At 42.3% G+C, this 288,358-nt stretch overlaps 2 protein-coding genes and 1 non-coding gene across 6 annotated transcripts; 2 read left to right on the top strand and 1 right to left on the bottom strand.

Moving 5' to 3' along the window:
- Window positions 1-22,276: 22,276 nt before the first annotated feature.
- On the top strand, window positions 22,277-50,785 carry TM4SF4 (transmembrane 4 L six family member 4). The gene is made up of 5 exons (XM_027543674.1): window positions 22,277-22,694; window positions 23,405-23,494; window positions 35,395-35,534; window positions 45,224-45,413; window positions 49,821-50,785. Exons 1-5 carry the CDS (start codon window positions 22,521-22,523, stop codon window positions 49,836-49,838), a joined length of 612 nt encoding a protein of 203 aa, XP_027399475.1. The 5' UTR covers window positions 22,277-22,520; the 3' UTR covers window positions 49,839-50,785.
- A 17,035-nt stretch (window positions 50,786-67,820) lies between these two features.
- On the bottom strand, window positions 67,821-217,641 carry WWTR1 (WW domain containing transcription regulator 1). 4 transcript variants are annotated; one of them, XM_027543670.1, is made up of 7 exons: window positions 216,656-216,940; window positions 215,817-216,250; window positions 133,055-133,191; window positions 97,497-97,699; window positions 78,892-79,025; window positions 76,909-77,021; window positions 69,018-71,260 (listed from the first exon to the last, which is right to left on the bottom strand). In XM_027543670.1, the coding sequence occupies exons 2-7, from the start codon at window positions 216,245-216,247 to the stop codon at window positions 71,076-71,078; spliced, it is 1,203 nt and encodes a 400-aa protein (XP_027399471.1). In that variant the 5' UTR covers window positions 216,248-216,250; window positions 216,656-216,940; the 3' UTR covers window positions 69,018-71,075. The 4 variants fall into 4 exon arrangements, with proteins under 4 accessions (XP_027399470.1, XP_027399471.1, XP_027399473.1 ...); XM_027543672.1 differs by having other exon boundaries at window positions 70,569-71,260; window positions 215,817-216,253; window positions 216,656-216,944; XM_027543669.1 differs by lacking the exon at window positions 216,656-216,940 and having other exon boundaries at window positions 67,821-71,260.
- Window positions 217,642-260,296: 42,655 nt separating this feature from the next.
- Window positions 260,297-260,369, top strand: TRNAG-CCC. The gene has a single exon. It is a non-coding gene; the product is annotated as a tRNA-Gly (tRNA).
- The last annotated feature ends 27,989 nt before the right edge of the window (window positions 260,370-288,358 follow it).

Raw genomic sequence — 288,358 nt, 5'->3', positions numbered from 1 at the left:
GTCAGAAACTAGTCAAACACTCCAAAATCAAACTCATTTTTGATGCACATTCAATACCATTGTATTTTCCTAGGGCAGTAACCAGGCCTACGTTAAAATTAATGCATTCAGTTTGGAGGCAATTTTCTCAAACTTTTTCACCCTTGCTGGGACCCTTGGTAAGGAGTACATTGTACTCAGTAAAAAGTACACACACACAATATACTCGTCTCATACACATACCTTCCCAAACTCAAAATTCTGCAAAGCAATGCTAATATTTACTAATTGTGATATACCACAATATTTTCTATTTTATTTTATTTAAAAATTAAATAGTAACCTTCTAAATTGATTTCGTGACCTCCTAATGGATCTCAACTTGAAGGTTTAAAAACTGGCTTGGTATTAGGAAGTTATTTTGCACAAAATAACATATTTGGATGTTCTTCATTGAACTGATTGGAGAAGACAATGGCACCCCACTCCAGTACTCTTGCCTGGAAAATCCCATGGGTGGAGGAGCCTGGTAGGCTGCAGTCCATGGGGTCGCTAAGAGTCGGACACGACTGAGCGACTTGACTTTCACTTTTCACTTTCATGAATTGGAGAAGGAAATGGCAACCCACTCCAGTGTTCTTGCCTGGAGAATTCCAGGGACAGGGGAGCCTGGTGGGCTGCCATCTATGGGGTCGCCCAGAGTTGGACACGACTGAAGTGACTCAGAAGCAGCAACAGTGTTGAATTGATACTGATGTTGCTGTTGTTTTTTAAAACCTTGGTGAGTACTGTAAAAACCATTTAAAAATCTTTCCTACCTAGAATGATGGCAATTAATGGTGAATGGCATAGATGATGACAGATTATTTGTGGAGAGAAATCTTAGCCCTCCCTCTTAGTACTTTTGTGCTTTCCCCATGTACAGAAAACCTGTGTTGGGAGTATGCCTCCATCATTCATCCGGACTCTCATAACAGAACTTTAAGCCAAGTCCAGCCCTTACTTTTCAGCAAAGAACTGCATTCCAGTACTTCTCAAGAAGTATGATCTCTGTTTCCACCCTACCAAAAGAAGAAATGGAAGAAATGTCTGTAGAAGGAAGATATTTGGAGATATATACTACACCTAGATCTTCCTTGCTGACTCTCCATTTCTACTCTCATCACTGTCAACATCATTCTTTTTTTGTTTCCTGGCTCTTTCATTTGCCATAAAGAGGAAAGGATCCAAATTTACCCAGAGTAAATGAGAGTCAGAATGGAGATTGTAAGTTCACTGTCAAAAGCAGACATAAACTTGGCTTTGAATACCAAGAGTCAAAGAGATCAAGACATTCACCCAGCAACAATAGATGAGAGACCAAAGAACAGAGTAGAAGGACCAAGCTGAACACTTCAGGGTGGGCAGCCTGGGGTAGGGTTGGGGAATAGGGTGAGAGTGATGAAAATTAAAAAAAGTGGGGGGCATTAATAGGCTGGAGGTTAGTGGGGCCCTACTGGGGCATCTACCTAGAGAAGACATTGTGGCATCAACAGACTGCCCAGCCCTGCCAGAGTGAGCCCAGTCCTTCATAGGGGCAGATTGTTGAGCCAGTACACTTGACTGACCATTGACATTCACTTGAGGAGAGCACTTCAATTTTAACTAATCAGTCTTGCTAAACTTAGTTGTTTTAGCTGCTATAAAAGAGCTTGCTGCTACTGCTAAGTCACTTCAGTCGTGTCCAACTCTGTGTGACCCCATAGACGGCAGCCCACCAGGCTCCCCCATCCCTGGGATTCTCCAGGCAAGAACACTGGAGTGGGTTGCCATTTCCTTCTCCAATGCATGAAAGTGAAAAGTGAAAGTGAAGTCGCTCAGTCGTGTCCGACTCTTGATGACCCCATGAACTGCAGCCTACCAGGCTCCTCCGTCCGTGGAATTTTTACAGGCAAGAGTACTGGAGTGGGGTGCCATTGCCTTCTCTGATAAAAGAGCTTGGGCTCCCCTAAAAAAAAAAAGGAAATCCTAACACATGCTACAACATGGACAAACCTTGAAGATATTATATAAAGTAAAATAAGCCTGACATAAAAGGACAAATATCATATGATTGCATTTATATGAGGTACCTAGAGTACTCAAACTCATAGAGAGAGAAAGGAGGAGAGTGGTTACTTGGGGGCTGAGGGGAAGGCAGGATTGAAAGTGGGTGCTTCATGGGTGTGGAGTTTCAGTTGTGAAAGATTAAAAAGATCTGGAGATGGATAGTAGTGATGGTTGCACAACAATGTGAATGTACTTATGTCTCTGAAGTGTAAATTTTAAAATGGCACAGATTAACCTATTTGCAGGGCAGGAATAGAGATGCAGATGTAGATAACGGACATGTGGATACAGGGAGGAGGGGAAAGTTAGGTTGGGATGAACTGGGAGAATATGACTGGCACATATACAATACCATGTGTAAAATAGCTAGCTAGTGGGAATCTGTTGTATAGCACAGGGAGCTCAGCTTTGGGCTCTGTAATGACCTAGAAGGGTGGGATGGGGATGGGGCGTCCATCTAAGAGGGATAAGATACATGTATACATATAACTGATTCACTTCGTTGTACAACAGAAACTAATCAACATTGTAAAGCAATTATAGCCCAATAAAAAAATAGCTAAAATAGGGAATTCCTTGGCAGTCTAGTGGTTAGGACTCATTGCTTTCACTGCTGTGACCCAGGTTCAACTGCTGATCAGGAAACTAAGATCCTGCAAGCCTCCCACTGCAGCCAAAAACAAAAGGTTAAAATGGTAAATTTTAGTTTATGTGTATTTTACTATAATTTTTTAAAAGGGCAGGGAGCCCTCAATATGCAACTATGCTGAGCTGCGTGCATGCTCAGTCACGTCTGACTCTTTGTAACCCCATGGACTGTAGCCCGCTAGAATCCACTGTCCATGGAATTCTCCAGGCAAGAATACTGGAGTGGACTGTCTTTGCCTCTTGCAGGGGATCTTCTGCACCTGGGGATAGAGCTTGTGTCCCTGCAGCTCCTGTATTGCAGGCAGATTCTTTACCCCTGAGCCGCCTGCAAAGTCTAATATGGAACTATAATATACGTTGAAATAATCAATAATTATTTTAAAATTTTGTTCTTTTAAAATCCTGCACCCAAGGGAAATCTCCCAGGTGCTCTCCCACCACCAACACCACCACTTAGGGCTCTGTTTGCTTGCACATCCAGTAAGTAAGCCTTATTCAACCTCAACCTGTGTGGTGGGCACCCAGCTACCTTCTCAGAATACAGTGATGGGTCTACAAGATGCTCACAGTTTAGTAAGGATTTGTCTCCTACTAGACCATCCATCCTTGAGGGAAAAAGAGTCAAACAGGGACTTGGTGGTTCCAGTGGTTAAAAAGCCATCTTGCAATGGAGGGGAGGCAGGTTCAATCCCTGGTCACATGCCACAGAGCAGCTAAGCCCATGGACCTCAACTACTGAGCCCTCAAGCCACAACTAGAGAGGCTGCATTCTGCAACTAAAGATCCCACATGATGCAACTAAGACCCGACACAGCCAAATAAATACAAACATAAATAAATATTTATTTTAAAAAAAGAAGAAGAATACAACTTTTTTCTTCCCTGAATTACCTTCATCTATGGAGTTACCATACAGTTGCTCTGGCCTAAAACCTGGGAAATAATCTTGGCTTTTCTCTTTCCCTGTGACCTCACATCCAGACTTTGTCATGATCTCCATCCAAATCCTTTCTCAAATCTGCCATTTCTTTGCAACCACCAACCTCAATACAACTCACTTGGGCCACCACCATGCCCTTCGGTCTGGCCAGCTGACTCATATTTTGTCTTGCTATAATCCATTCTCCAGCCAGGAACCAAAGAGATCCTAACTAAAAGGAAAAATAGAAAGAATTGTGTCACTCTTCTGCTTAAAATTTCTTAATGGGACATCACTGGGAAACCCCAACTTCTGACCCTGACGTCAAGGCCACACGTGACCTGACCTCGCTTCTTCCCTTCAATCACACTGCATCCTCTGCCTTCTTCACTCATGGCCCAGCAGCACTGGGGCCAGGTGTTGCCACACAGGGGCCTCTGCACAGGCTGTGCCCTCTGCCTGCAATGAGACTCCCCTTCTCCCTGTTTGAATCTTATCATGAATGTCTCTGAACCCCGTGCAGCGTTGGTCATCCCCACGGTGCTCCCACTCACCTTATTATTCCCTATTCTCTTATTCTGTTTGGTTCCTTTTTTAGGTTTCATCTCAATTTTTATGTACTTTCCTTGTATTTTCTTACTTTCTCTCTCCCCTGCTAAGCTCCATGAAGGTATGGACCAAGTCTGTTTTATTTACTACTTTAAACCCGGCACTGCTGGGCACAGAGCTAGCATTCAATAAAATATTCATTAATGAATAAATAAGATATATGAGATACATAAGCAAATCACATTCAAAGTAGGAAGTGATACGTGCTTGAAAAAAATGTGTGCTGTTGAATTCAGAGTCAGGAAAGACAGCTGAATACATGTGTGCTTGTGTGTATGTGTGTGTGCATGCATGTACATGGGGATGGGGGCACGGAGAGAATCAAAGAAAGTTACAAGTAAATACATGTTAAAAATATATGAATACATGCATTATATGTAAATCATATATATCTATTTGATCTTTTACCCTTTTTGCTCTCAAAGTTATACTTCAAATGTTGACAAATTTTTCCATTACAACCTAAATAAATCAAGCATTCTTCTCTTGGTCTGCGTTCCTATTGAGATGCAAGGGAACATAGTTGTTTAAAAAGAGCTTCTAAATTTTGATGATTATAAAACTATGATTTATGAACCAGAAAGATTAAAGAATATGGTATAATGTGAGCCCATGTGAAACACTGGCATGAAATTCAGAAGGCTTGAGTACAAGTGCTACATTCGTGTGGACCTGATTTTGTCCCTGCTTCACCAGGTCTACAGCATCTTAGCTATAATACACTAGTTTGGGCCAGATGACTTGTTAGCACTATCAATCTCTGTTTATAGGGCATAAAATAATCTTCTCTGTATTGTATAAATATTTTTTCCTGCCTTCTAACTTTTGTCATGGGAAATTTTGAACAAGTAAAAAAGTTGAAAGAACAGTAAAAATGACCCCGTGTGGCCATCACCAGCTTCCTGGCCACCCAGTTCCCAGCACTGGCTGAAGTTGCTCTGTCTCTGCTCCGACCCACGCCCATGGCTATTTTGAAGCAAATCCCCAGACATCATGTGTTTCATCTGCCATTCTTTCCTGGAAAAAAATGTTTTTAAGAGAAAGAGCAATTTTTAAATTTAGAGTCCCACAATGTCACATTTGTTCATATTTAGAAATTTAAGGACAAAGAGGCTACATGTAACAGGGTGACTGGAAATAGACAACAATTTGATCAGAAGTGGTTTTAAGAGGCATGATGCCTAGCTGCTAGAGTTAAAAAAAATAAAAAAGGTAAAGATATAATTTTTTCCCAGAATATTCTTTGCATTTAAAAATAGTCTCCTGTGGCTATTTGTCAGCATTAATTGAAGTGATCCAATGAATGGACGTGGGGATCAAAGAGAATCTGTGAGCCACAGGATGAAGAGAGGGTCAAGCCACAGTCTGATTTTCTTCTCTGGCCCCGGCTTTTGGAAGGCTGAGTACCTAGGTCTGCAAGGTCAGTCTGGCCTCCCCAAAACTGTGGGCAATCAGTGAATTTGATAGTGTAGATTCCGCACAGGTCCATATTGTAAATTAAGCACGTAAATTTGCAATACGGACCTATTGCAAAAGTTGCCAGATTTAGCAAATAAAAATACAGGACGTCCAGTTGCATTCTAATTTTGGAATAACAATGAGTCATTTTTTAATATGAGTAAGTCCCAGATAATGCATGAGACATACTTATATTTTAAAAAATATATTGTTTTTCTGAAACTTCTAATTGAACTGGACACCCTGTATTTTATCTGACAGCCTTAATTACAAAGCATAGGTTCCAGGTAATCTGTCTACATAATGAAACTTAATGGCTTACAGCAACAAAAGCTGTTTATTGTATCACATACTTTCTACAGGTCAGGAACTCAGAAAGGGTATTGGGGGACAGTTTCTGCCATTTCTGCCTCACTATGTCTGGGGCCTCAGCAGGAAGATGGAACGTGCCTGTATTTGGCAGTGGATGCTTGTCAGCACTGCACACAGCTCTTGGCTGAAGTTCTCACATGTGGGCTTCCTTACAACACAGTAGCGGGTTTCCAAGGGTAAAAGTCCCTAAGGTAAGAACCAGGAAGAGGTCATTTGCTTTTTATGACCCAACCTCAGTGTCACTTTTACCCTGTTTCAAAGGGAAGGGACATAGACCTGAACTATCTTTGTCACATAGTGAGAAGAGTGTGTGGGATGGGAGTATATATTGATATTAATCCTTAAAAATAGAATCTTCTAGAGTACATGGTATCACTTAGATATCTTGTACCTGACTGTTCATTTTCAAATACAGATAAACATTCCAAAGATAACTTGGAATGAAGACTCTCCTTATGTATTCTTTTCCTTTATATACTATTGGACAGCTAAAATGAAATCATATGTATTTATATATCTAAGATAGAGTGCCTGATGAACTACGGACTGAGGTTCGTGACATTGTACAGGAGACAAGGATCAAGACCATCCCCAAGGAAAAGAAATGCAAAAACGCAAAATGGCTGTCTGGGGAGGCCTTACAAGTAGCTATGAAAAGAAGAGAAGCGAAAAGCAAAGGAGAAAAGGAAAGATATAAGCATCTGAATGCAGAGTTCCAAAGACTAGCAAGAAGAGATAAGAAAGCCTTCCTCAGCGATCAATGCAAAGAAATAGAGGAAAACAACAGAATGGGGAAGACTAGAGAATTGATGCTTTTGAACTGTGGTGTTGGAAAAGACTCTTGAGAGTCCCTTGGACTGCAAGGAGATCCAACCAGTCCATTCTGAAGGAGATCAGCCCTGGGATTTCTTTGGAAGGAATGATGCTGAAGCTGAAACTCCAGTACTTTGGCCACCTCATGCAAAGAGTTGACTCATTGGAAAAGACTCTGCTGCTGGGAGGGATTGAGGGCAGGAGGAAAAGGGGACGACAAAGGATGAGATGGCTGGATGGCATCACTGACTCGATGGACGTGAGTCTGAGTGAACTCTGGGAGTTGGTGATGACAGGGAGGTCTGGCATGCTGCGATTCATGGGGTCTCAGAGTCGGACAGAGTCAGACTGAGTGACTGAACTGAACTGAACTGAGAGATCTCTTTAAGAAAATTAGAGATACCAAGGGAAAATTTCATGCAAAGATGGGCTCGATAAAGGACAGAAATGGTATGGACCTAACAGAAGCAGAAGATATTAAGAAGAGGTAGCAAGAATACACAGAAGAACTGTACAAAAAAGATCTTCACGACCAAGATAATCATTATGCTGTGATCACTCACCTAGAGCCGGACATCCTGGAATGTGAAGTCAAGTGGGCCTTAGAAAGCATCACTACGAACAAAGCTAGTGGAGGTGATGGAATTCCAGTTGAGCTATTTCAAATCCTGAAAGATGATGCTGTGAAAGTGCTGCACTTAATATGCCAGCAAATTTGGAAAACTCAGCAGTGGCCACAGGACTGGAAAAGTTAGTCTTCATTCCAATCCCAAAGAAAGGCAATGCCAAAGAATGCTCAAACTACCGCACAATTGCACTCATCTCACACGCTAGTAAAGTAATGCTCAAAATTCTCCAAGCCAGCCTTCAGCAATACGTGAACCATAAACTTCCAGATGTTTAAGCTGGTTTTAGGAAAGGCAGAGGAACCAGAGATCAAATTGCCAACATCCGCTGGATCATGGAAAAAGCAAGAGACTTCCAGAAAAACATCTATTTCTGCTTTATCGACTATGCCAAAGCCTTTGACTGTGTGGATCACAATAAACTGTGGAAAATTCTTCAAGAGATGGGAATACCAGACCACCTGACCTGCCTCTTGAGAAACCTATATGCAGGTCAGGAAGCAACAGTTAAAAGTGGACATGGAACAACAGACTGGTTCCAAATAGGAAAAGGAGTACGTGAAGGCTGTATATTGTCACCCTGCTTATTTAACTTACATGCGGAGTACGTCATGAGAAACGCTGGACTGGAAGAAACACAAGCTGGAATCAAGACTGCCAGGAGAAATATCAATAACCTCAGATATGCAGATGACACCACCGTTATGGCAGAAAGTGAAGAGGAACTAAAAAGCTTCTTGATGAAAGTGAAAGTGGAAAGTGAAAAAGTTGGCTTAAAGCTCAACATTCAGAAAACGAAGATCATGGCATCTGGTCCCATCACTTCATGGGAAATAGATGGGGAAACAGTGGAAACAGTATCAGACTACTTTTGGGGGCTCCAAAATCACTGCAGATGGTGATTTCAGCCATGAAATTAAAAGACGCTTACTCCTTGGAAGAAAAGTTATGACCAACCTAGATAGCATATTCAAAAGCAGAGACATTACTTTGCCAACAAAGGTCCATCTAGTCAAGGCTATGGTTTTTCCTGTGGTCATGTATGGATGTGAGAGTTGGACTGTGAAGAAAGCTGAGCACCGAAGAATTGATGCTTTTGAACTGTGGTGTTGGAGAAGACTCTTGAGAGTCCCTTGGACTGCAAGGAGATCCAACCAGTCCATTCTGAAGGAGATCAGCCCTGGGATTTCTTTGGAAGGAATGATGCTAAAGCTGAAACTCCAGTACTTTGGCCACCTCATGTGAAGAGTTGACTCATTGGAAAAGACTCTGATGCTGGGAGAGATTGGGGGCAAGAGGAGAAGGGGACGACAGAGGATGAGATGGCAGGATGGCATCACCAACTTGATGGACGTGAGTTTGAGTGAACTCCAGGAGTTGGTGATGGACAGGGAGGCCTGGTGTGCTGCGATTTATGGGGTCGCAAAGAGTTGGACATGACTGAGTGACTGAACTGAACTGAACTGAACTGAAGGGTAAAATGTCAAAATAATTCATTTTTATTGTGAAAGCTGTTTATTTTATATACAAAAAAATTAAGAACTACTAAGTTGATAGGGAAATCAGTTGACAGTTTGTGCAATGATTTAACCTTTGCAGAATGAATTGGTGTTCTAACTTTCATAAAATTAAATAAAATAAGCTTTCAAAATTGTATTTCAATTTTGGTTATTTAAATTTCATTTAGGCCATAAATCAAAGAAAAGTCCTTTTTAAAAATTCTTTACATATTAGGAGGATGCATTAAAAGCATAGATATAACATTGGTAATTTAGTTGCTAAGCCATGTCCTACTCTTGTGAACCCCATGGACCATAGCCCACCAGGGTCCTTGGTTCATGGGATTTTCCAGGCAAGAATACTGGAGTGAGTTGCCATTTCCTTCTCCAAGTGATCCTCTAGACCTAGGAATTGAACCCAGGTCTCCTGCATTACAGGTGGATTCTTTACCGACTGAGCTATGAGGGATGCCCTAAATATAACATTAACACTTCAAAAGATTATGAGTAGAAGCTTCAAAATCATCTGACATCTGTGATCAATTATCTTTGACCTAGAGAGAATAATGTTATGATTCCATGCCTAGACTATTGTGAATATATATACAATGGAATACTGTTCACCTTTTAAAAAGGAAATCCTGCCATTTGCAACAACCTGGATGAATCCAGAGTGTATTATGCTAAGTGAAATAACCCAGAGACAGAAAGGAAAAAAACTATATGATCTCACTTATATGTGAAATATAAAGTCAAATACATAGAAGCAGAGGGTAGATTGGTGGTTACCAGGAGCTGGGTAGGTGGGGGAAATGGGGAGATTTTGGTTAAAGGATATAAACTGTAGCTATGGAGGATGAATAGAAATCTAATGTACAACATGATGACTGTAGTTAATAGTACTGTACTGAATAGTGGAAATATCCTAAGAGAGTAGATTTCAAGTGCCCTTATAAGAGGTAACTATGTGAGAACAGGGTATATTAAGTAGCTTCATTGGGTCTGGGAGATCCCCTGGAGTAGGAAATGGCAATTCACTCCAGTATTCTTGCCTGGAAAATCCCATGGACAGAGGAGACTGGCGGGCTACAGTCCACAGGGTTGCAAAGAGTCAGACTGAGCGACTGAACACACATACACACACAATAATCATTTCTTTTTGTATACGTATGTCAAATCATCATGTTTTACACCTTATATGTATATTCAACTTTTACTTTGAAAAATGCTATGAAAAGAAAGAAAATATAAATAATAGTGTTGCTGTTATTATTGTTCAGTTAATAAGTTGTGTCCAACTCTTTGTGACCCCACAGACTGTAGCACGCCAGGCTCCTCTGACCTCCACTATCTCCCAGAGTTTGTTCAAAGTCTGATCCATTGAGTTGGTGATGCTATCTATCTCATCCTCTGCTGCCTGCTTCTCCTTTTGTTTCAGTCTTTCCCTACATCAGGGTCTTTTCCAATGAGTCAGCTATTCTCATCAGGTGGCCAAAGTATTGGAGCTTCAGGTTCGGCATCAGCCCTTTCAATGAACATTCAGGGTTGATTTCCTTTAGGATTGATTGGTTTGGCCTCCTTTCAGTCCAAGAGACTCTCAAGAGTCTTTTACAGCACCACAACTTGAAAGCATCAATTCTTTGGCACTCAGCCTTCTTATGGTCCAGCTCTCACATCCATACATGACTACTGGAAAAACCATAGCTTTGGTATCTCCAAATATCTTGTTTCTCCATCAGCTTCAGGTGAAATGAGCATCTATTTAGAGTAGAAGACAGCATCCAGCAGTAGATAGTGCTGATTAATTACTGATCTCATGCTAGTCACACTTCTACAAAAAGTTCAAATAATAAAACTGCAGTGATAATTAAGTTTATTGGCAAAATTCCAGATTCATTCTTATATCCCTTATTCTATGGGGCAAAATTGGATGAATATTGATCTTAACATTTGGTTGTTATTCATGGGGTCAAAATAGATACAGTAAGCTTCCAGTGGCAATATACCATATATAATCAATAGAGCAGCAGGTTCTAATTCCAAGATTTATACAAAGGCTCTGTTTGCTTACACACTGTTTTTGGACATTTTTATTTGGTTTCCAATCACTTTCAAATTGGAATATTTTGTATGATTTCTAACTTCCTTTGAAAGATCTGGAGGGGTAACAGCCTGGTCCCATATTTCTTCATGGTAGCCAGAAGAAAGAATTCTCAGATTGATTGGAATGGTGACCCCAATTAAAGGCCTCAATTTGACTTTGCAGGTCCTCTTGTTTAGAGAGGTCTCTTTCACCATCCTTTGAATCTGGGCAAGCCTTGTGATTTGCTTTGATCAATAAAACATATCAAATGAAATCCGGCAAATACCAGTGTCTCTCTTGAAACCCTGTGATTGTCATCGAATAAACAAGCCTAAGTACCTGTAGGAAGATGGGACCACCTGGAGGAGAATCCTGTTGTCCCAGTCTAGGCCACCCTAGACCAGTCTGCTTCTAGCCAGTCTGCCAGCTGATGCCAGACTCATGAAAGAGCCCAACTAAGAGCAGGAGAACTGTAGATTTATGAATAACAAAAGGGGTTTACTAATTTGGGCTTCCCAGGTGGCTCAGTGGTAAAGAATTTTGCCAATGCAGGAGACCCAGGTTCGATCCCTGGATCAGGAAGATTCCCCTAGAGGAGGAAACAGCAATCCACTGCAGTATTCTTGCCTAGGAAATCACATGGACAGAGGAACCGTCACAAAAAGTCAGACACGACTGAGCCTCTGAGCATGCACACATTTACAGCTTTAAATCACTTGGTTTTGGTGTGGTTTGTTATACAGCAATCACAAACTAATACAGGAAAAAAGGGATAATCTCTAGTCCTGTTTAGATAACATTTTTTTCCAGCAAAACCAACATTTAACACACTTAATAATTAAGTCCTTTATATATATATATATATATATATATATATATATATATATATATATGTACATACTTCTTCAGTTTAAGTTTTATCTAGGGGTGGGTGGAGAAGAAGGAGCTGTAGTGAGCAGGAAGCTTGGCCATGTATGTTTAAATATTTTATGTATTTATTTATTTATCTGGCTGTGCCAAGTCTTTAGTTGCAGCATGTAGAATCTAGTTCCCTGACCAGTGATCGAACCCGGGCCTTCTGCATCGAGAGTGCAAAGTCTTGTCCACTGGACTACCAGGGAAATCCTGCCATGTGTGTTAAAGAGTCAGTGATTGGAGTCCCATGCTGGGTGAGCATTCTGGTATGAAAATTCTGTCTCTCTCAGCATCACAGCAGTCAGAGTCCTAGCCTAGGGGTCAGAAGATATTTACTCTAATTTTGGTTCTGCTGTTTGCTGACTGTGTGTGCTCAGTTGTTCAGTCATATCCGACTCTTTGTGACCCTATGGATTGTAGTCCACCAGGCTCCTCTGTCCATGGGATTTCCTAGGCAAGAATACTAGAGTGGGTTGCCATTTCCTTCTCCAGGGGATCTTCCAGACCCAGGGATTGAACCCACGTCTGTTGTATCTCCTGCATTGGCAGGCAGATTCTTTACCACTGCACCACCTGACTGTGTGAACTTTGGCAAATCTCTTAACCTCTTCAGCCTCAGTTCCTCATCCACTGGAAAAAAATGGCTGTAATAATACCGACTGGTGATCTCATGGTTGGAATCAAGTGAGATGGAGCTATGAATGCACACTGAAGACTGAATAATAGTCATCTGCACTTATGTGTGTGAGATAAAGTGATTATAGGACCTGAAGCTTTAGCTGATCGTACCCTGGTTTGGTCTGGACTATTCAAAATGTCTGATACCACTTAAGAATTTCAATTAATTTTTAAAAAGTCAGTGTTTGATCTATATTTTGTCAAATGCCTGGATTTTATTTTATAAAATAAACAAATAGAAGTTTTGTTCTGCTTATCAGGCAATGCACATTTTATTCCCTACCCTAGTCTCCCTGCCAGATGCAGGTAGTAAGCATTCTGCAGACAGAGCCATGACCTTCTCAGCTGCCCATGGACGTTAGCTCTGTGGTCTTCTGAGTTCAGTGTTCTTACTGCCTTGGGCTTACCCTCTGGTAGACCATTAGGAGATTACACCTAACATGGAACAGAAATTCTAGTTCTGGAATTCAGTACAAGAAACATTATGTACCATCTGGTATGAGTTTTCTAGTGTCTTTTTTCTAACAGAGGAATAAGGGTAGTAAGTTAATGAATCAGATTTTTTTCTACTCTTCTGGGGGAAAAAAAAGTTGTTACTTGCCTTGACTCTGTCAAAGAAAGGCAGACTTGTGTTTGGTTGGAGCATCCATTTTTCTAAAATATTATATATCTGTCATAATTGCAGATGTTCTTATTCTGAATAAGGAAAAGGAAAGTGAAAACAGGAAAGGGAACTGCTATGTGAATGACTCCCTCTAGAATATGATCTTCCTAAGAGCAGGGTTGTTCACCACCAGGCCCCTACACCTAGAAGAGTGATGACCACACAGTCTGTTGAGCACATTGATGAATGAGCCGCTACTCTTGACCTTTGCCTACGTCATCTTCTTGGAAACTTGAAAGCCAATTATTCCACTTCATCAATGAAATGACTAAGGCTCTGACAGGTTAAGTAATGTCTCAAGGGCCACAGTTATTAAGTGACAGAGTAAGAGAAGCCATCACAGTGAGAAGCCTGCATACCTAGAGAGTAGGTATGTTGTAACTATAGTTGTTGTAACTATAGTATGTTGTAACTATAGTAACTAGAGAGTAGCCTGTTGCTTGCCACAGCTAAAGAAAGCCCGCACACAGCAAGAAGACCAAATGCAGCCAAAAATAAAATAAATAATTTTTTTTTAAAGTGATAGTGGGCCTGCCTCAAAGACATACACATCTCAGTTACCTTTTTGTGGGGTGATGACCAGGTGTCTTCACAAGAATGCAGCATAAAACATTAAGAGGACAAATCCCTTCCACCAGGAAGCTTTGGGGGATCTTTTGGATTTTCTTCACTTGCTCTGAAGCTGATAGGTGAACCCTGAGGCTGGCAGGTAGCTCTGGAAGTCACCAGGAGCTGAACTTAAGGTCAGTTAAAATGCTAGAGCTATCCAGGGTCAGGCAGGAGGAAGACTCTGGATCATGATGGTTGTCAGATTGTGGTTCATTTGGGGACTCAAAGCTAGAGAATGTGTATACATGGGGGAAGGGAAGTGGCTGATGTTTCCTCTGTCTAAAACATAACTGTCTTGGGAGTTCCCTGGCTGTCCAGTGCTTAGGACTTGGCGCTTTTACTGCCATGGCCCGGGGTTTAATCCCTGGCTGGGGAACTAAGATCCTGCAACATGCTGCATGGCCGAAAAAATTAAACAAACACAAAAAGTATCTAAACTATTTTCCAGAAAGTGTTCAATATGATGTTATTTTTCAGGTGTTTCCCACCCCCAGACAAGGAAAAAACGTGTAAATCAGGTAGGAAAATGTCTCCTTTCCCTCTCTGCCCTCCTCCTGAGCCACATCCCTCACTCCACTTTGCCAGTTTCCATGTACTCTTAAGTAGCTCTCAATTCAATTGTGAAGAAGCAATGAATGGATATTCTTAAGAGCTAACTAGAATTTTTAAATGCACTCAAAACCATACAGGAAGCACAAGAACGTGGAAATCCCAGCCTCTGAACCTTTGGGTAATTAGCTGTGTGGTTATTCCAAAAGGGTATTAAAACTGTGAGTTCAAGAAGTAAATACATGATCCTATCTTATGTTTCCACAAGTCAGGTTTTATAGTTGTGTGGGGGTGGCTGTCATTATCATCGTCATCACCGTTATCAGTTAATAGTTTATGGTGCTTCAATTCAGTGAAGATACCGCGTACCAGGTACTGTCTAGGACTTTACCTTTCTAAAGATACAGTCACTGTCTTCAAGGAGTGGTCTGTCTCTTTTTCTAGGATCGAGGTTAAGATGAAAGATCTTCTGTGTGTGTGGCAGCACCATGCAGCACGTGGGATCTAGTTCCCTGACCAAGGATCAAACTGGCACCCCCTGCATTGGAGGCTTGAAGTCTTAACCATTGGACCACCAGAGAAGTCTAAGATCAATGAATTTGATGTGGTGATGAGTTTGGAAAGTCAATGTAGCCCTGGAAGTCCCAGGAAGAGAGAACAGTGCAGAGTGCTAACTTCCAAAGTCCTTGCAGAGATAACCAGTGTGACTCCACAATGGAATGCAGCAGTGGCCAGAGTGAAGCCTGAGAAATCACCACTGGATTCAGTCATGCAAAACGTTGGTGATGAACTTTCTATGGTGAGCCCAGACAGGACCCATGCAGCAAGAGGTTAACAAATCAGACAGAACCAGGGACTGGAGAGAGGGGCTTGATCACAAAAGGAAACCAAGAAGTAGGGTGATAGCTGAGGGAGGGAGCAGAGCAGAGGGAAGATGTTTCCAAGAAAAAAAAAAAATCAGAAGTGGCAAATTTTGATAAGGATTGAAGTTTATGAATGGGTAAAAAGGAGCTCCGGCTTCCCACGTGGTGCAGTGGTAAAAAACCTGCCTGCCAAGGTAGGAGATGCAGAAGAAGCGGATTCAGTCCCTGACTACCAGCAGCCCTGGAAGCCTGTTAGAATTGCAAAGCCTCAAGCCCCACTCTGCTGCTGCTAAGTCGCTTCAGTCGTGTCCGACTCTGTGCGACCCCATAGACGGCAGCCCACCAGGCTCCCCCATCCCTGGGATTCTCCAGGCAAGAACACTGGAGTGGGTTGCCATTTCCTTCTCCAATGCATGAAAGTGAAAAGTCAAAGTGAAGTCGCTCAGTCATGTCCATCTCTTCACGACCCCATGGACTGCAGCCTACCAGGCTCCTCCATCCATGGGATTTTCCAGGCAAGAGTACAAGTCCCGCCCTAGACCTTCTAAATCAGAATATTAACTTTAACAAGCTCACAGATGAATTATATACACAGCAAATTCTGAGAAGCCATGGTCTATAACTGCTAAAATCTTTGATACACATATAGGTAATCACAGTAATGCTAACTTCAATAAAGAAAAGTACTGCACCTCTGCCAAGTCCCTCAGGCTGTACCGGATACTGAGAAGACTACCAAAGACCTCTAGGATGTATTGTCTACCCTCTAAGTTTGATCAGCATAGTTATTACTGGGAAGATTTTTTTTTTTGCAATTATAGTTTAGATTCTAAAGGAAAGTTGTTTAACTCTGATTTTCTGTGATTTGGAGCTGGTCAATCAAATGCAAGTGAGTGATGCTTACCATTCAACTCAGGCTTCTGGACATCCTTGTCAGCAGAGGAGGGCAGCCCAACCTGGCCACAGAGTAAGCACGTGTCACACCAGCTGCCTACACCAAGACTTGCTTTTTAAAAATTCTATTGTAATTGGAGAATAATTACTTTACAATATTGTGATGGCTTTTTCCATACTTCAATATGAATCCACCATAGGTATACATGCGTCCCCTCCATCCTGAACCCCTGTCCCACCTCCCTACCCATTCCATCCCTCTGTGACAGTTTTGAAGACTTGTCTTTTTTAAACTTGGTTTTAATATTTTCAACACCCTACCCTCTGTCCATGGAATTCTCCAGGTAAGAATACTGGAGTGGGTTGCCATTCCCCTCTCCAGGGGATCTTCCTGACCCAGGGGTCGAACCCAGGTCTCCTGTATTGCAGGCAGATTCTTTACTGTCTGAGCCACCAAGAAAGCCCTATTTTATTCTTACCCATAAGTTTTTGTCTCTTGCTCAGTGCTTTTGCAACTGGAAACCAGTCCTTAAAGTCAACGTGAGCATGCTTGGGCAGCAGGGCACCTTGAGCCCTTCCATCTCCCTGGGCACTGCCTCTCCTTTTGCTATGATAAACAGTGTGTGGGCTTGGGTTCAGATGCTGACTTGATGCTTTCTACTGCATGGTCCTCAGTAAGCTCCTTACCCCTCTGAGCCACAGTTCCTCCCATATAGGAAAGAGTGAGTTACTATATCCACTTCAGACGGCACTGTCAATTAAATGAGCTAACAATGAAAAGCATTAAAGGCTCCTAGCAAGGAGCAAGTGCACAATAAACATTTGTGTGTGTTTGTTAGTGTGTGTTACTCGCTCAGTCATGTCCGACTCTTTGCAACCCCATGGACTCTAGCCCACGAGCCTCCTGTCCATGGGATTTCCCAGGCAAGAACACTGGAAGCGATAGCCATTTCCTTTTCTAGGGGATCTTCCTGACCCAGGGATTGAACCTGAGTCTCTGGCATTGCATGAAGATTCTTTACCATCTGAGCCACCAGGTAAAGCTATATAATTTTGTTAAAATTTTTTCTTGGCAATTAAGTTTCAAAGGTATGTTACCTTCTTAGACAAGCTTTGATATTTTCCAAATTTCACTTGTTTTATGCTTTTTATTGGTTTCAAATATATTTGTAAACTTTCTAAAAATAAATATGACTAAAGAAATACCTGTGCAGAGCCATAGACCAAATATATGTATATATATTTGGCCCATATATATATAATTATATATTTATGAAATTATATATGCTTTTATATTGTTATTGGTATATAATTATATGTAATTAATAAAGTAAATATGACTGGGGAAATACCTGTGCAGAGGCATAGACCAAATATATGTATGCACATATAAATTTGGTATAGTACAGGTATAATAATGCAGGTATTTCCCAGTCATATTTACTTTATGAAATTATATATATAGTTATATATTTATAAGTATATAAAATTATTTATATATAATTTCATAAAGTCAGATTTATAAACATAAGAACTAAATGCAGTGTTCACATGTCTCTGCCTTTAAACCATGACATGAATTTCTTAATTTAGTCTACTTTAGAACCTGTGAGTACACTTAATTTAAAAAGAGGATAAAGAACCTCAGTTAGTGATGTTCTACTTTATGGAGAGTGAGTGAGGGCTGAGTTTCTTTTGAAAGCTAACTTTCCACCTATAACCATAGCAACATAAGGCTAAAAAGAGAAAGATCGCTGAAACCAATCGATATTTGGGCAGGTCTCAGGAAAGATTCGTCAGCCAAGGTTCATGCCTCTCTGAAGGGTCAAGTTGTGCCCTTTTGTACTGAGACCTGGGTTGGGGAGGGTCACAGAGCACCTCTTTGAGTCATAAGGCAGGGTGTGCTTGCAATTGCTCATTCTGATTTTGAAATCAACAGGAGACATGGACTCTTTGGTGTTGATGGTGCTTTCAAAATTCCCAAGTCCAAATCCTAATCGAGCTGTGTCCACTCCTATAAAATAGAGGGAAGTATCCAGAGTATCCAGCCTGTAGCTGAAAAAGGCCCTTGATGTGAAGCTAGTGCACACCGGCAGCCCTCCCTGTGTTGATCGAAACTCAGTGTATTAAGAATTATTTTGTGGTAGTTAAGAGCTTCGCCTCTGGAGAGAGACTCCCTGGGTTTGAATCCTACCTCTACTAGTGTGGCAGGTTAAAGACTGCCACAAATGCTTTGAGACTCTTTTCATACAGAGGTAGAGTCTGTGCCCCTCTCCTTGAATCTTAGAGGACTCTGATGCAGAGAATAGGCCAAAAGTGACCCTGTTCCAGTTTCTGACTCAGGTTTTAAGAAAGTGATAGCTTCTAATTCTTATCTCTCGAGTCATCATATAAAATCTCACTTTGTTGTTCAGTTCCTAAATCATGTCCGCCTCTTTGAACTCCATGGACTGTCGCACTCCAGGCCTCCCTGTCCCTCACCACCTTTCAGAGTGCACCCAAATTCGTGTCCACTGAATCAGTGATGCCATCCAACCATCACATCCTTTGCTGCCCTCTTCGCTTGCCTTAAATCTTTCCGGGCATCAGGGGCTTTCCCAATGAGTCGGCTGTTCGCATTAGGTGGCCAAAGTATTGGAGCTACAGTTGCAGACCCCTAAGACTACAGGGGGAAGAGAGGGGCCCTGCTGAGCCCAATCGTATCACCTTTCCCATCAAGGCACCTGGTAGGTGAGTGAAGCCATCTTGGGCCCTGCAAATAAATGCAATGCAGCCCTCAACTGAACAAGAGCAAAGAGCTCCAATGGTACTACCTAGAGCTGAAGAATTACCTGATCTCCTTTAAAACAAGCTAGTCCTACTTCTTCTGCTAAGGAGCAGTTAACTCATTTAACCTCGTGCATGATTTTTTTTTAAATCTCTTGTCACAAGTAAGAGGTGGTAATACTTCGGGGTTGTGCCAGGTCTTGCAGCAGGTGGGATCTTCTATCTTCACTGTGGCCTGTAAACTTTTAGTTGCAGCATGAGGGATCTATTTCTCTGACATAGGGATCAAACGCCGGTCCCCTGCTCTGGGAGCTCCGAGTCTTAGCTGCTGGACTGCCAGGGAAGTCCCAAGGTTGTAAAACCAGTGAGGTCAGAAAGCAAGTCAGATTTATTTTGTTCACTAGGACAGTACTTGGCACACTGGTGGACACACTGTGGGTGCTTCAGACACACTTACGGATTGCACTGCATTGCACTGAATTCATGAGTCTTCATCAACTGCCAGGCGAAGAGTTCAGCAGACTGAGAAACACTAATAAGTGTCACCCAAGTATTAATGCATGTCTTCTGCAGATGGTCAGGGTCACCGGGCAAACATCTCCCAGGCCTGTGCTCGTTGGCTTAGGGATGGAGTGCCTGCATCACTCCTAAGGTCCGGGAACCCCTGGACTTCCTGTGGCTGAATTTACTGCCAGCAAACTCCCAGAGGATGTGGTCCAGGAGGGCAGCTGCCAAGCTCATATTCTCCTTTTCTTTCTACAAGGATCCCTTTCTGTCCCTTCGAGAGCTGCCATCTGCTCTCACTTCTGAGGTCTTCTTCCTGCAGAACAGGAACCAAAGTGGGGCTCAGCCTCAGCCACCTCGTCCTCACTGTCTCTAAAAAGGAGGGCTCTAGCCCTTGCGATTCAAGGGCTTCACTGCTGAACAGAGAGTGAACAGCGAACGTCAAGCATGGGCGTCACAGCCTCATTGTCAGAATCTCACGAGTGTCTTAAGCAAGGACCCAGCCCTTCCTGAGGGTAAACTTCACCAAGGCTCCCTCCCCTCACCTCCCCCTTCCCCAGATTAGATTGCCACTTCCTGCTTGCAAGTCTAAAGGCACAATGAATTGTTGAACAATAAATGAATTAATCACTCTCAAAGTGTCTGAAGTCAGGGCATTCCAGAAGGCTGACTATCCCACAGCGTTTCCCCTTCTGCATACAGGCTATAAACGACCTCTAGCCTCTCCCTCATAGCTCCTCATGTACCACATCTTTTTAAAAATCATGGAAGAAACCTCAACTGTGGTCCCTGGTATCTTCTACTTTCACCTGTTCACTTAGTGATCAGTAACCCGTGTTACTAGTCTGAAAAGTCTAGTCTGAAAAAGTGACCAGTGTTATTCAAATTTCTTGAGTAACTTCTAGGGGCAAAAGTCTCTGAAGAAAGAAGAAACTGCCCAGGCTCCAAAGGGGAGCTGCCTAGCTCCAAGATGGCATCTACAAAGATCAACTCCACTCTTACATGCTGAGAACTTTGGACTTCCTCCCGACACTTTCAGAACTCCTTGTCAAAGCTGGTGGGTTACAAAGAAAGCTCATTTGCACCTGCTCAGAATGTTGAAAAGCAACAGCCAGCAAAGTGATAACAGTCCTTATCTGCTGGTGGTAGGAAAATGGCTGGTTTTTCTTCCTTCTGCTAATCTGTATAACTGACTTTTCTACCAAAAAAAAAAAATATATTATCTTGTAATAAGAAAAAAATCACAATAGTTCATGGTTGTTCAGAAAGAAGTATGTCCCGCTGTACCCATACAATTCACACATGGTATCATTCTATTGTTTATATTGAAAAGAGAACATTTTTTTTAAGTTCTAAAGAAGAAAATCTATTAGGGAGACCATAGCCCAGGCATGGATGACAAAGAATCTTGTTTTAAAGTCTTGGTTCCTTGTCTTATTATGTTGGGATGACCTTATGATATGTACTTAATCTCTCTGAGCCCTAGGGCCTTCCCTGGGAACAAGTGGCCAACTTCGTGGCAGGACATGTCCTACCACGTTACAATGTTACTTGCTTTTTATTTAGCTACAACTTGACTGCCTGTGAAATTCTGTCTTTCTCTTAACCTCTGCTGCTGCTGCTGCTAAGTCGCTTCACTCATATCCGACTCTGTGCGACCCCACAGACGGCAGCCCACCAGGCTCCCCCGTCCCTGGGATTCTCCAGGCAAGAAAACTGGAGTGGGTTGCCATTTCCTTCTCCAGTGCATGAAAGTGAAAAGTGAAAATGAAGTCGCTCAGTTGTGCCCGACTCTTAGCGACCCCATGGACTGCAGCCTACCAGGCTCAACAAAGGGCTAGCAGGGCTCCCTTTTCATCCCACAGTCCTCCAGCTAGCTGCTAAGCAACACCAGTACCCAGCAGGGAGGGTCACTGCATGACGTAGGGCTTGGTCTAGGCATGGCAGGAGCTTTCTTAAAGTGACACAAAGCGTACTAGTAACCGAATGCTGCCCCAGACAGTTGGCAAAATTTCCAATAAAGGTCCATCTCACCTCCTCTTACACTTTCTAACTGCTCTTTTAACTTTGTCCAATCTACCTCCAATCCCCTCATCAATATCTTTCCTCTCTTCCACCCAATACCAACTCCCTTTCTCCTTACCCTTTTCAAAGATGGAGCTTTTTATTCCTGCAGAGAAGATATAGCTGAACAAGTTGATTGGGAATGGTTTTTGCTAATTCTATCATGCCAGGTAGGGAAGAAAATAGAACTTAATGGAATAGCAAATATGGAAATAGAGCAAGAAGACAACAAAATAAATAATCATCCTGATTTTGTCCTTTAAAAAATTCCTGTGGGCCCGAGCTCAAAAATACCCAACTAGACCATCAGATTGCTATTTTTCTATTGAGGAAAACAGAAGCTCTTTCAAATAACTCTTTTGCATTCCAGGCTTTCAGCGGAAAAGGCAAAGACACGCACTGTAGACCATTAAGTACTTAGGAGACATGATTTTAGCTAGGATGTAACTCAATTTTACTGTGATTTATAAAGAGCCTGGGGGAAATATTTCTTGATTTGGGCAGGCCATTGTCAGATTAAAGGTGCAGTAGGCCCAGATGCTGTTTGTTCCAGCCCTAAGTTCGATTGCAACAAGGTTGTGTCTTGTCTGTGCTGGTGGATTATTAACAGAGGTTATTGGTCTCCATGGCAAAATGATTGCAATGAACGTAATCTTATTTATGAGGGTGCAGGGGAAAAAAAAAAAGAGCTTCAGGTCAGGGAGAATATAAATGACCATCGCCATTGAGGTTCTGTTACATTTGAGAAGCTGAAGCAACTCCCAGGACACAGCTCACAGGCTGATTTTGCTTCTCGGCTCCAAAATAAGAATTGATTTGAGGACAATTGTTACGACTCTGCAGCCGATAACTTTGAAGAGAACCTGTGAGGAAGGCAGCTAGGGGGGCTTGATTGCACACCTACATCCTACATCTCCGGCATGTGCACTGGGAGCTGTGCCAAGTGCCTGGGGGGCACCCTCATCCCCCTGTCTGTGTTTGGCCTCCTCGCTAACATCCTGCTATTTTTCCCTGGAGGAAAAGTGATAGACAACAATGACCACCTTTCCGACGAAGTCTGGTATTTTGGAGGAATACTAGGAAGCGGAGTCTTGGTGAGTAAGGAAACCTCAAAATCTACCCCCATCGATTTTCATCCTATCTTTTTAAAATTGGGTACTTACTGAACAAGAAGACATTTAGTTGCTAACAAAAGCCCAAGAACTGCATGATGAAACGTTAAGTGCCTCAATATTTTCCCTTCCCCAAAGGGACCAAGGAATCCCCAGACTTAGGCTGGCAGCTCCCATGGGGCCGTAGACTTCCCTGAACCAAACTGAGTGCTACAGAATTTATTTTAACAAGACAATGATAGGGTGCGGGGTTGTGGGGGGTCGGGGAGTGAATATACTTTTTCTAGTAAATTGACTGAAAACTACCAAGAGAAACAGGTGTCAGTGAATTCCTCTTCCAATTCTTTGGTAATGATTTCTTTATCCCTTATTTCCAACATAGACTAGGAACTTCTGGTTTAGAGAGAGAAAAACTCATGTTTCATGACATTGAGGACAAGTTGTTTGCCCTTCTCCTAACCCACCATGTAAATGGAAACTCAGAGTGTCAGATCTTCATATATTGCCTCATTGGGTGTGCAGTTAGACCAAATAGAACCTAAATATTCCATAACACTCATCTACCCACCAGCCAGACTCCATTAGCTGTTGGCCCCCAAGTCCCAGTTTGGAGATGAGGCTCCCCACACAGGCAGGCAGGCATGGGGCCCCCCTTCACGTGCCAAATCACAAGGTGTTTCTTTTGCTTGTAGATGATCTTCCCTGCCCTGGTGTTCCTGGGCCTGAAGAACAATGACTGCTGCGGGTGCTGTGGCAATGAGGGCTGCGGGAAGCGCTTTGCGGTCAGTGCCTGCGGGGGACGGGAGTGGGGAATCAGCCACCAGACTCGCTCCAGAGGGCACTGCCTTCCTGTGCTGGGCATTGAGGGGATGAGTTACCAGCCCCAGGCAACACTCTGGGGGCAGCTGGTACAGGGATAATGATGGAATTCTTGCTGGTGCAAAGTAACAGTAATCATAAATTTTTAAAACCATAGCCCTTCTACTTATAGATGAGTATCATTCAAAATGTTACAGTCAGGGATATCAGAGCTGGAAATCTGCAGTGATGCTATAGAAAGAATGAAGGCTTGAGGACTTCCCTGGTGGTCCAGTGGTTAAGCTGTTGCGCTTTCAGTGCAGGCGGCGTGGGTTAGATCCCTGGTCAGGGAACTAGGATCCTGAATGCAGCACAGCTCGGCCAAAAGGAAAAATTTTAAAAATAAAATGCTAACTAAAAGTATAGCTTAATAAAGAAAAGACTACAGGCTTGGAAGGCAGAGATGGAGGCTGTGACTGCCTCTGCCGCTGAGAAGCCCTGAGACCTTGGGCAAGTCAGTTCTGTTCTCTGGCTCTGGGTTGCCTTGTCTGTAAAGATGGGGCTGGGACAGGATAACAGATGGTGACTTCTTCTCCTGGTAGCCCCATCTGCACCCCTGCCAGGATCACTGCCTCAGAGGCTCAGCACTTCCTTACCTCTACCTCAGTTTTGCCCCCAGCCTTCTGTTTCCTTTCTTGTTTCCTGTAGCCATCCATCTTTAATGAGCAAGCTACAGAAAATAGGCTTCACCATTCTAAGCTGGAGTGGGAAGGCTGGGAGTGGGGCTGAGTCCCATTTCCTCAACTGGGGTGCTCTTTGCCTCACTCTGCCCATCTGTTAAGATGAGGAAGGGACTAACTCAGAATTTCCCAAGGACAGACAAGCTCTGCTGGCACACAGATTTGCTCTTTCAATAATATAGAAAGTTATTTTCTTTTAATTCTCCTTCAATCCTCTTAAGTCTATCAAGAAAACTTACTTTGATGGAAAAAAGTCTTTGCTATTTCTAATTCTCTGTAATCTCCCTAACGAGTCTCCAGCTCCAGGAATGTGAGAAACATTAACTAAAAATTCAATAATATTGTGTTTATGTGTGTTGATAATTCTAGCTTTTCATTCATAGAGGTGATATAAATGAATAAAATAGAGAGCTGATTTAAAGAAAAATATTGAGTTCAGATACACTGATGTAGCAAAAATGAAGAAGGCCGAGACAGAATTACTGGCTGGATGATGGGTAAACCAGCACCTATCTAATATCCAAAGAGTCAGTTGTCCATCTAAAAGAACCCCAATGATAAATTATACATTCCTACCTTAATCACTTAAAGGGAAAGGTGTTGCAACTTGTCCCGAAACCTAATCATTTCTAACATTTTTTTCTTATCCGTATCTCCTCATCTGGTCAACTAAAAAATACCTGTGCTGTGCTATGCTTAGTTGCTCAGTCATGTCCAACTCTTTGCAACCCCAAGGACTGGAGCCTGCCAGATTCCTCTGTCCATGGGGATTCTCCAGGCAAGAATACTGGAGTGGGTTGCCATGCCCTGTTGAATACATGTGAAGAGCTGAGGCTGGTGCACTGTGAATACCATGATGCTTTTCCACTCGAGATCAAGGATCATTCAAAGAGAGTGCTATCACTTTTCAAACACAATCAAGCATTGATTATTATAGCAACATTTAAAATCATTATTGACAAAGAGATGCAAAAATCAACCACAATGCATTTTATACAATTATGTAATTTGATGCAAATTACAATTATGTAATTTGATACATTTGATTTAAAAATTTTGTGTATTGTTGTTGCTGCTTAGTTACTAAGTTGTGTCCAACTCTTTTGTGAACCCAAAGACTATAGCCACAAGGCTCCTCTGTCCATGGGATTTTCCAGGCAATACTGGAGTGGGTTGCCATTTTCTTTTCCAGGGGATCTTCCCAACCCAGGGATCAAATTCCCATCTCTTGCATTGCGGGCAAATTCTTTACCACTAAGCCACTAGGGAAGCTCCAGTGTGTGTTATATATAATTATATTTTCATATACTTAATAATAAAGGAAAGAAGTAAATACGTAATTCATTTTCTCTCTGAAATCTAATCCCACTGCACCTTGTGGATTTGGGGGGAATAAATCAGAGATGAGAATTTGAAAAAAAAAACGAGCAATTAAGGAAATTGGATGAATTACATAGAAATCTAACAGCTCATTCCCTGGTGCTGAGTAGAAGGCTAAACATCAGCCAGTACAAAACCAGGGTCTTTGTTTCATTTTTGTTGTTTTCTTTGTTTCACACATAATCACAGTGAGAAGGGAAACAATATTCAAAGTACTGTGCAAAGCATGTTTTTAAATTAGATTTAAATAGCACAGCACAGATATTTTTTAGTTGACCAGATGAGGAGATACGGATAAGAAAAAAATGTTAGAAATGATTAGGTTTCGGGACAAGTTGCAACACCTTTCCCTTTAAGTGATTAAGGTAGGAATGTATAATTTATCATTGGGGTTCTTTTAGATGGACAACTGACTCTTTGGATATTAGATAGGTGCTCAGATTAAATTAAATTAATCTGAGAGGAAAGCAGAAAAATTATTAAGCACAGTTGAATATATACAATCTGAAACACTTGGTCTGCTCAATGCAAATCATCTGACTGGGGTCCCTCACCTCTCAGTGGGGATCCGTTCTTGATGTAAGTTGAATAGGACTCCTTCCAGCCACTAGCTAACTGTTCACAAGGGCAGTGCCCTTCAAAGGACCAGCTCTACCACTTGGAAACCAAAGCACCAGCCACAGCCGCCCTGCACCAGGGGTGACCACTCTCTAAGTGACCAGCAGAAAGATTTCTTGTTTTGGGTTCATTTGTTTGTTAATCAGCTGCCACCGTTTAAAAATAGATTTCACATATACACAAAAGAAATCTAGATATCTTGCTTCTTTTAAAAAACAAACAACAACAACAACAAAAATAACCTGGTACTCCTGCACCTATATTTTGGCAAAAAAAACCCAGCAATCATTCTGCAATGCAGGAGACATGGGTTCAACCCCTGGGTTGGGAAGATCCTCTGGAGAAGGAAATGGCTACCCATTACAGTATTCTTGCCTGGAAAATATCATGGACAGAGGAGCCTGGTGGGTTATAATCCATGGGGTTGCAAGAGGCAGAAATGACTGAGCGACTAAACCACCACCACTTGGGCATTACTGAGCTCTTTGCCCACCCCAAAAGGCCACGGGGTTCATGTCCCTGCTTCAGATGTTTCCTTAATGTTCCAAGGCTCTGAAGCCATAGTCAGTTTTTAAAGAAAGCTATTTACAAACATGGAGGACGGCATGGCAATCCACTCCAGTATTCTTGCCTGGAGATTCCCCATAGTCAGAGGAGCCTGGAGGGCTATAGAACATAGGGTCGCGAAGAGTCAGACTTAGCCTGCATGCATACATTTACAAACATTTGTCATACAAAAAGAAAAAACCCCTGCAGCATAATTTGATCGGTTCTATAATGCTAAAGATTTGAATTATTTTTCCAAAGGCTCACAATATTCCCTTCCAGGTGTATAAGGAACACTGGGCTTCTGAGAGCATCATGTAAGAAATCCTATTGGGTAGAAAGGCCTGTGAGGCAGGAACAAACTGGGCCAAGAGCTGCTGAGCCAAATCACGTGGCTGTCTTCATAGTTGTCTCTATCATTTGTTTCCTGGTCTGTCTCTCTCTTCTTTGTTCAGTCTTTCAGGAATATTCTTCAGAAATTAGCTGCATCATTCTCTTCTCTTTCCTTGGGCAGTAAAACCAGGAGGTAGGAATCAATAGTGGAAGCAGGATGTGATTGCTGTAGAGATAAAGCAAGACAATAAATAAGCTGGAAAAAAAAATTTTTTTGAGGTTGCCTAGTTGATGGTTTCAGAGTGAAACTAAAAAATGAAGGCTAAACATTCTCTGAAGCAGAGCAAGACTGAAACCCTGTCCCTGAGATTTGTACTCTTTTAAATAAATTAGGGTAAATAAGCGGAGAAGGCAATGGCAACACACTCCAGTACTCTTGCCTGGAAAATCCCATTGGCGGAGGAGCCTGGTAGGCTGCAGTCCATGGGGTCTCGAAGAGTCGGACACAACTGAGCAACTTCACTTTCACTTTTCACTTTCATGCATTGGAGAAGGAAGTGGCAACCCACTCCAATATTCTTGCCTGGAGAATCCCAGGGCCGGGGGAGCCTGGTGGGCTGCTGTTTATGGGCTCGCACAGAGTCGGACACGACTGAAGCGACTTAGTAGCAGCAGCAGCAGCAGGGTAAATAAGAGCTGAGAAAAAGGAGCCCTGGGACAAAAGCTGCAAGAGGAGGGAGACTTTCAAACTGGGCTTTGAAAACCCTGGTCTGGGTGTGTGGCTAGGTCTCACCCTCCTGCTCCCAAACTAGAGGTGTCCTAGCAGCTGATCTGTCCTCTAATCCATTAAAAAAAAAAAAAATTTGACCTCTCAGGGTCCAATGAGCTTACCTAGTGGCTCAGCAGTAAAGAATCCACCTACAATGCCGGAGACTCAGGTTCGATCCCTAGGTGTGGAAGATCTACTGGAGGGGGATATGACAACCCATTCCAGTACTCTTGCCTGGGAAATCCCATGGACAGAGGAGCTTGGGAGGCTACAGTCCATGGGGCCGCAAAGAGGCAGGCGCGACTGAGCATGTACACACAGGGTCCAATGAGACAGCTAATTCATTTTATCAATTCTTTCCTGTTAAGTATGTACTGTAGTAAGAGCATTTAGAAAACCTTGACCTTAACTCGAGGAGTGTCTTTAATAATTGGCCTGATAAAGGAGATATTTAGGGGCAGACAGGAATTTCAGTATCCTGAAAGTATATCATGCAGATAAACGCCCACCCCACCCATAGGCAGGGCCAGAGAGTGCACTGACCAGTTCTGAAGGAAGATCTTGATCAGGTCACAAATCAATCTATTCACTGGAAGTCAGAACTTCTCCCCGCGTCCCACTCGGCTCGCCAGCGACCCCTAGGGACGCCTCCTGGTTGAGCACTTCTGACGTCAGTACTTTCTGAGGCCAAGAGAACTGCCGACAGCAGCCTCCGCATTCCTTATAAGGACCGCTAGTTTGAAGGGGATTTAAGAAAGCCCCTTCTTGTGAAATAATTATCATAAAAGAAGAAATGAAGTATGAAACCCTATTTCTTCTCTAAATGTTCTGTGTTTCAAAATCCTGTCCTGTAAAATGGCCAATGCCAGTGGCTACCTTTCATAAGACCATGGCAAGGGCTGGGGAAAAAGGTTGTAAGCATTAGCTTCAGGGCAGAGGAGGGTAGTACCAAGTGCCTGGGGTACTGGGGACTCATAGAGCCTTCATAAATGCTTATTGGATGAATGAAGTAAATGAAGGGAGGATTTCAGGTCATTTCCGTACTTTATCAGGCTCAATTCTAACAATAGCTCTTTGAGGTAGACATTCCATTTCTCATTTTATAAGTAAGGAAACTGAGGCTCTTGCAAGTTAAGTTTCTGACCACGGCAAACTCCCCCATGCCCCCACCCCCCATACCCAGCCTGTATTCCCAAGACTGAGTCAGAAAATACAGGAGGGCATTAATGTTTAAGTGAAAATATCTTCAAGTAATCTCTATGTATCTCCTTTCTGAAAGGAGACTTCATGCCCACCAGAGATGTTTCCCCAACATGTTGCCACTGCCCAAGCCTTGAAATATCCTGTCTCCTAAACCATCCACTTTTCCTCCCTTCTCAGTGTCCCCCGCCCCACCCCCACACCTCCTCCAGGTGCTTCGGCTGACAGAACACCCACAGGCGGGGGCAGAGCTGGGGTTGGACCCCACCTCATCTGCCTCCAGAGTCTGATAAAGAGGGAGGTCTTAAACTGATACCTGGTGATTCGAGAGCATTCTCTTCCACTTCAAGGGAAGCATTTACAGCATATACATTAACGCATGCTTCTTTAGAAATGCAAACCGAAGGTGTGTGTTGAGCAACCAGAAGACAGCCTGTTTACTTTTCTTTTTCTCCCCAGAGCTAGGCTGTTTGTATTTGTGGAAGGTTAACATATGTGAGGCTATGACTATTAAAATTTTTATAATAAAGACATTTATCAAGTGATTGTTAATGTCACGGAAAATTCTTCAAATATTGGGAATAGGCAAGAGAGATCTCTGGGTATCCTCCCAGTGAAGTACTGTGCTGTGCTTAGTCACTCAGATGTGTCAGACTCTTTGTGACCCCATGGACTGTAGCCCACCAGGCTCCTCTGTCCAGGTGGGAACTCTCCAGGCAGGAATACTGGAGTGGGTTGCCATTCCTTCTTCCAGGGGATCTTCCCAACCCAGGGATCAAAGCCAGGTCTCCTGCATTGCAGGCAGATTCTTTACCAGCTGAGCTACCAGGAAAGCCCCAGTGAAGTGCTAGGCATTATCTAATAGCCTACCCCACCAGGGGGTTATCTGATTTTCTAGACATGTGTACCTTTGATTCCCGATTTACTATTGATTAGGAAATCTTACATGTTATGTTCTGGGAAAGAAAGTGAAAGTCATGTCTGCCTCTTTGTGACCCATTGGACTATACAGTCCATGGAATTCTCCAGGCCAGAATACTGGAGTGGTTGTCATGCCCTCCTCCAGGGGATCGTCCCAACTCAAGGATCGAACCCAGGTCTCCTATATTGCAGGTGGATTCTTTACCAGCTGAGCCACAATGGAAGCCCAAGAATACTGGAGTGGGTAGCCTATCCCTTCTCCAGTGGATCCACCTGACCCAGGAACCAAACCGGGGTCCCCTACATTGCAGGTGGATTCTTTACCAACCAACTGATCTATCGGGGAAGCCCATGTTCAGGGAGACAGGTAGTTATTCTTGAACCTTATTTTACGGAAGAAGAAATGGAGATCTTAGAAAGATAAACTTCCCAATGTCATGGGGGAAGAAACAGGAATCAGACCTAATCTGGGACTTCCCTGGTGGTCCAGTGGTTAAGACTGTATGCCTCCAATGCAGCAGGCACAAGATTGATCCCTGGTTTGGGAACTAAGATCCCACATATCTTGTCGGACAGCCAAAAAACAAAACCCAGATCTGTCTGCCTGTACCCTGTGCCCTTGGCCACTACACAATAGAGTCCCCCCTTTACTATTTATTAATTTAGAATAGGAAAAACATGTCCATAGTACAAAAACTACAAAGGAAGTCACACATTCCTGACTCTATAAAGTTTGGCAACGCCTTTCCCCAGAGGTTAGCAGTGTTCCCAATTATTGTGTCTCCTTCCAGAAATACTCCAGGCCTTTTGCCTGTTTACTTTTAAAAAGCATCAGTTTAGAGTGCCTGCTCCCTATCATATTCAACTTCACTTTCATAATTTCTCTTTTAACTTGAAAAATGTTGTATCATGTAACCCATGGTAAATGAAAGGTACTCTTTCTGATTTTAAGACATAACAGAGTAGTAAATTAAGCAGGTTTTCAAGACTTCTAAACATGAGTTAAAACAAAGTGATATAAAATGTAGCTGGCTTCTCCATCCTGGAAAAGTAATGAAAAATTAATTGGAGAAACTTTTCAAGTTTCAAGGTGAGATATGTCAAATGCGAATACAAAAACAGAACATACCGCCTGTAGCTTTATTAAATTGTAACCTGATGCCATTTTTTCTTCAGATAGTTTTGTAAAGAAATAAAACCGTATTGCTTCAATTGAGAATGACTGTGTAGCCATCCTCTGTTATACACTCCTGCCCCCTGAGAGTAATCATAATCATGAAATCAATACAGACCATATTCATCTATTGTTTTTAACTTTTACTACCCAAAATCAATCTTCCAAATTTTCTAGACTGTACTGTCCAATGCAGGAGCCATCATCCACATGTGGCTATTGAACATATAGAAGGTAGCCAGTCTAAACTGAGATGTACCATAGGTAGAAAACACACACCAGATCCCAAAGAAGTGGTACAAAATATAAAATATCTCATTAGTAGTTTTTTTATTGATTATCTATTGATAATATGTTGAGTATGCGAGTTAAAGAAAGCATATTATTAAAATTAATCTCACCTTTTTGAAACCTTTTAAGTGGTGGTTATAAGAAAATTTTAAATTATGAATGCGGCTTGCATTAGTTTCCATTTGGACACTGTTGGTCAGAGGTGCTTATCAGGGGCCTCTTTGGTAAAGGGGAGATTATCCCATTGATGCTTTATATTAACTGGTTTTGCATGCACTCAGACTTGCCTAAAATGAGGACTGTTGGCAAGTGCACTCACTTTTTGTGTCTGTAAACATTGGCCTGTTGAAATGTTCCAGGAATGATATCTAAAATCCTCTCCTCTTCCCACACAGCAGGAATAGCACAAAATAGGTTTCTCCTCTCCCTTCCAGCCACTGGATGATGAAATCCTGAGTTGTTTTAATTGAAGGCACCTTCTAGAACTACCCACCCCTTTCTTCTGTATACCACCTAAAGCTGAGGCCGGGCAGGTGGAGACCTGGGTGCCGCCGAGAAGGCTAGACCCCTGGGCCCCTCAGACTTCCAAACTGCCTTCCTGGAAAAGCGATCTTCCTTTTCTATTATAGCAATTTTAGTTGCTCTTTCATTCTCAACAGTTAATAGTTTCATGATTCCTGACTCAAGACCAGGAAAAAGAGGAAAAAGATATTTTTTCCTTATCTGTTGTTTTATTTCTGTGAGGGAATCAATGTCACTCAAAGAGAAATTTGCAAATGACAAATTTGATCTGTTGCTAAGGGCATCTGACACTGGTGGCAGTGTGCCGCGCGTGGTGTGTGTGTGTGTGTGATTTGAAGAAGTAGCAGGTACAAGACACTGGACTGGGAGGGAGACTCCAGTTCTTTTTTTTTTTGAAGTATAGTCACTGTACAATATTAAATAAGTTACAGGAGTATAATACAGTGATTCACAATTGTTAAAGGTTATACTCCATTTATAATTATCATAGAATATTGGTTCTATGCCCCGTGTTATCCAATATATCCTCATAGCATATTTTATACCTAATAGTTTGTACCTCTTATCCTCCACCTCTATGTTGCCCCTCCCCCTAAGCCTCCAGTCTTAGTCTAGCTTGGCCACCTTCTAGATGTGTGACTTGAGAAAGTGACAAGAACATGGCCTTTGGAACCAAATGACCGTGGACGAATCCCAGTCCCACCACTCCACTTTTTGTTTGACTCAGAACTATTAGCTTAATTTCTACTAGTCTCAGTTTCCTGTCTGGAAAACCTAGGTAATCACACCCACCTCACAGGTTTGTTGAAAAGATTAAATGAGATAACGCATCTAAGATTCTAATAGAATGAAGGCATTTTTACTAGTCAGAAAATTAGATGATTGCACTAGAAGGTTTTTGAGATCTTTGCATGAAAATATAAGAATATTCAACCCTTTAAATAAATGGAAATTTTGGCTTTTGAAGACTTTAAGCAATTTTAAGATGAGAGACTATGTATTTGTAGATGTTGTGCTGTGATGAGAGTAGATACATTTCAGGGTCCTGGGGCTAGGAGATACTGATGCCAAACTCTTGGCCTCTGTGGACTAGCACTAAATTGGAGCAGCATCTCCCAAAGTGTGTTGTTGCGAGGATTCATGATAAAAAGGTTATAGTCTCCTGTGAGATCAGAAAACTCTGCAAATTACCATGTATGTGTGCGTGCTAAGTCACCTCAGTTGTGTCTGACTCTTTGGACGGTAGCCCACCATAGCCCACTTATGGACGGTAGCCCACCAGGCCTCTCTCTCCATGGGATTCTCCAGGCAAGAATACTGGAATGGGTTGCCATGCTCTTCTTGAGGGGATCTTCCTGACCTAGAGATTGAAACCACGTCTCTTATGTCTCTTGCATTGGTGGGCAGGTTCTTTACCCCTAGTGCCACCTGGGAAGCTTGCAAATTACCGTATATACCCAAATATAAACTAGGAAAAAAATAAGCTTTATTGCTTTGCTAGGCCAAAGGGGACACAGCAGGCTTGTGCTCTGAAAAACTGTATGTTCCAAGGATTTGGTGAGGTTTTATAGCAGTGGTTCAAGAGCAGTGTTGCTGACAAGGATCAGGGTGTGTGCAGGGCCTGCACTTCTTTAATCTGGTCTCAGGTGGTCTCCTGATGAGTTTCTTAAAGTTATCAAACTGTGATTTTCTCTGAAATGCAGAATGCTAACATCTTCCATTTGTTGGGGGTCTTAATTCTGTAAAGAGCCCAAAGATACTGCTATGCGTATCCCTTGAGACAGAGCCAGGACCCTGCCTCAAGGCTGCACTACTGTTTCTTGGCCATTCCTCCCTTGTCTCTGCATCTCCTTTCTTCCTTTATTAGCAACTGTTTGAATCTGCCTTTTGGGATTCTGGGAAGGTCATGGAGGATGCAGTCTGTTCCCTACAAATAAGAAACAGGGGACATGGAAAGGCTTCCATGCCCAGGAGTCCCATAGGGTCCTGTTGAGTTTTTATATGAAGGAGAAAATGGTCAGTTCTACAGGCACGAGAAGTCAGATATGGTCCATGGAACCAGAGTTCAGTCTTGGAAAGTTGCATCCAAAGTATATTAATACATAATATGATATATGATATGAATATGAATCCAAGCTAAATAGATTACATGGATTCCAGTTGCTTAGGCACAATTAGATCCTCTCTACCCTCTAACCCCTCCCTCAAACCCTCAAACATGCACTGTGAAAAGACTGATACGAATACAAGGAACAGGAAGAAGGAAGTATCTGACATTTAACTTATGTTACCATGTCTAATTTAGGTAGGCTTTATCATGCACATTTCATAGATGAGAAGCTAAGACCCTGAGGCTACATTCATTACGCAGATTCATCATACAGGGAAAAGTAGCGTATCTGAGATTTGAGCTTGAGTCTGCTGACTTTTAAACTCTTGTGCTTTGCACTACACCTTCATGTCCCAATGCAATGGAGGTGATAATTTTTCGTCTCTAATTTCAAAATTGTTAATGTTTCCAAGCTACTCTCTAATTACTGTTTAGAATATAGATTGCATCTCTATGCCTAAATTTTTTCATCTCTAAGAGTGGGTTAGCCTAGATGGGCTCCAAGATTGTTTCTGCATTTTATATTCTATAGTCTATCTTGATTTTATAATTTGAAAAAAAGGCACTAGTACAATCCATTTTTCACTAATTAATCTGTTATATAAAAATATTTAAAAGAACTGAAATTGTTGGGCTTGTGTAACCCAAAGGAGAGAAAATTTGCAGCAGGTAGAAGGGGTGGAGAGATGTCAAACAGAAAATATTTTTGTGTAAAATATAAAATACCTTCAGATATTTTAAAGATTGCTACCTGATGGAAGAGAAGTTGGATTTAATCCCTTTTTGAACTCAAGGGATGTAATTAGGATTGATGAGGAAATATCCTAGATTTCTACCCTTTCTCATAAGCAAAACCTGCCTGCCACATGAGGTCCCATGATGACTTAGACTCAGCAAGATGACTGGACCAGAAAACTTAAGATCTCTTCCCATTTTAAGAGTCTTTGATTCTGTAATAGACTGGGCTTCCATATTAACCCTGTGAAGGACAGTCTATTTTTAACAAAGTTAAAAACTCTGCCTCAAAGGTATAAAACCATAACTAGCACATGAGTCCTCAATGAACAGGAGAAAAATATATGGGGATGGGGGTAGATAAGGGAACATGAGACATCAAAATTCATTCTAGGAGACTCCACAGGCCCCATTTCCAGTAAAGATTGGCTTCTACCCCAGAACTTCCTCATATTCATCACATCAATGATTGGACAGTCAGGAGTGTTGCATTTAATCTCTGAACACCTTAAGAACCCCACGTGGTCTCTCTCCTTCTCTTTCAGATGTTCACCTCCACAATATTTGCAGTGATTGGAGTCCTGGGTGCTGGATACTCCTTTATTGTTTCAGCCGTTTCAATCAACAAGGGTCCAAAATGTTTCATGAGCCAAAACAGCACATGGGGCTACCCCTTCCAGGACGGGTAAGGTACACCCTGCAATACCAACGTGTCACCACAGTGGGCACCAGGGGGTACATGCCCAAGGGGCACACGGTATAAGGTCCTCCATCTTCAGTTACAAGCTTCAGGAATTTGCTCCTTTGAGGCAGAGCTGCAGTTGTGCAGTGAAGTTCCACAAGATCTCACCTCTCAGTGATCTTGTGATAGACACCAGGAGAAGTAAAATAAGAAGGCACCTCATCTGTTCCATCCCGGGGTTGGGAAGATCCCCTGGAGGAGGGCATGGCAACCCATTCCAGTATTCTTACCTGGAGAATCCCACAGACAGAGGAGCCTGGTGCCTTACAGTCCATAGGGTCGCAAAGAGTCAGACACAACTGAAGCAACTTAGCACTTACTCACTAAGCTGTCCTGAGGGAAGAGGTTGGTGGTATCACCACTTGCACTCAAACATTTATTAGCATCAACACTAGGCAACTTATAACATTAATAAACAGAGAGCTTTGTTTGAAAATCTTATAATAGAAAATGAGAATGATTACTCGTAAACAGAGCTCAAAGGCCTTCACTGGTATTCATAAACAGGGCGTAAAGACCTTCACTGATAGTCTGCATGATAAATACTTAAACAATCTTTTTTTTTTTTAATTTTATTTTATTTTTAAACTTTACATAATTGTATTAGTTTTGCCAAACATCAAAATGAATCCGCCACAGGTATACACGTGTTCCCCATCCTGAACCCTCCTCCCTTAAACAATCTTTTAAGGTGCAAATTTACTGAAAATATTGTAGGTTCATCATGAGAGTTAATGTTAATAGAATTCATTAAAGTAACATTTCATATTTTCAGGTACTTTGTAAAGAACTTTTTAAACAAATGAATTTATAATTTGATCTGCACAACAACCTCAAGAAGTGTGACGTCCCCCCCTCAAGGCAGGCTGAATAAGTGTGATGTGTTTCACGTCTCTCAGTTAGTCGGGGGCAGAGACCAGGCACAAACTCCTGTCTTCTAACTTTGGGTCTTAGTCTTTTTATATTAGACATTCTTCTGCCCCTACCTAGACTGCACCACTCAAGGCAGTAGACAGTTGCTGTATGTGACTACTTAAACTTAAGTTCCAATAAATGAAATAAAGCTTAAAATTCCTCAGTCATACTAGCCATATTTTAAGCACTCAGTAACTGCAGATGGCTATTATTGACCATACTGAACACTGCAGAGATGGGGCATTCCCATCAGATAGGGTTACACTAGATTCTAACTTCCAAGAGGGCTGAGATGGCCTCTGTCTCATTCATCATTACAACCTCTCTGTCTGGCACAGGGACTGACATATCTAGGGAGTCAGAAACTAGAGTTGTTGGGTTTTCCTGCACACAGAGGATGGGCCCACGCCTAAAAAAAAAACCCTATAGGACATCAATTCATTAAGTCAAATCCCTAGTTATGGATGTATATGAGAGGTTACAGAATCTCTGAGAGGTTACAGAATCTCTGGAGCAGGCTCGCAGAGGAGATGGAGGCGGCTGGTTCTTATGACCTGAGGTCTCAGTTTGTCCACAAGGATTTCACATAAAATATCCCCACCCTTCTCTGTAGTTACAAGCCCTCTAAGGGCTTGAGGCAGAGGCAGAGCTGTCATCCTTATAGTGCATGTAGCAAATGCCGTGAGTGTTTATGTTGCTGTGGCAAGCCCTGTCCTTTTACAGAGAACCGCTGTGGGCTTGACTTGCTTGCGTGTAGCATTCAGAAGGCATGAGGCTGAGCCATCTCCTGAGGTCCTTCCGTGGATGGAGCCCTCTTCCTGACCCAGGGGCATACCTACAAAGCTACACATTACACCTCCTTTCAAGGATCTTTCTCCTAGTATTTCTATGGACAGCATTTATCCTATAATGTGAACGGTACTCCCCTTGATGGATCTAAAAACAATTAGAATACATCTACGTCAAAAACAAAGGAGAGAGAAAGAAATACAAGAGATGCCAAGTTACACCCCAAAGCAGTACAGTGGTCTCATATTGTTCTGACACCCTCATACCCAGCTTGGGGTGGGCTGGCACTGATGTTCTAGCTCAGGACAGAGACAGCTGGCCTATGGGTCTCCACAGGAAATAGCAGCTTGGGAGAACGACAGGAAACCACTTTCCTGTTTTTCTCTCTTTTTTTTTTTTAATTGGAGTATAGTTGATTTACATCATTGTGTTAATTTCTGCTGCGCATGCTAAGTCACTTCAGTTGTGTCCAACTCTTTGTGACCCCGTGGACTGTAGCCCACCAGGTTCCTCCGTCCATGGGATTCTCCAGGCCAGGATACTGGAGTGGGTTGTCATTCCCTTCTCCAGGGGGATCTTCCTGACCCAGGGATCTATTCCACGCCTCTAACATCTCCTGCATTGACAGTTGGGTTCTTGACCACTAGCGGCACCTGGGATGCCCCAATTTTTGCTGTACAGCAAAGTGATTCAGTTTAACATATATATATATATATGGACATTCTTTTTCATATTTTTTCCATTCTGGATTCTTTGGTAGCTCAGATGGTAAAGAATTTGCCTGCAATGAGGAGACCTAGGTTCAATCCCTGGGTCAGGAAGAACCCCTGGAGAAGGGAATGGCAAAATAATGAAAACAGAATAAACTGTGCAGAAAAGCAGGAACACTTCAGAATTCTCCCACTCATTCCCTTTTTGCCAAAAGGTTTTGATAGTTATCAAAGGGAGAAAGGTTTGTGTACTCACACATTTGCATAGTAGCTTCAAACTATAATATTAAAAATTTCTGCATTCAGATTTATTACAAAATCATACATACTCTACACTCTGCAGCTGATTTATAAGATAGAATGATTTTGACTATTCGTGCTCTTTCCCATCAGGCCCTGACTGTAGGATTTCATCCCACATAAAATGCAGGTCCACCCTTGGTGTGAAATATGCCACAATTGCTACAGAAGGGCTTTCAGGAGGATGGGTCCAGCATGCGTCTCACCACACCCTCTGCCACCCGGCAGGCTTTCCTCAGCACCCATTCTCCCCTACATCCCGCGTCTTTCCTCCTTTATGGCCTTATCTCCTGCAACCAGCTCCAAACCTTCCTTCCAGGTGCAGAGGCTCATTTCAAGTTTCTTATAACCCTCGAATCTCATGTTGCCTAGTATTTTCAGTCAAAGTGGGAGGCGGTAGTGGGGTGAATCGGGAGATCGGGATTGACCTATACACACTACTGTGTATACAACAGATAACTAATGAGAACCTACTGTGAGCACAGGAAACCACTCAATGCTCTGTGGTGACCTAAATGGGAAGGAAATCCCATTAAAAAAAAGAGGGGATATATGTATATGTACAGCTGATTCACTTTGCTGTACTGCAGAAACTGACACAGCGTATAAAGCAACTATACTCCCATAAAAAAAAATAGTAAAACAATAAAACATTAAAAAAAAAAAAAAAGAAAAGTAAGTGCTTCCACCCCACCCACAATGTTTCATTTCAGCTTCACAAAAAGCTCTCCTTCAGAGGTGATTCAGCAGAGGTCCAAAGAAGACAAATGACTTGCCCAAGGGAATGCTATTCTTAATGATGGAAGCTCCAGTCCAGGTTTTCTGACTTCAGGTCACAATGCTTTTTCAACACTGTACTGATTTCACTGTCTGATTTTTGTAGAGTCCATTTTGAAAAGCCCAGGGGCCTCTGTCTCCAATCATTTTTACTATCCCATGGATTCATCCATCAGATCCCAGTGTGGAGGCATCAGAGGAGTTATGGTAGCTGCAAGTGTAACACACATACACAGCTACTTAGTGAGTGGGAAGGAATAATCACGTGTATGAGACCAGAGGAAAGGACTCAGGACAGTTTCCCTCATCACCCAATGGCAGCAGCAGAACCTTCCCTTCTCCTCTCCTTCCTCCTCCACCTCCTCCTCCTTCTGATAATTAAAGTCCAAGTGTTTTTGCATGCATTATTTCACTTAATCTTCCTAATAAATCTCAGAAGATTTTTTTAATCCCTAGAGTAAAAAAAATATAGTTAAAAGGTTAACTTTCCTGGGGCTCCACAGCTAGTAATTAGTAGAAGAATTTAAAAACAAAAGCACCTGATGGGACCTCACTTTTTGCTGAAATCTGTCTCAGATATGGAGCAGAGGACAGACCTGGTCCCCTGCCCCAGTGGGCACATGGTAAGTTAGGGTGTTAAGAGGGAACAGACCCTCACCTGCCAAAAGGGCAAAATGAAGTTGCGCAAGGGAAACTCCTTGGAAGAGGTGACAGGGGATGATCTTGGAAGATGTGCAGAAGCGTGTCTTTTGGAGAGGAGGGGAAGCAGGTTTCAAGCAGAGAGAAGAGAAAGTCCTGAGGCTGCTTTGCAAAGGTTCCATGTGCTCATAGAATGTCAGATCACTGAGTGGCCAGAAGCTCAGGATGAATGTTGACGGGGGAACAGAGGGACGCCACAGGAGGGGGTGATGGAGACCAGGTAGACCTTCAAGACATTGGGGGACAGCAGAGGACTTCAAGCAGGATAAGCCATGGCCACTTGGGAGTTTTAGGAGGATCATGATGTAGTGATGTGGAGGATGAACAAAAGGGCTCCGTAACTGACAGAGAGAGCACATCAGGAGGTTGGAGGAACAATCCAGATAAGATTCTGAGCATCTCTAAGGCAGTGGAACCGGGGCTCAAAAGGGGAGAAATTTCAGAGACTGTCTGAGATGGAATCATCAGGATTAGGAATGAGAAGAAAGAGGGAAGGTTATCAAGCTGGACTTTGAGGTTTCCAGCTTGGGGCACAAAATTCAGGGCTCTTCAAGAGTATAGAATTTAGTTCTGTTTTCCTTAGAAGTGCCTGTTGCTGATCATATTAAAGGAACAAGGGCAGTTAACTTTTTCGGTCATGGGAACCATACTGAAGAAGCATCCTAGAAGGAAAAAGAAACCTGGGACATTTTGAGATACGCCCTCCTGGCTTCCTTTGAAGTAGGACCTCCTCCCATCCAAGGTCTTCCTTTCTGAGACAATTGGCCAATCTACCTTGACCCTGAGCTGCTGAAAGGGAAGCAGCTGGCATAGGGCATGCAAACAGCTGTGGGAGGGAATGCAGGAGGCCAGGCCAAGGACAGTCAGCAGTAGGGAGGGACAGGGGACACCGCCAAGCACAGCACTGCCAGCTCAGGCTGCAGCCCTCCCTGTTCCCTGAGGACCGAGTTCAGGGGTGAGGAGAGTGCTCTCTCACCAGGCACAGAGCTGAAACCATTCAGCGTTCTGCCTGGACGTCCAGTTACGACCATCTGCAGCTGCTCTTCGTGATTACTTCTTAGCAAGGAACTGCTGTGAACACACTCCCCAGGGCAGAAAGTCACATAGATGGGGTGAGATGGGATTGCAACAAAGTGTTCCCAGCTTTCATGAAGCAGGAAAGCCCCAAAGATGTTAAGATGATGCTTTGCCCTTGACCTGACCAGACTTTGGGTCCAGTCCCATCCTAGTGGTATAATCTTGGCAATCACACCTCTTAGCTCTTTCTCTGTGAAATGGGGTGACAGTAAGATCTACCTCACAGGTTCAGGCAAGGATGAAATAACATGTACATAATGTAGCACTTGCTAAAAGTTCAACCTTACTATTCATTTTTATGAGTATAAAAAATTCATTACCATGAATGGAATGTATTATGATGCATTAGAACTTTCTAAAATGTTATGTTTTTATAATAATTTTGTGATTAATTTCTGTCTTTTCAACCAGCCTCATGAGGGTTCAAAGAGAATAATCTCTTTATGATGTTATGTTGTTGTTCAGTTGCTAAGTTATGTCTGAGTTTTTGTCACTCCATGGACTGTAGCCCGCCAGGCTCCTCTGTCCATGGGATTCTCCAGGCAAGAATACTGGAGTGTGTTGCCATTTCCTGCTCCCATGGATCTTCCCAACCCAGATATTGAACCTATGTCTCCTGCATTGGCAGGCAGATTCTTTACCACTGAGCCACCAGGGAGGCCCTTACTATGGTACAGGGAAGCCTTGATTGACATACTGCTAGAGAGACTATACATACTATTAAAGATATATAGATCAAATTTCATGAATAAATCATATTTTAATTATTCTAAAGGAGTGACATTACTCAAATACAGGGCATGTGTGTAATGATTAAGAGCAATGGCTTTGGAGTCAGACAGAAGGAAGATCAAAGTCGGGCATTTATATTCCCTAGCCTCAGCTTCTTTTTTCTTTAACACTTTCTAAATATTTAATGTCTTTTTTTTTAGTAGTACATTTTTCATAACCAAAGTATAGTTGATGTACAACATTGTATAAGTTACTGGTGTACAATGTAGAGATTTGTAATTTTAAAGGTTATACTCATTTATAGTTATTATAATTCCCCGTGTTGTCCAATATAGCCTGTAGCTTATTTTATGCCTAACTGTTTGTACCTCTTAATGTTCTCGCCCTATGTTGCCCCTCCCCACTCAACTTCTCAATCTGTGTATATGTTCATTCACTCAGTGACTATTTCCTGGGGGCAACTGTATGCCAGGCATTGTTCAAGGAAAGTAGTACCTCCTTGTAGGATTGGGAGGAATGGTGGAACACAGCTGGCCCAGTGCCTGGTATAACATACACCAGGAAAGCCGCTCATTTATTGAACACTCCCTGTGGTAGAACCGGGGACAGAGATGAGAGACAGAGGTGTGGGACATGGTCTCTACCCCTGTGGGTGTATAGTCACAAAGAGAAGACAGACAAATAGAGGACAGCTCAAGGTCCCGGGCGCTCCGTACAGAGGAAACCCAGAGAGTTGAGAAGCACAGAAGGGGTGCCACAGCCAGCTGAGGTCACGAGGAGAGTCCAAGGGTCTAGGAGAGAGGAAGTGGCACCTATTCCAGGCAAAGCACCTAGGCTCCCCTGCTCCTTCCCTCAGCAGCCTTTGCTGCTGGTAAGAAGTGAGTTGTACGAAATCCATGGTGTTGACTCTGAGGTTGATGGAATTACTGCCGCTCCGTTGGGACTGCCTTCACAAATGATAGGATTCAGGGAGTTTAAACTGTCTCAGATCTCTTCGATTCACAGAATGTGGGAGTATGATTAGCCTCCAGATCCACGAAAAATTAGGGAGCCCTTTCACCTGGGGTTGGAGGGCTGGAAGCGGCAATCATTTCAGGGATCTGAGACTCTTAGAACCTGAGAGTTTGAGGGTAAAGGAAAAGGGCCTGTGGAACAACTATCCGTGAGGGTTTGTAAGGGCTGATACAGCTGCTGGAGTGAAACTGAAAGGATCTCTCCACCCAAACTCAGTCGTTGCTTCCTAGCTTTCCCGTGAGTGTTTCACCAATCTTACCACCAGAGGGCACTGTCATCCCACCACTGGACAAACCCTTTCTACGAGGGCAGGAACTCAGGATTGACAATTAACTTCATTTTAGGATCTTTTCTTTATAAAAATGTGACTGGAATATATTGCCTTTTATTACCTCTTATAATCATCAAGTTGAAAAATGGTAAAGATAAGAGAGACTGCATGGGAAAATGCAGAAAAGAAAAATGGGTGTTTTAAAAATAACATACTGAAGTCTTACCTAGCAATACATAAGGTATATTACTGAATGTTCAGAGTTGTGCAGTTGTTCTCAGCCCATTTTATAGATGAAGAAACTAATGGTAAGGGCAGGGGTCAGGGGGTGTTAGGTGACTTCTGTAAGGAATACACAGCCAGGAAGAGGAATACTTGAATTCAAACTCAGGTCCGTCTGAATTCAAAATACCAGTCTTTTGCCTTTAGGCCACACTACTCAGCTTTAAGCAAAGTAATTAACAATATTAGGGTTTATTGAGCACTTACTATCTACTAGGCACGGTTCTAAGTGCTTTACTAGTGTTAACTCATTTAATCCTTACTTTAATCCTTATTTAACCCTATGATTTGATAGATATTGTTATTCCCACTTTACAGAGAGATACACAAGTCACAGAGCCAGTGAGCAGCCAGGACTGTATTCTTGTGGGAAGGTGAATCAATGCAATATGCAATGCTTTATCTTTAAATCAAGAATGGCTCATTCTTTCCTTTATCCCTTCTGGATAAAGGAAAAGTCTTCCATCATTTCAAAGATTTTTCAAAATCTTAACACAAAATATATCTCAAAGTAGTGTGTACTGATACGCTGGAGAAACCGTCAGAGACAGATGGTCAAAAAGATCTAAAAACAATGAGATGGGTGTTCCTTTAGTAGCCAGATAGTTTTCTACAGAGACCGTGAAGAGAGAGTGGATCCTAAAGCAAAAGGGAAAAACCAATTTGGGGCTCTAAGAATGTGAGAAGGAATTATAATACTGCAGAAATTTTATCCCCTTACCCTCATTTTTGTCTTTTAAACATACATTTCTCCTTCAAGGCACAATGCCTTTGATATTGCAGTGGACTCTTAATAATATATATATTATATTATATTTTAATATATATAATATTAAATGTATATTTAATATAATATGTTTTAATTTGTATATATAATATTATATACACTATATATAATATAATATATATATTATTTTATAAATATATTATAATTTCTCCTGTTTCAAAGTTTTTATAAAATATGTAACAAGGCAGCAGATTATTTCTTTCTTCTAGTTAATTAAACCTTTTTGCAGGTGGAATCCATATATTGTCACAAAAATACAGCTGAGTCAGTTCACAATTTGACTGGAAGTAGGCCTCAAAAGAATCAAGCCCTTCCCTTTAACTATATGACACGACTGTACTTTCCATGGCTTCAGAGGGCCACTAGAGGTGACAGGTCATTTGTCAGAAGTTCAAAGGGTCCCTGCAGACAATAGTAGGATAAAGGCCGTGGACATTTGTAAGATTGTCCTCCTGGTGTGTCTTAATTTTCATGGCCCCTTAATACATATTCGATTTGCCCATCTGCCTGGTCAGCTCACAAAAATCACTCTGTCACTCAGTAACTGTGTGAGCTGGGTAAGTCACTTAACCTCTCTGCGCCTCAGTGTTCCCATTTGTGAAGCAGGAGAAAAGAACCATGAAGTCTCCATGAGAAATAAATGAGTGGATATGTGTGAAACATTCAGAAGAGGGTCCAGCACATAGTCAGATTAGATCAGTCACTCAGTCGTGTCCGACTCTTTGCGACTCCATGAATCGCAGCACGCCAGGCCTCCCTGTCCCTCACCAACTCCCGGAGTTCACTCAGACTCACGTCCATCGAGTCAGTGATGCCATCCAGCCATCTCATCCTCTGTCGTGCCCTTCTCTTCCTGCCCCCAATCCCTCCCAGCATCAGAGTCTTTTCCAATGAGGCAACTCTTCGTATGAGGTGGCCAAAGTACTGGAGTTTCAGCTTTAGCATCATTCCTTCCAAAGAAAGCCCAGGGCTGATCTCCTTCAGAATGGACTGGTTGGATCTCCTTGCAGTCCAAGGGACTCTCAAGAGTCTTCTCCAACACCACAGTTCAAAAGCATCAATTCTTCGGCGCTCAGCCTTCTCCAGCACATAGTAGATACTCAATAAAATTGTTAGTTATTGCATTTAAACGTGTTGTTATTATGGGATTCTTTTTCTTAGGAATCTTAGGTCTTGGATAGATAGTGCTGCAAAAGAAAAATCACTGTGGTGACTTTCTAGCCTAGGGGATTGCATACTTTTTAACCAGTGTCTCTTTTCTCTCCCATGTCCTTGACAGAGATTACCTCGGGGACTCTAACTTATGGAGCAGGTGCCAAAAGCCTAGTGATGTGGTTCCCTGGAATCTGACCCTCTTCTCCATCCTGCTGATCATAGGAGCAGTTCAGATAATTATCTGTGCCATCCAGGTGATCAATGGCCTCCTGGGGACCCTGTGTGGAGATTGCCAGTGTTGTGGCTGCTGTGGGGTAAGCTGAGGTCTTTGGTCAAGACAGGCCACCAGTGCAAATGGGACAAGGGGGTGGAAAGAGTGGTGGCTGCTGGATCTCCAACCAGGCTGGAAGGTCCACGCAGCTCCTCTCTCAGCCAAGGGAAACTCTGCTGTCTATGAAGCTATTAATAGCATACCTAGGCTTAGGCTGACCACAGTTTCAGTCTTACCAGCACCTGACCATAGTTCTGAAGGCAAAGGACTCCACACACGTATAGAAGTTTATGATAATGTCTACATGAAGATTCTCAGGAAGTGGACATCTGTTATAGGAAGACACATCACAGTCTGTTCCCAAATGTTCTCTTTCCTAACTCGACCTACACTAACTTGATCTACATAGTGTGTTAAATTTGTCAAGGAATACTTGAAGGATACTTTCTTCCCCTTGGAAAAGATATGTAAGAGAAAAATTATTCTTACGTGCAAGAAATAGTGGAAATCATTAGGGATTTCCTCTCCAAATATGACTGTAAATTGTTGACACTATGAAAAATAAACCTATGGACAGTAAACCAAGGTGATTATTTCAACTACTGAATAAGCCAGATCAGGAAATTATTTCACACACATGAAGTGATTTTTAAACACAGATTAAAGTATGAGGAAAAAATTAAATAGGACTCAAGTGTTGGGGACTTCCCTTGCAGTCTAGTGGTTACTGTTGCTACTGCTGCTAAGTCACTTCAGTCGTGTCCAACTCTGTGCGACCCCATAGATGGCAGCCCACCAGGCTCCCCCGTCCCTGGGATTCTCCAGGAAAGAACACTGGAGTGGGTTACCATTTCCTTCTCCAATGCATGAAAGTAAAAAGTGAAAGTGAAGTTGCTCAGTTGTGTCTGACCCTTAGCATGGACTGCAGCCTACCAGGCTCCTCTGTCCATGGGATTTTCCAGGCAAGACTCTGCAGTTCCACCACAGGAAGCACAAGTCTGATTCCCAGTCAGGGAAGTATCACATGATCCTGCACGCGGTGTGTTGTGGCCAAAAAAAAAAAAAAATAGGTTAGCTAGAACTTCAGAGTTCCCTTATTGGGGAATTATGTAAACAAGTATAAATAAAGGTCTATCTACTTAATATAATATCACACCCAAATTAAAAATGATTGGGGAATTATGTAAACAAGTATAAATAAAGGTCTATCTACTTAATATAATATCACACCCAAATTAAAAATGATCCAAATAATTTTTTCAAATAATTCTTTTAAGCAATATATGTATATAAGTCAACAGTTGTGTGTGTGTGTGCACGGAAATCTAGGGAGGTGTTCAGTTAGGAAATCTGTGCCCTGGCCTTGTCTTTCACCCACCAATTTCTTCAGTTATGTGATTCTTATATATCCTCCCAGAGTTTCGTTGTTATTGCTTTCATTTCCTGTACCTTAAAAGGATTTTTTTCAAAACTGTAATCATACTGAAAATGCTTATAATGTTATTTAAAAAGAGCAATATACAAAAAATATATACAGAACTCACAATTATATAAATTTTAAAAATCAATATTCTAAATGGGAAAAGAATCTAAAAAAGAATAGTACGTGTATATGTATAACTGAATCACCTTGCTATATACCTGAGACTAAGACAACGTTGTAAATCAACGATTTGTGTGTGTACTTAGTCGCTCAGTCTTGTCCAACTCTTTGCGACCCCATGGACTGCAGCCCACCAGGCTCCTCCTCCATGGGATTCTCCAGGCAAGAGTACAGGAATGGGTAGCCATGCCCTCCTCCAGGGGATCTTCCCAACCCAGGGATCGAACCCAGGTTTTTCACATTGCAGGCAGATTCTTTACCAACTGAGCCACCAGGGAAGCCCAACTATACTATACTCCAATATAAAATAAAATTTTTAAAATAAATAAAATAAAATAAATGAAAACTCAAACACAATGAGTAGAAAAAAGACCTAAAGGAAATCCAACCAAAATGTTTAATGATAATTATTTGTAGGTAAGAAGACTTTGACTTTTTTTCTTCCTTCTAGCTTATATTATTCAAAAATGTTTACAATCATATATTTTTAAATATAAAAATATAAATAAAAACTTCTTCCCAAAGTCAAGAGTAAAATGCATATATTAAAAATAAATTTCCCTGACTATTGGATTTTTGTTCTATAAACTTTCAATTCTATGGTGTTGTATTTTAATTTTTTGGTCTTGAAACACAACTGGGGAGAAAAGAAAACTACTGGTTAGAAATCCATCAAAATTATTTTTACAGTAGTGGTTAAGAGTATTGTGCATTTGAATTTTGTAATTCATCCAACAAGAATGCAAGCTTGCTAAATCAGCTAATTCATTTCAAACACTGATATTTCTTTTTCTGCTTTCATGGAAGAAGTTACATTTTTTTAGTTAGGTAGCAAATTTTCATTGTAAGTATAATTGGAAATACAACTGTTCTTCTAATGAAAGATAGCAGTTTACTAAATCTGAGGAGTATCTATAAATTAAGAACATACCCACAGATCATCAAGCTAAGTGAAATAAATCAGAGAAAGATAAATACTATATGATATCACTTACATGTGGGGTCTAAAAAACACAACTATTGAACATAACAAAAAAGAAGCAGACTCACAGATATAGAGAACAAATTGGGGGTTGGCGGTGGGCAATACAGGGGTGCAGAATGGGAGGCACAAGCTCTTCAGTGTAAGGTAGGCTGCAACTCAGGGAGTATAGCCAATGTTTTGTAATAATTGTAAATGGAAGGTAACCTTTAAAATTGTATTAAAATTTTTTTAAATTAAAAATTACAAAACAAAAAAACATACCCATAGTTGTAGTCAGTTGACTCTTCAGTGACTGTCATCTATTCAGACTCTGTATTTTAGCAATTTTAATGAATAAATCACCTGATAGTGAAAAGAAGGCTGCTGAACACTCTAGCTGGCACTGGAGAATCACAGAGAACAGATGTACATCACCAGAATTCCCTTCCCTTCTTCCTGCTCCATCTTTTTATTTGGATAACTTCAAATCTATGTAAAATTTTAAAAAACAATACAATGAACACCTGCGCCTTTTCGCCTAGATCCACAGACTGTTAACATTTGCTTGCTCTCTGTCTGTACCATTGGAAAGTAATTCACAGACATCATGAAACCTTACTACTAAATATTTCAGTACACACAAGAGCTACATTGGAGGGGGAAAAACAAAACAGTGGTCTGCTGAAGATTCCTGTTTTGTGGGCAACTCCCCTTCTGTACAGCTGGTCGGGGTCCCTCCCACAGGAGGACAAGGGGGAGTGTTGGGCTCCCAGTTAATCACTCACTTGCTGAGTGAGCTGAGCAAGCTGCCTAGCTTCTAGAAGCTTCGTTCTCCCAGCCGCCTCCTGCCGAACTTCCATAGCGAGGGTGCAGATAGACATCCATCCATTCAGACAAGAAGTATTTATTGAGAGGCCCCTGGCCTGGCACAGTGCTTACATGAGGTAATAGGTGGAAACGTGCTTCAAAATACAAGCTATTGAATGCCAGCTGTGTGGTCTTAGCCAAGTTGGTTGCCCTCAACTGTGTCTTTGCCTAAAAAATGTGATTGTTAAACCTACTTCCTAAGGTGCTGAGTGAGTGTCTAACCTGGGGTGATCAATGTGCATCCAAGTCAGGACTTCTTTGGTGGTCGAGTGGTTAAGACTTTGTGCCACAGCAGGGGTCCAGGGTTCAATTCTTGGTTGATAAACTAAGATTTCACATGCCACGTGGCACAGCAGGAAAAAGAAAAAATGCATCCATGTCAGTAACTAGAAGGCTCAGTACACTGTACTGTTATTTCCTTAAGAGGATGGAAATCTGTGTAGCAGCCTAAGTTCAAGAAAAGGAACACAGTTTCTGGATTCTACCTCCGAGGGTTCTCTACTTATTAATTCCTGGCTTCTCTAGTTATTAACAATGGCTTCAGATACATCATTTGAGCCCTCAGTTCCACTCATTAAAAATGAATTTTAATAATAAAGTGAAGCTTCCACACTTCTAGCCTAAACATAGGTAAGTGACAAAGATCTGAACCAAAGTCAGAAGAGTATAGAAAACATTCAGTAAGTGACCAGTAAGGGCAGAAGTAATCAAGACTAAGGGGGGCTTCTCAGGTGGTACAATGGTAAAGAATCCCCCAGCCAGTGCAGGAAATCCAGAAGAAGTAGGTTCAATCCCTGAGTCGGGAAGATCCCTGGAGAAGGAAATGGTATCACACTCCAGTATTCTTGCCTGGGAAATCCCATGGAGAGAGGAGCCTGGTGGGCTACAGTCCATGGGGTCACAAAGAGTCAGACACGACTGAGCACACAAACAAATTAAGACTCCGAGGGGTGATGGGAGGGGAAAGTGTACACACACACAAATGATGTAATTAATTAATTTTTTCTGTCTTCTAGGGAGATGGGCCAGTCTAAACCTCCATGATGAGCTGTTGTAAATTGACGGCGTGTGAGAAGATATATTAAACTTAATTCTTCCCTTCTTGGAGTTGCCAGTTCCTACCTGCTTCCTAACTGACAAAGCTTAGGCAGGCCAGAGTTATTTCTTCTCCTTTCCAACCAGCTCAGTTCAACTTAGAATTTTATGTTAGTTTCAGATAAAAAAAATAGTTTGACCACTTAAGGAATATTTATGAATCTTTCCAATTAGCTTCCTTTTATAATTGAAGAACAGGTTCAAAGCAAATGTTTCATAATTTTTTCTCTAAGAATGAAAAATGTATAAGAACACATGTACTGCTGCACTGCTTCTTTGTACATAGAGATGTTAATATCTTTGGAAGTTTTACAGAACTCAAAGGAGTAAATCACATTAAAAATGAGAAGCTAAGACCAATTTTTATTTTTAAGATTTATGGGGAAAACAGGATGACTGATATATCATAATTTTTATTTATTGCCTTTTGGGCTAACATGTTTGAATTACTTGTGACTGATCTTTTGAGCTTGACATCATTTACTAGGGTTTCCTTATGTATTAAATTAAAATCAGAATTCAAAGGTGATATAATAAAGGTTATATGTTTGCAAGGAAGGAGGGGCAAAAGGTTAAATGAAAATTCATGTTTTCTACAAATGCTTCCTTTGAGCAAACAAAAGCAATGTTTTTAAAAAATTGATTTGGGTAATCATTTTGTCAGCCTATGGCCCAGGATTAAGGTAATAGATTTGTATGATCAGTTCTACATGTTATATTAGGATATTAGCTTTGGTCTTATGAATCAGGCACTAATATAGAATCAAATTCATTCCGCTGATTTGAGTTCAAACCCCATCTATCCACACGTCAGCTTGGGGATCCTGGGAAAGTTACTTCCTAAACCTCAGTTCCTCCATCTGAATAAAGGACTACTGAAAAGCAATCAATCATCCAAGAAATGTTGAAGCCCCTCAAGGGGAAACAAAAAGATCTGTGTGATTGTCCACATTACTGATGTATAACAAGGAGGATTCTCAGAGGTTGACACCAGCTAGCATCTCACTTCTGCACCTGCCAAGTCGATGGGCAGCACTATATAAGTTAGGCACACCCAATAATGGGTTTCTCAGAGTCACCAAAAAGACAGTTACTAATCATAGTGCTGGCCACTCGAGGCTGGGCACTGAAGACACGACATGCTGTGATTTTGCCCTCACTGTAATGAGAACTCTGAGGCCAGAGAGTGCCCCTGGCACTAGCCAAGTTGAAGGAAGAAAGGCAGCCAGACAGACAACTAAGATCTCATTTGATGGGGGGGGGGGGGGGGGGGGGCGGGGCGGGGGTACTTCCCTGGTGGCGCAGTAGTTAAGACTTTGCCTTCCAATGCAGAGAGTGCAGGCTCAACCCCTGGTTGGGGAACTAGCATCCCACATGCCTCACTCCCCAAAAATCAGAACATAAAAAACAACAGAAGCAATATTGTAACAAATTCATTAAAGACTTTAAAAATGGTCCACATAAAAAAAATCTTTGAAAAAAGATCTCAAAGGGGTACTATGAATGCAAACACTCACACACTTACACGCAATGTGTTTCAAATCAGTTTAGACCACTGGTTTTCCAACATAGCTGATCATTAGAATAGCCTAGGAAATGCTCTAAAACTATGATTCCTGAACCCCAGCTTAGACCTACGACATCTGAAAATCTAGACATGAGGCATGAAAGTTTTTTTTTTTTTTTTTTCCATTCTGTAGTGTTTCGAGCTCACCAAGTGATGCTAAAATCCAGCCTCTTTGAGCAACCATTGATTGAGATCACAGGCTTGTGGGCATCAAGGATGACAATGGGTTGGACCCCGTGACAGCTTGTCGGGAGCTCACACTTTACTGATGAATATTAATTAACGGAGTACATGCTAAACCCTAAAGGTGACAGAGGTATCTATGGAGGATATTCATCTAAAAGGTGAAATAGAACAAATAAAAAAAGAGAAAGAACAGGCGAAAGATGAGGAACAGGAGGGGCAAAAAGGAAAGAGTAGACCCAGGGTTTAGAAAAAGTCATTTAGAGAACCATTGAGATTGGCCCCAGGAAAGAAAAAAGTCTGCCTTTGTACAAAATTACTTTGTCCTGTGTTAAAAATACTAATTGGTTGATGTCCACCTTAACCCGTGTCAGTCATGGTTCAATCAGAGATTAAAGATCTGTGTGTATAAATTACAAGGATTTTCCTTTACTAATTGTGGGAGCTAGGTAAGCATTCTCTGATAGACCAGGGGTCCCCAAGCTCCAGGATCTAGTGCCTGATGATCTGAGATGGACCTGATGTAAAAATAAGAGAAATAAACCACACAATAAATGTCATGCCCTGAATCATCCTGAAGCTACCCCCACCTATCTTGGCCCGTGGAAAAATCGTCTTCCACAAAGCGAGCCCCTGATATGAAAACGGTTGGGGACCACTGTTTCCAACTGTTGTCTCAGTGTCTGATGCTGGGGCTTGAAGTCCACAGGGCAGAATCTGCGAGGAAAGATGGATGTAAGGGGTGAGAGAGCGTGAACAAGCTGGAACCCACAGCATGAGCTGAAGCCCACGAGGAGGCACTGAGACCCGTGGCAGTTCTCACTGCTTCTGGCTTCAGCGGAATGGTGTCCTCAGGAAGCTGGAACCAGGGGAGATAAACACACTGGTATGGTGGGCCCAGGGGTCAGAAGAGCTGTTGATCCCAGGGGAGGTGAGCAGATGTAGACCCTTGTGTCAACGACAAAGTACAGGAACCCCAAGGTGCTGCTGCTTCTTGTCTGCCCTCCAGGGCTGGCAAGAATCGCTCTTGTGGTGCACCGTATTGGGAAACATAACTTTGGGGCATGCAGTTTGCCCTAGCCATGCTAACATTACAAAGCCACCACAGTCAGGTGGGAGAAGGGAAGTTTTTTTTTTTTTTACTTCCTTGACTGTGTATATCAGGCATCCCCAATCTCCAGGCTTCAGACCAATACCTCCTATCAGATCAGCGGCAGCATTAGGTTAGAAATAAAGTGCTCAATAAATGAAATGAGCTTGAATCATCCTGAAATCATCCCTTGCCCCCTGGTTTGTGAAAACATTGTCTTCCATGAAACATCCCTGGTGCCAAAAAAGGCTGAGGACTGCCAGTGTACATGCCCTATTTCTTAGGGTAGATCAGGGCTTCTCAGCCTCCACTCATGAGACGTCTGGGCGAGATGATTCTTTGTCTGGTGTGAGGAGAGCTGTCCAGTGCACTATAGGATGTCTGGCAGCATCCTTGGCTTCTTCTTACCAGGTGCTAGTAACAACCTCTCCTTCTCAGTTGTGACAACCAAAAATATCCCCAGATGTTGGTAAGTGTCCCTGGGAGGAGTTGGGAGGGGGCAAACTCACCCATGTTGAGGATCACTCATCTGCTGCTTGAGGAGTCTTCTTTCTCCTGGACACCAATGCAGTGTTTACACACACTGTGCTCGGTGACTGCTTGAATCCTCTCGTAAGTCCATAAGCAAGTATTGGCCCATCATCAAGTGACATACATACATTGAAAAGGAGATACACTGCTCCTTAAACATTCTGACTTCAGAGCACTGCTTTTTTTAAAAAAATTAATATTCATTTTTCACTGTGCTGAGTTTTCCTTGCTGCCCGAGGGCTTTTCACTAGTTGTGACAAGAGGGGACCACTCTCTAGGTGCTGTGTGTGGGCTTCTCGTTGCCATGGCTTCTCTCGTTGCGGAGCCCACGCTCTAGGGCAAGAGGGCTTCAGTAGCTGTGGTGTGTGGGCTCAGTAGTTGTAGCCCCTGGGACCTAGAGCACAGACTCAATAGTTGTGGCACACGGGCTTAGTTGCTCCAAAGCACGTAGGATCTTCCTTGATCAGGGATCAAACCCTTGTCTCCTGCAGTGGCAGGCGGATTCTTTACCACTGAGCCACCAGGAAAGCCCCTGAGCACTGCCTTTCTCGGTCTAAATATGCTCCCAGGTGATCTTCACTGCTGTGGTTTCATGACAATGCTCATGACCTCCATGTCTTTTTCTCCAGTCCAGACCACTGCCCTGCCTGCTACATGTCTGTTTTTGAATTTCTCATTGGTATCTCAAAGCAACATTTCTAAGCTGAACTCTCCCAGTCCTTCCATACAGGCTTGTCCTGAAATCTTTGTCTTAGTTGGGAGAAGGGAATGGTTTTTTTTCATTTTTTTTTTTTTTTACAGTCATCATCTATATCAGGCAGACACAGAAATGTAGGAGTGAGCTGCAACATGTCCTAAACACAAAGTTTAGCATGCCCCTGCCCTATCTATGCTTCACAGGTGGTGCTACTGTAAAGAACCCACCTGCCAATGCAGGAGATGGAAGAGATGTAGGTTCAATCCCTGGGTCGGGAAGATCCCCCGGAGAAAAGAATGGCAACCCACTCCAGTGTTCTTGCCTGGAGAATCCCATGGACAGAGGAGCCTGGAGGGCTACAGTCCACAGGGTCACAAAGAGTCGGACACGACTAAGCATGCTCGCATGCCCTTTCTATGGCTTCCATCACCTAACTCCCACTGGCTTCTGTCCTTGCTCTGCCCGAAACTCAGGGATCCAGTAACTGCCTGATGTCCTGGGCACCCCCCACACCCTTTGAAACCCTGGCTTTGTATGTTGTGTTCTGTTTGCCTGGGAACACTCTCTCCCTACTATTCATCAGGGTAACAGCTTCCTCTTCAAGACTCAACTCAGTTCTCATCTTGTTCTTCGTACATCACTGTACCTCCAGCTAAGTCACAACCCCTCCATATTCTCCCATGACATCCCATATATACGAGAATGATTGCCCTTTGCAGGTTATATCACGTAACACTTCCTTCTTTCCCTCTGGACTGAGAACTCCTCAAACTCAGAAACTCTGTCTCAATGTTTGTGCCTCTTCCCAGCACCGGGCCTGAAACATAGTATTGGCTTGGCCAAAAAGTTTGTTTGGATTTTTCTGTGTGCTGTTATGGAAAAACCCAAATGAACTTCTTGGCCAACCCAATAAATACTCACTGAATGGGCTGTTACCCTGGTTATGGTTCCATGACTAAAATTATTCTCCTCAAAGGAAAAAAAAAGCTACTCTCTAGCATTTTAGAGTCAAGCGTTTGTAACAAAAAAAGAACTTGGCATTCATGCTGCTGCTGCTAAGTCGTTCAGTCGTGTCCGACTCTGTGCGACGCCATGGACTGCAGCCTACCAGGCTCCCCCGTCCCTGGGATTCTCCAGGCAAGAACACTGGAGTGGGTTGCCATTTCCTTCTCCAATGCATGAAAGTGGAAAGTGAAAGTGAAGTCGCTTAGTTGTGTCTGACTCTTAGCGACCCCATGGACTGCAGCCTACCAGGCTCCTCCATCCATGGGATTTTTCGGGCAACAGTACTGGAGTGGGGTGCCATTGCCTTCTCCCCTTGGCATTCATATATACCCAGAAATCTTGGCAAGTGATATACATGGAGAATTTACTTAATCTTCCAAACAACCGGCCAAGTGTTCACAACTGCCCATAGCTTACCCACTGCTTTGTCTTGATGGAGCTTTAATGAGGCTCTTCTCCTCCTCACAAGACCATGAACTCTGCTCGCTTCCAAGCCTGAGCAAGCACTACAACATTCCTTCTTCAGCTTATCTGGGAAATGGGCTGCCCCAGTTAGACACTGTTACTGTCAGACCCCAGCCATCATGCACACTTGCTCACCTAACTTCCAATTGCTACTTACCCCTCCCATAAAGGAAAGGCCTTTTAAATTTATTTTTATTTTTGAGATGCCAACATATTTCTGAGATTGGAGATTCTCCCATTGCAATAGTCCTTTTGAATAGTTTCCCTTTTCCAAGTCTGGGTTTGTTTATTTGATACAACTCTATGATAAAGAAACTACAATTAGCCCATTTTGTATGAGACCAAAGTGAAGCTTAGAAAAAAACAAACAAATAAATTCCGCAGAACCTCATAAAAAGCAAGTAGGAAATCCAGGATCTAAGCCTAGAGAGTCTGACTATTTGAGGGTGAGAATCTTTACACTCTCAGCCACTGAGCTCTTTACCCTCCTAATTCTTCTAAAAGCATCTAGGAAGGGATGCTTTGTCACGCTAAAGATCCACTGTAAAACTGAAAATACTAAAATATTGTTATTTTTTTTAAGTCATGGGAATTTTCCTGGTCGTTCAGTGGCTAAGACTCCATACTCCCAATGCAGGGGTTTGACCCCTAGTCAAGGGACTGGATTCCACATGCCACAACTAAGAGTTTGCATGTTTCAACTAAAGATACCTCTGGCCGCAACTAAGACCCAGCACAGCCAAATAAATAAATGAATCAAAATTTTTAAAATAAATAGTCACAATTTATACTGCTCACTATTTCATTCTAAACTGAATTAGTGAAAACTATTAAACCATGATAATCAGAGTCATTATTTTTATATAATCTTTCAAAGCACCTGTATACAGACATCCACCCACAGAGTCCCCCTGGTTGCTCACTTCTGTGTGTTTTATTTCTCAATTATTCCTATTTAATGATTTTCTTCTCTCAGTGTGGAAGAAGCTGGAATGCACAAGCAGAATTCTATAACCCTCAGGGTTAAAAAAAAAAAGAACAAAGAAAGAAAGGAAAAAGAAAAGGAAAAAAGGAGGGAATGAAAAGAACAAAGAAAGGAAAGAGAAAAGAAAGGCAGGATCCTAAGCAATCTGCCCCCAGGCCTGCCACCAACGAAGAGTGAACATTTGCAGAGTATGCAGTCTGGTGTGGACATCGGTCTTGATGGGCATCAAACCGATTTAATAGTCACAACCTGCTCATCAGAGATAGCTGTGATATTATCACCCTTGAGTGAGGAGTGAGGAAACTGAGGCATGAAGAGAATAAGCAAAAGCCCCAAAGTCACAGAAGGAGCTCACGGCAGCGCTGGCATTAAACCCAGGACACCTGGCTCCAAGCCTGAGCTTCCCCTGACCAGGACCAAGCTCTCCTGCTCGGTACCCCCAGGTGTCAACACCAGGATCACCCTCTCCCTGCACTACAGCCCGCTGCTTCCCACCAGCCAGGCATAGGTTAAGCTCATTCCCAAGAAAACACGAGCTGAGTTGAATGCAAATGAGCAGTAGGCACCACAAATAGTGAGATAAAGAGGAAAGAACACTCAGAGCTGATATCAAAGATCTGCTTCAGAAAGTGCTGAGATCTGGGTCACTGCTGAACACGGGCATCTTCGTGTCCAGGCTTCTTCAGGAGCGCCTGGGTTTGCTGTTCCAGTGTGTGGCCATTCCTGGAACAGAGACCCATGGAGAGCTGAATGCTGCCTGAGACTCTCGGTAACTCTGCGGTCTTGGGAAAGCTCCTCAGTCTCCAGGCCTTGGGTTCCTCACTGGTAAGTGAAAGCCATGAGTCAGACCTTTCCAGGTCCCTTTCTAGGAGGAACTAGTATGCTCGAGTTTGGGGTTGTCAGAAATAGTCTGGCTTGTCATTATCTGGGTCTACAGAGCTTACCTTCTTTGGCGGTTCTTTAGTCACTATATTGTGTCCATCTCTTCACAACCCCATGGATTGCAGCCTGCCAGGCTTCCCTGCCCTGCATTATCTCCTGGATTTGCTCAAACTCATGTCCATTGAGTTGGTGAAGCCACTCAACCACTTCATCCTCTGTTGCTCCCTTCTCCTCCTGCCCTCAATCTTTGCCAGCATCAGGGTCTTTTCCAATGACTTGATTTCCTTAGGATTGACTGCTTTGATCTCCTTGCTGTCCAAGTCTCAAGGGTCTTCTCCAATACCACAGTTGAAAAGCATCAATTCTTCAGTACTCCACCTTCTTTATGGTCCAGCCCTCACATCCATACATGACTACTAGAAAAACCATAGCTTTAACTATATGGACCTTTGTCAGCAAAGTGATGTCTCTGCTTTTTAATACACTGTCCAGGTTTGTCATAGTTTTCCTTCCAAGGAGCAAGCATCTTTTAATTTCATGGCTGCAGTCACCGTCCCCAATGATTTTGGACACCAAGAAAATAAAATCTCCACATCCTTTGGACAATTTTTTAAAATCCCAAATTCCAAGAATGACTTTATGTTACTGGAGGAAGGATGGGGGATGGGATACTTAGGGAGTTTGGGGTGGACATGTACTCACTGCTACATTTAAAATGGATAATCAACACGGACCTACCGTATAGCACATGGAACTCTGCTCAATGTTATGTGGCAGCCTGGATGGAAGGGAAGTTTGGGGGGAGAATGGATACATGAGTATGTCTGGCTGGGTCACCTTTCAGTCCACCTGAAACTGTCACAACATTGTTTGTTGGGGACTTCCCTGGTGGTCCAGGTTTCCCTGATAGCTCAATTGGTAAGGAATCTGCCTTCAATGCAGGAGACTCCAGTTCGATTCCTAGTTCAGGAGGATCCCCTGGAGAAGGGATAGGCTACCCACTCCAGTATTTTTGGGCTTCCCTTGTGTGGCTCAGCTGGTAAAGAATCCACCTGCAATGCAAGAGACCTGGGTTCAGTTCCTGGGTTGGGAAGATTCCCTGGAGAAGGGAAAGGCTACCCACTCCAGTATTCTGGCCTGGAGAATTCCAAGGACTGTATAGTCCATGGGGTCACAAAGAGTCGGATGTGGCTGAGCGACTTTCACTTTCACTTTTCCCTGGTGGTACAGTGGTTAAAACGATGCATTCCCAATACATGGGACACAGGTTTAATCCTTGGTCAGGGAACTAGATCCCACATCCTGAGCTAAGAATTTGCATGCCACAACTAAACCCAGCACAGCCAAATTAAATAAATACATATATTTTTAAATAAACCATTTTTTGTTAATCGGCTATACCCCAATACAAAATAAAAAGTTAAAAAAAAATAAAAATTTTAAGAAAAGGAAAAAAAATCCCCATGTCCAGGCCTCACCTCCAAAGATACTGATTTAATTAAATCGGATTGATGCCCATGAATCAGTGCTTTCTCTCTCTTTTTTTTTAAACTCACCAGGAGAGTCTTATAAAGATGCACATTTGAGAACCAATAAGCTGGAGTGTTTTCAAACTTGAAAGTGAAAGTGAAGTCACTCAGTCGTGTCTGACTCTTTGCGACCCGTGGACTGTAGCCTACCTAGCTCCTCCGTCCATGGGATTCTCCAGGCAAGAATACTGGAGTGGGTTGCCATTTCCTTCTCCAGGGGATGATTGAACCCAGGTCTCCCACATGGCAGGCAGACGCTTTAACCTCTGTGCCGCTAGGGAAGCCCTTAAATACAAGAATACAGTCTCTCAGAAAACCTCCTATAGAGACACAGAACTTCAGATCCAAGTACTAACATCAAAGATTTCAAGGGAGGAAAGGAAGCCAGGTTGAAAGAAGGGGGAGGAGGCAAATATTCACTAAAAATACCTGGATGGCTTATTCCCAACCAAAAGTTTGATTCTGTAGGCCTTAAGGGTGGAGCATTTCTAGTAAATTCCCAGAAAATGCTGACACCTGTTGTCTCAGAGTCCACATTCTGAGAACTCCAGAAACTTTCACACCCTCTGAAATGGTGTCTATGGGAAGATGAGTACATTTCTTTCCCTTCCAAGTTCATAGGGTTCATTAGATTCTCAAAGAGACCCATGACCTCAAAAGATGAAGAACCAAATTTAGAGTCTAATGGCGAATTTAAAGCTTTTTGTAGGCCAGGTTTAATAGCAGATGATTTTGTAGTTTGTTCAGACTTGACGTAGTCCCAGAGGGTGAGTGTGTGTGTGTACGTGTGTGTGTGTGTATGAAGTACCTGGGTGTTGCCTCCATGCCAACACACCAAGCAGTTCACACTCAGCTTCCCACCCAGAAGTTGTATTCAGGCTATCAGGTTGGGGAAGAGGGTAACCATGACAACTTTCCTCAGCACCAAATGGGAATCTGAGTGGGAAGGTGGGTGGGGGGAATATCCCCAATGACTCTTCGGAAGCAGAAATAAAATCTCTACATATAATCATGCTGCCTCACGCACACTGATGTTGCAGCCCTAAATTTGAGAAAATGAATATTGTGCCATCACAATCAGCCTGAAGATCAGTTAAACAACATTTCATCAGCATGAATTATCCTTATCCTCTCATCCAAAATGTGGTATGGGAAGTTCATTTATAAAACTTAACGTGTATGCTTTTCAATCTTCCAGAATTTCTATTTTTGTGAAATGCTTTATGATGTACAGATATATTAGGACAGCCATGGCTGTGGTGTGCTAGGCCACTTCAGTTGTGTCTGACTCTTGGTGACCCTGTGGACTGTAGCCCCCCAGGCTCCTCTGTCCATGGGTTCTCCATGCCCTCCTCCAGGGGATCTTCCCCATACAGGAATTGAACTCACTCTCATGTCTCCTGCATTGGCAGGCAGGTTCTTTATTGCTAGCGCCACTTGGGAAGCCTCTGGGACAGTCTTCTATGTATATAATTTATAAAGAAATGAGCAGGCAAACATGCATACCTTGGGGGATCCATGACAGAAAAGTTTAGAGACTACTTATCAGATGTTTGGGCTTCCCTGATGGCTCAAACGGTAAAGAATCTGCCTGCAATTCGAGAGACCTGGATTTGATCCCTTGGTTGGGAAGATCCCCTGGAGGAGAGCATGGCAACCCACACCAGTATTCTTGCCTGGAGAATCCCCATGGACAGAGGAGCCTGGCGGGCTACAGCCCATGGGGTTGCAAAGAGTCGGACACGACTAAGCACAGCACACATTCACATTCATCATGTGTGGTGGTTCTCAAACTTAAGAGTGCACGAGAATGACCTGGAAGTTTGCTAAATAAATACAGATTCCCAGTCTTCGGCCTCATTCAGATTCAGGAAAATTCTAATTCTATTCTGATGTTTTAGGATAATCTGAAGCAGGTGATCCATTGACTCCACTGTGAACCTTGCTCTGAGAATGTCTTATTTTTTCCTTTTTTTTCTGTATTCTTAAAAATAACTTTATTTTCCCTCAAAAGCTATAGATCTTCGAATGCAAGGAAGGTAACAAAATATCAGTACTTTGCTTGTCCTTCTAGTTCCCCCTCCCGTGATGCCTGGCTCCTTCCCGCCCTCACTCGGCTCTGGTCACACCCTGACAAAGCCATTTGCTGCCCTCTAATGGCAACTCAGCCAAACTGCTCACAGCAGATAATTTCTCAGTGGGCAGGTTTGGCCATCTTTCTAAAGAATACAATTGTAAAGTAATTAGCCTCCAATTAAAATAAATAAATTTATATTTTAAAAAAATGATGTTGGAAACTTCAAAAAAAAAGAATACAATTTTCCTCTGATACCTCCCCCATTGAGGAACATTTTCCAAAAGCTTATTGAATTCAAGACATGGAAGTGCAAGCCAACAAGTCAATCAAAGATGGTGCCATCCTCAGCAAGGGTTGTGGTGTGAAAGACAAGTTCTCTTAAAGGTATTCATTCATTCAACAGATATTTTTGAAAATACTTTAGAACAGTGTACCAGGTATTGTTCAAGGTGCTAGGTGCTGCTGCTGCTAAGTCGCTTCAGTCGTGTCCGACTCTGTGCGACCCCATAGACGGCAGCCCACCAGGCTCCCCTGTCCCTGGGATTCTCCAGGCAAGAACACTGGAGTGGGTTGCCATTTCCTTCTCCAATGCATGAAAGTGAAAAGTGAAAGTGAAGTCGCTCAGTCATGTCCGGCTCTTCGAGACCCCAGGGACTGTAGCCTACCAGGCTCCCCCGTCCATGGGATTTTCCAGGCAAGAGTACTGGAGTGGGTTGCCATTTCCTTCTCCAGCTAGGTGCTAAAGAAACAAAAATATCTTCTCTCACAGCACTGACAGGTTAATGGGGAGAGACAATGACATTATATTGTTAGGTGGTGGTGAGTGCTATGGAGAAAAACATGGCCTGGGAAGAAGAGAAGAAAAAGCTTACAGAAAAAAGAGGGAAATAATCATTTATTGACCACCTTTGAATTACTGAATGTTCTACATAAGTCATTTCCCTGGAGCTTCACCACCCTTTCATTGTACCCTCCTTTTTTAAAAAAAATATAACATCCCAATTTACATGTAAAGAAACTGAAGTTCCACAACACTAGAAACATGGCTGAAGCCATGATGTTAATTAATAGTGGGATGGCACTGACCTTCTTCACTTGTTGTGGGAACAAAGCCCACAGCAGATTTGTAAAGGAGACTGCCCACACCTGCGCTTCTTCAACTCACACTCCCACCTTCTCCAGGACCTGTAATGCTGCACAGAATGTGCTCGACTCACCTTTCTCCCTTCATCTTTCGCTTGTTCTCACTCTCTGAAACTCTTACTTCACTCTGTGCTAATTCCATAAATGGATTCTCTTGCTAGCGTGCGAGAGTTTGGTGACTGTTAATCTCTGCTAATCCCATAAATTAATTTTTTTCATTTATAGTTTAATTAGTCACATCATCATTACCCAGGTAAGATATCTGAGGAGGACCCAGGGCTTCCCTGGTGGCTCAGATAGTAAAGACTGCTTGCAATGCAGGAAACCTGGGTTGGGAAGATCCCCTGGAGAAGGGAAAGGCTACCCACTCCAGTATTCTTGCCTGGAAAATCCCATACACAGAGAAGCCTGGTTCATGGGTTCTCCAAGAGTCGGACACGACTGAGCAATTAAGCACAAGCCTTACAAAAGACAGCCTGTAGGAAAACGTTGCAGTCTCAGGTCAATAGAAGGGCTCCAGAGAACCTATGAGCCATCTATGAGCCATTAACAGAGTGTGTGAGCAGCTTCCTGTGAACAACATCTAAAGCTTTGGTCAGTTTCCTAAAGCCTCCAGACTGTGCAAAAGTCAAATGTGTTGGTTGCTTGTTTCAGTAAATCTTGAAATCTGGGGACATTACAGAGAAAATTTTAAGGAATTCTCCTTTGAGGACCTGAGTGTCCCAGACCTTCTGAAACATCCCTGGAATAAATTCATTCTGTTTTAAGGCCAGAATTCATACAACCATCTCACACCAGTGACCAGAATCTCATCTCAGAAATCTTCTGAATGTGACCTAATATGTCTGATCTTGATTCTGTATTCATTTTTATTTATCACATATATTTAACTATTTTGGGGAGCAAGACAGATGTCATAGTTTCTTCAGATTTTTAACATCTGTGGTCCCTTCACATTGAAGGCAGGAGGAGAAGGGGATGACAGAGGATGAGATGGTTGCATGGCATCACCTACTCAATCGACATGAGTTTGAGCAAGCTCCGGGAGTTGACGATGGACAGGGAAGCCTGGCATGTTGCAGTCCACGGGGTCACAAAGAGTCAGGCATGACTAAGCAACTGAACTGAACTTTCATATGTGCTCTCAGTGGAAGTCAAGTAAATTACATTTGCAGAAGCTCTGATGGTCACACAATATTTAATCATAATGTAAAAAAAGAAAAAAAAACACACAGTGCCCCAGGGAAAAATATAGTGGTCACAGGTTTCCATGGGGAATACTATCATATGAATTTTTAATCGATTGCATCCTTAAAAAAGAATAAAATAAACTTGAGTACACTATAAATGTACAAGTCCTAGCTCTCAACCGATTTGGCTGCAATGCCTGTCAGATTTACTCACCAGCTAGATCAATCCACTACATGAACAACGTGGTTGGCGCAATGCTGTCATCCCATTGATTCAGTTCACTTCAGTCCAGTCGCTCAGTCGTGTCTGACTCTTTGCGACCCCATGAATCCCAGCACGCCAGGCCTCCCTGTCCATCACCAACTCCCGGAGTCCACCCAAACCCATGTCCATCGAGTCGGTGATGCCATCCAGCCATCTCATCCTCTGTTGTCCCCTTCTCCTCCTGCCCTCAATCTTTCCCAGCACCAGGGTTTTTTCCAATGAGTCAGCTCATCGCATCAGGTGGCCAAAGTATTGGAGTTTCAGCTTCAACATCAGTCCTTCCAATGAACACCCAGGACTGATCTCCTTCAGAATGGACTGGTTGGATCTCCTTGCAGTCCAAGGGACTCTCAAGAGTCTTCTCCAACACCACAGTTCAAAAGCATCAATTCTTTGGCGCTCAGCTTTCTTCACAGTCCAACTCTCACATCCATACATGACCACTGGAAAAACCATAGCCTTAACTAGACGGACCTTTGTTGACAAAGTAATGTCTCTGCTTTTCAATATGCTATCTAGGTTGGTCATAACTTTTCTTCCAAGAAGTAAGCGTCTTTTAATTTCATAGCTGCAATCACAATCTGCAGTGATTTTGGAGCCCAGAAAAATAAAGTCAGCCACTGTTTCCCCATCTATTTGATTGATTTGACAGATTTGTTTAAGCAACTAAATTGTGTAGGAAGTTCCTTCTCCCCTATTTTGCAACTGCTTCTCTCTGTTGTGTCCCCTCTGACAGTACTCACTTCCTGAGGAATACAGTGTACCCAAATATTGATTCACTCAACAAATATTTACTGTTTGGTCATCCATATGTTCTGGACATTGCCCTAGAGACTGGGGATATAGTGGTCAACAAAACAGACCAGGCAGCCAGCTTTGTGAAAGTTACAAAGTGTTTTTATCAGTTCACACTGCTGCCAACAGGACACTGCCTTCCCACTTTTCCACATCCCAGCTGACCCTTGGTGTTATAAGTCTTCGGGAATTTGCAGTTTGATATAAGTGAAATGTTATGTTACTACTATCTCATTTCCATTTTCCTGATTAGTAACAAGGTTGGGAAATTATTTGGCACCTAGTTTTCCTTTCTGTAAAGTTTCAGTGCATATCCTTACCCCACATTTCCATCGGATTGTTTTTCTGATAGATTTGCAAGAGTTGGCTGTGTATTCTGGATGCTAACTTAGATCTGGTTTCCAGAAGCAGATCTTGATATAAGGCTTCATGTACAGATGGTATACTAAGGGAGCATTAAGAAAAGGATTTATTAAGGAAGTGGATATTTAGAGAAGAAACTGGCGAGAGTCAGGGAAGCAGCATTGGAAAGTGGAAGAAATAGGAAACGTGCTGTCGGGCAATATCCCACAGAAGGTAGTCTCTGCCCGATCCCACAGTGGACTCTGGAATGTGAGTTAAGACCCACCTGCCATTGGACAAAGTCATGTCCTAGGATGTAAATTCCTATGCATTTCCAGCTCTCTTGTGTATGGGGGCAAAGTGATCCTAACAATCCTTTTTAAAGAGCCACAGTTGTTTGCTTTTGGAAGTGAAAATACACCATCATGGGGGTGAAAAGTGAAAGTGTTAGTCGCTCAGTCGTGTCTGACTCTGTGACTCCATGGACCGTAGCCCACCAGCCTCCTCTGTCGATGGAATTCTCCAGGCAAGAATACTGGAGTGGGATGCCATTTCACAAAAACAGTAAAAAGGAATCTAGGGTAATCTGGGTAATTGAGAACTGACATCACCCACCATAGACAATAATTTTATGAAAAGACCAATTTAACTATTAATTCAAGAATTACAAACTATAATAGTAAGCTATTTTCTATATATCATATTTGCAAAGTTTTAAGAGTTAGTCAAAATTCTTACTGCAAAGAAAAATTATATAACCATGTGAGGATTAGGTTATTAGGTTAGGATTAGGATTAGGTTAACTAATCTTCTTGTGGTGATCATTTTGCAGTATATACATGCTTAAAATCACTGTGTTGCATACCTTACATTTATATATGATGTCAATTATATCTCAATAAAGATGGAAAAAAATCAGAAAGAGAAGCTAATTTGTTTTGTATACTATAGATAGAAATAGAAAAAATATTTTTCATTCTATTTTTGAACTTCATATATTCCACATATATTCATGAACATTTCGTGGGATGTATACGTGGGTGGGGGGGACAAAAAAAGTTAATGTTCATACAAATAAAATTTGACTTTCTTTTTTTTGAGACTGTATGTTTATAGCCTCAAACTGGAAAAACAAGAAAAACAACAAGAGTTAGGCAATATCCAGCTCTGGGTTGGCAATGGTGAAAGAGGCCTTTGCATACATTGTTCTTGGAAACATAAATTGGCATGGACTTGTTTTCAAATATATTTGACAGAATCTACCAAGATTTAGGGGCTTCCCTTGTGGGTCAGAGGTTAAAGCGTCTGCCTGCAATGTGGGAGACCTGGGTTCAATCCCTGGGTCGGGAAGATCCCCTGGAGAAGGAAATGGCAATCTTGCCTGGAGAATCCCATGGACGGAGGAGCCTGGTGGGCTACAGCCCACGGGTTTGCAAAGAGTTGGACACAACTGAGCTACTTCACTTTCACCAAGATTTAAGATCACGTATCTTTTGATATAGTGATTTCTTTCTGAGGAATTTATCCTGTAGACATACTCATACAAGAACAAACTGTCGGGACTAGTGGTCCAGTGGCTGAGACTTTGCACACCCAATGCAAGGAGCCAGATCCCAAATGCTGCAACTGAAGATCCTGCATGCCACAAGTAAGACCCAGTGCAGCCAAAATAAATAAATATCAAAAGGACAAACTGCTATGTTCAGTACTATTTGTAAGGGCAAAAACTGAAAACAACCAACTGACTACCAAGAGGGGACACCCATGCAAAAGGAAACTTATTGTTAAATATAATAAAATACACATGTACTAGCATGGAAGGACGATCTTGAGCTTTTGGATATATTTCTTGCTTACTATGTACCCTTATAAAAATTATTTTACCTTTCTAAGCCTCTGTTTCTTCATCTGCAAAATGAGGATAATATTGAAATAATAGTGTTGATGTGCAGATTAAATTAGATAATTCATATCAAATGTTTTGTAGAGTGTCTGTCACTTAGTAAATGTTCAATATGTATTGATAATATCATTATTATTCAGAGAAAAAATGAAAGCTTCAAAACTTCACAAAGAATTGCTCTTCTTTTGTTTAAAAAAATCCAGCTAATGGGGGAAAAAATGTAACAAACATATTTTTTGAAGTGTGAGATTTGAAAGACAGAGAACTTTCATATTTTTACTTTATACATGCTGGTACTTATAACACTTTCAACAGAGAGCCTCTGTTAACTTAAAAGTAATGATGAAATACAGTTTTTAAAAAGATGCATGAGGCTTAGACTCTGGACTGTTGCTAAGTTGTTTCCCCCAGAATTTCTTCTTTTGTTGTTGAGCTGAGTGCTTCTGCTTAAAAACACTCTGCTACTAAAAGTGCCCTCACATCATAAAGTGTCACCACAGCAAGAATCAGGGGGCTCAAAAGACAGAAGAAATACACTGTCACAGAATGAATGATGAACTGCTTTTGGTTTGACAAGAAGTCACGCTGTGCTTAGTCACTCAGTTGTGTCTGACACTTTGCGACCCTATGTTCTGTAGCCCTCCAGACTCCTCTGTCCACGGGATTCTCCAGGCAAGAATACTGGAGTGGGCTGCTATGGCCACCTCCAGGGGATCTTCCCAACCCAGGGACTGAGGTCTCCTGCATTGCATTCTTTACCGTCTGAGCCACCAGGGAAGCCCAAGAAGCCACAGCATATTGTTAATAACAGAGAAACAAAGAAAAATACTATAGTCCTGATGTTTCAGTCAAATCTGCAAGGTTGTTGGAAGGGCTGACTCGGATTCAATTCCTGGGTCAGGAAGATCCCTTGGAAGAGGAAATGGCAACCCACTCCAGTATTTCTTGCCTAGAGAATCCCATGGACAGAGGAGCCTGGTGGGATATGGTCCATGGGGTTGCAAAAAGTCAGACACAACTGAAGTGACTTAGCACAAGGACACACACACACACACACAGCTTTTAAAGTCTCAGTGGGTTACTTCAAATAAAGTAGAAACCAGAACTCTGGATATTTAGAATATTGAAAACCAGGCATTTGAGCCAAAAAAATGTTTGCCTACAAAATTTTCTTTCCTTCATTGTCTGCCAGGAAGGTTACATAAGCCTTCCTCCAGTACCACCCAAAGCCCTCAGTAAAAAGAACACACACAAATCATGACAAGATAAAGGTTCCAAGTGGAAATTCAATTGTATTTATTTTTCTTATACAGAATCAGAGAAGTAAAAACCAGTACCAAACTCCAGGTAAAACAGTTTGATCTGATTGATTTTTCTGCATACTCTCTGTATGCATAGCAATTTGAATTAAAAATAAACACACATATATCATATTACAAAATGTAGAAATAATTTTTTAAAAAGTTAAAATACGAACACATAAATGATGTAGTGTGTTAGGGAAACAGTCTCTGTTGATCACCTACTTTCCCAATTAATCTATAATTTCCTTTTAACAGCTTTTGTTTGTCATAAAAGTTGCACTTCTGGAAGTTGCTTTCTGTTATGAGAACATCACATGTCATTAGCAAAACTCTCTCACTCCAGATCACCTTCTTCTCCAGAAAGATTTTCTGCCAAGCTGGAGTCAGTAGCACCCCCAGCATACTAACTGTTTCAGTCTGTTTTTACTTATATTGTATAATCAGCGAAAGAAAGGCATATCACATCCTAAATTCTATGGTGAAACACTAACAATTACTTAGATTTAACAGAATTGCAAATAGGTCTTGACAATGTATTTACTTCAAGGAAATGTGTTTTATCAGGGAAAGAAAATACCTTAAAAGAAAGATTTCTGCAATTATTTTTCCATTTTTAATCTGGATGAAATGTTGAAATCTACTGATTGACTTAGGACTAAAAAGACATGATATTTGGCAGTCATTTTATAATAAGAAATATAGTATAAATAGCACCTTATCATGAATTCTGCAGGGGTTTTAACACTTACAATAATAGGAAAGAACCTTTAAAAAGTTGTTTTTAGATTTCTAGCTTTAGTGTTCTTTAACAAAGGCCATATAACATGGCCTTAAAAATAACAACAAAAATTAGATCTGGCTTCATTTATTAGTAAACATGTAGTCAAGATCTGTATCTAATTCTGGAAAAATAATTGTTATGTTCATTAATAAGTGTTCCAACTAATTTCACTAAAAAAAAATTCTTCTAGTATTTTCTAATGCCACAAGCTTACTAGGAAATTATTTCTAAAAATTGATAATACAAATCATCAATGTTTTAACTACTTAAAAAAAGGAGGGATAATTGTTTCTTTAATGTTTAATAACCTGAAAATGAATCTATAAAAATATTTTTTAAAAATACAGTAACACTGCTCAGTTTTACTAGGTCCCTTGTTTTTGAGTCTTTTTTTTTTTTTTTTTTTTGCTTTTTCTTAGAAAGAATGTACAATGCTTTTTGCAATTATTGCTAACAGAAGAGAAAAAGAAATAGTGCTCCCTTCAATATAGTAGCAATAGAAACATCTACCCTCATCTCTCAGAGTGTTTTGAGAAAGAGATGGAATCAGAGGAAGAGAAACCATGGGTCCTTCAGGGGGAAAAAGTCACTTCATTGTGTTGGAAGCAACGGTAGGTTTAAGCTCTCATCTGCCTACTCACTTAACATCAGCGTGGACAGGGCAACACGAGCGCTGTGCCTCCTTCTCCCACATAAAGTGCACCGAAGCCTTCTTTTCTTCTACAACAGTCTTTTGGTACAAAAGTTGTAGGAGAAAATCATTGCTTTGTTCTTTGGGGGCACCTCACACCTCCTTCTCGTCTTGCTTTTGGGGCACCGTAGCTTGTCTATTTCCAACTCACACCTAGTAGCCTTTCCACTGTATTCCCTAACGGTACTACTTCATCTCTGACCTTTACACTTGCCTTCATTCCAACAAGATAAGATGTATTCTGCCTGTCTGTCTTTTGGGAGATCAAAAAGGATCTCAGATCCCCAGCAAATAAGCCCCTTTGGGAATGGAAAGGTTCCTCTCAGAGACCTGCACTATTAATGTCTCTCAAAAAAGATATTAAATTCATAGATTATAAATAATGTCAGTTCAAAATATTAAACAATTGAGGACTTCATTGGCAATGCAGGCAGAGTGCATGCCAGGCGAACCCGATGCTCTCTCTCAGTCCTTAAAAGCTAATAAAAAACAAAAACAAAACAAAAAAAAAATGGTTTTGGTTACATAAGAGGTACTGAGTACATATTTCATGCCTTTCTATACCAACTGTAGCAAACAGGATTAGGATAATACATCTGGGAATCAACTTTAGTGACTTCGGAAACACTAAGGGTCTCCACCATACACCCTCAGGGGGCTTTTTTGACCTGTCAGTCAGAGATCTGCTTCATCCTTCAAACAGCTTCATAGATAAGATTATTTTAAACCCTAGAAATCTTGAAAGAAGAAAAACCAACAAGGCTTCAGAATTTTAAAAGCAACAGCTCATTGTATGCCATCAGGTTGAAAGCTATGTGGTCCTGATGTTTTCAGAACAGTTTCAAAGGACAAAAATACAGTTGCCACCGATTTATCAAAAACATTTGGCTGCGCTTTGTCATCAGTCACCAAATGATAGTGCTTCATAAAATAAACATCAAGTTCTAAGCTGTAATTTTTTAAAAAAATCTAACTTGTCATTTAAAAACCTTTTGTTTAATAAATGTTCATAATTAGTACCAAACTGGTCTCTTTCATGAGACCTTGGTGTAGGAACTGTGACTAATGCCACTGCCGCTCTCCTGTTGGAAGGACTAGTTGTCTAGATGCTGTGCAGTAAAATGATGAAGGATAAACTACAAGAGGACTCTGTGTGCCTTTGTGAATACAGGTAATAAGAGCCATCAGAACCTGCATGGATTGAAAACTACATTGTATTCCAAACAGCAGAATTTTACTATCAGTACAATGATTTTTAAAGCTCTAGTTAAATATTCTTTAAAGCATTTGGTACTAATGTCATCAATACAGTTTTTGAAACTGTAAATCAGGTCGAGTTTTGTGTACATTTCCTGGACCCAGCCACCTGTCAAAAGTCACTGCCTGTGGTCATCAGTTTTTCATGGTTTATAATCAATTGATGTACAAATTTCAGCTAACACCCATAAAGCTTGGTCATGGGGTAGCAGAGAGGAAAGCAAAGAAGCAATTCTGCATAATCAATTCTGCTGCACAACCCATCACAGGAATGCAGGCTTGCAGAAAACAGAAATAAAATGTTTATTCATGTTTAACTTAAGTGACTGCCAATCAAATCCAGGCAATTATTAACCTAGCCACAAGGAAAGGAGGGAGCATGTGTGATGGAGGCAGGAGGCAGCTCACCTGCCGCCTTGCTCTGCTCCATCGCTTTTTCCAAGAGGCCCAGGAAATGTCAGGTCACGGCTGCATCCAAGCTACAATGGTATTAATTACAGCCAGGTTAGAAAAGGCTCGCTTTTGTTCAGAGCGGACTCTACATCATTGAAGAGGGGGATCAGATCTTCAGATTCCAAAGTTCCTAGATCAACGTTTGTTCCTGGAAGACAGTCAAGAAAATCAGGGAAACGGGTCTGCTGAGGGTTGATATTCATGGGTGTCTGTCCCGTGTTTTCTCCTGTAATGGAAAAGAATGAAACCATTTAAATTCTTTTATTGTAGTATAAATTGCTTTACAATGTTGTGTTGGTCTCTGCTGTACAATGAAGTGAATCAGCTACATGTATACATGTTTCTACTTCCTCCTAGACCTCCCTTACTCCCCATCCCACACTTCCAGGTCATCACAGTGCACTGAGCTGAGCTCCCTGTGCTACACAGCAGGTTCCCACTAGCTATCTATTTTACACATGGTCATATATATATGTCAATCCCAATCTCCAACTCATCCCACCTTCCCCATCCCCCCTTGTCCGCACATCTGTTCTCTATGTCTGTTCCTTTCCTGCAGAGTGAAGTAAGTCAGAAAGAGAAAAACAAATATCATATATTAACACACATATGTGGAATCTAGAAAAATAGTACAGATGAACCATATTTAATTCTTTTTTAAGGCTTCTGAAAAGAGGAACAAGTTCAGTTGTCAACATAACTCTCATCTTCATTTCCACTGTGCTCACATTCCACCAGAAGATCTTATTGCTGCATGTTGCAAAATTTCAGCTACTGCGTTACTGAAACTGAGTTGGTGGTGCTCACGCCTAAGAGACACAGAGATGCTGGGTGAATCTTTAATTGTTCTGGATAGACATGGTCCAGAATGGGTAAGTCCAGGGACACAGGAAAGGAGAAAATGAGGACACTGTGGATCTGACTACCATCACTGACTTCCCATGACAATGGCACGAAGAGCTGGTTTGAGTAGAGAGGCCCTGACAGTCATAAAAACCTTATCACAGAGCTATAATCCAACAATTTAATTGTAAACTCAAATTTGCTCATATCATCCTCTTTATGTTCAAAGGTAGTAGTGAGGAGGTTCTTTTAACTATGTTATTAAAAAAAAATCTTCATTGACAACTCTGGGGATCGTGTTTAAAGTATTTTAGAAAGTGGCTTCTGCAGATTGACCCCTTCACTACACATGTTCATATACCCCAAAACTATCGAGTAGTCTCACAAAGCATATGAGTTACAATGCATGGGAGCATATAGGTTTGGAGAAGTCTTGTAGTAAGGAAAATCTGTTTTATTTTGTTTAAGCCACTATCACCTCCTCGAGTCCAATTTTGGCAGAATTTATATCCTAACAGAACTAAAGTCTGCAGAACCTAGTTGAGACAATGCTATTGTAGAGGAAAGTTCAGTGTCTGGGATATGACATGAAGAACACATCCTTCATGAATGACAGGATAGGGGAAAACGAACAGATCATTGTGCCAGGAGATGGAGCTTTTTAGCTGTGTGGCCTAAGACGCACTCGCTTGTCTGAAATTGGGAGGTAGGTGCCGTATCATATCTGCCACACATGATATGAGGCTCTGGGCTTCATTCATACATAAATTAAACAGTTGGTGATTTAGTCGCTAAGTCGTGTCTGACTCTTTGTGACCTTATGGACTGTGGCGTGCTAAGCTCCTCTGTCTATAGTATTCTCCAGGCAAGGATCCTGGAGTGGGTTGCCATTTCCTTCTCCAGGGAATCTTACCAACTCAGGGATCAAATCCATGTCTCCTGCACTGCAGGCAGATTCTTTACCGACTGAGTTACCAGGGAAGCCCACAATAACACTTACACAAATACAAAAACACCATAAATGTTTGTTGACTGTGCTGAGAGAACTCAGTCATGGTTAATTACATAATATCAGAACCACTGGTTCATTCCAACAGCCCCAATCAATTTTCTGAAGGGATAAAATATACCTCAAAGTCTGAGGTGCATTGATAACTATGGCCAGCTTTCACCATGGAATCATTTCTAAGAAACTTTTTTAATTAACTTCTGTGTCATACAAGTACTTTAGGCTTCCTAAGAAGCCTGCATAGAGATTTTACTATTCTAGACAAAATGGGAGAAAACTCATTTTAATAATATGCATTTTCCAAGGAGAAAAATTACTTCATAGCGACAAGGGAAACAATCACACTTACATTTTTGGAGGTAGCAAAACTTCATGGCTTTTCTACAAACTTATAAAATATCAGTGACTCTTGGGAATATTTTATAGGACTTGCATTGCAAAAAGCAGTCATTTGAAAAATTAAAATGAGTTCAACATGACCTCAGGGTTATTGTGTTACCGACATTGAAAAACAAGGTTAATTTAGAAAAAAAAAAACCCAAATAACTTTTTTCTACCCAATAGATTGTAACAGAAGGAAATTAGGCTTAAAAAAAAATTATCCGCCCTGAAAAATTACCTCATCTAAAGTGCTGGATGTCTTTCTTCTTCATATCCAGATAGAAATATCCACCTCAACTGATTTCCTGTTTTACGTTTACAATAACTCAAGAATTGACTTTTTTTAACCAAATAAAATTTCTCTGTTTTAAAAAATTCTCTTACCTTCTCTCCTCAGAAAGCATGATGAGTCTAGTTAAGGTTCTTCATTAAGGCTAACAATCTTAAAATATCTCTCCTTGGAGCAACTTTGCAACCTCATAGTCATCTTTTTGGTCATTACAGTTTTCTTCATTTGAAAAGTAGGACATATTATACAACATGGGGAATATAGCCAATATTTCACAATAACTATAAATGGAGTATCACCTTTAAAAGTTGTGAATCACTGTATCATACACCTGTAACATATAATATCGTATGGCAACTATACTTCAACTTTAAAAAAAGATGCACATTTGCATCAATAATAAAATGAATGGATGAATATAAATGAGACAGACCAAAAAAAAAAAGAAGTTCTTAGAAGGGTGTGATTATTGTAGAATATTCTAGAAAGTGGATGACCTCCACCCTTTGCTCCTGTATTCCATCTACTCTATCCTCCTATGTCTCTAACACTATGTCCAGCTGTTGTCTCCATGTGTATTTTACAAAGGGAGTATTTGGCTGGCTTGTCACCACTTAGCGTGTGGTCAGCATGTGAACAGTGGGTCTACCAGACCTTTTCCAGCCACATCTGAGCTCTGTCCATCCCTTGGCTTTTCCTTTTCTTGTTCCTGTGTAATTAACTACACGCCTCCCCTTGAGGGGGCTTATGCCCACTTCCTATAAAGACTTCACAGATGTGACTGTAAATTCAGCACTCACTGCTGCTGCTGCTGCTGCTGCTGCTAAGTCGATTCAGTCATGTCCAACTCTGTGCGACCCCACAGACAGCAGCCCACCAGGCTCCCCCGCCCCTGGGATTCTCCAGGCAAGAACACTGGAGTGGGTTGCCATTTCCTTCTCCAATGCATGAAAGTGAAAAGTGAAAGGGAAGTCGCTCAGTCGTTTCTGACTCTTAGTGACCCCATGGACTGCAGCCATGGGATTTTCCAGGCAAGAGTACTGGAGTGGGGTGCCATTGCCTTCTCCATCAGTACTCACTAAGCCAGGCTAACCTGGAACCCCAACATTTAATAGGACTAATTTCATCCTTCTCAGGAGAAGAGGACTTTGTGCCAAGCACTATGACTTCATGATGCCTCACCACTGTACCAGGTGTGCACATTACTCCCACTTTACAGGTGAGAAATCTGAGGCCCTGGGAGGTTACGTAACTTACCAAAGTTACTACTAAAAAGTAGAGAAGCAAAGATCCAATTCAGGTGGCCTGTCTGCAAGGACTATGTTCTATACAGGACATGACTTAATTTCACATTTTGGTTTCAAAACATTCCCTACTTATCTACTTGATGTCATTTTAAAAAGCCAAAGACTAGAGTCCATCTTTTTTTACATTTTAAAGTCAAGCTAGGGACTTCCCTAGTCCTCTAGTGGCTACAGCTCCACCATCCCAGCGCAAAAGGTCTGGGTTCAATCTCTGGACTAGATCTCACATGCTGCAACCAAGACCTGGCACAGCCAAATAAATAAATACTTTTTAAAAAATGTCTAGCTAGTGGGAAGTTGCTGTATAGCACGGGGAGCTCAGCCTGGTGCTCTGTGATGACCTAGAGGGGTGGGAGGGAAGGTCAGGAAGGAGGGGATTATGTATATTAATGGCTGCTTCACCTGTTGTACACCAGAAACCAACACAGCATTATAGAACAATTATCTTCCAATTAAAAACAACAAAAAAATTTTTTTAATGTCAAACTTGCTTAGATTTCGATTTCCTGAGTCTTTTCTTATTTAACTTTGCCTTTTATGTTTACTAGCTTTCCAATGTTGAAAAGATGAAAGCAAACAATTATTAAACACGGGAAGGAGCCACTTCATTAAGCTGTTTCAAAGAGGACAAGATAAATCTCACACCAAAAAATAAAGAGAAGGATGAAGAAAGAGAGGGTGGGAGGCAGGAAGGGAGGCAGAAGGCTGAAGTAATAAATTGAAGACTAACAAAACAAACAGTTCAAACTATTCCTGGGTGACTCCTCACAAGACAGTCTGTGCAATTCTCTAAACACATAGATGATAGGATGCACGGAGAGCCCGGAACAGCTGCTCCTATGTTCTGGCAGAGTCTGCATCTTGTCTGACCAACTGTTTAGTTTCAGAGCACAAAGCACAGCCATCGAGGACCAGAAGGTAACAAACATAGGTCCTCTGGACAATGGCACGGGGGAAGACAATCCTTTTCATCACAGAACAAATTTCTATCATCAGTGGTGATGGAGGAGAAACTTACACGAGCAGCTCCAAAGAGCGGGCACGTCAGCTATTATTTATTTTTTTAAGTCTATTTTTATGTTGTTGTTGTTTTTTTAATTGAAATATAGTTGATTTACAGTGTCGTGTTAGTTTTAGGTATACAGCAAAGCAATTCAGTTGTACATATATATTCTTTTCCAGATTCTTTTTCATTACATGTTATTTCAAGATACTGAATAGAGTTTCCTGTGCTATACAGTAGGTCCTGGTTGTGAGCTGTCATTTAATTTTGGTTCAAAAGAGGATCTTCTGGGAGTTTAGGACTTTGACAATTAAATCTAGACCAAGTTTGGAGGCCTTGCTCCTGGAGAAGTAGAGAAAAAGAGGTAACCAGGAAGCCAGCTGAGGCCTAGCCTGAAGGCAGAGCAGGCCGGGAACTACTTAAATTTAATTGCTGAAGGAAGACATTGTTAGGATTTGGAGCTGACAATTAGAATCCTTTGAGTTGCTTAACTTTCCAAAAGCCCACTGCCAATTGCTTCCCAAATGCAATAATAACATGAAAAGCTGCGTACTGGTGGCCTGTACATTATAACAAAAAGCTAGAAAAGTATAAATATTCAATTGTGAAAGAATGGTAAAGCAGACAGCGGTATATTAATGCAACTGTGAGGAAAGGGCTAAATAAAGCAGACAAGAAATGGAAGGGAGAGGAAAGGAGGGAGGGAAGGAAGGAGAAAAGAAAGAAAAAAAGCAGAAATTAAAATCCTGTGCCCATATATAAAACTGTATTTGTATAAACTATGGGGAAGGAGGTGGAGTTTACTAATGGTGCTTGGGTTCTGGGGGCTTTGAAGCTGTCAGTTAATGTTGTTGAAGTTAAGTGTTCTTGGTTGGATTTTAGAACTGAGAGGATCACTGCATAGGGCACAGGTTTGAACCCTGGTTGGGGACCTAAGATCCTACACGCCTCGCAGTGTGGTCAAAAAAAAAAAGGAATTGAGAGGACTAAAGAGACAATTTCAAAGTCCAAACCCACTGCAAGGTTTCACAGGCTTGGCCCCTACCCGTGTCCATCTCATCCACGTTGCTGAGGAAGTCCTCTGGAGTCGTGGGGACACTGTAGCACCCCAGCCCCAGGCCACTGTCGGTGCTCTGCTCCCTCGAATGATATGGTCCCCTACAGAGCAAAAGATGGGAAGACGTTTTAAAATTAAAATATAATCATGAAGACCCCCAGCTAAAGTAGATCTGCCTGATGTTCCAGATAACAAAGGGAGGTGGACTTTGAACCTCGTTTTAATTTTGAAACATATATCCCTGTGTCGAAATTAATCAACTGTAAGCAAAGAAAAAACCAACTGGCCAGTCATAATAAATTGACACTGATTCCTTTTTCATCTGAAAACAATAAAATAAAATAACAATACATATAGAGAATGATACCATTTATGTAAATTTTAAAAAAACCTAAAAAATATGTTGAATATTGCTTCTGGATACAGACATTGATAGGCAGTGTGTGTGTGTGTGTGTGTTTGCACACATGCACAGTGCATCCAACCCTTTGCGGCCCCATGGACTGTAGGCCGCCAGGCTTCTCTGTCCATGGAATTGTAAGAATACTGGACTGGGTTGCCATTTCCTCCTTCAGGGGATGTTCCTGACACATGGATCAAACCCACCTCTTTTGTGTCTCCTGCACTGGCAGGTAATTCTTTATCAGTAGTGCCAACTGGGAAGCCTTTGACAGGCAATGAGAAGTATAAAAATAGGTGTGATGGATATACATCAATATCCAAATGGTGGCTACCACTAGGCAGGGAAGAAGAAAAAGAAATGTATTTCAGGGGTGGTGGGGAAGAGTTTAAATATTAGTTGTAATATTTTATTAAAAAAAATAAGATCAATGTAAATATGGAAAACCTGGGTGTTGGGTATGTGGGTAGATCTCAAGTTATTCTTTACATTTTTTCTGGACATTTGAATTATTTTTGTATCCATCATTTAGAAACTCCTTTCCTTCAGTATTTTGATTACTGTTTGTTTTCATTCTTCTATTTTTAGTAACTTTCATAACTGTATTTGCTTGTTGCCTGAAGCCTCCACAAGGGCAGAAAAGACACAGGAAATAGAAAACTGCCCTTTATTTGGGTTTAAAAGGCTACAATTAAGGTTGACTACTTCTACTCATGAAGATATTTCTGGTTCAATTACCTTTCCTTCTGCTCATATATTTCATATTTTAAAACAACACGTCTTTGTTTTATTTCATTCTTTAATTGTGAAATAATTTTAGACTCACATAGAAGATGTAAAAAGAGTACAGAGCTCCTGTGCATGCTGTGTGCATTTTCCCCAAGGACACGGTACATAACCACAATAGGAACTGACAATGTATAACTATTAACTGGCTTCCCTGGTGGCTCAGTGGTAAAGAATCTGCCTACCAAAGTAGGAGACCTGGGTTTGATCCCTGGGTCGGGAAGATCACCCAAAGAAGGAAATGGCAACCCACTCCAGTACTCTTGCCTGGGAAATCCCATAGACAGAAGGGCCTGGTGGGCTACAGTCCATGAGGTCGCAACAGAGTCCATAACTTCATGCCTAAACAACAACAACCGTAATAATACTATTAACTAACACCTTATTCATATTTCATCACAAATATCACCTCTTATTTGTTTTGCTCCTATTTGCCACATAACAAGTTTTTATCTCCATTGGCTATATCAAACCACAAGATTCTTCTAAATAATTACTACAAACACCATGCTATTGAAATCATAAATTCATCCCTATTTTCAAATTATTGACTAGGGGTTTACTCCATGCCATAGCATCAATTTTTAAATTTGAGATTAAAAAAAAAAAATTGGTGACTTCTTGTTTGCTTTTATTTTTTTCTGCCACGTCCCTCCACACCCTCCCTCTGTCCTCACCCCAACCTCCCAGCTCCCCAACTTTTCCCAATATAAACAAAGATCCATTATACTCTAAACCTCATAATAAAGAAAGCAAAAATAAGTGGCCTTAAAATGTTGACTTACCCATTGAGGAAAGGATCTGAGCTATTATTAGTGATGGATCTCATGTCTGGGGTCATGGCAGGAGGGTTGACAGCAGCCTGAACCGTGGCTAGAGTCTCAGCTTCCATGGGGAGCTGTCTACAGAGGGCAGCTTCCTGCAGAAAGATGACAGTCAGGGGGAGAGGCAACGGTGATTCGCTTGTTACAAAGATTGGAGCAAAGGATGCTTCACGTAAAAACTTTTCACCAAACACAAAAGCACTTTATGTTTATTCCTCATAAGTCAGAATCATCAGGAAATCATTAGTGTTCTTTCTATGAAGAAGTCTTACAGGCATAAGTCACTTTCTCACAGACACCAAGTTAATGAGAAGCTCATGTTAATATCTGCCCTCAAAGCACTGATGGAGCAACTGTCCAACCCATCCAAATTGCTTAAACACCCAAATCATATAAAGACCTCTCAAGACACTTTCTCAAGGACAAGGCTATTTTTATCCCAAGTGATCAGACCAAATCTAAGTCAATCAAAGCAACTGGACTCTTCTGGACTAGCAGGTACATTCTGGTCTTTGCCACTTACAGCCCAGTAAAGCTGTGGAATTACAGAGTTCAGGCTCTGTGTTAAATCACAACTGGCAGTTTTAGATGATAACCACAAGAGCAAAGCAACCAGTTTAAAAGTTTGTTAGTCAATCGGTTTTTCTATTTGACTAATTATTCTGTCCACTAAAATGGCTGAAGTTTGGAGAAGCATGCAGATCCAATCCAGATCTCACTTGATTAACTGTTTGATAGCATATGGATTTCATTAGCAAAAGTTAAAACACCAGCATTTCTTTTTTTAAAGCTAACATGATTTTGCCAAGGAGAGTCCATCCAAAAAGTTACAAATTTGACTGCAATTACTTTCTCTAGATATAACCTCCAGGGAGTCTCTCCTATTTTGACAAACATGACCAGACATCAGATTCCTTTCAAATTTGCTGCTGTTTCCAGAGAATAAAACTTCTGTATATTTTCCCATGTGTCCAAAACCTAAGTTAGGCCCTTCCCATGTTTATGCCTACGAGTTTCCCACTACCCAAGCTGAATCACTGGTCTTGCCATCCATCAAACCCCAAACCAAGGCTACCACAGCACACAGAATATTCAGGCCATCTAAGTTAGATCTCTTCCAGCCCTAAGCAGTGATGATTTTAGACAGCAACAGAGTAACTGCTGTCTAGACAAGTCTAGTGAAGTCATCGGCTATAAAAACTTTCGGTTACTAGGGTTCATCATACTGTTCCTAGGAGTTACGGTAGCATGACTATTACAAACCATGAAGATCTGATAGATAAGAAACTGCATTTTTAATTTATACTGAAATAAATACCCTGTCTAGAAAGGGCTCCTGGTTCACCTCTGTTCATCCAGATTTCAAATAATTCAATACTTAACTAACCTAAATTTTACTCAGTAATCTATGAAAACCAAACCACCCCCCCAAAAAAGGAGATTTTTAAAGGGGGGTTTTAGTCCATAATTCCAATCTTAGAAGTACCTTCTGAATACATGTAGAAAAACTGAATTATTTGCTATAGTTGTCTTCCTTATCTTCTAACCAAAGCTTACCTAGAGGCTTCACACATAAGAATAACCGGGGTTGGACCTGGTGTGAGGAACACAGAGCCCACCAACTCCTCAAACACACTCATATACACACACCACAGTCTGAAAACAGCTAGTCAATGATGTAATTTTTAGTCCCTTATAGACAGTAAATGCAAAGATCCTTCAGGCAATAACCTTCATTATCCAAAAAAGAAAATCAACTTTAACTAGAATATTCCCATTCTCCAACCATGCTGAATAAAGGTGGAGTTTACCCCTAAACAGCTATCCTTTTAAACATATAATTTGAAGAGATTGCTGCACTTCTTTACATGTGATGCAATTTTACCACCATATTTCTTAAGAATACTAGATAAATTTGCAATTTCCAGATGGTCTGAATTTAAACCTAATAAGAATCATTTCTGGAACTTCACTGGATAAAAATATATATATATATACAATATATATGAATTATTATTACAGAAATATATAAAATAATACAGTTTTAATATTTTAAGCTTTCCTGTTCATTTAAGTTACTCCTGGGATAGTTCTAATAGAGTATTTATTTTAAAAGAATGCTTGTGAGTGGCTAAATATATAAACAAAATTCAAAAGGACTATTTATAATAAGCATCACTATGAACAAAGCTAGTGGAGGTGATGGAATTCCAGTTGAGCTATTTCAAATCCTGAAAGATGATGCTGTAAAAGTGCTGCACTCATTATGCCAGCAAATTTAGAAAACTTAGAAGTGGCCACAGGACTGGAAAAGGTCAGCTTTCATTCTAATCCCAAAGAAAGCCAATGCCAAAGAATGCTCAAACTACCACACAATTGCACTCATCTCACACGCTAGTAAAGTAATGCTCAAAATTCTCCCAGCCAGGCTTCAGCAATACGTGAACTGTGAACTTCCTGATGTTCAAGCTGGTTTTAGAAAAGGCAGAGGAACCAGAGATCAAATTGCCAACATCCGCTGGATCACAGAAAAAGCAAGAGAGTTCCAGAAAAACATCTATTTCTGCTTTATTGACCATGCCAAAGCCTTTCACTGTGTGGATCACAATAAACTGTGGAAAATTCTGAAAGAGATGGGAATACCAGACAACCTGACCCGCCTTTTGAAAAACCTATATGCAGGTCAGGAAGCAACAGTTAGAACTGGACATGGAACAACAGACTGGTTCCAAATAGGAAAAGGAGTACGTCAAGGGTGTATCTTGTCACCCTGTTTATTTAACTTCTATGCAGAGTACATCATGAGAAACGCTGGGCTGGAAGAAGCACAAGCTGGAATCAAGATTGCCGGGAGAAATGTCAATAACCTCAGATATGCAGATGACACCACCCTTATGGCAGAAAGTGAAGAGGAACTAAAAAGCCTCTTGATGAAAGTGAAATAGGAGAATGAAAAAGTTGGCTTAAAGCTCAACATTCAGAAAACGAAGATCATGGCATCTGGTCCCATCACTTCATGGGAAATAGATGGGGAAACAGTGGAAACAGAGTCAGACTTTATTTTGGGGGGCTCCAAAATCACTGCAGAAGGTGATTGCAGCCATGAAATTAAAAGACGCTTACTCCTTGGAAGGAAAGTTATGACCAACCTAGATAGCATATTCAAAAGCAGAGACATTACTTTGCCAACAAAGGTCCATCTAGTCAAGACTATGGTTTTTCCAGTGGTCATGTATGGATGTGAGAGTTGGACTGTGAAGAAAGCTGAGCGCCAAAGAATTGATGCTTTTGAACTGTGGTGTTGGAGAAGATTCTTGAGAGTCCTTTGGACTGCAAGGAGATCTAACCAGTCCATCCTAAAGGAGATCAGTCCTGGGTGTTCATTGGAAGGACTGATGCTGAAGCTGAAACTCCAATACTTTGGCCACCTCATGTGAAGAGTTGACTCATTGGAAAAGACCCTAATGCTGGGAGGGATTGGGGGCAGGAGGAGAAGGGGACGACAGAGGATGAGATGGCTGGATGGCATCACCGACTCGATGGACATGAGTTTGGGTAAACTCTGGCAGTTGGTGATGGGCCTGGCGTGCTGCGATTCATGGGGTCACTAAGTGTAGGATACAACCGAGTGACTCAACTGAACTGATTTATAATAACCAAAGCTGGGTGAATTTTATACTATATTGGTGAAAACGATTAATGGTGCCATTTCACTTCTCCTCCCTTTATTTTAAATGAAAGATACCTGAAGTTCCATTCCTCCACATCCGTATTTTCCAAATGATTCAGTACTTTGAGGATTTGACCCCATTATCATAAGAGGCAATGCTTTGTTCTGCCTGTAGGGGGCTCACGATATCATTTTCACCTTGAAATAACTAACAAACGAGAGACGATAATGTGTTGAATATACCTGAAAACTAGCTCCGAAATATAAATTAGGCCAGTCTGAGATAGAAAGGTTTTCAGGGTGGGGGATGATGCAACACTTTCTTCGAGATTATTATGAGACCATTCTTAAGTCACAGCAGCCACTGTGAAGGTGATGTTGACCCCTGGCTCTAAACCCACATGCTCCCTCTCCACATGCTCCCTATCCACAGTGGCCCACAAAGCCTGCCTGACATCACTGGCCATGTCTCCTCCTTTGTCTGGGACATGTTCCCCCTCACTCCCTCATTCCCTCCCCACTGTTCCTCCCACTTTTGGCCTCTGTTCCAACTGTTCCTTCTGCTTGGAACACACTGCTCAGATCTTCCCAAAGTTCATTCCCTCACTGATGACTGTCTCAACAGATGCAATCTCTTCAGAGATTACATTAAATGTTCTTCATGGCAACTGACATATTTACTGTCTGTCCTTCTCTTTAGAGTGTAAGGTCCAGAGGAAAGAGATCTTACTTATCATGTTCACTTCTGTGTCCCCACTGTGTATAACAGCCCAGACATATACTAGGTACTTGATAAATATTCACTCAGTGAAGAAATGAAAATATCACTGGAATTCAAATGGAAATATTTTCAATTATAATTAATAACAAAAGAAAAATTAACTAAGAACATTCAATTCTCACCCCCAACCACAAATATGAGTAAAACAACAGTCTATTGTATACATCCCAACTAGCCAGGCTTATATGCCATCCTACTGAAATGATCCTACTGCGTTTTTCCTGCTCCCAACACAGAAGATGAGCAGAAGGCCAGAGTCGTCAGGAGCAGCATCTGGGGCCAGATGCTTGGGTCTGAACCCTGGCCATGCCATCTCCCAGCCAGTTATTTAATATTTTTGTTCCTGATATGTAAACTGGGGATAATAATAGAATCCACCCAATAGGAAAGCTGTGGTGATAAATGAGGTAATTCACTGTGTGCACAGAACAGTGCTGGCATACAAGATCATTTAATAAGTGTTAACTAAATATTATTATTAATGGCACCTCATGTTCTGTATTCCAATCCCAACAAAACTAAAGTAAAAATAAACCATCTTAAAAGTCACACTACAACATGGAGCTAATCCACTTTGAGTGGTTTGACACTTTTTCCTGATCAGCTTTCACCTTGGAAGATTATACCAAGTGTGAAATTCATCATGAGTCAGCAAGGCTAAAAATATAGCTTAAAAAAAAACAAAACACGAACAGGTTTGTAAACCTTTTTATATAACATAAAATTAAATTTTAATGTAATTGGACAGTAATGAGAAGCTTCATATATATTTAATAATATATTGCATATTTAGAATTTTTAAAGGTCTAGTCTCTTTTTGAATGAAAATAAGTTTCCTACTTCTGTTCATAAATTGAAGAAGAGCAGTACAAAATCTAAGGCTTGGAAATAAAAGAACTAACCTCACTGACATGTCCTCATCCTGACATGTCCTCATGCACACAAGGGAGGATTTTTATTAAAAAAAAAAAAAACAAACACTAAATTTAGGTATAAAATTAAGCCTTAGATCCAGTGTGATTTTAGCTGCCACATGACATCCCCTCCCCTCACATGGGCAGAAATGAAAGGCAAACACCTGACTTTAGTTTGACTAAGACGTGGAGTTGAGGCTGATGGAACGAAAACAGCTGAGGCAAGGCTGAAGATGGAGCACTGGACCAAGTGAACTGATTCGCAAACGGGGACAGTTGAACAAGGCTGGTCTAGGATGTGACTCAGACCTCCAACTCAGAGCTGGCGGTGCAGCTGCCCTAACCCCGTGCTCCCTCCCCACCTCCCCCCAGTCCAAGCAGGATAACAGAAGCTAAGCTGGAAGCACATCTGAGCCTTTGGTTTGTCTCTCACCTTCTATCTCCACTCCAGGTCAGCAAGTCTATTCACAGATCCCCTCCCAGTGTCCCTTCCACTGCCACCCACCTGTCCTCCCAAACAAGTCTACAGTTTCCTGGACTTGTCAGTACTTTGGGTCCCCCTTCATCAGGCCATTTCTCCTCCACCTTTAGAGGTTCTGTTCCACTGCCTTTTTTCCAGAATGCCTTTCCTGACGACCACAGCAAGCCACCACCTGCCCCTCTCCCAGCCCTGAAGTCCAAAATAACATGTCCATCTGGGGTCTGAAACTTCATGTCTCACAAGTACATTCCTCACCTGGCCATACAGCAGCTCTTCCTGCTAACTTCAAGTTTTTTCTTAATGCCATCACCACCTCTCCTCCTTCCAAATCTCAGCCAACTGTCTCCCAAAGATCCCACAAAGATTCATTCATTTGCACCTGTATTTATTTAAAAAAAATACTATGGAGAGGGCTTCCCTGGTGTTTCAGTGGTAAAGAATCTGCCTGCCAATGCAGGAGACATGGGTTCGATCCCTGGTCCAGGAAGATCCCACATGCCTCCAAGCAACTAAGCCCAAGCACCACAACTACCGAGCCTGTGCTTTAGAGCCCAGGAGCTGTAATTACTGAGCCCACATGCCACAAATAATGAAGCCTGCATGCCCTAGAGCCCATGCTCTGCAACAAAAGAAGCTACAGCAATGAGAAGCCCTCACACCACAACTAGAAAATAGCCCCCACTCGTCGCAACTAGAGAAAAGCCTGAGCAGCGATGAAGACCCAGTGCAGCCAAAAATAATAAATAAAAATTATTTTTAAAAAATACTATTGAGACTATCAGAGGCCAGGCACCTCAGCAGCAGGCATATAACAATGAAAAATACAGATAGTGCCCTGCTCAGTGAGGATTCTAGAGGGGAAACAGGTTACAACAAAAAATAATGGACAAGGGCCATGCCTAGTAGGGTCTCTCTCCCTGACATCTACATGCTCCAAACCTTCTTTCCAACTCAAGTAGTCAGCACGGCTTCTATTTCTACTGCATTCGAGGATCTACCAACCTCCACATGCAAGACTGCATCCAGAACTCCGTTCTACACTGTCACGATTTTTACAGTTATCAAAGGAGAAAATTCAACATGGGAAGAGGTCAGGGTATTATGTCTATGAAGAAGCAAGTGAAAGTGAAGTTGCTCAGTTGTGCCCGACTCTTTGTAACCCCATGAGTCGACTGTATAGCCCATCAGGCTCCTCTCTGTCCATAGATTTCCCAGGCAAGAATACTGGAGTGGGTTCCTCCTCCAGGGGACCTTCCTGAGCCAGGGATCAAACCTGCATGTCCCGCATTGCAGGCAGATTCTTTACCATCTGAGCCACCAGGAAAGTCCCATGAAGAAACAAGGCGACTGTTTAAAAGAGATACTGAGTGGCAACTGTGGCTCTCAAACTATTAATGGACTGTCACATGGAAGAAGGAAGATTCCTCTATCCCAGATTGGAGCCACATCTGATGTAGTCCATTCATTGGTAGGACTGGCTGCTTCTCAATTCTCTGGGCTACTGGCCACTGGAATTTTCAAACACTTGTTGAGGCGTAAATGCTACTGGACATGACCTGGGCTTGGCATAGGAAAAAAAAAGTGTTCTTGGAATCAAAATGATGAAAGCTTAAATCCTAGCTCAGCTACTCCTTAGATATAGCATCTTGGACTACACTTTTTTTTCAGTTTGTTAATCTGGAAAAAAAATGACTTTTAAGATTTATCTTGCTGGCTGGTTATAAAGATTAAAAAGCATATTTATCAAGAACCTGGCACAGGGAGGCAGCTAATAAAATGAGCTACTGATGGCGCTAAATGTTTTAGGATACAAAGATATTAGCTAATACTTGCGTATCACTTACAACTTGTGAAGCACCGTCCTAAGTGTGCCAACATACTATTTCATTTCATCCTCGACAGCCCAGCTCTCTCCATTTTATAGATGAGGACACTGAGGTGCAGACAGGCTAAGCAACTTTCCCAGGATCTGGCCCCAGAGTCTGTTCTCACAGCCACTACACAGTCAGCGGCAGAGAGAGGAAAGCCAAGGACTGAGGTTGGCAGACCTCAAGACCTCAAACTGTCAGCCCTTTCACCTACTAGCTGTGGGACCTGGGCGCGTTCTCTCATTTCTCTGAGCCTGCTTTCACAGTCAGAACATGGAAATGCCAGTCCCCGCCTTCTTCAGGTTATGTTAGTGCGCTTAGTTGTCCAGCTGTGTCTCTGCAACCCCATGGACTATAGCCCGCCAGGATCCTCTGTCCATTGAGATGCTCCAGGCAAGAATACTGCAGTGGGTTGTCATGCCCTCCTCCAGGGGATCTTCCCAACCCAGGGATTGAACCCAGGTCTCCCGCATTGCGGGCAGATTTTTTAAGGTCTGAGCCACCAGGGGAGCCTAAGAATACTGGAGTGGATAGCCTATCCCTTATCCAAAGTATTTTCTGAACCCAGGAATCAAACCCGGGTCTCCTGCATTACAGGCGGATTCTTTACCAGCTGAGCTACAAGGGAGCTGAGCTTCAGGCAGTTTAGAGGACTTAACAAACCATCCTGTTTCACTTCCTGAACACACTTTCTCTCTCTGAATTGGAAGAGAGATCGAACTGGCCTCTCTGATCCGTTTCAATGTATATGGGTGGAGCTAGTGTCCCGGGAATTCACAAGCACAGCCAGCAGAGTTACAAGTTAAGATGTTAAAGGCCAGTTTTCAGAAAGATCTGGAAAGCTGCCCCTGGTAACCCCACCCCTACCCTCCTCCACCACAACTTTATTTTTTTGTCTACATCCAAGCTGGGGGCAGAGAAGGCAATGGCACCCCACTCCAGTACTCTTGCCTGGAAAATCCCATGGACGGAGGAGCCTGGTAGGCTGCAGTCCATGGGGTCGCTAAGAGTTGGACACAACTGAGCGACTTCACTTTCACTTTTCACTTTCATAAATTGGAGAAGGAAATGGCAACCCACTCCAGTGTTCTTGCCTAGAGAATCCCAGGGCCGGGGGAGCCTGGCGGGCTGCCGTCTATGGGGTCGCACAGAGTCAGACACGACTGACACGACTTAGCAGCAGCAGCAAGCTGGGGGTGTAAAGACTGGTACAAGATAAAGGCCTGAGAATCTCCTTCAGAGTTTGTGGTCTTCCATCTAGCTTCCTGAAGCTAATAATTATATATATATGTGGGTTTAAAAGTGCCCTCTCCTAGGGGCTGGGGATGGGATGGTGTTTAAAATAGCTGGAGGGGTTAGTAGGTGAAAGACAAATGCTGATTCATAAGAGGAAGATGTCCCTGGAAGAGAACTTCAAACCTCCTCGCCTTCCAGCACCCCATTGGCCTGCCGCCTGCCCATGGAATAAATCAACAGAGGAGGTGAGAAAGTAAACAGCAGTTGAAAGTGCCCTGTAGCCCTGTCCGTCCTGGGTGAAGGGAGTGTCTCTCGCCAGCCAGCCAGCTCTGGCCCTCGCTGGAATGTACTTCAAAGACAAAGGAAGACAATAACTTCTTCTGAGGGTGATCTGTTTAAGTGTGTGTGGCCAGGGATACTACAAAAATGGAAGATTGGATTGTTTTAATTATAAGGGGTGGAGTGAGTAGAAACAAATGAAAAAAAAAAGAAAAGAAAGACAATATTTTGAAATCTTAACATTAAAAAAATTATTGTGGTGCAGAGAAGTTGCTCTCGCTGCCAAAACCCTGAGGGACTTCAGAGGCAGAATGCCGAATTATTGACCTTCTTTACAGGGGGGCACAAAACCCCATGCCCAGTGTAAATTTCTTTTTAACTCTGTGCCAAGGGATTCTAGAACTTTATTGTCACATTTCCTGGAGGCTCTCTTTGGAAATACCTCATCACACAGGCTCAGCTGCCAGACCCAGGCTGTCGCTAGGAAAGAATATTCAAAACTCTGACACTTTGGGAAAGACATTTGTTGAGTCCCTAATTATTAACCACGGCCTTCTTGACACTCTTTAATTCAAGATGTATAAAACAGTTTTGTGTTGTTCCATAATCTCTGTTATCCTTTAGAATCACATTAAGGGAAACATTATAATTTAGATATTCTCCTCTTCACTTAAAAAAACAAAAAGTAGCTGAATCGATTTCAAGATGGAGTATTTCTTTATACCTCAGAGATCTTACCAAGGTCAGAAATATGAAGCTGCTTTTCCTCTGTTCAAACTTGGTGAACCTCCATTTTAAAAACTGTGTTTGTACTACTCAGCCATAAAAAAAAACAAAATTTTGCCATCTGCAACAGCACGGGTGGGCCCGGAGGGCACTATGCCAAGTGAAATAAGTCAGACAGAGAAAGACAATGTGCAATATCACTTACATGTGGAATTAAAAATTACAAGAAACTAGCAAATATGACAGACACAGAGAACAAACCAGTGGTTAAGGAGTTGGGGGTAATACATGGGTGGGGGAGAGGAAGATACACACTATTGGGTGTAAGAGAGGCTAAAAGGATGTACTGTACAACATGGACAATACGGCCAATGACATGTAATTGGAAATGAAAAGGAAAGTTTAAAAATTATCTAAAAAATTTCAAGAACCTATAATGGAAAATAACCTGAAAAAAGAATATATGCGTGCTCAGTCGCTTCAGTTGTGTCCGACTCTTTGCAACCCCATCAACTGTAGCCTTCCAGACTCCTCTGTCCATGGGATTCTCCAGGCAAGAATACTGAAGTGGGTTGTTATGCCCTCCTCCAGGGGTACTTCCCCACCCAGGGGTCGAAATGCTTTCTTATGCCAATTCAAATTGGTTGACCAATTTAACTAATGATTAAGAATGCTCAGTATTTTCCATCTTTGGCTTTTTCCATCACTCTCAAAGTCTGATAAAGCTTTCCCAGGATTTCAGCCACACAGCATGTATGGCCCTAGGCAAACATTCCCTATATCACAGAGATATACGTACACACACACATATATATGTTACTGAAACACTTTGCTGTACACTTAAAACAAACAAACACTGTAAACCAACTATATTTCAATGCAGTTTTTTAATTGCCTAAAAAAATAGATATTTAAGAATAAATACAAATTTTAAATGTGTTTGATTTTATAACATCTTTCAAAAGTGTCCTTTTGAAAGGAATTGGTCATTTTTTTAAGAAAATGAATTATTTCCAGGACCAGGCAAATAGAACACTGACAGCAGTTAGAATGGAAACTCTATGAAGGTAAAGAACAAGCCTATTAGTTCACTACTGTGCATTCAGTGCCTAGAACGTGTTGAACAAATGAATGAGTGAATGAATGTACACAGCCAGGCTACTCTAGTGGGATCCACGGGTGGACAACATGACCACTGATGTTCCTGCTCAACCCCGAAACCTAATTCCCTGAAATGCTTTCCTAAAAGGAAATCATAGCCCTATGTGCTGAAGGCATGACTCCATGAAGCTGCCACTATTTATGCTACGATATGACACTTTTTAACCTCTCTAAATAGTTGTTCTTCACATGACAAACAACAGACCTCGGAGCCTTCCCTGGACCAGCCCTGCTCACAGCCGGGTGTGTCCCTCCCCGGGGCCCTCAGTCAGGAATGGCCGAAAGAGGCTGGCCAGCTGGCCCGCCAGACCCGATAGTGGCTGTCAAGCCCCACAGAAATCTGTGAGACCTGCCAAAGAATTCCGAGGCCTCCCGCCCAAGCCCTCTCCCCTGGTCCCCGTTGTCCTGGCAACCAGAGGCCGAGCTGAGTCAGCGTTTTTGTCTGACAAGCTGCTTTCTCCTGTCCACTGAGCCCCAATTAAGTGAAGGATGGGGGTGAAAGCAATGCTGAGTCTGCCTGAGAATAATAACGGTTTCTCAACAACACAGAGGGAGCGAAGGCTTCTCTACTTAAGATTCTTCCAGGCCCTGGGGGCTGACAGGAAGTCCTCCAGTCAGAAATCATCTTTGAGCCAGAAAGACCCCAAGCTTCACATCTGAATGAATAAAACAATGGAATACTCTACTCAGATAAAGCCAAGAGTCTGTTTTCATGTCAAGGAATCGTTCTTTCAGAGGGACAAATAGGGACTGAGAAGCTTGTTTCTCAGTTTCTGACCAGTTACTCAAATTTTCCATTTCATTGGGTAAAGCTGTAAACATGCCCTTTATGATACTGAGCAAATATTGTGTTGGTTTTTAAGCTGCAACAGCAGAATAGTCTATAGTCTTGAGGGCATGTGTGGTTCATGGGTTTTTAAAATTTATGTCCAGCCTTGCTGGAGAAAGGATTCCAGGCAGCCTAAAATAGATAGGTCCAAACTCAAAGCACCACGTCCATGGCTGATACAGAATAAATAGATGACTTCTCAAAATATATTAAGAAAAGAGGTAACACACAGTAGTATAATACACTACCAGTTTTGTTTTAAACTAAATATATATTAAAAAAAAAAAAAGATACATACAAAGACTGGAAAGAAATCACCAGCATCTTCACAGCTCTCTTGAGGTAAAAGAATAGATGACGATTATGTTCCTTTTTGGTTTTGATTATTTTAAATATTTTCTTTTCTGTGCAATAATTTTACTTCATTACTATTTTTATTTACATATAGTCACGGTCACACTTTGTGAAATTGTACGGTTCAGAGTTTTGCCAAATACCTAATACAGCTGTGAAACAGCTACCCCAACTAAGACACAGACTGCTCTCACTCCCCAAATCCCCGAGTGCCTCTCCTTTGCAGGGAGCCTCTCCCTCACCCCTACTCTGACAAACACTCTTCCGCTGTCTCTATAGTCCTGCCTTTCCCAGAATGTCATATAAATGGAATCATACGTTATGAAGTCTCCTTCTTTCCCCCTTCTTACAGTTATCCCACCTCCAGAGCACAGCACCCTCAGCAGAGTGGTTTTCCAGAGGCTGGGATTTGCCCTGGGGTTGAAGGTCAGGGAGAAAAAGTAATGAGACAGAACCACTTGGGTTTGCTTGTTTGGGCTGCACGGCATGTGGGATCCTACTTCCCTGACCAGGGACAGAACTTGTACCCCCTGCCTTGGAAGCGCAGCATCTTCACCACTGGACCACCAGGAACGTCCCTGCAGTCTGCTGAGTCTGGATTTTTTTCAATTAGCAAAATGCTCTCTCTTATGTCAGTCAGACAAAAACAACAAAAACAGCTACTACTAGTTATAACTTTAAAAGTTAAAAACTCTATGAGAAGATAGCAAGAAGTACATTGTCCAATTGAGGTTTTTTGTTTTGTTTTTGGTCATGTGGCTTGTGGGATCTTAGTTCCCAGACCAGGGATTGAAGCTGGGACCTCAGCAGTGAGAACTCAGTATCCTAACCACTGCACCACCAGGGAATTCCTGAGAGCTGCTTTCTTTTCCAGGGTTGTTTTTACTTTGATGGACCTGAAACTTCTTCACCAGCAAAAAATAAAACTGTCATTATCACAGACAATGGAGAATGTCTTTCATGAAAAGTCATTCTCCATAAGGTCTGTGAGAGACACTGAAAGCAGAGAAAGTTTCCTAATAAGGCCATGTTCTGCAGACCTGGCTGGGATCCCTTTGGGCCCGTTAGCACCCCTGCCCTGGGAGCACCTGCCATGTTTCCAGATAATTCATTAGTTATCAGATACAAGCAGTTCAACTGTGTTGCTACAGCAGCCAACGTTAATGCATAGGAATCATTTTGAACAAAACTCTCCTACTTAAAAAGATTCCTAATCAGGGGAGATACCAAACCTCACCAGCCCTTTGATCCTAATTCTGTAGTTATCCAACAACTTGCTGGCCTGTGGGGACTGAAAAGGAAGGCAAAAAGCACGTTATGCTCCTTTCCCAGAACTCTGGGCTCAAGTGATCTGGTCTCTGCTCCAGTCATGAAAGTCAAAGATGGCAGCCATTGGAACCCCACAAAGTGGGGAATGGTTTGAATTCATCCTTCTGGCCACCAATTCGGATTAGATTTAATCATTTTGTCTCCAGTGATAAAACATAAGTTATCTGAAGGCAGCCGTGTCTCGTTTATCTTTTTATTATTTTGCACTATGCAAATGTTGCGTGAATAAACAAACGAGACAAAAAAAGGAATCAGAAAATAATTTTCCATCCTGAAATAATGGAAGTTCACTTCAGATCTGTAATCAGACTTTCCTCAAATTCATTGGGTTAATATCTTCTGCATGATTTCAGTGATAAGTTCATGTCTGAGTCCTTGGCATCAGAAGGTACACGTCAGATTGTGGAAGAAGGACCAAGGAGTTGTTTTCTCCGCAGACTACGTGCCTAGAGGAACAATGGCATGGAAGCAGAAAGAAGAAGAAGGAAAAATGAAACAATATTTACATAGCATATAAGGAGCTTCCAGGGGACTTCCCTGGAGGTACAGTGGTTAAGACTCTGCACTTGAAATGCAGGTGGCTTAGGTTCGATCCCTGGTCAGGGAACTAAGATCTCACGTGCCGAGAAGCCACTAGGACTGTACACCACAGTAAAAGATCCTATGTGCTGCAACAAAGACCCGAAGGAGCCAAAAATAAATAAATAAATAAATAGTTAAAAAAAAATACAGAGTAGTGATAATTTCCCAAGAATTAGGGAATAAATTCATTCTACTTATTAAAATGTACCAACCCCCTTTCCTGCCTAAAGATGAAGGATAGGAAGGGGCTTCTCTCCCAGAAATTGTCCTGTGAGAGGAAGGTCAAGGCCTGCCTGCAGGGCAGGGGCTCTGAGAGGACAGGCTAGACAGCTAGGGCCCTCCTGCAAACTGCAGGGGGACCAGGCGAATTACCAGGCTGCACAAATGGTAAAGAACCTGTCTGCCAGTGCAGGAGACATAAGGGATGTGGGTTGGATAACTGGGTCAGGAAGAGCCCCTGGAGGAGGGCATGGCAACCCACTCCAGTATTCTTGCCTGGAGAATTGCATGGACAGAGGAGCCTGGCAGGCTACAGTCCATGGGATCTCACAGAGTCAGACACGACTGAAGCAACTTAGCATGCAGGGGAATTACTAAGTGCCCAGAGAGCAAAGGATATTCAGGCAGTTGTTGACTATGAAGAACGGGGAGTGGGACAGAAAGAACAAATGGAACTGACAATCTTCAGAGCTCTTCAGGGCCAAAGTGCCTCTACCTTCCTACCAGATGCTAGAAGGCAGCTAAACAGGTGAGCCAGGTATCACTTTTACTTCCAGTCCATTAAGTTCAAATCGTGATGCTTGAGAGCAAAGCAACAAAAGAAAGAAGTGAAAAAAAAAAAAAAAAACTACACACCAAGATGATACACATAATCCACACCTGAACAATCAGACGTCTTGGCAAACGCCCCAGAAAACTGTCATCACTCTAACACCATTTATTGTACGGTCTTAAATAATATCTTTGACCCTGAGAAGCAAGCTAATTCTGGATGGAGGAAAACTTCTTCCACTACTTAAAAAAGTCTCTTTAGGCCTTTCTTCCTGTATTCCATAATAAAGATAAGAAGACATCTGAACCACCCATTCCATCTTCTCCTCCTCCATATGTGTGTGCTTGCACGTTCAAAGCTAACTATGTGAACCTCTGTGAGCAAATCTGGACAGTATTTCTCCCCATGTCCTGTACAGAGGAGATGACACTGTGATGAAGCAAAATACTCTGCGTTCCACAGCCTCTAGGGATCAGCATTTAAGGAACTTGGTTGGTATTTCTGTAATACGAACCATCAATACTAACATGCTGGTTCAAAGGCACCTATGGCTGGCATAAAGGAAACAATCTGGGGCACTTTCCTCCACCCCTTTTCAGAAATGCTTTCTGTGGGAAAGGAGGAGGTGGAGTAAGAGAAAGAGAAACAGAACAAGGCAGAAACTGAGAAGCAAGTCATTCTTTGCAGGATAGTCATAGCTTTGTGGGGGAAAAACCATTAAAATGTATAAATGCTAATCTACTGCTATTTAATTTACTCTGTATTATAAAATAGATATATTATTCCAAGTAGAATCATTATCCAAAGACAGAAAACCATAATACAACCATTTCCTTCTAAGAAACATGATAGTGTATATCTAAAAACAGTATAAATAACTGTTGCCCTGAAATAACTATGAAAGTTCAGACATAAATCCTCAGGGTAAAAAAGCATAATAATGGTCATATTACAAAGTTGTATTCCTCAAATTTAGAGGATAGTTCAACAGAACAACAAAGCACAATTTATATTCACTTCCCACATTTTCAAAGACTGTCTAAGGAATTCTTTTAATTCATCATGGTTTTTAAACTTCACACAGTGTAATTGTTAGTCACTCAGTCATGTCTGACTCTTTGCAACCCCATGGACTATAGCCTGCCAGGCTTCTCTGTCCATAGAATTCTCTAGGCGAGAATACTGGAGTGGGTAGCCATTCCCTTCTCCAAGGGATCTTTCCGACCCATGGATTGAACCCGGGTCTCCTACGTAGCAGGCAGATTCTTTACCATCAGAGCCACAAGGGAAGCCACCTCACACAGTATAAAGTATCACACAGTACAGATACTTTGTATTTTAGAATTTATTTGATGAGAAATTCATTATTTACCTATAGCAGTAGGTGTATATTTTTGAAAGTATCAGATATAATAATACCAAAGGGAAAAAAAATAGTGTTTAATATCCCCATCCCCCTGCAAAAAAGCTTTCTGGAACAGTCAAAACTACTCATTTCCTTAAACATGGAAAGGAAGCTCCCCATGTACCTTGCTTCATGTGAGTCATAAGGCAAAGTCTGAAGAATTAGAACAATAAACTGAAGCCTTCCTCCCCAAAATGCAGCCAGCAAAATTTATGAGGCCTGAAAACATGTGCTACATTAGTTGAGCAGCACAGAAGAGAATTCTGCTCTTGCACAGACCAAGCCATTTCAGCAGGGAAAAGGCTGTGGCCTCCTTCAAGGACTTTCATTTATTTTTTGAAGGGAAGCACTGAGCCTGACTCACTGAGGACACACCCTCTTTGGATGGACTGACTGCATGAATACACGAACGAGTGGAGGATGCCATGGAGGTGGCTACTCAAAGCCCAGGCAGTTTTGCAGACCCCTCTATCAGAGTCCATAGGCAAAACATTTTGCTTTCGCAAGCCCCCTCAGTTTTCTCTTTTTTTCATGCTTCATGGCAGATTAAAGACAGTTGCAGATTCACTGTCATTTCCTCCATGAACACTCTCTGTTATCTGCTCTAATTTGGGGTAGGAAGGGTAGCGGGGATTAGAGGAGGAAGGTGCACACTGTGACTGTTTGATCAAGAGAATGTGGAAGAAGTGATTCTGTGGCAGTTTCTAGAGCCAGGCCCTAATACACTGGCAGCTTTCAATTCCTGTCTCTTAGAATATTCTCTCAGGGAGACCCAAGCTGCTATTCCAAATAGAATAGTTCCACTGCTCTAAGATTGCCAAGCTAGAGATGCCATGGGCAAATACTTCAAGTTTTCGTCCCAGCTAAGCCCAGACTTTCAGCAGCCCTCACCATGAGGCCACACACTTAAGTAAACCCACCTTGGACCCTCCAAGTCAATCCATCCATCAGTTGAATACCACTAAGTGGCTTACTCCTCGGAAGGAAAGTTATGACCAACCTAGATAGCATATTCAAAAGCAGAGACATTACTTTGCCAACAAAGGTCCGTCTAGCCAAGGCTATGGTTTTTTCAGCAATCATGTATGGATGTGAGAGTTGGACTGTGGAAGAAAGCTGAGCGCTGAAGAATTGATGCTTTTGAACTGTGGTGTTGGAGAAGACTCTTGAGAGTCCCTTGGACTGCAAGGAGATCCAACCAGTCCATTCTGAAGGAGATCAGTCCTGGGTGTTCATTGGAAGGACTGATGTTGAAGCTGAAACTCCAATACTTTGGCCACCTCATGCGAAGAGTTGACTCATTGGAAAAGACTCTGATGCTGGGAGGGATTGGGGGCAGGAGGAGAAGGGGACAACAGAGGATGAGATGGCTGGATGGCATCACCGACTCGATGGACTTGAGTAAACTCCGGGAGTTGGTGATGGACAGGGAGGCCTGGCATGCTGCAGTTCATGGGGTCACAAAGAGTCGGACATGACTGAGCGACTGAACCGAACTGAACTGAAGTGACTTCAGACTACACTATGTATAGAAGAACAGTCCAGCTGAGCCCTGCCTCAACTCCTGTCCACAAACTGTGTGATATAATAAAAAGGCTATTTGGTGGGAAAGGGGGAGGATGGGAATAAGGGATGGTTAGGGAGTTTGGGATGGACATGTACACCCCGCTATATTTAAAATAGGTAACCAACAAAGACCTACTGTAGAGCGCAGGGAACTATTCTCAATGTTATGTGGCAGCCTGGATAAGGGGGAGTTTAGGGGTGAATAGATATATGTGTTACGTATGGCTGAGTCCCTTTGCTGTCCATCTGAAACTATCACAACATTGTTGATCAGCTATATACCAATATACAATAAAAAGTTTAAAAATTAAATACATAAAATGGTTATTCTTTTAAGCCACTAAGTTTTGTGATAAAAAGTAATTGGTACATACTTTTTCTCTCCCTCTAGTGATGAGTAGTGAAAAGTCAAAGGTAGCCATGGTAATACAGCTAGTCTGTGTGCTCACAGATTTGGCTCTCAAAATAATGCAAGTAGAGAATGGATGCTTGGAGCAGAATTTTGGGCCTTTAATACTTCTGGAGAAAGATTTATTTTACTCTGATGGCAAGTGGCTACCTACCTAGTAGCCTTGGCCACGAAGCCTCCACCAGGTACCACCGAAGGCCATACCTGCCTCATGAGCTCCTCCTGGCGCATCCTAATCCTCTCTCTCTCCATCTGGATCCTCTGAAGCCGAAGCTTCTGCTGCTGCTGCTGTTGGGTGGTCAGCGCGTTGGGCATACTCATGAGCCCTGCTGATGGGTTCTGAGGGGGATGGTTCTGCTGGCTCAGGGAACTGGGTGCCATCTGCTGCTGGTGTTGGTGATTCATCACTACAGGAGAGAAGAACAGGGAGATGAGTGGCCAGGACCACAGCACCTTATCAAAAAGAGACCATCAGAACGCTGTGGCCTTTAGATTCCTGAGATTCCTTCCAAAGTACTTTGCTGCTTATCATTACTGTTTAAGTAATCATTACCTTAATTCAATTCACAGAGACTCAGATACTGGCCCCTCTCCTGACCCACCTAGTCTTAGCTCTTGTGCCCTGTTAGAAGTCTGATTTCACACCTTGCCTGTGTCTAGGGTACATTTCAATCCTTAAATAGAACATAGTGGTCATAAGCAAATTCCACAAAGGTTACCACAGCATGAAAGCTAATTTCACCAGGACATCTGGGTGTGTGTGCCTGTCCTCAGACAACCTGCATGTTCATGGCAGAGCTAAGGAGGGCATGTGATCATTGATAGTGGTGGGTGTAAAATAATATTTAGGACAGGTGAGCGAATTGACAGGTAAAACACAGCACCTAGATCAGGGGTCTACACAAAAGCGGGACCCCATTCATGCTTTGTTAAAAGAGGACGCCCAAAGACATGATTAGTGAGAAATTATTAGTGAATGATTAGAGAACATTTAGTGAGAATTATTAGTGAGAGAAATTATATAAAAGATGCTAACCATGTTTATGACTGGATAAAGGCATAGAAGTGTTTTCAACTTTTTAAGGATTTTCTATTTGTCTGTATTTACCAATATTAAAATTTTAGCATACAGTATTTCATGTTACAAAACACTTTTAAATAGTTTAATAAATTATATAATTGGTGTCCCCTCCCCACAAAAAATGCATCTTAAAAAGTGCTAGTTTTTCTCAAGACAGTTAACCTATTAAATTTGCTTAACTTCTACTGGGTAATATCCTGTAATAAAGAAAACCATGTTTTCCAGTCTATTTCTCCTAAGTCAGAGCCAAAGGCAACAATGTGTAATTTTATATACTTACTTCATTTCTGAGGAAAAAAAAACAAAAAATGTAATTTGTGCTATATTTGATATCATTACCTTTAAAGATAAAATTATTGGCATATTTTACTTAAAGTTCAGGGTGAAATATTTCAGATCTTCAGTTTGATATAGACATTACATGGACACATATTATGACCAAACTTTCTTAGGTGAATTTTAAAGTAGCCTAATCAATTATGTATTAAATGAATGTGTAGAAAACACAAACACACACACACATACACAGTGAAAAAAAGGTACCAGGGAACCCTCCTACACTGTTGGTGGTAATATAAATTGGTACAACCACTATGCAGAACAGTACGGAAGTTCCTTAAAAACTAAAAATAGAACTACCATATCATCCAACAGTCCCACTCGTGGGCATGTATCTGGAGAAAACCATAACTTGAAAAGATACATGCATCCCAATGTTCACTGCAGTGCTATTTACAATAGCCAGGACATGGAAGCAACCTGAATGTCCATCAACAGAGGACTGGATAAACCAGGTGTGTACATATATACAACGGAATATCACTCAGCCATGAAAAAGAACTAAATATATTTACAAAGAGAAACAGATTCACAGACCTAGAAAACCAACTTATGGTTACCAAAGAGAAAACACAATAGGGGAGGGATAAATTAGGAATTTGGGATTAACATACACACATTATATAAAATAGACAATCAACAAGGGCCTCCTGTGTAGCACAGGGAATTCTACTGAGTACTCCATGATGACCTGCATGGGAAAAGAATCTAAAAAAGAATGAATGCATGTATGTATATAACTAAATCACTATGCTGTACACTGAAACTAATAAAACACTGTAAATCAACTACACTTTAATAAAATTTTTAAAAAGAAAGGAAGAGAAAACAAACCAAAACTTAAGATTTTCTGTAGAACTGGCTTCCTTAAGGAAGAATTTGTTCCTTGACAGGAAGTTCCTCTGGGTAGGAGTAGAGGTGGGATAAAAATCTCTTTTTTGAAATTTACCTCTAACTCACTCAAATCTTTATTGCATTCCCACTATGTGCTGGATGCTGGGTTTGTAGCTGGATAAACAGCTCTTGCCCTCACAGGAACTAACAGGCTATTGCAAGGAACGTGTGGAGAAATGAGATGGGGTTTTATGATTGTCTGTGAAAATTAAAGTGAAAGTTCCTCAGCTGTGTCCAACTCTTGGCGACCCCAGGGACTGTAGCCAGCCAGGCCCCTCTGTCCATGGAATTATCCAGGCCAAAATACTGGAGTGGGTAGCCGTTCCCTTCTCCAGGGGATCTTCCCAACCCAGGGATCGAACTCGGGTCTCCTGCATTGCAGGTAGATTTTTAACCATCTGAGCCACCAGGGAAGCTTGTCTGTAGAGCACTAGAATGTTAGGCTTTGTAAAGATTCCTGGAGAACATCTAGTTCAGCTTTTTATTTTGCGAAAGCCAGAGAGGCAAGGGGTGTGCTCTGCTTAGAAACAGGTACAACTGGAGCCAAAGTTGAACTCCTGACACCCTGTCCACCTGCCCTTTCAACTGTCCTTCTTCGTCCTCTGTCACACCTGAGACCCAAGTCCAGGAACAATCACTGAAACTGGGGCAACCCCTCTACACACAATTTGCCTTCAATGAACCACAATGAAAGGCCACGTAAACAGCAGGCCCTCAAAACAGGCTTCTGGGCCCAAAGGTTGCTCAGGTTACAAGTAGGCAGGGCTGAAGGAGGGTTTGGACAGGCTGACAACTCTGCTCAATCACAGAGAAGTCGCTCAAGACAAGGTAAGATACTGGAGTATTCTGCAAAAATAGTTTGGGTTTCACTTCCTGAATCAACTCCACCACCAATAACTCTCACCTCCTGGCACAGAACGAAACTCGGTAAATGATGGGATGAATGAATGAAACCAGCTGGGCATTCCTTACGTTCTTAGTCCAAGAACAGAAAAAAAGCATCGTTGTGACTGATGCCAAAATAACTGAAATAAATAGTTCATTTCTACAGCGTGGAGCATAATTACAATCTCTATTTGAAGGCCTGGGTAGGAGAGTCAGGGATTGGGCACATACTGTGTCATAGGGAAAAATTCTCTTAAAATAAGGATTCAAGTAAGACAAAGTCCAGATACTCAGAAGGGTTTAATTCATAAGACCTCTTTCAGGCCAGAAGAAGGAAGCTTAGATAGAAAAATAGTGATTATCTCCAGGCACAGTTGTTTCTGAACCTTCTGCAAAAGTACGCTCCTATTTATCTGATGTAACTAGCACAGGAAAAAGAAGCCCAATTGTGTCTATAAGAGGAATGTGTAAATTGAATATTTCCAATATCACAAATCCCTAGGTTAGGAAAAAGAGGCTTGAAAATGTTAAATTTTTGTTAGTAGTTCAGAGGGTTTTTTTTTTTGGTCACTCCATGTGGCATGCAGGATCTTAGTTCCCTGACTAGGGATTGAACCCTTGCTCCCTGCAGTGGAAGTGTAGAGTCTTACCCACTGGACTGCCAGAAAAGTCCCCGGAGGTTAATTTTTATAACTCAGATACCTTGAAAAGTATTAAAACTGACTCAGGTCTGGTACTTACTGACATGTCAAGTCAACTGGATCAGAACTATCTTCCATGACTTGGGAAGCCAGCCCTGTCATTTGTTCACACACAGGACTGTTACTCCACTCCACACATCATTCAGACACTGGGAGTCAGGTTTTACTGATGTCTGCATCCTTATCTGGGGGGAGTTTAAGACTGGGTGGAGGTCGCTTCTAGAAAACCACACCTTTGCTAGCCTTTAAAACACTAGCCCTTACAGGGACCATCCACAGGCAGGCACGGTGGACATGCTGCTTTCTTCCATTTAATTTAGATTTGACCATTTAGACTAAACATCTCCAGTTATTAACTGTAAGGACTGGAAGAGAATAGAACTTAACCAATGGCTTTGTCTTCAAAATAAATCACACCCACCAACAGAGAAGTCTGTATGAGAAAATTCATCTTGATACTGTCCATAACAGCAAAAGACTGAAAACAGTGTCCACCAATAAGAGGTCATGATTCATTCAGAGGAAGGCTATGTAACTATTCCAAAGAATAATCTCTGTAGTTACTTCTATGAAACAATCTCTAAGAAGCACCTTTCAGAAGGGGGAAAAAAAAATCCAAGGAACAGGATGTATGTAAGAGCATAATAGTTGTAATTAGAAAAATAGGGGTGGGGTGGGGTGCATATTATGCATAAAACAGTAAATTTCTCAAGAAAAATACACAACAATAGGTGCGTCTGGAGAGGAAACTGGGTGTCAAGGGTGGAAAGAGATCTTCCTTTTCCTCTTCTGTACTGTTTGAAGTTTTTCTGTGTGTATTACTTATGTAAAATATACAAATGCAAAAATAAAACACAGAAATCAAAAGTATGGTCATGGAGGCATCAAATACGCAAAATATTTTCTTGGTGGAATGAAAGGAGGTAAACCCTAAATTATTTGAAAAACAACAAATAAGGCTTAAAATACAGTCAAGATCCTCAAAACTAAGAGCCTGCCTGTGCAACTTCTCCACGTAGAGGTGAGGAAGCAATACCCAGAGAAACAGTGAACTGGGGGAAGGCCATAAAATAGTCACGGCCTAGGAGCCAGGTGTCCTGACTCACTCCACATGCCCAAGATCTCCCCTGTTGCTCTGCTCCCTGCAGTTGTTTCATTTCAGAGGGTTACTCACTGAACCTTTTATTAGGTTGAATCTTGTGAACTTTACCGACAGTTGAGGTTCTTTAAAACCACTGCTTTCGTAGCTACTCAGAGACAAAGGGGGGCAGAAGAGTTTCAAGACAGAGATAAACAGAGAGGAAGTCTTCCGGAGAATACAGGAAGGAAAACATCTAGATTTGCAACAAACGAAATACTTCTTGGGATAATATCCCATAACATTTTAGGGAGAGAATAGTTCAGTTTAAGAAAAGAAAAAGAAAACAAAACGTACAGTATCTCAAATGCAGTATCTGAGGCCAAACCAGGTAAGCACAGACTACCATTAAATGCCTTACAAATGCTAAAGACCTAGTCAGGTCTAGACTTTTTGCCTGCCCCCACAGAAAGGAATACCCCAAACAGAAGCGTTCTCCACTGAAGCAGGAATGCATCAAAACTAAAGCAGAGACTTCTCTTTTTTCCCTTCCAAGAGAGTCAGAATTTAAATTCAAATCCACATTTATCTTTTTCACTGTTTTCATCTCCTTTCCCCCCACCCCGCCTTTTTTTTTCCTTCAATAATTGACTTTCTCTTGAGTGTTTGGCCATCAAACATAACCAAGCTCTACAGATGTAACCAGACATATTTCACTGCTATTATTCAATATAAAAGAAAACACCAAGAAAAACAAACCCCACAGCATTTAAGATAGGAACACTCTTCTGAGTCAATGACTGTGAAGTAAATGGTCAACATGGGAATGGGGTGTGCAGAGGTGCATGGGGGTACCCATGACCCTCTGTCTAATGCCCACTGGGACAGTGATGCACCCTCTAACTTGCTCCAGCAAACATACCACTCGGTCATGTCTACAAAGGCCCCCAAGATTCGAGGCCAGGAAGGTCCCTGGACTCCATTTTAAGCCAGCATGTCATTTGCTGTATAAGAAGCAGACCAGAAAAAGGTTAAGGCTTCACTTCTGAACTTTTTGCCTTTTGCAGCACCAGGAACTGAGAGCGACAGCTCATAGACAGAGTATTTTGGCAGCTTCCCCAAGCCAGGAGCTGCAGACTAGGAGGGAGGCCAGGGAATCAGACTGCCCAGCGAGCCTCCTGGAATGTTTGACAAACGTCTCTCTGGCCGCGGAGAAGTTCAGTGGCTTGGTTTTCTGTGTCCTGGGCTTGCTTTCCCCCACCCCTCTTTTTTTAAAATAGGCTATGGTTATATACACACACACGCAAACAATGCCAAGTGAAGAAAACAAAACCATAAGGTTGGGCTCAACTACAAAACCCATCACGGGCCTGCATCAGGCTGGCTCCGAGCAGATTATGGAAAGGACAACCAGCGTGCCAATGGCTAGACGCCACACCTAAGCCCTAGAAAGACACAGCAACGACGTTATTCCCTTTCAATCCTCCTCCGCGATGCACACGTGAGTCTAGGAAGGGCCAAGAGGAATACTGTTGTTAGTCAGGCATTTCTCCTCTTCTCCTCAACTCCCTTTCTCCTCTTGACAACAGCTCCTCAGCTGCAGTGTCCCTATGCATAGCTCTTTGCGTTGAACTTTAAAAACACGTGGTTTTGGACTTCCCAGGTGATCTAGTGGCTAAGACTCTGTGCTCCCAATGCAGGGGGCCTAGGTTCAATCCCTAGTCAAGGAAATAGATCCCACAGGCTGCAAATAAAGATCCTATATGCCGCAACTAAGACCCAGTGCAGCCAAATTAATTAATGAATTTTGAAAAACACACAGTTTTGTTAACATGTCAGAGGCACAATTCCATGCAATTGAGTGGGGAGGCCTGCCCAGCACTGCATGATTCTTCCTCTCCCAGTACCTATTATCAAGCTTCTGTACTTCTCTTCTGTCAAGAATGGACAGAGTTTCATATGTTGCTATGATTCATTATTTTAGTAAACATATAATGTCCATGAGTCTACACTCATATAAACAAATAACTGAATAAATAAATAAATGCCAGGAAAAGAGGCAAATCTGTAGAGACAAATTTCAGATAATTTAATGTAGATACACTGTCCTCAATGAAGGGGAGAAAACTCCCACTCCTGATGTATGGATTGTACATAGTAACCTCCTCCCAATGAGCACAGTTATCCAATGGTAGTGAGGGATAGCAACTTTACAGGGGAGGGATTTTATACACTGGGCGGGTGATCAAGATCAACATCAACAGTAATGAGCCATGGTGATGACATGACTCTTGATAAGATGTGATGAGAATGGTACTTTATTTCTGTGGTCTTCCTCCCCAAGACCCATCATCCCAACCAGATCGGAGAAAAACATCAGACAAATTCCTATAGAGGGAAATCCTATAAAATTCCTAAGGTGTACTCAGAATTATCAAGGTCATCAAAAACAAGGAAAGTCTAAGAAACTTTCATAGCCAAGAACAACTTAAGGAGACATAACAAGTAAAAATAAGGTGGTATACAGCTGGGGACATTAAGAAAAAAACTAAGACAATCTGAATAAAGTATGGAAGTTAGTTAATAATAATGTATCCATACTGGTTCTTTAATGATAACATCTGTTTTTATTGTATGTTAATATCATACAATGTAAGATGTTACTAATACAGGAATTCGGTTGAGAGGCATACAGAACTCTATTTTATCATGATTTTTTCTGAAAACCTAAAACAGATATAAGAAAAACATATGTGTGTCTGTATATGTATGTGTGTGTGTATAGTAATCACATCTTCAATAAATACCAGGAACCATGTTTGGCACTGTCTCATCAATACTCACTATCAAATAGTCTCCATATCACATATAAAAAATGAATAGATATTATAGGGTATATTAAAAATGGATAAATATTCAAAAGAAAACATGGTCTGGTGATCCAGTGGTTAAGACTCTGTGCTTCCAGGGTAGGGGGCCTCGGGTTCGATCTCTGGTCAGGGAACTAAGATCCACATGCCACACTGCATGGCCAAATTAAAAGAATGAAAGGAAGGCAGGAAGAAAAAATTAAGAAAGGAACAAAGGAAGGAAAAAAGAAAGAAAATATGGTCTAAGTGTGTCCCATGGGAGCAAATAGATATTAAGTTAAAGTTTAAAAAATTATAACAGCTGCTTCCCATGTTTCATGGTCAATTAAGATTGGGAAATAGTGGGCTAAACAAAGTTAAAGGAGTTTATTTTATTGCAGAATTTCTCAAAGACCTTAACTTACAAACAGACAATGAGACTTTCCAAGAGGGAGATATAAAATACAGCACTTCTCAACCCTGTTCCCCTGAGGAGGGATACTGGAAAATGCTGGTCCCATGCATCTTAGCAGATGTCTTGGCAGTACTGAATTGCGAATTGAATTGAAAATGAATGAATATTTATTAAGCTCCTACTATGTGCTGAGCTTCTCAAAGTCAACTGAGCAGCTGTGTGGGGTGTGGAGTCAGAGAAAGGGACATGCAGCCTATAGATGTTGAACAAAGTGGTTCCCTGTGCCTGGAATTACCCACTGCTGTTCAAAATACAAAGTAACCAAAAAAAAAAAAAGGCACAGGGAAAGCCAGGGTTATAAGAGACTGTCAGGATAGCTGCTGATATTCTCAATCATCAAATATTGATTTAATAGGAAGATTCCTAAGATGGTTTAACTTGAGTATCAATTTTCACAGGTGCTAAGCAGAATCCAGCTAAATGAACTTCTGTGCCATATATTCAAAATAACCTATCTTTTATTTTAGTTTGGGGGTTTCTTTTTTTTAACCAGCTTCTATGATAAAACATGGAGAAGGCAATGGCAACCCACTCCAGTGTTTTTGCCTGGAGAATCCCAGGGACAGGGGAGCCTGGTGGGCTGCTGTCTCTGGGGTTGCACAGAGTCGGACAAGACTGAAGCGACTTAGCAGCATGATAAAACAACATTAAGAGCTCTAAAGCACCCTTCTGAAAGCACCCCTTTGAAGCGCTGACTTATTATTATGAAAATCTGGTTACAGTTTCCTCAGAGTAGGTGAATATGCAACATTTGAATGTATTCGTTGGGTATGATCTGGAATGTGGGAAAAATTCTTCCTTCCAGATGGAACAGGTGTTAAACTCAGTTTGATGTTTGGACTATGTTTATATGAATTGCATCGGAAACACATTCCAGAAACCTAAACGCCAAGAGGGCAACACGAGCTCTTCTGCATTGTGGGCTGTTACGATTCCATTCTCTGTCCCCATCCTACAAATGATGATATAGGTCTGTCAGAGAGAAGTGACCAACTGTCCTGGTTCTACTAAGGGGTTTCCTGGGACGTGGGACGTTCAGGGCTAAATCCGGAAGAGTCCTGAGCAGATGCTGTGGTTGGTCACCCTACACCTGTGACTGCCCACAATTCCCAGTGCTAACTCATGGCAGTAGGACTCAAGTTTCCTGTTTCCATCCTAACATGTTTCCTTACAAAGAGAACCAGCACTCATAGGAGAGAATCATTTGATATTCAGAATGACAGTCAGGCTGTCCATCAAATCAGCTCTCAACGTGTCCTCCATCAGTTGCGACCAGCTGTCTGCCCTTTTGCACCCATACAACTTGGTAATCGGTGCCTCTCAGGTGGAACCAGCAGTCAAGAATCCACCTGCCAATGCAGGAGATGCAAGAGATGTGGGTTCGACCCCTGGATTGGGAAGATCCCTGGAGGAGGAAATGGCAACCCAATCCAGTATTCTTGCCTGGAGAATCCCGTGGACAGAGGAGCCTGGTGGGCAACAGTCCATGGGGTCGCAAAGAGTTGGACAAGGCAGCACACACGCACACGTGATGGCTTGGTAGAGGGACTACTACTCCGGCACCTATTCTGCAACTTTTTAAAGACATTAAGCACTATTATGAGATTACATTGTATTGCTCATACATATGAGCCTTCAAGTCAGGAAATCTTTCTCGCTGGATTCTAGGTTGAGCCACACACAGTGAACAGAAGCACTTTTAAGAAACACTAAACTGTTCTCTTCCTGTGATTTGAACTCTCACCTTCCTGAGGGCTAGATTCGTGCTCTTTATAAACAAAACCTAACAGCCACATCTCCCCCTGTCCTTTAGAATCAACTCCACTGGTATGAATATTCCTTATAAACACAGAACAAAATTTATTTCAAATCTGACTTGTTGATGCACACAGTAGGCACCAAATACATTCTCCCTGAGAATGTTTATGGATTTATGGGTCAGAAATGGGTAGTTAAATATCAGTTCATTTTTAAGATGATCAGCAGAGGCTATTTTTTTTTTTTTAATTTAAAAGAAAAGTCAGAGCAAACGGGAAATCCATCCCCACTACACACACAGACATAATTCTTTCTGTTTCGGATGCATTTTAATTATTACATCCCATAATCTTTGAAAGATTGAGGACAGGAGGAGAAGGAGACGACAGAGGATGAGATGCTTGGATGGCATCACCGACTCACTGGACATGGGTTTGGGTGGACTCCGGGAGTTGGTAACGGACAGGGAGGCCTGGCGTGCCGTGGTTCATGGGGTCGCAAAGAGTCGGACACGACTGAGCGACGGAACTGAAGTGAACTGATACTCTTCTAAGTGGATATTTAATGAATAATAGATTTTTGTTGCGGCTTTCTCCTTACTCTCGGAGCATAATTCCCTATTGAGGATGCAATGCATTTTGTTATTGTTCTACCATTAGTGATTTACAAATCCCACCATCCTCATCATAGCTGTGGCCATGTATTTACCCTACTTAGAAGCATCACCGTAGAAGTTCAGGCTGGAAGGAGCTTAGTCCATTTTGACCAAGTTCCTCAATCTTTTTTTTAGCAGCAGGATCTTTCCCCAGAGCCTGATATATGGCATGAAGCAGAGACACCCCACATGTTCAGGGGTTCATTCACAGCATGCCTGCAGCCTGTGCCAGTGTAAGTGAATGCTTAAAAGGCACTCCTTTTGATCCTCTTCTCTAAATTGTCCCGGTCTGGCTTTCACTCTGCTTTCCCTACAGGCGTTTCCCAACTCTTGAGTCAAAATATTAAACAAAGTTTTAAAATATGTTGGACAGACATGGCTCTTGGAGACTGGATACTAACTAAGCTTAGCTTCTGCTTGCATGCCCCAAAAGCCTGGCATGGGGCCTTGGGACACAATTTAAAACCAATGATTTAAGCCAATTCACTCATTTGAGAGATGAAGAAACTTGGAAGGTTAATTGACTCAGCACAAATCACAAGCATAGACTGTGACAAACCTAGGAAGCTCAGGGAATGTGCTGGAATGCATGGCTGGCGTCAGCTGCACTGGCCACCAATCACTGCCCTGTCCTGCAGTCAAAAACTATTTACTGAGTTAAATTTGGTGACAAGGATTAAGAGGAGTTTCCTTGGCCCTATTTCACAAAAAGGTCCAAAGCAGACTAATTTAATTAACTTATTTACTTGTAAAATGATGAATTCAACATAGTTACATGTTAGGGTGACACCCTATTTGTGGGATCTGCTTTTACAGAAAATGGTATAGGGCTTTCTTCTTCCATCCTTAAAAAAAAAAAAAAAAAAAGACCAAATCAGGTATCTTTGAAGCATTACATTTCATAATACAGGAAGGGTTCAACCAGAAGAGGTGGCACCATCAAGCAATACTAGCCCTTCTGGCCTCAGAGGCTCCAGGGAAATGATGATATGCAACAGAGAGAAGCCAAAACATACAGGTGTAAATCGTATCTGACATATGCATGGACCTAGCCACACCAAGCTTCAAAAATATTTCCGCATTGAGAGTGTCTGGGTACAGCTGCGGGTCTTTTTCTCTCTGTTTATGGGCCATACAGGGTTTAACTCATGTGAACTGGCCAATGTCAGGTGTCCTGCAGCCCAGTCTGATGGAAAACACATGTCTACGGAGGTAGAAAGACAAACCCAGTCTCAATCCAGCCTGGACTCAGTCACGATTCAATGAAGGGGGGTAAAAAGGCTGCAGACACGTCTCTCGCCCTTCTTGCGTCTCTCTCAGCTCCTGCCAACAATGAGTCGCTTGTTTCTCTTATTTCCCAGAAACAGTATTAGCCGTCCAACAAGGTCAGCAAAAAAAAAAAAAGCAGCTTTTCACTTCAGGGTGCATTCGGTTCCAAAAATCTGTAAAGTATTAAACCAAGAAGTTGCACTATCCCAACTTCACACTGAGCTCTTTATTCCAATTCTGGGTGAGAATAACTCTAAGGAAATTTCTCAGTCGGCTTAGTTGATAAGACACAAAATTCTGGGATCCATGTATGTTCAGACACACTTTCTCGACTTCAAACCTTAATAGCACTTCCAGGTGCCCCCAGAATCAGACAGGTGGATCTTAGATTCTCCAGATGCCCCCGGCTCAACTGGTTTTAGACTTGTAACCCAACCTACATTTACTTCACAGGAATCCCTGAATTTTAGCAGCAGCCAACGATTTTCCTACCCACCATCCTGTGTGTCCATCCAAACAGTAATCAAGTCAACAAACCAGAGTGCAAACATCCAGGCAACTCTGTTCTCCTAGGTGTAAAGATGGAAAAGCCTATAACATGGATTTTTATGTTTTCCTAGCAAATGCATCAGGGCTTCCCTGGGGGGTCAGATGGTAAAGAATCCGCCTACAATGCAGGAGACCAGGGTTTGATACCTGGGTCGGGAAGATCCCCTCAAGAAGGGAATGGCAACCCACTTCAGTATGCTTGCCTGGAGAATCCAATGGACAGAGGAGCCTAGTGGGTCCTCTGGTCACAATCCACAGGATCACAAAGAGCTGGACACGACTGAGCGACTAAGCACAGCCCAGCATAGCAAATGCATCATCTACAATAAACTCTCTCCTGTCTAATGAAAATAAATGCATGAACAGTGAATATATATTTTACAATGAAACAATAATTTTTTTAAATAGACATTATAAAATGTATATTTTACTGGCATGTAAAAGATTTCAACATCAGTTTTCATCGTTGTAAGAGATCTAGAACAACCTATGAAAAAAAATCACATCTTTCTGGCATTCATTTCTTCTGGGTCCTTCAGCTATAAAGAAATCATATTTCTTCCACCTAAAGCAGCACCAGAAAGTGCTACTTGATTCCATCTGATTTCTGGGCTATCGAAAGATTTATCAAAAGTGACCAAGCAGAAAGCACATCTGTGAAGGCAGTGAATTTAGGCACATAATGACTAACTCGGAAAAAAAAAGAGGAAACTGTGTGCTTCACCGTACTGCTTCACAAAGTTATCTTTGTGTCTTTAAATTTTATTCCATGGCCTGGCGACAGCAGCAAAACCAAAACTTTTCTTGTTTTATTATCTTCAGACAATAGGTATACTTTTATCCCAGCAGGAAATGGAAACTCTGATCCATGCATTTATTTTCATTAGTCAGGAGAGAGTTTATTGTAGCTTTTTATTGGTTAGCTTTCCTGAATGATTTTAAAACTACTCCAGGTGCAGAGTGTGGCAACCCAAACTCAGTAACAGAAAACGAATCCACAGCTGTGTTCCACTAGAGGTAGGAAGAAGTTGCCAGCGTGGGCCAATAGTCCTTAATCTGTGTTCTTTTTACTATGTGCCATTCTAGTAAACATCTTTATTATTGAAAGAGCTCATACAGCAGACACTCCAAGAGATAAGTCAAAGGATTTGAACAGTGTATAGACGAGAACATGTATTTACTAATTAAATGTGGAAAAATTACCAGCTTCACAAGAAATTGTAGAAATGCAAATTACACAGTCATTCTTTAGCAATCAAATTAACAGAAACAACACAGTAATGAGGGGTATTTTGCATCACGCCATGAATACACAAGAAAAACAAACAAACAGGAATTCAACCGGGGTAGCAGGATTAAGAAATCTGGTAAAATTATGTGTCAAATTTGGAGACTTTGTGCTTATATGCATTTTAAAGACTGTACCCATAGATCTAGAATCTCTAGTGACCCCAAAAAGGTTAATTACCTTTGCAATGAAAATGTATCAAAATACTAATAGTGGTCCTCGAATGGTAGGCCTATGGATGATTTTTTTCTTTCCAGTGGTCCACGGTTCACTTAAATATTCACTCACCAAATACCTGCTGAGCCCCAGGCAAGTGCAAGGCCCTGTTTCTAGGTGCTAGAGACAGTGGAGAGCAAGACCGAAAGGTCCTGCCCTTCAGGAGATTATAGTCTAGAGGGGAGACAGACAATAGCAAATACATAGTGTAACTCTAGAGATAAGGGCTTTGAATAAACAAATGCAGAACTATTGGAGAGAAGCATTCCTTCTGTGTCTGAGGAGGTAATTTGTAAAAACATTGGATGGGGGACTTCCCAGGTGGTCCAGTGGCTAAGCCTCCACACTCCCAATGCAGGTGCAGAAGGCTCCCAATACAGGAATCAATGCGGTTTGATCCCTCGTCAGGGAACTAGATTCCACATGCCTCAACTAAGAGTTCACAGGCCCCAACCAAAGATCCCATATGCTGCAGTTAAGACCCAGAGCAGCCAAATTAAAAAAAAAAAATTAAAACAATTTAAAAATATTAAAAAAAAAAAATGTGGTTGAAGTGCAGAAATCAGGGTGGGAGACATTCTAGGCTGATGGAGCTCAAAGGTCCTGAGGTGGGAGGGTGCCTGACCTGTGGGAATGGAGTACATGAGCAAAACTGGGTGGCCAACATGGCTGAAGGGCACAGGGTTGGGGGCTGGGACCGGGGCCTGAGGGGCATCATGACTGTGGTGAGCACTGCTGTAGTGGCTAAGTTGTGTCCGACCCTTCTGCTACCCCATGGACTGGAGCCTGCAGTCCGTGGGATTTCTCAGGCAAGAATACTGGAGTGGAGGACTGCCATTCTCTTTTCCAGGGGATCTTCCCAACCCAGGGACTGAATCTACATCTCCTGCATTGCAGGCAGATTCTTTACCACTGAGCCATGAGGGAAGCCCAGTGAGCACTGCAGTTAGTCTCTCTATTCCAAAGTGACAGAAATCTCCGTCAGGTTTACTGCTCAAGCTCCATGAGAAACTGCCAGAGTATTTCATACACTATCGTAAAATTTAAAATTCTGAAGAAATCCAGAGATGAATTTTCTCAGTAGCATCCCTGAGTCCAGCTGGGTACCGTGGGTAGCCTTGTGGTCTGCAGCCATTCCCGGCTGATGTTCTCAGATGATGCCACCATCCAGGGTCTAGGGAGGGCAGAGAAAACCTCTCTCTAAAGCTCCTGGTGTTCACCGTGGGAAGACTTTTTGAGCACTGTCTGCTAGATTAGTCTAGATCATTTATGGGGAATTCCTTCTTCAGCCTCTACACTTCGAAAAACTGTTTCTCCTCCACACCAGGCAAGTCTTTCGCTCCTGATGTTCTGACTCCTGTATCTGAACATGCAGCCCTCTCTGCACAAGTCCCCAAGTCTCGGAGTTAAGTCTTCAGGCACCTCTAGAAACCACACAAGGTTTGTACAGTATGTACTTTCTTCCCTGGCTTTATTATTTTCTCAGTCTTTTAGCCCAACTTAAGTTTATTACCTGTATCCCTTTTTTTCTGGCCAGGCTATAGGGCTTGTGGGTTCTTAGTCCCTGCAGTGGAAGCATAGAGTCCTAACCACTGGACAGTAGGAATTCCCTATCTATCCTTTTGAATTAAGTGTTTTGGAAGAGGCAAGAGTACAATCAATGGACAGAAGCATCACAGTTTCATTTTAAAACCCTATCTCTGTATATGGGCTTCCCAGGGGTCACTAGTGGTAAAGAACCCTCCTGCCAATGCAGGAGACATAAGAGACGTGGGTTCGATCCCTAGGTTGGGAAGACCCCTGGAGAAGGGTGCAGCAACCCACTCCAGTATTCTTGGCTGGAGAAACCCATGGACAGAGGAGCCTGATGGGCTATATACAGTCCGTGGGGTCGCAAAGAGTCAGACATGACTGAAGCAACTTAGCACACATGCACAAACATCTCTGTATATACAGCTACACTGATATATTGACAGCATTATTTATGAATTGAGTAGTGTTCTAAGAAGCTTAAGCGAGCATGTTAAATATGGCATTTTCTCATCATCCCGAGGAAGGAAAAGTATTTACATGACCTGAGGACACATCTTACAGAAACCTGGGGGATCAAAAGGTTTTTCCTCATGTCGGAGAAGGCAATGGCACCCCACTCCAGTACTCTTGCCTGGAAAATCCCATGGATGGAGGGGCCTGGTGGGCTGCACAGTCCATGGGGTCACTAAGAGTCAAACGACTGAGCGACTTCACTTTCACTTTTCACTTTCATACATTGGAGAAGGAAATGGCAACCCGCTCCAGTGTTCTTGCCTGGAGAATCCCAGGGCCGGGGGAGCCTGGTGGGCTGCCATCTATGGGGTTGCAAAGAGTCGGACACGACTGAAGCGACTTAGCAGCAGCAGCACTGTTTGTATGGAACACACTTGTGAGTGAAGCCCGCTGACCCAAGCAAATTCTGCCTTCCTCCCAACATCACCCATTCTGGGACAAACTGACATGTGCCTCCTGACAGGATCCAGGAGAAAAACACAAACATCACCTTTGTGCTACTCCTGCCCAAAAGGTACAACCTAAATCTAAACCAGGAGGAAACACCATGTCAAGGTCCAGAAACACGAAAGCTGTAGGTAAAAAAATTCCAGGTAAAAACAAATTAAGGAGAGAAGATGATTAAATACAATGAATGACCTTCAATAGATCCTGGACCAGAAACCAAATGGCCATAAAGGACATTACTGTGGCAAATGAAACTTCAAAAAGTGAAAGTTGTTCGGGCGTGTCCAACTCTTTGTGACCCCATGGCCTGTAGCCCGCCAGGCCCCTCTATCGATGGAATTCTACAGGCCAGAATGCTGGAGTGGGTAGTCATTCTCTTCTCCAGGGGATCTTCCCAACCCAGGGATGGAACCCAGGTCTCCCACATTGCAGGCAAATTCTTTACCCTCTGAGCCACCAGGGAAGCCCCAGCAAAAAGCAAGTCATACAAATTTTTTGGTTTCCCGGTGTACAAAATGCTATGCTTATACTATACTGTAGTCTATTAAGTTTATTGTACACACACACACACACACATATATATACAATGGCATTATTTCTAAAAAAAATGTACGTATCTTAGTTAAAAGGTACTTTCTTGTTTAAAAATGTTAACCATCATTTGAGCCTTTAATGAGTCAATCTTTTTGCTGCTGCTGCTGCTAAGTTGCTTTAGTCGTGTCTGACTCTGTGCGACCCCATAAACGGCAGCCCACCAGGCTCCCCCGTCCCTGGGATTCTCCAGGCAAGAACACTGGAGTGGGTTGCCATTTCCTTCTCCAATGTATGAAAGTGAAAAGTGAAAGTGAAGTCGCTCAGTTGTGTCCGACTCTTTGCAACCCCATGGACTACAGCCTACCAGGATCCTCCACCCATGGGATTTTCCAGGCAAGAGTACTGGAGTGGGCTGCCATTGCCTTCTCCCAATCTTTCTGCATTAGTGATCAAAGTATACTGATCACAGATCACAATAACAAATACAATAATAATGAAAAAGTTTGAAATATTGCAAGAATTACTAAAATGTGGTACAGAGACACAGTAAACAAATACTCTCGGGAAAATGACACCGATAGTTCTGTATGACGCAAGGCTGCCACAAACCTTCAATTTGTAAAAAATGCAGTATCTGTGAAACACAAAAAAGTGAAGCACAGTTATACAAGGTCAGCCTGCACTGTGCTTTCAGAATGATGTCTCCACCTTAGGCCTGAGAAGTTAAGAAAAAATGTATATATAATAAATCTTCATAAAGGGAAAGAGAGAGAAGTAAATGAGGCAATTATAAACAATTAACAGGATTCCCTGGTGGTCCAGTGGTTAAGAATCTGACTTGCCAGTGCAGGGGACATAGGCTCAGTCCCTGATCTGGGAAGATTCCACATGCCTCAGGGCAACTAATTCTGTGTGCTACAATAACTAAAGCCTGTGTGCCCCAGCACCCAGGCTCCACAAAAGAAGCCACTACAGTGAAAGGCCCATGCACTGCAAGGAAGAGTAGCCCTCGATTTGCTGTAACTAGAGCCAAAAATAAATAAATAAATAAATAAAATTTTAAATGAACAATTAACAAAGGCAGATCTGGGCAAAAGGTATGTGTGAGTTCCTGGTACTATATTTGAAACTCCTCTGTAAATTTTAGATTATTTCAAAATAAAAGGTGACACATTACAACAACAAAGAAAAAAACTTTCCCTAAACACACCCTAAACTCCCTGGAGATGGAAAAATCTCAGTCTGGCAGAGTCCAGACAAACTGTACTGTATACAGGCCATTGTGCTGTGATGTTATTTCTCCTGGAGGAAATGGCTACTGCCCAATGGCTTTGACAACTGACCAGGGTTTGGAGGGGGAGAACCCTAACAAAAACAGGTGCTACAAGACTCTGATACCTTACACTCACTGTTCCTCCTAGCCTCATAACCTCCACCCCGGATCCCAACTGTTATTTGTGGACAAAAATACATTGCCTGTCATTTCAGTAAACAGAGTGTTGCTTGCCATCAAGCCATCCACCACTGCAGCCGACCCCAACAATGAGCCCTCATGAACACTCCAGATAGAGAAAAATAGGATAGTGACCCTAGATAATTAAGTTGTAAATCAAAGAAATAATTTCAGTGAGTCTAGATTCTTGCACCTTCTCATACATAGAAAAGCACTAAAGTCATTAACTTGAGATTCTGTTTTTTGTGTGTGATTATCAGTAATTTTTTGATGTTTGACTATATATATATATATATTTTTTTTTTTTTTCCCAGTAAAAACTCCTATATATCCTGACTCCTCCTCTTACCTTTTCTGAACAGTCCCTCACTGCTATCTGAGAGGCTGTTTCCTGGGCAACAGTCCTCAGGAAGGCCCCTGAACATAATTCTCAGCTTTTAGGCTGTACTTTTTTTCAGTTGACACATCACAAGAAAAAAACAAAACAAAACAAAACTATGTGTGGTGACAGATGTTAATTAGGTTTATTGTCCTGATCATTGCATAACATATCTGCATATTGAATCACTGTGTTGTACACAAGAAAGTAATATAATGTTTATGTCAATTACATCTCAATTTTTGTAAGAAAAGAAAAAATCTCATTTTTAAAAAATATAGAGCCTGGAAAGGACAAAGAGGTGTGCTACAGGTCTGGTCTTGCAGAAGAAAAAAGCTCTTATAATACAATTGTGGCTGGCAACAAGATACTAAACTAAAGAATCACAAGTTTTCTTGGGGAGAACTTGGGCTCCCAGAGTTAGCTGAGTACAAAGCTTGAGGCCCTGGGGTGAAAGGCCCTCACTTCCCAGGGTCAGAGCAGAAGAAACTGTTCCAGGTTGGCCTTCTTGACAGAAGGAAAAAACTAGACAAGCTAAGAACGGCAGAGCTGAGACTGGAGAAGGAACTGCCATTAGCAGCTGCCCTGAGCATTCATTTTGCTAGGATGGAATGAGCCAGTTGCACTTGGGAAGAAATAATAGTTCCATTCTAATTAATTCAGGCATTATGACAATTGATAAGAGTGGAAGTAGAATATTTTTCTTTCATTTAAAGTGTAAGTTTGAAGCAACTGTATGAAAGCCCTGTGAGCCAGGACTACATCATCCATATTAAATTCTTTTTTACTTTATTTTTTTCCATCTCTGCAAATATTTAACTCCTGGCAAAATTGAAAACTCACAACTCACTCTTCACTGATGTCTGAGAAATATAATACTGGAAAAGAAAAGGATGAAAATAATACAGAATGAGACACATGACATGTACTGGGAAGCAAACTTCCAATGAAACTTCCATTTATGATTTAGTCAAAAACATATGGATACGCAAGTTGAAAACCAGAGCAAGTGCAAAAGCGAGGTGCCTGGCTAAAAGTACACTTTTTTGTGGCAACTTTAAATCATTATTTCATGAAAGAAAGTAGCACTCCAAACCAATTCTTCACAACAAACGGAGCAGGCCTGCAGTAAACTGTCTATTTAGGTAAACAATTACCTGTTTAGTTCGATAAAAGCAAACCACGTTTAAACTGTATTTTTTAAAAGGAATTCTTATACTTTCCTAACAAATTAACATTCCAAAGAAATTTGAAAAAAATGAGGAAATTAAAGGATGGCACAAAAATTTAAGTACAAGAACATTTACTGCATATAATATAATGTATATAAATAATAAAAAATAGAATCAACATTTATATCTCCAGTAAAATAACTGGTAAAATAAGTTATGATAGAATTACACAATGGCAACTATACAGCCATTAACATGATGGCTGTAATGGTGTAAAGGAAGAAATATGCCCCAAGTCCATTCATATACATATTTATACATATATGAGTTAAATGTGGTTTAGTCGCTAAGTCATGTCTGACTCTTTGCGACCCCATGGAGATTCTCATTAAACAATGAGAATCCATACCAATCAGAATTACAAAGACTAAAAAGTTTGATGATGAACATTATTGGCCAGAGTAGGAGGACAGCAACACTTTAATACACCGTTGCATGCTGTCAAGTCGCTTCAGTCATGTCTGATTCTTTGCCTATGGACCCTAGCCTGCCAGGCTCCTCTGTCTACAGGGATTGTCCAGGCAAGAATACTGGAGTGGGTTGCCGAGCTGTCCTCCAGGAGATTCTCCTGACTCAGGGATCAAACCCAAGTCTCTTATGTCTCCTGCATTGGTGGGGGTCGGGGGTTATTTACCACTAGCGCCACCTGGGAAGCCCCATTAATGGTAGGAGTATAAATTCATGTCACCATTTTAGAGGAAAAGTGGAACAGCTATTAACACTTGAAATGCGCACATGGAACCTTCTCCAGGATAGATCACATCCTGGGCCATAACTCTAGCCTTGGTAAATTAAAAAAAATTGAAATCATTCCAAGCATCTTTTCTGACCACAATGCAGTAAGATTAGATCTCAATAACAGGAGAAAAACTATTAAAAATTCCAACATATGGAAGCTGAACAACACGCTGCTGAATAACCAACAAATCACAGAAGAAATCAAAAAAGAAATCAAAATTGGCATAGAAACGAATGAAAATGAAAACACAACAACCCAAAACCTGTGGGACACTGTAAAAGCAGTCCTAAGGGGAAAGTTCATAGCAATACAGGCATACCTCAAGAAACAAGAAAAAAGTCAAATAAATAACCTAACTCTACACCTAAAGCAACTAGAATAGGAAGAAATGAAGAACCCCAGGGTTAGTAGAAGGAAAGAAATCTTAAAAATTAGGGCAGAAATAAATGCAAAAGAAACAAAAGAGACCATAGCAAAAATCAACAAAACCAAAAGCTGGTTCTTTGAAAGGATAAATAAAGTTGACAAACCATTAGCCAGACTCATCAAGAAACAAAGGGAGAAAAATCAAATCAATAAAATTAGAAATGAAAATGGAGGGATCACAACAGACAACACAGAAATACAAAGGATCATAAGAGACTACTATCAGCAATTATATGCCAATAAAATGGACAACGTGGAAGAAATGGACAAATTCTTAGAAAAGTACAACTTTACAAAACTGAACCAGGAAGAAATAGAAAATCTTAACAGACCCATCACAAGCACAGAAATTGAAACTGTAATCAGAAATCTTCCAGCAAACAAAAGCCCAGGTCCAGACGGCTTCACAGCTGAATTTTACCAAAAATTTAGAGAAGAGCTAACACCTATCCTACTCAAACTCTTCCAGAAAATTGCAGAGGAAGGTAAACTTCCAAACTCATTCTATGAGGCCACCATCACCCTAATACCAAAACCAGACAAAGATGCCACAAAAAAAGAAAACTACAGGCCAATATCACTGATGAACATAGATGCAAAAATCCTTAACAAAATTCTAGCAATCAGAATCCAACAACACATTAAAAAGATCATACATCATGACCAAGTGGGCTTTATCCCAGGGATGCAAGGATTCTTCAGTATCCACAAATCAATCAATGTAATACACCACATTAACAAATTGAAAAATAAAAACCATATGATTATCTCAATAGATGCAGAGAAAGCCTTTGACAAAATCCAACATCCATTTATGATAAAAACTCTCCAGAAAGCAGGAATAGAAGAACATTCCTCAACATAATAAAAGCTATATATGACAAACCCACAGCAAACATTATCCTCAATGGTGAAAAATTCAAAGCATGTCCTCTAAAGTCAGGAACAAGACAAGGGTGCCCACTTTCACCATTACTATTCAACATAGTTTTGGAAGTTTTGGCCACAGCAATCAGAGCAGAAAAAGAAATAAAAGGAATCCAAATTGGAAAAGAAGAAGTAAAACTCTCACTGTTTGCAGATGACATGATCCTCTACATAGAAAACCCTAAAGACTCCACCAGAAAATTACTAGAACTAATCAATGAATATAGTAAAGTTGCAGGATATAAAATCAACACACAGAAATCCCTTGCATTCCTATACACTAATAGTGAGAAAACAGAAAGAGAAATTAAGGAAACAATTCCATTCACCATTGCAACGAAAAGAATAAAATACTTAGGAATATATCTACCTAAAGAAACTAAAGATCTATATATAGAAAACTATAAAACACTGGTGAAAGAAATCAAAGAGGACACTAATAGATGGAGAAATATACCATGTTCATGAATTGGAAGAATCAATATAGTGAAAATGAGTATACTACCCAAAGCAATTTATAGATTCAATGCAATCCCTATCAAGCTACCAACGGTATTCTTCACAGAGCTAGAACAAATAATTTCACAATTTGTATGGAAATACAAAAAACCTCGAATAGCCAAAGCTATCTTGAGAAAGAAGAATGGAACTGGAGGAATCAACCTGCCTGACTTCAGGCTCTACTACAAAGCCACAGTTATCAAGACAGTATGGTACTGGCACAAAGACAGAAATATAGATCAATGAAACAAAATAGAAAGCCCAGAGATAAATCCACGCACATATGGACACCTTATCTTTGACAAAGGAGGCAAGAATATACAATGGAGAAAAGACAATCTCTTTAACAAGTGGTGCTGGGAAAACTGGTCAACCACTTTAAAAGAACGAAACTAGACCACTTTCTAACACCATACACAAAAATAAACTCAAAATGGATTAAAGATCTAAACGTAAGACCAGAAACTATAAAACTCCTAGAGGAGAACATAGGCAAAACACTCTCCGACATACATCACAGCAGGATCCTCTATGACTCACCTCCCAGAATATTGGAAATAAAAGCAAAAATAAACAAATGGGACCTAATTAAACTTAAAAGCTTCTGCACAACAAAGGAAACTATAAGCAAGGTGAAAAGACAGCCTTCAGAATGGGAGAAAATAATAGCAAATGAAGCAACTGACAAACAACTAATCTCAAAAATATACAAGCAACTCCTACAGCTCAATTTCAGAAAAATAAATGACCCAATCAAAAAATGGGCCAAAGAACTAAATACACATTTCTCTAAAGAAGACATACAGATGGCTAACGAACACATGAAAAAATGCTCAACATCACTCATTATCAGAGAAATGCAAACCAAAACCACTATGAGGTACCATTTCACGCCAGTCAGAATGGCTGCGATCCAAAAGTCTACAAGTAATAAATGCTGGAGAGGGTGTGGAGAAAAGGGAACCCTCTTACACTGTTGGTGGGAATGCAAACTAGTACAGACACTATGGAGAACAGTGTGGAGATTCCTTAAAAAACTGGAAATAGAACTGCCTTATGATCCAACAATCCCACTGCTGGGCATACACACTGAGGAAACCAGAATTGAAAGAGACACGTGTACCCCAATGTTCATCGCAGCACTGTTTATAATAGCCAGGACATGGAAGCAACCTAGATGTCCATCAGCAGATGAATGGATAAGAAAGCTATGGTACATATACACAATGGAGTATTATTCAGCCATTAAAAAGAATACATTTGAATCAGTTCTAATGAAGTGGATGAAACTGGAGCCTATTATACAGAGTGAAGTAAGCCAGAAAGAAAAACACCAATACAGTATACTAACGCATATATATGGAATTTAGAAAAATGGTAACAATAACCCTGTATACGAGACAGCAAAAGAGACACTGATGTATAGAACAGTCTTTTGGACTCTGTGGGAGAGGGAGAGGGTGAGACGATTTGGGAGAATGGCATTGAAATATGTATAATATCATATATGAAACGAGTCGCCAGTCCAGGTTAGATGCACGATACTGGATGCTTGGGGCTGGTGCACTGGGATGACCCAGAGGGATGGTATGAGGAGGGAGGAGGGAGAAGGGTTCAGGATGGGGAACACGTGTATGCCTGTGGCGGATTCATTTCGATATACGGCAGAACCAATACAATATTGTAAAGTTCAAAAATTTAATTAAATTAAATTAAAAAAAAAGACAAATATTAAACAAAAATAAATAAATAAATAAAACTTGAAATGCACATAACTTTGGACGCAGGAATTTCACCTCTGCAAAACTGTCCTCCACATAAACAGCATATGGCACAAGGATTTGCATAGAGGAATGCACACTGTGGCTTTGTCTACTAATAGCAAACAATTAGCAAAGAACTTAAATATTCAGCATAGAGGACTGGTTGAATAACTATGGTTTGTCTGTAGAGTAGAATATTTTTTACTGATAAAAAAGAATAAATACATCTGTAAGTGCCAATTTAGAAAGCTCTCTAATATATGTTAAGTTTTTAAAAAGGCATATCTATCTAAGGACACATACATATATAGAGTATTTCTGAAATACAAATAGCCCTCTGTACCTGTGGTTTCTGCATCTAAGGATGCAACCGATTTGGGATAGAAATGGAACCTGCAGGGCTTCCCTGGTGGCTCAGGGGTAAGGAGTCCTTCTGCTAATAATGCAGGAGACACAAATTCAATCCCTAATCCGGGAAGACCCCACATGCCTCAGAGCAACTAAGCCCATGCGCCACCACTACTGAGCCTGTGCTCTAGAGCCCAAGAGCCACAGGTACTGAAGCCTGGACACCTAGAGCCCCGCTTGCCCCAGTGAGAGAAAAGCCCACGTAGCAACAAAGAACCAGCACAGCCAAAAATAAATAAATAAAAAAAATTATTTTTTAAAAATAAATTTTTAAAAAAGAAATGGAACCTGCAGATGCAGAACCGTGGATATGGAGGGTGGACTGCACTGCACCATTTCATACAAGGGATTTAAGCATCCTCAAATTTTAGCATCTGCAGAGGTCCTGGAACCAACCCCCAACGTACTGAGGAAACTGGTAGTCGTTGTTTCACTGGGGAGGAGAGAAAGGCTGGGGGTTCTGGTGTGACAGAATCTTACCTCTCTGGAACTCTTTAGAACTGCATGAATGTTGTGCCAGGTTTGTGTTACTTTTCCAATAAAAACAGCTAATCAAAAAATATACATTGAAACAGATGCTCATGATACATTAAGTGAAAAAAGCAGCTGCAAAAAAAGAATTAGAGGATTCTCCAACCTCTTTTGTTTACATTTATACTTGAAAAAGAGAAATATGAGACGTTAGTGTGATTTTGAATGATCACATTACAGTATTTTTATTTTCTCATTTTTTGCTGATCAGTACTGCTTATGATGACCAAGTAGTAATTATATAATATGGGAGAAAATAACATTCCTGAATCTTGCTGCCTCAAATATGTTTTAAGACCTCATTTTCCCCTGCTTTACTTTTTCCAGGGAGATCTTCCCCTCTTCGGCACACTTAATGAGAAAAGACCATGAAGGCTTTTGTTTTCCTAGATTCTCTTATGGTATTATCAATATTTTGCTGACTTCATCACAGAGAATTATTCCAAGTCAAGCGTGGCACAACAGCTGTTCCTGACCACCAGCAACTGCAGAACACCCTGGGAATAAATTTAGACTTCCAGAAAGGAAGAAGAAATCAATCTTGCAGTTGATACTGGGGGGGGGGCGGGGGGGTGGGGTGGTGATGATCACACCCAGGCAGGGTCAACATCACCAGGAGCCCCAAAGAGGAGATCAAAGAAAAAGTGTCCAGATGTCACTCAACACATCAATTTGGAACAAATGGCCAAATGACTACCATCCCAGCATCCCTCTGCCTAAAACTTGAACTGGATGACATTCTCCACAGCAAGGAAGCTCCTGGGGGCAAACTACTGAAAGTCAGCCAGCAGATGTACTAAAACTGTCCAAATTATTTTTAAAATTCTCAACCGAGGCCTACAGCTTGGTGAAGAGTTTAGAACCCATTAAAAATAAATAAGTAAATAAACATGGTGCCTACAAAAAAGGGACAAAGGAAAAGCTTGATCTGGCCTTGACCTCCTTCCTAAGAGGATCTGTTCATCTTTGGGTATGGGGCACCCCCTCTGGAATTTTTCAGGGGCTTCAGCCTGTAGAGGGGGCTTCCCTGGTGGTTCAGATGGTAAATAATCTGCTTGTAATGCAGGAGACCTGGATTCAATCCTTGGGTCAGAAAGATCCCCTGGAAAAGGGAATGGAACTCACTCCAGAATTTTTGCCTGGAGAATTCCATGGATAGAGGGGCCTGGTGGGCTACAGAGGATCGCATGGGATCGCAAAGAGATTGCAAAGAGTCAGACACGACTGAGTGACTAACGCTTTTACTTTTAAGCCTGTAGAGGCCTCTTTGGTCAGTTCTCAGCTAGTGAAGTTCAAGGTGGGCTTACACACTGATCTTGTGAATTTATACAACACATTTCAATAATCAGGATGCAAAACAGCAACATCTCCCCTGGTTTTTGAAATTTCTGGAAAACGGCTTCAACATTCACATACCAAAGCTCACGTGTGCACTGACACCAAGTACCAAGGCGACAAGTGCCAATGTCACCATAAATGTCTATTTCAGGCAAAAATCCCACTCAGAAGCTGGCGACATAAGTCAGACAGAGAAAGATAAATATTGTCTATTATCATTTATGAGTGGAATCTACAAAGCACAACAAATGAGTGTATATAACAAAACAAAAACAGACTCACAGACATAGAGAACAAACTAATGGTTACCAGTGGGGAGAGGGGAGCAGGGAGGGGCAAGATAGGGGGAGGAGATTAAGAGGGACAAACTACTCTGTGTACAATAAATAAGCCATAAAGATACATCGTACAGCACAGGGAATGAAACCAGTATTTTGTAATAATTATAAATGGAGTATAATCTTTAAAAATTGTGAATCACTATGTTGTACAGCTAAAACTTAAGAGTTCTTTTCAGGTAACTCAAGTTAGAGGCTGGATTTCTGAGTGGGTTTTTGCCAGCTGTTAGCTTCCCATCTCTGTGCTAAGGCACACAGTTCTGTGGCTGTTCCTATACTTGGCTGATGACCAGAGGCATCTGAACACTTGAAAACAGCGCCCATTCCCAGACCCCACCCTACACGGTCCAAGGCAGGATTTCCCAGGGGTGGGGTCCAGGCGGGCTTCCTCCTAGCAGCTGCCCGTGATTCTTCTTTGGGGAGCAATCCACACGACTACTGGACTCTGAAGTTGTGTGTTTAACAAATGCCCCAAGGAATCCTACCCAGCTAGGCCCCACTTAAAGAAACACTAATCTTAAGAGACTAGGGAACAACTTGTTTGCCACAAATAGACTCAGCTGCAGAGAAGCTTAACAATTCATGGTTTTGTCTAAACTGCACACGGAGCCTAGAGTTTTCTTCCCTACACCCCATCCTCCTCCCACAATAAAAAACTCAAGGCTTCTCTGATGACTCACGGTAAAGAATCTGCCTGCAATACAGGAGACATGGGTTTGATTCCTGGGTCAGGAAGATTTCCTGGAGTGGGAAATGGCAAACCCACTCCAGTATTCTTGCCTGGAGAATTCTATGGATGGAGGAGCCTGTAGTCTACTGTCCATGGGGTCGCAAAGAGTCGGACACTACTAAGTGATTAACACTTTCACCAACCAAATAGTTCTCCTTTTATTTTGGCTATTAAAAAAAGAATATCACTATATTTAAAAGAAAATTAAGGGGACCACCCCCGATTGAAAAGCCTTATTATAATCTCTATCAACATCTAAAAACACATAATTGATTCACCCAATACACTTATTCTACAAAATGGTGCACCCGTGATGCGTAATGCACTTGGCCATGGGCTAGAAATACACAGGTTGAGAGCAGCGTCTCATGGGAAAAGAAAATCTCAACAAAGTCTTTTTTAAGAAACAAAATTATAATCATAGTATAAACAATTTTGCCTACTTTATCAAATTAGACTGATATAATAAACCAGTTTTCCATGTGCTATGTAGTCCTATGACAATTGTGTCAGTGGCTACAAATATATTTATTTTCATATTGCAAGCATTTAACGTCAGTGGTATCCGATAAACAACGCATTTTTGTATAGTCTTCCAAACAGTTCACCTAGCAACTATTTCAGAATTTTACCTTGAAGAATATTTCTTAGCAAAGCTGTGGCATCAAACATTTTCAATGGCTCTTGAGACTTCTTATCAAAGAGTCTTACTTTATCTTACCTACATTTCTAAATTTGGAGTGATAAAATCTATTAACACAAGTCTTCATCATGTCACCTTAATGCAAGCATATGAATGAATACTGATATAGATGAGAGATTTAAGAAAACACAAGGTTCATTTCTTTATATACTATTGTGCGCATGCATGCTAAGTCTCTTCAGTCACATCTGACTCTTTGCGACCCTATGGATGTAGCCTGCCAGGCTCCTCTGTCCATGGGATTCTCCAGGCAATAATGCTGGAGTGGGTTGCCATGCCCTCCTCCGAGGGATCTTTCAGGCCCAGGGATCAAACCCAAGTGTTTTACGTCACCTACATTGGCAGGCAGGTTCTTTACCACTAGCACCACCTGGAAAACCCTTATATAACATTACGCCCAGCTTTATTGCATAAGAAGAATTGATCAGTTGACTTTATTATTGGTTTTCAGGCCCCATTTCACTTAGTCTTTAAAAGCCTTAGAAGGAAGGAACTGTAATGAATCTCTTTTAGGAAACTCCGAAAGTGCAGTCTACGATAATGTTGATTAAATAGAGTAAATCCTGACAACTCTAAATCTAAGAAAATAGTGTTGATTTTATGCAGTTTAGAAAATAGTTAAGTTTTTTTTTTAATGTGGGCCTTTTCTCAGTCTTTACTGAATTTGTTACAATATTGCTTCTGTTTTGTGTTTTGGTTGACCAGGGATTGAACCGGCACCCACTACACTGGAAGGCAAAGTCTTAACCACTTAACGCCCAGGAAGTCCCTGTTCTCTCTTTTTTAAAACCAAGAAAGGGGGAAAAAAAAAAAACAGAACCCCTTCCCCTTTCCCTATGCCCACCAGTCTTCCGTAAAGACCCACTTTGCACCACAGCAATCTTATCAACGCCCCATCACCCCAACTCTCCCCAACAAAGGTGGAGGTTTTCCAGTTTGTCTTTGGATTTGCGTGTGTATGTGTCTGTGCGCATTAGGCTAATTTATGCTGCAGAAACCACAAAGTTCAAAAAGTAGTGAGAACAGAACTGGAAAAATCACAGTAGCCAGATGTGTCTGCCATAAACTCACTACATAAATTTAATCCGGGGCGGGGGGTGGGGGGGGGTAACTACTGGAAAAAGACAAAAATAAGATAGCCCACATATAAATCTAACTTCCAGTAAACTTTCAGGACACCTCTCCACATGCTTTCAGCAACACTAGACTGAGGTGTTCCTTAGCTATTTTATTTGCTTTTGGTAAAACGTCTTTAAGTGCCTTTGAACACTTCCTAGAGGGACAGGGGAGCCAACTTTGCAAACTGAGCAGAGACAAGATTTTCCATCTTGTCTTGAAAAGCGTACCCTGCAAAAGTAAGCAAGCAAGGAAACCACACATGTGTTTATAATTTGAAGCACAGATCAAGACAGACCTGGAGGACAGATTCTGGCCTGGTGGATGGCACATCTTCAAAGAGGGAGCGTGTGTGAGAGTGTGTGATATTTTAAAAATTCCTATAGCATTAAAAATACACTCTGGCTGCACTTTACCAGAAGTTTCTGAACTGGCTAGGGCTGGCAGTCTGGTGAAGCTGTTATACAGTCTTTATTTTTCCTGTCCTGTCTGGGAGGATACTGGCACCCCAGGTCGGGGCCTCATTCCAAAAAAAGGTCTGTTAATGTGTGACAGGGGCTCAGCACACCATGGTTGATGATCGCTAGGATTATCACAGAAAAGCAAAAATTGCCTGTCACTTTCTCTCCCCCAAAAACATTTGAAAATATGGGAAGATTTTAAGTTACTGCATGATTTCAGTCCTCAGGTGCTGAGAAAGGGCTTCGTAGGTGGCACCAGTGGTAAAGAATCCATCAGCTAATCCTGGAGACATAAGAGACATGGGTTCAATTCCTGGGTCAGGAAGATTCCCTGGAGGAGACCATGGCAACCCACTCCAGTATTCTTGCCTGGAGAATCCCCATGGACAGAGGAGCCTGCTGGGCTCCAGTCCATGGAGTCGCAAAGAGTCGGGTATGACTAAAGTGACTTAGTACGCACGCATGCACGTGCTGAGAAATGGGAAAACCTGGACACCAATACACTTGCAGAGGGAGAAGGTTCTTCAGGTAGAGTTCAAGGCGAACCTGCTCTTCAGAAACTCCCTCTGCCCATGAAGGAGCCAGGGCTTGAGCACGTGTCTCTTCATCTTTTCACCATCACTGGCTGGGCTTAAAGATTATTTTCTCAACATGGAAGCAAAGGGTCTAAAAGATCAACGTTTCTAATGCACACACCGCAAGCTCTTCCTCCAGCTACACAGGGGCCAGGAAAGTGAGAACAAACCAGGCTGCCAGTTCATAATAATAGTGATAACAATACAGTTCTGGCGGGGGAGGGGGTTGCATTTTTTATGCTATATTAAGTATTGCAAAATATGCAATACCTAAATAATCAAAACTTTTATGGGGAAAAGACTATCATTATCACCAAATTACAAATAAGGGAAATAAGACCCAGGTTAACGAGTAAGCAAAAGTAGTAAATGTCTAACCCAAGAGAGAAATTCAGTTCTGACTGCAAGTTTTCCCATTAACCACTATACCAAAAGGTCCCTGCCCTCCGCCTCACCCCCATCACCGCCGTAACAACCTAACTGATTTCCTTAGCACGTTTCGTTTCCCCCAAGCCCATTATTTCATGTATTATGATATGGCCTGTGTAGAGTCCTTTTTTTTGTTTGCTTCATTTTCCCCTCCTTCAATAAAACAGAGTAGCTATTAATAGTAATTAATCATACCAACGAACTCACTGAAAAGACATGAAATCCTACCTGGTGTGTGTCATGAAAAAAAAAATCAACTTTCACAAGGACAGTAATCTTCCTCCTTCACTGTGTCATGTAAAAGTGAGGATTTCAAACAAGCTGTCAGCCCCCAAGTGATACAGCTTCCACTCAGTGGTAATCTCCATCTGCGCTTCACTGTCTAAAGTTCTCCAAGACCTTCCTTTCTGCTACCATTCACTGGGTATATCTGGGGACTCAGACTCAAAGGGGATCTATCTGCCCAGACAGAATCAAATTGGATAAAACCTAACAGACAATCCAATTTGGTAAACACGAAAACAAAAATTTCCGTTAAAAATTAGACCAAGCTGGAGAGGGCTATTTGAAATAACCCCTTGAGAGACTATTCTGTTTTACTTTGGCATTTGGAAAGAGAGCAAGGTTAATTACACAACAAATCTGCATCCTGACAAAAGTATGGTCACAAAGTCACTCACCAAATGACTTTCACAATGTCACTCATTCCAGGATGCCTTTAAGTGATGGGTGTCTTCTCTTGCAATTAAAATATGACTTGACTTACAACCCACGTTTCAGGAATATATCCACTGAAAAAATGAGATATCCACTGACAAAAGCTTCCCTCATAGCTCAGTTGGTAAAGAATCCACCTGAAATGCAGGAGACCCTGGTTCGATTCCCCCAGGGAAGATCCCCTGGAGAAGGAAAAGGCTACCCACTCCAGTATTCTGGCCTGGAGAATTCCATGGACTGTATAGTCCATGGGGTCACAAAGAGTCGGACACAACTGAGCGGAAGTCATGTCTGATTTTTCCGACCCCATGGACTGTAGCCTGCCAGGCTCCTCTGTCCATGGGATTCTCCAGGCCAGAATACTGTAATACCGATTTACTGACTGACAAAAGGTTTCTTGGGCTGGCAGGGAGTGGCGGGAAGGGAGGAGACCTGAAATATTTGCACCAGGGGGCGCTATCCTCACTGAAAGTTAAAAATAGTGTTCCTAATTTAAAGCTGGCAACCCACTCCCATGTTCTTGCCTGAAGAGTCCCAGGGACGGGGGAGCCTGGTGGGCTTCTATCTATGGGGTCGCACAGAGTTGGACACGACTGAAGTGACTTAGCAGCAGCAGCACACTAACCAATCTAAAATAAATCTTTCCTGGGTTTTTTTTTTTTTTTGAGAGCTTTTAATTTGAACAATGAAATTGTCCTCAAATATAACATATAATTAAATAAAACAAAATAAAGCTCTTATTTCCAAAAACACAATGATGATAATATTTCATTATGTGCCAGGCATGGATCTACATACACACTTTACTTATAAACTCATACAACCTCCTCACACTGTAAATATAATCCTCATTTTACATATGGAGAAACTGAGGCAGAATTAAGCAACTTAACAGAGTCACCAATAGGCAGAGCCAAGACTCCAGTTCTGACAGTCTGACTCCCAGGACCATGTCTCTAATCCACAGGAAAACTCACAATTGCAATATAAGGAGATTTACTGCTGAATATATTTTGCTATGTCACTGATTATAGTTGCTCAGTCGTGTCCGACTCTTTGTGACCCCACAGACTGTGGCCCACCAGGCTTCTCTGTCCATGGAATTCTCCAGACAAGAATACTGAAGTGTGTTGCCATTCCCTTCTCCATGGGATCTTCCCAAGCCAGGGATCGATCGAACTTGGGTCTTCCACATTGCAGGCAGGTTCTGTACTGTCTGAGCCATCAGGGAAGCCCATATCATAGCTCAAGAAATACATAAATTAGACTAGTAAAGGTACTCATTCCATCACCTGACAGTAATGTTCACTGTATTTTGACATCATTTTCACGTGTACCTAAAAACCCATTGGTGAAGGGGACATATGACTTCAGTTCACTTATTTGTCAGATGCATGCCATTGAAAAAACCAAAATTTGAGATTTAAGAAGTAGAAGGAAGAGAAGGATCTTCTCCACTTAAAAGGTAAAAAAAAAAAAAATTGTGGTTGATAAAACAGACCTAGAAATTTTGAGTTATCTTCAAAATAATGACTTTATATATATGTTTATATACATATACACACTAATAATATAAATAGATATTGTAAACAGAAGTATACCTATTACTTTCAAAATAATGAAAACGGAATACCACATGTTAAATCTTAAAAGAAAAAGTAGAAAAATCTGTTCTATTTTTAAAGACTGATAATAGAGAGTATAAACTACAGGCAAAGCTATAGCTTAAAATAAAATACTCTGAGTAAATCATTTATTATTAGGACCATATTGTGACTCTAAATATCCCCAGTCTTTGGAGCTTACTTTGGATTCCCCACTATATTTCCATTCTTGGGATACATCTGTGATTGTCAAGAGGCTAGGAACACACTCTGTAGTGGGCAAACACTCAAATATTATTGGAAAAATCCCAGAATGTGTGTCTTGAGAAATTCACTGCCCCAATTTATTAGAGATCTGGGGAAAAGTATTTCATTCAGCCACAGGTAAACTTGTTTCAGACATTCCGATTACAATTTCTTTAGATGAACTTTACCAACAGTTGGGCTTTTAGTGTGTTGCAAGGTGAGGGAGGACCTCACCTGTGCTTTCAGTATTGAGTTTTTAGCATCAAAGTCCTTCTAATCTAGTCCTCTTCCTACTTGTGCAATTTTTAAAAATTAAGGGAAGTACATAAACGAGCATAAACAAGGATGTTCACTCCAATATTGGGTGCACTAACAACACACTAAATCTCAACACCCATCAGATGGAGGCCAGTTAAATATTTATATTGGGTAATTTAAAAAAAAAAAAAACAAGACAACTTTGTGTGTACAGATATGAAAGTGGAAAAACCAAGGTGCAGAACAGTGGATATAATGTGCCAGCATTTATGTGAAGAAACGTACATAAGACTGGAAACACTGATTGACTCCAGGCAACACATAAAGGACCGAGGCATGGTGATCACAGGGAGACTTGCTTTTTGACACCCCTTTGAAAAAGAGTTTGAGTTTTTTTAACCAGGTCCATGAAAGATCTTTTCCAATGAAGACTGACTACAAAGTTAGCAATAATACTTTAATAATCAGCTTTTAGAACTTTCAGTAAAAATTAAATGGTTAAAGAAACCCTGAAACAGTCTAATGTTACCTAATTTGTGGTTTCTTTGCTGTACTCACATCTGCTTTCTACTTGAGCTCTGATATACTGGGGACAAATGACTCATGGGAAGCTTTGGTTTACCACTGCTCATACAAGCACTGGCACCATTTTCCTTGATCTGCCCTTTAGATACGAAACACAACAGAGGCTGTTCCAAGTCGTTTGCCTTTTGTATATATTTTACATCTGCAGGCTTTAAAATGGTAGATCCAGACTTCCTGAAAGAAGGGACAACATATTTACTTGAGTATACTGACTCAGATCTCCTTGAGTCCATACTCACTATGGCTAAGCCACAGTTATAAATGGAGGGTGTCTAGGAAAACTGTTTCCATTTTTATCTGTTCATTCTTGAAAATCCAACAGAGATTCTTTTCATTCTCTAAAATTCTGTTCTGTGTATAAAACAGTATCTGGACATCTGATCTTAAATGGAAACGTCACCTGAAAATGCACTATCTTTTTAAAAACTTTACCTTTTAGGGGCAGGGAAGAATGGCTAGCAACAAAAGCTGATTGGTTCTGTTGCAGGAGTGTATTCATTCACACCGGATTCTCTCCAGTGGGTGGAAATTTACTTGTTTTGCAATTAGCAGAAACTAATCTCAAGACTAAAAATCACACCTATTCAAAATGAAGTGAAATGTGAACCGTCCTTTCCTAGGGTAGATGTGGGGAGAAGCCACTCGCAGATTATGCAAGGGTTGAATGCATCCTACAACCAGACCAACCTCAGTTTCAATTCTGGCTCTACTAGCGCACAAGCCGGGACTTTGGAAAAGTTTCTGCATATATAAAATGGGAGTGCTATCACTTCTTTTAGGGTTGTTGTGAGGACTGCATGAGATAAGTCAAGAAAATACCTAGTCTGGTATTAGTCGCACATTATGAGGGAGAAGAAAAGGAAGGAAGCAAAGAGATTTGAAGCCAGAATTGTACCCTTTGGTACTCTTCAGGGACCAAATTCACGGGAAAAGGATAAGTACCCTTCTTGCCTTGGTGTGGGTGAAGACAGGAGGCCTAAGTGATTTTTCCAAGAGCTTCAATAAAGGTAACTGGAGAGGATGCTGGAGCTGTAGCGTCAAGCTGGATAGCATGTCATGAACCACATAGCCAAGAGGCCAAGAAAAGACGGCAAGGGCAGTGAAAGGGTAATGCAGCCAAAAGGGAGGAAAGGATACTATCTGGGTATATGAGTAGGCACTGAGGCAACCAAAGCTGCTTCTGAGCTCCAGAGGCCCTTGCTTGAACATCTATTTATCCAGCTCCGAGTCAAAGCTTACCAAGATTCGGCTGAGACACGGCCATGGACCTCTGGGGCGCTGGTGTGGAAGTGGCAGCTGGGTGGAGGTTCATATGATTCAGGGGCTGATTCATCGCCTTCCTAGGGTCTTGCCATGTGGTGATTTTTTCTATGTGACTAAAAGAAGGAAAACAATTATCTCTTTAATTGTTAGCATCATTATCATCATCACCAGTAACAACACAACAGTTAAATGACGCTGGCCTTTCTTCCTTCAGAATCTGCTTACAGGAGGTTGACACATTGTTTCCAGCCAACATCAAGCTTGCCCACTTACCCTCCATCCAAGTTGGGCCATGATATGGGGATTTTGCAGGGAACTCTCTGACAGTAAGTCCATGATTTAGTTGACCAGTTGCCTCCATGTGCAAACGCCCTCTTAAGGGTTTCCTGCCTTACCAAGGATGGACCAGCCCCAGCATACTTCCCCAAGTCCAAGGAGCCTATGTTCTCCAGTCCCCAGTGCTCACTGCCATCCAAGCATTGGGATACCATGGCACAAACTCCTCTTCCAAAGCAGGACCCTGCTCTCCTGCCCATCAGCCCTCCCATACTCTCCCAGCTCATGTAATTGACATAATGAGACACCTCCACCTGGCCCCAGCCAAAGACAGGGCCCTTGAAACCAATCCCATAAACATGACATTACACAGCTCTTACTAAGGGTAAGACACTGTGAGGTCCCCAGGAAGCTTATGTTCTACCATGCAAGGTAACAACTGGGTAGCTGGAGAACAGAGTAGCAGGAAATACATGTAGGAAGTGCTAGATTATGGAGACACCCAGATTACCGAGGCATAAAGGCTTCTGGGGAATAAGACATGATTAGACTTTTGGTCATAAATAACACCCAAGCTTTGTTATTAATCTTAGAGAAACCAGAAGGACATCAGCTTCCACCCAGAGTTTCCAGTATATCTTCAGAAAGACGGATGGGACCTCTAGCTTTCCTACCTCCTTCCAGACCACATCACAAGTCACTCCTGGTGCCTTACAGACCCTGTGTCACTCCATAAACTCAATCTTTTTTGAGAGTTTAGTACATTTTTCTTTTAAAGATAAGCATACTCATTTGGTGCCACAAATCTGTTTTCTGAACTATATCAAAGATCTTTCTGTATTTATCAAAGACAACAAACTTTGATGGCAGAAGCTGAATGTCAGTCTGTTGTTCTAAGCCTTGTAACTAGGTTGCCTCTCCCAAACCAAAGGGCAATGCCAACCCCACATGTTATAGATCCTCCTAGATCCATGTGAAAAAGAGCAACCTCGTTCCTTTTAAACACACCTTACTTTTGAATAGCAATGACTTCCTTTGAATCCTTTGTGTAGAAAACCACTATTAGTATCACTGAGTTTAAACCTAAATCAGTGACTCTCTTGTAATGGAGTTATATTTATCTTTTCTTTTGCTTCCATTTCCTCATATTTGAATACAGCCTCTACTAAAATTCTTCCTCATATTTCTTCATCCCAGACTAGAAGTTATTGCCATGGATGCTCATTCATTGCCTTGAGTGAAAACTTGGATGTTTTCCCAAGAGAGCCTTTAAAATGAGTATGATTTAAAAGGAAAAGAAAAACAAGTCAGTTTCCATAAAAGAGGCAAAATTAAATTTAACTGTAGAGTTTCATGCTATAGGAGTCTGTAAAAAATAATCAAAAATAAATTGGGAGGAATAAAAATAAAAAAACTAAGACGATCTTGAGAAGGATGGTGGTGGTCGTGAGGAGACTGAACTAAAAAGATGAAAATCAGCTATCTAAGGATCAAGAAACAACTGTCTTAGTTACACCTTGAAGGTTAACAATAGTAATTCTGTTCAAAGAGTTCATAAAATTCTCTGCAACCTTTGGTCTCGTGGAGACTCATAGCCAACTTCAGGGGGTTTGTCACAGTCTTCCAAAAGAGGAACAACTGATGAGGATGTCAAAGTTGAGAAAACTCCCTTCAGCAAAGTAATTAGAGCTAAGAAACCCTTTGACTACCTATTCCTTCAGGATTCCATATCACTAAAACACACGGTAAGCAAGAAATACTTTCCACTGTACCAAAAAGGGAGGCATCCTTCTCTCTTTCATGAACCTTTCTTAGACCCTCTGACACCATGACTATACTGACACTGCCATAGAACCAGCACGAGCACAGCCCAGAGTGAGAAGCAGTGATATAGTAATACATACTGTGCTTGCTCAGTTGCTTTAGTCGTGTCCAACTCTTGGCGATCCTATGGACCATAGCCCACCAGGCTTCTTTGTCTATGGGATTCTCCAGGCAAGAATACTGGAGTGGGTTGCCACACACTTCTCTTGGGGATCTTTCCAACCCAGGGATCAAACCTGCATCTCTTATGTCTCTGCATTGGCAGGTGGGTTCTTTACCACCTTGGACATTTAAGGATACTGCCGTGTACACACTCAGCTCCCTGTCAGTGATCAGAACAATACGGGAACCGGAATGATGGATTCTCAAATGCCCGTCCCCCATTCACCCTTCCCATTCTGAACAAGTGGGCTGGGACTCTCAAGTCTGCAGAGAGCACAAAGGCTCACGCCCAAAGTGGTAGAGAAGCCCAGCTTGTCTGAAGACAGCCACTGTGGCTGACAGCCTCCATCCCCTGGGAGAGAGGGCAGAGTTTTTCTGGATGGACACTCTGACCCTCATCCTAAGAGATCTGACCCCAAAGATGCACAACTCAGCCACAGCTTCAAGCCCCAAAACTGCCCCCACAACCGTGGGAGCCTCTTCAGCCCACCCTTCAAACTCCACACCCCGCCAACACTTTTTAAAGGACTTTTGTTCCCAGCGGGTTTGATAATTAAATGTGTCACTCACTGTATTCCCCAAAGACTTGAGTACAAGGGGGAGCCTTTCATACGTAAGCAGCTCTCTTTGCTCTGAAACAACTCTGAGAAGAAGTTCTCTTTGCTCTGACACAATTCTGAGAAGAAAGCCACTCCACTTTCCAGCCCCTGCACACCAATCGACCGCAGGGCAGTTCTCTAAAACTCAGTTTATGTGACATCCAGGGCGAAACCTGGTCTGAATGCCAAGAGCAAGGGCATTGCTCATAAGAATTTAATCCACCACTCATGATTTGATTTGAAAACTAAATTCATTTAGGTCCCCGCATCCTATTCCCAACCGTAGGATAAACCATCGCTCTTTCATGCTGCTGCCTCATCTCTGCTCCCTCTTCTCAGAGCCACTGAGTCACTTCCTTTCTTGTATTTCTCAGTGCAGAGAAATACTGCACTGTTTGCCAGGACCCACAGTTTAGCTCAATTAATCTCCACTTCCCTACTACTCCCACCCCTGTCTGACCTCACTCTCTTGCTGAGTCTGAGTCCACTTCAAGCAAATGTCTACGGGGGAAAAAAGGAAAAAAAAAATGATGAAAGAAAAGGAGAAAGAAATAATGAAGGAAAGAAAGAAAATGTCTCTCTGCTGCTTTAAGTCCAGTTTCCCTTAAAAATTTACATATGTAATATTTATATACACTTATATATGTATGTTCAACTGCATAATAGTGTATATTCTATGAACACACATTCTATACAGCTTTCATACGAAAATGGAACAGAAGACTTCACTGGTGGTCCAGTGGTTAAGAATCCACCTTCCAATGCAGGGAACAATGGTTCAATCCTTGATCAGGGAACTAAGATTCCACATCCTGTGGGGCAACTAAGTGCCACAATTACACAAGCCCACTCACCACAACAAAGACCCAGCATAGCCCCACTTCCCTAAACAAAGGAACCAAAAAAGATACCAAAGTATTTAGACTGATATATGCAAGTATCTGTCTGCAATGCAAGAGCCACAGGAGACTCTGATTCGATCTCTGGGTCGGGAAAATCCCCTGGAGGAGGACATGGCAACCCATCTAGTATTCTTGCCTGGACAATTCTATGGGCAGAGGAGCCTGGCGGGCTACAGTCCATGGGGTTGCAGAGTTGGACATGACTGAGCACGCACACGTGTAAGCAAATAATATGCTCACTGGAGATTTGTTTCCCCCTTAATCTAAACTCTTTTATACTTTCCAGTTTTGAACTGCGATAATGTACTGTTTTCATAACCAGTGAAAATAAAACACTTCTGAAGGTGCAAAAAGACAGAAAAGGAAAATGATGCATGAAATGCAGGTCATAGGTACTAAAAAGTTACTGGAGATAAACTAGAGATTTGGCTCCTATTTTTGAGTGGCCAAAGTAAGAAGGGAAATGGATTCAATTACCTGTCTCCATGCTTTTTATAAAGGAAAAAAAGCCAGTCTCTAAGGGAAAGAAAAACTCTTCTTGATACACACTCTCAAACACCCAATTTTCCTGGACTAAAAAAAAAAAAAAGATGTCTGCAGGGATTTCTCATGGAAGCCCCAGGTGGTGGGCAATGGAAATGGCACCTGTTACAAAGGTAATGGAATCTTTTCCTCTTCCTTCTGGGCCCCTTCCCAGACTGCCTTTCTTCACAGTCTTATAAAGGACAAATATACAACCACACCAGGGTCTGTGAGAGCTTCAGTTCTGAGGACCTGCATGTTTGCCCGGGGGCAAGAAAGGTCAAGCACTTCTCTGAGAAGATATTAGGTTGGAAATGGTAGTTTATGGAAAGCTGCGTTGTGTTAAATAATTTTTCCTTCTAGAATCTGAATGTGTTCTTCAATACAGACACAAGTTGGGAAAGCCATTTTGTGTATTAGGAACATTCTGTGTTTGGGGTTAGAATGCCATTGAAATCAGTGGGGGAGGGAAGAGCATTATGACTCTCCCAATCACCCTCCCCTACAGGCCTGGCCCCTCCCAACAGCCTCCAGGAGATTGTTAATTTAGCTCCTATTTACATGACCTTTCACCTGGATGAGGACAATGGCCTCCAGGCTTCCCTCCCCCAGTCTCTCAGGTTTTCCTTCCGTCCTCCATCCCTTCCCCACCCTTTCTATCTGACAATCCCTTCTCCAACACACCTCCAGACTCATCCCTAGAACAGCTGGGTCTGAGGTCCCCACGACCCTTGACATCCTACTGGGAGACAGTGAAGCAACTGTGTCTTCTGGAAAGACCACAGGCTGGGAGTCACACATACCCGAGTTCTTTTGTTTTTTGTTGTGTTTCTTTGTTTTGGCCACACCTCACAGTCTTGCCTGGAGAATCCCAGGGACGGCGGAGCCTGGTGGGCTGCCGTCTGTGGGGTCTCACAGTCAGACACGACTCAAGTGACTTAGCAGCAGCAGCAGCACATCTTGTGGGATATCCAGTTCCCCAACTGGGGATCCAACTTGCACCTTCAGTAGTGAAAGCTCAAGAGTCCTAAGCACCGGATCTCCAGGGGATCCCTACATATGTCTGAGCTTTAATACAGCTCCGATCTTGTGTGACCTATGTGGACAAGCCATTTAACCCATCCTGGTCTCAGCACCCATATCTATGAAACAGGGGTAAAAAAGCCAACAAATGCTCTGGTTCCTTTTCCTGAGGGTGAAAAAACGGCTGTTCTGGGAAACCTGTAATCACCGAGGTCACCTGCCAACTTCATGACCAGTTCACTTCACTTCTCAAGCTCACCTCCTTAGCCAGTGAACTCACAGAAGACAGCTCCCGCCTCCAGCCCAAGGCTGGCAACCTTTAGCTCAACAAGCCTGGATTGTATAATTCCTATAGTGCACGTGCACTTGTTAGGCATAAAAATGAAAAGCATTTTATAAATATAAAATCTTGACTGGCGGCAGAACCGTGAAAGGCAAAGATAAAATCTTATCTGCAAAAACAGAATCCACCAGCTTCTTATAGCCCAGGAAGAGGCTTGGTGTTTTTTGGATAAATTTACCCCCCAGTTCATGACCTATTACACTAACTTCATGGAAGGAAGCCACACAACAAAGACTTTCTGAAATAGAGAAAGCCTATGTAATACATTTTGTATTGCTGGAAGCATACAAAGATATAAAAATAGTAATGATTATGAGTGTTTAATTTTGAAAGAATTTGGAGTTCATAGCAATATAAGCTGTTTGCTCATATATGTGGGCAAAGATTTCATGTGCAAGTATAAGTGTTTGGCCTTTTTACTCCTCCTCCTCTCTTAATACATTACAGAGTTTCACATTAATTGTGTTGGACATTACTCAGGGCTCCCTCAACCAAGCTGTTAGGGCACGACTTAAAAGCAGCTTCTTACTACCATCTAGATAGATGATTATGTGCAAGTGTTAGTCACTCAGTCATGTCTGACTCTTTGCAACACCATGGACTGTAGCCTTCCAGGCTCCTCTGTCCATGGGATTCTCCAGGCAAGAACACTGGAGTGGGTTGCCATTTCCTTCTTGAGGAGATCTGCCTGACCCAAGGATCAAACCCAGGTCTCCTGCATTACAGGCAGATTCTTTATTGTCTGAGCCACCAGAGAAACCCAGTTATAGACAACCACACCAAGGAGATGGGAATATAAAGGCTCTAAGTGTTGTGAAAGTGTTAGTTGTTCAGTCCGACTCTTTGTAACCCCAAGGACTGTAGCCCACCAGGCTCCTCTGACTTGCTCAAAACTCAATTCATATTCAGTGCTTCTTCGCTTCATCCTCCTGCCAATCCCAGTTTCTCTTTAACCTCTCCTTTCATTCTTTTTTTTTTTTTTTTTTTTTTGGGGGGGGGGGGTACTAATATTTCTCTTACAATGGAACACAAGCTCTTTTGACTACAGAAAAGGCCCAGTGGAGGCAGAGCAAGGTGCCCTCACATGGTAGGCACTTGAAAAACAATACTCCTGGAACCCCCAGAATCTTCACAAGCCCAACTGAGGGCATAGGTAAAATATGCTGATTTTTAAAAATCAGACATTTAAAGCTCTTTTTTTGACTTAGTCGGCCAATTCACCACCCTCTTAATGTTATAACAAATGTTTATACAGATTGAAGACGCTTTGCATAAAAACTGGTAACTAAAATAGGTTTGCAACTCGCTTGTTGTGAACCCATTCAGTTAAACTCATCAGTGTTAAAAATGAAAACTGAAGCAGATTTGCATGAGGTTGATAATTTCCCAGGCAGGTCTTGCCAAATAAATTGGACCCACTGTCAGCAGAAAACAAATGCTATGCCAATGTTTAATCCTGTACCAGATGGCAAGAAGACTTGCCCAGGACTCACATAAAAATTTGAAAATTTTCCCCAATTAGAATTAAAATACAAATACGTAAAAGCTGTTTCACTTTTTTGTTGTATTTCAGGGATAAATGCTGCCTTTCAATTACATTAAACATGTGGGCAGTGTGTTCTGATTTAAATTTCAAGACCTAGGAAATGACACATCATATCTTACTCACATCTTGCATTTCTTTGAGTGGAGCCTTTTGTCATGTTTTGCTTTTTTGCCAGTGATACTTGGCTCTTCCGACTGACACCAGAGATGGGTCTTAATCACGAGAACAAAGACAGCTGGCATGCACACTTATAATTCTCCCAGGTTCAGAAACATACACTCTCCAGATAGTTCCTCGTGTTGTTTAGTCTTTCAGTCACGTCCAACATTTTTGCGACCCCTTGAACTGTAGCCCACCAGGCTCCACAGTCCGTGGGAATTCCCAGGCAAGAATTTGGGAGTGGGTTGCCATTTCCTTCTCCAGAGGATCTTCCCAACCCAGGAATCAAACCCACGTCTCCTGCGTCTCCTGCACTGGCAGGCAGATTCTTTACCACTGAGCCACCCAAACCCAGGGAATAGTAGGAGCTGATCACAGTGGAAGCCCCATAGCAGTAGCAGCTCAAAGCCCTCGTCTATAGTAGCAACCCCATCTGATTAGTAGCCATCAGTAAATTGTTCCCCTCTGTTTAACCCTATCAGTCCAGCTGGATAATAAGGACTTGTCTTTTGAATACATTGACAATTGGAAATAAAGTGCTGGCTCTTCACCTGGCTGAAAAGATGCACAGCTGATGTATTATTTTCTTTCTAAAGCAACCAATCTCCCTCCCAAGTTGTCATCTTTCCTATTGTCAGCCCAGCTGATGATTCTTCGTCCCAAAGCAGCTTTCATTACATTACAATTGGTTATAATTCTTTTTCTGTTCTGCCAAAATCCTAAACATCACCAGCACTTGCTAGTCCAATGCATAAGAATAAAAGATACAAAGAGGTAAAAGTCAAGCTGCAAATGTACCTAGCTGACACATGCATTAGAAAACATTCATATCATTCGTAGATTAAGTCCTAAAGCTATAAAAACTGACTCTCTTATGCTATACAATAAAGGTAACTGTTCACATAACAAAAGTGTGTTGGCTGAGAAAGCTCATCCTTCTTTGAAACCACAAGGAATTTATAGTTAAAAGGTTCCAGTCAGATCTTCACTTCAGCAGCTCATCAAACATAGCTGCAGTCTATGACACAGGAATAATAACTCATATATAAGTAGGGGATTTTTTTAGGATCCTCTAATAAAAGATGATAGAAGACCAGAAGCATTATTTTGGTGCATGCTTCCGGTCTCTACCATTCCTTGCCAATTCAAAAAATTTCAGAGTTCTCTGGAATTCCAAATGAATGACAGGGACTGTATTTTTAACTACCAGGCTCTAATCCTCGACTTCCATCTCAGCGGTGCCAAGAAGTCTCCACTTGTTGAAATCAGCAGCAGTAGGAGCCGAAGCAGCATGGAAGGTCTTCAGGCACTTCCACCTCAGACAGCCTCGGGCATCCATCTACACGAATCTGGCTTTTCCAAACCTGCTCCATCTGGGCAGAGAGCTGAGTCAGGCAGAGCTGCAGTCAGTCCTAAAGTGCAGAGTGAGCCCACTTGAGGCTGTAATAATCATAGTTCCTTTCTGAAGGGGTTTATTTACCAGCGTTTATCCCTGGGGTGAGAAAGCTGGGGACACCATGAAGGCGCCACTTCTGGAGAAAGCCTTTTGGGAAGCCCATGACTCACGGACATGACCCAGAGGTGTGACTCAGTGACCTCACTCCGGAGGGTGAGCTTTTGTGTGAGAGGCACCCCCTCATCCCCACTGAGATCCCCAGTGCCATATGACCGGGGCAGACCTGACTTCCTCTGTGCAAACTGAGCCAACTCTTGCTTCACCTCACTTTTTCTATTCCCAAAAAAAAAGCGAGAAGAAAAAGGACTGTGTTTCTGTTTTCTTGTCTGCCTCTGGCCAAGCACTTAACTTGGGCTATACTGCAATGGTATTATCAACACTGTTTTTTTTTTTTTTGCTTTTCATATCAGGATCAATAATGGTATTAAAAGATTTATAAACCACACTGTTTCTTGTGTTGAAGCTGAACAACCATGTAAGAGTTTATTTTACCAGGTTTTATTATTTCCAGGCATCAAGTATAACATAGGTGCTCGGTATCTATTTTCCCACTTTTTCACAAACAAAAATTAGGGATAGTAATGAGGAGACGTGAAGATGAGGATCTTAATGAATGGTAAATTCTAAAATTATCAAAGGAAGTGAAAGGCATTCATCCATTCGGTCATTCAACAGACTGTATTTACCCCAGGACAGTATCTTCCATGAGAATGCAGCCCCAAAAGCAGTTCTGGCAAATGTGGAGTGTGGTGAAAATTACCACTGTAAATCCTTTAAATGGGCCATAATGTACAGTGTGCTAAGCTTTGTGTATATTATAAGGTCTTTCAGTAAGTCCAACACAGCCAGATCTTTCCAGGGTTAGGACATGGTACTATTTCTACAGCCAAGCTCCAGATGAAGTGATGCTGTCCCCAAATACTTATGTTGGGATTTGCTAGGCATGTAGAATTGAATTCATGCTACTTAAATAGACATATGATCCTGAATGCCCGCAGTGTCCTCTCCTCCCTGGCAGGACGTAACAGAAGATGTAACGTGGGACCTGGAAGCTGGCGATCAGGTGGGCAGTGGCAATGAAATAAAGGTTTGGTGTTGAGGGTAACAAAGCACACACCCTATTTTTATTGTTGCTATAAAAGGTCCAGAGCCTGACATTCTAACTCAATAGCTGCATGTTAGATACGCTCCGGTATCAACAACATCTGACATCTGGGAAGCAGCTTTAATCTCTCAATCAGTTTTTAAAAGAAAAATTTTTTAAGCTACCAAGCTACTTTAAGTGCTCAAATACTTTGAAAATTGTTTTTCCAGGCTCTCTGTGCTCAACACATGTTTCAACGTGTTGTTTTTCCAGTTGTTCTTAAATGGGACATTGACACACTGCTTGTTCCAGTGGGGCAAAACGAACTAAATGTCACTTGTCCAAGGAAATAGGGCAAAACCTCCAAAAAAACAAGAATTCTTTTGGGTTAATCTAGTCTCTCCTTTACTCATGTGGGGAGAGCCAATTCCTTTTTGGTTTGTTGTTGTTCTTGTTTTTAATTCTGGGAAGAGGATGGGCCACCCTGGTCTTCAGCCACTTTATGCACATGTTTGAATGACAAGATACATGGAACTAGAGAAGAGACTGGCATGAGCCCCAACCCTGGTCTGGAGAAAGATTGGAGGTGCTTTTCAGAGCCAGCATCCCATTTTGCAAGAACCGGTTTGGAGGAGCAAAGACAAAAGAAGGGGAGTTAGGTTTCCCAGCAGGGAGGGGAGGCCTGGAAGATAATCACTAGGCAACACTGCTTATGTTTCCTGTAAACCCAGCCCAAAGCGTCTCTTTACGTGTATTTCTTTGCATCTTGGGTTGAGAGCATCACCCAAATGAGGCAGTCCTGCAGTGGCTTTGAGCTCTGGATTAACCAGTTAAGAGTTAACTTTACTTAGTGTCTCCCAGCCTGAGTTTCCTCCACTGTGAAACAGGCTAAGAACATCCTTTCGTGCGTGAGGCTGTTTTAAATATTTCATCCCATAACAAAACAACCCACACAGTGCCAGACACACCCATGACAGTCTATAAATACTAATTCCACTTCTTTCTCTCCTGAAAATCTATCCCAACGTTTTACAAAGATCTGAGGAATTCAAATGCAAAATTGTCAGCAAACAGCCTAGAGTACAGTGAAAATGGGGAAAAAATAAGAGTGGGCATTAATTCACTGCAAAAGCTACAGATTTATATGATTTCACATAAAGCAGCTAACTAACCATTGATCTTGAGACAAAAACATTCTCAAAACACAAAAGAACAAGCAAACCACCAGCCTTTCAGTGGCTCCTTCACTACCACCCCTCCCCTCACCCTACATTCTAACAATAACAACTCTCAGGTCCAGTGTAAGAGAAGGCCAAAGCTGAGATTCCTCTAACGCCTTTGTTAGGCGCTTTTAATGGTAATGAGCATCCCGTGTCAGCCCAAGACTTCCAGTCTCATGTATAAACTAGTAAGGATTTCAGCTTGACGTGAAAAGCATAAGACATACTAGAAAAAGAGTACCTAATGGCTTTCCCTCCTTCCTAACAGAAATGCTCAAGAAGTTTTACCCTAACGAAGTTCTTTAAATCAATTACAGGGTCAAAATAGTTCACTCCCATAGTTTACCCCAAAATGAAGGGACACAGATTAGGTACAGAAACACAAGAAGACTTGAAACTTCTGTGAATCAACAAAATGGAAAAACAAATTAGCTTAAAAAGTACTATAGTTTTATACAAACATGTTAATGCAAAACAAACGAGTTAGCTTTGTACCCACTGCTGCTGCTGCTAAGTCACTTCAGTCGTGACCGACTCTGTGCGACCCCAGAGACGGCAGCCCACCAGGCTCCCCCCTCCCTGGGATTCTCCAGGCAAGAACACTGGAGTGGGTTGCCATTTCCTTCTCCAATGCATGAAAGTGAAAAGTGAAAGTGAAGTTGCTCAGTCATGTCTGACTCCCGGCGACCCCATGGACTGCAGCCTACCAGGCTCCTCTGTCCATGGGATTTTGTACCCACAGGTGTGTGTTAATCGAAAATATACTACTATTGGGAATTCCCTGGCAGTCCAAAGGTTAGGACTCTGCCCTTTCAATGCTGAGCACCTGAGTTCAATCCCTGGTGGAGGAGCTAAGATTCCATAAACCAGGCAGTGCAGCCAAAAAATATATACACACAAACACACACACACATACTTAACAAAGAACAGGAAATGTATTTTTTTCCATTTTTATGACTTATTAACCCATCCAAACCCCACTGTTCTTCACTAATATATCATAGCTAGCATTAATTCTCATAGTAAAAAACATCTATTTAGGTGTATGCACTTTTAATTTTGATATGATTTTTAAATGTATAGGAAATGGTGTAACAGAAATCAAATATCTTTATATCTTAATACCGACATGGGCTGAATGAGCAGCTTCTTGGTTGTGCCTTTTTACTTGATTGGCAGTAAAAGTTTTCAAACTGGGTTTGCTTGTTAATTGAATCTCCAAATAAGCGTTCTTAAAAGTGGAGGAAACATGTGTGAATAACATTTGAATTCTCAGGCCAACATCCTTCCAATTTTTGGAAGGAATACTCCTACTTGTACAGACCTTGATTTGAAGAAAAAATTGTATCAGAAACCCCTACATCAACTCTCTCCAGAATGTATGATTTAAAGAAAGATAAAAACACAGCTTCATGAAAAAGTTTTAAAATGCCCTTAAAATGCTCACCAAAGAACCCATAGCCTCACTGAGGGTCACTCTTACATATTACTAAACTTAATTGGTAACCTCTTTCTGGAGAGGTTATGTCAACATATTACAAAATCCTTGAAAAATCTTTGAATTAGAAACTCCTCCATGAAACATATACCAAGGAAACAGAAAGATATGGCCGAGATGACCAGTTGCTTCTGAATATCTACTCACCCTCTCTTCTGGGTGCAAGGTGTGGCCAAAAGACTAAGTTCGAGATGATAAACAGAATGCTGTGTGAAATTCTAGGGAAGTTCGTTAAATGGAAGGGATAAACAGTCTTTTCTGCTTTCCACCTTCTTTATTCCAGCTTGGAAAGTAGACGTTATGACCAGAGCTACAGCAACCCTTTTAAATCATGAGGAACGAAAGCTACTCAGTAAGAACAAGACAATAGAAAAGAGACAAGTGCGTGCCGAACCATCACATCAGTCCTTGATCATCTTAATTTAATGTCAGAGACAATCTCATTTCATGTCCCTGTTAATTACAAACATAATTTCAAACCAATAAACAAGTATGCAAAATGTATGTGCGAAGATGTCCACTGCAGTTTTATTTATGTCTCAAATGTGTTAAATGGTTAAGTAAATTATGGGTCTGCCAGATCATGGAAGACTGAACAGACATTACACATGACATGGATCTATACTTGTTAAAATAGAAAGTGAACATAATGCTAAGTGAACATAATACTAAGTGAACATAATACTATTTTGGTTAACATCCAAACATATGAATAAGAGGAAAGTAGGCTTTAGTCATATCTTTAGATTTCTTGATACTTTCTCCACTTTGTACAATAACCATTACTTTCTAATCAGAAAAAAAAAAAAAAAAGGAGAGAAAGAATGAGAAAAGCTATCCTCCTCTGCCCTGCTCCAAGTAAACTCGCTTCCTGCTGAAAAAAATAACATTGCATTCCATATTCAAACTTAACACTGCTAATTACAGCCTCCAAGAATAAGCCCACAGCTAGAGTGTAGTTGAACCTCTTGTCAGTCCCTTAACTGTGAGCTGGAAAAGGCACCATCCTAATACTCCCCTGAGTGCTCAGCCTAAAGGTGCTGTGAACCAGGGAGGGGCACAAAGCCGGGTGTGGGGAGCGGGAGAAGGGATAAAGAGGATCAAGGGAAATTCTATAATTAAGCAATATTTCATGGCTGCCTCTGGCAGCTGTTTGAGCGAGCTGGGGGACTGTGAACCAGGCGTCAACAGACTGAGCAGCTCTGTCCTCTGGCAGATCAAGCGGGGCCTGTCATCTGGAGCACTGTCTACACTTCACAGGACAATGGGAGGCATCTTATATCCAGCACCTGTCTGCTCTGGAGACGCCCAGCTGCGGTGCCGTTCTTGCTGTCATCTTCCTAATCCAGAAGGGAGAGGCATTTATTGTCTCTTGAAAGATTAGGGTGCATCTTTGATTCTCTTCTCATGAAAGAGAATGCATGCCTCATGTTCCTGTGTTTGTTTTCTTCTCATGCCTCCTGACTTCTTTTCTTATTAAAGGAAGAAAACTACCCTTGCAGCTGTATTTTTCATTTTTTAACCCCCACGTTAATTACATAGTCATTCCAAATAATGGTTTAAATTTAGTCTGATGACCAACCACAAGCCTCGTTCTCCTCCCACTCCAAAGCACATCCTGCCTTCAGAACTGCTAAGGAGTTCCCACTGAGTTGGAGAGGAACTCTGTATAAAGAAGCAGGATAAAGATCATAATAATGGTCAAAGGAAATGGTATTTTCTCTACAGGACACATTTAGATTTTTCCTTTCCATGAGACTTTTTTTTAAAGGATGTTGAATTGAAGGAGACTTTAAATAAGCTTTCAAGTTCTCAGTAGTTCCAATATTGGATCTAGTGTGGAAGACCTACAGCAGATATTCAAAAATTACTCATGAAACAAATGACTTTAAAAAGCAAGGAGGGAAAAAATGTATTTAATGAGCTTCCTTTAACAAAATATTTTGTTTCTCAGTGACAGGATCAAACAAATCACCCATATCTTATGTACCCTTATCTATCAAGTGTTCAAAAAAACTCATCCAGGAAAATTTGTTCTTTACTGGTCCCTGGAAGGACATGAAGCCTAGAGGATGCTGTAACAGCCTCTAAAACAAATGAAAGCATTATTAATTTATTCTAATTTGATTCAGCAAGCTGGTCAACTGAACCACCACCAAGTGCTGCTCACCATGGACCCTGAAAGTACACCACCTCGGGCATATTGTAGACACGCAATAAATGCTTTTTGTTGCTCTTGTTGTTGCTGCTGGGTTTTTGGCCACACTGCATGGCTTGGGGGATCTCAGTTCCCCAACCAGGGATTGAACCGAATCCTAATCACTAGATCACCAGGTTATGCTGTGCTTAGTCACTTCAGTTGTGTCTGATTCTCTGCAACCTCATGGACTGTAGCCCACCAGGCTCCTCTGTCCATGGAATTTCCCAGGCAAGAACACTGGAGTGGGTCGCCATTTCCTACTCCAGGGGACCTTCCCAACCCAGGGATTGAACCTGAGTCTCTTACGTCTCCTGCACTGGCAGACAGATTCTTCACCACTAGCACCACCCTTATGCATATACAGACTGCCAGGGAAGTTCCAATAAATAAATGTTTGTCAAATGAATGAATGAGTGAACATACGAATGAAGTTAATAGTGACAGTCATGATAATGACTATTAGTCATACATCACAATATTCACAGTAATGATGGTAATAATAATGTCTGACAGCAACAGTTGACATGTATATAGCACTTCATAGCTCCAAAAATTACCTTAATTGTACTCTCACATAGCAGACTTACTAACCTTCATTTTTAACATCCAGAAATTGAGTTGGGAAAAGTTAAATGACTTAATAAATTTCCTGATGTTCTATGTGACACAGCTGAGAGCCCAAACTTACTCTAGAGTTGGGTCTTGGGCTTTTTTTTTCCATAACAGGATACTGCTTTGTGAACCCAAAGAGGCTGACACAAATAATCTGGACCTTTAGGAAGGAAGGAAAAGAGGGTACAGACAGTTGGTGCTGCTGATAGCCTGACTGTCCCGGAACAACGTCACCTACAGGCTTGGTCCCTCAGAGGAAAGGGCCCCACAAGACAGACTCTTCCCCCCATCGTCTTGCTTCAACAATCCCACCTCGTGGGCTTCCCAGGTTGCTTAGTGGTAAAGAATCCACCTGCACTCTGGAGACACAGGTTCAGTCCTTGGGTCAGAAAGATCCCCTGGAGGAGGAAATGGCAACCCACTCCAGTATTCTTACCTGGGAAAGCCCATGGAGAGAAGACCCTGGGGGGCTCTTCTACAGTCTATGGGGTTGCAAAAGAGTCAGACATGACTGAGCACACACCAATCATCCCCCCTCATCCCTCCTGAACCCCTTGAGTCATGGAGTGTATGCACTTGCCTACAAAGTTGACCTTTTAACTGGCCTGGTTTTAATCAGGCCCATCTGGTCCAGAAAAAGGACTCCCGTGACAGTAAAACAAATTAGCTCCACGTGATCCTGTAGTTGATGTTAGGGAGGAAGGAGAGGAAGACAGACAAATACTACTTTAAAAAAGTAAACCAAATACAAAGCCAGACTCTCTGCTGTGACTTAAAAGGAAGAGGTAAAAAGACTCTGAGATGGATTTGGAGACACAAAGGTAGCAGCCGAGTATGGCTCTCAAGAGCAGGGCTCCCAGCCAGAACTGGGGCTGTTAAAGGTCCCGCCTCCTGGAAAGTTCCTTCCCTCAGAAACTCTGACAATAACAGCTTCAGCCTGACTTGTCTTTGGTCTTTATTAATGTTGATTACTAGGGAAAATATTCAAATATTGATGTTTTTTATGTTTCATAAACGTGTTCACTTATAATTCTATAAATGTTAGGTAATTAACTTTTCTAATTGACTATAACTGGCTTCCCAGGTGACTCAATGGTAAAGAATCTGCCTGTAAATGCAGGAAACACAGGAGACCCAGGTTCAATCCCTGGGTTGGAAAGATACCCTGGAGTAGAAATGGCAACCCACTCCAGGATTCTTGCCTGAAAATTTCCATGGACAGAGGAGAGGAGTCTAGTGGGCTACGGTCCATGGGGTCACAAAGAGTCCGACACAACTGAGCGATTGAGCACACACACACATAACTATAATTACTTAAGTGTACATTAATCTTTCCTACTTATTTTTTTAATGGGAAAAAAGTATTAGAGATAATTCTAGGCTACTTTTCCTAAGCTACTCCCTTTTAGCTTTTTATGATATTTACATTTTTAACATTTACACAAAGTACATTTTTGTAATGTGCTCTGAAAGGAAAACAGCTATATTAGAAGAAACAGCTAAGAACTGTTAGGATCTGGATTCATTTTAATGACTTTTTGAGAAAAGGGTCACATTTGCATACTCAGACATATAATTTTAATACAAAGTGCAAGAATATGTGCATGTATTAATTATCATATGCTGTCTATGTGAGAAAAAAGAAGTCTGTTATTACACTGAAATGAAATCAAGAGGAAAATGACAGAAACATGACTTTATATGACTAAATAAACTAGCTGTATTTTCTTATTTTGCTTCAAAATGTTCCTTGAACAAATTTTTGTCAGCATGGTCCTACAAGGGCTTCCCTGGTGGCTCAGACAGTAAAGTGTCTGCCTACAATGCAGGAGACCCAGATTTGATCCCTGGGTCGGGAAGATCCCCTGGATGGCAGAAGGATGGCAACCCACTTCAGTACTCTTGCCTGGAAAATCCCATGGACGAAGGAGCCTGGTAGGCTACAGTTCATGGGGTCGAAAAGAGTTGGAGTGAGTGATTTCACTTTCTTTCCTTAGTCCTACAAAAGGAAGATAAAATAAGCCAGGTTGAACTTTGGTCTGGAAAATTCCCATAACCCTGGTAACAACTATTTTGACAAAAAGATGAAAATGAAAGTGTGCCGTGAGGTGGGGGTAAGGGAGGTAATTAACACTAAGTCATTCTGTAGGGAAAGACACTTCTGAGTCTGCCAACAGCTTCACTTCACAGATGGACCTCATCTGACATTCAACCTAAATCAAATATACTTCTCAGGTGACAAAAGCTTTTGGGCTTAGTCATACTGGCTATGAGGAGATGCATTTACAGGCATGTAACCTCAAGTACATTCTATGGGATTTAAGTTCTAGAAGATAATCCCCCAAACCTGCACCCCAAAAAAGTGTTGTTATCAAATAAATTTGGGAAACACAGAAGGCTACATTTCCTTCCTAAATTGCCTTGTTACAAAAAGCTCTGTGTTTGAACTAGCAATGGTACCCCACTCCAGTACTCTTGCTTGGAAAATCCCATGGATGGAGGAGACTGGTAGGCTGCAGTCCATGGGGTCACTAGGAGTCCGACACGACTGAGCGACTTCACTTGCACTTTTCACTTTCGTGCATTGGAGAAGGAAATGGCAACCCACTCCAGTGTTCTTGCCTGGAGAATCCCAGGGACGGTGGAGCCTGGTGGGCTGCCGTCTATGGGGTTGCACAGAGTCGGACACGACTGACGAGACTTAGCAGCAGCAGCAGCAACCTAACATTTATTTTAGGTGTGATCTTTTCTTTCACTTTATTAATATGTTGTTGAATATACTTTGGACTTCCCAAGTGGCGCTAACGGTAAAGAACTTGCCTGCCAATGCAGGAGATGTAAGAGACGAAGGTTTCATCCCTGGGTAGGGAAGATCCCCTGAAGGAGAGCATAGCAACCCACTCCAGTATCCTTGCCTGGAGAATCCCATGGACAGTGCAGGCTGGTAGGCTATAGTCCACAGGGTCCCAGAGAGTCAGATCTGACTGAAGCAACTTAGCATGCACTCATGCAGGCAGAATACATTTTAGGAATCAGAATAAACCATTTGTGGTATTTATTCCAAGCACAGCATCAAACTCAGTTCAGCAGCACTGCCTGAACACACAATGGTCTTCAGATGTGAAAATGAAAGAAAGTGAAAGTGTTAGTTTCTCAGTTGTGTCCAACTCTGCAAACCCATAGACTGTACCCCATGAGGCTCTGTCCACAGGATTCTCCAGGCAAGAATACTGTGGTGGGTTGCCGTGCCCTCCCATACTTCAGGTATTATAGCACCATTTTTATACCCAACTGACCGGAATTAAAAAACATAGGCAGCTCGAATCCAGAATCAGTGGGCAAATGTGAGTGTAATGCTATGAAGCTGTAATACCAAAGCAACCTGATGACTGAGTTTATCCAAAGCAGAGTTCGTATAAAGATTATAGAGCTGGAGAGAGACAGTGAGAGACATATATGGGCATGTATATGTATATTATGATTTCAAGCTATTCCATGTTTGCTATATACATTTCCATTTATGAAAGCTGGAAATTAAACTTGTGTTTTTAAAAAGTGAACTGAATTTTTGCACCCAGAAGCTTTTAGCTTTCTTCCTTACTTCAAAATCGGGAGCTTTTAAGAGTCTGTCTATTCTTAGTGTGCCTTCAAAATGTAGCTTCCTTGGCTCGGGGGTCACAGCTGCTGCAAAGCATTCTGGGTGGCTCCGCTCCATCCCCTTGAAACAACTGGTGGGAACCCAGCACTTAGGCCATCAACCCAGCTGTTCAATCTCACTTTCTAATTTTAGCAAGTCACTTTGCAACTAATGTCACTAGGGTATGTCACATTGAAAACCACACCAGAGAAGGTTGATTCCTATCTGCTCCCCGCCCCCACCCCCTAAAAAATTAAAAAAAAAAAAACAAACCTCCAGGCTCACAGAGAAAGTCACCCACAGATACCTACAATAATACCGCCCAGATGCACATTGCAGGACCCTTTCGACCCAATTTACATGGGGCATACTGGTGATCTAGTATTCTTGCCTGGAGAACTCCATGGACAGAGGAGCCTGGCAGGATACAGTCCACAGGACCACAAAGAGTTGGACACGACTCAGCAATTAACACCACCACCACCACTGGTGATCTAAGAAGGCTTCACTGGACACTACAAGTAGGCTTCCATCTCCCTGCTTAGTTCAGCCCATTAGATGGTTACCTATTAGCAGCTGCAGAGCCCAACAGCCTGGAAATTCATGAAAACCAACCTTGGGTCAAGAGACGTATACATACACTGTGCTGCCAGCCTCCTTACTAGAATGCAGGATGCATGCTTTTCCGCACTGTTAATGTACCATAAAATTATCATGAAGCCTTCATAATGTAATTACTTGCACCGAATTGATTATACGTGCCCCCAGCCTCGTTTTCTTTATTTCCTTTTTTTTAAACTGCATGCTCAATGTAATTACTTGTCCCAAAGCCAAGCAATTTCAGAATTATCTGACTATTTATTATCCTTTTCGAGTTACTAATTAAAATAATTTCCCTCCTTGAAAAATAGTTGCTCTTTTCCTAAATTCACTTTGAGATGCTCATCACTGAGGAGAACTCCAGGAATGCCTTGCTAAGCTCCCCTATAATTGACTGCCTCCATTGTTAACATATGCGTGGACTTAAAAAACATTAAATGACTTATCCAAATGGAAACAAAATGCCCTTTGAGTTCCATTGATAACTTAACCTTTAGCGTTTTGGATTAAATCCCATTTCTCAGGAAGCAGGGGGAGCCTCTGAATGAAACCATTATGTAAAACATTGTTGTGGGAATTATTCTGTGTGAAAATATATACAGTATATCATTTACAATGTCTTTGATTGAAGGTGGGCTTTCATAATTTCGAACTAAAATATACATATCTTTTATGGCTTCTCTAGTTTGTGCTCATTCTTTTAGGGAACTAGAAGTAATTTTGAGCAGACTAATGAACCCATCACACGAGACATCAGAAGGGTGATACCCTTGGGGACTGTGAGGGTCTAGAAGAGGGCAGATGGGGTACTTCTTGGTTCTGCTGCTGCTGCTAAGTCACTTCAGTCGTGTCCGACTCTGTTCGACCCCATATACGGCAGCCCATCAGGCTCCCCCGTCCCTGGGATTCTCCAGGCATGAACATTGGAGTGGGTTGCCATTTCCTTCTCCAATGCCTGAAAGTGAGAAGTGAAAGTGAAGTTGCTCAGTCCTGTCCGACTCTTAGGGATCCCATGGACTGTGGCCTACCAGGCTCCTCCGTCCATGGGATTTTCCAGGCAAGAGTACTGGAGTGGGGTGCCATTGCCTTCTCTGACTTCTTGGTTCTAGGAAAGTCATTTCTTGAAAGCTGCTTATGTGGGTGTGTCCAATTTGTGAAAATTCAACAGGCAACATACTTAAGATCTGTGTACTTTTCTACAAAAATTATAGTACATTTTTAAGGTAATTAAGAGAAATGTCATTTTTTAATTATTTCAATTTTAAAAATAATTTCTATAAAAGAAAAAAGATGTGGTTGGCATCTAGCAGAAACATAAACATTAACCTAAAGTGTTTACCAGGAACAGCATTTAAGCTAGTCTATTTTTCTACTTTTTTTTTTTTTCAAATGATGCAAAATATTTCCTTTGAACAAACCACTGTAAAAGAACAAAAACAAAAAAAATCTGAAACAATTGGGAAAGTCTGAGTAAGCACTGAGAATTAGATGATATTAAGAAGGCATTGTTTGTATCTTGATTTCATGCAATAAGAAATACACCAACTGACTTAAGTATTTTTGTCAAAATTTTCAACCTAACGTAAGCCTAAGAAACCCAAGTGGAATACTAGTCTAAAAAAACGTTTAAACTTAATATTGTGAAAAAGAAACAAAATTGTAAAGGGGAGAGAAGCACTTTTCTGAATCAAAGCAGAGGCATAAAACTACAGCATAGAATATGTGAACACACACAGTGGTGAAAGATATTTTGCAATTGGGAGAATTTGAACAAGGGCTATATATTAAATTATATTATTTAACAAAGGCTAATTTTCTTGGGTAATCATGGTATTTGCTATTGTGCAAAACAATGTCCTTACTCTTGGAAGCTGCATGCTGAAGTATACAAGGCTGAAATCATGGTTTAGTGAAAAAAGAAAATACACAGAGAGACGTGTGGTGAAACATTTAGAATTGCTGAATTCAAATGAAGAGTGTACTCTTCTTCAGTACTTCTCTAGGTTTGAAAATGTTCAAAAAATTTTTTTAAAAAAAGCATTGTTAATTTCTTTAGGTCTAAAAATGACAATTTTGTTATGCAGGAATATGTCTTTAATTTTTAGAGATAACTACTCAAGTATTTGGAGTTAATTATTTGCTTGAAAATACTTCCATTAAAGAATAGGATACAAATATGGCAAATGTTAACCATTTTTAAATCTAGGTAAGGGGTTTATGGTAACCCACTCCAGTACTCTTGCCTGGAAAATCCCATGGATGGAGGAGCCTGGTAGGCTGCAGGCCATGGGGTCGCTAAGAGTCGGACACGACTGAGCGACTTCACTTTCACTTTACACTTTCATGCATTGGAGGAGGAAATGGCAACCCACTCCAGTGTTCTTGCCTGGAGAATCCCAGCGACGGCAGGGCCTGGTGGGCTGCCATCTATGGGGTTGCACAGAGTCGGACATGACTGAAGCGACTCAGCAGCAGCAAGGGGTTTATATAAATATTATAAATAGGTAGTCATTGTACTTCATGCATGTTTGAAATTTTATATACAAAAATGTCAAAAATAGCAAGTTTTGTCATATTTCTTCACTCTCTCTCTCTTTTTTGCTTTTTGTGGGGGTCACACGGTGGGGCATGAAAGATCTTAGTTCCCTGACCCGGGATCGAACCCGTGCTCCCTACAGTGGAAGTTTGGAATTTTAACCATTGGACTACCAGGCGAGCCCCGTTTTCCTCTCTTTACCAATAAAAATCTTCCCAACTTTTTCTGGTCTCAAGTTATCAAAATAAATTTCAGTAGAATTCCTCCCCAATTAATTTTCAAAGTTCTGCATGAACTGATAGAGCTTGGAGAGACACCATTAGTTCAGTGTACCTACAATTCTATTTGTAGAGTCAAACAGCACACTTCCCTCTCAACTTATTATAATCAGGGGAGTGGATGGTAAATGTGCTAAGAAAAATACTTAAGTCTGCTCTGAAACTTCACTGCTGTTTGGCCATCTTCCATAGATGAGCCCTCTCAGACAAAGACAACGCAAGGGCCTTCGGGCATGTTTTCTTCTCCTGGACCATTCTGCACTATCGAATTAGCTCTGGCCCCCCAAAACCCTTGCTGGAACCCAAGCAGGCCCTGGCACCACAGCTCTCCCAGGAAAACCACTCTGTCACTTGCTGCTAAGTCAGTGCACTGACTCAGAAAAGTGTATTAACTCAGAAAAGGAGAGCCCACATCACAGTGGCCATTTGACCTCAGGAAGTAAGAAACTGTAGATTTTAATCCACAAGGAAATAGCTCTGCTATAGTGGGCCTTTGATGGGGACCTGCCCTAATGTGAATTTTCTCTGCTGTTAGGAAAACAGAGGGCAGAAAGCCCTTAGAGCGGCACCTAATCCCTTAACCTCAGTCTCTGGAGGCCATATTGCACAACAGGAAAGAGTGTAGGTGGAGGAGTCAGAAAAAACTTGGTTTGAAGGCCACATCTGCCTCTTACTACCTATGAGACCTCGGACAAGTTACTCAGCCTCTCTCTGGTTCTCAGTTTCTTTATCTGTAAAATGATATCATAAGTAGAGCCTGCCTAACAGGTTGAGGGGGTGGGGGGAATGGGGGAAGGTGGTCAAAAAGTGCAACTTTCAGTTAAAAGATAAGTTTTGGTGATATAAAGTACAGCAGGACTATAGTTAACATTTTGTATTGTGTATTTGTAAGTTACTTAGAGATTAGATCTTAAAAGTTCTCATCACAAGAAAAAAAAATCTGTAACTATGTGAGGTGATGGTGTTATTCATCATTTTGCAATATATTAATACGCTGGTGGCGGTGTTTAGTTGCTAAGTTGTATCCAACTCTTTCTGACCCCATGGACTGAAATATTTTGCAATACACACATACCAAATCATTATATTGTATATGTTAAACTTTGGGTGTGTAACTTAATCACTCTGCACCTCAGTTTCCCACCAACAGCTATGGCATAAAAAGACCTTCAAACAAAGCCTGGCAGGTAGAAAGCCATCAATCAGCATTACCTACCATTTTATTATTAGGACTAAAGCATCCACCCCACAAATTTATCTTGAAATTAAAGTTACTAAAAAAGCACAGAACGCTCTTAGCATTGTGCCCAGCACATCATGCTGCTGCTGCTGCTGCTAAGTCGCTTCAGTCGTGTCCAACTCTGTGCAACCCCATAGATGGCAGCCCACTAGGCTCCCCCATCCCTGGGATTTCTCCAGGAAATGGGTTGCCATTTCCTTCTCCAATGCACATCATAAGTGTCTATAAATGTTTGCTATATGTCTGGAGACAAAAGTGGCAGAAAAGAGGTGTTGCTGGCATCTAGTAGGTGGAGGTCGAACAGGGTTGCAGCTCCACATCCGATGGTGCATAGGATAGCCCCACAGTTAAACTACAGGATATGTGGCAGCCTGAATAGGAGGGGAGTTTGGGGGAGAATGGATTCATGCATATGTATGGCTGGGTCCCTTTTCCGTCCACCTGAAACTATTACAATATCGTTAATTGGCCACATTCCAATCCAAAATTAAAAGTTTAATAAAAAGAAAAAAACTACAGGGTATCAAATGCTGATAGGGCTGAAGCTGATAAACTGCTACAGAAAAAAAAAAATACAGTTTTGTAGTGGGGAGGACATTCACAGAATGGAGAAAAAAAATTGTTTGCTATTATTACTGGACTTCACAGTAGTTCTGTTAAGTAAGCAATGCCAGTATTAGCACTTTGCAGATGAGGAAACAGGATGAAAAAGATGCAATGACCTTCCCTCTGTTACATGCTGACAATAGTGACTACCACTCCATGTTACTTCCTAAAATTCTCCACACCTCAAGGATCCAGTAGGAAGGAGAGGAAAAAAATTAAAAAAGGACTAAAATAGCATTTGAAGATATACTCATGAATATCAGCCTAAGCATTCTGAAGCTAAAATCGAGAAAAAAACTAGTAAGTGATGGAAACCATTGTAGACGGCCCTGAGAAAGATGCTGGGAGCTGAAGCAACCCTGGACCCAAGTGGACTTAACTTTGTGCCACAGAAAGCGCCTGCTGAAATCCTTTTTTGTTTGGTTTATGTTAATCACATTTTAAACGCAGAGAGAGCTCCCTTTGAAAAATAATTCTGCTATAAACCTTTCGGAAAGTCAGTGATTAATTTTTTTCTAAAGAATTGACCTCCCACCCACTTAATCAAGTTATTATAGATACAGATTTTTCTGTACCTGTTTAAAATTATCAGCACCTGTATTCAAGAGAGTGCATGCCTTCAGGTGGGTGTTGGTCCATCTCAAGTAGAGTGATAGTCCCTAAACATGTGACAATACTGAACACAGGTGATGGTGTTTGATCTATATATATGGTGGACAAGAAGCCACACAGGCAGATTCTCCCACCAGATGCTTTGCATCATCTGTTTCTCAGCAGCACATTAGCTTAGATCTTACAATGCAAAACTCACAGTGAAGTGAAGTGAAGTGAAGTCACTCAGTCATGTCTGACTCTTTGCGACCCCATGGACAGTAGCCTACCCAGGCTCCTCCCTCCATGGGATTCTCCAGGGCAAGAGTACTGGAGTGGGTTGCCATTTCCTTCTCCAGGGGATCTTCCCGACCCAGGGATCGAACCCGGGTCTACCACATTCCAGGTAGACACTTTAACCTCTGAGCCACCAGGAAGCCCCAAAACTCACAGCACAATGCCAAAGTCAAGAATACAACTGAGAGTACCTTCTTGACACTATTAGTACTAGTTACCACCCAGATGTTGGCCTCCTACAGAATCTCAAGAATCTTCCTTGCATGGTTATCTCATTTAATACAACAATCCTGCAAAGAGAGATTATCCCCATTTTATGAATGAGAAACTGAGGTTCAAAAAGTTTATGTTCTGAGACTTGCCTGAAGCCCTAAAACTCATAAATCATGTAGGAATCTGGACCCAGGCCTGCCTGGCACCAACACCAAGCACTCTTGAAATTTTCTGTAATCTTGCTAGTGTCCCTCAGATGAAAAAAGAAAATTCTCAGAATCTTAAGAATCCGAATCCAAAATTAAAAGAAAATAAATATTTTAAAGAATTAAGCCTAGTAGAGTCCAAGAATTCCCCCATGGGCTCTGTGCAGAGCAAGCCATCACTTTCTAAACAACTGCAGGCTGCTGGGCGCCCCACCCCTGAGTCTTTGCGCCTCCTGCTTGGTTGGAAGAGGCCACGGTGGTAACCATGGTCTCTGGTCCCCTACTATCTGCCCTGGGTTGCCACACGATTCCAAGATTAACTTTTATAAGTCCAATCACAGCTGGGGAAGTTGATGTGGTATTAAAAGAGAAACAGAGGGACATAGAGCAGGTGGGGGTGAAGAAAAATCAAAAGGGGGTAAGAACTACCACTCCCCTCTCACTAAAGAATGTGAGTCCGTTGCTGGGCAACAACGAGAAGAAAAGCAGTTGACAGCCATTCTAGCATCTGCAGTTGGGCTTCAGTTCAAGAAAAGTAACACTTGCTTTTAGCTTCTGCCTCTGTGCTACAGAGCTGCACTTAGATAAATTGATGTCTTCCACATCTTTATTCATTTTTACTTTCCAATTGGCAGACTTTATTTCCAAACCTCTTCAAGGAGATATAAAACTCAACTGAATGGAGAAAACTTCTAAGAGTGGCATCATTCAGGATTTTTTTTTTTTTTTTTTTTTAGCAAAATAAATACAGGTGGTGTTTTTAATCACTACAACTTGCAGTGGTAGGTATAACCACACAGTGTGGGTGAAGGGGTGAGGCTTCGTGACACTGTTGATCATACTGTCCCCGTAGTTTTACACATTCAAGAAGGTGGCTTACTCATTTGCAGCGACATGGATGGACTTAGAGATTATCATACTAAGGGATGTAAGTCAGACAGAGAAAGACAAATGCCATATGATACCACTTATATGTGGAATCTAAAAAATAATAATATAAATGAACTCACAAAACAGAAACAGACTCACAGACACAGAAAACAAACAAGGAAAAGTGGGGGAGGGACAAATTAGGAGTTTGGGATTAACATATACACACTACTGTATATAAAATAAACAACAAGGACTTACTGTATAGCACAGGAAGCTATATGGAACATTTCGTAATAATAGAAAGGAATCTGAAAAAGAATACATGTATAACTGAATCACTTTATAGTACACCTGAAACTAATATAACATTGTGAATCAACTATACTTCAATCTTTAAAAAAAGTTGGCTTACTTGTTTAGATTTTTTTAATTTGACAAAAATGAGTAAAATTTTGATAAATTTCTTGCTGTTTTAGTGACAGAAGCATCAAAGCTAGGTCTTAGCATTTTTATATTTAAAATTCTATTTTATGTTTGAGCCCTCAGGAGAAAAATACATTTAAACAGACTTTTCCATAAGGACTATAACAGTTACACATCCAAAGGCAGCTCACAGTATTATTTTCAAAAAAGAGCCTTGCAAGGATGTTTCAAATATACACATCACCATGCCCCATGCCCATCAAGCTTTGTATAATGACGTAAATAGACTGATAATGAAAATATCAGGATTCTTTAATACTCATCCAGATTTCACCCCGGATATCTCTATCAATGGTCACTGATTACAACACCATAAATCATAAGCATCTACTACACTGTGTAAGTACTGTAACTTTCCCCAACAGAACTCCCGTGTTCCTCAAGCTCTTTGTGCTATGTAAAGCTCACAAGTAGCCTTACAGAGAAGACCAGATGTACAGGTATCTTTAAGGCAGCCTCACCCTATTAAGTAAATGGTTTTACTACTAATAGTATCCAGCAACACATATACATTCATCACATATTAGAAGGGCTGCGCTTCTGAAAAGCTGTTATCAAATAGCTCTTTTTAAATCAAAGCCCCTTTTCTCTTTCACTTACGTATGATCAGAGCTTACTCGTAGGAGACAAAAATGTACATTCCATGCACATCTTGGATATTAAGAAATGGGGAAAAAACCTGAGACCATATAATCTAACTTCTTTGTTAATCTGTCTTCTGCAGCAGTGTGCCACATTCCTAAGAGACAGCAAGAAGCATGAGAATCACACATCTCACAGAACATCTCAACCCACCCCACGGAGGAAAGGGAACCTGATGTGGGCATGAGGATTATTTTTTTCTGAGTGCAAGCCCAGGAGATCTCCCATTACTCGAGGGATCTGTTCACCATTCTGAAGACTGGCACTATCAACAGTCTACCAATGGCAGCAACTGGTTTTACCTTAGGCTTAGTTTTATAAGGTGAAAAAGTGACTGCCTTATTATTAAGGGCAACTCATTACATACAGACTTTATATATTATGATTTGTGTATAAGAGCAATTTAATGATATCTGTACTATAAAATTATCATTGATTGATCAACCAATTTTTAATCATGTGCCACTGATGTTCCATTCCTGCCATGTTTGAATCATGTCAGTCTATAATGTAAGAATTCCAAAACTTCAACAACAAAGGTCTACCATGGGAACCTTATTCAGAAATTAATGTCACTCTACATAGTACTGATGTGTAGATTAACAGCTGGATACTGGACAGAAGATTTGATTCGTCAAAGTTAATAGGCAGGGGGAAACAATGGGTCTGATTAACAAATGGATTATTCTTAGACCCTTGGCTAATTTCAAAAGGCTAAGCTTATTGGTTCCCATGGCAGAAAATGCAGAACAAATAACCAGGTTAATGACTGAAGTTCAAAAAAGTTGGCCAGTAATGGTCGTCAAGGGCTCTGTGTCCAGGAAATCCCGCCAGACAGGCGATGTTTGCAAAAGGCTGGGAAATATGGTCCACTGCCATCAAAAACAGATGAAAAGCAGGATTTGGTTAAAAGAGTGAGTCTTTGCCCAAGCAAAACCTTTCCAAAATAAAGAAACAGTGTACGCCAGCTGCCAACTGACCTCGGCTGAAAAGAGGGGACCGTCCCGCACTGCTGTTCATTATACTGGCTCTCAGTGCTACTAAATGGTGTTGAGTGGAAATAAGACTCAGAGAAGACCCTGACAACCCTGACAGCGTGGTAATATCCCAAACTAAAAGACTAGGATTATCATTATATCACATGTTTTTTAAACTTAAAAGTAAAATATACCCAGATAATATCTATCCAAGTGTTAAGAGAAACTACAAGAACAGGAGGAAGGATTTAGCCATGTGTTCAAAAACAACCAAATTCCAAGCATTTTCAGAATATCTCCATGATATCTTTAAAAGAGCAACAAGGTATATATTATGGGCTTCCCAGGTGGCTCAGTGGTTAAGAATCCGCCTGCCAATGCAGAAGATACAGGTTCAGAAAGATGCCTTGGAGTAAGAAATGGCAGCCCACTCCAGTATTCTTGTCTTGGAAATCCCATGGACAGAGGAGCCAGTGCATGGGGTTGTAAAAGAGTTGGACATGACTGAGTGACTAAACGACAACAAAAAGGTATATATTATACAGAGTTATGAAGCAGGGCAAGGGATTATTAATAATAATCTCTTCTAAAAATAATGTCATTATAGCAGTACTACAAGACTCCACCTGTAACACAGGAAGAGTCTATAGGAAGTCTCCTATGGAAATATAATTCTGTTAACAGATGTAAAGTGCCTGGTACAGAGTAAGCATTATGTAAGTATTAGCTGAGCTAATAAAGACACATGCCCCAGCGGAAAGAGAAGCCTGCCAACTTTCTCATCCAATCTTAACACAGTGTGCCTTTCTCATCCCTCCAAGAAACTCAAGCTGAGATCCAGTCCTCTGTTCCGACATTCTGTTCACCTGAACAGGAATAGAAAAACAAATGTCACAACAAGCATGAATTTCAGCTCACGCACCTTCCTTTACACCTTGGTAGGAAGAGGCCACATCCCCAAGACAGGAATCACCCTAAGGGTACCCATGAGAACCATTAAATGAAGTTCAAATAAAATGTTTCCTTAAATTGTGAAATTGCCTGTTTAAAATTCACATTATCAACTACTTGACCAAGAAAATATGGTGCCAGTTTCCAAGCTCAAGTCTTTAAAAACTTGCAACTTCTACTTTCTGTCTCTTAGAATGTTCATTCTTAGAATCTGGCCACCATGTCATAAGGAAGCTCAAGTAGTCAATAGAGAGACCCTAATGTGGAGAAACTGATGCACCCAGCTGACAGCCAATACTAACTTGCTAGGCATGTGAGTGAGCTGCATTGCAGAGGTTATCTAAGCCTAGGCAAGCCACTCTAATGGGCACTATGGAGCAAAGACAAGCTGTTCCTGCCAAGTCTGATCAAATTGCAAATTTGGAAGCAAAATTAATAATTGATATTTTAAGTCCCCCCTGTCCTCTCCCACAAAAAATTACATTATCACAGTAAAACACAGAACTATGCTCAGGTTAATTAATCAACATTCATGAAGTTAAAATGTATAAATTATAAGAGACGGGTGCATATTTTAAAAGAAGCAACCAAAAAATGACTATTTCTCCTTTTCTTGAAACTTCAGGATCAATTCTCCCCCTGAGAATTTTCCCATAGTTAATATGTAATACTTTTCTAGTTTACAACCAGTACAAATACCCACAAGCCAATATATGCTCTGATTTTTCATTCTATATTATCACTTAAACAAAGCAGTATGACCAAGAATATGAAAAACCTTTGTAGATTTTTTAAAACAAGTCCTGTTCCTTACATACCTTATAAAAGTCCTCTAAACTACTTGAGAAATTTGTGCATATTTACAACATCTAGAAAACAACCCTAAAGGCCATATAACAAGTAAGCAACCTTGTATACAGTACGCAGTGGCTGCCTCAATACAGAAAGAATTCAATGTAAGCAAGATGTGAGCGTTGGGGTGCACTAGACCTCATTTATATTTATTCAAAGAGTTTTACACTGGTGGTTGCGGTAGGTCTTATTTCTATCAGATTTTAAACTCCTTTTGAGTCCAGACCACATCTAATTTACCACTAACAACCACAAACCAGACCCCACTAGAAAAACTATCAATATGCATTTTGCAGACACTGAAATAGTGCTGGGGGAAATGAGGAAACAGTAAAGAAGTTTTCCCACAGAGAAGAATTGTATCTATGTAGGGTTCAAAAAAAATGTTAGGAAAACTCAAAGCAAAGTTCAATTACATTTTCATTCTCAAAGTCACAGTGTAACAGGATATTTTAAAACCTTTCATATTTGTGAATGAGCATTCACATCTATTTTTGCTAACAACTACTTTGTAGTGATCTGGATTAAACAATAAGGGAAGGATGTGAACAAAGGCAACTCAAGGTGAGATGTTTCAGGCAGCAAGGATCCTCCCTCCTTCATTGCACTCTGAGCCCTGTTCAGTTCAGTTCAGTCCTCAGTCGTGTCAGACTATTTGCAACCCCATGAACTGCAGCACACCAGGCCTCCCGGTCCATTACCAACTCCCGGAGTTCACCCAAACTCATGTCCATCGAGTCGGTAATGCCATCCAGCCATCTCATCCTCTGTCGTCCCCTTCTCCTCCTGCCCCCAATCACTCCCAGCATCAGTCTTTTCCAATGAGTCAACTCTTTTCATCAGGTGGCCAAAGTACTGGAGTTTCAGCTTTAGCATCATTCCTTCTAAAGAACACCCAGGGCTGATCTCCTTCAGAATGGACTGGTTGGATCTCCTTGCAGTCCAAGGGACTCTCAAGAGTCTTCTCCAACACCACAGTTCAAAAGCATCAATTCTTCAGCGCTCAGCTTTCTTCCACAGTCCAACTCTCACATCCATACATGACCACTGGAAAAACCATAGCCTTGACTAGACAGACCTTTGTTGGCAAAGTAATGTCTCTGCTTTTGAATATGCTATCTAGGTTGGTCATAACCTTCCTTCCAAGGAGTAAGCGTCTTTTAATTTCATGGCTGCAGTCACCATCTGCAGTGATTCTGGAGCCCCAAAAAATAAAGTCTGACACTGTTTCCACTGTTTCCCCATACATTTACCATGAAGTGGTGGGACTGGATGCCATGATATTCATTTTCTGAATGTTGAGCTTTAAGCCAACTTTTTCATTCTCCTATTTCACTTTCATCAAGAGGCTTTTTAGTTCCTCTTCACTTTCTGCCATAAGGGTGGTGTCATCTGCATATCTGAGGTTATTGATATTTCTCCCGGCAATCTTGATTCCAGCTTGTGCTTCTTCCAGCCCAGCGTTTCTCATGATGTACTCTGCATAGAAGTTAAATAAGCAGGGTGACAATATACAGCCTTGACATACTCCTTTTCCGATTTGGAACCAGTCTGTTGTTCCATGTCCAGTTCTAACTGTTGCTTCCTGACCTGCATACAGATTTCTCAAGAGGCAGGTCAGGTGGTCTGGTATTCTCATCTCTTTCAGAATTTTCCACAGTTTATACAACCCTCAAATCCCAGCAGTCATAGGATCCTAAGCACTTGGTATGAATCAGGGGTCCCCAACCAGGTCACACAGCAGGAGGCAAGCGGTGGCAAGCAATCCAAGTTTCATCATATTTACAGCCACTCCCTCATTGCTCACATCACCACCTGCGCTCCACCTCTTGTCAGTTCAATGGTGGCATTAGATTCTCATAGGAATGAGAGCCCTAACCCCACAGTCAAGGGGGAATATCTTGAGATTGCCACAAAATAAAAATAAAGTGCACACTAAATGTAATGTTCTTGAATCAACCAGAAACCAATCCCATCTCCCTGCCTCCAGTCCTTGGAAAAAAATGTCTTCCACGAAACTGGTCCTTGGTGCCAAAAAAGGTTGGGTACTGCTGGTATAAAGGACAAAATCTCAGGAGCTTAAACTCCAGTGGGTGATCATTACTGTGACACAACTTTTGAGTGGTCACTAAACCCCTTAAACTGCTCATACTTTTATCATTGTTTAAACTGACTTTCAAAGAATTTATCAGAAAGGCATAATTTTAAAGCCAACTAACTAAGCTTCATACAACTCGAGGCTCCAACTGTATTTTCAAACTGCAAAACATACTAACTTTGAGTAAGAATGTTTAAAATCTGCCAGGAAGAGACTCTTGAGGTAATATCTGGTTCCTCTTACTTTGAGGAGCCAGTGTCACCACTAACCTGCCCCTCTTTGTCCCCACTCGCCCAGGACCCACAAACTGCTTTCATCACCACCTCTCTCTGGCTTCCCACCAAGTCCTCAAGAGATGCGTTCCCAAGTTCAGTTGAGTAACCAGATTCTATGAAATAAATAAAAGGAAAATGGAGTTCATGACTGAAATCAAGCTGGGTGGAGACATAAAGGGTCTTTTGTTAATAACTGTACAAGGGAATGCAAATGAAGTCAGGCTTCACAAGGAATTCTGACATCTTAATGAAGATATACGAAGAATGTTTGGCATATAAACCTCAATTGCAAGGGGAAATGGTCACACAAAAATACTGGTTTATGATTTCTTTAGCTTCAAAACAATTCAAAAGACAGTTCCTTCATAATAATCCTAATAACTGAATTGTGAGGGTTTTTTTTTTTTTTTTCTGTTCTCTAATTACATTCCCCAACCCCCTATACACTTGCCCAATTCTTCTTTCTTTGGTTAACTCTGTAGTGGAATAGTTCATCAGCTTGCCCTAAAGCTGGGTACTGCCCCACTGATGAAATCATGAGAGTGATTAGATTTCTCTATGCCACACAGAAAATTTTCTGTTACACAGTTTTCTTTGTTCCTGTTCTTAGTAATGAAAAAAAATCAACTGACATTTTCTCCTAATAATGATTGGATTATGAGATAATGTCACTGAAAAAAAAAAATGCTGTCACAGTAAAATGCTTAGCGGGTGCTACATAAATGTCACACAAGAAAGCAGCAAGTGAAGCTGTGCAGATTTCATGAGGAACACATTTCCCACACCCAAGGTCAGTGATGGTCTTCGGCCACAGTCATGGACTTTATGTTGCATTCAAGACACAGAGAATTAGAAAGGCAGAGAATTCATAAAATATATTCAAAGCACAGGACATTTTTCAACTGTAGAAGCAGCAACAATAATATTACCAGTAGGAACACACTATAAATAAGTTGTTTATGTAAAATATTTTCATATTTCATAATATGCAAAGCGTTTTTTTCTTTCGATTCTTCTGATATTTATTTCATGCTCTAACCCCAGAAGATAAGTATTACGAATTATCAGTCCCACCTGATAGGTAAAGAAACTGTACTGGTGGTTAAGTAATTTGCCTAAAGTCATGCTGCTAGAAAATACCTCAGACCCAGTCACCTGGGATGGACACCCTCATTATCATTATAGCTCTCAGCCGGCAAGTCCCAGGGCACCTGAGAAGGGGATGCCCACAGGCTTTTGCAAGAGCATCCGAGTTGGCTTTGACATCTCAGCCACCAGAGGAGGAACTGGAAAAGAAGCCAATCTTGGGAAATCCATGATAGCAGGGCCTGATTTACTCCTAGGGTTCTGGCTCCATGATAAAAGGCTGTAATATAATTCAGGGGCTTCCCTGGTGACTCAGAGGTAAAGAATCCACCTGCTGATGTAAGAGACATAGGTTCGATCCCTGATCCAGGAAGATCACACATGCCTAGGAGCAGCTAAGCCAGTGAGCCACAACTATTGAGCCTGGTCTCTAGAGATGGGGAGTCAGAGCTAATGAGCCCACATGCCGCAACTGCTGAAGCCCTAAAGCCCATGCTTGGCAACAAGAGAAGCCATGGCAATGAGAAGCTGGCCCAACACTACAGGGTGGCCTCCGCTCACCACAACTAGAGAATGAAGACCCAGCACAGCCAAAAAGTGAGTGAAAGTTGCTCAGTCATGCCTGACTCTTTGTGACCCCATGGACTATACAGTCCATGGAATTCTCCAGGCCAGAACATGGGAGTGGGTAGCCTTTCCCTTCTCCAGGGGACCTTCCCAACCCAGGGATTGAACCAGGTGTCCTGCATTGCAGAAGGATTCTTTGCCAGCTGAGCCACAAGGGAAGCCCAAGAATACTGAAGTGCATAGCTTTTCCCTTCTCCAGTGGATCTTCCCAACCCAGGAATCAAATCAGCATGTCCTGCATTGCAGGAGGATTCTTTACCAACTGAGCTATCAAGGAAGCCAAAAATAAATAAATTAATTAATTTTTTTAAAAAGGGCTGTAATTCAGAAAATGCAGGAAGTGAAGGAAGGAGGTCAAAGAAGGCACTCCGGGACTTCCGGGAGGGCCAGGTGCTCTCTGTGTCACAGTTGCTGCTACAAGGGCTGCCTTAATCCCCAGTCCCTGGCCCAGCCCCATTCCTCCCAGCCCACATGCTGACCAGCTGCTCAGTGCTTCTGTGTGTGGAGCACGGGAGCAGATGTCAGCCAAATCCAAGGCTCCTGGCCCTCTACTCACTACCCTTCCTCCTGACCCACCCCCACACCCTCCCTCAGCACCCCCCCAACCCTGCCCCTGACCAAACACGATGGCAGGCCAGGAGGCAAGTGTGAGCACACGGGCCTACAGAAACCAGAGAGAGAAAGGTCCGCACGAAACGGAAACCATAAACTCTTCATTGTGCCCCATCAAGCAGAATGGGGAATGTCAATGGAAGGCTTGAGTTACTGAGGAGCACAGTCACCTTACCCCCTGGATTTCAGGATGTCAAGGGTCATGACAAGGCTTTCAGGACCATGCCCTTGCAGGAGCGAAGAATCACTAATTGAAGGGACACGTAATTCAGACAGAGGGAAGAGCACTGCGAAGGCCCTCTGTCTAGCCCTCAGTGACTAGTGAGAATGCAATCTTTAGAAGGAACTATAAGAAGTTTGGCTTTCCATGTGACTCAGTGGGTAAAGAATCTGCCTGAAATGCAGGAGACTCAGGTTTGATCCCTGGGTCGGGAGGATCCCCTGGAGAAGGAAATGGCAACCCACTCCAGTATTCTTGCCTGGGAAATCCCATGACAGAGGAGCCTGGAGGGCTACAGGCCATAGCGTAGCAAAGAGTTGGATACCACTTAGTGACTAAACAACAACAATAACATAAGAAGTTCAATCTGGATGGAAAGTAGGGGTTAGGTCACAAGGGCCTTGTAAGGACGTTCAGTTCAGTCCCTCAGTCGTGTCCGACTCTTTGCGACCCCATGAATCACAGGACGCCAGGCCTCCCTGTCCATCACCAACTCCCGGAGTTTACCCAAACTCATGTCCATTAAGTCCATGATGCCATCCAGCCATCTCATCCTCTGTCATCCCCTTCTCCTCCTGCCCCCAATCCCTCCCAGCATCAGAGTCTTTTCCAATGAGTCAACTCTTCGCATGAGGTGGCCAAAGTACTGGAGTTTCAGCCTCAGCATCATTCCTTCCAATGAACACCCAGGGCTGATCTCCTTTGGGATGGACTGGTTGGATCTCCTTGCAGTCCAAGGGACTCTCAAGAGTCTTCTCCAACACCACAGTTCAAAAGCATCAATTCTTCGGCGCTCAGCTTTCCTCACAGTCCAACTCTCACATCCATACATGACTACTGGAAAAACAATAGCCTTGACTAGATGGACCTTTGTTGGCAAAGTAAAGTCTCTGCTTTTGAATATGTTATCTAGGTTGGTCATAACTTTTCTTCCAAGGAGTAAGCGTCTTTTAATTTCATGGCTGCAGTCACCATCTGCAGTGATTTTGGAGCCCCCCAAAATAAAGTCTGACACTGTTTCCACTGTTTCCCCATATATTTCCCATGAAGCGGTAGAACCAGATGCCATGATCTTCGTTTTCTGAATGTTGAGCTTTAAGCCAACTTTTTCACTCTCCTCTTTCATGTTAAGGCACTTGAATTTTATCCTAAAGCCAAATGAGAAGCTTTACAACAGATGATATGACATTATTAGTCTTTTTAGAAAATCACTCTGGCTGAAGCCTGGCAACCAATCAGAGGAGAGTAAGACCATCTCAACGAGGTGATCAGGAGCCCAAATAAGAGACGCTGGTGACCTAGACCAGGGAACATAGAGAAGGGAGGTTATGGAGACACTGATCAAGTGGGACTGTGAGAAAGATGATGTGAGAGGTGAGGAAGAATTGATAGGTGAGGTTCCAGCTTGAGCAATATTTACTGAGTTTCAAACAATGGAGGAGAAGCAAGTCTGGGAGTGAGATTATGAATTCACTTCATACATGTTGGAGTGACTGCAGTATACACGAGTGGATGTATCTAGTGGATAAGTGGACACCAGTGTCTGGAAAGCAAAAGAGAGATTTAAGCTGCAGATTTAGACCAGGGACTTGTCCCTGGAGACAAGATGTGAAACTGATTCTCTAGTTACTGAAAAGGAGCCATGCCTTATAAGACCTCCGTCAAGCCGCAACCACTCCATGAAGCTTTCTTATCACCAGCTCATGTTCTGAACTCCTGAACTTGATAGCCTGTACAATATCACTGAGATATTGGCAGAAAAAGATCAAACAGGTGTACAGACAGCCACTGTCATTGACTGCATACTCATTAATTTTTTATTTTTTGGCCTTGCCACACAGTTTATGGGATCTCCGTTCGTGGACCAGGGACTGAACTCGTGCCCGCGGAAGTGGAAGTCCGGAGTCCTAGCTACTGGCCTGCCAGGGAATTCTACTAATAATTTATGCATAAGTACTTTCCTGCCCCACCCAACTTTAAGCTGTTTAAAGACACAGATGTGTCTGATATAGATCCTGGATTTTCCAAGGCAGTCTTGGTTCCAAATAGCCTGGCCCTATGCATTCCTATGCCATTAAATTTTCTTTAAAAATTCCACCATTTCCTCAAACAGTAACTGAACGTATCTTTCAGCAAATGTTATAATTAAACACATAGATCATGAAAAAACTGAGGACTACAAGAAGACATACAGACCCACAGGAGGAGGAAACATCAAGATCTCTCATTGAATCCCATTAGCAGCCAATACTGATACCTCTGAAGGGCCCACGTGAGACACAGAATCTGGGTTACACAAACCTGGGTTGGCACTGAAGCTCCACCAGGAATAAGGATGCAACCTAGGCAAACTGCTTAACTTCTCTGCCTCCAAAGTCTGCTTTGTGAGCAGAATATGGAAATACATAGCTAACAGGTTCATTCATACCAAGCTGGGTACATAAAGGCAACACAGACTCTACATTCATCTAGCTTACTGTCAGGTAATGACAGAATAAATTATAGTTGCTCTGAAGAAGTATAAGGCTTATAACAAGCAGAATCATCTGTTTCCAGAAAGGTTGGGGAAAGCTTCAACAAAGAGGGGAACTTTTAAGGCAAAACTTAAGAAGAATTAACTAGATGATAGGGTTCAAGTAAGGGGAATCCCAAGGAGCAATAAATGGATGAGTGAAAAGCCTTAGGTCATAAGAAATGGAAAAAAAAAATTTTTTTAAAAACAAACAAGCAAGGAACTTGTGGACACAGAGGGGAAAGGAGAGGGAGGGACAAATTGAGAGAGTAGCATGGAAACATATACACACCATATGCAAAATAAATAATCTGTGTGAATTTGCTGTATGACACAAGGAGCTCAAACCTGTGCTCTACAACAACCGAGAGGGATGGGATGGGGTGGGAGGAAGGTTCCAGAGGGAGGGGACATATGTATACCTATGACTGACTTATGTTGATACATGGCAGAAACCAACACAATATTGTAAAACAATTACCCTCCAATTAAAAATAAATAAATGTATTTAAAAAGAAAAAACAAACAAGGGACTTCCCCGGTGGTCCAGTGGTTAAGACTCCTCATTTCTAATGCAGGGGACCCGGGTTCAATCTTTGATCAAGGAACTAAGATCCCCAGGTACTGTGGGGCAACTAAACCCCCACGTCTCCACTAGACAGAAGCCTCTGCACTATAATGAAAGATCCTGACAGTCAAACAAACAAATATTTTTTAAAAAATAAGGAAAAATTTTAAAAAAGGTCTGAGGCCATATTTAACTTTATTTTAGGAGAAAAACTGAGAGATGACCACTCTGAAGAGAAATAGAGTAGAGCAGGGAGTAGTCAAAGGGGAGTGATGGTGAACAACAGCTTTCTCTATGTTGGATTATTTATTACTGTTATTATCATAACACTATTATTATAAAGGTCTTTTTTTTCTAGTTGTAAAGCCCAAGAATGCCACCCTTTTACAAAAATAAACAAAATTTGTGACATAAAGGCCAAGTTGTAAGACAGCTTTAACAAGTATTGCTAAGTATTTCAGTTGTTTTTATTTTGCCTGTGATTTTTTTTAGTACTCATTTAATAAATGCATGTGGAATATTTTTATAAGGAGTGTTGTGTAACACAAATATAAATCTACTAGTAGCGCTTAGAAGGCTGACAGTATTAATTAACTTCAGTGGCCTCTGATAACCTGACATAATAGTTTTCTAAAGGACCTATCTGATTGACTTTTTGTAAAGCTCCAAGTTGAAAGAAGTACTTTCCAAATTTGCTAATGTAATTTTAAAGTATGAATTCATTCTCTGTCAGTGAGGAATGAGAGTCATCTTCCATGATTAACAACTTTAGGAGACTAGGAAAGTCAACAAAGACCTGTGTGACTGTAAAATTTCCTCTGATAATTCAAAAACATTACTCAGAGATTTGCCAGGAGATAACTGAAACAAAAATATGTGTATGAAAAACAAGTAGTGAGTAAGCAGACCTCTTCCGAAAAGTACAAATAAAACTACCCACCCATCGCCTTCAACAAAAGATTCAGGCTTTATTAGGGGAACAGCTTGGTCCTCAATACCTAGACAAGTCCGCACACAGGAGGTATTAGAAGTGCTGGATGAACAAATAAATGAACAAATGAGGAACTACAGTAAAAATGCAAATATGAATGTCTAATTTTTTATTTTGAATTATTCATATATTTTTAACAAACTTTTTTTTATATGATTTTTTTTCTTTTTGAAAGCACAAAGCTTTCAACATCTTAGTTCCCCAACCAGGGATCAAGCCCGCACCCTCAGCAGTGAAACTGTGAGTCCTAACCACTGGATCATTAGGGAATTCCCACAAACATATATGTATAATTACTATATTATTTTTATAACTATAAGAAAGGCTATTTTTTGCAATGTAAAAAAATTTCATTTGGAACACTGAAATGTACATTGTTGTATGCTGACCAACCCACCATCCATATCCAAACATACAACCACACCACTGAGCCCTGTACAATTAGGATACATTTGTTTCCCAATAAATATCTAAATAATTCTTAGGAAGGTAAATTGCAAGAATGATCATCAGAAAAAAAAATGGAAGCACAAGTGATAGAGGGTTTAAAATATGAAGAGTTACATGAAACCTTGGAAGTTATCGGGCTTCCCTTGTGGCTCGCTGGTAAAGAATCCGCCTGCAATGCAGGAGACCTGGGTTCGATCGCTGGGTTAGGATCCCTGGAGAAGGGAAAGGCTACCTACTCCAGTCTTCTGGCCTGGAAAATTTCATGGACTGTATAGTCCATGGGGTCACAAAGAATCAGACACAACTAAGCGACTTTCACTTTAGAAGTCATCTAGTGGACTTCCCTGGTGGTCTAAGAATCCGCCTGCCAACGCAGGAGACATGGGTTCAATCCCTGGTCGGGTATTAAAATCCCACATGCCTCAGGGCAACTAAGCCCGAGCACCACAACTACTGAGCCCACGTGCCTTGGAGCCTGTGTTCCGGGACAAGAGAAGCCACCACAGTGGGAAGCCTGTGCACTGTAACTAGAGAAAGCCCAGCCACTAAGACCCAGCAAAACCAAAACTAAAATACGTAAAAATAAAAAATAAAATAAAAAAATAAAGAAGCCATTTAGTCTGACCCCACCACACACGAGATGGGTAACAAGGTCCAAAGTGCCACTCAAGTCTGTATTAATGGGTCAGGGACAAAAACACCTAAAGGATCACCCAAATTCCACTAGAGATTTTCTTTACAAATTTGTGTTAACTAATCATAATCAAATTATCTAATGAAAGGTGCATGCTTTTGCTAAATCACGTCAGTCATGTCTGACTCTTTGGAACCCATGGATTGTGGCCTGCCAGGCTTTTCTGTCCATGGGATTCTCCAGGCAAGAATACTGGAGTGGGTTGCCATTCCCTTCTCCAGGGGATCTTTCCAACTAGGAATCCAACCTGCATGTCTTATGTCTCCTGCATTGGCAGGCGAGTTCTTTACCACTAGCACCACCTGGGAAGCCCGGTAAAAGGTACTGAATACCAAAGACCACTACACCCTTCCCCTCTTCAAAAAATTATCATGCTAATTCATTAGGACAGATAGGAGTCAGCAAATGATGTCCAGCAGCCAAATCCCATACACCACCTGTTCTTCTACAGCCAGGAAGTTAGGCATGGCTTTCACAGTTTAAAATAATTTTAACAAATTGGAAGTATAATAATATTGGTGACACATGAAATTTCAGATTTCTGTGTCCACAAATAAAGCTTCACTGGAACACAGCCATGCTCAACTGTTTAGGTATTGTCTGTGGCAGAGTTTAATAGTTGTGACAGTGACCACAGGGCCCAGAGCCTAAAATATTCATCATCTGGCCTGTTACAAAAAGTGTCAGCAACCCTTGCACCAGGAGATAGTTAACGTGACTTCAGTAAATTTCACCTTCAGAAGGAGCCAACCCTGTCCCCGCCAACCAGCTGTAGTCACTCACATGCTATTTCCTCTTCTTTGCTTATTGAAACTCCACAGCAAACTATTGTTTTTACCAGTCACTCAGAAAACAAAGATAAAAGTTTCCACAGAGGAAATAATAACCTTTCTTTTCCAAGGCCCTCTTCTGCCTCACTTGCAGTGAAATTAAAAAGCAATGCTTCATCGAGAAGGAAATGGCAACCCACTCCAGTATTCTTGCTATGAACAGAGGAGCCCAGTGGGCTATATAGTCCATGGAGTCACAAAGAGTTGGATATGATTTATTGACTAAACACCAACAACAATGTTCAGTTGCTTTGGCTACCATTTAAATAGTTGGAAAGACTATCCTGCCTCTATTGAACTTGGTAAAAAATCAGTTGGGCATATTCATTTTGGTCTATTCTGAGTTCTTCATATTATCTTATTGATCTGTGTATTTAAACCTCTGCTAATACCACATTATCTTGAATACTGTAACTATCATTAAATCTTAAAATTGGGTAAAAGTGAAAAAAAAAGCAAATGTTTCACTCACAAACTGGTCTGTAACATTTTCCCCAACTGAATTCAGAAGACTCCAACAATTCACTTTTAAAATGAAGAGCTCAGGCAGAAAAAACAACAACAAATAGCCAGGTTAGAGAAAATGAATTTATTTACCCTAAGGGGAAAAAAGAATATTATCTGGAACTGAAAGCATTTTTCTCTTCCTTTGATATGCTGTTCTTTCAGTATCAAAATGTGTAAATGATCCTTACAAACTACTCACCTTGAAAATTATATCTATACTAAAACTTTTCATTTGCCAATTTTCCAGATGAAAACAAAGTACCAAATCCATACCTGCTCAGTATTGCAAAACAACTCCTAAGATGTCCAGAAGTTTTTTGTTTGATTTTGTTCCATATTCCTTTCCTCTACCAGTGTACAAAGTACTGGCTTGTAACACGTCAACTAGGAAAATCCCATTCCCGGGCCTTTGGAAAGAAATTTAAGGGTGTATATATTTGCTTACATCATGACTCCAGCTGTTATGTTCCTAAAGTTACAAATGGCCACTCTTCATTTTAAAAGCACATTTAAAGAAACCTAATGTTAGTTCAACATGGGTAAACAGTCTTCAATGCTGTATAAATAAAGAATTCTCTGAGTTGTAAATAGTAGCTGCTCAAAGTAATGGAAGGCTGGCTGAGAAATACAGAAACAAGAGGTGTACACAAAGTTCAGAGGGCCTCCCCACAACCCCTTTTCCAGCAGGGCAGAGAGGGGACAGGACATCAGAAACTTGGAGAACTTGGCCATCCAGAGGTGGACTGAAGATGCCAAGACCTGAAACCCAACGCCATTCAGTCATTCTTTGGCTTGAACATCAAAACTGAACAGCCTCCTACTTAAACATCCAGGGGATTTCAAGGGCAAAAAAGGCCTGGACTCTGCCCTTGAGAAGCCTTCAATAAGCCTACCCTGAGGACAATGACATACGCCAGGGGTTGGCTAAATGCAGCCTCAGCCCCCTAGTCTAGCTGGCAGCCTATTTTTGTAAATAATGTTTTATTGGCACATGGCCACAGCCACCCATTTATTGTCGGTGGCAGAGTGGCTGCAACAGAGCCCATGTAGTCCACAACGTCGAAACACCTCCTAACTGAACCTTTTCAGAAAAAGTTTGCCAACCCCTGACTAGGTCAGAGAACTTCCTACCATCCAGAGGGGTAATCAGAGCAGGCTACATGAAAGAGCTGATATTTGATCTGAGCCTCGTAGAATACAGAGAATTCCAAAGGAAATTGGAAAGGAATATAGTAAGAGACAAAACAGCCAAGGTGAGAAGAGTGTGAGCAAGAAAAGGACCCAATCTAAATGGGTTACAGAGTATGAGCAGGGCCACAGTGGCACCACAGCTAACAGTACTCACGCAGACTACACAGTTTAACCACTAATAACACAGTTCCATCATGTTTGCTAACTTACTGGCAATGTTATTCCCCTTTCTTTCTGCTTCCTTGACATTTATGGCAACTCTCACCAGGACCTAGCAAAAGCCAAAGTGCATTATGAAAGTTCAAAAATGCTTGTTCCCTGAATGATGATTATATCCAATCGTATATTTGCATGTGAGTTTAATTTCAAAAACACTTGTACATATTATGGTCTTTAAAATTTTTTATTTATTTAATATTTCATATATCTTTCTTTTTATTAGAGTATAGCTGATTTACAATTTTGTCTTAGTTTCAGGTGTACAAGCAAAGTGAATCAGTTGTGAATCCATTCCTTTTTAGATTCTCTTCCCATATAGGTCATTAGAGAATTTGGATTTGCATTTAATCTTCAACCATGACAGACATTATTACTTCCATTTGGCAAATGAGGAAAACCTGGACTTACTGCATGTCCCATATGGAGTCAGGGGCCAAGGCAACTGGACTGGAACCCTGGATTCCCCCTTCCATTCTATGACTTACTTTAGGAAGATACTCCTACTGGTGGGCTTGACACATGGACTACATTGAAGACTAGAAATTCCAATAATAAAATACCAAATAATCAAAGAGAAATGCTTTTTGTGGACACATCCTTGCCAAACCTGAACAGCGGCCTGCTTGTGCTGTGCTTAGTCGCTCAGTTGCGTCCAACTCTTTGTGACACAATGGACTGTAGCCCACCTGGCTCCTCTGTCCACAGGGATTCTCCAGGCAAGAATACTGGAGTGGGTTGCCATGCCCTCCTCCAGGGGATCTTCCCAACCCAGGGATCAAACCCAGGGCTTTCGCGTTGCAGGCAAATTCTTTACCATCTGAGCCACCAGGGAAGCTTGGTGCTATGTAATATCAAGATCAAAGACCAGGAGCTGGAGATAAGTTTATCCTGTGCTTCAAAAGCTCTGATCAACATACACATTTTGTTACAACAGGTACTAGGGCAAAGTTCACACAGATTAATCTGAATTCACTAGAGAGGGAAACAAAACTCACCAACATTTACCTTGGCAGGCGGATCACCATCTTCTCCACTGGAAAACTTAGTGTCCTTAAGAGGAAGGCATCATTAATAACTAATTTCCAAGACTTCCCTCATAGTCCAGTGGTTAAGAACCCACCTTGCAATGCAGGGGGCTTGGATTCAATTCCTGGTTGGGGGACTAAGATTTCCCTTGCTACAGCGAAAAAAAAGACTAAGCCCGCGCACTACAACAACTGAACCCATGCGCCACGACTAGACAGTCAGTGCGTCTCAACAAAAGATCCCACATGATGCCACAAAGATCTTGCATGCCACAACTAAGACACCCGAGGTAGCATAAATAAATAAATATTTTCAATTTTTTTAAAAATAATAATTCCCCTGTCCTTCTGTACTGGCAAGTACACAATAAATAGAGTTTGAATGAATCCCTTAGAAACCGCAGTTGCCTGCCAACTGAGTAATATCTTCTTTTCAGGGAAGGACCATAAAGGGTCTAATACTTGGCGACCCAAGTATTTCCGGGGCAAGAGGATGAGGCTTCCATACTGAATTTCTCCACCAGCAAGATATTTGAATGATGAGTAAATCAGCATGGAAAACAGGAGCGACTCTCACCATCTGTCATTCCACAGGTCAGACTTTCCATAACCACCAAGTTGGTATAAATGGCTTCTTTAATCATGGAAGCCGTTTCCTCTCAACCCCTTCCCCATGCCTCTCCACTCACATCTCACCTTCACCAATCCTTGAAAATATCTCTTCCTGCATGATTTTTGTGTTCCTTTAACACAAGCCCATGTAGAGGCCTACATAACCAAGCTATTTCCATTAGAGTTAACTTCAGGACAGACAATGGTTCAAAGGCAGGTCTGAAAACCATTCTGAGAAATGGAATAACTCTTCTTTCAGAGTAGAGGTGGGCAGGCTGGCAGTGGAGCACAGAGATATTTTTATGCTTTCAGGATGAGAGAAGGGTCTATGCCTGCTCTCTGAGGTCCCTGTCCCAGCCATCCTGCCCATGTCGTCTCCCAGCATCTATCATCTCCTAGCCTTTTCCCAACACCCACCTCTCGAAGCCAGGGAAGCCTCAGAAGGCAAATCAGGACACGTAACACCAGAGGACAGAATAGAATCAAATACAAACAGAATCACAAATGAACCTAAATACAGCTTAGAGACCTGGCCTAGGAAGTATGTTCAACTGTTTTCCCAACTTGGCCTCCTGGAATGATGCCATGAAGGTAAGCGTCATTCTCCAGCATCAGTACCAAGGAAACAGAGGTAAGGACCAGGGACCAAGCCAGGGCTGAAGATGAGCAGAAAGACTAAAGGTAAAAACTTGGTAGATAAAGGTATCCACAAACTTTCCTGATGGTCCAGTGGTTAAGACTCCACTGGAGGGGCCATGGGTTCAATCCAATTTGGGTACAAAGATCCCAGATGCCTTGTGGTCCAGAAAAAAAAAAAAAGAATCTGCCTTGCACTTACATTATTCAGTCGATAAATCATGTCCAACTCTTTGAGATGCCATGGACTGCAACACAGTCTTCCCTGTCCATCACCAACCCCTAGAGCTTGCTCAGATTTATGACCATCGAGTTGGTGATGCCATCTAAACATCTCATCTTCTGTCGTCCCCTTCTCTTCCTGCCCTCAGTCTTTCCCAGCACCAGGGTCTTTTCCAATGAGTCGGATCTTCACGTCTGGTGGCCAAAGTATTGGAGCTTCAGCTTCAGCATCAGTCCTTCCAATGAATATTTAGGGTTGATTTCCTTTAGGACTGACTGGTTTGATCTCCTTGCAGTCCAAGGGACTCTCAAGAGTCTTCTCCAGCACCACAGTTCAAAAGCATCATCTTCGGCACTCAACCTTCTTTACAGTCCAACTTTTGAATCCATACATGACTACTGGGAAAACCATAGCTTCGACTATATGGATCTTTGTTGCACTTACACAGTGCCTCAATATAGCCCATCTCTACTCCCTGCATGCCTTCTTTTATTTTGGTAACTCACATTTGTTTTATTACTTTTTTTAACAATGAAATAATCTAGGCTTATGCTGGGGGAAAAATGTAAAATACAGAAAATAAAAAATGAAACAGAAAGATGCATGGGTGGGAAAAAGAAAAGAAAGTCCATAATTTCTCCACCCAGAGAACCCACTACTAACATTTTGTTATGGCCTTCCAAACTTGTTCTTGCTTCCATGTCTTTTGAGGAGGTTTTTCCTTGAACTGCTTTCAAACATCAAGCAAATTTTAACTTTATTTCATTTGGAAAAAAAATCAGTTCCTCTGAGAAGCTATCACTGACACACTTTTCAAAGGCACTGATGATTAAGGATTTCTTTCCAAAAAGTATAAATGTTTGAGTCTACATCTTTTTCCAAACTAATAATGTCATTTTGACCCAGGAATTCTTTTATAAACAACATGAGCATCCTTCAAAGGGTGACACACAGGAGCAACAGCTTAGGTGATGGGTACAGAGGAATTGATTATACTACTCTACTAGTATTAGGGTATATTTAAAATCTTCCATAATAAAAAATGCTTTGTATATACACCCCAATGCTAACTTACATACAAACCAACATGTGAAGCATTCACTAAATGAAACAAACAATACTTTGTACTTTCAAAGTGTTACTCTTCAATAAAATATTTGTAAACATCTTTTTTTGGTGGGTGGGGGGGGGCCTTCACCGTGCAAGATCTTAGCTCCCCAACCGGGAATCGAATCCGTGCCACCTGCAGTGGAAGCACAGAGTTTTAACCACTGTATTAAACATCTTCTGATTTAATGCAAAAACATCTAAAACTCAGCTGTGACTACTGGGCTCAAAATAGTGGTTTCTGCCATTTTTAAGAGTTTCTTCTTTTGGCCCACTGATCTTTTTCAGATTCTAAAAAAAGCTGTACAAAATCCCATACCATGTGGAATTGACTTTAAAATAATTTATCTAGCAATTAATCATTCTAAATTTTAAAACATTTTTAAAAGAGAGAGTGGCTTAATGAACAAGAATGTTGAGCACTGAAGTGGGTGATGATGGACATGTGGGAATTTATTATACTACTCTCTGCGCTTTTATGTATTATTTGAACATTCCCATACTACAAAGTTTTTTGTTGGTTTTTTTTTTTCATTTTTTTAAAATCACTGTGAATATACTGTTCCTATTGTGAACAAATCCTTCACACCCACTTCATTGGAGTTGTTTCAGTGGAGTGTGCCCGATGCTGGTCCTAGCACGTCTATTCCTCATGACCCGCCTGTGGGTGGGTGTTACTGGTCCCAAGTTGACATCTGAAGGAACTAAGACCCAAAGAAACAAGCCACTTGGCCAAGGACTCAAGACAATGAAGATGGGGAAGAACAGCCACACCATGGAGGTGTCTGCCACACATATTGTTTGGTGCCTTTCTAACTATTATTGTACGTGAGCATGTCTGTTTCATTGTCACTTGCAGTATTTTAGTGCATCCTGTTTTTCTAGAAAAATGAATCAGCCAGCCCCTCTCTGTTTATCCAAGATAACAAAACAAAACAAAAAAGGCCTGAGAACAATATTGGTCTGATGGAGGCCATCCTGACTGTAAAAGGAAACGTCCCTGAGTCAGTATCCTCAGTGAGAGACATCCCTTCATAAAACAAACCAGAAATATTCCAACAGGGTTCAAATAAGCGTAAACATCCACACAGTTCAGTGGAAGCTACTCTGAACTCAACGGGAATTCTGGCTGCTTTGGGAAGGCTTTTCCCATCTCATCGCAGATTCATTCCACGAACTCTATTCCCTCAAATGGCTTGGGCTTTAAAGCCTTCAGAAAGTCTTATTTTTCCCCTTAACTGAGATATCTCTCCCACCCCTCTTTTCTGCCTCTCTAAACTCTATCCTATCCTTAAAAAACCAGCTCAAGGAACAGCCTCCTGGGTGGTCTCATGTAACCCCTCCCCAGGCTGGAACTAAGTGTTTCTTTTTCTGTACTTTCTTAATAAAATGGCTGTGGTCTCCTTTAATAGATTCCCTTGCATGGCTGTGTATTATGATAAGCCATCTTCATATTTCTCTCTAAAATTCAATGCTGATTATTTAGGACAAAGGCCATTCAATCATTGTTACATCCCACAGGCCCAGCAGAGAGTAGAAGCTCAGTGTAGAAGGAAAATAAAGGAGGAAGGAAGGAAAATGCTGCTTTATATGTAGAGGCCAGAGATGAGACTGATAAATGAGTTAGGATCGAAACTCACCAAGAGAAGACAAAATGGATACAGGAAAACTACTCTTGAAAATCTGTCTGAACACTCATTTGCTATACCATTTATAGCCTCTGTCTTATTAAAACCAGCACACCCAGTTTTTCCTCCAGCTTTAGGACAGACAGCTGGAGAGATAAGTAGCTTTCACTTAGTTGTCATATTATGGTCATACCCTGAGGGTTTCCTAGGAACCAAGATGAGCAGGAGAAAAAAAGAGACTCACAACTCATTTCACACTCACTCCAGGGTATACCCTCTGAGGACCCAGAATGAGCCATTACACAATCCATCTTCCCTTTCTCTCTGCCCCCACCCCACCCCCTCTAGGCTCACAACAGTTTTATGTGGGTGTATTCAGTGCATACATAATGTAACTCCACTGTGCGTCCTCAAGTTCACGACTGCTGGAGGCTTATGGGTTTCCAAGAACCAGCCACTTTCATTATCTCAAGCTGACCTTAATCTAACCAAGGATTTATTTGGAGCCCTTTAAAATCCCATACATCAGTATTACTCATGAACTCTAAAAACCTCTACCACAGATACAAATGAAAATGTAGAATATTCTACTACCCAATAAAAGAAAATAGCTGTTCAAGTACACACACAGAGAAATCTGGAAATAGATAGATACCGCAGTGGACAGTAGAAATTCGAATGATGATTTATGGCAGATTCCCCTTTCTCTTTTATTTAACAAAGAACTATGGATACTTTTGAAATAATTTTTAAGAGTTACTTTTTAAAGGCTACTATCAAGTTCTTAGGGATGGACTGAAACAAGAGATTCCAAGGATAAAGTCTGTGCTGTCTGTAGGCACGTTCTTTCGGACACCGAAGAATGGTATGAGGGGCTCCCCGAGCCAACAGGCTGCCTGCCCAAGTTGGCCATGAGCCGGGGCTCAGGATCAGGCAGCCAACAGATCTGTCCGGGTGGCTGGGGGTGTGGGCAGACACTGAGGCGCTAGTACCAAGCTGGGGGTGAGTGGACCAACATCTCTGAGCATCCATCCGTGCCCTCCCTGGTGCCAGACGCCCCACATGTGTTTATCTCTAATCTTCAGAACGACACCCAAGGCAGGCAAGAAGCTAGACAACTTACCCAAGGTCACCCAGCCAGAAAATGGCAGACAGCCAGGAGTGGAAGTGAGGTCAGTCAGGCTCCAGAAAGTTCTCTGAACCCATGGAATTCAAAGATGTGATCCCCACACACCTGGAGCTTACAGATCGATGGAGAAAAAGTAAGGGCAAGGTCGGGTGTGAGAAATCCCAATGAAGGGTTAGGGACTGGGGGCAATGGGGAATCCAGAGCAGAGAAACCTTATAAAAGGCCAAGGTGAAATGTGAACCCAGTTCTGTCTGGACCTGAAGTCGCTGGGCTCTGCACTGTCGCAGGCTGCCTCTCCAAGCTGCAGGAGCCTGGGATGGCAGGGAAAGTGCCAACTTCGAGAACAGTGAAGTGAGCTGACAAATATAAACATGTTCCCTCTCTTTCTCCCCCTCCCCAAAGACCTCCTGGCCTCCAGAAAGAGGCAAGGCAGGAGCCAACACCACCTCCAAGCCCCTGACATCGTATGATACCCAGAGACATTCAACCCAGAGATGTTTCATGTTTAGGCTGCTGGCCAAACAAGGAAATCCAAGATAAACCTGTCATTCTGTCATGACCTCATCCCGCTGCGAGACAGGCAGAAACAATGGCAAAGAGGAACAGCCCTGTGGTGTTTAATGGCACCTTTCAGGAAGAGATGAAACTCCCATCAGTCGCACCCCTCTGCGGCTGAACCACGTGCTGAGGCAGGGAGCAGGGACTCCCCTGAAGGCAATCCAATGGGCCCCCTGCAACCCCTCAAAGGGTGAAAAATAGCACGGCGTCCCCTCAGTCTCTTCACACTAACCGACAGGAGTTCCTATGAGGCAGGATTTGTCTGTGGTATTATCGAAAGAGAAATCAGGTGTGCAGTTGACAATTTCTTCAATCTCCACACTCTTCACTGGCATAAAAACAAAAAAGCACCTTTGCTCAAGCTTCTTACTTTAAGCTTTAACTGAATGCCAAGGGGAGGCCAACAGTTTACCTTTATTGCCCAAAGATGAGAGGGCCCTCTTGGGGTGGCACTTCATCCTAGAAACAGGCTCACTCTATTACTCCAATACCCTGGTTCTCTCAAAATCTCAAGGAGCTAACTTCTAAATTTTGTTTTCCAAATGGTGGCCCTTTGGAAGCATTTAGGGTTCCACCACTGCACCCTACTTTTAGTGCCCAATTAGGGACTCGGCTCCACTTAATATCTATACACTTCGATTTTTTAGTTTATTTTTGGTCCTGAGCTCTATTGTACGACACTCTTGAGCACTTATCTAAGTTCTTTACATAGACTGACTCTGTTAATCCTGGAAACAGGCTTGTTGAATAGGTGCTTTTGTTATCATCTCTGTTTAGGGATGAAGCATCTGAGACACAGAGAAATTATAATGTGTGTCATACACACAGGGTCATACTGTTGGTGAGAGGCAGAACTTAGAACTGAACTCCAATACTTTGACTCTATACCTGTATTCTCAACCACTACTGTATACCATCTCCTCTAAAGAGGAGAAACTTGGTTTCTTTATGTTTCAGATAAGGCACTCACAAATGGAGGCAGGGTACATGGAGCATAAACAGGCTCAAGGTCATGTGTGGACGTTGTAACCTCAATGGTATGAAACCCAAGGATGTAACTGGGTCTCCTTTGAACCCGTCCGGTCAGTCCTCAAGTTGAAGCAACAAAATTCATCTTTCAAGATGATCGTAAGTCTGTCTGACCGCAAAGCTCAGCTGGACTGACAAGTGTTGATGAAGGACAGTATTCAGGGATCAGTTGCCTTCAAGTTCAGTTCCAAGCGCATTAAGGAAGACCCTTTGGAGATGTCACACAACCAAATGTCATGTTCTCCATCACTCCTCTGGCACACACACACGCCCACACACAGATCTACCTTTGTAAAAGACTTCTTTTAAACATAACAGAGTGGGACTTCCCTGGTGGTCCAGTGGTTAGGAGACTGCCTTACAATACAGGGGACACCAGTTCGATCTCTGGTCCAGGAAGATCTCATATGCCGCAGAGCAGCCCATGTGCCACAATCACTGAGCCCACCTGACCCAGAGCCCGTGCTCTGTAACACGAGGCCACTGCAGTGAGAAGTCCACACACTGCAGCCTCTGCTCATCTCAACTAGAGAAAGCCCACACACAAAGACCCAGAGTAGCCAATAAATATATCAGTAAATTAAAAAAGAAAAATCACAGAGTAACATCTACTCAAAACATGTTTCTACAGAAGCTGAAACAGATGTCTAGATCGTTTTTATCTAGATACCATCTATCTACATCTCAAGATCCAGCTCAAATCTAATCTGTCCAATTCCACTGACAGTTATTTTTGCAAAAAGTTACCACTAGGTCTGCCTCACTTGCCTCCAGGAATGAACCGTATCTCCAGGCTGCGGAGACCATACACAACACGTTTTACAGAAGAATCTCAAGGTCTTTGACTACAAAGAATGCCGACAACTGTTTGCTCAAAATGACGCAAGTAAAGAGAATACAGAAATGCGGAGCATCGTAAAAGAATTCATGTCACTCTTGGTAGGAACAGTTCTGCACTGGGTTTAAATTTGCTGAATAAACCAGAGATCCTGAGAAACACATTTGCTGCCATTCTGACTTATGGTCCTGAAAATGTCACAAAGGGACAGGCTTCTCTACCCTAGCCTTCACCTCGCTTGAACTGTTTGGAGGTATACTAAATATGGCATTTTAAAGGGCAAAAACCATGCACCCAACAGCTTCGAGGCCTCCCTTATAAAGAAATAATCATTGTTTTTAAACTTTTCAAGCTTCTTAAAATTGCTTCTTCCCTGTCTACTCTTCCAGACGGTAACACTGATCACTGCAGTCTTTGTGAAACTGTATTTCTGTGATTTTTTTTTTTTAACTCAAGTAATGTTATTGGAAGGAAGCAGAAAACCACAAGGCCCGAACAGAAGTGACTAATGCTGGTAGCAAGTGCTGGAAGAAATAAGGCCCCACAGAAAAAGAGGGCACTGCACCACACTAGCCTGTTGTATGCCACTGCGGCCAGGACTGTTTGGAGACCAGTAACCAGATTTTCCAGCTCTCTTGATGTGTTAACCAAGGTAACCAAGTGTAACTCCTTTCCCTGGCAATCTTTTACTAAAAATGAGAGAAAGGAAACAAATTAAGAAAATCTAAGGAGAGGAAGAAATTCAACTAAAACACTCAATTCAGTAGAAGACAGAGTCATCTTGTACTGATCTCAACTATATTACAGATCTATTTTTATTTTATTTATTTTTTATTATTTTGGGGATCTTAGTTTCTCAACCAGGGATTGAACCCCGCCCTCCCCTGCATTAGAAGCATGGAGTCTTAACCACTGGACCACCAGGGAAGTCTCTTTATTTATTTATATTTCAGGTTTATTTTTAAAGAACTACACACGTTCTATTGTCTGATGTTCTACATTGCAGGTGTTCTCAAAAACTTACATGGAAGACAGGCCAATGATCTAACAGTAAACTCTTTGAATTCCTCTACTATCATTTCAACATGTTGGCACGGTTTCAAAACCAATATGTGGTTTTTCTTTGTTGCTATAACCATGTTTGCTCAGTGTTCCCAAATGTCTTCATCATTTCACTTTCCTTATCTTTATTCTTTCAACTCTCACTCATTTACGTTTATCTAAAGAATACTTTGATAGAAATCATGAATCCATATGCCACATCCTTCCCCTGAAAAGCTATTAATAATACCTCTGATACTACTCACTGCCTCCTACCCGCCCTCTTATGACATAATTGATAATAACTATCTTTTCATGAATATAAAACTGTTCATCTCAAAAACAGCAACAGCGAGACTTTGCTGGCGATCCAGTGGTAAAGCCGGCACTTCAAATGCAGGGGTACAGGTTCAGTCCCTGGTGGGGAACTAAGATCCCACATGCCACAGCCAAAAAATAAATATGAAAGGAAAGGAAAAACAACAAAAACCAAAAGCAGCAAGGGCAGGGCTTCCCCTGTGGCTCAGAAGTAAAGAATCTGCCTGCCAGTGCAGGAAACTGCAGGAGACCTGGGTTCAATCCCTGATCCAGGAAGATCCCACTTGTCTCGGAGCAACTAAGTTTGTGCACCACAACTACTGAACTTGTGCTCTAGAGCCCCGGAGCCACAACTACTGAAGCCCTCATGCCCTAGACCTTGTGCTTTGAACAAGAGAAGCCACCGCAATGAGAAGCCTGTGCACCACGGCTAGAGAGTAGCCCCCACGCACGGCAGCTAGAGGAAAAGCCCAAGCAGCAACCCAGCACAGCCAAAACCCAGCTGTGCTGGTTTTTATTTGTTTCTAGTTTTCACATGAAAACTAAATAAATAAAATTAAATATTTAATAAATAAATATTAAAATAATAAATTTTAATTTATTTCTAAAAATAAATTATAAACTATTTATATTAACTATTTAATATTTATAAATACATTAAAAAAAAAATTTAAACCAGCAAGGGCAAAGGAAGAAGGAGCCTAATGTCAGAACAGATTGTACAGCTGGTAGAATCTCAATAAAGTTATTTTGCAGTGGGGTTGGGGAACAGCAAGCGGCTTGTTTTAATGCAATCTTATGAGCTTTTCCCAGACAACAATGCTTTAGTTAGAGCCAGGTTGATTAAAGCACACTGGGGATAATGTTGCTGTTACTATTTTTCCAAGTACTAGTATGTTTTCTATCAAGATTGTTATCATTTAAATATTAGATTTAATTTTCAAAAAATCATGAAAATACAAATTGTCAATTTATTAGAGATGTTACATAATGAATATATAACAACAATATAATGTATGAATAATACACAATGATAACAATCATTTGGTATTTACTACCAAATTCTATTTTCCCACATAGTAAAAGAAAATAAAGAACTGATGATGTATATTTGATTCAATAACCAACTAAAATGATTCTAAATTGACCATGATTCTTTCCCCCACCATCTGCCATGGTAATAAGAGCTTTAGATCCAATAATTTCTAAGAATCAATTCTAATGGAGCAATCACAAATGTATCTTAAAAATTTATCAGATTTGTCATATGGCTTATTTAAAGTGTGAAAACTAGAAACAATCTAAATAATTGGTCATGGGAGCTGAATGAATAAATTAGGGTACAAGGACTTTCCTGGTGATCCAGTAGCTAAGACTCCAGGCTTCCAACACAAGGGGCCTCTGTTTGATTCCTGGTAAGGGAACTAGATGCCGCAACTGAAAGATTCTGCATGGCACAACTGCAACCCAGCATAGCCAAATAAATCTGCCGCCGCCCCTCCCCTCACCCCAGTCTTCCCCTCTTCTGACTGCAGAACCTCCCAATACTATGATCACGTCCACCTAGCAACTGCTCTTTCTCTGTTCTAACAAGGTGATTCCTGGATGGTGACCAACCCAGTGCCTAGCTTCGCTGGGCTCAGGAAAGGGCAAGTGAGCAGATACAAGCACACACTGAAGCTTGGGGGAGAACGAAGACCTCTCATCCCTTTAACATTGCTTACCTGTAATACAGGAAGCCCAAATCTGCCCAAGGCCACCCTCCTGCCAACTGGAGAAGTGAAGGTGGCCAAGGGGAAGAGAGATGCCAAGGAAATACATGGGAGTCCAAAATGATACTGATGCAGCCCTGGATCTGGAGTCAACCTTGGCCTCACTGGATACATACCCTAGCTGGTGCTAGTGTTAGTGAGCCATCTGTCACTTCCATCTGGACCACTCCTGACTGGCACACTCACACAGAACAGAGATGAGAATCTACGTTCTGTGCTGTGTTTATGGCCAAAAGGTCCAGTCTCTACCATCCAAGCTCTTCCAGGTAATTGGGTTACCCATCACTTTTGAGGTGTGCATCATACAAGACCCAGTTAGCTGCATCTTTCTAAAGTACCAGTGCTTGTACAAAGAAGAAAGAACTGGTTCATTCTGTTTCTTCCAAAAATCAGAAAAATAATAACCACTAAACCTTCATAGGAAGCCTCTTAGGAAAAGCTGGTTATTAATGAAATAGACAACTCTGCCCTTGTTTTATCCTTGCCTTCTATGACAGAGCTTTTGTGACTTGGTTGGCTTGTTTGTTTTTAATGAAGCAGAAATTAGGACCACATGCAAATAGGTGTTTTCTCATAAGGAAGACATGAGCTGTTCTAAGCACATGCTAAAAGCCCTGACTCAAACCAAATGGCACCTCCTTAATCACTAACACACCTCCAAACAGCTCCCTGAGCGTCCCATTTTAGTACCTACTAAGTTCCTCCCTTCCTAGAGGTCTGACACCCAGTTGAGCTCATAGATCAAGGTGACACTCATCAACCATTTCTAGTGATGAATATGCTGCAACCACACAGTAATGGCTGCAAAGTAATTGTCACTCGTGAGCAATGAGTTTTCCTGCAGGGCCCAAGAAGAAAAATATCAGAGATGGCTTTCTGAGTCAAACCAAGGTCCAAGGGACAGGTCTGCAATTGGGAAAATATCTTTGAAGATTTCATAAGGAAACAACTATAAATAAATTAATTCCAAAAAAAAAATTAATTCTACTATGTCATTCCTCTACATTCATGACTGGAACCTAAGAATTAATAACAGAACCCAAACCCAGGAAACATTAATGCATCCAGGGGCAGACCATGTTAGATAAGTATCCTCTGTGCTTCATGACCATATTTCCTACGGGTTTTTCCTCCCCTAAAATTCATTCAGTTGAAATCAGTTACTATACAAAACAAAGCTAATGACTTCTCTTATTTGAGTCAGAATGTTAAAAGAATGTGTACAAATATATATATATATATATTTGTGATGTATAATAAATAAATAAATGTTTGAGGGGGTGTACTATGCAGCTTGTGGGATCTTAGTTTCTCAATCAGGGATCAAATCCAGGCCTTGGGTAGTGAAAGCACAGAGACCTAACTACTGAACCACAGGGAACTTCCAATAAATAAAAACTACTGGCCTTAACAAATGTGATGTTAAACATACAAATTAAAGGTTTTTTCTCAATTTATTTAAATAATTTGTACTAAAACCCCAAAAGTACACTCAGTATTATTGGCTAGAGATGAAATTCTACTCCTCTTTTTCCAAACTCCAGGAGAAGGTACTGCAGGTGTTTGCCCATGAAGACTAAAAAAGGGCATCAGTTGGATAATTGCCCACTATGAATGTGTGCTCAGATGGGGTGATTAAATACATTGAACATAGGGGTGAATCCAAGAATAGTATCCAAAACAAGGTGTTGCCCAACCTTGGCGTATCACGAACAGGTTGCTGCACACCCACTCTGTCCCGAGGCCACCAAACAGCTCCTTGGCCAATACTTTATTTCTGTCCTGCGTGCCCTCTCTTAGTTCACACTAATGTAATAGCCTGCTCACTGTGCTACTCCCAGCAGCTCTTCAAAGAAGGTCAGGTAAGCCAGAGGCTAACAAAAAAGGTGCAATGAGACTTCAGTGAGAAGTCTCTTAGGGACTTAGGGCTACAAATAAAAATGGAGGATACCCAGTTAAATCTAGATTTCAGATAAACAACCAATAATTTATTTGGTATAGTATGTTCATGAAATATTTGGGATATACTAAAACTTTATCCATTGTTTTATCTGAAATTCAAGTTTAACTGGACATTTGTATTTTATCAGGCAGCCACACTTATGATAAACATCTTTTGCTGACTACCCATCACCTATGCCCACTGCTTTCCTAACCACAAGCCAAATTTCCTGGGATATGCCCTCTTTTGGGGCCTTGTGGGGTGTCGTGTGGAATAAGTCAGTCAACTCTGAATATCTGCTGAAATTCAAGGAAGAACACAAGCTTTGATGGGAAGAAACCGGTTTTTATTATCCTAAAGGTGAGGGGGTCTGAGAGAAGGAAGGTATGGCAGCTGCTTTACACCATGACATTCCCCCTTCCCCTCTGAAATGTCAGAGAAGCCAGGAAGTGGGGAATAAGTGGTGGTAGCTGAAGAGAGTGTGATGTGGCCATGGTTCAGTTCAGTTTAGTTCAGTCGCTCAGTCATGTCCGACTCTTTGCGACCCCATAAATCGCAGCACGCCAGGCCTCCCTGTCCATCACCACCTCCCGGAGTTCACTCAGACTCACGTCCATTGAGTCAGTGATGCCATCGAGCCATCTCATCCTCTGTCGTCCCCTTAGGCATTCCCAAACCAAACTGGACAAAATATGTACTAAGCCAACCAGAGACATCCATGCTATATGGTCCATGAAACCACAGGGTTTTCTCTCCGTTGATAAAACTTGCAAAACTCTCTAGGGTAGATCTTCACCCTTTCTTTGTACAGTGTAGCCAGGCTTCTGTCCATGGGATTTTCCAGGCAAGAATATTGGAGTGGGTTGCCATTTCCTTCTCTATGGAATCTTCCCAACCCAGGGATTGAACCAGGGTCTCCTGCATTGCAAGCAGATTCTTTACCATCTAAGTCACCAGGGAAGCCCATAATGAAGCTTATGAGGGTTCTTCTTTTGTTTTTTACGGAAGTATTACTTTTTGAAAAATTCTGAAGGTATAAAAAACTCACATGACTAAGCCAGTTTGGGGCACTCTGAGCTATTGAAACAGGAAAACCCAAACACATAAACACTATTCTAACAAGCAGCTTCCATTGAAACTATTTAGTTCTTGGTACTTCTGGCTCTAGCAATGAACAGAAAGATTTTTAAAAGAAAAGCTCAGGACAAAAGGAAGTTAGCAACTTATCTCAGGCCAACAAAGACAAAGACCTAAAGTTTTCAAAGGTCTTTTACTGTTTCCATGATCCTTTCTGACCACCTCACAAGCAGGAAACTACACCTCTGTTTGAGGACAGGTGATCAGAAATTCTTCCTGCTCTTCCTCCAGACCAGCTCAGGCCTGCTCAGATCACTGTAGTTTCCAGGCAGATCTGAGCCAGAAACACAGGGCCAAGGCTTCTGGCTTCGGGTGAGGCCCCAGTCACGTGCACAAGCCTTTCTGCCCTTGCTGGGCTGGCAAACAGAAGGAGTCTGCATGTAAGTCAGGGCCCTTCAGTCCCAGGAAGAACAACAGGAAGCAAAGTCATGACAATAAGGTAATGAACCATCCTTTTCCATAATCATGGTAGGACCACAAGGCCCTGAAGTCACCCCCAAAATAATATCCATTCTCATCACATCCATTTGTCTCTGTGCAGTCTGCATCTGGATATAGCAAACTGCATCTCCTTTACTCATTTCTTCCTTGTTTCTAAGCTCTATTTAATTCTGAAAAGAGCTACAATCTAATGATGGAAAGGTCAGACTTAATGGGAAAAAATGGGTGTCAGTCCCCCAGAAACAAATACTCTTTTGTCGAGATCTCCCACACAAAATCGGGTCATCGTGTCAGCCGGGACATGTTGGCCTGTTCACAGCTGTTGTGCACAGTTCAAACTGGTGGGAAGGATGCCAGGCAAGACCTGTCCGCGCTCACCTGGGGCCAGAATAGAAGCGGGGAGGGAAGATTATGTAGCCCCACCAATTTCACAAAGGCAGAAGCTAAGTTTGGATAAGGACAATGACTTATTTTCCCTTCTCTCAGAAGACTTGCTGTTACAAGAATTGTATGTTTCTAAAACCTACTTATTTTAAACAATAAGACATACTTTTATTTTGGGTATGGAGGCAGGCCTTGCCTAAAATCCAGAACTGTACAACTCCTTGATTCTTCATAACACACTCACTAAAACAGTGAAATTGTTATTTACACCACCCTCCAAATCAAGTTTGAATCAAACTTAATATTTAATCTCTTATTCACATATTCAGCAAAAAAGGCATTTCAGTCTTCATGTATGAACCCCAAATACAAGAGCCAAAATGTATAATAACCATAAAAAAGCTCAGGGCTTCAGCTACACTCTGAGACTAAGCCTATAAAGGAAGCCTCCATTTTCCTTGCTCTTTTCCACAAAGAGTGAAATTTATTCCCTCTGTATCTTTTTATCAAAAAAGATCTTACCCCCATATAGTCATTCTTCTCAAATGGACTGATGGAGTAGTGACCAGACCACAAATTGAGACCCAAGAGCAAGAAACACTATTAACACAATTAAGGAGAGACATTTAATTATCCCAATTATACTAAGCAGGTCCACTTTGGTGACTGCAACTGGGATGATGGCCCCAGGCTCCATGCTTTGAGTCACTGCACCTTACTAACATTGAAATATTAAGCATTTACTTTTTTATTATCTTCATTTTTGTTTACTTATTTATTTTTATAGCCATAATGAGGTCTCTGCACTGACTGAGTTGCCTCAAGCTCCACACCCTTTCTAGCATGACCCTGACTGTAAAGGAAGTAGGCAGGGTGGTTTCCATTTTACAAACGAGGAAACTGGAGCTTGCTAAAGTTATGCAAGCTCATGAAGTGGCAGAGCTGTGATTCAAACCAGAATGTTTGACTACAGAACTCACGAGTACTCCCTGCTCCCCACTGTAGATGACAAAAGTATCCAACCCTTCACGCCTCCCCACTTTGCAAACACAGATTCCTACTATTAAAGCAGCAGAAAGAAACTACTGTTGGCAACTGAAAAAGCCACAGCAGAGAAGACCATTTTCCCCTCAATAGTAAATATAATTAGCCAAAAGGTGGAAACCCAAATGCCCATCTCAACAGATGAATGGATAAACAATGTGGTGTATTTATACAATGGAATATTATTAAGTCGTTAAAAGGAATGAAGATGTGATGCATGCTACAACATAGAGAAACCCTGAAAACACTAAGCCAAGTGAAAGAAACCAGGCATGAAAGAGCATATAAACTCCATTTATATGAAATGTCCAGAATAGGCAAACCTACAGAGAGATAAAATAGCTAAAAACTGGGGAGGACGAGGTAACAGGAAGGGGAAGATGACAGCTAATAGCTACCTGGCTAGTAAGGGTTCTGGAGAAGGCAATGGCAACCCACTCCAGTACTTTTGCCTGGAAAATCCCACGGCAGAGGAGCTTGGTAAGCTGCAGTCCACGGGGCTGCTAAGAGTCGGATACGACTGAGCGACTTCACTTTCACTTTTCACTTTCATGCACTGGAGAAGGAAATGGCAACCCACTCCAATATTCTTGCCTGGAGAATCCCAGGGACAGAGCAGCCTGGTGGGCTGCCGTCTATGGGGTCGCACAGAGTCGGACACGACTGAGGCAACTTAGCAGCAGCAGCAGCAGCAGTAAGGGTTTCTCTTTGTAGTAATGAAATTGTTCTACGTTTGACTGTGGCAATGCTAGCAACCTATCTGTGAATATGCAGGGGGGAGAAAAATGCACTGAATTGTACACTTTTCTGTTTTTTTGGCCATGCTCCAGACGCATATGTGATCTTGCTTCCCCAACCAGAGATCAAATCCGTGCCCCCTGCTTTGGAAGCACAGTTTTAACCTCTGGGCCACCAGGGAAGTCCCTGGATTGTATGCTTTAAATGGGCAAAATGTACGGCATATAAATTATATCTCAATAAAGCTATTTAAGAAAGTAAGTGTTATCAGTTAAGCAAAATAAGAGACCTTGGCTATCATCTCATTCAAGATCATTTTTAAAGGTGAGGAACCCTAGCGATCAGCCCACTATGAAGATTTATATCAGTGTCGCAGTGTGCTCTGCTTGCTGGCCCTAAAATTCAGTGACCCAGAGCACTCAGCTCAGAGCCAGGTCATGGATAATGGGGAACCCTCACCCTTGCCCTCAAGGAGCTTAAATATAGTTGGGTTCTTTCAAGCCTAAAACAATGAGATTCCACCCAACCAACTATAGCACCAAGTGCAGAGGAAGTGAAGACCATAGGAGCTAAGGAGATGGGCAGAAGCTGAGGTTTGAGATGGGCTTTCCAGGAGGAATGAACTGGATGGAAGGCCAGAACAGAGAGGGGAGGGCACTTCTGGGAAAGGAGATAGATGCTATTGAGTATCAATTTACACCACCAGATGCGGTTTAGATAACACAGTTCTGAGACTTCCCTGGCAGCCCAGAGGTGAATGCTCCATGCTCCCAATGCAGAGAGCATGGGTTCAATCCCTGGTCGAGGAACTAATAATCCACATGCTACACAGCATGGGCAAAAAAATTATAGTCCCACTGCTAGGAGAACAGATGAATAGGGGAGAGTTCAGCCCTGACAGGACAGGATGTCAGGGAGAGTTCTGAGTGGGAAATGACACAGTGAGAGCTGTCTTTACAGAACCCTAGCCTGGACACAGTGAGAGCTGTCTTTACAGAACCCTAGCCTGGACACAGTGAGAGCTGTCTTTACAGAACCCTAGCCTGGACACAGTGAGAGCTGTCTTTACAGAACCCTAGCCTGGCTGCAGCATGCAAGGGACTGAGGTCGGAGGCCAGTGTGTTACAATCTACAAGTGAAGCGTCAAGTTCTGTGGTAGAAGCAACAGGAATGGAGAGGAAGGAAGGAAGAGAGCTCACAAAGGAGAAAAACAACAGAATCCAACCATGTCAAGACCTGTGGGAGGGAACAGAGGGACAAGGAGGGCACTGCCAGACTGCCTGGGTTGAAATCCTTACCAGCTGTGTAACATTGGTCGAGTTAGTTAAATTCTCTGCACCTCAGTTTCCTGAGTAAAGTGAGGATTAAAAAATGTGTTTCTGTCTATCAAACAGTTGTTGGGAGAATTAAATACGAACAGTGCTTGGAGTGATGCCTGGCACTGAGTAAGTGCTCTGTATAGCCTGTTGAATAAATACACATAAATGCATATTCAGACCTCGGACCTCACTTTCTGACAACAGCAGCAACAAGGAAAAGCCTCATCCAGCTTCATTTTTCATCCCATCAAGCTTCCTTCTTCACTCACTTTTCCCCATTTGTTCACTCTTTGGTGGAAGTTCTAGGAAGAATAAAATATTTTATTTTTATGCTCCCTGCCTTTGAGGATGGGCCTTCTGGGAAAAACTGAAGAGAAGAAAAACAGCAGTAACTGTTCTCTACCAAGATCCAGGCACTAGGAATGGCTGAACCACAGGCTTGGTGAGCAGCTCCAAGAGGCCAGTGAAACAGCCTGGACCAGGCAGGCTGTGTTCTGCAGACAGGCTTGCAGGGCTCCTGTTTATACAGCCCTGAGGGACTGCTCCATGGGTACCCACTTGCTCACCCAGGCCACCTTCCCCAGGCACTGCCAGCCAGCAGAAACCCTTGAGCCTCTTTCCTGCCCTGCTTCTGAGGAGCTCAGCCTCCGGCCCTGGACACTACACCTGCCCCCTCACAACTTACATCAGAGGCTCTGAGGCCAAATATTGAACTGATGATATTGGCCAGAGAGCTCTGGGCAGAGCTTATAAACTGCAAAGGAGGAAAAGGGTCCTTGCCTTTCCTGCCCAGGAGGAAGGAACACGCTCTGCGATCCTGACCAAAAAGCCCCCGGAAGGTCAGAAATCAGAACAGGGCTCTATTCTCACCCTCACGTGGTTGTGATTATGTGGTGGTGTCTCCCCACACCTCCACCCTCCCCACCCCACCGGCATTGGGCATCTTCATGACACTGCTAGGGTACCATGCCCATATTGAAAAGAAGGTTAAACTATCACACAAACACAATGTATTTTTAGTATTTAGACTTGAGTCTCCTGCCTTTGGATAATTACTAAAAATCTCCCTTCAAAGTGATAAAAAAAAAAAAAAAACACACAAAAATCCTCAAAAACTCAAAAGAAGAATTCAATTTATACCAAGTCTTTCCGGTGAGGTTTAAATAACATCACAGTCCTATTATTGGGAGAACGGGTAAATAAACTGTAGTATAGCCATACTACAGAATAATACATCTGGGTAGATCTCTAGCTACTGTCACAGAAAAACATACTTTCCAGTGGGGGAGAAAAAAAAGGACATGAAGATCCAACATGTAAAAAAATCTGAACTACAGGTTTGTACACGCTCTTGGATGGACTGTGAACTGAGAAGGGGGCTCAGTTTCCAGGGATAATGAGCACAACTGATATAGAAGAGTCAAGAGAGACTGTCTCTGGCTGGATTTCTTAAAAAAGAAAATGCATTCGTGTATAACTTGGGCAATTTGGGGGTGCCATAAAAAACAAATAGATGCTGTTGCATTTACATACACAACCAGCTATTGTTATTCAGTCGCTAAGTTGTGTCCAATTCTTTGCGACCCCATGGACTGCCGCATGCCAGACTTCCCCGTCCTTCACTATCTTCTGGAATTTCCGAAAACTCATGTCCATTGAGTCAGTGATACCATCCAACCATCTCATCCTCTGTCGTCCCCTTCTCCTCTTGCCCTCAATCTTTCCCAGCATCAGGGTCTTTTCCAATGGGTCAGCTCTTCGAATCAGATGGCCAAAGTATTGGAGCTTCAACTTCAAATCTAATTTATAACTTTACATTCTTCTTTCCTTTATTCTCATCAGAAGAGGGTTTTTTTCCTGCTTTTCAGAGAGCTAAAAAAATGATAAAATTAAATTCTGGTTCTGTGTGACCTTAAGAAACTTGTAAACAATAAAAGAGCCCAAGCCAAATTTTAAAATAAAGATATTAATAATAGATATATGATATAGAAGGTGATGTTCCCAGGCGAACCATTTCTCCTGGGTTTATCTGGCGAAACTTCCTTTCAAGTTTGTTTGTGGATGTTGGTGATACCACTGAGGATGAACTTGAGGCTGTGTTTTTAAATACTTGCTAGTAACTAGCTCCTCTGACATCTCTCTGTATTCACTACCGACACAGTTGATCTGCTTAATTACAGTTTTGTTGATATCTCAAATTCCCCTTATTTACTCTGCATCCTGAAAAAGTCCTTTGAAATCTAAACAGTCCACTACCTCTCCAGCTCTGTTTGGAAAGGTTACAATCTTAGGATCCTTTGAAAGGAGAGTGGGGTTTGGGGAGCTATATTTCCAGCATGGAGTGGAATGTGAAAATAATCTGGGAATAGAAGGAATACACTGGATTTATTCTCAGCAACTTTTTCTCTCCTAATTTGTTATTGTTCTGCTTGAGGAAGTGATTTCTTTGAATGTATAATCAGACTGATAATTAAATACAAAGATTAGAATATATTCCAACTTGTAATACACTCTATGTATACTCCCTATGCCAATAAGCAGAGTACCTGTTTCTGCACACAGAATGTGCTCAATAAAAATCTACTGGCTTACTGCCTAGGAAAGAAGTACTAGATGATCTAAATAAAGGAGACATTTTAAATTATTTATATTTCTTTCAGCAGATATTAACTGAACTCCTATCATGTATGCTAGGCATTAGGCCGGGCACTGAAGATATACAAATGGGGTAAAATTTGGTTATTTGTCCTTAAAGAGTTCATAATACAAAGAATGGAAATAAAACATAAGTACTCTCCCTTGCAAAAAAGTCAAAATTGCCTATTATTTCTAACTCTCAAATTCAAATCAAACTCGTTGTACCTATTACATCAGATCTTAAAAGCATCCTTTTCTGCCCCTGACCACCCAGTACATTTTGATTATTTAAAAAGTATGTTCAGCGTCAGCCTTGATCTTTATAGATACTCCTTTGTACCAAGACATAGTAGACACGAAGGACACCACCATATCAGGTCCATATTCTGAGAGTTGACCTGCTGGAGAAATGAAATAAACCCATTCATTTAGCAACAAGCCTTGGGACTTCCGTGGTAGTCCAGTGGTTAAGAATCCCCCCGCCAATGCAGGAGACACGGATTCAATCCCTGGTGCAAGAAGATCCCACATGCCACAGAGCAACTAAGCCCACACCACAACTACTGAGTCCACGAACCTAGAGCCTGCGCTCCACAATACGAGAAGCCACGCCAAGGAGAAGCCCACGCACTACAATGAAGAGTAGCCCCCTTCACAACTCGAGAAAGCCCAGGCGCACCAGAAAAGACCCAACCCAGCATAGCCAAAAATAAATAAACAGATAATTTTAAAAAGCCTTACCCAACATTTTAATGTGTAATAGGAAAGATCAGTTGCCCAATTACCCATACAGATCAAATTACTATGGGATCTGGAGGAGAAAGAGGTCCTTCTAGCTAGTTGGTCTCATCAAATGTCAGAGAGGAGATGGGGTTGGCTGAGGGTTAACACACCAAGCAGGAGACAGAGAACATTTCAGGACAGTGAGAGAAATGATACACTACTGTTAATCAGAAGTCCAAGATAAGCCACTATGTATATCCAGAGGCCATAAGCACAAAATGGAGAGAAAACTGGAGCTATAAGCACCTTCAGGATTCTTATGGGCTGGCTACCCTCAATCCTGTTTATTCACATGTTCCCGAAAAATCACTCCACACTTAGATACACACATGCCTTGAGATGAAGGGGATCAACCAACAGCAAAAAGGGACACGAGTCCCCCAGTAGAGTCTAAATCCCATATTTGTCTTTTTAAAGTATTCATATGAAGGGCAATGGCATTAGCATAATACTGGCTCTAGACTTTGGAGTTTTAACCAAGGGTTCAAGATGACTTGTTTTCTTTTCTCTGTGCTTCCCTCGCTCTCTTGGCCAATTTCTCTTATCTCTTCCTTTATTTTTCTCTCTCCACCCTTCTCTGTGTAACTTTAAAAAAAAAAATTCAATGCCACAAGACTGTACATTTAAATTCAGCCCACATGACATTTCCTCCAAGTTTAATTGCTTCCATACAATTTATATCCGCTAGTCACGCTAGACCCCAGAGTATTAAACATGCTCTTTTACAAAGAAGCTCTTGTCCCTTAATAACTCCCATAATCAAAGTGCAGGAATTACGGGTAAGGACCAGCCGGATGACGGATGAAACAAACAGGTTTTTAAATTCACCCAAAGCAGGCTTCAGGCAGGATGCAAATCAAAGCCGGCCACTCTACCATCAGGCTTGAGAACAGAAACACTAGCTTGAACAGAGATCTGGGGATCTCCGCACATCCAGACAGGAAGAAATGAAGTCATATATATATATATAACTCAGATACCTTATCTTTGGGTTGACCCACAGTCAACAGCCACCCACAGTGTCGCTTAAAAATACCTGGCTACATTTTCTCTGCTTTCAAGCCCATCCCTCAAAGTTCTAATGATGGACTCCAGTGAGTAAAAGTCGCTCAGTCGTGTCCAACCCTTTGCAATCCCATGGACTGTACAGTTAGGGAATTCTCCAGGCCAGAATACTGAAGTGAATCCCCCTTCTCCAGGGGATCTTCCCAACCCAGGGATCGAACCCAAGTCTCCGGGATTGTAGCTGGATTCTTTACCAACTGAGCCACAACTCTTTAAATATTTATATATGTATTTGGCTATGCCTGGTCTTCATTGCAGCAGGCAGGTTCTTTAGTTGTGGCATGGGGGATCTAGTTCCCTGACCAGGGATTGAACCCTGGCCCCCTGCATTGGGTGCTTCGAGCCTCAGCCACTGGACCGCTAGGGAAGTTCCCAAGTCCACTCTTTAAATGAGTAAATCATTCTTCTTTGTTATTCTGAGCAGATTGAAGTTAGCTTTTCCATCTTACCACAGACAACTTGGGCAACATTTCTAGACTTGTCCTACAGCAAAGTAGTGTTAGTCACTCAGTCATCTCCAACTCTTTGTGACCCCACGGACTGTAGCCCACCAGGCTCCTCTGTCCATGGAATTCTCCAGGCAAGGATCCTGGAGTGGATTGCCATTTCCTTCTCCAGGAGATCTTCCCCACCCAGAGATCGAACCCGGGTCTCCTGTACTGCAGGCAGATTCTTTACCATCTGAGCCACCAGGGAAGCCCGTCCTACAGCAAAGGACGTCTACAAACATCTCAACTTCTTTTATAAACCCTTATCTTTCTAAACACTTGTTCGACTTTTCCCACTATCTTCCCCACCTCTCAACAAATCACTTCCCTTGTGAACTTCAAAATTCACCCTTGTGATTTCATAACCACACGAGGCAGTAACAGGACTCTGGATTTCTGGATCTCCCTTATTCAGCTAGCCCACTCTGCACAAGAACTATGCCTACCTTTCTTACAAAAGCCTTCTAAGCAACATTTTCAGTCCTCCCCACCGGATTCAGACAGATAACTCTCCACCAGGATTTTTCCGAAAACAATTTTTTAATTCCATGCAATCTCTTCTTCTGCTCAAAAATCCATTCAGGGTAAGAGGAAAACAAAGTCAACTACTTACCAGATCCCCACCCTTGCTTCTTTAAGGATTTAGTGAGGGTTTCTATAGCTTTCCCCTTTGCCTACATTCCCTCATTGATTTTCATAGACCAATGATGTCTATGGATTAAGGGTAGAAGCAGTAGAGTCTGGATCAGCCATGTTACTCTAACCTTAGAAACTGGTGAATGGAAACATTCTGCTTGTTGCCAACGAATTACTTTTGACTTATTCTAATAAAGAAAAAGAAAACAATTCCCATGCTGTCACTAAAACACATGTCACTGAGGTTTTATTATTTTTACATCCTATATAGCTGTATTATTTATTGTAGTAGTCTAGATCTGGACATATTCTGAATCATAATCATTTCGTGCATCAAGTCATTAGACAAATCAAAGTAAAATCAGATTTTTAAAACATTCATTTAGAAGCTCCTACTTACATTTTGGAAAGGAAATCTTACATTTTAATGGCATTAGATATTATTTATTATGCAGTGTCATTTTATCTTGTTCCACAATGTAACTTTTTTGTTTTACCCTTGGCCAACTTGACCGTCAAGGTACAAAACAGACATTGTTTTAAAAATCCATTTGTAATAAGTGTCAGTAAATATAACCTTTCACTTCAGCTGAAGCAACTCCACAGCATCAGTTTACAACCTCCGTGCTTACTGGGAAGTTTATAATACTCTTTTTCAGCAGCTCTCAAAACTAGACTCCAAAAAGATATGTACCAGTCGCTAAGGTGTTTACCAAGGCCCAGAATGACTTAAAATGCAAAACTTAACTCGCCACTGATGCTTTACTTTATGGTGAATATAGACAATGCGTTTAGTCAGATCATGGGCTTTTTTTATTCACACACATGAATAAGCTGGACATACCAATGCATGAGCAACCAGGAAATCGGAGTCCTTTAATGGTTTTCAACTAATTAACTAGGGTTGGCCAATTAGTAGGTTAAATGAAGTCCTTTAATGGTTTTCAACTAATTGACTAGGGTTGGCCAATTAGTAGGTTAAATGAAAAGCACTTTGGCAAAACCTGACTCATTTCACTTTGGCTAATAATTTTTAAAAAGGCTGTGCTAGTCCATCCCTTGTTCTAGCCACCTGCCACAGGCAAATGTTTCAACAATTCTGCATCCAGCCTTCAAAATAATTTATTTAATGTTGACACTCCAAATTGTCGATAATGACTCTGCACTCTCCTTTGCTCCCACTGTTAAATATCTGTTAATAATCACTGACGACTCAATAGTTATTAAAATGTAAGCCACAGATAAACACAAAGAACAATGGCTCCACTTTGTCCTGTGTGGGTTATGGTCCTTGGACCTTCGCTAGAGCACTTTCCCGAAGCCCCAAGCACAACTCTTGCCATCTTCAAGCTTACAGAAGTGTCAGATCAATAAATTTAACTATTTTCAGATCATAGATAATTAAACTTTTTTAAAAGCCTATGAAGAAAATGGACCATATTTTAAAAACCTATCTGGGGTACAGCTTAACATTTAAGTAGCTGATTCTTCCTCCATTTCCATCTTTCCTTTCTACAAGTTTTTATACAATATATATTTATGGATTCTATGCTAAAATGCACAAAGAGCCAAATATATTCTGGATGACATATTAGGTAACAAGAATTCATATGTGCCTAAAGTCCTAAATGCACAGGCTTCTACTGCTCATAGGACACAAAACTAAGACCCATAAGAGTGGTGACAATTGTACTGAAAAGTGTGTCTACAGAAAACACAAGTGATTTTATAAGCAGCACTGAAGTTTACTGCTTCTTTTATGGTTCTTAATCCCTTCTACTAAATTCACATGTTCACAGGAATCCCAAGCCAGTAACAGGACCACTAGATGCTCCCAAATTTGCAAAATTTCACTACAGAATGTATTCAAACTCAAACTAGTTTGACATAATCAAGCATGTTTTATTTACTTACATTGTGAAAGAGTAAACTGATCCAGAGCATTGACATGCATTATAATTTCAGGATCTACTTTACCAGCTATTAAAATCAGTCTGGCAAAATGAAGAAACAAAGATGGAAAGATAAACGCTCATCTGAAACTACAGTTACATAATATTCCAAACCATAAATTTTTAACTGATACTCTGCAAAGATAATCTGCTATTTTTATGGCTGCAATTAAGTATGACGCGTCTAGGCAGTAACAGTCCTGTGAGCTACAAACTGTGACAAAGTTTTGACCACAGCTGGGACTGGAGAAGGCAATTTTCCTCCTGGCAAGTGAGTATCATATCAATTAGAGTAATATTTTTACTCAAGTCTTATAACTTATCTCGGTTAGTTATAAAACACTGATTTCAGGCCTAATTTAACTGGTTGTTTAAATAAGCAAATGTGTGATCCTTCCAGACGGCCAGCAGACCTCTCCAGGGAAAACATCGGGCTCCTTAGAAGGACACCTCAGTGGAGGTGGGAACTGGTAGGCTATGACTTATATAACTCAGGGGCTTATTGTCATCATTTTTCTCTCTTCTATCCATAACTTTGTTTTATATTTTCCAAGTCTCCTATAAATGTGTTATCATTTGTTTATAATTTAAAACATAAAATGCTTTAAAGAAACAAACAAAAGCCATCTTATTCAATGTAGTACCCAATGTAGTACTTATTCAATGTAGCCCAACCCTGGAAAAAGAAAAGTGGCCCCAGGGGAAAAACCATTTGCTGGATATTTTTCAGTGCCCATCTTCCTCTGAGAAACATGCCATAAAATTAACCCTTCCTCTTTCTCGAACTTCCCTGAATTTCAGGCACTACTTTCTGGATTTCCTCATAAATATCTCTGACTCCTTCCTTCCTTTCCATCTCCTTCACCAAGTCTAGGAATTTCTCTTTTCTTCTCAATCTATGTGTAACCTCTCTCTAAGGAATCTCATCCACTCCTGGATTTGAATACTACTACTAATAATAATCTATGATCATAGTTATATAGATAATACAAACAAGACATAGTTGCCTGGGGGGGCATATATATATATATATATCTCCCTTGATGGTGTGATCACTGACCTAGAGCCAGACATCCTGGAATGTGAAGTCAAGTGGGCCTTAGAAAGCATCACTACGAACAAAGCTAGTGGAGGTGATGGAATTCCAGTTGAACTATTCCAAATCCTGAAAGATGATGCTGTGAAAGTGCTGCACTCAATGTGCCAGCAAATTTGGAAAACTCAGCAGTGGCCACAGGACTAGAAAAGGTCAGTTTTCATTCCAATCCCAAAGAAAGGCAATGCCAAAGAATGCTCAAACTACCGCACAATTGCACTCATCTCACACGCTAGTAAAGTAATGCTCAAAATTCTCCAAGCCAGGCTTCAGCAATACGTGAACCGTGAACTTCCTGATGTTCAACCTGGTTTTAGAAAAGGCAGAGGAACCAGAGATCAGATTGCCAACATCCGCCGGATCATGGAAAAAGCAAGAGAGTTCCAGAAAAACATCTATTTCTGCTTTCTTGACTATGCCAAAGCCTTTGACTGTGTGGATCACAATAAACTGTGGAAAATTCTGAAAGAGATGGGAATACCAGACCACCTGACCTGCCTCTTGAGAAATCTGTATGCAGGTCACGAAGCAACAGTTAGAACTGGACATGGAACAACAGACTGGTTCCAAATCGGAAAAGGAGTTCGTCAAGGCTGTATATTGTCACCCTGCTTATTTAAATTCTATGCAGAGTACATCATGAGAAACGCTGGACTGGAAGAAGCACAAGCTGGAATCAAGAGTGCCAGGAGAAACATCAATAACCTCAGATATGCAGATGACACCACCCTTATGGCAGAAAGTGAAGAGGAACTCAAAAGCCTCTTGATGAAAGTGAAAGTGGAGAGTGAAAAAGTTGGCTTAAAGCTCAACGTTCAAAAAACGAAGATCATGGCATCCGGTCCCACCACTTCATGGGAAATAGATGGGGAAACAGTGGAAACAGTGTCAGACTTTATTTTTCTGGGCTCCAAAATCACTGCAGATGGTGACTGCAGCCATGAAATTAAAAGACGCTTACTCCTTGGAAGGAAGGTTATGACCAACCTAGATAGCATATTCAAAAGCAGAAACATTACTTTGCCAACGAAGGTTCGTCTAGTCAAGGCTATGGTTTTTCCTGTGGTCATGTATGGATGTGAGAGTTGGACTATGAAGAAGGCTGAGCGCTGAAGAATTGATGCTTTTGAACTGTGGTGTTGGAGAAGACTCTTGAGAGTCCCCTGGACTGCAAGGAGATCCAACCAGTCCATTCTGAAGGAGATCAGCCCTGGGATTTCTTTGGAAGGAATGATGCTGAGGCTGAAACTCCAGTACTTTGGCCACCTCATGCGAATAGTTGACTCATTGGAAAAGACTCTGATGCTGGGAGGGATTGGGGGCAGGAAGAGAAGGGGATGACAGAGGATGAGATGGCTGGATGGCATCACGGACTTGATGGACATGAGTCTCAGTGAACTCCGGGAGTTGGTGATGGACAGGGAGGCCTGGCGTGCTGCAATTCATGGGGTCACAAAGAGCCGGACACGACTGAGCGACTGATCTGATCTGATCTGATCTGGGTATCTTTAATGTGTTAAAATGTTTCTCAGCCTCTTTTAAAGTTTCCAATACTGCTCATTATAACAAGAAGTACTACCATTCAAGCCATTATACAGCCAGTAACCTGAAAATTTTCCATTCATCTCCTTTTCTCACAGCCCTTATCTCCTCCATTACCAAATCCTATCCAATTTACCTCTTTAGTGTCCCTGAAATGATTTCACTAGCCCTCAAATGACTGATTTCACTTCTTCCCTTTTCCAGCACCACCAAAGCAATTCCCCCATGACTGAGTCACTCATGTGAGTGAGTACCTTCATTCCAGAGTGGCAGAATATTCAAGTTATGGCTTGTGAATTCTGAAACTGCAGTTAAAATGTCTATCCCCATTTCATCCCAGTACAACCCACATCCTGATCGGTTTGGGAGCATCAAGGACATCAATTTTCCAAACCACAAAGCCAAATCCCAGTCTCTGAACTATAGTTACCCCAATGAGGGTTTTCGCCCATCAAGAACCTCATGAAGTTCTCCAGAATTTAACTCATATCTATACTCAGTCCTGAGGGTGTGTGAGGACCAACCAGAAAAAGAGACCACCTAAGCTGTGGTTCCCAAGATCCCCAAACAACCAACTGATGCAAGTATAAATGAGGTCATGTGTATACATAATAAATCCCTGGAAGATACACAAGCAAATGTGAACAGTGATTCCATTGAGTAAAACTAGAGGGTGGAGTACTTTTATTTTTCACTTTACATTCTTCAGCTCTGCTTAAATTTTTTGATGAGAGTATATTAAAAAGCCATCTTTTGGGGGTGAGGGGGGGAACTGCAGGATCCTACTTCCCCAACCAAGTTTCAACCTGAGCCCCCAGCAGTCTGAGCACAAAATCCTAACCACCAACCCACCAGGGAATTCCCCAAGTGTCATGTTTTAAAAAGAAATTCAAAGATAAAACCAAGTCAGTAAAAGTTATGTTTGTTCACTTGGGTTATATTTCTTTTGCTTGTGTTTTCTACTTTTTTGATGGATTAAAGGATTGTCATAGTTGCTTCTCAACCTGTGAACCCCAAGAAAGGTTTTTCATGGACAAATTGGGAGACAGACAAATATTCAGTATTTCAGTATTTGCAGAAAATCCATCACAAAGAAATATATATTTTTAATAAAAAAAATCTAGTATATACATTTCCCCCCAGTGAACATGTTCTGTTTTGGCACCCCACAACATCTCTGAATACCCATCCTTCATCCATCTTCCTCACCACTGCATTTAGTACATCGAGCTAGGGTTCTAAATTTTCAGTCCAGGCAGGGGACAGATATGATTCCTGAACATGAAGATTCCTACAAGGAATTCCAGGCTGTAAGCTTGCAAAGATTTAAAAGAAAATATTAGAGGATTCTTTCCTTATCAAGCATCTACCTATGTGCCAGGCACTGTGCTCGGGTTATACAATGACAAAGCAAGGAAAACATCCACTCTTGCCCTCGTGGAAGTTACAGTATAGTAAGAAAGAGAAATAAATCAGTAATAAGGGTAATTTCAGGCAGTCCCGTGGTTGGGACAGCCGAGTTTCCACTGCAGAGGGCTTGGGTTCTATCCCTGGTTGGAGAACTAAGATTGCACACACAGTGAGGCACAGCCAAAAAAAAACCACACACACACACACAAAGAAAAACACACAGTGATACAGCGGCAATGCTAATCTGGAGAGACACGGAGGGCTATGGGAGAACCTAGCCGAAGCATCTAAGCCAGTGCGGGGGCTGTGAGTCAGGGAAAACCTCCTGCAGGGCTGGCACCTCAGCTGATGCCTGAAGGTAGTGTGGGTGTTAACCAGGCAAAAAGCGGGGAAATAATGTTCCAGGCACAGGTAGCAGCTTGTGCCAAGTTCCTGAGGCCAGAAGGGGTGTAGCCAATGGGAGAAACTAAAAGCCATCCAGACCAGCTGGAAGTTTCAGATCTGTAACCATAATAGAGATGACTGACTTATTGGGACACACCTCAAAGCGCTTCCAAGCTGGGAGAGCAGCTGCACACAGGTCAGAAAGGGGCTTTCAGCCTGATTGTGTCTGTATTCTTCATGATTCTCCAGCTAGACTGTCAGCTGCCTGGGGTCTGAAAACCTGCCCGATTTCTCCCCTCTCCACACAGTGCCCTGAACGGGCACATAAGAGCAGTGCAGTGATTTTTCCTGGTAGATGCTGAACCAGTTAAGATCTCTTAAGGTGGCACAAAGGCAAGGCCCCATCACCATCTCAACCAGGAACAAGAACAGGAATAAGTCAACTTTCAGGGGAGCCAGGCATGGCACTAAGCACTTGGCATATATTGCTGATTTCACTTCATCGAACATCATTTTTCCCCTTGTCATCTGCTGTGTCTAGATGGAACATTAAATAAAAGCTAGAAGTCCAAGAAAGAGAGCAGGCAAATTAAAAATATGTCAAAGGAAATTCAGAAGATCTGCTGCCATCAAGTCTACTTCTTATCCTGACTTCTATGGAGAAATTTGGTTAAGATTTTAGCAATTACTGTGTCAAATATGTTCCCTGGTGGCTCAGACAGTAAAGAATCTGCCTGCAATGCAGGAGACCCGGGTTCAATCCCAGGGTTGGAAAGATCCCCCTGAGAAGGGAATGGCAACCCACTCCAGTATTCTTGCCTGGAGAAGTCCATGGACAGAGGAGGCTGGCAGGCTACCCAGTTCATGGGGTTGCAAAGAGTCACACGACTGAGGGACTAACACTATCGTGCATAACTGAATCACTTTGCTGCAGAGCAGCAATTAGCACAACACTGTAATTCAACTACACTTCAATAAAAACTTTTTAAAAAGAAAGAAAAAGAAAAGAACCCAAAACAAGGAAAACACAGGCAGTTCCCAAAGAGGACTTCCTTGGTAACAAAAGCTCCAGGCTTCAGTTACTGAGCTAAGGCTTTCAGATTCCCTCATGCCCCACACATCTACCCAAATCTACCCCTCCATCTTCCCTTGCCTCTGTGCTTGCTCTCTCCTGTGATTTTTACCCTACTTATCCTGATTTATGTTTATTGTGCAACATTTGGAACATACAGGAAAACAGAAACTAGACAAGAAAAATCTCCATAATCCCACAAATGACCATTGAAAACACTTTGTTCATGGAACCCTCTATCAGACAGACACACACACATACTTTTTTAAATAGTATCAGGATTATGATACTTACACAAGGTACCATAACTGTTGGGTCTTTTTTATGTTATACCCCACTTGTTTGATATTTAAGGCCATTTCTTATCTCTAAGCATTGGTAACTGACTATTAAACCAAGAAATACAAATGAAAGCCTAACACATACACAAAGCATACTGAAAAGAAAAACTATAACTTGATTTAAATATGAAACTCTCAACTAGAGAAGTAACAGTGAAGGTCACAAAAAGGCTTCCCAAAGTCTACAGAACATTCCTGGGTGGATGGTAAGAGATGACAGTTGGAGTAAAATGTTCAAAAATTAAATATGCTTGTGAAATATTGGTTTAAAAATGAACTAGCTTTGTAATAAGTGACTCTGGAATCATTAATGCGTATTGTGAAATTCCAAAAGAGGGATAGAGCATGCAACGTATCTCAAATCTATTGGTCTTTGTGAACTTTTGTTCACAAAGTATCTGAGTGGACTAGGGTTCCTAGGAATACACTTTGGAAAACTGCTCTGCTGATATTTCAACGCACTAAAATATTCACAGTCCCTCAGTGGACGGCCATCCCCTCAGAACTTGCCCTTCAACAATAAGTTTATTACTTCAACCCCCAGTCTTCCTAATCATACTTTTTAATAAAATTATCTTCTGGATTGGTGGGTTCTTTCACTTCCATCACCCTCTTCTGTGGTTAGATATTTCCTGACCCCAGGAGGGAGGAAAGGAAAGACAAGGATGATAAGGGTATAATTCCCACTTGTCTTAACTCAATTTGTCAACAGACAGAAATTAAGATCACTCAACCCTTTAAGCAATTTATTCCTAATCAATCTCTGCAATTATAAAGACAATGAGAAGTACCCTTTTCTCCTTTAAGCTACTTTACTCACATTACCTAACTATATTTCATCAGGAACACATCCAATCCTGGCATAAATTAGGTCATCCTCCCGCCATGTCACAGCTGTGTTCCCTGCAAAATGGTATGGATTCATGAATGGTGAAAATCTCAATGAGAAAATATAGTCATTGTCCATAGACTACCCATTTCTGGTTGATTTGCTTTATCATCTCTCTTGCTCTCTCTCCAACAATGAGAGCTCCAAATCTGATTGCCCAGACTGAGCCTGGAAGCAAACCCTAGTGCTCCACCCACCACTCCAAAGTTATCTGGTCACCAAGGATACCTAATTACAGGGACTAATTATGGGCAGTAATTGGCATGAGGCAACAGAATACAAGGGTAGGACAGGTTTGAGAATCACAAATCTAATCCCATCTCTGCCACGTGCCTGTTATGTGACCCTGGGTCATGTACTCAACCTTATTGTGCCTCAGTTTCCTCAACAGTAAAATGGTATAATAATATGTACCTGTTCATAGGTCACTGTGAGGGTTAAAAGAAAGAATATGTGAAAAGCACCTAGGGTTCTGAATAAAGTTTCCACACACAAGTGTCAGGAGTGGGCTCCATGGGTGCTTCTGATCTCCCTGAGAAGCACCGATTCAGCTCCCCGCCTCCTCTGGCATAGAACAGATAATCAACACATGTCAGTTACCTCCCCTTCTCATCTCTCCCCACTTCTCAATCCCACTCCCCTTCCAACTCCAGCCCACACACAAAACTAGCAGCCACAAGCCAAATTATAAAAATCAGAAAGTAGACTTTCCTCAGAAGTGATTGGATACCTTTTGCCCAAGATGCTGCAGCAAAAAGCCACCATGCCCCAAGGTGGGGATCCCTATTTAGGTTTTTTTAACACAAAGATGGACTGTCAGTTCTTATTTTCGACTTTAAAAATCAGCTTGCAATTCCAGATCCAGGCTGTCATTCAGCGCCAAACCTTAATTAAGAGCCAAAATTAGTTTACCCTACTACCAAAGTCTCTGCATCTGATTTTGGCCAGGTAGACAAGAGTATGCATGTGGGGAGGCAAGAATGAACTTGTACTGAAATTCGACTATGTACCAGATACTTCAGGTATGTTATCTAATCTTCCAAATACCATGAAATAGGTATTATGATCCTTATTTTACAGACAAGGAAACTAAGGCAGCAAATAATTTTTTTTGATTGACAAAGGCTCTTCATGAAAACAACGACATTATCTAGTCAACCAAAGGTAAACAGAGAAAACCAGCCAGAGTCAGTTCTTTTTTAAGAAAAGTAAAACTTAACAATTTTAAACGAAATCTTTTCTAACTGAAAAGAATTTGAAAACTTTACCTCCCACAAACATCTCTTAAGAAGTTACTGAAGTTTGTACTTCAGCTTTTCTAGCCATGGAAAGAAAGAGAAGTCCTAGGATGACAGTCCTGTTGTAGGTCTAGAGAGAAACCAGAATGGGACACAAAGATTAAGGAATCTGGACATAAAAGCTTAAGGAAAAGAAACCTGACAACCAAGGGGATTTCGAGCCTAGAAAATTTTGAGATCATAATAAAGGCAAATAACATATCAATGCATAAAAAGGCGATTAGAAATACTAAGAAAAAAAATCTTTAAGAAAGTCAAGGTCCAAATATGAAGAAACTAAAAGGTGACACAAATTTAAACAACTGATGAAAAGTGAAAAGAAAGAATACATTTGACTTTGTTGCTGGATATATCCTCCTGAGTGTTTCAGGAGTGCTGACACCAGACCCAGTGTGCAAGTCTAAGACCCAATCTAATACACAAGGCAGTAAATTATATTAAATGTTGCTTCCAGTTTTTCAACTTCAAGAAGAATTTACGAATACAGTCAATTGGGGGGCAAAGCACAAAATTTTTATTAGTCATGGATTCAGAGCTTTGGAATGTTGAGGTGTCACAAACAAAAAGCAAACTGTGGAACTGCCAGCCACCCAAATCTCCTTGACTTACAAAATGGGAAGTCAAGAAATACTGTCAAAAGTTTCCAGAAAATAACAAAGGTGACCTAACAGACAAACTCAAAATAATGTAAATATCAAACTTGGGAGAGGAAAAAAGAAACATTTTAAGGAGCTACATTTCTCATTTTCTTCAGTTCAGTTCAGTTGCTCAGTCATGTCCAACTCTTTGCAACCCCATGAATCGCAGCACGCCAGGCCTCCCTGTCCATCACCAACTCCCGAAGTTCACTGAGACTCACGTCCATCGAGTCAGTGATGCCATCCAGCCATCTCATCCTCTGTCATCCCCTTCTCCTCCTGCCCCCAATCCCTCCCAGCATCAGAGTCTTTTCCAAAGAGTCAACTCTTCGTATGAGGTGGCCAAAGTACTGGAGTTTCAGCTTTAGCATCAGTCTTTCCAAAGAAAACCCAGGACTGATCTCCTTTAGAATGGACTGGTTGGATCTCCTTGCAGTCCAAGGGACTCTCAAGAGTCTTCTCATTTTCTTATTAGGAGTTAAATATTGATAACAATAGTGGTAAAAGCATGTTACTTAAAGGGTTAAGAAGGTAAGAATCTAAGAATTAAATACAGAAACAGTTTTTTAAAAAATTTAAAAGTTGCCTCTGTGAGCCTTGAGAAATTTTGACAAAAATAAATTTCTACCACACATTACAGAAAAGGCTAAACACTAAAATTATTACTAAAACCTGGGAGTGGCAGCAAATGTTACAGCTGGAATTATATTTAAGAGTAGGGATATATTCTCTTATAGAATATGTTATTCAAATACAATTTTTCTGTAAGAATGGAAAGTTCTACTGAAGCCAGATCATTTTCTTCTTTATAATTCTCTATTTTCTGGTCTAGATACACCAAATGTATTCCATTTATAACCAGACATTTTTTTTTTTAATTTTAATGTGATCAGTGTTCAAACCCTGTTGCGGAGAGCCCAACACCTACACACCCCAACCTGATTTATGAGCTGTAGAGAACAGCAGAAACGGTGCAGTCATCTCAGAGGCCCTGCGTTTTAACATGGCCTGGTTCCATCCAGCCCACAGTTAAATGGCACCCTAACATCACAGGGAAGGTTTGAACACTGAGAAAAGGTGTCCTTTAACAGGTGTCAGAAAATAATTACATTGTATACATAAGAACAATCTTACCTGAGAAAATGACAAAAACTGTTTAAAGCCTCTTAGATGTCCAGGCTTTATATCCCACATAGCTCATTGTTCAACTGGGGAAGTGACATGGGGATTAAGTGGGGCATGGAAAAGGGAAAATTGCTCCTGAAGTAAAGGCAACAGATTAGAGGGCCAGTCCACCAATAAATAAGCACGTGACTTTCCCAAAGTCATGTTGATACCCTTCCCTGGCCTCAATTTTCTAACCTTCCCCTAAAAAATGACCTTGTCAATTATGAAATGATTTGATTTCTGATTTATAAAGCCCTCTACTCCTGACAGAATCAAGAATACGATTCTACTGCTAGCCCCATTTCACAGATGATGGTGCAAAGTCATGGGTAGATTTTTATGAAAATTAATCCAGGGTCAGCGGCCATCATTTTCCAAGCTTCTACTTAAATCCACCAAGATACACTGCTTGATGAAACAAAATATGACATATAACGTTCACCTTATTCCAACTTTAACAAAGCTCCGAAAGAAATTCAGAGAACTCTTGGAAGAGTTCTTTATCTCAAAAGACAATGATCACAGTGATTTAATTTCTTAAATTCCCTTAGCTACTTGGCCAACAATTTTCAAGGATTGTTATCAGCTCAAGCCTACAGCCCTATTATCTACATGTTTTTCCAGTTGTTGTCATCACTGACTGTACAAAGGAGATTCACCCAGCTTTGGACTGAGGAGTGGCTTTCTGTTATTGTTGTTGTTTAGTTGCTAAGTTGTGCCCAAGTCTTTTGCGACCCTATAGGCTGTCCATGGGATTTTCCAGGCAGGAATACTGGAGTGGGTTGCCATTTCCTCCTCCAGGGGATCTTTCCCACCCAGGAATTAAACCCATGGTTCCTGCCTCATCTCCTGGATTGCAGGTGGGTTCTTCATCACTGAGCCACCCAGGAAGCCAAGGAGTGGCTTTAGTTGGGGGGATAAGGCAGATGTAGCAGATCAATTTTTTCTAAACCCAAGGCTAACTTCCACTTTTCACGAACATATTTTTGAGCTACTCCAATCGTTCAAAATGTGTATAAAAGAGAATTCTTTTGTTTTGCTTTTGTTTAGGGATCTTTTCCCCTAGCTTTCCTCAGACATTAGGCAAGACTACCTCTTATTTCTTATTTTTAGCAACCAGTTATACTGATCGCATATCATATATATTTGTGTATGTATATATATAAACATAGTTCAAAAATCATTTGGGACCAAAAATATTTTCCAAAATTATTGTAAAATATTGGGTCTTTTTCTATTTGTATGTACTATTAAGTCCATTTCTACAAAAGTCACAATAACATATTCAAAACTGCATTTACCTAAATAAGCAACACAACATGCTGCTTCAGACCTTTATATGGTATATAAGGGCTGGAGCTAATGGTAAAGAACTTGCCTGCCAATTCAGGAGACACAAGAGATGCCCGTTCAGTCCCTGGGTCGAGAAGATCCCTGAAGGAGAGCAAGGCAGCTAACTCCCATATTCTTGCCTGGAGAATCCCATGGACAGAGGAGTCTGGGAGGCTGCAGTCCATAGGGTTGCAAAGAGTCGGAAATGACTTTGCACATACACACAGTATATAAACTAATGCCATCCTTTAGAACAATATCATCACACTTAGAAAAATGTCATGCTATTACATCACATACTTGAATTCCACCAACTATTTAGATCAAAGCACTCAGTATGTGTCCACACTAGCACTCAATAACCAGAAGACCAGTTGTGGACTAAAACGATCAGCAACTGTTTCGGACAAGGGCTTCTCAGCGCTACATCAACCCCACCAATAACAAAGAACTCCTTCTTGCACAAGATGTCAACAGCTTTGGGATGGAGAAGAAATAACTGGCTACCAGTATGAGTAAAATGGTTGGCTATGATAAGCCTCCATCCATCACTGTGTATTTGTTATCAGGTCCACTCATAGAGCCTGGTGGGCTGCCGTCTATGGGGTCGCACAGAGTCGGACACGACTGAAGTGACTTAGCAGCAGCAGCCTCTCATAGCAATCAAAGTATCAAATATTACCTTATTAAAATTGCACATAACAACTTCTAAACTACTCTATTTTATGTATATATAGGCTTTAAAATAAAGTCTAAGGCAAGTTCTCAGAAGACGAGTTTTCCTCCACGGCAATCAACAGCCAGCCAGTGCAGGCAATCCTGAACCAAGTGCTCCAGTTGGCAGGACTTCTATCCAGGCCATTGATGGCCTGACCCCACCATGACCTCACTGGTTATGTTTCAAGTTCTAGCTTGGCTTCTCCTTCAGAATATAATTATTTTAGGGTACCACAACTGAAGCAACCTTCTTTATGCCTGTGAATACATTTTTCTACACAGTCTAATTCCACTCGAATGTAAAATTCACTACATCGAAAAGCCAGAACAACCTGTCGGGAAATACTACAAAGCAGCTCCTGATCGATGATATTCTAGGTTACCGAGTGCAACACAATAGAACTCCTGACCCAATTTCCACACAATTGATTTGTCCAGCCCACAACTACTTCTCCACGCAGTTCCTAATTACATCACTGGGGGGTGCTGTATGGTCATTACGTCACCGAACTGGGAGCTGTAAGGCCTAAGTCAGTGAGTGTTCCCTTTTCCAGTGGAGAGACAGCAGACCACCTCCAGTAACAGAAGTTCCTCTCTCCTCCCCAAGCCTCAGTTCTGTTCTAGAACTATCTTGATGTCACATCGCAGTGCACCAGCCTAGGAGTTACCTGACTTAGAGTGGGCCGGAAAGGAGTAAGAGTTTGGGTCCAGAAGTCAAAGTACTCCAGTATCAGTACTCCAGACTCAACGCATAGTCATCTAGGTGTTTCACGAGAATTCTGCCCAAGTACTTTTTTCTTCTACCTCGAAGAATTTTCATGTCCTGAAAATCTCGCAACTTCCCGGATCCTGGATGAACTCCACCAGCCCCAGCTTCTGATCCCTTACAATTCCAACACCCTAAAACTAACTCCCACTTCCAGCCTCCCAGATTTCTGGAAAAAAGCCGTGCAAGGACACACATTAACACGCAGGCACCCACACGCAAGTATGCACGCACGGTCACGAATACGCACAAGAACAAGCGCGCGCGGCCTGGGTATTGTGACTCTGTGTCCCCCTCTTGCTCCAGGCTGACTTACTTGAGGAAGTACCTCTGACCAGTGGCCGTAAAGGTCATCTCCCAGCCCGGGGGCAGCGGCAGCTCGTCGGTCACGTCGTAGGACTGCTGACGGAGATGTGCGTGCTGCTGCGCGGGGCTGACCGCGGCGCCCGCGCCCGTGCCCAGCTGCAGGGACGCGGGGGACGAGTGCGAGCGGACGTGCTGGGCGCCGCCGGCCAGTCGGGGCCCCGGGTGGCCGCCGGACGAGTCGGTGCTCGACTGGCGCGAGTGCGAGCCGGAGTCAGGCTCCTTGAAGAACGATTCGGGCAGGATCTTCTTCCGCCACGAGCTGGGCTTGGGATTCATCACCGAGTTGAAGAGGGCTTCGAGGTCCGTGTCTAGGTCTTGAGTGACGTGGATCACTTGCTGCCCGGGTGGCGGGAGCGGTGGGGGCGCCGAAGCCGGATTCATCTTCTGCTAGGAGAAAGGAGGTCAGATTAGCTTCTTATTGAAGGTCTGAGAATTAAAGGGGAGAATAGAGAGAAGAGACAGATAGGTGTCCGCCTCGGGATCCCAGACACCCAGCACTTAGACCAGCAGGATGGGGGAGGGGTCCCTCCTGGCCTCCAGAATTATGCAACTTTCTTGAAGCCAAGAAGTTACCAGGAAAGGGGGAGGGGGTGTCTGCTGGGAGTTAACTGCACAGGAGACGCTAATGAAACTGCTGGTGTCTAAGGACAGGTCGAAACTACCCAGAGCAGGCAGCGCCCTCAAAGTCTCAACCCGAGCCAACTCCAAGACGTCTCCACTCGGTAAGCCCGAGGAGCCGGGCGCCCTGGCGTGGTGCGGGGTGAGCGGGCGCGCGCCAGCGGGCACTACCTGGGCGCGCAGCAAAGCCGAGTCTGGGCGTGCGGTGGCCGCCGTCCCGCCCGAACTCGCCGTTGGGCCTGGGTCGCTCGGCTGCGTCCCGAGCTTGCAGGGCTGGAGCTGGGGCCCGGCTGGCAAATCCCGACCCTACTCGGTGTCTGGCAGCCGAGAGGCTTCGGCTCTCACATCCCCCGAACTGGCCTCAGGCGCTCGCGCTCCGCGGAGAGGCGGAGAAGCAGACTGCGCGGCCGCCGCGGATCCCGGACTGTCCCATAAACAAAGTTTGGAGCAAACTCCCACTCCCAGGAAAGAGGCGGGTCCGAAAGTTGAGCTGTTGAATTATGCATTACCTCCAAGTCCCGAGCCTGCCTACCCCTTCTCGTCCCTCCCCTTCCTCCTCCTCCTCCTTCCACCCTGGCACCAGAAAACCCTGGGCGTGCTGGGTACTCTGCAGGATAAGAGGAGATGGGTGCCCCCCACCCACTCCTCCTGGTCGCGCTGACCTCTCTCGCGGAACCCTGGATCTGCATTCCTTTGAGTTTACCACGGACTTGGGGCGGGATCAAAGGGAAAGTGGCCCGAGCCTGTTTAATCAAGGACTTGTGGACCGAAACCAGGCTGGGGGCGGCGGAAGACACGCGAGTAAGGGGCCCAGACAGAAGAAGGGCGGGTTCTGGGTGCCGCGCCTTCTCTTCGTGCCGGGTACCGAGGCCGGGAGGCCGGAGCGCGGCACTGATCAGTGATTCTAAGGGCGGGCCCGGGTACGCTCCGACGCGGGGAGACACCAGCGAGGCCAGCCTTTCCACGGGAGGCTGCATGTGACCATATTTGGTCTGGCGAGGAGGCATCTCGGCTGTTTGGCTTTCAATTGTCTGCTCGTGCGCAGACGGTGCCCAGAAAGTGCCTCTGTCGCTAGGGATGCGACTTCGCCAACTAGTTCACTGTAAACAAACAAGCTTGAAACCATTTATCAGTTCTTTTTTCCTCTCCAGGGTGACTCGGGTCACCAGGGGTTGAGAAGAAACCTGGGCAAATCTTCGGTGCTGGAAAGGGACAGCATGCCCCCCCCCCCCCCCCCGCGACATCCTCGCGGGTCGTGGGAGGATTGGAATGTCCCTGACGCCCTCCAGAGAGCCTGGAACCGGGATGGAACCGGAACAGGTGGCTGGGAATTGAGAGGGTGCGCCAGTGACCCGGAAAAAACCACCCACCCTCCCACCGACTGGATCTGGGCGTGGGATGGAGACCCCCTGCTTCTAGATCTGGCCTAGCAAGACAGCTGCGGGAAGTAGGAGGCGGCCTGGCCCTCCAAAGCAGCTCGATTCCTTCTTTTCCTTGTCCCCTCCCGTCGGGGGGCGGGGGGGGGGGGGGGGGGGAGTGGTGTGCGAGGTAAATTCGGCTTCAGAAAACCCCTACCCCACCCCACCCTACTGGATTCAAACATAAGCTTATGAAATAAGTCACATGAGACAATATATGTAAAGCGCTTTGCAGACATACCTGCCTACATACCTTTTTGTTAAATAAAAGTGCAAGTATTGTGCCTCCACATTTTTATTAGAGTAGAACAAAATCAAAATTAAAATCTGGAGTTGCTGTGAAGGAGAAAAGTGTATGGGAAAGACAAGGCCATCCTATAGTTTTGCCATGGAAAGGGTAGGAGTATTCAGAGCACATTCCCTGAATGGCTGCTCCCTGTCACTGCCCAAAACATAGCAGAGGGCACCTATGTGAGCCCCCTTCTTCATTATCTATATCTGAGGGTGTGCTCCTCACAGACTGGGAAAAATCAAAGCTGCCTGAGAGATCACTATCAAAGGTAAGCAGAGCATGGCTCCTCTAGGAAACTCTGAAACTGTTTTCCATCAGTAAGTCCTCTGCCCACAGGACCAGCAGAGGGAAGGGGAAGCTGCTGCAGGTCACTCCATGGGAAGTAGCATCTTTGCAAGCTATTCTCAAAAGCCACCACAGTTGCAACAATAGGGAATTAGCTTTGAAACTACAGGAAGTGAATGGGACCAAAGGGTTACTAATTGAGAAGCCTCTTGACAATGAAAGGATGGACCTTTAGGGCTAGCCCTATTGCAGGGAGGTCCTCACCCAGGAAGGAAGGTCTTGCTTCTTAGGAAATACCTGGTTGCTAGAAAAGAGGAAATTACTGAGGGAATCATGAGGTTAATCAGCCAGGGAGAATTAAGGTTGAGGTTGGGTGGGCAAGGATGCTGTCATTCCTTGCCAAACTTCAAGCCCTAAATAATGGAGGACAAAGTAGACGCCTGAAATGGGAAAGGCTCTGATCATGTGAGAGCTCAAAGGGAAAACTCCCAGTTCCCAGTCTATAAGATATGATAGTGGGTGGCTGAAGAGATTTGCTTCAGTGCTTCAAACAATAGTTTCAGATTAAATAACATTTACAGTCACCTTATATAAGTGTCTGTCTACAATGTGGGAGACCTGGGTTCGATCCCTGGGTCGGGAAGTTCCCTGGAGAAGGAAATGACAACCCACTCCAGTACTCTTGCCTAGAAAATCCCATGGACAGAGGAGCCTGGTGTCCGTGGAGTCGCAAAGAGTTGGACATGACTGAGCAACTTCACTATATGTGTATCAGGTAGTGCCCTGTAAGAGACAGGAGACAAGTGTATAATGAGTCTCCAGAGGAAAATACCTGAGGCAAAGTAGTTCAACTCTCTATTCCTGAGTTTTCCTCATTCTACATTAGGAACAATAACAGTACCCACCTCACAAGATTTTAGATTAAAACAAATTTTAGTCGGCCCTTTTTTATCCCTTGGATTCCACATCCGCAGTGGATTAAAAAAAAAAAAAAATCCAGAGTTCCAAAAAGCAAAACTTGAATTTACACCACACTGACAACTATTTCATAGCATTTAATTGTATTAGATATTATAAGAAATGTGGAGATGATTTAAAGTATGTCGGAGGATATGTGTAGGTTATATTTAAATACTGCACCATTTTTATATAAAGGACTTGAGCATCCTTGGATTTGGGTTTCAGGGGGCGTTCTTTCTGGAACCAACCCCACACACACACACAGTGATACTGAGGGACAGTCAGTTCAGTTCAGTCGCTCAGTCGTGTCCGACTCTTTGTGACCCCATGAATCGCAGCACGCCAGGCCTCCCTGTCCATCACCAACTCCCAGAGTTCACTCAGACTCACGTCCATCGAGTCAGTGATGCCATCCAGCCATCTCATCCTCTGTTGTCCCCTTCTCCTCCTGCCCCCAATCTCTCCCAGCATCAGAGTCTTGACAAGTGTGTACAAATTTTATCTGTTCTCCCATGCTTATCTCTATTCTCTATGTGGGGCAAGTAATTTAACCTCCCGAAATCACAGATTACTCATTTACAAATTGGAGATACTATTGTTGTAGTCTGTGACACTGCTGCCCTTCAGTGGACCACCCTTCTGTTGGTCACACCCTTATGGAGTCCCTCCCCCTTAAATCTGGACTGGGCCAGTGACCTGCCTTCACCTGGAAATGCAGCCCTGCAGCTGTGCTGGTTCCCTCTTTGAACCCCTAAGGAGGTGTGAAAGTTTCTGCTTTTGTACTTTGGGGAGATCTGAGCCAGTGGGGAAGAAGTGCAACTATTTTGCTGGAGAAACCAGGTGGAGAGGAAGAGACCCTGAGATAGGGGAGAGAGAGAAGTCCAGCCATCTAGCACCCAGCCACCCACCAGGCGATGGCAAACAAGTCAGTGATCAGCATCAAAACCAACAGAACCACAGAGCCCAGTGCAGCCAAGATTGTAGAAGTATGAACAAATAAAATTAATATTGTTTTAAGCTACTGAAGTTTGGAATTTTTTTTAAATGAAGAATGGGCATTCTAAAAATTAAAAAATAAAGTTCTTAAATTCTGTTACCTGCTGAAGTATTTAATAAATAATGGCTGTGATTTATGGGCTAAGACCCATAAAATAGATAAAAGACAAATGTTTTACAGATAAGGAGACTGGCCCAGGGAATTTTAAAGTACAGGAATATCTCACTTTATAGCACTTCACAGATAGTGTGTTGTTTTGTTTTGTTTTTTTACAAATTGAAGGTTTGTGGCAACCTTGTGTCATGCTTCTCACACGCTAGTAAAGTAATGCTCAAAATTCTCCCAGCCAGGCTTCAGCAATACATAAACCATGAACTTCCAGATGTTCAAGCTGGTTTTAGAAAAGGCAGAGGAACCAGAGATCAAATTGCCAACATCCGCTGGATCATGGAAAAAGCAAGAGTTCCAGAAAAACATCTATTTCTGCTTTATTGACTATGCCAAAGCCTTTGACTGTGTGGATCACAATAAACTGTGGAAAATTCTGAAAGAGATGGGAATACCAGACCACCTGACCTGCCTCTTGAGAAACCTATATGCAGGTCAGGAACTAACAGTTAGAACTGGACATGGAACAACAGACTAGCTCCAAATAGGAAAAGGAGTATGTCAAGGCTGTATATTGTCACCCTGCTTATTTAAGTTATATGCAGAGTACATCATGAGAAACGCTGGGCTGGAAGAAGCACAAGCTGGAATCAAGATTGCCGGGAGAAATATCAATAACCTCAGATATGCAGATGACACCACCCTTATGGCAGAAAGTGAAGAGGAACTAAAAAGCCTCTTGATGACAGTGAAAGTGGAGAGTGGAAAACGTTGGCTTAAAGCTCAACATTCAGAAAACGAAGATCATGGCATCTGGTCCCATCACTACATGGGAAATAGATAGGGAAACAGTGGAAACAGTAAGAGACTTTATCTTTTTTGGCTCCAAAATCACTGCAGATGGTGATTGCAGCCATGAAATTAAAAGACGCTTACTCCTTGGAAGGAAAGTTATGACCAACCTAGATAGCATATTGAAAAGCAGAGACATTACTTTGCCAACAAAGGTCCGTCTAGTCAAGGCTATGGTTTTTCCTGTGGTCATGTATGGATGTGAGAGTTGGACTGTGAAGAAGGCTGAGCACCGAAGAATTGATGCTTTTGAACTGTGGTGTTGGAGAAGACTCTTGAGAGTCCCTTGGACTGCAAGGAGATCCAATCAGTCCATTCTGAAGGAGATCAGCCCTGGGATTTCTTTGGAAGGAATGATGCTAAAGCTGAAACTCCAGTACTTTGGCCACCTCATGTGAAGAGTTGACTCATTGGAAAAGACTCTGATACTGGGAGGGATTGGGGGCAGGAGGAGAAGGGGATGACAGAGGATGAGATGGCTGGATGGCATCACTGACTCGATGGACGTGAGTCTGAGTGAACTCTGGGAGTTGGTGATGGACAGGGAGGCCTGGCGTGCTGCTATTCATGGGGTCGCAAAGAGTCGGACATGACTGAGCGACTGAACTAAACTGAACTGAACTGTGTCATACAACACTATCAGCTCCATTTTTGCAATAGCATTTGCTCAGATCATATCTCTGTCACAGTTCGGTAATTCTCACAGTATTCCAGACATTTTCCTTATTACTATATTATATGTGTGCAATATAGTAATATTTGCAACCCCATAGGCTGTAGTCCACCATGCCGCTCCATCCATGGGATTCTCCAGGCAAGAACACTGGAGTGGGTTGTCATTTCCTTCTCCAAATGGAACTGTAGAAAGAAAGAAAGTGAAGTCACTCAGTTGTGTCCAACTCTTTCTGACCCCATGGACTGTAGCCTACCAGGCTTCTCCATCCATGGAATTTTCCAGCCAAGAGTACTGGAGTGGGTTGCCATTTCCTTCTCCAATTACTGTATTAGTGAATGGTTATCTATGATTAGGGAACTTTGATGGTACTATTTCAAAATGTTTATGACTCACTAAAGGCTCAGATGATGGTTAGCATTTTTTAGTGATAAAGTATCTTTTAATTAAGGCATGTACATTGTCTTTTTTAAGAATAATGCTATTGCACCTTAAACAGACTACAGTACAAGGTAAAACATAAATTTTACTTAAAATGCGTGTGCACGTGTGCTCAGTCGCTTCAGTCATGTGCAACTCTTTGTGACCCTATGGACTGTAGCCCACCAGGCTCTTCTGTCCATGGGATTCTCTGGGCAAGAATACTGGAGTGGGTTGCCATGCCCTCCTCCAAGGGATCTTCCCTACCCAGGGATCGAACCCACATCTCTTGCATCTCTTGCATTGGCGGGTTCTTTACCAATGACACCACCTGGGAAGCCCCTTTTTATATACAAGAGGAATCCAAAAGAATTTAAGCAACTCACTTTAGTGAGCTAATCACTTTATTCCTGTGGTCTGGAACCAAGCGGGCAATATCTCCAAGATATGCCTGTATTTTGTCCAAGTACATGAAATGAATCGGAGAAAGCAATGGCACCCCACTCCAGTACTCTTGCCTGGAAAATCCCATGGATGGAGGAGCCTGGAAGGCTGCAGTCCATGGGGTCGCTGAGGGTCGGACACAACTGATCGACTTCACTTTCACTTTTCACTTGCATGCATTGGAGAAGGAAATGGCAACCCACTCCAGTGTTCTTGCCTGGAGAATCCCAGGGACGGGGGAGCCTGGTGGGCTGCCATCCGTGGGGTCACACAGAGTCGGACACAACTGAAGTGACTTAGCAGTAGCAGCAGCACATGAAATGAATAGGGGGGAAAAGAAAAGAAAAAAAAAAGGCGGGGGTTAGTCTAGGGTTTGTAATCCTAGATCAGAAAGAAAGAAAGAAAGTGAAGTCACTCAGTCATGTCCGATTCTTTGCAACCCCATGGGCTGTAGCCTACCAGGCTCCTCTGTCCATGGGATTTTCCAGGCAATAGTCCTGGAGTGGATTGCCATTTCCTTCTCCAGGGGAATCCTAGATCAAAGAGAGTACTTTTTCCTACTCTGCTCTCCTGTGCGCCAGAAGTTTTGTCATTTAAATTCCTGTGATACCTACTGCCCGCCTATCTCACAGAGAAACTCCACAGCTTTCATAAGATAATCAATTGAGACTACACTCCTGCAGATATGTAAATCTTTCCACTTGCAAAGACTTTCCGCTGATCTCCTGAAGCTGATCTCCTGTCTCCAAATCCTCCCTTCCACCCTTTCTACTGAAATCTACCCTGAGTCATCCTTCTCTCCTCCCTCTCCATCCACATCTAGTCATGGCAAGGGCTGTCAGTTCTTCCTTCCATTACTCCTCAAGCCCATCTTCCACTCCCATAACAGGACCTTATCTCCCAAGGTGCTCAGTGGCCTCCTAGTTGTTTTCTCTGCCTCCAGTCTCTCATTTCTGGACTCCCATTTTCATGACATCATTCCTTGGCTCACAAGGTTTTGAAATACCACCCACAAGAATACGTCTGAGCTGTCAATCTAGCACCCAAGGACTCCCAACAAACTGCCATCTTCACAGCTTTCTGACCTAAATTTTTACACAAATGTGTTGTCATCCGCTCCAGCCAGGCTCCAACCCAAACACATTTGGCCGGATCCTTCACTACACACGTCTCTTTGTTTGAACCCTGCTCAAAACTGCCCTCCATACAATCCATTGTCAAGCCTGCATCCATAGCTCTCTCCTTTCCCCTAAATTCAGGTTGAGTCTCTTTCACTCCCTTGACATATCTTATTTTAAAAGATGGCAGAGTAGAAGGACATGTGCTCATCTTCTCCTGCGAGAACACCAAAAGTGCAAGTCACTGCTGAACAACCATTGTCAAGAGAATGTTGGAACCCACCAAAAAAGATACCCCACATCCAAGGGCAAAGGAGAAGCTGCAACGAGACAGTAGGAGGGGCTCAATTGCATGTAAAAGCAAACTTCATACCCACCGGAGACACTTGGAAGGCACAAACAAAACCTTGTGCACACTAGGACCCAGGGAAAGGAGCAGTGACCCCACAAGAGGCTGAGGCAGACCTGCCTGTGAGTGTTTGAGCATCTCCTGTGGAAGCATGGGTCAGCAGTGGCCTGCCTCGGGGACAGAGGCTCTGGCAGCAGCAGTCCTGGGAGGCGCAGCATGTGGCATAAGACCTCTTCAAGGAGGTCGCCATTAGTGACTATCACAGAGCTGCCAAGTGGGCGATACACAAACTGGAGAACAATCATACCAAGGAAGTTCTCACACTGTTAGGAAAGTTCTAGGCTCCACAACAGGCATGTCAACCTGGCAAAGGGAGTGAGAATCCCAGGGAATCTGACTTTGAAGGTCAGCGGGATTTGATTACAGAACTTAACTTTTACCTCAGTATCTCTTGCCTTGAGTTGGATTGTCAGTTCAGTTCAGTCGCTCAGTCGTGTCCGACTCTTTGTGACCCCATGAACCACAGCATGCCAGGCCTCCCTGTCCATCACCAACTCCCAGAGTCCACCCAAACCCATGTCCATTGAGTCGGTGATGCCATCCAACCATCTCATCCTCTGTCGTCCCCTTCTCCTCCTGCCCTCAATCTTTCTCACCATCAGGGTCTTTTCCAATGAGTCAGTCCTTTGTATCAGGTGGCCAAAGTATCGGAGTTTCAGCTTCAACATCAGTCCTTCCAATGAACACCTAGGACTGATCTCCTTTAGCATGGACTGGTTGGATCTCCTTGCAGTCCAAGGGACTCTCAAGAGTCTTCTCCAACACCACAGTTCAAAAGCATCAAGTCTTCGGTGCTCAGCTTTCTTCACAGTCCAACTCTCACATCCATACATGACCACTAGAAAAACCATAGCCTTGACTAGACAGACCTTTGTTGGCAAAGTAATGTCTCTGCTTTCTAATATTCTGTCTAGGCTGGTCATAACGTTCCTTCCAAGGAGTAAGCGTCTTTTAATTTCATGGCTGCAATCACCCTCTGCAGTGATTTTGGAGCCCCCAAAATAAAGTCATCCACTGTTTCCACCTGCTGCAAGTCTAGATGATCTTGCATTTCCTTATGGATTTGCTTCTCTGAAAGTCATAATTCCTTGTTGTGAGGGAATGATGATCCCCACATGATTGCCTTTTCCTCTTCCAGAACCCACTGGGGTACTCCTGTTCTGTTAATATTTCGTTATTTGGCTATGCTGGGTCTTAGTTGTGGCACTTGGGCCCTTTGATCTTGGCAGCAGCATGCAGGATCTTTAATTGTGGCATGTAAGCTCTTAGTTGCAGCTTGTGGGACCTAGTTCCCTGACCAGGGATTGAACCTGGGCCCTCTGCATTGGAAGCATGGAGTCTTAGTCACTAGACCACCAGGGAATTCCACGCATGATATACTCTTAAGTTTATAAGTTACCCTCTCAGCATTCACTGCAATTTTGGCACCACATATGGACTCAGCGCCTGAACAGGACTCCAAATTCTTTGAGGACAAGTCTAAGAGGGCTTCATTTTCTTTTTTCTCTTTCCCATGCCTAACAAGGGACTTCCCAAGTGGCGCTAGTGATAAAGAACCCACCTGCCAATGCAAGTGACGTGAAAGACTAGGGTTCGACCCCTGAATCAGGAAGATCCCCTGGAGGAAGAAATGGCAACCCATTCCAGTATTCTTGCCTGGAGAATTCCATGGTCAGAAGAGCCTGGCAGGTTACAATCCATAGGGTCACAAAGAGTTGGACATGACTGAAGCGACTTAGTACATGCCTAACAAAGTGTTCACACAGGGGCGTCCAGTACATGTGGCTGCCTAGTCCAGTGGCTGTTGCCTGCCATTTTCCCTCAGGAAAGCCACAAGCTGATTTCCTCAGCTCTGAATCACTGAAATCTGAATGATTTCAGCGAAGGTGAATGGTCGGGAACTTGATGGGGTAGGTGAGTTGTTAAAGGACTCAGGCCCAAGGAACCCTTGGGGGCAGAAGCTGCCTGAACTTGTGGAACTAGTATGGAGAAAACTGCCAAAGCAGTCACCATTAGCAACTGAAGAGGAGCAAAACAGCAAGGACTTTGAATAGATAAGGATTTGAATAACAAAGAGTCCAGAAAACTATTGAAAAAGATGAATCTTTATTTCAACAGGGGCCTAAGAGTTGACCAATTCCTTGACAAGTCCAACCTGGCATGTGTATATTCTTAAGTTAGCACATCCCAAGCCTCGACCACGTGTCCACCATATAGCAAGTTTTCACGCACGCCGATTGGTGCTGCCACCCAGTTTTCCATTTACTTTCCCCAGGTACAGGTTTCACTGTCCACTTTCACTTTGGTGTTCCTAAAAAATGCATCGCTGGTATGATCATAAGGAAGATAGTTTTGATAATCGTGATGATGATGGTCATGATGGATGGGACTATTTCTGCTTAGTGTTATCTGCTGCTTCAGCAATGCAGTTGGACCAGAGGAAAAAGGAATTTCTGAGACACAGTCTTTACTTGGATACTGTGCATGAGTTGTTTATCCTTTAGTTTTTCATATATATTTTGAACGGGATAAAATAAATCTAAGTGGAAAAAGTTAACTAATATATTTTTAGAAAAGAAAAATACACTTTTGAAAATGCTTAACGTGGGAATTCCCTGGCAGTCCGATGGTTAGGACTCTACACTTTCACTGCCAAGGGCATGGGTCATGGGTTCAATCCCTGGTTGGGGAACTAAGATCCCACGAGCAGGGAGGCTCGGCCAAAAAATGGAAAACACTTCACAACATAAAGTGAGCTGTAGAAGTTAACTAGCAGCTTTATTGCTAAGTTGCTGAAAACAGCATTATTTATAGTAGGGGAAAGTCAGAAGTTTCTTAAACAGTTAACACGAGATTGGCTAAAGTATATGTGATGGCTCAACATATCCAGTGAATTTTTGGTAGCTATCTGAGGTAGTATTTATGAAGATAATGTACCAATGTGAAAAAAAAAAACATTTAACTTTTGATAAAAAAAAAAAAACAGCAAGAATCAAATATTAACTAATACCATAATTACAACTTTGTTCAAAAACACAGGGGAAAAAAATGAATGAAAAATAAGATGATAAAGTAATAAAAAAAAAAACCTATGTAAAAATAAAATAGATAATTGTCTCTATGTACTTAGATCTGTGTAAATGTGTCACATGATGTAGAAAGGGAATCATCACCCTCAGAAACCCAAACCATATTATTAATATTATTTTGGGTGTGATGAAAGAACTAATTAAGCGTTTGGGGGGAAATTTCAAGGTGCTCAGTATAATTCATATATATATATATATATACACACACATACACATTCATGTATACATATATATATGTATGTGTATATACATATATCACATACACATATGTGATATATGTGTGTATATATGTATATCTTGAATGTATGAATAATACTGTGTATTATATATACATATAATGATAGTATATGTATATTTGGAAAAAATTTTTTTAATTGTAAAGCAAACAGAGACTTTCCTGGTGCTCCAGCAGCTAAGACTCCATGCTTTCAAAGTAGGGGGCCCAGGTTCAATCCCTGGTTGGGGAACTAGATCCCACATAAAGACACCACAATGAAGATTGAAATTCCCACGTGCTGCAACCAGGACCTGGGGCAGTCAAATAATAAAAATCAATATTTAAGAAACATACACACAAAGTTTAAAAAACAAACAAAAACAGAAGAAAGAAAATTGTGGTGCCCACTGTGTGCAAGACCAGACGTGGTCTTTCAGGCTGAGCCTGGAAGAATTTGCCTCCCAATAGGACATTTATTGGTTGATGATGTCATTCACCTCCTCCCTCTACCCAAATAAGTCCCAGATCTGGTTACACCAGCTGTTCAAGCCACATCTCTTCCCCTGTCTTATTTGTCTTATTGACAGGAGCCAAGAGTATACAAGCTCTCCTATTATCTCTCTGTCTCAGGACTGACCATGCTCAAATGAGGTCACTTTTTTGCCTGGTCAAGAAAAGTCAACTTGTGGTTTGGAGCCCAGGAGAAGATGAGAGGACCAGCCAAACCAAGACAGGGTGGAGAGAGGGCCCAGGAGGCAAATGCTGCTCCACCAGAGCCGACACTACAGGCATGGGTTCAACTCACACAAGCTTAAAATCAGCAGAAAGTTTCTTTAAAAATATATATTTGGGGATGTCCCTGGTGATCCAGTGGTTAAGACTCCATGTTCCCAATGCAAGGGGCATAGGTTTGAGCCAAAAAAAGACAGTAAATAAAAATAATAAAAATATATATTTGCAGATAATCTTGGATAAGAGGGTGAATTTATTCTCATGTAGTGTCTGCTGTACAATGAATCCTAATTTGACTGTATGACTGTAGACATTTTCACCTAGCCATAGTAATTAAAAGCTATTAGTATTTCAGTTATCATAATAAGAGTAAACAATATTTATATAATATTTCTATAGACTACAAAACAATTTCACATGTACAATCACACATGAATCTCACAGTAGCTCTAAGAATTGGCAGGCAAGGCTTACTGGAGCTCCTATTTTACAGACAAGAAAGCAAAGATTCAGAAAAATTTATGTCTTACCATAAGTCATTGAGTTGTTACAAAAGAGCCAAAACTCAAACCCTTTAGTGTCTCTCAGCTTTCAAATTATATTTCTCTCATAACTTTTTTTTTCTCTCTTGACTTTTTAACCAAATCAAAGTCTTAATTGCTTCCTCCTTCTTGAGCATACAGAATTCTGTTCTTCAAAAAAAAAAAAAGAATATTTTTAAAGTTATTTTTCCTCCACTGACTTACAGTATCATTTCATAAATGTTTTGTCATCTAATGGCCATTCAGTGTACAGAAAATTGAAGTTTAGTTGTCTTCTCCCTCTCGTTAAATAAATGAAAAGTCAAATATGATGGAGGGAACTTAATACAATCAAGCCCTGATTAGTGGAGTGCTTGTATGTATTACAGAACCCTTTCTGGGTTGTGAATCATCACTGTTAATTAATATGGCATAGAAAGTCACTGTTTTGTTTTGAAGGATTGTAGTCCTGAAGTTGTCTTGTAAATTGGTGATTTGGAACTCAGAATATAGTCTGTTATAGAAAAAATATATTACAAACAATGGCCAGGCACTCTAGCTATCTAATTAGGAGCCCTGCTGCTAAGTCACTTCAGTCGTGTCCGACTCTGTGCAACCCCATAGACGGCAGCCCACCAGGCTCCCCCGTCCCTGGGATTCTCCAGGCAAGAACACTGGAGTGGGTTGCCATTTCCTTCTCCAATGCATGAAAGTGAAAAGTGAAAGTGAAGTTGCTCAGTCGTGTCTGATTCCTCGCGACCCCATGGACTGCGGCCTACCAGGCCCCTCCGTCCATGGGATTTTCCAGGCAAGGGTACTGGAGTGGGGTGCCATTGCCTTCTCCATTAGGGGCCCTAACCTCCCCCAAATCCTTGGGAGCCCCCAAACCTCCATCTGTCCTAATCTTCAGGTTGAGTCTTTCTAAACCCTTTGAGGGCTGGTGTGGGGAGAAAGTGCAGAAAGCAGGCAAATTTTTTTCCTGCAGCAGAAAGCGGTTCCTACAGGATCAGAGTATTTCCTGTGAGTCCAGGATTACCTGGTTGGGCAAATTCGTGTTTTCTATATCATACACCTGCCAGGAGTGGGAGGAAAAGTTAAGACTCCTCTTGGCTGCAAGTAAAAAAGTTATGTTCTTTTATTTATTTATTTATTTATTTTTGGCTGCTCTGGGTCTTTGCTGCTTTTCACTGGCTTTCTCCAATTGTGGCAAGTAGGGGCTACTCTTCATTGCAGTGCTCAGGCTTCTCTTTGCGGTGGCTGCTCTTGTCACTGAGCTCGGGATCTGGGGTGTGCAGGCTTTAGTAGTTGTGGAGCATGGGCTCAATCCTGGACTCTAAAGCACAGGCTCAATAGTTGTGGTGCACAGGCTTAGTTGCACCAAAGCCTGTGTCCTGGACCATAGATCAAACCCATGTTTCCTGCACTAATAGGCAGATTCTTTACCACTGAGCCACCTGGAAAGTCCCAAAAGTCATGTTCTCTTAAGTAAAAGAGAGCAATTACAAGGATACTGCATAAAACCTGAGAAAGTTCACATCTCCAACTCTCTCTCCCCCTCTGTCTCCTCCTGCAAGCCCCACCCTCCCACTTCTCTCTGCATATGTACTTATTCTTTCTGCACCCAGCTTTTTCTGCTCCTCAAGCCATGTGGCACGTGGTTGTCTATGCCTCACAACTTCACATATTATGCGAGTCTCTGTGACCCCAGGGACTGTAGCCCACCAGGCTCCTCTGTCATGGAGTTCTCCAGGGGAGAATACTGGGGTGGGTTGCCTTTACCTTCTCCAGGGGATCTTCCTGGCCCAGGGATAAAATCTGTGTCTCCTGCATTGCAGGCAGTTTCTTTACCGATTGAGCCACCAGAGAAGTCCTCATATTATATACACAGTTCCTCTTAAAAGAGAAACAGACTTTTGCCTCAGGTTTAAATTCCCAAGGAAAGGTATCTGATTGGCTTAGCTTGAATCAGGTGTCCTTCGATGGTGGGGGAAAGTGAGAGCAAGGTCAAGAATAAGTAAAATGAGTGTGATTCTAAAAGGAAAGCAGGAAGCTCATGGAAAGAAGGTCCATGGAGAGAACCCCAGAGATGCAATAGCTACCTATGTTCATATGCTTAGCATTTCATAGCAGAAACCTGAATTTTTAGCTCTTTATCTTCTAAAAACACACCACCAACAAAATACTTAGAGGTATCACATGATGCCCTTACAGCCAAACAATTTTAGAACTACATGGACACCAATCCAGTGGCTGCACATTGTGGTTCTACTAAATCATCATCTCCTATTTTGGGGGTAATGATTTCAGGCAAGAGACATTGTATTGTTCATTCCGTGAATTTCCTCCCACCTGCCATTATTTTTATGTTTCATAGGAGGGGAAAGAATTTGAAAATATTAGAAAAGCGACTTAGAAGACCCTGATAAAATGGTCAAAAAAAAAAAAAGACTTGAAAGACAAGATCCCTGAGATGTAGCCACCATCTTACTAAAAAATTAGGTAACTACTGTCTATTAAATTGCCAATCAAAGCTCTTCCTGTCATTGATTGCACAGTCAGGAGCTCCAGGTTAGAGATGGTAATATAATTCAGTCTGGATAGTAGACATTGTATCTGTAAACTGGTTAGGGACTTCCCTGGTAGTCCAGTGGTTAAGAATCCACCTTGCAATTCAGGGGACACAGGTTTGATCCCAAGTCGAGGAACTAAGATTCATATGCCATGGAGCAACTAAGCCCACACAAGGCAACTACTGAGCCCTCACAATACAACTAGAGAGTCTGTGTGCCCTAACGAGAGATCCTACATGATATAACTAAGACCCTCCTGCGGCAACTAAGACCTGACACAGCCAAATACATAAGTAAATAAATTTTTTAAACTTGGTTAATGTCTTTCAGGGAAGAAAGCTGCTTAAATCTTTAGTTTTCTCTTGCAGTTGTTAAAAGACTGCCTTATTCAATGGCAACTTGTGCCTTTCAATGAGGAATGACAAGTTTCTTTGATATTAAATTAAATACATCTTGGGTGAGAAATTTATCTCTTCTGTCTGCCCTGGAGATAAATTATAGCGAAGTGTCCAAGAGCTAATGCTTCATTTTGCTTTACCTCACAAGCTAAGGTCTTAAGCTAAAAGTGATGGATCCCATTCTTAAAATAAAAGTAGTCACTAATAGAGAGGGACCTTTTTGATGAATTCCCTGACAACTCTGGAGCAACTGTTAATATTGATTCTTCCACATAAGTTCCTTTAGACACTCTACTCACCAAAAAAATATCACAGGGGTTTCAAAACATTTTGTTTTAGTGTTTGAGCACCCCCAGAAATAAGCCTCAGTCTGTTTGGCTGAAAAGACAGACATAGTCTGGTGGTAAATTTCATCCTTGCTAATGAATCCTCCCTTTGACTTTCCGGGCAGTTTGACCAAATGTATTTGAAGCCCACATTCTACAGCTTCCAAAGCACAAGCAGTTGGTATGGGAGAGACCCAGCCCGTTTTACCTAAAATTACCGAAAGCCTTTGTGCAGAGTTCAAGTGTTTACCTCTAGTCAGTCTTTCCTATTTTATCACTGCCAGGGGATTTGTTTTTGTAGGAGAGGCAATAAAAACCTCACATATAGGTGTTTTCCTACCCAGACTTATTTACTTGCAAGGCAAGCTCCTTGGTGGCCACAAAGTCTCACCAAGGAAAATCCCAACCAAGTTTTTTCCTGGGCCAGTTCCATTAATCTACAGCTTGGGGCAGCAGTGAGTAGCCGGTTTGGGAACAAGAGTCTCTTTCTCTTATTTATCACAAATCCATCTGAACGCAAAAGGGCCTCACTTAAACCAGGAATTTCTATTCTTCCGGAAATGTCATTTCATTTGAATTAGCAGTTCTGTGGTTTAAAGGAGACAAAAAAGAGTTCCTACCACTAAAGTTCAATGGGAGGGGAAAGGGAGGCAACGATACAAGTAACCCAAGAACAGTTTGAAGGTGAACTTGCCCTTCTGCAGATAGACAAAATAGACTTCTGTTTCCCCAGTACAAGTTCTGGAAGACACTGACATATCCTGTAACTTCTCTGCAGAGTTAAATGACAGTGAATTGACCAGCAGAGATACCTGTGTTTATAGGGTAGGTATGCATTCATTCACTCAGTCGTGTCCAACTCTTTGTGATCCCATGGACCATAGCCCTCCAGCCTTCTTGTCCATGAAATTCTCCAGGCAAGAATACTGGCATGAGTAACCATTCCCTTCTCCAGGGGATCTTCCTGACCCAGGGATCGAACCCAGGTCTCCCACATTGCAGACAGATTCTTTACCATCTGAGCCACCAAGGAAGCCCATTTATAGGGCAGGTATTTGTTAAACCTTCAGGTTTAAACTGTCTATCAAGGGGGGAAAAAATTGAGAAAAACAGATGGTTATTTGGGAAAGAACTAGGAGTGTGATTTATGGGGGCAGTTCAGATCACCAAGATGGAACAAGATGACCAAGGGATATTTTGGAGGAAATGCCTGTGAATAGAGGAGTGAAAGAAGAAAAGCAGGCAGGAGGGTCTTCAGATTGCCATGCAGATATGACCGCAGTGAATGGAGGAAAGAGGAAGAAGGGTCCGGGTCCCCAGAGGGAGTACACTCTTGCTAGTGAACATTGGTATCATTGAACTATTATCTATGAATGCTACAGGCACCCTAGACTCTTGTGTCCAAGATCAATAAGAGACAGCAGTTGCCATCATTCTGCCCAGAATGAACCTGAGCAGTGGGAGGAGCTAAGGCTGCTATTGCACTGGAGCAGCTCGGAGGAAGGGGAAGAGAAATATGCACAACTACATGATTTACTTGGTGCCTCTGTGGATTCCTTTTCCCAGTTATAACTGTGCATGGACTTATACAACAGCCCCACGCTGAGAAGGGCCTGACTCCAAGGATTTGGGACCTCAGGAATGAAAGTCTGAGTTGCACCACCAGGTAAGTAAGCCATCAACACCTGCCGAGGTGATAGCATGGGATGGGGAGTCTTCAGAGGGCATAGAAGAGGAGCGGGAAGATAAATGCCAGTGTGACCTACAGACCAACTGCAGCAGTAGGGGCTGTGGTTTATGTCACTAAACTCCCTCTTCTAAGTTTCCCCTCAGGGGAGAGGTCTATGGGAACTAGGGGAGAGCTGCACCCTGAAACATGATGGAGAAGTGCATCCATGTGATGCAGTCTGTATAGACTGCGGTGAAAACCATGTGGATTCACTGCTTAGGGTTCCCTTCAACAGAGAATCTCCCGTGAGGAGGGCAGGGAGCTGACAGCCCCAGCTGCCATGTCTGTGAAATTGACAGCCGAAATGCCATGCTGAAGGCCATGCTCTCCTCAGTCTGCCGATGACTGCACACACCAGGGTTTTAAAGCTGGGCCCTTCCTGCCCATGTAGGCCACCAGTCAGTCAGTCACTGCCTTGAAGCTCCACGTCAGCCTGGTCAGGACATTCTCAGAGCTGCACTGCAGTCTGAAACTCTTCACACCCAATCCTCCTTCCCTCTTTCCTACCATCTGCTGCCAGCGTAGTAGTCACATCGTGCTCATTTGCCTAATCGGCACAGTGTCATTGATGTAATAGATCATTGTGATATTCTCCAGGACTTTAGACGGTGCGTATCTATATCCAGACCATATATGACAGAGGGTAGGAGAATTAACATATCCCTGGGGCAAAACTGTAAATAAATGTTGTCTATGGGCTTCCCTGGTGGCTCATTGGTAAAGAATCCACCTGCCAATGTGGGAGACATGGGTTGGGAAGATCCCTTGGAGAAGGAAATGGCAACCCACTCCAGTATTCTTGCCTGGAGAATTCCATGAACAGAGGAGCCTGGTGGGCTACAGTCCATGGGGTCACACAGAGTTGGACAGACAGGGACTGAGCACTCACATATAATCAGGACCACCCACACCCCGTGTACCCTTGCATCCTTTAGATCAGTGGTCACCAACCTTTTTGGTCCCAGGGACTGGTTTCATGGAAGACAATTTTTCTATGGGGGTGTGGGGATGGGGCAGGGGATGGTTCAGGCAGTAATGCGAGTGATGGGGAGTGGCAGATGAAGCTTGGCTCCCTCACCCTCTGCTCACTTCCTGCTATGCAGCGCAATTCCTAACAGTCCACAGCCTGGGAGTTGGAGACCCCTACTTTAGATTTTTAACAATGGCATTCATCTTTACCACACCCCACTCCCACTCTTATCCTCAGGATGCAATGCTGGTTTTGATTTGCTATCCTGCTGGGAGTGGACAGTTGTGCACGGTGCCATTTCAGAGCCTTCTCTTGACCTTCGTCACTATGATAACTCTTATTTCACAGGCCAGTGGCCAATGGGAAGATCAGTCCAGCTGCCAAGAGGATCAATCCCAGTTACATACTCAAAGACAGAAAAAATGGCCACCAGATGGGACTGCAGGCCCAGGGAACCCACTATAAGTCAGACTTTAGCTAGAACTCCATTTTTTGACTCAGGTCTCCAAATGTCAATAGCAACTTAGAACCTGTATTCAATAATCCTTGAAGTATCTGAGTATTCACCTTTCTTCAGGAAAATAACCATAGATTCCCTTGGAAATCAAGCACCAACTCACTGGAAAAGACCCTGATGCTGGGAAAGATTGAGGGCAGGAGGAAAAGCAGGCAACAGAGGTGGTTAAATGGCATCACCAACTCAATGGAAATGAGTTTGAACAAACTCCAGGGAGCCAAGCTTCATCTGCCACTCCAGGAGATGGTGAAGGACAAGGAAGTCTGGATTTCTTTGCAGTCCATGGGGTTGCAAAGAGTCATTCAGACACACCTAAGCTACTGAACAACCAGAGCCCTTGGAAATTGCTAAGAATACTTTCTTACAGCATAACTTGCCATTTTAGGATCCCTTCTCCTGAGGACCTGCTACCTCTTCAGTCAGTGAACTCCTGACTGAGAATTGACTCAGACCCATGAGAAAAGACTCATGACTTTTTATTGGGCAACCAGTGTCAGCCCCCTTGTCTTATTCTGATTATAGATATTGAGTAGCACCCTTCAGGCTGTGGACAACACCTAGAATATGAAGAAGGCTATGCAATACCTTAAAGGCTATCGTTAAATGTCAAAGATAACTTATTTAAAGGGCAATCTTATTTGTTAATAATAGTCCAAAATATTTAAAGCCATGAGCTTCCACTTTTACATACAACACAAACAGAAATGTTTATGTATGTTTACTCAGAGACATGAATTAGAATATTCATTGTTCACAGCAGTAAAAGCTCCAAATGGGAAACACCCACAAATCCTTAGAAGTGTGTTGAATAAATAAGCAATGAGGCACTATGCAGTAACAGATTGTAGAATATAGAATGAACAAACTACAACTATAAACATAACACAGATAAATCCTATATATATATATATAAAACACTGAAGAAAAAAAGATAAACATTCAAGAATATAAACTGTATAATAAAGTGCATGCTGTGTGCTAAGTTGCTTCAGTCGTGTGTGACTCTGTATGACCCTATGGACTGTAGCCTGCCGGGCTCCTCTGTCTTTGGGATTCTACAGGTAAGAATACTGGAGTAGGTTGCCATGCCCTCCTCCAGAGGATCTTCCTGACCCAGGAATCGAACCCAAGTTTCTCATGTCTCCTGCATTGGCAGGCAAGTTCTTTACCATTAACGCCACCTGGGAAGCCCTGTATAATCGCATATATATATAATTTATTAAAATAAGAAAAAGTAAATTTGTGCTGTTCAAAGATAGTGTGACCAGAAGAGGATACAGGGAGGGGGCTGCCTCTGGCTATAGAAATGTTTTGTCTCTTCATCTGGAGACTGGTTCCATGATTACGTTCAGCCTCTGAAAGTTAACCAAACTATACACTCATACTATGTGCACTTTTTGTATGTATATCATGTTTCAACAAAAAGTTCAGCATGTATATTTAAAGCCACAAGATACCGAAGGAGAACTTCTGAATACAACGTTTTGGATTTCTTAGTGTAAGTCAGTAGTTTGCAAACACTGAGAAGCATCACAATCACCTGTTCCCCGACCTACAGAACCTCTGGGCTGGAAAATGGTAATTCAAGCATGTTAGGAACAGGGTGAGGCCAGTAGGTGGGTTTCCATGATCCACAGCAGAATACAGTCAAAGACGCATTCATGAATTTCTGAGCTTTCTACACTCTGACCACTTCAGAGTGTTTCTTGAATTATACAGGATACAAAAAGTTCTAGCCAACTGCTTGGTCATTACTCCTGGGGATAGTATCTGCCCCTAGTCTCAGTCCCTTTCTAATCCTGGTCAAAGTAGCTGCTGCTGCTGTTGCTGCTAAGTCGCTTCAGTTGTGTCCTACTCTCTGCGACCCCATAGATGGCAGCCCACCAAGCTCCCCCGTCACTGGGACTCTTCAGGCAAGAACACTGGAGTGGGTTGCCATTTCCTTCTCCAATGTAAGAAGGTGAAAAGTGAAAGTGAAGTCGCTCAGTCATGCCCAACTCTTAGCGACCCCATGGGCGGCAGCCTACCAGGCTCCTCCATCCATGGGATTTTCCAGACAAGAGTACTGGAGTGGGCTGCCATTGCCTTCTGTGGGTCAAATTAGCTAGATATTTTTAATGGACATCTGATGATTTTGTTTGTCCTCATTTCCCCCCTCCTGAAAACAGAGCACGTCTGGTCTATGGAGGACCCATTCCAAGGAGTTTAGGTGAGACTGACCCCCACTCTAGCTCCCTAGCCTCAAGAATGGCACTATGACTCAGATTTGGCCAATGAGAGTTCCTCCAGTTGTTTTTTACCTGCAGTGTCTAGAGACTTATCCTCTTTATGCTGAAGCCACAAACAAGGGTGGTATGAGTCTGGCCATTGTAGCATAAATCATGTTCTCCACATGCAAGAAGCCAGTGTAGAATAAAGACAAAGCCAAGTCAAAGAAGAATGAAGCAATATATAGATCTTCAAAGATCTCATTTGAGTTCCTGGATATAAGTACTCCTGACATCCACAACTGTCTAGTTATAGAACCAATGAATTCCTATCATAATGGTTTGAGTACACTCCTGCTACTTGAAATGGAACTGATGAACAACACCTAGAATAAAACAAACCAAAAAACCCTTACATGTATTTTTACCCCCTTTTCTTGAGCTTAGAAAAAGCCATAAACTTACCTGTTTCCTCTATTTGGGACCCACCATGGTTAATGGCACCCTACTCCAGTACTCTTGCCTGGAAAATCCCATGGACAGAGGAGCCTGGTAGGCTGCAGTCTATGGGGTCGCTAAGAGTCGGGCACGACTGAGCGACTTCCCTTTCACTTTTCACTTTCATGCATTGGAGAAGGAAATGGCAACCGACTCCAGTGTTCTTGCCTGGAGAATCACAGGGACGGGGGAGCCTAGTGGGCTGCTGTCTATGGGGTCGCACAGAGTCGGACACGACTGAAGCGACTTAGCAACAGCAGCAGCAGCATGGTTCTTCAAATGCTTATATCTTTCCTTTTCTCCTTTGCTTTTCGCTTCTCTTCTTTTCACAGCTATTTGTAAGGCCTCCCCAGACAGCCATTTTGCTTTTTTGCATTTCTTTTCCATGGGGATGGTCTTGATCCCTGTCTCCTGTACAATGTCATGAACCTCAGTCCATAGTTCATCAGGCACTCTATCTATCAGATCTAGGCCCTTAAATCTATTTCTCACTTCCACTGTATAATCATAAGGGATTTGATTTAGGTCATACCTGAATGGTCTAGTGGTTTTCCCTACTTTCTTCAATTTAAGTCTGAATTTGGTAATAAGGAGTTCATGATCTGAGCCACAGTCAGCTCCTGGAGATCTCTTCAAGAAAATTAGAGATACCAAGAGAACATTTCATGCAAAGATGGGCTCGATAAAAGACAGAAATGGTATGGACCTAACAGAAGCAGAAGATATTAAGAAGAGGTGGCAAGAATACACAGAAGAACTGTACAAAAAAAATCTTCATGACCCAGATAATCACAATGGTGTGATCACTGACCTAGAGCCAGACATCCTGGAATGTGAAGTCAAGTGGGCCTTAGAAAGCATCACTACGAACAAAGCTAGTGGAGGTGATGGAATTCCAGTTGAGCTCTTTCAAATCCTGAAAGATGATGCTGTGAAAGTGCTGCACTCAATGTGCCAGCAAATTTGGAAAACTCAGCAGTGGCCACAGGCCTGGAAAAGGTCAGTTTTCATTCCAATCCCCAAGAAAGCAAATGCCAAAGAATGCTCAAACTACCCCACAATTGCACTCATCTCACACGCTAGTAAAGTAATGCTCAAAATTCTCCAAGCCAGGCTTCAGCAATATGTGAACCGTGAACTTCCTGATGTTCAAGCTGGTTTTAGAAAAGGCAGAGGAACCAGAGATCAAATTGCCAACATCCGCTGGATCATAGAAAAAGCAAGAGAGTTCCAGAAAAACATCTATTTCTGCTTTATTGACTATGCCAAAGCTTTTGACTGTGTGGATCACAATAAACTGTGGAAAATTCTGAAAGAGATGGGAATATCAGACCACCTGACCTGCCTCTTGAGAAATCTGTATGCAGGTCAGGAACTAACAGTTAGAACTGGACATGGAACAACAGACTGGTTCCAAACAGGAAAAGGAATACATCAGGGCTGTATATTGTCACCCTGCTTATTTAATTTCTATGCAGACTACATCATGAGAAACTCTGGACTGGAAGAAACACAAGCTGGAATCAAGATTGCTGGGAGAAATATCAATTATCTCAGATGTGCAGATGACACCACCTTTATGGCAGAAAGTGAAGAACTAAAGAGCCTTTTGATGAAAGTGAAAGTGGAGAGTGAAAAAGTTGGCTTAAAGCTCAACATTCAAAAAATGAATATCATGGCATCTGGTCCCATCACTTCATGGGAAATAGATGGGGAAACAGTGTCAGACTTTATTTTTCTGGGCTCCAAAATCACTGTAGATGGTGACTGGCAGCCATGAAATTAAAAGATGCTTATTCCTTGGAAGGAAAGTTATGACCAACCTAGATAGCATATTGAAAAGCAGAGACATTACTTTGCCAACAAAGGTTCGTCTAGTCAAGGCTATGGTTTTTCCTGTGGTCATGTATGGATGTGAGAGTTGGACTGTGAAGAAGGCTGAGTGCCGAAGAATTGATGTTTTTGAACTGTGGTGTTGGAGAAGACTCTTGAGAATCCCTTGGACTGCAAGGAGATCCAACCAGTCCATTCTGAAGGAGATCAGCCCTGGGATTTCTTTGGAAGGAATGATGCTAAAGCTGAAACTCCAGTACTTTGGCCACCTCATGCGAAGAGTTGACTCATTGGAAAAGACTCTGATGCTGGGAGGGATTGAGGGCAGGAGGAGAAGGGGACGACAGAGGATGAGATGGCTGGATGGCATCACTGACTCGATGGACGTGAGTCTGAGTGAACTCCGGGAGTTGGTGATGGACAGGGAGGCCTGGCATGCTGTGATTCATGGGGTCGCAAAGAGTCAGACACGACTGAGTGACTGAACTGAACTGAACTGATGATTCTTCAGTTCCTCTGTGACACAAACTGATTTTAATGAGATCCTGCATATTCAAGAAAATACTTATTAATATTAAAAAACCCAAGCGTATGGCCACGTGGCCATTTTGACTCCTAAATTATCATCCTTGCCCTCTATCTTTCACTACCTAGAAATCCATGTCTAATTAATAGGAACAGAAGGAATGAGGCAGATAGTTACACTCCAGGCAGCCATTCTCCTATCTGCTCTATATGCTTTCTTTTGTCTAACAACTTAAGTTTTTTTTTCTTTCATCACTGATATTTCATTGGTGGTGCCTTTCCTCCCACTCTAGATCTTTTCTCCAGTACCAGGTCTTTATATGTACTAGGTCCCTGACTTAGAGTAAAATGAGTCCAAGAACAAAGTTAAGTCTAATGAGTCAAGGTCTTATACTGTGTCCAGAGACTAGCCTTGGAAAATGGGAGAGAAGCTTCCCTTAGCAGCCAATGGTTACAGAAGCAGATTTAACTTCCTTTATAGCAAACTCTGGGAGGCAGTGGAGGACAGGGAAGTCTGGCATGCTGCAGTCCATGGAGTTGCAGATAGTTGGACACAATTTAGCAACTGAACAACAACAACACAGCCAGAGCATCTCAGTCCTACCTATTCAGCCCCATCCTCTTAGGACTGTCTCCAGATGGAGAAGGACTTTAATAGCACTAACCAGGACTTTCCTGGTGGTCCAGTGGTTAAGAAACCCCTGCCAACACAGGGTATATGCGTTCTATCTCTGATCTGGGAAGATTCCACATGCCTCAGGGCAAATAAGCCCGGCACCACCACTACTGAACCCCAGTTCTAGAGTCCACGAGCTTTAACTACTGGACCCTTGGACTCTAGAGCACATGCTCCACAACAAGAAGCCACCACAATGAGAAACCCATTCACCACAACTAGAGAATGGTTGAGAAGCCTGGGCACAGCAACAGAGACTCAGTGCAACCAATAAATAAACAGCACAACCAGAGTCCTGTCACTACTGCAATGTTTAGAGCCTCATGGGAATGTCTGGATTGTCAGGGAAGTGAAGAACCACTTCTTGGCCTGCTCACCACCACTCTAAGAGTATTTAGGCTTGGGCAGCAGACCTGGGCACAGGAATTCTGCAGTACTTAGTTCCCAGGTTATCATTTTAAAGCTTCACTATATTAAAAGTGTGCAAAAGGCCAATTACATGAAAGTGTTTCAGATATCTATTGCTGCAAAGCAAGCCACCTCAAGCTTAGTGGCAAAAAATGATCAGATCAGATCAGTCGCTCAGTCGTGTCCAACTCTTTGCGACCCCATGAATAGCAGCACGCCAGGCCTCCCTGTCCATCACCAACTTCCAGAGTTCACTCAGACTCATGTCCATTGAGTGAGTGATGCCATCCAGCTATCTCATCCTCTGTCGTCCTCTTCTCCTCCTGCCCCCAATCCCTCCCAGCATCGGAGTCTTTTCCAATGAGTCAACTCTTCACATGAGGTGGCCAAAGTACTGGAGTTTCAGCTTTAGCATCATTCCTTCCAAAGAAATCCCAGGGCTGATCTCCTTCAGAATGGACTGGTTGGATCTCCTTGCAGTCCAAGGGACTCTCAAGAGTCTTCTCCAACACCACAGTTCAAAAGCATCAATTCCTCGGCACTCAGCCTTCTTCACAGTCCAACTCTCACATCCATGCATGACCACTGGAAAAACCATAGCCTTGACTAGATGGACTTTTGTTGGCAAAGTAATGTCTCTGCTTTTGAATATACTATCTAAGTTGGTCATAACTTTCCTTCCAAGGAGTAAGCGTCTTTTAATTTCATGGCTGTAGTCACCATCTGCAGTGATTTTGGAGCCCAGAAAAATAAAGTCTGACACTGTTTCCACTGTTTCCCCATCTATTTCCCATGTAGTGATGGGACCAGATGCCATGATCTTCGTTTTTTGAATGTTGAGCTTTAAGCCAACTTTTTCACTCTCCACTTTCACTTTCATCAAGAGGCTTTTGAGTTCCTCTTCACTTTCTGCCATAAGGGTGGTGTCATCTGCATATCTGAGGTTATTGATATTTCTCCCAGCAATCTTGATTCCAGCTTGTGTTTCTTCCAGTCCAGCGTTTCTCATGATGTACTCTGCATAGAAGTTAAATAAACAGGGTGACAATATACAGCCTTGACGTACTCCTTTTCCTATTTGGAACCAGTCTGTTGTTCCATGTCCAGTTCTAACTGTTGCTTCCTGACCTGCATATAGGTTTCCCAAGAAGCAGGTCAGGTGGTCTGGTATTCCCATCTCTTTCAGAATTTCCCACAGTTTATTGTGATCCACACAGTCAAAGGCTTTGGCATAGTCAAGAAAGCAGAAATAGATGTTTTTCTGGAACTCTCTTGCTTTTTCCATGATCCAGCGGATGTTGGCAATTTGATCTCTGGTTCCTCTGCCTTTTCTAAAACCAGCTTGAACATCAGGAAGTTCACGGTTCACATATTGCTGAAGCCTGGCTTGGAGAATTTTGAGCATTACTTTACTAGCGTGTGAGATGAGTGCAATTGTGCAGTAGTTTGAGCATTCTTTGGCATTGCCTTTCTTTGGGGTTGGAATGAAAACTGACCTTTTCCAGTCCTGTGGCCACTGCTGAGTTTGCCAAATTTGCTGGCTCTTCATCAAATAGGTATCGACTACCTCCTTAGTGCAAGGCAATAACACTAAAGATTATGGGGATCATAAAGATGAACAGACTCTGTGATGAAAGCATTGATATATGTGTTTTCATTCAAGGTCACCGTGAGGTTGACACCATCACTACCATCCCTGCGCTGTCAACACTAGCGTCACAGCGTCCTCACCACACCACCACCACCACCACCATAATCACCTCAACCAGCACCATCGGCAGCTACATAGATCTAATAGCATAAAACACATTTACCATGAAAACCAGAATTAAATAAAGAGCTTAACTCTAGAGGTACTAGGAAAACAGTATCTCTTATGCAGTTAATTCCCTGGTACTTTTCTTGGTACATATCACATAATACCAAATGATACACACCAATATGCTGATATCTTCAGGGGAGTTTTTAGCATTTTGACATACTAAAAGGAGATTTTAAGTTTGAAAGAATTAAAGGAATTACTTATTCCAACTCTCTCATTTTTCAGATGAAAAAAATAAACCTCAGAGAAGTGAAGTGACTTGTCCAAGGTGAACAAGGACAAATCAAAAAAAGAGCTCAATGGAACTTTCCTGGTAGCCCAGTGGTTAAGACTCCGAGCTTCCCTTGCAAGGGCCATGGGGTTTGATCCCTGGTCTGGGAACTAAGATCCCTCATGAACTAAGACCCCGCCTGGCACACCACGCAGCCAAAAAAATTAAGTAATTTAAAAATAAATAAAAACAAAATAAGAGCTCAATCCTTCTGATTCCCTTACTGTCCAGGGTCTTCTTCCCTTCTGTTCTCTCTTGCTAAATGATAACTTAGTAAGAACTGTTAGTCCAGCCAGACAAAAAGGTTATCATACCTGGTAGGCAAATAGAAACTCTCTGAAGAACATAAGAAACAGCCAGCCCTCTCCCAGGAGTCCTCTGTTAGCTCAGTTTGTGACAGTTTATGTAAATGAGGAGCCCCTGCAAGAGAAGGGGGTTGTGAGGGATTAAGCATGATAATGCATGATGTGTGCCCAGGAGAGAAAACAAGGCTTTGAACTTGTATACCTTTCACCCATCCAACAATAACAAACAAAACTTTGCACTTTCAGCTAAGTATTGTAATGTACTTAACAAATGTTTAACTCATGAATCCTCAGAACAACCAAGAAAGGAAAACTTTTGAAAAGAAAGAAAGCGACTCTCATCCTCATGATTCAATAGGAAAACTAAGGTCAAAAGAAATGAGTCTACACCTAGCAAAGTAACACTGTTGGCAGGACTCCTGATGTGCAAAGATGTCCTGTGTTGGAACAAAGTACCGGGTGACCTAGACACAGGCTTTTGAAAAAGACAGAGGTGAACCAGGAAAGCTCCTGCTCATTCTTGCAGCCCGATGTATCTATGAAGTGTTCATAGGAGGTTTGTCTCTGGGTTTTTAAAGGTTCTTTCAAGAGCCTCTTTTTTTGGCACTAAAATAATTTTTCAAAGCCAGGTAATCCTTTGCAAAACTTTTAGCTGATGTCTAAAATGTTTCACTTGTTTGAATAATTGGAAAGGTGGTGATTTCTAACATATTGTTAATATAGGTATTTTGTTTTAATATTTATTTATTTATTTGGCTGCACCAGGTCTTACTTGTGGCAAATGGGATCTAGTTCCCTTCCAGGAATTGAACCCAGGCCCGCTGCACTGGAAGCTCAGAGTCTTAGCCACTGGACCACAAGGGAGGTCCCAAATATAGGTATTTTAAAACAGACTATCACAATATTCTCTTTAAAAGATCCACTTGAATCTAAAATCCAAGCAACATGATGCCCCCTGTCATCCACTTAAAAATATATAAACAGATTCTCTAACAGTCAGAAATTTCACAATCATTCCCCTTTCTCCATAAGCTCATATTTTTTTTAAAAAAATTGTTTAATTGAAGTATGGTATGTGTGGGGATTACACTAAAGTCTTTACAGGGATTCACTAATTCTTATGATGACCTGATGAAGTAGACACTATAATTATCCCCATTTACATCCATTAATTTTTTTTTTTTTATTAAGCTAAGGTCCTCCGGTCTTTGGGCTTCCCAGGTGGCACTAGTGGTAAAGAACCTGCCTTCCAATGCAGGAAACAAGAGACTCAGGTTCAATCCCTGGGTCAGGAAGATCCCCTGGAGGAGGGCATGGCAACCCACTCCAGTATTCTTGCCTGGAGAACCGAATGGACAGAGGAGTCTGGTGGGTTACAGTTCAAAGGGTTGCAAAGAATCGAACACAACTGAAGTGACTTGGCATGCACTATAGTCTTTATTGTTTGCAACTGGAAGTGGAAGAGGAGGGGATACAGCACCTCTGTCTCCTGCAATGAATGGCTCCACACACCCAGTTATTGCCCTCGAAAAGTTAGATCCATTTTTTTACCTCATTTTGCAAATGAGAAAACTGACACTTAAAAAGGTTACAATGCCTTATGCAGTGTCACAAGAAATTCTGTCCCAGAGTTCTGCCCAATGTCATAAGCAGTTCAATATCCAACTCTGCTGTTAGGAAGCAGCCGAGCAAGGATTCTTGGTAGTTCTAGAATCTACTCTCATGACCATTAATGTACATTCAGGCCTTGAAAGTCTGTTGATTCCATCTCCCAAATAGCTCAGGTTGACCCTGGCTCAGGCAGTCATCACCTCCCCTCTGGGGCAGGCTCTCAACTAGCATTGCCTTCTCTGATGCATTTGCTCTTCTATAGCCAGAATGATTTTTCTGAAGTGCCTCTGTGAGCACATCACTCCCTTGTTACCTCTTAGCAGATTTTCCAATCCCTGGCCTCTCTAGGCAGGCAGTTAAGCTTCCTGGATCTCCTCTGGGAATGGCTGATGCTGTCCCAGTCATCCTGAGAGCCTCTCCACACTTCAGACTACAGGCCTTGGCCCATGTGCTTCACTTGCTTAGATTACTCTTCTCTTACTCCCCCCGTGTCACCCTTTTCACCTGGCTGACTCTTACTCATTCGAGATGTCTCTGCTCAGAGGTCACTTTTTTTAATTTACACTTTTAAAAATTATTCATTTAGGCTGTGCATGGGTTTTCTCTAGATGCACAAGCAGATGCTATTCTTCATTGTGGTGCAAGGGCTTCTCATTGTGGTAGCCTCTCTTGTTGCAGAGCAATCTTTCCAGACCAGGGATCGAACCTGGGTCCCATGCATTGGTGGGCAGATTCTTATCCATTGTATTATCAGGGAAGTCCCAAGAGGTCATATTTTTCTAATTGCTTTCCTTTGCCGTCTAAGTAGAGTTGATGCTCCTCCAGTAAACAACCACAGTTCACTGTACTTTGGTTATTTTAAACCTCTCCACTACACTAAGAGGAAGGGCCTATTTGGGTCACTATCACATCCTCAAAGCCTAGCATGGTCCATTATAAAAGCCATACCTGATCCATTATTGTCCCTTGAAAAAGACTAAGAATTAATGAATATTGGTGCCACTACTAAGTAGCTATTTGAATGATTACTTTCATTCATTGAGCTTCCATTTTGAAATCTGTAAAATGGGGGCAAAAAATACAGGCAAAGCACATATTGTTGACCTCTTTTTTCTGCCTCAAGTCCTAAGAAAAGGGAAAAGTTAAAGTGTTAGTCACTCAGTTGTGTCCGACTTTTTTGCTACCCTATGGACTGTAGTCCACCAGGCTCCATGGAATTTTCCAGGTAAGAATACTGGAGTGGGTTGCCATTTCCTTCTCCAGATCTCCAGGGGATCTTCCCAATCCAGGGATTGAACCTGGGTCTCTTGCATTGAAGACAGATTCTTTACTGCCTAAGCTACCAGGAAAGTCCTAAGAAATGACTCCTCAAATTAAATTAAATTATATTAAATTGGAGAAATAATCAAGAAGCTTAAATGACATAATATATATGAAAGTTTCTAGTACTTCTGGAAGCAGTACATAAAATTGTTAAAAATAATTAACTCTAGGAAGGAGAATCACAGACTGGGGGCCAAGGAGAGAGAGCCTAATTTCAGTATCCTCTTCAGAACCCTTGGACACGTACTATTCAAAATAACAAGTAAATTTAAAAGGGGAAATGTTCCTGGCACACATTAGGCATTCAGCAAAGGGGAGTTTCCCTCACAGGTGACAAGACCAATACCACTGGTTCACACCAACACCAGGCCTGGAACACAAGACTACAAGTCTTTGTAGTGTCTCCATTAGGCAGGCTGCTGCTGCTGTTTAAGCACTAAGTCATGTCTGACTCTTTGTGACCCCACTGACTGTAGCAGGATAGTTTTAGACAAAATGGCGGCCCAACGAGTAACACCCTCAGCTGACTCCTGTTTCCTGTGCTTATCATGGGTGTATCTGTATCAGAAGGTGATTTGCTGGGCTGTCTGTCACATAATTGTGTATATGTGTACTGTCGAAGGGACAAGTTTGCCTTTGATCTTGTTATTTATCAACAAGAATAAACACATTTCTTCTCAGCCCATCTGGAATGTGCCCTACATTCAAGATGCACACTGCACAAATAATACAAGTGTCTTACAAACATTGTCTGTTGTCTGTTTGGGTGTGGGCATGACAGGCTGGATCAAAGCTGGACTTTTGAGAAAAATTATAAAAACTTTGCTTTTAACTGTGCTTCAATTTTTAATAACTTTGTGATCTTAGGTAAGTTACTCAACCTCTCAGAGACTTTTTTCATGCAAAATGGCTATAATAATACCACGGATTAAATGAGACTATGTTTATAAAGCATCCAGAAAATAGTAGGCACTAAGTAATATAAATGATTATGATTCTTTTTAAAATTTTTATTTATTATTATTTTAAATTTTATTTGGCTGCATTGGGTCTTAGTTGCGACATGTGGGATCTATTCCCTGACTGGGGATTGAACCTGGGCCCCCTGCATTGGAAGTGCAGAGTTTTAGCCACTGGACCACCAGGGAAGTCCCTATTGTGATTCTTTGATCTTAAAAATCAGCTTTGGTCAACTTCGCTTTGGCAAACTGGAAAAAAAAATGGTGTTAGATACATTTTGATTGACAAATAAAATAACAAGCCAGGTTAGTCTTCCTTTAACTAAGGAGGCCAAAAATCAGTTTCAGAAACGTAAGCTTTGACTATTGCTTATCAGGCAGGCCATGGCATTTCTGAGATTGCAAGGGCTCTGCTGATTCTGTTTTGTCATGAAACTGGTCACATGTCACCCAGTCCACCACTCAAGGCAGTGCCAGAATTGCCTCCCAGGAAGGCAGCTCTGCTAGGAGGGTATCAGTTGTAGGAATCCTCACTCCAGCACATGACATTTTCCGTGGACATGTATCCTCACTCATCCTGTTGCTCATCTTGTTACTCCCCCTGACTCCACCCCACCCTAAGTGGTCTCACCCCAGACCTCACTCTAGAGAAAGAAGGCAGAATAGTCTTCCACCAAAATAAATAAGGCTTCCCAGGTGGCACTAGAGGTAAAGAACTCATCTGCCAATGCAGGAGATGCAACAGATGCAGGTTTGATCCCTGGGTCAGGAAGATGCCCTGAAGAAGGAAATGGCAACCCACTCCAGTATTCTTGCCTGGAGAATCCCAAGCACAGGGTTGCAAAGAGTTGGACACAACTGAAGTGACTTGGCACAAAACAGATATTGAATGGAAAAGTTTTCTCACTATAGAGGTTTCAATCACTCAGAGATTTCTGTCTTTGAGTTGCCAGGGTGTGAGCTGAAATGAGTGGATTTAGGTTTGGAAGCCTCTGGTCTTATGAAGGAGTCTGTCACAAAGCGGGAGCCTGGATTTCAGAGCCCAGCTGGGGCACACATGTTGTTTGCATCTATAACCACATGAAAGGTGATGAACAACTCAAGCGAGTTTTGCCAACAAATAGAAACATTTACCACGCAGCAGTTATAACAGCCAAAATATTAAGAAAAAGTTAGAAATTAATGAGTACATTCACAAGACTATTCTAGATTAGTTGATCTCATCAGAATTCTTTGACTTGGAATTCTGGCCCAGGAAATCTGGATTTTTAGAACACATCATTACATTAAGAATATCTTTTTTAAAACAATGCTGATGAAAGATTGAACAAATGCATTCCCCCTCATTAAAACAGATATAAAGGGATTTTTAAAAATTAAAAAGAGGAGGAAATCACTATAGCAACAAAATGTTAGAGGCTGAAAGATGAGAGAATTGGTTTCTGAGTCAGCAAATTGAGAAAGCTAAATCCTAAACTAGTAGAGAAGAAAACCAAGAAGCAATTCAATTCCCAGGATTGGCCCACCCCAAAGTCTCTTTCCCAAATGCAACTTAGTCAACTGCCTCTCTTCAAAACAGCAGAAGACTTGAGGTTTTCCCCTGCAGAGAATAAGGGTCTCTAAGCCAGAATTTAGGGCAGTCGGCATAATTAAGATTGGAATATACTATACTGAAAGCACAGACATTGGAAAAAAAGTTTGTATAATGAAGTGTAATAATTCCCCAGTTCATATTCAACTCTCAGAACACTGGCAGCAAAGTATAGCTAAGCTGCTTAAGCAAGAAAGTAGATGTTTCCTCCCTGAAAAACTTAGATCAAGAAAAAGGACCTAAGGGCAATGACATTTTCCCTTACATAAATGGCCCCTGCAGAACCCTCTAGAGTAAAGGCTGAATTTGACAAGATTATCCATGATACAATTTCCCATTAACTTTACAGTATGAGTGAAGGGTAAGGATTATCAGATATCTGAAGAAAGCAAGCCTCTACCAAAGAATATGGAGTCACAACACAGAAAGTGAAAAAAATCACCTAGAAAGGAAACAGACTTCAGAGAAATAAGAGCTCCTCTTACCTAAAAGCTATTATTAGCATTTTTAGAGAAATAATCACCATGGTGTGATCACTCACCTACAGCCAGACATCCTGGAATGTGAAGTCAAGTGGGCCTTAGAAAGCATCACTATGAACAAAGCTAGTAGAGGTGATGGAATTCCAGTTGAGCTATTCCAAATCCTGAAAGATGATGCTGTGAAAGTGCTGCACTCAATGTGCCAGCAAATTTGGAAAACTCAGCAGTGGCCACAGGACTGGAAAAGGTCAGTTTTCATTCCAATCCCAAAGAAAGCCAATGCCAAAGAATGCTCAAACTACCGCACAATTGCACTCATCTCACACGCTAGTAAAGTAATGCTCAAAATTCTCCAAGCCAGGCTTCAGCAATATGTGAACCATGAACTTCCTGATGTTCAAGCTGGTTTTAGAAAAGGCAGAGGAACCAGAGATCAAATTGCCAACATCCGCTGGATCATGGAAAAAGCAAGAGAGTTCCAGAAAAACATCTATTTCTGCTTTATTGATTATGCCAAAGCCTTTGACTGTATGGATCACAATAAACTGTGGAAAATTCTGAAAGAGATGGGAATACCAGACCACCTGACCTGCTTCTTGGGAAACCTATATGCAGGTCAGGAAGCAACAGTTAGAACTGGGCATGGAACAACAGACAGGTTCCAAACAGGGAAAGGAGTACGTCAAGGCTGTATATTGTCACCCTGCTTATTTAACTTACATGCAGAGTACATCATGAGAAACCCTGGGCTGGAAGAAGCACAAGCTGGAATCAAGATTGCCATGAGAAATATCAATAACCTCAGATATGCAGATGACACCACCCTTATGGCAGAAAGTGAAGAGGAACTAAAGAGCTTCTTGATGAAAGTGAAAGAGGAGAGTGAAAAAGTTGGCTCAACATTCAGAAAACGAAGATCATGGCATCCGGTCCCACCATTTCATGGCAAATAGATGGGGAAACAGTGGAAACAGTGTCAGACTTTATTTTTCTGGGCTCCAAAATCACTGCAGATGGTGATTGCAGCCATGAAATTAAAAGACGCTTACTCCTTGGAAGGAAAGTTATGACCAACCTAGATAGCATATTCAAAAGCAGAGACGTTACTTTGCCAATGAAGTTCCATCTAGTCAAGGCTATGGTTTTTCCAGTGGTCATGTATGGATGTGAGAGTTGGACTGTGAAGAAAGCTGAGCACCAAAGAATTGATGCTTTTGAACTGTGGTGTTGGAGAAGAGTCTTGAGAGTCCCTTGGACTGCAAGGAGATCCAACCAGTCCATTCTAAAGGAAATCAGTCCTGGGTGTTCATTGGAAGGACTGATGCTAAAGCTGAAACTCCAGTACTTTGGCCACCTCATGCGAAGAGTTGACTCATTGGAAAAGACTCTGATGCTGGGAGCAATTGGGGTCAGGAGGAGAAGGGGACGACAGAGGATGAGATGGCTGGATGGCATCACTGACTCGATGGACATGAGTTTGGGTAAACTCTGGGAGTTGGTGATGGACAGGGAGGCCTGGTGTGCGGTGATTCATGGGGTCACAAAGAGTCGGACATGACTGAGCGACTGAACTGAACTGAACTTAGAGAAATAAAAAGAATTATATAGATATGATGCTTAAAAAGAAAGAAAAGAATCTTATGAGAACAAAAAAGAACTCCTGGTGGTCCATGGTTAAGAATCCGCCTTCCAATGAAGGGGACATTGGTTTGATCCCTGGTCAAGGAGCTAGGATCCCACATGCATGGAGCAACTAAGCCTGTCACCACAACTAGACAAAGCCAGAGCACGGCAATGAAACTCTGTGCAGCTAAAAAAAAGGGGGGGGGGGGGGGGCGGAGAACTGGAAATGTAAAATATGATCACAGAGTTTAAAAATTAACAAGACAGAAGGTCTAAGGTGATAAAGTTGAAGAACTCCAAGCCAAAAGACAAAGTAAAGGATAATAGGAAAGAAAACAGAAGACAATCAGAGGATCTTTTGGAAGGTCCAGTATTCTAATGAGTAGGCATTCCAGAGAGAAGAGAATTAGGATTGGGGAGGAACTCACAATACATCAATAATTCACAAAGTTTTCCAAAACCAAGGAACACAAGCTGCCAGATTGATAGGGTCCAACAAATACCTGGTATAAAGGATGAAGAGACCAGCACCAAAACACATCACTGAGAAATTGAAGAATCCTAGAAACAGGAGATGGAGAAGGCAATGGCAACCCACTCCAGTACTCTTGCCTGGAAAATCCCACAGACGGAGAAGCCCGGTAGGCTGCTGTTCATGGGGTCGCTAAGAGTCAGACACGACTGAACGACTTCACTTTCACTTTTCACTTTCATGCATTGGAGAAGGAAATGGCAACCCACTCCAGTGTTCTTGCCTGAAGAATCCCAAGGAAGGCTGAGCCTGGTGGGCTGCCATCTATGGGGTTGCACAGACTCAGACACGACTGAAGCAACTTACCAGCAGCAGCAGAAGAAACAGGAGAAAATCCAACCAGGTTTTACAAGGAAAAAGCGTATTATACAAGGTATCATACAAAAAAAAACAGGAGTCCAAAGATTGGAAGACAGTATGAGATGGTAATTATTAATCCTCACAAGAGATGGCATACCATTTCGGTTTCTACAAATTAAAGTGAAACAGTAAAAACTCTAGGGAAATGCTTGCAGAAGAAATCCTAATTCCAAAACATACGTCTGTAGTACAGGGAAATGGAAGCAAGCACTTAATGTTTTTTTTTTTGTTTTTAAGATTTATTTCTTTAGATTTTTTTACTGTCCTGGATCTTTGTTGGTTCCCACGGGCTTTCTCTAGTTGCAGTGAGTGGAGGCTACTCTTTGTAGTGGTGCGTGGGCTTCTCATTGCAATGGCTTCTCTTTCCGTGAAGCACAGGCTCTAGGTGCCCGGGCTTTAGTAGTTGTGGCACACGGGCTTAGTTGCTCTGAGGCATGTGGTATCTTCCTGAACCAGGGATGAAACCAGTGTCTTTTGCATTGCAAGGCAGAGTCTTCATGACTGGATCACCAGGGAAGCCCAAGTGCTCAATGTTTTAGAGTTGAATTGAGAAATAGATTATAGCAGGGATTTCTTCTTAATCCTTGGATTTCAACAAAGCTACAATCATAATGGCTAACCCAGGCCACACACCTCATTGAACACTTCCAATACACATTAACTTGTGTCTTCTTCATGACAATCCAAATAGGCAGAAATTACTAAGAGAATGTTAAGTAAGTAATTTACAAGGTCCCATAAAGTTGGTAGAAAGGAGAATCCAAACTCTAAAACCCATTCTTTTAACTGCATACCATGCAGCCTTGGTACATAATGTTCATATTTAAATATTTCCATCACAGTTCATATTTAAATATTTCAATCACTGACTTCTTAGAGACAGCAAAAATATGTACACGAGAACTCTATTTTATATCCTTATATTGTGAGAGAGGATGAGGAAAGAGGGAGCTTAAAGTTATTAAAATAAAATACCAGTTCATGATTTTTCAGAAAAGAATACCTTGGTTAGCTGGCAGGATTTCTAGGAAAACTTTGAAGAAAAGGAGAGCCTCAAAGACAAGGATCCAAAGAGAGTAGCGATATTTTCGTTTTAGCTGGCCTACCACTCAGTGACTCAGTGACACCAATGCCCAAACCAACAAGAGAGTTTTGTACGAGGCTTTTATAAGTCCGCCTGGAAGCCATTTTTATGTACACAAGCCCCCCCATCCTGAATTTTCCATATTAATGTGTTTCCATTGTTCTCAGTTGGGCTACAGTAACTTTAGCCCTTTTCCAGATGTTTCCTGACATCAGCATCCAAGATGTGCTGGCCAGCTGTCTTTAAAATTGCGGGAATTCTGTGTTGTGTGCATTAGTTATGCAAATGGAAAAGCAAGGACAAGGAGCCAATGTAGAGGATAAAAAAGAACCAGGGGAGGGATTGGATCAGGGCTTTACTGGCATGTGTGAGTAGGTAGAAAGCCAAACCAGCAAGCTGGCTTTGATCAAAACCCCCAGCAGCATTCCCCTCCTTGGCCCATGCAGAAGGGTCAGTGTCCTCAGTTCCCAGGTCAGCCCAGGGTTTTTGGAACCTTCCTCACTGTTTTGGTGACTTAACAGGAACACACTAAATACCCACAGATCTATCCACCCTCTAAATGGTTTCTTCTTTGTTCTACTTTGTCAACAGAAAAATAGCTGCCTAGACCAGAGAACAAAGTGTGCTGCTGCTGCTGCTAAGTCGCTTCAGTCGTGTCCGACTCTGTGCGACCCCATAGACGGCAGCCCAGCAGGCTCCCCCGTCCCTGGGATTCTCCAGGCAAGAACACTGGAGTGGGTTGCCATTTCCTTCTCCAATGCATGAAAGTGAAAAGTGAAAGTGAAGTCGCTCAGTCGTGTCTGACTATTAGCAACCCCATGGACTGCAGCCTACCAGGCTCCTCCGTCCATGGGATTTTCCAGGCAAGAGTACTGGAGTGGGGTGCCATTGCCTTCTCCCAGAACAAAGTGTAGTCCTCAGTCAATTAATTTTTTTAAAAAGGGAGGTGGTGGTGGGTGGGCAAGCAAATGAGTTTAGAAAAACCAGGTTAAACAAAGTTAAGCAATTCCCTTTCCCAAAGTACTCTTGGGATCTCTGAAATGTTCATGCACACCTTGAACATTGAAGGAAATTGTATCTCAAAAGACTAGAACTCACCTGAGGAAATCTGGACAAGAGGCTTCTCAGCCCCAGTCACCCTCTGAAACCTCAAATTCAAATTCGCCATCAATGGAACAACTTTCCATATTCCTAACCCTCACACATCCATTCCTGAACCCATTGCCTTTTCCACCTGCTCAGCCTCCCCTTCCTGGTATATGGCAGTGCCATCACCATCCTCCTAAATGAGAATGATAGCAGTCATCTTCTGCATTCCCTTTGTCCTCCTCTCCACCTTCTCCTGTCTAATCTAACTTTGTAGTAAAGGACTACTGCTTTGTCTTCCTAGAATCTCCATCGTACAGATCCAACCTCAGACCTGCACCCCTAGCTACAGATTGGGCATTTCTATTTGGGCCACTAAAGAACACTTACCTGGGCTTGTCAAAGCCTGCGTTCATGTGTTCCTAACCAACAGGCATCCTTTCCCAACCCTCTGTCACCCTCAGTGGTACAGAATCAGAATTACTATGTTCTCAAAAAGGCTGGTGGACATTTTCTTTTTTTTTCATTAAAATTATTTATTTATTTGGCTGTACTGGGTCTTAGTTGCCGCGCTCAAACCCGTAGTTGTAGCAAGTGGGATCTAGTTCCTTGACTTGAATCCCGGGTCCCTTGCATTGGGAATTCAGAGTCTTAGCCACTGGACCTACAAGGAAGTCTCTGTCTGTTTTGTTTTCAATTGTTGTAAAATATACGTAGCATAACATTTGCCCTCTTATTCAGTTTTAAGTGAGTCCATTCACATTGTTGTACAACCAATCTCCAAAACTCTTTTTCCTGTTGCAAAGCTGAAATTCTGTAGTCATTATACAGCTCTCCATTTCACTCTCCCCCCAGCCCCTTCTGCTTTCTACAATCACCATTCTACTTTCTAAGAATTTGATGACTCTAAGTACCTTGCATAAGTAGGATCATACAATATCTTTTTGTGACTAGCTTATTTCACTTTAGCATACTGTTTTTAAGGTTCATCTATGTTATAGCATGTGTCAGACCCCACTGTATGCATATACATTTTATTTATTCATCTATCAATGGACACTTGGGTTGCTTCCACCTTTTGGCTATTATGAATAATGCTATCAGTAACATGGGTGTACAAATATCCTTTTGGGACTTTGCTTTCAATTCTTGTGGATATATACTCAGAAGTAGAATTTCTGGATTATAGGGTAAATTTATTTTTAATAGATTTTAGCCTAGGGTAGATTACTTAACATATGTGCTTTGGTCTCCTCATCTGTAAATTAGGTTTAATTATAGACTTATAGGGTCATTGTGAAGATTCAGTGAATTAATATCCACAAAACACTTGTAAAATATTACCATTATCTCCTTTTAACACAGGAAGAAATTGAGGCATTAAGAAGTTAAGTAACTTGCCCAAGTTCACATACCTAGAAAAGAGCAGAGCCAGTATATAAATCTAGGTTCATAGACAAAGTCTGTCTTCTTTATCATCGTGCCAGAGTAATTTCACTTCCCAGCTTTGATGAAGTCCAGTCAAGTTGATTATGTTTTTTTTTTTTTTTAAGTTGATTATGTTTTGATTCAATTACATGGACACAGTTGGGGAGGGAGATGGGGGAGGGGAAAGGGAAGAAGTTTTACATACTTGGGGGGTACCAAACAGAATCTTGATATAATAGTCAAAAGTACATGAAATCAGTAGTAAAACTGAAATAATCCTTTTACTATTATTAACACAATGTCAGAAAAGATAGAAACCAAATAGATTCATTTCTGTGCTATTTTTGAATTGCCAAGTGTCAGCAGCTTCTAGAGTGTATGTTGGTGAGTTGAAATGAGGCTACAAGAGTATATGTGTGTTTCCGGGAAGTAGGGGTGGGCATTATTGAATCCTGACTCTCATCACCTCATCAGCCATTTGACATTCACTAGGAAGTTTTTTTTCTTTCCCTTTTCTTAGGGGCTTATGTGAAGACTACTTTTACAGGAAATAAGTGCCCAAGATGGAGAAGGATGTGTAACATCTTTAATCAGTAACATTTTAAAACTAAATCACACCTTTAAGCTTAGTACTTATATTTCTTTATGTCAGTATTTCCAACAACCATAGAAATAGCTAACAAGTTTACCAGCAATCCTGCTTATCGCCTGAAGAACTTACACAAAAAAGATAAGTGACCTATTCAGAGAGTTTAGGATTTACACTCTGGGCTGTCAGGAAGATGAGCTCATGGATAAATTTGGTGGTGTGGTCATCCTGAATGAAAGTTGTTTGGCTCAGCCAGATGCTTCACCGAGTACCACAAAAGTCTATGCAGTCACACCCAAGACAGCTACAAAACATGTGAGTGTGTGTTGTGAGAGAGGGATACTAGAACTCGTTATCCTATTTTAGAGACAAATCTACCTCTGCTCTAAGTCACACCCAGCCTAACCACTAGTTTCCATCCTTTGCAGACATCTCCCCTCAACCTTCATCCCTGGGCTTCCATCCAGTCACCCTCCTGACCCTGCTTTTTGCCCACGGCCGACCATGGGCCAACTCTCGTAGTCCTTGTGGTTTTCACCACACCTTCCCTCTCAGCAGCATCAGTTGATTGGGCTCTTTTTTTTTTAATATTTCTTTTTATTTATTTGGCTGTGGTGGGCCTTAGTTGCAGCCTGTGGCATCTTTAGTTGCGGCATGTGGGATCTAGTTCCCCGACTAGGGATGGAACCTGGAACCTCTGCATTGGGAGCACAGAGTCTTAACCATTAGACCACCAGGGAAGTCCCCTAGTCTCTCTTTTTTGAAACACTTTCTTCTCTTGCTTCTGTGACACCACATTTTGTACTTACCCCTCCAGCTCTCAGTCTTCAACAGATTCTCTCCCTAGCTATCTGACCTGTTATAGACGTAGGGCCCCACAGCCCACAGGAATTTCTCCAGTACCGAGTTCACAGCCCTGCAGCACCGCTTGCTGTTCACATGCCAGGCATGTCCTCACCTCTGGGAGCTGGCACCGCCTCTGCCTGGAACACTCTTCCCCTGGGAATCCATAGTGCTAACTTCCTCACTTCTTTGAAATCTTAAGGTTCACCATCTCAGGAAGGCCTTCCTGCCCTCCCTATTTAAAACCATAAGCCAGTTCCACCCACTCACAATCCTAATTCTCCTCTTTCTTCTCTCTCAGAAGAAACCTTTATTTAGTAACCTTCTAGGATGGGAAATAGATGGGGAAACAGTGGCTGACTTTATTTTTGGGGGCTCCAAAATCACTGCAGATGGTGATTGCAGCCATGAAATTAAAAGACGCTTACTCCTTGGAAGGAAAGTTATGACCAACCTAAATAGCACATTCAAAAGCAGAGACATTACTTTGCCAACGAAGGTCCATCTAGTCAAGGCTATGGTTTTTCCAGTGGTCATGTATGGATGTGAGAGTTGGACTGTGGAAGAAAGCTGAGCACCAAAGAATTGATGCTTTTGAACTGTGGTGTTGGAGAAGACTCTTGAGAGTCCCTTGGACTGCAAGGAGATCCAACCAGTCCATCCTAAAAGAGATCAGTCCTGGGTGTTCACTGGAAGGACTGATGCTAAAGCTGAAACTCCAGTACTTTGGCCACCTCATTCGAAGAGTTGACTCATTGGAAAAGACTCTGATGCTGGGAGGGATTGGGGGCAAGAGGAGAAGGGGACGACAGAGGATGAGATGGCTGGATGGCATCACCGACTCTATGGACATGAGTTTGAGTGAACTCCGGGAGTTGGTGATGGACAGGGAGGCCTGGCGTGCTGCAATTCATGGGGTCGCAAAGAGTCGGACAGGACTGAGCGACTGAACTGAACTGAATTGAGGATACTATACAACTGACTACTCTTGCATCAGTATAGAATATATCCACCGCACTTCCCTGGTGGCTCAGAAGGTAAAGAGTCTGCGGGCAGTGTGGAGGGCCCCGGTTAGATCTCCAGATTGGGAAGATCCCCTAGAGAAGGGAATGCCTACTCACTCCAGCATTCTCGCCTGGAGACCCCCACAGACAGAGGAGCCTGGCGGGCTATAGTCCACGGGGTCTCAAAGAGTCAGACACTACTGAGCGACTAACGAATACATTATATGCACTCAACATGTATTTTTAAAATAAATGATTCAATCTCCATGCCAACAACTGTCACATTATATCTCCAGCTCTACTCCCTCTTCTGAGCTTCAAAACCATATGTTGAACTGACTGCTTGGCATTTGCATTTGGGTATTTGAAAGGAATCTCAACATTAGTATGACCAAAAATGAACTCTGGATGAAATGCTATTTCAGCAATGGCAATACTGTACTCCAAGTTGCAGAGGCCAGAATCTTGGGAATCACGGTTGATTCTGTTGCAATGAAAAGGAAAAAAGAGGAATACGTTTTTATTTTCTCTTTTCTGAGGACCATGAGCAGACCTGAACGTTCCTAGTTTTTTACTTTAACTGCCCCTAATTCTGCATGTCTGTAACTAAATTTGCTTTTCTGTCCCCTAAGTCTGCAGGAGCTACATTTACACCCATTATCCTTCAACTCTATGCTAAATACATCTTGTAACACACAGGTAAGTATGTTACCCTTAAAACATTTTCTTCTCCTTATAGTTCTTTTTTATGTATCAGAAAGGAGGCCTCAGAATGGTCAGACTCAGTTACTGGGCTACTGATGCTAGCTTATGACTGTTTTTGAAGCAATGCAAGATGAAAAAGACAAGATCCTAACACCTTTGTTCCTCATCACTGACTGCTGACTGTAAGCTCCCATCAAGCCCCTAGACTCCTCATGGACAGGGGGCACAGTTCTTGAGGCATGAGCCTACTGTGTTCCCCTCTCTGCCAGCTGAGAATTAAAGCCACTTTTTTATTACCTCCAAACTCTGTCTCCATATTTTTTATTTGACTTTAGCTGGCTGAGAAAGCCAAGATTTTGGCCAGCAACAATTTCTCCCCTTTCCTGCTGCTTTGTATCCAGTCCGTCAGCAAGTCACATCCATTCTTCTTCTACACCATATTCTCAAAGGTCTACTGCTCACCTTCTCCACCGCTGAGACATGGCTGATGAGGCCTGAGCCATGTGAAGATCTGAGAGAGGAGCTTCTAGGGCATCAAGTATTAGCAAATGTGTAGGCTTTGCATTGAAAATGAACTTAGTCTGAAAGGACAGAACAGGAAGGATTGAAGGGGAGAGTGCTAGGAGATGAGGTCAGAGAGGGGTAGGGGGAGGGACATCTTGTGAAAATCCTTCTAGACTGTGATTAGATTTTGAATTTTATACTGGAGTTTTTTGAGGAGATCTCCTTAATGCTTGAAAGAATTGCTCTGGATCGCTGATGGTAATGACTAGAGGTGGGGACATGAGTAAGGGCCTCATGTCAGTCCTCTGGGCTAGAGATGATACTGGCTAGACTTTTTTCCTAGCTGTGGCTTTCTTCATGTTCTTGATTTACTATTTTCCCAATATTCTCTTGTTCCTGAATTCTTTTGAATTCACAAACATTTCTGTGTTGTGATATGATTCCACTTCTCTACTATTCAACGGGTTTTTAGTTGCTGACAAAAGCTTCTCAGGGACTTCCCTGGTGGTCCAGTGGCTAAGACTCTACACTCCCAATGCAGGGTGCCCAGGTTCAATCCCTGGCCAAGGAACTAGACCCAACTGCAACTAAAATCTAGCTGCAACTAAAAAATCCCACATACCACAACTAAGACCTGTATAACCAAAGAAATAAATAAAAATCTTGTATCAAGAGGAAAAGCAAGTGTGACCTACATAAGTAGGACTATGTAAGTTGAAAGTGTTAGTTGCTCAGTCGTGTCCAGTTCTTTGTGACTCCATTGACTGTAGCCCACCAGGCTCCTCTGTCCATGGAATTCTTCAGGCAATAATATTGGACTGGGTTGCCATTCCCTTATCCAGGGGATCTTCCCAGCTCAGGGATCGAACCTGTGTCTCCTGCATTGGCAGGCAGATTCTTTACCATCTGAGCCACCAGGGAAGCAAGAATTGTGTAACCCACCTTCATATTCTTGAGCCTTATGAGCAAAAGTTTTTAGTCTACTTTCTAATTAGTCTACTTAGATCAATGCTGCTGCTGCTGCTAAGTCGCTTCAGTCGTGTCCAACTCTGTGTGACTCCATAGACGGCAGCCCATCAGGGTCTGCCGTCCTTGGGATTCTCCAGGCAAGAACACTGGAGTGGGTTGCCATTTTCTTCTCCAGTGCATAAAAGGGAAAAGGGAAAAGTGAAAATGAAGTCGCTCAGTCATGTCCGACTCCTAGCAACCCCATGGACTGAGCCTACCAGGCTCCTCCGTCCAGGGGATTTGCCAGGCAAGAGTACTGGAGTGGGTTGCCATTGCCTTCTCCGACCTAGATCAATACCAAAAGCTAATTCCTATGGGGCAGCCACAGCCCTTGATTTCCTGACTGTTCTCACTACTCTAAACCACAACTGAAATGGCCAAATAATTTATTGATAGATATTGCCCAATTTACTACTATAGAGGTTGGGCAGTATTTGGAAACTCAGATGGTAAAGAATCTGCCCACCATGTGGGAGACACAGTTTCAATTCCTGGGTTGAGAAGATCCCCTGGAGAAGGGAATGTCAACCTACTCCAGTATTCTTGCCTGGAGAATTCCATGGACAGAGGAGCTTGGGGGGTTACAGTCCATGGGGTGACAAAGAGTTGGACACTGAGTAACTAACACACACATGCACACACACTCCAGGACAATACAAATGCTAACTCACTTAATGTTCAAAAGAATTCTAAGAGGTATGTATTATTATGATATTATTTGCTGAGGTAGAAACTGAGACTCAGTCAAGTCACAGTCTTTGCTCAAAGTCATGCTATAAATAGGTGGGGGAGGGAGATGTCTGATGCCCAAGGCTACATGTTTCCCTCCACCCACACTGCTTCCCAAACAAGCCTTCAGATTTGACATTTCCTGCTGATGAGAGTGACTACCCTGGTGAGCAGAGTATGTGGGTGGAGAGGAAAAATAATACTGGGAAATAGGAAGGAGGTCTGAAATTTATAACTTGGGTCGGATTGGATTTGGGGCAATTGAAGTTCAGAATATATTTTGCCAGGTACTCAGTTGTTGTTCTGTGTCTGACTCTTTTCCTATGCACAGCAGCACACCAGGTTTCCCTGTTCTCCACTATCTCCTGGAGTTTGCTCAAACTCCTGTCCATTGAGTCATTGATCCTGTTAGGTATGTAGAATAGGGAAAAGGAGTCCAAAATGGCGGTGGCTAAAAGACAAGGAAGGTCCGAGGACCAGAGTGAAGACTTCAGGCAGAACAAACAGAACAAACAGCACTCCTGGCTAAGCCCAATTTGCATAGGGCAGGCCCAGGTGGAGGAAAAAACATATAAAAGGAGGAGCCAAAGCGCTTTCTTTCAGACTCTCTCTCCCGCGTGCGTGCGCTCTTTTCTTTCTCTCTCTCTCTCTCTCTCTCACTTTCCTGCTATCTTCTAAATAAAATAGAGCTGTAACACTGATTTGCCTAAGAGCTGTAGCACGGTTTGTCCAAGACCCTAGAGCTGTGACGCACCGAGGGCTTTAATGTCCGTCGCTCCAAATCTTTGTTGTGACGAGACAAAGAATCGAGGAACATACACTCGCGTGAATCTATGGTGCTGTGACTCGGGTTTAACCTGGCTGAAACAACCTCTACGTGGAAGAGGCCAAGCACAACAGGAGCCCAACTCAGTGAAGCTCCCGCGCTAGAAGCTGAAGGCGAAGAAACCCAGTGCAGGGGAAGGCCCATCGTGCTGGAAACCGGGACAGCGAAAAACGAACTCAGCAGAAAGCTCACGCGGCCCAGTCTCAGATTCCAGAAGACCTCCGGTTAAGTTAAGAGATCCTCGCTCCTATGGCTGGAGGGACCTTTACAATCTCTAGTTTCTTGTTTCCTCAAACCTCCCGCTAACAGGCGGGCGGCAGGGGCACAATTGAGGGACTCTGGAGAGGCTATTCCTCAGCAAGTCCCAAAGGCGCTATCTGCTGAGCCCCAGTAGCTGTTACACAAGCCGGTGGGGGTTCTTCTGTCCTTTCTCTTCTCTGTGCCAAAGATCAGACCAATGAAACTGTGAGCACCGGTCAGATATTTAGCAAATCTTCCAGTGGGCTATGAAGGGGATTCCTTGGCATGTTTTTCCCACTGCTTTTTCCTCCTGTCCTTCAGCCCTCTCCCAGGACTCAAGCCCAGCCAAAACTAATGAAACTCAGGCTCTGATGTCTCATTGCAAAAATTCATTGAGATAAGAGGTAGATTTGTTAGGATCCAGAGAGAAGCCACCCTTCAGGGTGTGAACCATTGCTAAGGGCAAGGCCATGGAATTAGGCCTGGCTAGGTTTTGTGAGGGGATGGAATTCATATGCGAATGAGTGAGAGGAACAACCCAACCATTGGGGAACCACACACTTCTCCCTCTTCTGACCTTGTGCCTTGGAGCTGTCTTGCCACCTCTGGGTGTGTCTGTTGGCTTATAGACTGGGGATTAAGGTTTACTTGAATTTGACTTGTCATCTTGGACCCAAGTGATTTTAATTGGTTTATGTCATTCTTTCAAAGTTTGTGCTCTGCCCTCTTCCCTCCTGTTTCATGCTCTTTTCCTGAGCCCCATCCAGACCCACAAGACTACCTCTACAATCTTCTGGAGAGACAACCAGAAAATAGCTGGCCTTGGGAGGGAAATACTCTATAATATCCAACCCCCTAATCCTACCCAATACTGATCACACTGGAGATCTTGGGGACGCCCAAACTCCAGTCCGGGGGGTCCCAGGAGGTCATCACGCCTTGACCTGCCTAGGGATCGGTCTTCAAAAGGTTGTCACGCCTCAACCTGTTCGGGGATCCTTTAGTCCCAGGGGTCCCAGGAGGTCGTCACGCCTCGACCTGCCCAGGGACCCAATCCTCGGGAGGCCGTCACGCCTCGACCTGCCCGGGGATTCGATCTCTAGGAGGCTGTCACGCCTCAGCCTGCCTGGGGATCTGCACCCTGACCCGGAGATGCCTGGCTCTCAGGTTGCAACCGTTCTGGGTAGGATAAGCTTCAGAAAGACTCACCCCTAAGGAAGTCCACCCATGGAAACATAAAGAAGCCTATTACTTGTGGGACTGTGCCCAGTCTCAGCAATAACTCAGGAGCCCAATAAGAACCCCATTGCCTTTCTGGAGAGGCTAAAAGAGGCACTCCAAAAGTTTACCAACCTGGACTTAGACTCTTACGAGGGATGGGTGATTTTAATGGACAAATTCCTGTCCCAATGTGCATCAGATATCAGAATTAAGTTACAGCAGCTACAACAGCAGGACCCTGCTGCCTCTTTAGATGAGATGGTCCAGACAGCCACCAATACCTTTTATAACAGGGAACAGGAGAAGGAGGCCAAGGCCCAGGAGAAGGAGAGAAAGAAAGAGACAAGGCATGCCCAGATGCTGGCCGCCCTCCAGAGAAGCCCTATGGCAAACCCCGAGTCCTTGAGGGACAAGGCACAAGACAGATGCCTGATCTGTAGACAGGTGGGGCATTGGGCCAAAGAGTGTCCAAACCATGACAAGTCTAGAACGGCTTGCCACAAATGCCATCAACTGGGACATTGGGCGGCACTCTGCCCTTGGGACCCAAGAGTCTCAAGGTCAAGCGCCAAGCCTACCCTCATGATGGTTCAAGAGGACTGAAGCGGCACGCTCCAGCCAGCCCGCCTGTCACAGATAACCATCACGGGGCTGGAGCCAAGGGTGCAACTGGATGTGGCAGGTAGGTCCGAGAATTTCTTGGTTGACACGGGAGCTACCTACTCTGTCTTGATCTCCTACTCCGGAGCCTTCTCCTCCCAAACCTGTACCATTTTGGGTGCTACAGGAAAAGCAACTACTAAAAGATTCACCCGAGCACTTCTTTGTTGCTGGGATGGACAAATATTTTCCCACCAGTTTCTGGTGGTCCCTGAGTGTCCTACCCCTTATTGGGGAAGAGATATACTCACTAAACTGGGGACTACCCTTGTGATGGGAAGTTTTTCAGCCCCTAGAGCTCTACAGCTCCTGGTTACTACTGAAGAACCCATTACACCTTCAATAGAGAGGGACCAAAAACTATGGGAAGACAAAATTAACCCCCAGGTGTGGGACCAGGGGATTCCTGGGCGAGCCCACCAAGCTGAACCCGTCATCATTGTCCTCCGAGATCCCACTCAGTTTCCTAACCAGAAACAATATCCTCTCAAAAGAGAGGCTCGGGAGGGACCACAGCCTTTAATAAATAAATTCCTTGCTTGTGGGCTATTGGTCCCCACCAGTTCGCCATGTAACACCCCAATCCTCTCAGTAAAGAAAAAAGATGGAGCCTGGTGAATGGTTCAAGATCTCCGGATTATAAATGAAGCTGTAGTCCCCCTCCATCCCACAGTACCCAATCCCTATGTAATCTTGGGAGAAATCCCACCCAGTGCCAAATGGTTTACAGTCTTGGATCTCAAAGATGCATTTTTTTGCATACCACTGGCTAAAGAATCCCAATACCTTTTTGCCTTTGAGTGGGAGGCCCCAGGAGAAAAACACCAACAGATGACTTGGACAGTATTACCTCAGGGGTTCAGAGATAGCCCCCACCTGTTTGGACAGGCCCATAGCCAGGATCTCCTAGATGTGGACCTGGGACCTAATGGGAAAATATTACAATATGTAGATGACCTACTAATCTGTTCTCCAGATGAGAAAAGTGCCCAACAACATGCAATTCAGGTTCTAAACTTCTTGGCAGAAAGGGGATATAAAGTCTCCGGTGCTAAGGCACAGATGGTCGAGACAAAGGTCACTTACCTGGGAGTTCAGATTACACACGGGTCCAGGAGGCTATCCTCTGATCGGGTACCAGGAATCCTCCAGTTGCCCTCCCCCACGACTCGAAAACAATTGCGAGCTTTCCTGGGGCTAACTGGTTATTGTAGAATCTGGATACCCAACTATGGTCTAATTGCCCAGCCTTTATATGAAAGCTTAAAGGGACGAGATGATTCAATCCTACTGATGTGGGGAACTCCTCAAAAGGAGGCAGAGGCTACACTAAAACAGGCCTTAACTCAGGCACCTGCCTTGAGGTTGCCGGACCCAGAAAAAGCATTCCAACTTTATGTCCATGAAAGAGGGAATAGCCTTGGGAGTGTTTACTCAAAGGTGGGGATCTGAGCCCCAGCCTACTTATCCAAGAGTCTCGATCTAACTTCCCAAGATTGGCCCCCCTGCCTTTGAAATCTTGCGGCTATTGCAATCATGATAGAAGATGCTTTAAAACTCTCCTTTGGGGGCAAACTAACTATTTTTACCAGCCACCAAGTAAAACAACTCCTAAATGGGAGAGGCCATTTATGGATGTCTGATCAAAGAATCCTCAGATATCAAATAATGCTGATGGAAAATCCAGGCCTCACTATATCCCCTTGTGAGGTTCTTAACCCAGCCACCCTCCTACCTACCCCCGAGGGCTCTCTCCCATTTCACTCTTGTCTAGAAACCTTGGAACACTGGACAAAACCCCGAGAGGGATTGTCAGAAGATCCTCTGACCAATCCTGAGGAAATCTGGTACACTGATGGAAGCAGCTTTGTCTTGGATGGAAAAAGAAGAGCCGGGTATGCAGTAGTCTCCAATTTTGAGACCATAGAGGCTAAGCCTCTGCCACCAGGTACTTCAGCCCAATTAGCTGAGCTCATAGCCCTGACTCGAGCTTTAGAGCTGGGAAAAGGAAAAAGAATAGCCATTTACACTGACTCCAAGTATGCCTTTCTGGTGCTACATGCACATGCGGCTGTTTGGAAAGAAAGGGGCCACTTGACCACCCAAGGGTCCCCAATCAAATACGGTGATCAGATTCTTCGACTCTTGGAGGCAGTCCATCTGCCTACTGAGGTTTCAGTCTCCCACTGTAAAGGACACCAAAAAGGGAACACAGAAGTGGCACGAGGGAACCAAGCAGCTGATCAGGCAGCTAGGAGAGCAGCATTACAGAACCATGACCTAATAGGGATTGCCACCTTAGTTCCACAGACTAATTTGCCAGAAACTCCTTCATATACTGAAGGTGAGACTCTTAAAGCTAAGAGCGAGGGCTTTCAAGAAGATCGTATGGGGTGGTTCCAAAAGGAGGGACTCCTTTTTCTGCCTGGAAACCTCCAATGGAAGTTGGTTAACTCCTTACATGCCACTACTCATTTAGGAGAAAAGGCCCTCCAAAGATTACTAGAAAGGTCCTTCAGAGGAACAGGCCTCCAAACAACTATAAGACAGGTGGTCTTCTCTTGTCCCACTTGCCAATTAAACAAACCCCTAGGAGCTCGAAGACCCCAGCTAGCCCAGCCCATCCAACGACGTGGGGCCTACCCAGGAGAGGACTGGCAGATGGACTTCACCCAGATGCCAGTTTCTCAAGGGTATAAATACGTATTAGTTATGATAGATACATTCACAGGATGGATTGAAGGCTTTCCCACCCGGACTGAGAAGGCTGAGGAGGTGGTAAAAAAACTGCTCCATGAAATCATTCCAAGATTTGGTCTGCCCAGGTCATTACAAAGTGACAATGGAACATCATTTACTTCTAAGGTCACCCAAGGAGTCTCGAAAGCATTGGGCATTACCTATTACCTCCATTGTGCCTGGAGGCCTCAATCTTCAGGAAAAGTAGAAAGAGCCAATCAATTCTTAAAATCATAAAAAAGATAACCCAGGAGACCTCCCTGGGATGGAAGGAGGCTTTACCAATAGCTCTCCTCCACACCCGCATTGCCCCTAAGGAACACGTTGGTCTTAGTCCTTATGAGATGCTATGTGGGAGACCTTTTGTTTATGTCAGTGACCTCTTCCTAGATCCAGAGGTTCAGACCCTCCAGTCTTATACCATGGCCATTGGGCAATTCCAACAGGATATACGTTTGTGGGGTATGAACCAGGACCCAAAAGATTCTAAAGAGTCAGCACTATATGCTCCAGGGACTCAAGTCCTAATTAAAGTCTGGAAAGATGGGTCCCCAAAGGCTCAACTCCAGCCCACATGGAAGGGCCTCTACCCTGTAATACTTTCTACCCCCACAGCAGTCAAGGTACCAGGACATGACTCCTGGATTCACTGCTCACGAGTCAAGCCATGGAAGAAAACAGAAGAGGACACTTGATACACCTGTGAGCCCCTGGGAGATCTCAGATACCTATTCAGGACTACAAATGAGTGTCATTCTAATGAACACCCCCAAAATCTGGTTTCTGGGGATAAAATTTCTCAGGATAACTCTAAAGAGCCAACACAGCTTGACAGAGACTGTACTCCAAAACAGACAGGAGATAGATCTTCTGATCCCCGAACAAGGAGGGACTTGAGCCATCGTGGCCATGTGAATTTAAAATTGACTAATGTCCCTACTAGTCCTTGTTATGCTATATTGATGATGCTTATGATTATTCCATGTACTGTCAATTGTCTAACCTGTTTTGTCTCTGCCCAGGTCAACCAGGTACAACATGCAGTGCCAGTTCAACAAAGATATAAAACTACAGCTGACCACGGAAAATATCACACACCCTTGGACACTGCTATAAGGACTCTGAGGCTTGAGACTAGCAAGAGGGGGAGGCCCAATACCCCTCACCGTCCCAGTTCAGCAGGAAGTAGCCAGAAAGACCTCGACGCCCCTATTCCCAAAGAATTGGGCCTCCCATCTCTTGAGGGGGGAATGTTAGGTAGGTAGAATAGGGAAAAGGGGTCAAAAATCGTGGTGACTAAAAGACAAGGAAGGTCAAAGGGAGGTCCAAGGACCAGAGTGAAGACTGCAGGCAGAACAAACAGCACTCCTGGCTAAGCCCAATTTGCATAGGGCAGGCCCAGGTGGAGGAAAAAAACATATAAGAGGAGGAGCCAAAGCGCTCTCTCATAGACTCTCTCTCCCGCGTGTGCGCGCTCTTTTCTTTCTCTCTCTCTTTCTCCCACTCTCCTGCTATCTTCTAAATAAAATAGAGCTGTAACACTGATTTGCCTAAGAGCTGTAGCACGGTTTGTCCAAGACCTGAGGGCTCCAAATCTTTGTTGTGATGAGACAAAGAACCGAGGAACATACACTCGCATGACAATCCCATCCAACCATCTCCCTCTGCCACCCCCTTCTCTTCTTGCTTTTCAATCTTTCCCACCATCAGGGTCTTTTCCAATGAGTTTGCTCTCTGCATCACATGGCCAGAGTATTGGAGCTTCAGCTTCAGCATCAGTCCTTCCAGTGAATATAAGGGTTGATTTCCTTTAGGATTGACTGATTGATTGGAGGGACTCTCAAGAGTCTTCTCTAGCACCACAATTCAAAAGCATCAATTCTTCCATGCTCAGTATTAATATATATATAATATATTAGTATATAATTTTATATTAGTACACATTACTAATATAAAAATATATTTCAAGTTTTCTTTAATATTTGACTTAAAAAAAACTTTTAACCCATAAACTATTAGAAAGTCAAGACTACTAATGCCAATTCTAAAAAATAAAACAAAAACCAAGTTCTCTTCTGTAGTGATATGCATCTTGAATTTTAAAATCTTATCAATTTATTTAACTTCCCAGAGGCAGTTGTCCCTCCCATAAAGTGGAGATAACAGCAGCACCTCTGGGATGGACCTCACAGGGGAGTTGGGACATGGATGATAAGTACCACTAGGAACACATGAAGTGCTCTACAAGTATTAACTTCTTTCCACATTACATATACTAATCACATTGTATTTCAGTGATAGCACGGGAATTGTATTCTTTTTTTTTTATTAGAATAGGTCAAAAATAGTTCATTGGCAACAAGCAAAATGTTTCCGTTCACCAGTTTCTAAGGTTAGAGTAACATGGCTGATCCAGACTCTACTGCTTCTACCCTTAATCCATAGACATCATTGGTCTATGAAAATCAATGAGGGAATGTAGGCAAAGGGGAAAGCTATAGAAACCTTCACTAAATCCTTAAAGAAGCAAGGGTGGGGATCTGGTAAGTAGTTGACTTTGTTTTCCTCTTACCCTGAATGGATTTTTGAGCAGAAGAAGAGATTGCATGGAATTAAAAAATTGTTTTCGGAAAAGTCCTGGTGTTGAGGCATCTATCTGAATCCAGTGGGGAGGACTGAAAATGTTGCTTAGAAGGCTTTTGTAAGAAAGGTAGGCATAGTTCTTGTGCAGAGTGGGCTAGCTGATTAAGGGAGATCCAGAAATCCAGAGTCCTGTTACTGCCTCGTGTGGTTATAAAATCACAAGGGAGAACTTTGAAGTTCACAAGGGAAGTGCTTTGTTGAGAGGTGGGGAAGATAATGGGAAAAGTCGAACAAGTGTTTAGAAAGATAAAGGTTTATAAAAAACTTGTAGATATCCTTTGCTATAGGAAGGGTTTCCCTGGTGGTTTAGATGTTAAAAGAATCTGCCGGCAGTGCAGGACCTGGGTTTGATCCCTGAGTCGGGAAGATCCCCTGGAGAAGGAAATGGCAACCCACTCCAGGATCCTTGCCTGGAGAACTCCATGGACAGAGGAGCCTGGCGGGCTACAGTCCATTGGGTTACAAAGTCCATTGGGAGACAACTGAGTGAGTAACACCACACTACTACTAATCACATGCTGTGTGTGTGTGCACATCCACACCGACTCTTGGCGACCCCATGGACTGTAGCCCGCCAGGCTCCTCTGTCCATGGAATTCTCCAGGCAAAAATTCCTGGAGTGGGTTGCCATTTCCTTTTCCAGGGGGCTCTTCCTGACCAAGGGATCAAACCCATGTCTTCTGTCTCCTGCCCTGGCAGGCAGATTCAATAACAACAGCAAAAATTGGTGGGGACCCCCAAGGGAACTACAATGTATTTATAATGTTTCATCATGTTTTATTTTGATGGGAATGAGCAGGGGAGCCTCACCAACATTGTCTTTCTAGGAATATTGGTCCCAAGTTTGCTTACAAAGAAAACATTGGCAATAAACAACACGGTCCTACTGTATAGCATAGGATACAGCATATACAGCATAGCATGTATTCAATATCCTGTGATAAACCACAATGGAAAAGAATATGAAAAAGAAAGTATATGTGTATATAAATATATTGTAAATCATTAAATCATTTACAATGTGTAAACATTGTAAATCAACTATGCCTCAATAAAATAAAATTTAAAAATAAATGAACTTAAAAATGTAACCCTAGCAATTATTATGGGCCATTTATTGATTACTTGTTAGGCAAATGGCCTGGTCTTCTTTACTGCCTCCTAGAGATGGGGGAGCCTGGTGGGCTGCCGTCTATGGGGTCGCACAGAGTCGGACATAAATGAAGCATCTTAGCAGTAGCAGTAGCAGAGGTTAAGACTACTTTGCGATTATATGGGGTTTCTGTCCTTTTGAAAGCAGCTTGACTTCTGTTATCTCACTTTATAAGCTTTGAAGGCTAGAGTAATGAATAGAGTCTTTAAAAACAATGAAAAGTTAACAATAACAACAAAAAAAGATTACAAACTGATTGTTTACAAAAACTACAAGAACAACTCTTTTGACTGTGTTGATTGACAAAGAGTGAGCCTTCTGGTTAATCATTACTTTTTGTCTCTGTTGGGTGTGTTGAATAGTAATAATCAGAAAGAGCAAAGTTGAATAGATCTTTTAAGCTTCTTCAAGGAGCTGGAGCAAATCCAGAGAAAACTTCTGCTGAGGGATAAAGGATTTGTGTTCCAGATACAGTGAAACTTAGGCATCTGCCCTCTGGTGCCCAAGTGGTGAAGGACAAGGGTGACAATTCAAGGTACCAATTGGTAAATGTGAAATTCTTTAACATATTGGCAAATGTGAAATTGGTAAATGTGAAATTCTTTAACTATTAGGTGTGGAGAGGGCATAGTGAAGGAGAATATGCTCAGTTTGAGGTAAAGACATTAAAATTCATGTTTTGGAAGGTCTCAAGGTTTAGAAAAACAATTAGTAACTTGAGTGTTCACATATTTTCTAAGCATTTGTTTCCTCCCAAGATTTATATGACTGTTAGTAAAACAAGTAACATTATTATCCTCATTTTGGAAAGAACAGAAATGATCATACCATCAAGATTCTATTTATACTGAAAAATAAGTGAATAGGGGAATCATATGAAACTTGGGTTTCTCTTACCTTGGGCGTGGGGTATCTCTTCATGGCTGCTCCAGCAAATCACAGCCACTGCTCCTTACCTTGGACGAGGGGTATCTCCTCACCACCGCCCTTCCTGACCTTCAACGTGGGATAGCTCCTCTAGGCCCTCCTGCGCCCGCGCAGCCACGGCTCCTTGGACATGAGGTAATGGGACTGGATGCCATGATCTTGGGTTTTTAATGTTGAGTATTAAGCCAACTTTTTCACTCTTCAATCAAAAGGTTCTTTAGTTCCTCCTGAGCGACTTCACTTTCTTTCACTTTTCCGCTTTCTGCCATAAGGGTGGTGTCATCTGCATATCTGAGGTTATTGATATTTCTTCCTGTAATCTTGATTCCAGGTTGTGCTTCATCCAGCCCAGCATTTCACATGATGTACTTTGCATATAAGTTAAATAAGCAGGGTGACAATATATAGCCTTGACGTACTCCTTATCAGGTCCTAGAGATTTTTTTAAAAGTCTATGTGACTATCAGATAATTCAAGGGCCTTCCAAAGTAACCTCATCCCCTGGAGAAGGGAATGGCAACCCACTCCAGTATTCTTGCTGGAGAATTCTGAGGACATAGGAGCCTGGCAGGGCTACAGTCCATGGGGTTTCAAAGAGTCAGACAGGACTGAATGACTAAACACTCCCTTCCAAAGTAGTCTCATACTCTCCCTACCTCCCCTTTTTTCATAATGACATCAAACTTGGAATTCAAGATCTCAAGGAAGTGGGATTGTTCTCTTGGAAGCAGATGAGAAAAAAGGAATTGAGGAAGAAAAGGAAGCAGATGGCAGGAAGTGAGAGATTATTGCCAACCACTCACTCAGCCATAAGGTTCCAGCCATAGGGCTGTTTTTATTCAGTTGCTCAGTTGTGTCCTATTCTTTGCAACCCCATGGACTGCAGCATGCCAGTCTTCCCTATCCTTCACTATCTCCCGGAGTTTGCACAAACTCATGTCCATTGGTGGGCTGCTGTCTATGGGGTTGCACAGAGTTGGACACGACTAAAGCGACTTAGCAGCAGCAGCAGCATGTCCATTGAGTCAGTGATGCCATCCAATCTTCTCATCCTCTGTTGCCCCTTTCTCCTCCTGCCCTCAATCTTTTCCAGCATCAGGGTCTTTCCAGTGAGTCAGCCATAGGGTACGATGGGCCAATAACCTCTGCTCTCACCACCAGCTCAATAATTCCCTGGCCAGGGGGTGAAACTGGGCCCCCTGCATTGGGGTGGAGTGGAGTCCTAACCAATGGACTACAGGGAAGTCCCTCTATATTCTTGACTAATAAAAAAAGGAAAAAGAAAGCAGCATTTAATACTTCCCAATGGCCTAAAAATCTGGTGAAAGTCATGGACAGTTACCTGCCCTGCCCCGCAAAGGGACACGTAATTTTACGTGCAGTTTCAGGAGCTTCATGGACACTGTGAAGCTCTCTAAAGATCCCAGGTAAAGAACATCAGTTTCCGTTTACTGTAAAAGAGTCCCCCTTCCTTACCTGGCCTTTTTAGCCTGGTTCTCTATCTCAGATACACAGAACTGTGAGGCTGGAAAGCATTTTTTTTTCAATTGTACTACTGAGGCAACTAGACATAAAGAACTCACATGCTGGCCCCAAATCCTGGAGCGTGAAGAACAGAACTAGAGGCTCCACCAACATTTTTCACACTAACCTCATGCTGCCTCTGAATATTTTCCTGCACCTTTGAAGTCAATTAATACCAACTGCAAAACAGTCCCAAAACCCACTTCAAAAATACCTTCTTCATCGCACCTTATTCTCTCTACTCCCTTCCCTTTATTTACATTCATGCAATATTGGATTTTCTTGAAATGCAAGCAGGAAAAATACAATCGGAAACCAGACTGGAATTGAAAAAAATCAGTTCAAAATTACAAGTCTGTTTTAGCTACAGAGGTGTCTGTGCCTCTTTGTCAGGGTTCACTTTATGTTCAGCTGTGCTGTTTGCTCATTTGTGGAGAATCTTTGAGCTGGACCAGTGAACTAATACCTACGCACCTTGAGTAGAAAGTTGCATTGAATCCTCTGGGGGCATTCTTGTATCATTCTCCCCATTCTCCCCAATTCCTCTTCCAGTGCTGGACCATACATCACAATCGAGTGTAGAGTTTTTTAAATTATGCAAAGAGGTGAGCAGAGATAAGTCTGCTGCAGGATTACTGACCTTGGAGTCAGGCTTCTGGGCATGCAAACAGGGATGAGAATCATGCTGTGATGCTGTGTGCAAGGAATCAACATCATTACTAGTCATGGAAGCCGGGAGAATACTATAGTTGTTTCATAGTTTGTGGTTCAGTAATATGTATATTTTGTTTTTGTTTTAAGGCAAGAAAATTTCAGAAGGAAAGTCTGGAAGGAATTTGGCAAATATAAACCATCCTGGGGTAATATTTAAAATATTTTATTTTTCTCCACTATTTAATTCCTAATGTAGTATGAACTTCTTGGTTTAGCTGGCACATGGTTTTAGGTAATAAACAATATATATTTCATGTATACATAATACCTATCTCATTTTCATTAATTTATATTATAAAAGTAATACATATATTTTATAAACTTTTCAACTGTATAGAAGAATAGAAGTGAAATCCTGGAGAAAACCCTGTTAAAAATTCCTTATATATCTTTCTAGAAATCTGCTATCCACAGCAAGCATTTATATATGTCAATATTTATTAGTCTCTAGTAGTCTCAGGACTCAAGAGTCTTGGAGATTAGCATCAAGACATGTTTCTTTTACTTCCATCCTATCTGAAGGGTAACAGGAAGACCAGTCTTTTAGCAGGCTTACCTACCAAAAAGCTCCAAGAATCCCTGGAAAAATTCCTGTCCCATAGAACCATCATGGCCATTGTATCTGGCTCCTGGACATAAAACTCTATGCAGACACCTTCCTGCAATATTAGCACTGGTCTCTCACAGCAGATTGCTAACGTTTTCCCTTGTACTGACTTCTTACATGTGTATTCAACCTCTTTTCTTAATCTCACACCAGACTGGTAAAACCAGACTACAACTTTAACATGATTTTGTTGAAGGTTCAGAGATAACAGAAGGAAATCACAGCACAGAAGCCAAGCTATAATTCCTACTAGAGGTGGTCTATATCCAAATGCTCAGCCTGAGAGTCTGATAACCCCTCCCTACCTCCCACCCAGATACCATAAAGCAGGGACCGAATCTCCTCCCTTTCAGGTGGCCCTTTGGCCTGTTTCTCCTAACTGGAATCCAGGCTCCCAGGTTCCCTCAGGCCATGAGCAAAAGGAATAGGTTTTGACTTGAGTCCACATCCATCATGACTGTCCCCTCCAAATGAGAGTGGGGCTGTCCTCCTCCTTCAGGGAATGCCTTCTCCTTTTCACTCAGGAAAGTGTGGTTTTGACCTGAAAGGTGGTCAGGAATCAGGACATTTCCCACAGTCTGGACTCTTCAGTCTTGTCAGAAAAATCATGTTTGGCAGTAAGTGTCACCTGTGGGTCTCTATGAGTCAAAAACCTAGCCACACCCAGTCCAGTTCCCTAGGGCTCAAGGTGAGGCTGTGGTCTGATCACCTCTCCTGGAGTTGTCAGTCTTGCTCTTGATTTCTTGTGAACAATCCCTTAAATAACAGCACATATCACACTCCCTCGAGACAAGTGAGAGTTTACCAGGATAATGCTATACTTACAAGAAATTTTACTGTAAGGGGGAATCATTATATGAAAAAAAGCAAATCCTAACCATGGTGATCATTTTCATTTTAGAAGCCAAAATAAATTTGTTACCTCAGGAATGATGTCTGAGATATGATTCAAGAATTACTTGGGAGTGCAAGTGGATGACACAAAGTGGGTAGGGGTTTCGATGAACCCAAACTGGCCATAGTTGATTGTTATTGAAATTAACTGATGGATACATGAGGCTCCATTATGTAAGGAGGGCGATTATAGGTTGCCCCCCTTCCTCTTCAAGGGAAACTCTTTTTTTTTTTTTTTTTTAATTGGAGGCTAATTACTTTACAATATTGTATTGGTTTTGCCATGCTGCTGCTGCTAAGTTGCTTCAGTCGTGTCCGACTCTGTGCGACCCCATAGACGGCAGCCCAACAGGCTCCCCCATCCCTGGGATTATCCAGGCAAGAACACTGGAGTGGGTTGCCATTTCCTTCTCCAGTGCATGAAAGCGAAAAAATAAAGCAAAGTCACTCAGTTGTGTCCGACTCCTAGCGACCCCATGGACTGCAGCCCACCAGGCCCCTCCATCCGTGGGATTTTCCAGGCAAGAGTACTGGAGTGGGTTGCCATTGCCTTCTCCTGGTTTTGCCATACATCAACATGAATCCGCCAAGGGAAACTCTTATAATTAGCCCTAGTATGATGACACCTGTGGGTCTTGTTCTCCTTTCACCATGTTTAGGGATGTGTGCCATCTTGTTAGATGTATAGACAGAGGATTCAGGCACTGTATTTCTGAATGGTAAAAGAAACTCTAGGGCTTCCCCAGTGGTTCAGTGGTAAAGAATCCCCCTGCCAATGCAGGAGACACAGTTTTGATTCCTGGGTCCTGAAGTTTCCTCGGAGGAGGAAATGGCAACCCACTCCAGTATTCTTGCCTGGAGAATCCTATAGACAGGGCAATCTGGCGGGCTCCAGTCTATGGGGCCACAAAAGAGTCGGACACGACTTAGTGACCAAAAACAACAACAAAAACAACAAAAGAAATTCTACCTGTGCTATTTTACACCACTTATTTAAAAAATATATTTTATTGGTACAATGTGAATGGAACCTGGTGAGGGCAGCTGGAAAGAATGGCTGGTCACCAGGACAGGGTAACATCTCTGGTCTTAGTACTAAGTTTATGGCAGGGGCCTTGTTCTGGAATGTGGTCCTCAGTTTTATAAACTCAGAAACTTAAAATTAGCACATATAGACACAATGAGATTCTAAGGGTTAATGAATGCCAATAAATTAACTTGCAATAGGAAACATAACTCTACGCAGACCCTAAATCCATGTTTGCTGCTTAGCACATTTTCTATTACAGGAAACTTTTTATGCAAAGTCAGTTATAATCAGAAGGATGTTTGGTAAGAGCCAGTTGTAGAACAGTGAATTTTCAACCAGGGAGAGTTAACATCCCCTGGGGGGCTAGATAAAGGGAAGGAGGCTTTTAGGGAAATTTTTGCGTGTGGTGAAGTTTTCTCTCTCTCTCTTTTTTTAGTATATGTCATTAGAAATGGCATAACTAATATTATAATTCAATAGTACATTTCAGGGGGGAAACTCAAACCCTATTGCTTTCATAATGACAATTATAAAATGCAAAGCTCAATGGAATCTTCTTGGCTAGTGATACTCAGATTCAGTTCAGTTCAGTCGCTCAGTTGTGTCTGACTCTTTGCGACCCCATGAATTGCAGCACACCAGGCCTCCCTGTCCATCACCAACTCCTGGAGTTCACCCAAACTCATGCCCATCGAGTCAGCGATGCCATCCGGGCATCTCATCCTCTGTCATCCCCTTCTCCTTCTGCTCCCAATCCCTCCCAGCTTCAGGGTCTTTTCCAATGAGTCAACTCTTCGCATGAGGTGGCCAAAGTACTGGAGTTTCAGCTTTAGCATCATTCCTTCCAAAGAAATCCCAGGGCTGATCTCCTTCAGAATGGACTGGTTGGATCTCCTTGCAGTCCAAGGGACTCTCAAGAGTCTTCTCCAACACCACAGATCAAAAGCATCAATTCTTCAGCGCTCAGCTTTCTTCACAGTCCAACTCTCACATCCATACCTGACCACTGGAAAAATCATAGCCTTGACACTCAGATTGGAGGGTGGCAATTCACAAATCAGACTCTCTGGAGGGTCTCATTTTTTGCTTTTTCAAAATGAGGGAAGAAAACATGTTCACTGAGGCACCAAGAAAAAGCCAGACACAAGGAAACTTATATTTGCAGGGCCCAAATCAAATTTTTGCACTGGGTCTTCATTGCTGCATGCGTGCTTTCTCTAGTTGCGGTGAGCAGGGGCTACCCTCTAGTTGCAGTGCATGGGCTTCTCATTGCAGCGACTTCTCTTGTCGCAGAGCTTAGGCTTTTGGCGTGCGGGTTTCAGTAGTTGCAGCATGCAGGCTCAGTAGCTGTGGCACATGGGCTTAGTTGTTTCACGGCATGTGGAATCTTCCCGGACCAGGGATGGAACCCATCACCCCTGCACTGGTAGGCAGATTCTTATCCACTCTACCACCAGGGAGGTCCTAACTGTGGGAACTGATGTGCAAATGTATCTGTGCTACTCACAAAGTAGCACACAATACTACAAAGGACTGCCACCTTTTTGTGACCAAATTCTGCAGCTAGGCCAAACCACTGTGTGGTGACAGCAGACGTCTGGTGGTCTCAGCACCGACTTTTCTCCCTCCTCCTCTCCAAAAGGCCCTCTTCACTTGGGGATGGCTATGATTCCTGGGAAGAGGGCGACGCTCTTGTGCTAGCACATTCCAACCCCTCGAGCACGGCAATTGGTTTGTAACTTAAACCAGTCCAATCAGTGTGAATCTGAGAACTTTTTCTAATAACAATACTGGGACAAAGATGGACTCCCTTTCCTGGTGGCTTCAGCAGCCGTCTTCAGCCACGATGAAGGCCCACATTGGGAGTGAGTCCCCACCAAGGCTGGTAAGAGAAACAGAAAGATGTAGAGTGACTGGGGACATCACTGGGTCACTGGACCAAATGTGCCTGAAACCAGCACTGCCTTTGGGGCTTCTCTGGTGGCTGAGATGGTAAAGAGACCTGCAATGCAAGAGACCTAGGTTCGATTTCTGGGTTGAGAAGATCCCCTGGAGGAGGAAATGGCAATCCATTCCAGTATTCTTGCCTGGAAACTTCCAAGGACAGAGGAGCTTGGCTACAGTCCAGGGGGTTGCAAAGAGTTGGACACGACTGAATGACTAAGCTCACAACACACAGCACTACCTTTGGACTTGACCAGTTACTTGTACCAAAGAGTTATTTTCACTTCTTCAACCGTTGGTAGTTGTAGTTGAAAGCACTCATGAGTGGATCAGGGTGTCGCTGAATCTGCATTGCTTGAAGTTCTTATTTTCCGACAGGCTCCAAAATCAGTCAGTGAAGCAAGTCACAAAGACAGAAGCTCCAGTGACTGTTGTGTTCTTAACTTTTGCTGTGTATTAGAATCATACAGAGAGCTTTGAAAAATCTCAGGCTGATTAAGTGAAAATCTGTGAAGGTGGGACTCAGGAAACACAATTTTTAAAGCCCCTCCAAGAGATTTCCAATGGCAGTCTATGCTGAAAACCACTGGTCTAAGTAAATACCTAGCTCTATCCATTTAATGGAATCTGCAGACAAATTGTTCAAAATATATCTTCCCACTAAAGTGGGGAAAGAAAGCTGACATGTATTAATAACTTGTATCATAAGGTTAATGCAAACCATATTTGTATGACAGAAAAGCAAAATTTCTTTGGAGTATTGTTTTACCTTTAAAATGTATGCAAATTTTGTACTTCACTGTGTTTTATATTTTCTTCTCTTTCCCTTTCTCCTTTCAATATTTAATTGGAACTTTCCATGTCCAGTCACAGTGACAGACAACAGGAAAACAAGGAGAAACACAGTTCCTACAATCCAGAAAAAATAGGTAATAAATCTAGTAATTGCAACAAAATCTGCTGACTTTATGAAAAGGGCAGCTCAGGGCACCATGTAAACAGAGCAGGGACTCCGAACCTCCTGGGGGAAAATGTTTAATCTGAAACCAAAGGAATGCATATGAGTTACCTTGGTAGATGATGGAAGAGGATCCAGACAGTGGAAGTAAAGGAACTGAACGAACACATCAGGGGAAGAGGAGAATTCAAGATGAGGCTAGAGATAATGGCAGGAGCCATGACTTATCCCACAAGCAATGCAAATCAACTGAAGGGATTTAAGCAGTCAAAAGATGTAATTTCTCTTTGAAAGATAATTCTGGCTGCTGTGGAGGAAACACATTGGAGGAGAGGAACACAAGTGGGGAAAAGAGGAACTTACTACTAGGGGATTAGGGAGACCAGTTAACTGGGGGTAGATACAGTAGCCCAAGTAAGAGCAAGGATGCCACTGGATGGAGAGAAGTGGGCTCACCTGAATGACATTTTAAAAGGATGTAATTAATAGGGCTTGGTAATTGACTAGCTGTGGTGAGTGAGGGAGAGAGAGAGAAGCCAAGAGTGACATGTCTCCTTTGAACAACTATGTGGACGGCAATGCCATTTTTTGAGTAAGGAACACTGGAAGAAGAGCAAGTTTGTAAGAGATGAATTGAATTTTGTTCATCTTGAGTTTGAAGTATCTGTTGTACCTGTTACACATGTAGCTACATGTAGCTACAGATAGCTGATAGCTGATACATGTGTTTCAAATTCAGGAAAGCAATATGCACTGCTGCTGCTGCTGCTGCTGCTGCTCCTACTAAGTTGCTTCAGTCGTGTCCGACTCTGTGTGACCCCGTAGATGGCGGCCCACCAGGCTCCCCCGTCCCTGGGATTCTCCAGGCAAGAACACTGGAGTGGGTTGCCATTTCCTTCTCCAATGCATGAAAGTGAAAAGTGAAAGTGAAGTCACTCAGTCATGTCTGACTCTTAGCGACCCCAAAGACGGCAGCCCACCAGGCTCTTCCATCCATGGGATTTTCCAGGCAAGAGTACTGGAGTGCGGAATATGCACTAGAGATCTACAGTTAAAGAGTTATCAGCAAATTGATGGTAGTAAAACCAAGAGAAAGAACTAAATTACCAGGTATAAGTCTGTAGAGACGTGACTTAGGACAAAACTCTGTGGACAACCTACAACTAAGAGGACAGTAGAGGACACAATCTTGCAAAGAAAAATAAGAACATGTTGATAAAGAGAGAGGAGACAAAACAAGGGAGTGTTAAGAAAAAATAAAAAAGGTTGAGGGAAGGTATATTTTTTAGAAAGAGTGATCTACCCTATCAAATGCTGATGAAAGAGCTAGTAAGATGAGGATTGAAAAATGTACAGACAATGGATTTAGAAACAGGGAAGATGCTGGAAGGGCTTCCCAGGTGGCTCAGTGGTAAAGAATCCACTTCCCAATGTAGGATGCGAAAGAGATACAGGTTCCATCCATGGGTCAGGAAGATCCCCTGGTGGAGGAAATGGCAACACACTCTAGTATTCCTGCTTGGAGAATCCCATGGACAGAGGAGTCTGATGGTCTACACCTGTGGGGTCGAAAAGAGTTGGACACAGCTGAGCAACTGAGCACAATCACAAGGTCCTGTAAGTGTTACCATGCATAGCTTAGGAAGGGAAGATAAACTTTCTCAGAAGTTACTGAAAAGGAGAAGAGAAAGAGTGTGGTAACTGGAGAGGGGTATGAGTCAAGGGATGTTAAGATGAGACAGACTGGAAAATGCTTTTTTTTTTTTTTAATGAAAGGAAATCCAGAAGACAGATAAAGCAGAAAATACAAAAGTGTCAGGATACTGGAAGGAATGGGATTTAGACACGAGGGTTGCCTTTTCTACTGGAATAGGAGAAAGAATATCGGTGCAGAGAACATCGAGGATTGTAGGTTTGTTGGCCAGAAGTGGAGAGAATTCCTAACCGATCACTTCTGTTTGTTCGGTGAAGGAGGCAGTCATCAACAGAGAATGAGAGGAGGTGGTGATTGGGTCAGAGGTGTAAGGGCAGTGAAGATCTGAAATCATTGTTGAAAATGGGAGATGGCTGACTAGGGAAACAGTAGGCTAGGCAAGCAGCGGTAAGGGCTTCACTGAGACTGATGATCATCATAACCAGGATGGTCGGTGTGCTTCAGCGTATTTTCTTCTGTGGGACTCAGCAGCCTAAGAGGAGCTAGCAAGAAAAAAAATGGACAGATGCATTCATACACAGTGGGCAAGATAGGTGCCACAGGAGGTGCAACACAAAGAATTTAGAATACTGGCAGTGATGGGTTGTTCGAAGATGTGGGTTGTGAATCAATCATGATTGGGAGAGGGAGGGAAATACAGACGGGCAAAGGCTGTTAAGGGGATTCCTCAGTGGTTCAGGGGTGAAGAATCTGCTTGCGTTGCTGGAGATGCAGATGTGGGTTCGGTCCTTGGGTCAGGAAGATCCCCTGGAGGAGAGCATGGCAACCCACTCCAGTATTCTTGCCTGGAGAATCCTATGGACTGAGGAGCCTGGGCATAGGATCCATAGTGTCGCAAATAGTCGAACATGACTGAAGTGACTGAGCACAGCACAGCACAGAGGCTGTCAAATAGAGAAGGCTCGGGTAAGAGAACTGAAGTTCCCTTGAAGCTGAAGAACTGTAGTGTCGGAGGTAACTGATCTATAAGCTGGATTGATTTCAGAGGAAGGGATGTCTGAAACTGTTTTCAGAAGCAGAACAGATCAAGTGAAGACAAGGGCCAGAAAGCCAGCAGTGAAAGCAAATGGCTGAAAGAAACATGGAAAACCTTAGGAAATAAGATCAAGGGAAAAAGAAGCCAAGTTGTTGGATGGATCACCTACATATCCCAGTTTGATGAGAGGACTTCAGTGAGAAGGACACTTGGAAGCTAGTTCAGTTTAGTTCAGTCGCTCAGTTGTGTCTGACTCTTTGTGACCCCATGGACTTCAGCACACCAGGCTTCCCTGTCCATCACCAACTCCCAGAGCTTGCTCAAACTCATGTCTATCAAGTCAGTGATGGCATCTAACCATCTCATCCTCTGTCGTCCCCTTCTCCTGCCTTCAATCTTTCCCAGCATTAGGGTCTTTTCCAGTAAGTCAGGTCTTCTCATCAGGTGGCCAAAGTATTGGAGTTTCAGCTTCAGCATCAGTCCTTGCAATGAATATTCAGGATTGATTTCCTTTAAGATGGACTGGTTGGATCTCCTTGCAATCCAAGGGACTCGCAAGAGTATTCTCCAACACCACAGTTCAAAAGCATCAATTTTTCAGCACTCAGCTTTCTTTGTAGTCCAACTCTCACATCCTCACATGACCACTGGAAAAACCATAGCCTTGACTAGACCAACCTTTGTTGACAAAGTAATGTCTCTGCTTTCTAATATGCTGTCTAGATTGGTCATAGCTTTTCTTCCAAGGAGCAAGTGTCTTTTAATTTCATGGGTGCAGTCACCATCTGCAGTGATTTTGGAGCCCAAGAAAATAGTCTGTCACTTGTTTCCACTGTTTCCCCATCTATTTGCCATGAAGTGATGGCTGGATGACATGATCTTCGTTTTTTGAACATTGAGTTTTAAGCCAGCTTTTTCACTCTCCTCTTTCACACTCATCAAAAGACTCTTTAGTTCCTCTTTCTTTCTGCCATAAGGGTGGTGTCATCTGCATATCTGAGGTTATTGATATTTCTCCTGGCAATCTTGATTCCAGCTTGTGCTTCATCCGGCCTAGCATTTCACATGATATACTCTGCATATAAGGTAAATAAGCAGGGTGACAATATACAACCTTGATGTACTCCTTTCCCAATTTGGAAAATCCCAATTTGGAAACTTGGAAGCTAAAGGCCCCACATGATCTTGCCACTGCCCATTCCTCTGATCATTTCTATCCTCAACTCCAGCCACATCACCTTCTTTGCACACCATCAGATGTGTGAAGCTCATTCTCACATCAGGGCTTTTGCATATACTTTTCCTTCTTCTTCCAAATACTTCACATTTTTTCCCAGTGTAGTTCACTTCTAAATCCATGATAAAGCAATTTAATACTGTAAAATTGTTTTCTATCACAGACGAGTGATTTCCAAAAACTTGTTCTTGATAGCTATTATAAATCTCTATGTCTTATTTTACTGTGATTCACTGAAACATTCCTAAACTCAAACCGTATTATCTATAGAGTACATTTTTCCTATTCGAAACTGTGCAGTTTCTTTATTGTTACTAAACACAGGCAAATCTGAGTAGTCACTTCCACAATATATGATTCATGCCAGAAAGCTCTGTGATGCCTTCCAGAGCACAGTCTCCACGGGTCACTGAAGAGGACACTTCGTTTCACCTTCTGATGAGCAAACACCCTAGCAATCCTCAGCCTGTCACTTGAGTCAGGTTTATGCTCCTGTATCACTTCTTCAGAATCTTCTCTGATCAGTCTATCTAAAATAGTAGCTCTCAACTCTGACTCCTCGCTCGTAATTCCTATTCTAAAATTCTTTTTCAGAGTTTTTAACACAATGTGAAATTACAGTACACGTATATTTTCCTAATTATCCACTCTCCCATTAGAATGTAATCTCAACGAGGGCAGTGATTTTCTCTTGTCCCCCCTTTATTCTCAGCACCTAAACAGATCCCAGACTACACTAGGTACTTAACAAATACTTGTTGGATTGTATAGATGAAAAGAAAGGAGGAAGGATCTAGGAAGCACATGAAAGGCAGCTATCAGTGATAAAAAGGCCATGGCTGAACAGCATAAATTCTAATGAAGTAGGGCTTTTATATTCTCACACTGTGAGACTTGTGGGATCTTAATTCCCCAACCAGGGATTGAACGCAGGCCCGCAGGAGTGAGAGAATGCGGGCCTAACCACTGGACAATCGGGGAACTCCCATAAGCAGAGCTTTGAAACAAAGGTGAAAGGAGAAAGTTTGAAAGGTACGGTTGGTAAATGACACTGGAAAACCCCTGCCCTATCCCATTCCTGAAAATACTCAAGGCTCCAGAGAGCATCAGTCCGCACTAGAAAAGGCAAAAGGGAAGTGGGGTCTCAATGGGAGAAGCAGATCTAAGTTGGCGGTGACAGGGGTTCACCCAGCACAGGGGCCTACCAAAGCAGCAGTCACAATCCACACCACAGCTCCAGGCTACAAAAGTGCAGCTTCCCATTTTCCGCTTTTGTGCCTTTGCTCATCTTTCTCTCCTGCTCAGAATACCTGCCTTGTCATCTATCTGCTCAAATCTTGCCCTTCTCTCAGCAACTCAGAGTCACTTTTTTGACCACTCCAGTCTGAGGTGCTTTTTCCTTACCTGAAGTTCCACAGAGAATATAGCATATACTATTCACTCATCACTTATTTACACATTCATTTGTTCATAATTTTTCAAAACTGTGATGTACCTGGTACCCTGAACTTCCTTGGTGGCTCAGATGACAAAGAATCTGCCTGCAATTCAGGAGACAAAGATTGGATCCTGGGTCAGGAAAATCCCCTGGAAAAGGGAATCACAACCCACTCCAGTATTCAAGGGATTCTGGAGAATCCCATGGACAGAGAAGGCTGGCAGACTACAGTCTATGGGGTTGCAGAGTTGGACACAACTGAGTGACTAACACACACACATCAGGTACCATTCAAAGTGCTGCTTCATTTGACAATTACAGCTTTGTTGTTATCTTATTTCTACAAGGAAAGTGTAATATACTATTATAATAACTAAAACGATAACAGTGAAATCACAAGATTATCATAAGGAAAACTGTTTCTAAGCAAACAGTTTATAGACATGATAGAGGAAACAGAGAAAGCAAGTAAAAGGAATACTACAGCATTAGAAAGAAAATGTTAAGATTTTACGTTTTGAAACTTGTCTCCCTGATCAGACTGATTGACTGAAATTGGATCCTATATTGCAGTCAATCCATATTCTAAAGTAATGCCTGAGTTTTAGATATGTGACAATGTGCAGAGCTATTCTACAAAAATCCATTTTATGAGCTAGAGTATGCAATGCCATAAAATGGATCTAGTTATATCATTATCCTCTGTAGTATTTAGGATAATTAAGATGCTAACTCAAGCAGAGAAGGAATTTATTGGACATGTGTTAGGTACCCTGCAGAATCAAGGGGCAGCTCTGAGGCCAGGTCCTTAAGGGATATGAACAGGAGCATCTTTGTGAGGCCATGGAACAGGTTATTGAGCATCTTGCAGGGCTGCTGCTAAAATGAATCTGTGCCAACCCTTCTGAGTCCTCAGGTTTCAAAGTCCCAGGAGAGAGACTGGTGGGCTCAGCACGAAGAGTGGAGGGCTCGTGGTCTCTTGTCTGACAGTCACACCAAACTGTATTCAATTGGAAAGAAATTGTTCTCCAAATGTAAACTGGGGTGCAATTACCAAGACAACAAAACTGGTCAAGGGGGAAAGAGGTGCCTTCCTGATGCCCTTAGTGAGAATTACTCACTCCCTCATATATGTACGCAGAGTTCCTTATTTGTCATACCTTTACCTATGCCTAAGCACACTCTGACTGAATCAGTGTTGTCTACATAGCTTTTCATTCCCTCCACTAGCTTACAAGTCCAGAAGGCAGTGGCCACAGCAGCTGTATTATCTGGAAAATGGTGTCCTGGAGGTCCCCAATCCTCTATTTCAAAATTAATATAGAAATACTCTGAGGAGTGAATTTAGGTAAAAGTAAATGCATTTTTCTCCATTCCACTATAGAAAATTTTTATAAATTTTTAATTTAAAAAGTATAAAAAACTTTTTTCACATTTCTAATGTGAAAAACATACAAAATGAATACAGCAAGACATAAATCCTTAGTTGCTTTTCTATTTTCTCTAAGTCTGTAAAATGCCCACATAATGTCCTTATGTTAGCAGAAAATGTTTTAAATTAAAATTTAAAAGGATATAATACAAATCTAATTTTCTTTCAAGCTGACTCAGCTAAAAGTCCCTTCAACAGTTTGGCCAACTAGCTCCCTACCTGGTATAACTTTTGAATTAGGCTAGAAATGAAATGTTCAATTCACTGGAGAATAACTCTACTCATAACTGGTGAGGAAGAAATTATTCTCATATTTTTCTAAGCTGTACCTGGGAATGCAATTCTAGAAAACCATCATTGTAGAAAATACCTTACTGGATCTGTCAGAGGTTCTCTCATAACCACTGTAAAATAAAATAAAATGCAGCAGACTAATTCCATAGGGATACTAGGAGTGAAAATAAATCAAATACTATAAAGAGCAAAGGCATATCCATACAATAAACATTATTCAGTCATTAAAAAAGTGTAAAGTATTGATACTTGCTATATCATGAACATTGAAAACACTATGCTAACTGAAAGACTGCTTTCCAGGTGGCTGCTGCTGCTGCTAAGTCGCTTCAGTTGTGTCCAACTCTATGCGACCCCATAGACGGCAGCCCACCAGGCTCCCCCGTCCCTGGCATTCTCCAGGCAAGAACATTGGAGTGGGTTGCCATTTCCTTCTCCAATGCATGAAAGTGAAAAGTGAAAGTGAAGTCGTTCAGTCGTGCCTGACTATTAGCAACCCCATGGACTGCAGCCTACCAGGCTCCACTGTCCATGGGATTTTCCAGGCAAGAGTACTGGAATAGGGTACCATTGCTAGTGGTAAAGAACCTGCCTGCCGATGCAGGAGACAGACATAAGTAAGAGACATGGGTTCCATCCCTGGGTGGGGAAGATCTCCTGGATCGAGGAATGGCAACCCACCCCAGTAATCCTGCCTGGAGAATCCCAGGGACAGAGGAGCCTGGTGGGCTACAGTCCATAGGGCCACAGCCAGACACAAAAAGCCATATATTGTATCAGTTCAGTTCAGTTCAGTTGCTCAGTTGTGTCCGACTCTTTGCGACCCCATGAATCGCAGCAGGCCAGGCTTCCCTGTCCATCACCAACTCCCGGAGTTCATTCAAACTCACATCCATCGAGTCGGTGATGCCATCCAGCCATCTCGTCCTCTGTCGTCCCCTTCTCCTCCTGCCCTCAATCCATCCCAGCATCAGAGTCTTTTTCAATGAGTCAGTTCTTCCCATCAGGTGGCCAAAGTATTGAAGTTTCAGCTTCAGCATCAGTCCTTCCAAAGAACACGCAGGACTGATTTCCTTTAGGATAGACTGATTGGATCTCCTTGCAGTCCAAGGGGTTATCAAGAGTCTTCTCCAACATCACAGTTCAAAAGCATCAATTCTTCAGCACTCAGCTTTCTTCACAGTCCAACTCTTGCATCCATACATGACCACTGGAAAAACCATAGCCTTGACTAGATGGACCGTTGTTGGCAAAGCAATATCTCTGCTTTTCAATATGCTATCTAGGTTGGTCATAAATTTCTTTCCAAGGAGTAAGCGTCTTTTAATTTCATGGCTGCAATCACCATCTGCAGTAATTTTGGAGCCCCCCAAAATAAAGTCTACCACTGTTTCCACTGTTTCCCCATCTATTTGCCATGAAGCGATGGGACCAGATGCCATGATCTTCATTTCCTGAAGATCTTTCTGAAGATCTTTTTTTCACTCTCCTCTTTCATCAAGAGGCTTTTTAGTTCTTCTTAACTTTCTGCCATAAGGGTGGTGTCATCTGCATATCTGAGGTTATTGATATTTCTCCGGGCACTCTTGATTCTAGCTAGTGCTTCTTCCAGCCCAGGGTTTCTCATGATGTACTCTGCATATAACTGAAAT

The sequence above is a fragment of the Bos indicus x Bos taurus genome, chromosome 1 (assembly GCF_003369695.1).
Source record: "Bos indicus x Bos taurus breed Angus x Brahman F1 hybrid chromosome 1, Bos_hybrid_MaternalHap_v2.0, whole genome shotgun sequence".
In the NCBI taxonomy this organism is placed as follows: Eukaryota; Metazoa; Chordata; class Mammalia; order Artiodactyla; family Bovidae; genus Bos; species Bos indicus x Bos taurus.
Note: the sequence above shows the minus strand (reverse complement) of the source record. Positions and strands in the feature narration are given on the sequence as shown.

Coding starts and splice junctions, on each gene's coding strand:
- WWTR1 (XM_027543672.1), bottom strand. CDS start 216,247: ATGAATCCGGCTTCGGCGCCCCCACCGCTCCCGCCACCCGGGCAGCAA. Junction 133,192..215,816: donor GGTCAGAGGTACTTCCTCAA/GTAAGTCAGCCT, acceptor TCCTTCTTTTAG/TCACATAGAAAAAATCACCA. Junction 77,022..78,891: donor TCAGATCCTTTCCTCAATGG/GTAAGTCAACAT, acceptor TTTGCTCTGTAG/GGGACCATATCATTCGAGGG.
- TM4SF4 (XM_027543674.1), top strand. CDS start 22,521: ATGTGCACTGGGAGCTGTGCCAAGTGCCTGGGGGGCACCCTCATCCCC. Junction 23,495..35,394: donor GCTGCGGGAAGCGCTTTGCG/GTCAGTGCCTGC, acceptor CTTCTCTTTCAG/ATGTTCACCTCCACAATATT. Junction 35,535..45,223: donor GGCTACCCCTTCCAGGACGG/GTAAGGTACACC, acceptor TGTCCTTGACAG/AGATTACCTCGGGGACTCTA.